Source organism: Rana temporaria, chromosome 4 (genome assembly GCF_905171775.1).
Source record: "Rana temporaria chromosome 4, aRanTem1.1, whole genome shotgun sequence".
NCBI lineage: Eukaryota > Metazoa > Chordata > Amphibia > Anura > Ranidae > Rana > Rana temporaria.
The window spans coordinates 258,455,394-258,743,751 of record NC_053492.1 but is presented as its reverse complement, the minus strand read 5'-3'; the positions used below and the strand labels follow the sequence as shown (position 1 = coordinate 258,743,751).

The 288,358-nt window shown below is 42.8% G+C and overlaps 1 protein-coding gene across 2 annotated transcripts; it reads left to right on the top strand.

Moving 5' to 3' along the window:
• Positions 1-63,456: 63,456 nt before the first annotated feature.
• Positions 63,457-224,712, top strand: HACE1 (HECT domain and ankyrin repeat containing E3 ubiquitin protein ligase 1). Of its 2 annotated transcripts, none has more exons than XM_040350164.1 (24): positions 63,457-63,762; positions 69,262-69,316; positions 79,157-79,246; positions 95,400-95,504; positions 101,080-101,155; positions 102,404-102,535; positions 105,813-105,895; positions 110,677-110,773; positions 114,492-114,593; positions 115,583-115,689; positions 120,254-120,500; positions 134,011-134,342; positions 139,755-139,823; positions 148,507-148,594; positions 154,949-155,060; positions 155,139-155,236; positions 158,649-158,736; positions 162,387-162,536; positions 165,973-166,169; positions 184,735-184,866; positions 199,339-199,437; positions 208,639-208,709; positions 218,186-218,299; positions 223,814-224,712. In XM_040350164.1, the coding sequence occupies exons 1-24, from the start codon at positions 63,687-63,689 to the stop codon at positions 223,914-223,916; spliced, it is 2,823 nt and encodes a 940-aa protein (XP_040206098.1). In that variant the 5' UTR covers positions 63,457-63,686; the 3' UTR covers positions 223,917-224,712. The 2 variants fall into 2 exon arrangements, with proteins under 2 accessions (XP_040206098.1, XP_040206099.1); XM_040350165.1 differs by having other exon boundaries at positions 63,458-63,762; positions 120,254-120,404.
• Positions 224,713-288,358: the final 63,646 nt, after the last annotated feature.

Sequence of the window (288,358 nt, the reverse complement as noted above, 5' to 3'; positions counted from 1 at the left end):
AAGCGACGCAGTGCCGAATCGCAAAAAGTGCTCTGGTCTTTGACCAGCAATATGGTCCGGGGCTTAAGTGGTTAAGCAGCAAAAAATAAATAAAAATGGTGGTGATTTTTCCACTGATGTCCTAACTAAGAAAAAACACTGTAAGGTATCCACCACTGTATGTGTTGCATCAGACCCACTCCTATCAGGTGGAAACTCACCAAATGTATTTGCCTACCACTATCATGGTTAGGCTAGTAAGCCATAATAATCAGTTGTTCAAAGATTCCTTAATAAGCCAATCCACTTCTCCACAGTTCTTTGTAGAAAGGGTGCATATCCATGGGTACATAAAAAAGAAAGGCTCCACTAGTGTAATATTGTAAAGCTCAATCTTTAATCTAAAAAGAAGTCTTGGCTTGAACCTGGAACACAGTGCGATATACTGTATGTAGCAGCAGCTACACACAGTTTATACCGCACATCCAGTGGTCTCACATGTCAGTGACAGACATAGTGTGTTTGGGCCAAGCTGGCCCAAGTGAACTATGTGCAGTGTATGAAAAGATAGAGTTCAGCTTTAAGGAGGCCCCAAATGTCAGATCTGATGGGGTGACCCAGTAGTTTTCTTAGATCTTCTTTTTACAAGAAATTCCATATTTAAAAAAACTCACTAGATACGCCGCCGTAAGTCAGAATCCGCGCTGTCGTATCTTTAAGCGTATTCTCAAACTGAGATACGCTTAAATCTTACTAAGAAACGACCGGCGTAAGTCTCCTACGCCGTCGTATCTTAGTTGCATATTTACGATGGCCGCTAGGGGCGTGTACGTGGATTTACGCCGAGAATATGCAAATGAGCAAGATACGCCTATTTACAAACATACTTGCGCCTGATACGCTGTTTACATAAGGCGTTTTTCCGGCGTAAAGATAAACCATGTTTATCTTTACGCCGGAAAAACGCCTTATGTAAACAGCGTATCGGGCGCAAGTACGTTTGTAAATAGGCGTATCTTGCTCATTTGCATATTCTCGGCGTAAATCCACGTACACGCCCCTAGCGGCCATCGTAAATATGCAACTAAGATACAAAAAGTGCAAAAAAAATGAAAAAAGTGCGCTTATCTATAACAATAATAAAAGCAGCTGCAAACTCAAAATGTTTATACAAACAAAAAATACTATGAAAAGAAGAAATGGAGTTGCGCTAAAAAAACGTGACTTATCAAAAAATTGTGAACACTAAAAAGTCCCAAAAGAAGAAGAAAAATCTTCTTTAATCAAGTATCGACTCTGTGAAAGTTCTGTGCATAATCAGATAATCATATGGAATCACAACGTGTAGAAATATCTGGATCAATGTTCCCTGAGAGTGCTGACCCTTACCAGATATTCAGATCCAAAGGATCAAGCCAAGCGGATTAGCCACACACCTGGGCTGCATAGGAGATCAGGATCTTGATATAGTCTTCCCAGCAGTGGATCAGTGGAACATCCAGAAAGCAAACAAAAAAATAAAACTAGATAGTGTGATATTGTCAGGTAATCACACACAGAAATTCCCCCTGTGACTGGCAGACGGACAGTGTGACATGCAAACCACCACCTAAGAACACACTGACCCTTACCAGAGCTCTAGGTATAAACAAATCGAAAACACAGGGGGGATATGGGCAGCCACTGGAAATGAATTCTCCCACAGACAATCCTCGGATTCACCAAGATGTAACAGACAATCCGCGGTCATGGAGAAAAAAAGCTCACAATGGTGTGATAACGTTTAAGGCATTTAATGGGCAAAAATGTAGTACACTTACATAAAAAGCTTTTAAAACAGCACAAAGGATCCGGCCGGTAGTAGAACGTGTAGTCCTCAAAATTTCGGTGACGTCAGTACGTCTCCTCCCGACGTTTCGTCTACTAAGACTTGCTCACGGGTAAGTCCCGTGAGCAAGTCTTAGTAGACGAAACGTCGGGAGGAGACGTACTGACGTCACCGAAATTTTGAGGACTACACGTTCTACTACCGGCCGGATCCTTTGTGCTGTTTTAAAAGCTTTTTATGTAAGTGTACTACATTTTTGCCCATTAAATGCCTTAAACGTTATCACACCATTGTGAGCTTTTTTTCTCCATGACCGCGGATTGTCTGTTACATCTTGGTGAATCCGAGGATTGTCTGTGGGAGAATTCATTTCCAGTGGCTGCCCATATCCCCCCTGTGTTTTCGATTTGTTTATACCTAGAGCTCTGGTAAGGGTCAGTGTGTTCTTAGGTGGTGGTTTGCATGTCACACTGTCCGTCTGCCAGTCACAGGGGGAATTTCTGTGTGTGATTACCTGACAATATCACACTATCTAGTTTTATTTTTTTGTTTGCTTTCTGGATGTTCCACTGATCCACTGCTGGGAAGACTATATCAAGATCCTGATCTCCTATGCAGCCCAGGTGTGTGGCTAATCCGCTTGGCTTGATCCTTTGGATCTGAATATCTGGTAAGGGTCAGCACTCTCAGGGAACATTGATCCAGATATTTCTACACGTTGTGATTCCATATGATTATCTGATTATGCACAGAACTTTCACAGAGTCGATACTTGATTAAAGAAGATTTTTCTTCTTCTTTTGGGACTTTTTAGTGTTCACTATTTTTTGATAAGTCACGTTTTTTTAGCGCAACTCCATTTCTTATTTTCATAAGATACAAAAAGATGGCGCAGCCCATGCAAGGTATAGGCGATGAAACAGCCGTCGTATTTTACGTTGTTTGCGTAAGCGTACGTGAATGGGGCTGGGCGTAGGTTAAGTTCACGTCGACAGCAAGGAGTATTTGCAACGTGATTCTGAGCATGCGCGCGCATGCGCCGTACCAACGGCCCTCATTTACATGGGGTCACGGGTATTTTACATGGAGCACGCCCCCTACCTGCCTAATTTGAATTAGGCGGGGTTACGCCGGCACATTTACACTATGCTGCCGTAACTTAGGACGCAAGTTCTTTGTGAATACAGTACCTGCCTCTCTAAGTTACGGCGGCGTAGTGTATCTGAGATACGCTACGCCCGCACAAACTTAAGCCAGTCTTTCTGAATCTGGCTATATGTTGGTTCAATCCCTATTTTTACTCTGTTGATCTGCTTCAGTTTTATTCATTGAATTGTATCCGGACCATATCACCTCCTTTGTCAGCATCTTTATTAATACATTTTTTGTGTTATAAACAGGGGTGTCAAACTCAATTTCATCGTGGGCCGCATCAGCATTATGATTGCCCTCAAAAGGGCCGGTGGTATCGGTAAGATTAGATGTCCAGCACATCCCCTCCCCTTACATTAGATATTAAGAACCACCACACCATCAGAAGTTGAGTCCCCCTACACTCCCTTAAATCACAGTGCTGCTGCTAGGAAGAGCTTGAAAGCAGAAAGTAAGGGTCTTGAGGATGACCACAGGAGAGGTGCAAACCTTTGTGTTTTTTCACCTTTAAACATCCTATGCTTTAAGGTAAAAAAAACACCTTGCAGTGTCCGGCCCTCCCGTTTTACTTACCTGAGCCATGAATTTAAGTGGGCGAGTCCCCACCGTCCCTCTCTCCACGGATTCCCGACTCTTGATTGGATAGATTGATAGCATTGGACGCCGAATGCTGGACTCGGGAGCATGTCTGCAAGGTAACCCCCTCAGGAGAGCGCTTCCCAGAGGGGTTATCTAATGTGGGGAGGAGCCGCAAGAGCCGCCGTGGGACTGCAGAACAGGTGGATAGGGACAACTCTGTGCAAAACGAGCTGCACAGTGGAGGTAAGTATGACATGTTTGTTATTAAAAACAAAACAAAAAAAAAAAAACAAGACTTTGCAACCCCTTTAATGTCTCTTGTATGCCCACTTGTCTATATCACACAGATTTCTCCTAAATCCTTAAAGAGGAGCTCCAGTTGTTCTTGTGTTTATTAAAAGTCAGCAGCAACAAAAAGTGTAGCTGAAGACTTTTAATAAACACATACTCACCTGTCCCAGGATCAAGCAATGTGGTCAACTGAACAGTCGATTCTTTGCCTCTCCTCTCCCCCGCGCTGACACAGTGATCAGTGCTTGCTGCCATTGGCTGCGAGTGCTAATCGGATGCTGGTTTTCCAGCATGCTCGTTCGTCAGAAGCTGGTCCTAAGAATGGCTTCGGTCAGACGAGGAGCTGTACACGCGGCTGAAAGACGGTTTTCGTTAGATTTTTGGCCCATGTGTACTAAGCTTAACCTCTTGGCGCCAACAGTAAGCAAATATGCAGCTTCTCTGCAGGTGGGCTTCATCACAGAGTGGCCACATATTTGCGTACCAGAATGTAAATACAGCTGTGCCGAGAGCGGCATAGTTACCAGTGGCTAATGGAACACTCCTGATCCCTACTTGCAATCGGGAGTTATCAGGTCATGTGACAGCCAATCACGACAGTCACATGATCATAAACCTCACCCCACCTCCTGACATCTGAAAACCCTTAAAGGGCTCGGAGGCCCTGGCTCCAAGGTTTAAGAGTACTGGTGTCCTCTGGGGTTGTGACAGATCCCCCGTATTTAAGAGGAGTCTGCAGCATTTACCATCTCCTGTATCATGTACTCCGCAGCCTCCAGCCATCTCCTGTATCATGTCCTCCGCAGCCTCTAACCATCTCCTGTATCATGTCCTCTGCAGTTTCTAACCATCTCTTGTATCATGTCTTCCACAGTCTCTAACCATCTCCTGTATCATGTCTGCAGTCTCTGTCCACCTCTTTCGTCCTGTCTGCAGTCTCTGACCACCTCTTGCATCCTGTCTGCAGTCTCTGACCACCTCTTTTATCTTGTCTGCAGTCTCTGACCACCTCTTGTATCTTGTCTGCAGTCCCTCCCTAACCACCTCTTGTATCTTGTCTGCAGACTCTGACCACCTATTGTATCCTGTCTGCAGTCTCTATCCACCTCTTGTCTTGTATCCTGTCTGCAGTCTCTGAGTGGGGAGCCTTAAGAAGAGTCAAGAGCAGTAACGCCGCCAGGATGGGGGTCATGGTAGGAGTCAGATGTGTGTGGATTGTGGAAAGGAGAATATAGGATGAAACCAGAGCCGCCAAGCTGGAGCCCAGAGAGGACTATCTGACTGAGCCCTGCACAGTGCATCCAAGAGGAGGTCAGTGACAGCGCTGCAAGGCCAGTCTGGGGGCACTGATGTAATGGGGGGAGTGAATAGGCTAAGGTAAGTGAGGCACTGATTTAAAGGTTCCCCCTAATATTGGTAACCCCCCACCCACCTTAGTGCATTAACTCTGCGGAAGGTGGTCTGTGGTCACCACAGTCCCCCCACATCAGATTTCCTGACATTCCCCTTTACATCAGAGTCTGCAGAATTCCTCCTTACAGTGCAGGGGGGAACTCTGTGGACCCTGATTTAAAGGGAACTCTGATATAAAGAGCCATGCTGCAGACCCTGATGTAAGTGGAAACTCTGATGTAAAGGGGAATGCTGTGGACTCTGATATAAGGTGGTCTCTGGTCACCAGAGCCCCCTTACATCAGAGTTTCCATTTACATCAAAGTCTGCAGCATTCCCCCTTATATCATTAACTGCAGAATTCCTCTTTTACATTAGAGTTACCCTTACACTATAAGGGGGAATCCTGCAGACTCTGATGTAAGGGGGAACTTTGTGCTGGCTGGGTTATATTAATTGTCAGTAAATTTCACAATTTTTGTCAGTAAATAGTTGTTACTCTTAGTCAATTTTGGGTGTTCTGTCAGTAAATTCACCTGGGGGGGGGGGGGGGGCAACACTGCTGGCATACAGCTAGCGGCACTGAGAGTTCTGTAAAAACCCAACAGGATGGTTGTATGCAAGTAGATCCATTGATTGACTTGTGTACAACCAGGGGGGCATACATGAATTGCAATTTAGCCCCTGCTGAACTGGCTGAATTTAAATTTTTATATGGCTGGCTTAAGAATTAGGACTAAAAGCCACTCAGGTGTACTGTCTGTAAATGATCTGTCCAGGACTTTGCTGGTTGGATGGGAGAGCAGAGAGATTTTCTGTATTTTTTCATTGTCCAGCCAGCAAGCTGACACTAGATGAAGGCTATAAACAAGGTAACAAAAAACATATAACTAAACCAAAGCATTAGCAAAAACTTACAACAAATTAGTACTAAAACAAATTAATTTACTGTGTATGAGCATGATAGGGGCAGAGTGAGACTATTCAGCTTGAATGGACAGAGAACTAGCAGAGTATACTAGAGCAGATGGCAAGTGCAACAGACAGAATACTAAAGAGTCTGACTGGAGGAAAGGCCGAAATATAAAGCCCCCCAAGCAGTCAGATGCAGGTGTGGATTAATGGCACAGATGTATAGGCACAAGTGAATCGATCACTGGTAGCTTCTGGTAGCTGAAGCACAGTGCCACCAGCAGGCGAAACAGTGAAATTGTTTTGTTTTCTATAGGGTTGATATCTTCTCTTATTTTTCTTGTGCAGTGTTTGTACATTTACAATTAATTCTAAAGTTGATTGAATGTCATTTGCTTGAATAATTCATACCTAAAAAAAAAGAAAAAAATATTTAATTAATAAACGTGTTTGTTTGATTTATATGTGGTGCAACGCTGTGCAATGAAGCAAATTTAAATTCTGTTATGCAATACAAATCGGACAGGTAGGGATCATACCTGTCTTAGCTGCTGTGTATTTAGAAGGGAAAAAAATATACAATTTACTAGCGTAACACACTCAAACAGTAGGAAGTCATCTTTTTTTTCATCTTCAATCAAACACCAAAAAACGTTTTTGTGTTACTTTCTTTGTGAACAGGCTTTTGTAAAATAAAACACATTGGAGGGGATTTACTAAATCTGGAGCAAACATAATCTGGTGCAGTTGTGCATAATAAACTATAAGCTGCTAGGTTTTATTGTCAAAGTGGAACTGAATTAACTGAAGTTAGACGCTGATTGGTTGACTGGTACAGCTGCACCAGATTCTATGTGCTCCTGTTTTAGTAAATACCCCCTATACTGTATATGTTATGGGTAATTTAGAATGGTGCATAAAGGTTTAGAGACTGCATGTAAAAAAAGGTGCAGGGCAATGTAGGTTCTAATTATTAGTGATGGGTAACTTAGAATGATGGTCAGATGTTTAGGGACTGCATTTTAAAGAGATGCAAGATGTTGTGGGTTAAAGGCATGAGGCACTCAAGGCTTCGAACAAAAAGGAATGAAGCACTCCATGTAGCGGAAAGATGTAAGGACTGTGTCTAACAAAGACACGAGGCACACCAAGCAACACACCACTCAGAATCTGATGCAGCTGTGCACGGTAGTCAATCAGCTTCTAACAGCTTGCTCAATTAAGCTTGAAAATAAAATCTGGAAGCTGATTGGTTTCTATGCAGAGCTGCACCAGATTTCGCACTCTCCAGTTTTAGTAAATGTCCCCAACTGTATGTAATAGTGGCATAAGGCACTGCATGTAAAAGAGGTATCAGGCACTGCATGTAACAGGGGCATTAATAGAAAGACACGAGGCACTGTATGCAATGGACAGTCATAAGGCAACGTGTGCCATTGGCACTATGTATAGTAGATACAGTATGTAATGCCCTGTTTAGTAGATTTGTGATAGATCACATATTACCAGCACTTAAAATGTTCCTTAATTGGACTCTATTGTAAAATCACCCTCAAGGCCCATACAAACGATCAGACTTTTTGACAACAAATGTCTGACGGACCTGTTTGATCAGACAATCCAACCGTGTACGCTCCATTGGACAAACTTTTTGTGTTTTTCATCGGAACAAATGTTCGCTGTGCAAACAGACAAACTTTCCGGCAGCAAATGTCCGATGGAGCATAATCCGTTCGCGTGCACTCAGGTCAATCGGACTAAAGTCCAAAGTACAAACACGCATGCTCAGAACCAATGCTAAAGATCAGACAACAATAGCAGAAGTTGCCCAAAGAGTGGCGGTAAAGAGCTGAAAGACCATGTGATTTGGTGAAAGTTGACTGAAAAAGTCCTGCCGTGTGTATGCAGAAAAAGTTCAAGGCCAATGCCCTTCAAACAAAAATGTTATTGATGATCTAATTATTATTACTTAGGCCCTGTACACACGAGGAGACATGTCCGATGAAATCGGTCCGCGGACCGTTTTCATCGGACATGTCTCCTGGGATATTTTGGTCTGATGTGTGTACACACCATCAGACCAAAATCCCAGCGGACAGAGAACGCGGTGACGTGGCTGTGACAGTGCCGCGGCGACGTGCGCAAACCAGGAAGTTCAATGCTTCCACGCATGCGTCGAATCAATTAGACGCATGTGCGGGATTTCGGTCCGCTGGTTAGACGTACTAACCAGCGGGCATGTCCGACGGACAGGTTTCCAGCGGACAAGTTTCTAAGCATGCTAAGAAACGTTTGTCCGCTGGAAAACGGTCCGCTGGAAAAATGCCTGCTGGAAAACGGTCCGATAGGCCGTACACACGATCGAACATGTCCGATGAAACTGGTCCGTGTGTACGGGGCCTTATACAAACTCAAAGGCAAGGTGCATAAAAATGAGAGAAAAATTAAATGTGTAAACCCTTGAAAAAAATTAATAAAAAATCTAAATAAAAATAACTGTTTGGCATTCAATTAATTTGTAAATTTAAGATTGGAGAGCCACAATGGTTAATCATCAGTCCCAGTGTTATTCTTTCAAGTCTCTATTCATTTTATTTGAGCATTCAACCATTTAATATGCTGTCTTCATCCAAAAAAAAAATGAAGTAGCAACATTCCAGCCCAGTGCTACATTCACCATAAATACACATTTTAGGAACAATCGCTGGAAACTGAAATGCCTGAAAGCTGAAATCATTACTGAAAAAAGACCTGTTACCAAAACTTGTCACAAAATACCAATAAGCTGATTCATGCCTGCAAAGTGCATTTCAAATTTGCGATATCTTAGCTTGTTCTTTTTAAAATCACAGTGGGATGATCTATAAACTGTGACTGATTGACCAAAAACGCCCTAGGACAGTTGAACTGTGGGGTTGATTTAATTTGTCTATTGCGCCCCCCCCCCACAAACAAATTGAGCACCAGCCACCAGTGAGTTAGACCCTCTGTTTCAGGGACCTGTAAGGCATCCCCAAGTCCATGTGCTATGTCTCAAGGCATTTAAAAGAACACTCTCAACAAAAAAAAGGTCTGTCATCTAGGGGTAATTTTGTCTTTATTGTAAGTAAACTAGTCACATATGTTATATGTTTAAGTGTGGTTAACCACTTAAGGACCGCCTCCTGCACATATACGTCGGCAGAATGGCACGGCTGGGCACAGGCACGTATAGGTACGTCGCCTTTAAGAGCCCAGCCGTGGGTCGCGCGCGCACGCAACCCGGTCCGAAGCTCCGTGACCGCGGCCACGGGACCCACGGACCCGATCGCCGCCGGTGTCCCGCGATCGGTCACAGGAGCTGAAAAACGGGGAGAGGTGTGTGTAAACGCACCTTCCCCGTTCTTCACAGTGGCACTGTCATTGATCGTCTGTTATAGGTAAAGACGATCAATGATGTCACACGTCCAGCCCCGCCCCCCTACAGTTAGAAACACATATGATGTCACACTTAACCCCTACAGCCCCCCTAGTGGTTAACTCCTAAACAGCAATTGTCATTTTCACAGTAATCAATGCATTTTTATAGCACTTTTTGCTGTAAAAAATGACAATGGTCCCAAAAATGTGTCAAAATTGTCCAATGTTTCCGCCATATTGTCGCAGTCATGAAAAAAATCGCTGATCGCCGCCATTAGTAGTAAAAAATAATTATTAATAAAAATTCCATAAAACTATCCCCTATTTTGTAAACGCTATAAATTAATGCGCAAACCAATCGTTAAACGCTTATTGCGATTTTTTTTACAAAAAATAAGTAGAAGAATACGCATCGGCCTAAACTGAGGAAAAAAAATATTTCTTTCACAATTGTCGCTCTATTTTTGTTTATAGCGCAAAAAATAAAAAACGCAGAGGTGATCAAATACCACCAAAATAAATCTCTATTTGTGGAAAAAAAAGGACGCCAATTTTGTTTGGGAGCCACGTCGCACGGCCGCGCAATTGTCAGTTAAAGCGACGCAGTGCCGAATCGCAAAAAGGGGCAAGGTCCTTAACCTGCATATTAGTCCGGGTCTTAAGTGGTTAAAGCTTATGTGTTCTTTAACCTAACAGTCAGGAACCATTATTCAGACAGAGACAGAAAATGCAGTAAAAATCAATTCTTTTAATATAATGGTAAAAATGGTACAAATAGTAAACATAGTCAAAACATAGCCAAGGACTTGGAAGCCGTGGTGATGCACTCCTGGCTGCGGCCGAGACCGGGAGTTCATATGCTTATAACGCTGACGATTCTCTGTTTTATTGTAAGTGTGATTTTTATGTTCAATAAATCCCCCCCTTTTTAACCTACTGCACTATGAAGCGCTCCTTTCTCTATTCTATGTTATTGTGAGCTCATGTGAGGAGGCTGGCCATGTTTGGAGCTTTGGATCTGTGGGTTATTGGATCTCATCATGAACTTGTGTGTGTAAGCCTGCTGTGCATGTGAAATCAGGAGCTGGGACGGTAATGAGAAGAGAGCAGTAACCAGTCCTAAAGAGATTGCAGCAAGGCTTTTATTTTAAGCCTAATAAGGTGAAGGGCTGGGGGAAACTGTTTTTAGAACCTGTACTGGAAGAAAAACAGCATATGCACTTTTTAATCACTGTGATCCTGTGAAGATTGCCTGCTTGCACTTTTATTGCACATCAGTATGAAATATGAACTTTTTTGAAGACTTTATTTTGTATCAGACTTTTCCACTTTTGCACTTTTATGCACATTGATTGATGTCAGTTGCACATTTTTTTTCATTTGTCCACTTGGTTTATTTTTGCACTGGAATTGCATGTTTTGGATTTGTTTGGACATTTTATTAATTGATCAGTTTTTATCTTATCAACTATCCTTCGGTTCACTAGTTATTCAATCAGTGAGCGCCCCCCTACCTTCTTCTTTTTAATATTATTTTTAATAGCCAGGGTACAGTAGCCAAAGCTGGTAGTCAGAACAGGCTAGTAAATCAGGAAGCCAGAAGGGACATCAGCCAGGCAAGTCTTCAACAGGAACACAGCAGAGAGTCTCCAGATCTGTTTGACCAAGGTAAAGGCATGGAAGGAATGAACCAATAGCCAGAAGGGGCTGGCTGTAAGCTGGACTGACAAGCAGGTAATATTCACCAGGTGAGCCGCTGTGGAATGATGAGTGCTGGCAATTAACTGACAGCTGAGCAACCTGAGCACTGATAAGGGAGGGCTGAGAGCCCAGCCCTGACAGTACCCCCTCTCCTCAGTGACCCCTCCCACTCTCCCCTCGAAGGACATCTAGGTTTGAGGGGAAAATGTATATGGAAAGCACGGAGGAGGGCAGGAGAATGTAAGTCTGGGGATGAGATCCAAGAGCGTTCCTCCGGACCATACACTTTCCAATAAACCAGGTACTGTAGGCGCCCACTGAACCTACGGGAGTCAATGATCGATTGTATCTTATACTCTTCATGATTCTCAACAGGAACTGGGCGAGGACATAGTACTGAGGTGGTGAAACTTTTGCACACCAAAGGTTTTAATAAGGAGACATGGAATATATTTGAAATACACATGTTAGAAGGAAGGTTTAATGCGTAAGCCACTGGGTTGATCCTACAGAGAATACGGAAAGGCCCAATAAACCGTGGTGCCAGTTTTAGTGAGGGAACACGGAGTCCAAGGTTATGAGATGACAGCCAGACCCTCTCCCCAACCTGGTAGGAAGGCGCAGGTAGGTGTCTGTGGTCAGCATGGAGTCTGTACCTCACACTGGCAAGTCGCAAGGACTCTTGGACCTGTACCCACCTTTCTTCCCCCCTCTCTCTCTAATTTCATTATTTTTTCCTCTTCCCTCTCCCCCTGCTTCTCATACTCAGCGCAATGTATACCATCCTAATAACAACTCACACGGACACAGAGCCTTAATTACTTAATGGGTTATGTTGTCACCACAGGTGAATGAAAACTGGCAAACCCAATTAGAATTGAGTTCCTCCCCTATATAACCCCTTTCCAAATGGAGAGTATCTCAGTTTTTTCGCCAGTGTCTAGTCACGTTGAACATGTGCTAAGAAAAAAAAGCTATTTTTATGATTTTCTGTGTAAAACTAGGAGCTATGACTGGATCCATGCCTCAGGCCGATATTAAAAGCCTAAGATGGATGGTACCCGGGCCTTGTGTAAAGAAGAAACAAGGTTTGCCTGTAATGTCTCTCTGCGGAGGTCTGGGCTCTGGGATCCAGGCTTTGGTATACTAATGCAACTGTGGCACGAAAAGTTACTGGCAGATTTTTCTACAGGTCCAGGTATGAGGTTCTTCTAAGTGGGAACCCATGGTAAATCTGAAGGTTGGCACAACATTACCCGTCGTGATGGGTGAAGGCTGGATCTGCTATTTCAACAGCTTTCCTGAGGCTGTGATAAAGGTAATGGAAGATAATTGTTTTATTAAAAATGTTATCTTCTGTGAGTAGGATGTCTTACCTAGTTTTCACCACTACATACCTGGTGTATTCTTACAAAGCCATCCAGGAACACGCTCAGTGAAGTCGGTCAAATTTAAGACCACTCACCTCCTCCGCGGTAGGCTCTGCCACAAAACGCGTAACAGGGGTCCCCCGAAGCCCCTTAGTGGTCTGCTCTCCTTCCTCTTTTGCCCTGGCCACTGCCATGACGGTCGGCGGGAGCGCGATTTTGACTGTCCCATAGGCAGGGGCAGAGGGGGAGGGCCGTGGTGGAGACTCCAAGAGGCTTGTTTAACCAGTTAACCACCAGCCGCCGTCATATAACGGCGGCAAGGTGGTTGCTTAACTGGGGGCCGCCGTTATGGAACGGCGCCCAGCAGAATCAGTAATGCGCGCCGCCGCGGGCGCGCACAAAGAAAATTCTGTGCGCGCCGGGTCTATGAGACCCGGCGCTACACAGATCACGGTAACTGACCGATAACAGCGGTCTTTTACCATGTGATCGCGCCGTCCAATGACGGAGCGATCACAGGTAAACAAACCGGCGTCATTTGATGACGCCGGTTCCTCCCTCCTCTCGCTTTACCGATCGGTACAGTGTGAGAGGAGAGCGCGGATGGCAGCAGCAGTGTGGGATGGATCTGTGACTATTGCAGTCACAGATCCATCCATCCCTGCTCAGCCATCCCTGCATTAACCCCTGCAATACTCTGCCTTCCCTGCGCAATACTCTGCAATGCTCTGCCTTCCCTGCGCAATTACTCTGCAATACCCCCTGCGCAATACTCTGCAATACCCCCGCGCGATACTCTGCAAAACCCCCGCGCGATACTCTGCAAAACCCCCGCGCGATACTCTGCAAAACCCCTGCGCGATACTCTGCAAATACCCCCGCGCGATACTCTGCAAATACCCCCGCGCAATACTCTGCAATACCCCCGCGCAATACTCTGCAATACCCCCTGCCAGTACTCTGCAGTACCCCTTGCGCAATACTCTGCAGTACCCCTTGCGCAATACTCTGCAATACCCCCTGCGCAATACTCTGCAATACCCCCTGCGCAATACTCTGCAGTACCCCTTGCGCAATACTCTGCAATACCCCCCGCACAATACTCTGCAATACCCACGCACAATACTCTGCAATACCCCCTGCACAATACTCTGCAATACCCCCCGCACAATACTCTGCAATACCCCCCGCACAATACTCTGCAATACCCCCCACACAATACTCTGCAATACCCCCCACACAATACTCTGGAATACCCCCCACACAATACTCTGCAATACCCCCCACACAATACTCTGCAATACCTCCGCACCATACTCTGCAATACCCCCCACACAATACTCTGCAATACCCCCGCACCATACTCTGCAATACCCCCGCACAATACTCTGCAATACCCCCCGCACAATACTCTGCAATACCCCCGCACAATACTCTGCAATACCCCCCCACACAATACTCTGCAATACCCCCCACATAATACTCTGCAATACCCCCCACACCAATACTCTGCAATACCCCCGCACCAATACTCTGCAATACCCCGGCCAATACTTTGCAATACCCCGGCCAATACTTTGCAATACCCGGCCAATACTCTGCAATACCCAGAAAATACTCTGGGGAAAAAAATGTGTTTTAACCACTTCCCGCCCACGTCATATGAGGTCCTTGACTTTGTGCAGGGATATCTGAATGATGCCTGCAGCTACAGGCATCATTCAGATATCATTTTTTTCAGCCGGCGATTCTCTACACCATAAGAACGATCATGGCGGCTGTTCCGCCTCTTGAATATTCTTACGGGAGGCAAAAAGGGACGTCCCCACTCCCTTCGCCCTCCGGTGCTTCTTCCGACTCACCGCTGCGATCGAAGCCAGGATCGTTTTTTTTTTTTTTTTTTTTCAGGCTTTCCAGCCTAGAGGTGAGATGTGGGGTCTTATTGACCCCATATCTCACTGTAAAGAGGACCTGTCATGCTATATTCCTATTACAAGGGATGTTTACATTCCTTGTAATTGGAATAAAAGTGAACAAAACATTTATTTTTGGGGAAAAACGTGTCAAACTAAAATAAATTAAGTAAAATGAACAATAAAAAAAAAAAAATTTTTTAAAGCGCCCCTGTTCCCGCGTGCTCGTATACAGAAGCGAATGTGCATGTAAGTCCCGCCCACATATGAAAACGGTGTTCAAACCACACATGTGGGGTATCGCTGCGAACGTTAGAGCGAGAGCAATCATTTTGGCCCCGGACCTCCTCTGTAACTAAAAACATGTAACCAGTAAAAACATTTAAAACGTCACCTATGGGGATTTTTAAGTAGCGAAGTTTGGCGCCATTCCACAAGCGTGTGCAATATTGAAGGGTGACATGTTGGGTATCTATTTACTCGGCGTAACTTCATATTTCATATTATGCAAAAACATTGGGCTAACTTTAATGTTTTTTTTTTTAAAAAGCACAAAACTGTTTTATTTCCCCAAAAAATGCGTTCGAAAAATTGCTGTGCAAATACCATGCGCGATAAAAAGTTGCAACGACCGCCATTGTATTCTCTAGGGTCTTTGCTAAAAAAGCATATATAATGTTTTGGGGTTCTATGTAATTTTCTAGCAAATAAATGATGATTTTTACATGTAGGAGAGAAATGTCAGAACTGGTCTGGGTGCTCCAGAACGCCTGATGGTGCTCCCTGCATGTCGGGCCTCTGTATGTGGCCACGCTGTGTAAAAGTCTCACACATGTGGTATCGCCATACTCAGGAGGAATAGCAGAATGTGTTTTGGGGTGTAATTTGTGGTATGCATATGCTGTGTGTGAGAAATAACCTGCTAATATGAAACTTTTGTGGAAAAAAAATAAAAATAAAAAAAAACTTTATTTTGCAAAGAATTGTGGGAAAAAATGACAACTTCAAAAAACTCACAATGCCTCTTTCTAAATACCTTGGAATGTCTTCTTTCCAAAAAGGGGTCATTTAGGGGGTATTTGTACTTTTCTGGCATGTTAGGGTCTCAAGAAATGAGATAGGCCGTCAGTACTTCAGATGTGATCAAATTGATCAATTTTCAGTAATTGGTACCATAGCTTGTAGACCTTATAACTTTCACCCAGACTAAATAATATCCAAATTTTTTTTTTTTAACCAAAGATATGTAGCAGTATACATTTTAGGCCAAATTTATGAAGAAAAATTCATTTTTTGCAAAATTTTATAATAGAAATGAAGAAAAATTCATTTTTTTACAAAATTTTCGTTCTTTTTTCATTTATAGCGAAAAAAATAAAAACCGCAGAGGTGATCAAATACCACCAAAAGAAAGCTCTATTTGTGGGAAAAAAAGGACAAAAATTTCATTTGGTTACAGTGTTGTATGACTGAGTTATTGTCATTCAAAATGTGAGAGCACCGAAAGCTGAAAATTGGTCTGGTTATTAAGTGGGTTTAAGTGCCCAGTTGTCAAGTGGTTAAAAAGCCCAGCACGCCAGAGTCTTCTGTAAGCAGCATTGTCAGGAAAGGTTCCATCCGCTGGTAATATCTATCATTTGGCATGCAGTACTGAGGTCCACCAGCAGGTGTCTCCTGGCAGTTTTGAACTGTCAGGGGAACTTCTCCCTGCTGGTGTTATGTTATCCTTGGGCCGCAGTACTGGTGTCCACCAGCGGATGGATCCTGGCAGTGTGGAGCAGACAGCACCTTTTGCGCTCAGGTGTGACTTGAGGCCAATTACAGGTATTCCTATAAATACCCGGCAAGTCCATCTGTCAATCTGCTGTGTATGACCCTGGCCTGGCTATTGTTTAGGATTCTGGCATTTCCCATTTATTGTACAGGGTGGGCCATTTATATGGATACACCTTAATAAAATGGGAGTGGTTGGTGATATTAACTTCCTGTTTGTGGCACATTAGTATATGTGAGGGGGAAACTTTTCAAGCGTAGCACTCGCCGCATGTCACTGGAGAGCACATTGAACACATTTTATAAGTGGTCAGAAACTTGTAAATAACTCATGAAAGAATAAAGTTACGTTAAAATCAAGCACACCATTGTTTTTCTTGTGAAATTACGAATAAGTTTGACGTGTCACATGACCCTCTTCCTATTTTAAAAACAAAAGTTGGATTCAAAATGGCCGACTTCAAAATGGCCGCCATGGTCACCACCCATCTTGAAAAGTTTCCCCCCTCACATACATATACTAATGTGCCACAAACAGGAAGTTAATATCACCAACCACTCCCATTTTATTAAGGTGTATCCATATAAATGGCCCACCCTGTACATATCTGTCTGTTGTTATTTGTGGGTCTCTGTCTGTTGGTTGGTTTGTTGCACTGTGTCATATTGTTCACTTACCTAAATAAATCATTATATTTTCACTTATATGTGTTTGGTGTTTCTCTGTTGCTAGCAACTAGGGATGAGCTTCGTGTTCGAGTCGAACCCATGTTCGACTCGAACATCGTATGTTCGACCGTTCATCGAATTACGAACGTTACGGGCCGTTCGTTCCAAATTTGAGTGGCGAGTCACGGCCCATAATTCACTGCGGCATCGCAGTGCATTGCTGGCTGATGATTGGCCAAGCATGCACTATGACCCGCATGCTTGGCCAATCACAGCGCGCAAAAAACGGAGAGCCATAATTGGCCAAAGCCAGGGTGGCTTTGGCCAATTATGGCTCAGGGGGTTTAGTACATGCCCCACACTATAAAAGGCCGCCTGCAGGTCGGCCTTGTGTAGTGTGTTGCGGTGGTGGTTAGAGACAGAGAGAGAGAGTGTATTTTTTTCTAGTTAGATAGAGCAGGCAAGCTAGGCAGTTAAAGTTACAGTGTGTAGAGGATATATATGCATCCCAGGTGTTGTACATATATTTATACACTGTATAGTTTAGCTAGATCAGCTCTTCCTAATTTACTGGCAGGCAGGTGATTGTGCTAGCTGCAGTATTCTCACGTGGTGTATTGCCTGTGTCCTCTGCAGTGTGCACCATAAAGCTATGTGGTGTGTGTACTGCCTTTGTCCTCTGTAGTTTGCACCTAAAGCCACTTGGTGTGTACTGGCCGTGTCCTCTGCAGTTTGCACCTAAAGCTACGTAGTATGTACTGCCTGTATCCTTTGCAGTGTGCACCATAAAGCTACGTGGTGTGTGTACTGCCTTTGTCCTCTGCAGTTTGCACCTAAAGCTACTTGGTGTGTACTGCCCGTGTCCTCTGCAGTTTTCACCTAAAGCTATGTAGTGTGTACTGCCTGTGTCCTCTGCAGTGTGCACCATAAAGCTACATGGTGTGTACTGCCTTTGTCCTCTGCAGTTTGCACCTAAAGCTACTTGGTGTGTACTGCCCGTGTCCTCTGCAGTTTGCACCTAAAGCTACATAGTGTGTGTACTCCCTTTGTCCTCTGCAGTTTGCACCTAAAGCTACTTGGTGTGTACTGCCTTTGTCCTCTGCAGTCTGCACCTAAAGCTACGTGGTGTGTGTACTGCCTTTGTCCTCTGCAGTTTGCACCTAAAGCTACTTGGTGTGTACTGCCCGTGTCCTCTGCAGTTTGCACCTAAAGCTACGTAGTGTGTACTGCCTGTGTCCTCTGCAGTGTGCACCATAAAGCTACGTGGTGTGTGTACTGCCTTTGTCCTCTACAGTTTGCACCTAAAGCTACGTAGTGTGTACTGCCTGTGTCCTCTGCAGATTGCACCTAAAGCTACGTATTGTGTGCTGCCTTTGTCCTCTGCAGTTTGCACCTAAAGCTAATTGGTGTGTACTGCCCGTGTCCTCTGCAGATTGCACCTAAAGCTACTTAGTGTGTACTGCCTTTGTCTATTCCTTGCCTGTCTTCATTCTAGGGGTAGAAAATTGGCAGGTGGATTTTTTAAGCCACCAGCAACTGAGTTCAGGAGAATGGTCTCTACACCCCGACATTTTACAAGTGTGGACCTGTTGGCAGATGTGGACCTGTTGGCTTCCAGGTTCAACACAAAACTGGACAACTTTGTGTCAAGGACAAGAGATCCTTTTGCTCAAGGGTCGGATGCCCTGACAATTTTGTGGGATCGATATTCTCTGATTTATGCGTTCCCTTCAGTTTCGCTTCTCCCACGATTCCTTCAGGGAGTCAAGAGGGAAGGAAAGCAGGTGATTTTGGTCACCCAGGAGATGCTGGTATGCGGAAATCGTATAAATGGCAGAAGGAAGACCTTGGGTTTTCCCACTACGCTTGGACCTACTGTCACAGGGTCCAATATTCTATCCTGCCTTACAAAGTCTAAATTTGATGGTTTGGCTGTTGAAACCCACATTCTAAGAAAACGTGGGCTCTCAGGCCTAGTCCTATCCACTTTGATTAATGCTAGGAAGCCGGCCTTCAGGCTCATCTACTACAGAATCTGGAAGGCATATGTTTCCTGGTGTGAACCCAGAAGATGGCATCCTAGGAAGTATGTCATTAATAGGATTCTTGCCTTTCTTCAGTTGGATTCAAAAATGAAGTTGGCCTTGAGCACTATCAAGGGCCAGATCTCGGCCTTGTCAGTATTCTTTCAAAGACCACTTGCCTCTCATTTCCTAATCCGGGCCTTTGTTCAGGGAGAACTGCGCTTGAATCCGCCGGTTAAGTCCCCCGTGTGCCCATGGGATTTGAATTTGGTATTGTCTGTTTTACAGAAACTACCTTTTGAACCATTACACCATGCTTCTTTAAGTCTTTTGAAAAAGAAACAGTTTTTTCTCGTAGCCATATTCTCAGCACGGAGGGTATCGGAATTGGCGGCTCTTTCGTGTAAAGAGCCGTATATGATTATTCATGATGACAGGGTGGTTCTGCGTCCTCACCCGACTTTTTTAACCTAAGGTGGTTTCAGGATTTCATCTGAATCAAGATATAGTCCTACCGTTTTTTTTTTCCAGATCTGCAGTCTACACTCTCTAGATGTTGTAAGAGCAGTAAAAGTTTATCTGCAAGCTACGGCTCAGATACAAAAGACTGATTATTCTGCCACAGGGCCCAAGGAAGGGCCAGGCAGCGTTGAAGTCTACTATTGCATGTTGGATTTGACAAGTCATTATTCAGGCCTATGGTTTAGAAAAGAAGATTCCTCCTTTTCGGGTAAAAGCGCACTCGACTAGAGCAGTTGGTGCTTCATGAGCAGTGCATCACCAGGCCTCCATGGCTCAGATCTGTAAGGCTGCTACTTGGTCTTCGGTCCATACATTTACTAAGTTCTACCAGGTAGATGTGAGAGGGTACGAGGATGCCCTCTTCAGGCGTAGTGTACTGCAGGCAGCAGTATAGATCCTCTGGCTCAATGGCAATGGTCTTTATTTCTGATCTGTGTCTCCCTCCCTTTAATTTAAGCATTGCTATGGGACATCCCATTAAGTAATTAAGGCCCTGTGTCCTGTGATGTATGAGCAAGAAAATAGGATTTTTTAATACAGCTTACCTGTAAAATCCTTTTCTTGGGAATACATCACGGGACACAGAGCTCCTGCCCCTCTTCGGAGTTAAACGTGGGACACTTATTGCTTTGCTACAAAACTGAGGTACTCTCCATTTAGGAGGGGGTTATATAGGGGAGGAACTCAATTCTAATTGGGTTTGCCAGTGTCCAATCACCTGTGGTGACCACATAACCCATTAAGTAGTTAAGGCTCTGTGTCCCGTGATGTACCGTATTTTTCGCCGTATAAGACGCACTTTTTCCCCCCATTAGCTGAGCTTATATTACAGTTGTATCCTATAATAACCTTAAAGCGTTTGTTACCCAACACTTCATATTCCTGATATGTCGCTGCTGTACCATGTACTTGTATGAGAAAATATCCTGTTGTCTTTGTATCGCTTCCTTTATGTGAAATGCCGGGTGTTCCTGATAGTCCCCTTGCTTTCCTACTAAACAATAACTACACTAAGCAGGGGAGCACACTGTGGTCAGTTCTCTAGCTATGCTGGGAACTCTGTGTACTCTCCTCCAGTGATCAAACTTGTCCTGACACGCCCCCACTGCACAGCCATTCACTGGCAAGCTCAGTGTACTGTTGTTTCTCCTCCCCTAGCTCTTATGCAGCAGAGGGAACACAGGCAATGTGATCATTTATAGAAAAAAGGGGGAGAAAGGTATTTATAATGTATTTTTATTATGGCAAGCTCAGTGTACTGTTGCTTCTCCTCCCCTAGCTCTTATGCTGCTTAGAACAGAGGGAACACAGGCAATGTGATCATTTATAGAAAAAAAGGGGAGAAAGGTATTTATAATGTATTTTTATATCTATACAAAAATGTTTTGTCTTTCATTTCTATTTTAAGTCCTAGTTCACATTGCTGCTACTTTGAAATCACGCTAAACCAGCGCAATTTCAGGTGCAACATGATAGACATCTGTGTGGCTTCATGCAGAGATGTCTATTGAAGTTGCACCTGAAATAGGCAAAAGTAGTGCAGGAACTACTTTTGCAAATTGGTGCGGCGCCGCAAAATCAGTGTCGCACCGATTGGAACAGTGCCATTGCCTCCAATAGTGTGTGGCGGCAACTAGGTGAGGAGTACAAAGACAAGTGTGTCTTGCCTACAGTCAAGTATGGTGGTGGGAGTGTCATGAATTGGGGCTGCATGCATGCTGCTGGCACTGGAGAGCTACAGTTCATTAAGGGAACCATGAATGCCAACATGTACTGTGACATACTGAAGCAGAGCATGATCCCCTCCCTTCGGAGACTGGGCCGCAGGGCAGTATTCCAACATGGTAACGACCCCAAACACACCACTGTCTTGCTAAAGAAGCTGAGGGTAAAGGTGATGGACTGGCCAAGCATATCTGTGGGGTATCCCTGATGTAGTCATGGAGGAGTGGAATAGGACTCCAGTGTCAACCTGTGAAGCTCTGGTGAACTCCATGCCCAAGAGGGTTAAGGCTGCATTCACACCTTGGCATATTTACACCCGACGCCCGACGCTCGTGCCGCTGGAGGGGTGATTTAACATTGATGTCTATGGAGATGGTTCACATCTCCACGCGGAACGCCGAAACGCCGTACGCCTGAAGCTCAAAACAAGTCCCGGACCCTTTTTTTCAGGCGGCTTTCGGCGTTCGGCATAGACAACAATGTTAACAATGTTTTGTAAAAAAAAAAAAAGGTTAAAACGACTCGTTTTGTCGCAGGAAATCGCGGTACAATACGCCGCAATTTGTCGCGGCAAAATACGCCGCGTTATAGTGTGAATGCAGCCTTAGGCAGTTCTTGAAAATAATGGTGGCCACACAAAATATTGACACTTTGGGCTTTTGTTGACACTCACTTTTGTTGCCAGTGGTTTAGACATTAAAGGAACACTAAAGGCAATTTTTTTTTTTTTAAATAACAAACATGTTATACTTACCTCCACTGTGCAGCTCGTTTTGCACAGAGTGGGCCCGAACCTGCTCTTCTGGGGTCCCTCGGCAGCTGTCTCGGCTCCTCCCAGCAAGAACTATATCCACCTTCATGCAAACTCTCTTGCATGGTGGTTAGTTCTTGCGGGAGCGCACCCGTGATACAGCCGGCGGCTATAGCCGCTCACTGTATCACTCGGTCCCGCCCTCCCTGCGCGTTGCGACATTGGATGTGATTGACAGCAACGCGAGCCAATGGCTGCGCTGCTTTCAATCAACCAATGAATGAGCCGAGAACCCCGGCTGAGAAGCCAGCGTTCACGGCGTGGGACTTTCGAGGGGTCAGGTAAGTAAACGGGGGGCTGGGGGGCTGCTAATCCTAGGATGTTTTTTCACCTTAATGCATAGAATGCATTAAGGTTAAAAAAATGTGTACCTTTACAACCCGTTTAACTTAAGGACCGCCTCCTGCACATTTACGTCAGCAGAATGGCACGGCTGGGCACAAGCACATACATGCACGTCCTCTTTAAGTGCCCAGCCGTGGGTCGTGGGAGCTCCGTGACCTCGGCCGCGGGACTCGCAGACCCGATCGCCGCTGGAGTCCCGCGATCGGTCCCCGGAGCTGAAGAACGGGGAGAGCTGTATGTAAACACAGCTTCCCCGTTCTTCACTGTGTCGCTGTCATTGATCGTGTGTTCCCTAATATAGGGAAAGACGATCAATGACGTCACACGTCCAGCCCCGCCCCCCTACAGTTAGAAACACAGATGAGGTCACACTTAACCCCTTCAGCGCCCCCTAATGGTTAACTCCCAAACTGCAATTGTCATTTTTACAGTAAACAATGCATTTTTATATCATTTTTTGCTGTGAAAATGACAATGGTCCCAAAAATGTGCCAAAATTGTCCGATGTGTCTGCTATAATGTCGCAGTCACGAAAAAAAACGTGGATCGCCGCCATTAGTAGTAAAAAAAATTTTTTTATAAATATGCAATAAAACTATTCCCTTTTTTGAAAACGCTATAAATTTTGCACAAACCAATCGATAAAAGCTTATTGCGATTTTCTTTACCAAAAATAGGTAGAAAAATACGTATCGGCCTAAACTGAGGAAAAAAATATATTTTTTATATATTTTTGGGGGATATTTATTATAGCAAAAAGTAAAAAATATTGCATTTTTTTCAAAATTGTCGCTCTATTTTTGTTTATAGGATATAAGTGGATTGACAGAGCATAAACATTAATTACAAAGGATTGACTGTCAGCTTTCAAGTCCCTCTAAGAAAGAAGATTTATAGGGGTTACCTTATACAGGCAAAATATGGGGACTCTTGTTAAAGCATGAACAGTAATATTATATGAAAATATGTGGGCCTGGTCAAACCTCAATCATGAGAGCCACAACGCCAATATAGATATCAAAAAGATTTATTTTATAAAAAGATTTTCTTTGTAAAAAGACATAGAAAAATCAAAAAAGAAGAAAAAAGAAAAAATTATACATTGAATGCTATAAAATGCATACTAGACAAATTCCAGACTAACAAATAAAATGATACTTCAAGTGCATAAAGATGCAGGTGATCTTCATTTCATCCCACATGTAACGGTTCTACTAGTTTCGCCCAAGGGGGCTTCGTCAGGAACCAATGGGGGGCAGTAGTCTGAACAAACAAAGAGTATATCAATGAACGGAAAAATATATGTAATAATATATACAAATAGTCACATAGATTTATTGTATCAGTACATACAAACGTATCTGATTGACCATAGATGTTGATATAATCATAATTTATTATAAGGTATAGAGACAATATGTTTTGTTTAAGTAGACGGAAGTCGAGTTAATGCAGTGTCTGTGATAGCTGTGGACTTTGACAGAAATATTTACCTGAAAAATGGACTGAAAAACCTGAGTAGTTAGCCGTGATTGGCTCAAAATCCCAGATGGAAAATCCCAGATGGAAGGAAGGGGGGATGGGAAAAAGAGGAAATGATCCTCTTATGCATGCAGGTAGGGTCACCGTGCACCTCACAGAGCCTGGATGCAAGCCTGTAGAGGAGGAGGAGCCGAGGGCAAGCAGGTACTATGGGTACAGAATAAAAATATTAAAAAAAAAATTTTTTTTAACAAATATAAAAGAAGAAGAAAGAAATATAATCAGAAAAAGAGAAAAAATGTGATGAACAGACATCTATAGAAAGATATATGTAAAAGGATTGATGATTATTACCTGGTTCAAATAATGATAGGAATAATGGGAAGATTGATGATAAGGTAGTCTCAAAAGAGATTGATATGGATCATCCCGAGAGATTTCTGTCAATACTGTACAGCACAAAATAGGAAGTCATTCACGATGTCATAAGATTATATATTGACAGATTAGTTTGAGAGTTAATTATTAAGACTGCAAATGACAGCGGTAATAAAGATAATATTAATATAAGTATAAGCGCCTATATAGGCTGCAGAATATTAAAAGAATCTAAGTTACAAGAGAAATGTAGCATTTCTTGTATAGTAATTAAACCTTATAATTGTTACACCTATCGGAATAGTAGCGGTAAAGCATGAAGAAAGTGACAATAAGTACTTGTCTGATTTAAACAAATAATGGTAATAGTATTACCTGATTGGAATTGCAGTAGTAACTGCCGGAAATTAGGCAGATAAATTACCCAAGAAATCTGTATAGTCCAAATACTGGATAGTGAAAAATAAAATGAAAGAAAAAGAAAAAAGTCACCCCAGGAGAAAATATTTCCTCAGTGTTGACAAATAAATAAGTAAAATACAATATATTTTCACAAAGTCTGCAAGTGACAACAAAGTATCACATCCAGATTATTGTGGACACTAAATTAAATTTGAAGGAAAAAAGGGGGAGATATAGCATAAAAATAATAAAAATAATATAAGAAGATGGTAAATGAGAGCATACCTATGACCTGCTGTTGCCTCAGTATACCGAGGAATGATTCCTCTAGCAGAGCTCACGCTGATAGATCAGCTGTGCGGCTCACTAATATGCTGCCCTCAATCAGAGTGAGATGATATACAGCTGAATGGGGGGCAGCTCCTCACTCTGAAATGGGCGTGGTTGTCACGGCAGATGTCATAGGGATTACCCATGGGAGCCACAGGGACCGCGTCTGCGCAAGAGAAGGGCATCCCTCTAGGAGATGCTAAGTCAAGCGCGCCGGCGCGGAGAAGAGGAAACTCCTGGGGAAATACACCAGCGTCAGATATGACGCATCAGTGCCTGCCCTATGGGTGCCGTGAAGAAGCGGACATGCACTAACACTCATGCCTCCGCTTGAGTTCAGCTCAGCAACGCTGAACTGGTGCGCGCCCCCTAGCGCCCAAAGTGGCTTGCAACTCGAAACGGAATGAATGATAGATGTCTGATAATACAGGCAGTCTGCTGAAGTGCAGGGGATCAATGCTGATGGTAGGAAAGCATGCAAAACAAGTTTGGATCCATGTCAGGCAAATAAGAGAAGAAGTAGAGATAGATGTGGGAAAAAGGGGGAAAAAGAGAAAAAAAGGAGAAGAAAAAAGAAAAGAAAGAAAAAAAGAAAAAAAGACAAAAATGAATGTTATTAATTAAAAAAATAATTAAATAATAATAATAGAAGATGAAATTTAATGAAGAATATTAAATAAAATATAATATAAATTATAAAAGGAAAAAGAATGTGAAAGAAATGAAAGAAAATAGATATAGTAATAAATACTACTGAAAAAAATGAAAAGATGAATGAAAATGATAAAACTAATATTAAACAGAAAAATAATGATAATAGTAATGAAAAATAATGAATAGAAAATATAAAGTTATATATGTAAAGGAAAAGCCCCCAATAGACCCAGAAAGAACAAAAACAAAAAACCCGGTAGGGAGAGTCCACAGGTCACAGCACAAAACCGCTCGAAATCCATTACAGTAACATTTGACAATAATATTGTCGCATCAGAGTATGTTCTTCTATGTAACCGAAAAAGATAATATTCTAGAACAAAACAAGTTAATTATAAAGTGTTGTTGCATACCTGCAGTCATATAAGCTGCACAGTAAAGTTCTAAACTCCCAATTGTCGGGTGGTGGAATGACGCAAAAATGGGGCCCGTATAAGTGTAAAACACACAGTTCACGGCACCCATTGCACCACCTCCCTCTATCAACAGGAAATATTAGTGCTCAAGGGACTGGGGCAAGACTGCTTGATAGGCCTTGATGGAATAGGGCTGATAAACATTTGGTAAAGCCTAACCATAAAGAGTGGGAGAACAGCTTGGATGGAAAAGCTTCAAATTAACGATGTAGTTACCCCGGCATATCCGACTTGTGGTCACTAAATTAAATTAAAGGAAGGGTTTATAGCTTATATTCTCATTTAACCCTGGGTGCTGAGTAGCATTGAGTGTATATATCCAGCGTGCTTCCGTTTGTAGCAGTCGTTTGTCAGCATCGCCTCCTCTCTCATTGAGAGGAATATGTGCCAAAGCAAAGAAGCCTAACATTGCCTGGTTGTGGTTGTGGAACAAGCCTATATGGCGGCTGATAGGTGTTTCCATAAGTTTTTTCTTTACAGCTAAGACATGGTCTCTCATTCTGCAAAAGAAATTGCGTTTAGTTTTACCTACATAGTAGGCACCGCAATTGCATTTCATTATATAAATAATGCCAATTGTTTGGCAGGTTGCACGAAACTTGGGTGAATATGTTTCGCCATTGGGTAGAGAAACACTTTCACCTGGCAGAATGTATCGACAAAAATTGCATTTACCACATGGGAAAGTTCCTGTCTTTGTTGGTTTAGGCACCATTTGTGTCGCATAATGGCTGGTGACGGCTCTATCCCGAATTGAGGGAGAGCGTTTGAATGTTATCTCCGGTTTTAGATTAATGAATTTCTTAATTTTATCATCGGAGGTAAGGAGGTACCAGTATTTGCTGTAAATATTGCGAATTGTTTGATGCTGACGGTTAAAGCGTGTGATCACCCTAGTAGTGTTGGCTTTTGAGACATTTTTGGATTTATAGATGAGATCATTTCTGTCTAATAGGCTGGCTTTATTGTAGGCACGGCGTAAGCAAGTCTTACTATAGCCTCTCTCTTTAAGGCGGGCGTAAAGCTGTGCTGCTTCTTTTTTGTAATCTTCTTCGCGGGAGCAATTGCGCCTCAGTCTTAAGTATTGACTGTATGGAATGCTATTGATTAGCGGACTGGGGTGCGAGCTGGAAGCATGCAGTAAGCTGTTGCCTGCTGTAGGTTTCCTGTAGAGTGTGGAACATAGGCTACCTTTACTGTCAATGAAAAGTTCAACATCCAGAAAAGTTATATTTTTTTGGCTATAATTGTATGTAAATTTTAAATTGTAGTTGTTAATTTGTAGCCCTTCCAAAAACATCAGAAGCTCATCACGAGAGCCCCCCCAAACCATGAAAACATCATCTATGTAGCGATGCCAAATTAGCACGCTATCCGATGACGTGTTCCTGGATTCCTCATTAAAGAGGTCACGTTCCCACCCCCCCAGGTACAGGTTAGCGTAGGAGGGGGCACAGCCTGCCCCCATAGCTACGCCCTGTACCTGGAGGTAGTGGGAACGTTTGAACAGAAAAATGTTGTTTGTCAAAATAAATTCAAGCATTTCTATGATGAAATTGTTGTATTTAGAGGTATTTTTGTCACGTTCATTGAGGAAACTCCTAATGACTTGTGTACCCAGCCCATGTGGGATAGAATTATATAGTGCCTCTATGTCAATGGCAACTAGCCAGGCATTAGGTGGAATAGTGAGGCCATCAACAATCTTTAGTAGTTCGATGGTATCTTTTACGTGAGAAAACAAGCTCTGAACGTGAGGGTATAAGTATTCGTCGATGATCCTACTGATATTTTCAGTAAGGGAACCACAACCGGATACGATTGGACGTCCTGGAGGGGGTAAAACCCCCTTATGTATTTTGGGCAAGGCATAGAATGTCGGGGTGGTGGGGCTCTCAATGTTAAGAAATTGCAAAGTGGTCTCATCTATAGTGCCCAGGCGGCGTGCGCGGTTCAGAATCTGGCGATATCGCTCAATGCTTTGTGTGATCATCGAGGCTGGGACAGGTCTGTACCAGTCTCTATTTTTCAAAATTTTAAGGCACATCTCCTCGTAACTGTGTCTATCCATTAGTACAATGTTTCCCCCTTTATCGGAGGCTTTAATGACAAGGTCGTCGTTGTTACGGATAGTGTTCAAGGCTGTTCTTAAATTTTTATTGAGGTTCGATGTAGTGCCTGACTTCCAGTTCGCTGCCTCTATGGCTTTGGTGACCTGCAGGACAAAGGCCCAGATATTGGGATTGCCCTGCAGGACGGGAAATGATCTAGATTTGGGCTTGTAAGTTTTAGGGGTGACATAGACTGGTTTATTATGTCTTGACTGTATTAAGCCGCCGGGCACCACGCCCGGAAGTTGATACGTCCACCCTTCCTCCTCGGGGTTACTTTCATCCCATAGTTCCATGAGGTCCTGTAGGGCCTGTAACTCCTGCAGGGAAATGTTGTCTAAGGCAGTGTTGTCATTGATAGAGGGATTCGGGGGATTGGCCGCATTGTCGTAAAGTACCTTGTACATTAATCGTCTAGCGAAAAGGTGCAAGTCTTTTACCAGTTCAAATTTGTCCGCCTCGCCATCTGGGCAAAATGAGAGACCAAGTTGGAGAACATTTTCTTGATCTGTGGTTAAAGGATAGGGAGAGAGATTAATGATATTTTTTACTTTTGTTATGTCTCGGTCTACATCGTTGTGGGGACCGGGACCAGATCTTTTACTGTCTGCTGGATGCTCTGTGTGCCTGCACTATATTTCCGATCGACAGCAAATATAGGTGCAGTGCGTAATTCTGATGAAACATTAGATGTTGCATGATTAGAGCTATGTGGCATAGGGGTCAAAGGTGGGGCAAGGGTATATGTTACAACTACCACTGTGGTAGAGATAGGCAGCGTAAGAGAAGTATTACTGAGAATGCTCGTGTTGTTACTGGAATTACTGGTACGTGATCTTTGAGCACGGGATCGTTTATCCTTTAAAGGGAACTGGGATCGAGTGACCTCCTGCAAGCTCCTGTCTAGATCGTTTTTTCTCTTCTTGTTATCTGTGTCAGGACGTCTCTCAACTGGAAAGTAAGATGCGGATGACAGAGAGGATGTATCAGACTGACGTCTAGGACTATTTTTAGGGGAGCTTTTCTTATCAAAGGATTTCTTTACATTGACATTTTTACGCTGAGGGTTACTGGGCCATCTATATGCCTGAGCATTGTCATATGCCCTTTTATCTCTTTGATATTTATTTTCCTTAGTTTTAATAAGGTTAGTGGCATACTTGGTCAAATGGACTTTAAGTTGATCATCATATGCTGAATAGCCGACATATGAACGTACATTGTGATTAATGTCTTGCCAGTCTTTGATCTCACAGTCAATGTTGCTCATATCTCGGCTATATTGTTCACACAAAATATTCATCATGTTGAACGAACAGTTCTGTAAATTAAGCTCCCACGCTGCCTTAACATTTGCTTCTACTTTGTTAATGTTCGGAAATATTTGTATCCTTAAACCCCAAGGCACAATTTTGGTACTGATGTATTGTTGAAAGAATTCCTTGTGCCAAAATAGGCGCGTTTTCTTTTCAACTAATTTTTGTAGACCTAGGAAAAAGGAATTAGCATCATCTTCCGATGCCTCATCCTTGATCCTAGATTTCTTCACCTCAGCTATAAATCCCTCCCACTCCTTACCACAGTATTCCACCATCTTGACAGAGAGGTTATCGCTATCCCGTTGATTGGCTAGCCGAACGATATCAATCAAGCAAGGTGGTAAAAAAGGGGCCTGTCCCTTTAAACAATAAGAACGATAATATGCAGTGGTAGTGAGCAGTTGGTATGACACAGCAAAAAATAATAATAAACAAATTAATATGTTAGTGTTTCAGCAATCAAAGAGAACACATCAAAAGAATCAAATTGTCACAATAAATGTGGCACATGAGTGAGGTTAACAGGAGAATCAACTAAAGTATGTTGGAGCTCTGTCTTAAGAGGGGAGCATGGGTGTTTAAATCCACCCTATAATAAGATATAAGTGGATTGACAGAGCATAAACATTAATTACAAAGGATTGACTGTCAGCTTTCAAGTCCCTCTAAGAAAGAAGATTTATAGGGGTTACCTTATACAGGCAAAATATGGGGACTCTTGTTAAAGCATGAACAGTAATATTATATGAAAATATGTGGGCCTGGTCAAACCTCAATCATGAGAGCCACAACGCCAATATAGATATCAAAAAGATTTATTTTATAAAAAGATTTTCTTTGTAAAAAGACATAGAAAAATCAAAAAAGAAGAAAAAAGAAAAAATTATACATTGAATGCTATAAAATGCATACTAGACAAATTCCAGACTAACAAATAAAATGATACTTCAAGTGCATAAAGATGCAGGTGATCTTCATTTCATCCCACATGTAACGGTTCTACTAGTTTCGCCCAAGGGGGCTTCGTCAGGAACCAATGGGGGGCAGTAGTCTGAACAAACAAAGAGTATATCAATGAACGGAAAAATATATGTAATAATATATACAAATAGTCACATAGATTTATTGTATCAGTACATACAAACGTATCTGATTGACCATAGATGTTGATATAATCATAATTTATTATAAGGTATAGAGAGGCAACAGCAGGTCATAGGTATGCTCTCATTTACCATCTTCTTATATTATTTTTATTATTTTTATGCTATATCTCCCCCTTTTTTCCTTCAAATTTAATTTAGTGTCCACAATAATCTGGATGTGATACTTTGTTGTCACTTGCAGACTTTGTGAAAATATATTGTATTTTACTTATTTATTTGTCAACACTGAGGAAATATTTTCTCCTGGGGTGACTTTTTTCTTTTTCTTTCATTTTATTTTTCACTATCCAGTATTTGGACTATACAGATTTCTTGGGCAATTTATCTGCCTAATTTCTGGCAGTTACTACTGCAATTCCAATCAGGTAATACTATTACCATTATTTGTTTAAATCAGACAAGTACTTATTGTCACTTTCTTCATGCTTTACCGCTACTATTCCGATAGGTGTAACAATTATAAGGTTTAATTACTATACAAGAAATGCTACATTTCTCTTGTAACTTAGATTCTTTTAATATTCTGCAGCCTATATAGGCGCTTATACTTATATTAATATTATCTTTATTACCGCTGTCATTTGCAGTCTTAATAATTAACTCTCAAACTAATCTGTCAATATATAATCTTATGACATCGTGAATGACTTCCTATTTTGTGCTGTACAGTATTGACAGAAATCTCTCGGGATGATCCATATCAATCTCTTTTGAGACTACCTTATCATCAATCTTCCCATTATTCCTATCATTATTTGAACCAGGTAATAATCATCAATCCTTTTACATATATCTTTCTATAGATGTCTGTTCATCACATTTTTTCTCTTTTTCTGATTATATTTCTTTCTTCTTCTTTTATATTTGTTAAAATTTTTTTTTTTTTAATATTTTTATTCTGTACCCATAGTACCTGCTTGCCCTCGGCTCCTCCTCCTCTACAGGCTTGCATCCAGGCTCTGTGAGGTGCACGGTGACCCTACCTGCATGCATAAGAGGATCATTTCCTCTTTTTCCCATCCCCCCTTCCTTCCATCTGGGATTTTCCATCTGGGATTTTGAGCCAATCACGGCTAACTACTCAGGTTTTTCAGTCCATTTTTCAGGTAAATATTTCTGTCAAAGTCCACAGCTATCACAGACACTGCATTAACTCGACTTCCGTCTACTTAAACAAAACATATTGTCTCTATACCTTATAATAAATTATGATTATATCAACATCTATGGTCAATCAGATACGTTTGTATGTACTGATACAATAAATCTATGTGACTATTTGTATATATTATTACATATATTTTTCCGTTCATTGATATACTCTTTGTTTGTTCAGACTACTTCCCCCCATTGGTTCCTGACGAAGCCCCCTTGGGCGAAACTAGTAGAACCGTTACATGTGGGATGAAATGAAGATCACCTGCATCTTTATGCACTTGAAGTATCATTTTATTTGTTAGTCTGGAATTTGTCTAGTATGCATTTTATAGCATTCAATGTATAATTTTTTCTTTTTTCTTCTTTTTTGATTTTTCTATGTCTTTTTACAAAGAAAATCTTTTTATAAAATAAATCTTTTTGATATCTATATTGGCGTTGTGGCTCTCATGATTGAGGTTTGACCAGGCCCACATATTTTCATATAATATTACTGTTCATGCTTTAACAAGAGTCCCCATATTTTGCCTGTATAAGGTAACCCCTATAAATATTTTTGTTTATAGCGCAAAAAATAAAAACCGCAGAGGTGATCAAATACCACCAAAAGAAAGCCCTATTTGTGGGGAAAAAAAGGACGCCAATTTTGTTTGGGAGCCACGTCGCACGACCGCGCAATTGTCAGTTAAAGCGACGCAGTGCCGAATTGCAAAAACTGGCCGGGTCCTTTACCTGCCTAAAGGTCCGGGACTTAAGTGGTTAATGGCTGTGTGTCGACTTATTTTGAGGGGACAGCAAATTTACACTGCTGTACACTCACTACTTTACATTGTAGCAAAGTGTAATTTCTTCAGTGTTGTCACATGAAAAGATATAATAAAATATTTACAAAAATATGAGGGGTGTACTCACTTTTGTGAGATACTGTATGCTACAATATGTGGAACCAAGAATAACTGCGTTCATTTTAAGGTAGCTAGGCATTACATGATGTAATAAAATGCTTCTAATTTTAAGACTATAAATGATTATTTCTATATCAGTTAATTGATCCTTGGTTCATTGAGGAAAACATCCATCGTATGTTTAGGGTTAAATGTCACACAGATGGACCATGATCAATGTAACTTTGTGCCTCTGCATATGTGATGCATAAATTAATATAGGCTGCATTAAAGCACATTTGATATAAAAGTTCTAAGCCAATCTACAGTGCAGCTGCACATAATTGTATGAAATACTGCATAGGCAAACCATTTCACTAAACACTGAACGTGCACCTGCTATGAATCTAGCTGGGTGTTATGCAGCTGCTGTAATCATACTGTTATCCGGCTGCTCAACTGAGCTGCTGTTAATTAGTTCTCTCACTGAGAAATTATTCAAATTGCTTCCTGTGAATGCCCATTGAGATTTCAGGATTGTTTACCCTTCTATCCTCTATTGCTCCTCTGTCCTGTTTTGATTTTGTTTGCTTGTTTTGCTTGATACCCCTTTTCATGTGTATTGTTGGACCTGATTTCATTGCTGCATTATTAATGAAACTCATGAAAATACAACTCTATGAACAGTTTCCGAAGGCCAGGGTGCAAGAGGAGGTTGTCATGATGACGTGGCAAAAAACACAAGTTACCGTAAGTAAAAAAGGTCGGTATAGCCATAGCATAAATGTGGGAGGTGATATTCAAGCCTTCATTTTTCTGCTTCCATTAGCCTCCTAGACCACCTTGTAGGTTAGTGAGGCCACCTATCACATTCAAGGATCAAGAAGGAGAACTGGAAGGTGGAGTCAAGCTTGACTTTTATAGGAGTAGTCGAAATTTGTATTTAACCACTTAAGACCCGGACCTTTAGGCAGCTAAAGTACCCGGCCAGTTTTTGCGATTCGGCACTGCGTCGCTTTAACTGACAATTGCGCGGTCGTGCGACGTGGCTCCCAAACAAAATTGGCGTCCTTTTTTTCCCACAAATAGAGCTTTCTTTTGGTGGTATTTGATCACCTATGCGGTTTGAATTTTTTGCGCTATAAACAAAAATAGAGCGACAATTTTGAAAAAAATGCAATATTTTTTACTTTTTTCTATAATAAATATCCCCCAAAAATATATAAAACATATTTTTTTTCCCTCAGTTTAGGCCGATATGTATTCTTCTACCTATTTTTGGTAAAAAAAATCGCAATAAGCGTTTATCGATTGGTTTGCGCAAATTTTATAGCGTTTACAAAAAAGGGGATAGTTTTATTGCATTTTTATTAATTATTTTTTTTGTTACTAATGGCGGCGATCAGCGATTTTTTTCGTGACTGCGACATTATGGCGGACACTTAGGACAATTTTAACACATTTTTGGGATCATTGTCATTCTCACAGCAAAAAATGCATTTAAAATGCATTGTTTACTGTGAAAATTACAGTTGCAGTTTGGGAGTTAACCACAAGGGGGCGCTGAAGGGGTTATGTGTGACCTCATGTGTGTTTACAACTGTAGCGGGGTGTGGCTGTAGATGTGACGTCATCGATTGTGATTCCCTATAAAAGGGAACACACGATCGATGACGCTGCCACAGTGAAGAACGGGGAAGCTGTCCGGTCACGGACCTTGGGACCCGGTCACGTGCGCGCGCGACCCCACGGCTGGGCTTAAAGAGCCACGTACATGTACGTGGATGTGCCCAGCCGTGCCATTCTGCCGACGTATATCGTCGGTAGGGGGTCCTTAAGTGGTTAAAGAATATGTAAGCCCAACACTTCATATTGGAGATATGTGTCTGCTGTACCATATAATTGTATGAGAAAGTATCCTGTTCTCTTTTTATTGCTTCCTTTGTATGAAATTCCTGGTGTTCCTGTCAGTCCCCTTGCTTTCCTTTTAAAAACTGACCACCACACAAAGGCAACTTTTACACTGGTTCTCATCAAAACTGCCTGTAAAACACCTATGCGTTAAAAGAGCATTTTAGCGTGTGCATGTTTGAGGCGTTTTAAAGTCGGTTCCCATTCATTTCAATGGGGAGGAGCGGTTTTGGTGTGCTTTTGCACCAAAAATGCTGCAAGCAGGAATTAAAATGCACCGCCCTAGTGTGAACACATTCATAGATGTTAAAGGGAAGCATTTTTCTTGAGGTTTTAAGGCGCTTTTTTTAATGCAAAGGCGCTGCAAAAATTCTCCAGTGTAAAAGCAGCCTAAGCAGGAGAGCACACCGTGGTCAGTTCTCTAGCTATGCTGGGAAATCAGCGTGCTCTCCTCCAAACATCAGACTTGTCCAGACACCCCCCCCCCCCTGCACAGCCTTTCACTGGGAAGCTAAATGTGCTTCTGTTTTTCCTCCCCCAGCTCTTATGCACCTGAGAACAGAGGTAACGTGATCACTTGTAAAAAAGGGGAAAAGGGGTATTAAAATAAAAAATAATTATATCTATATACAAATGTTTTACCTTTCAATTCTATTTTTAAAATGAATTGAAAAACGCAAATTCCAGCAAAATCGCGGTAAAAACATGTGTCCAAAAACATGTCAAGCACCGCAAAAAGCCCTGCAGAAACGCTCAAAAGCAACATGCATAGATGTGAATCGAGCCTTATGTTCCATGCTTATCCCCTCTTTCCAGGGGCGGACTGACAACTCATGGGGCCCCCGGGCAATAGAAGATTATGGGCCCCCTGGACTTACAGATGGCCACCACGCCAGGAGGCAGTGCAGAGGCGGGGCAGCTAAAATCTCGGGATTTTCACATCAAAAGCATGTCGGTTTCGGACATATCAGGGACAGATGTAAAAAAAAACATAGATTTTTACATACTGTCCCTGGTTTTACTGAGCCTGGCAACCCCGATGGGGCCCCCTAGTGGCATGGGGCCCTCGGGCAGTGCCCGAGAGACTTAATGGTCAGTCTGTCCCTGCCTCTTTCCCATAACTCTCTATCCTTTTCCATATCTATATCTTTTCCTTTCCCAATCTTATTCCCCTAGAAGTGGAAGAGTCTACTACAAGGGCCCCGGGTTCAACACAACCCCCTTGGATATTCATGCCAAGGGAATCACTCATGGGTGCCAATTACCCCTATATAGACACACCTCCCCTGACCACGTATGGTAAAAGCTTTTTTTTTTACTAATGCCTCCTACCCTAATGCACTAAATGCAACATGGGACCATGCCTATATCTTTACTAAGCTTGTTCATATGTGCTATTATCTCAACCTGTTTTTATGCCTTATCAACTTGTAACGCTCATCTATGTATTGTTATATATAAGATTTATTTTGGAATGTTGTTCCTCCAAAATAAAACTGTTACGGAAAATAAGGGATTTGATTTAGAAAAAATTGCACCAGTTAGTCAGTGTTCTATATAACATAAAACTGACTCTTACATCAATATTGTGGCACATATTTTTCTGTATTACTATAATGGTCATTATTTCGAAGGCTGCGTTATCTACAACGTTTTGTCTTTTCTAATTCCCATTTCTTCTTGCACCTTATTTCACTGCCGTGAATATATGGGCACTGACAAATAAGTTAAGAACATGGCAAGAGGTGGCCTGTTAGTGTTGCTATGGAAACAAACGCTTCTCTCCTTTTTAACCTACTTTTTTAAAAAAAACACGCTGTTTCAAATCCTTGATGGTGACCCCAATTTAGTTATTGATTCTTTTAGCATATTTAATGCAAGAATAAAGATAATTTATACATCAACATAGTGCATACTGTAATATAAATTGTCACAATATTTTATGTAGAAAATGACAACCAAAGACATGAGAAAACCCATTAAAATGTGCAAAAATTGACTGCAGGATCATTTAATTGACTATTTTATATAGTTCTGTGAACACCACGAATACAAAGAAGAATAATGCTGAAAATGTTAGTGTTGTTACAATATCAGTCATATTGTTAATAAAGCAATTACAGTAAAACCTTGGTTTGAGAGTAATTTGGTTTGAGAGCGTTTTGCAAGACAAGCAACATTTTTAAATAAATTTTGACTTGGTATACAAGCGATGTCTTAATATAAGTCAAGACATCGCTTCATGTCACAACTGAGTATAAAAGAGAAGAGAGGTTCTTCTAAGTGTAGCAATATGGTTACATTTAATGAAGGTACAACATTTAGCAACTCACATGGTTGATGATTAAAAGAGGCATATCTAAGTATGCAGGCATCAGGGGTAAAGCTGTCCACATAGACCTTCCTCTGCACCGCCATCGACGTCATCCCTTCCACACTGCGCTCCATGAGTGCTTCAAGCCACGCTTTACTTAGATGTGCCTGTTTTAATCATCAACCATGTGAGTTCCTAAATCTTGTACCTTCATTAAATGTAACCATATTGCTACACTAAGGCCTCGTACACACCATCGAACATGTCCGATTAAAACGGTCCGCGGACCGTTTTCATCGGACATGTCTGCTCGGAGATTTCGGTCTGATGGCTGTACACACCATCATACCGAAATCCCCGCGGACAGACAGCACGGTGACGTGGCGGTGACGTTGACGCCGCCACGTCACCAAACCAGGAAGTAAAATACTTCCACGCATGCGTCGAATCCATTCGACGCATGCGGGAGATATCTGTCCGCTGGTTAGGTGTACTAACCAGCGGACATGTCGGACGGACGGGTTTCCAGCCGACAAGTTTTAAAGCATGCTTTAAAACTTGTCTGCTGGAAAAACCTGTCTGCTAGGCTGTACACACGGTCGGATCAGTCCGCTGAAACTGGTCCGCGGACCAGTTTCAGCAGACATGTTCGATCGTGTGTACAGGGCCTTAGAGGAAACTCTCTTCTTTTTTATACTCTGTAGCCTCTGCTGGTTTTTGCTTCTAATCCCCTTGTAGAGGCTGCCATCACATTGTTATAATATTTTTCTAAGAACTAAAAACTGAAGGACTTATGAATAAATGGAACTAATCATCTGAGTTTCCATTATTTCGTATGGGGAAATTTGCTTTGATATACAAGTGCTTTGGATTACAAGCATGTTTCCAGAATGAATTATGCTCGCAATCCAAGGTTTTACTGTACTAAGGTTTGCATTTCGTCATTATTAATCTGAGATTGCCAGATGTAATTGAACATTTGTAAGCTATTCCAGTTTAGGAAGTCAGTATTTATACGGGATGTAACTTTATTTGCTATATACTGTACCTGTGTTGGGAGGGAATTAGTAACTCTGCTCCAGGGCCCATTCACACTGTTGCGCTTTAACACAAGTTGCAATGCGCTAAAATGCATGTGTGCTATTCCCCCACAACAAAAATAGTGTTTGTTCCCATCACAGTGCTGCATTTAAAAAAGTACTACATGTGCTTTTTTTTTTCCTTTTTTTTTTGCATTGGGAGGCCAATAGAAGTCAATGGCAATGCTTTCTGTGTTACATGTGTTTTGATATGCTGCTACATTGTACCCCTACCCATTCACCTGGAGGAAAAGTGTCAAAAAAATAAGACAGATGTGGGTAATCTAATTAGAGAATTAAAATCATTTTGAAATCTATTAATTGGGGTACTAACTTATTAACTAACTTACTTCTCAAAACATATGTAAGCAATTTCCAGTGAAAAGACAGGACTAAAGGCGGCCATACACGGTTCGCATTTCGAAAGAATTTTCTTTCGAAAATCGTATCAAAGAATTTTCGTACGATTTTCACACCGTTAGTGGGGCTGCAGCAACAGACGATTTTCGTGCGGCAAACAAATTTGAGAAATCCGACATGTTGGAATTTTTTTGAAAAACAAACGATTTTCTGATCAATGATGGGAGAATCGTGCGAGAAATGTAATAGAAAAAAAAATGCGCATTTGCAAGGAAAGAATATTCCCGGAGAGAAAAGAATATTCCCGGCAACATGAAGGTTTTGTTGGCCGAATTTCGAAAATCAATGGTGGCATCATCGGATCACAAAAAAAATAAACTTTCTGATTTTGAAAAAAAAATTGTTCGAAATTCGACCGTGCTTTAGGTCTTGTTCGAAACGGATGACAAGGAGGCTGTAAAAACAGGCAGGTGTGCTGCCGTTTTACTAACCTCTCCCCCCAAAAAACAACTTAAAGAAGGACATGCAGCCATCAGGTTTGTACACATGCTGTGGCCACAATGCATTGCTTCATGGCCACAGCAAAATATATACATTTTGCACCACTGCCAAATATGACCCATTAACGCTGTAACTATATTGTATGTGGGTGTGGCTCAGCCTGCTTAGGGATTAGGGCAGGGTTCACACTGATGCGGTGTCTCTGGGGTGCGATTTGAGCCATGGGTTTGTATGGCTCAAAACGCACAGCATTCGTTTCAAACTCGTGCAGGGCCCTTTCTTTGTCCACGCCAGAATCGGATCGCATGGGTATTCACACCCATGCAATCCGATTCTGTGAATCACACTGCATTTTGCAAACTGATTTTGGGGGTTACGTTCACTTAAAGTGATTGTAAAGTCTTGTTTAAAAAAAACAAAAAAACAAACATGTTATACTTACAGTTGCAAGAACAAGTATGTGAACCGTTTTGAAATGATAAGGATTTCTGCACAAATTGGTCATAAAATGTGATCTGATCTTCATCACAACAGTCACAACAATAGAAAATCACAGTCTGCTTAAACTAATAACACACAAAGAATTAAATGTTACCATGTTTTTATTGAACACACCATGTAAACATTCACAGTGCAGGTGGAAAAAGTATGTGAACCCTTGGATTTAATAACTGGTTGAACCTCCTTTGGCAGCAATAACTTCAACCAAACGTTTCCTGTAGTTGCAGATCAGACATGCACAACGGTCAGGAGTAATTATTGACCATTCCTCTTTACAGAACTGTTTCAGTTCAGCAATATTCTTGGGATGTCTGGTGTGAATCGCTTTCTTGAGGTCATGCCACAGCATCTCAATTGGGTTGAGGTCAGGACTGGGCCACTCCAGAAGGCGTATTTTCTTCTGTTTAAGCCATTCTGTTGTTGATTTACTTCTATGCTTTGGGTTGTTGTCCTGTTGCAACACCCATCTTCTGTTGAGCTTCAGCTGGTGGACAGATGGTCTTAAGTTCTCCTACAAAATGTCTTGATAAACGTGGGAATACATTTTTCCTTCGATGATAGCAATCCGCCCAGGCCCTGACACAGCAAAGCAGCCTCAAACCATGATGCCCCCACCACCATACTTCACAGCAATCTACAGCAAATTATGAGGGATCCCTACAACAGTAGATACGCCTGTTATTCCTGGCACCACTCTAGATATATAGATTACAACATCTGGCTACCTTAATCCTCCTCCCATCAGGTTCCATCAGATTAAAGAAAAACGAAATAAAAATAAATAAATAAAAAAAACAGAAAATGCCTACTGATACTGATAAGGTAAAAATTCATATTAAAATATGGTTCTGCTAATAGTAATCATGTGCTCCTTCAATGTCCAAGCATTATGCTGCAGTGAAAGGTCAGGATCTGGCTATGCTGTTAGTGGTATACATTGGTGTACGAAACGCTCCCAGAAAAGTCATTTACCGCTTGTGTGAATGGCTTACTGATTTTCCCAGAAGTCTGCACAAATATACAAGTCAGATTTTAGACATTGGCCCAGATTCAGGTAGATTTGCCCATTACTTACACATGAGCTGCTCAGCTGAATTTCTCTGCGCTGGGGCAATTTAGCCAAATTGCCACCTGATTCAGGAATCGTTTGTTCAGTTAATTTGCTCCTGTTTAAGGCAAAGCTGAGGGCGCAAGGCCGCGCAAGTGAAAGTGGGTGTGCCCCTATGTAAATGAGCATGTTTCGGCTCAGCAGAGGTTTGCGCCGGGCTATCATACTTTCAGGGCAAATCCTGCTCAGCTGCTTGCACTGAGCAAATAAATAGGAGCAGACTTGCGCAGGTTCTTTGCTGAATTTCATCCTGCTTTTTCCAACCCCCCCTGAGCAAGGAAATTTAGCCCATTTTGAAGAGATGGCACCTCCCAAAGGAACGAAAAAAAGAAAGGCCAACTTCGTGGCTGCGGAGATGGACATCCTAATTGCTGCACTCCAGCGCCATAAAGAAGTCCTATATGGTGCCCAGCGGGCAAACACCACCGTTGCCCAAAGGAGGGCTATCTATGAAGCCATAACCCTGGACATCAATGCCCTGGGTAATCAAGAGTGTTCCTGGGATGACATCCAGAAAAAACTAAATGACATGAGGCGCAGGGTCCGGTAGAAACTGGCTCTTATCCGCAAACATACCGGTGGCACGGGAGGTGGACCACGATGTAAGATACGACTAAATCAGGAGGAGGAGATTATTGCCCAAAGTCTAGTGCAGGAGCAGGTGGAGGGACTTGCAGGGTACGACTCCACTGTTGGGAACTTGGGGACTGGTAAGTTATTTTGTTTCATATCTGCTGTGCATCATGGGAGGGGGTAGAAGTGAACATATTTGGGGGTAGAAGTAAACATGGAACTATTATTTTTGTTTCATATCTGCTGTGCATCATGGGAGGGGGTAGAAGTGAACATATTTGGGGGTAGAAGTGAACATGGAACTATTATTTTTGTTTCATATCTGCTGTGCAACATGGGAGGGGGTAGAAGTGAACATATTTGGGGGTAGAAGTGAACATGGAACTATTATTTTTGTTTCATATCTGCTGTGCATCATGGGAGGGGGTAGAAGTGAACATGTGAGAAGTGTGTTGCACCAGCAACATTTTTTTTTTTGGTGTCATCCACAGGTGGTGATGAGGATGATGAAGCTGGGCCGTCTTCGGCTGCGGGGCGACCCACGCCATCCATACCTGAGCCAGGGATCCAGTCAGGCCCCATGGACATTATGGCAATGCTGGTACAGGAGGAGATCCTACCGGGGACAAGTATGGTGGAGGAAGTGGTTTTGGAGGAGGAGTCCTTTTTCATCATCCAGGAGCACTCTGGCTCCCTCCAGGAGGATACCACCATCCCTGATCAACCCACCACCCCCCCGGCCAGCACGTCATGCCCCTCCAGGGCAAGCCCCTCCATTGTGGACCCCTCCCCTTCTCCCTCTGTCCGTGCCCGAGCCTCTCCTCCCAGGAAGGCTCTGTTCAAAACCAGGGATATACCCTCCAGCCTCCGTCAGGGTCTGCTGGAGGAGCAGGCCCTGCAGAGCTGCCATATAGGGGCCATGGTGGGAGATGTAAAACGTATGGCGGACAGCATGGCATCCACCTCCACCTCTGTGCAGCATGCCCTCACCCTGCATGCAGACCGGGACAAACATGTCTCACGGAGCCTGGATGAACTAAGTGGCAACTCCAAGGCCATAGTCACCTGCTTGGTGGCTCAGCAGAATGCCCCCGCTTTATTAACCGCTGAGGTCAGCAGGATGGCAGCTGCGGTGGAGGCCAACACCGCTGCTGTGCAGGCCAACACCGCTGCAGTGCGGGAGGAGGGGAGAGTTACCCGCCGTCATCAGCGGAACACCACCACCTGCCAAATGCGGATGTTGGGCCAGACCAACACCATCCTCATCCCGCCTGGCCAACGCCATGGAGGGCATGCAGCCACCACCTGCGAGGAGTCTGGAAGTAGGGGTTGATGCTCCTCCCCCCCCTCCATCCCCACCCCATGCCTCCTCCTCACCACAGAGATTGAGGAGCTGGAGCCGAGGCACCCTTGGCCCAAAGAAGAAAAAAAAAATTAATATAAATTGAAAAATTATTATATGCTCAGAATATGAGCTATTTTTTTTTATTATATGCTCAGAATATGAGCTATTTTTGTTTATTATATGCTCAGAATATGAGCTATTTTTGTTTATTATATGCTTAGAATATGAGCTTTTATATTTATTTGTAGTCCCTACACACGGTGAGGAGTGTATACTACAGTGTGACTGGTGTGTGAATGGGGGGGGGGGGTGGCACTCCTGCTGGAAAAGGGGTGTCACCCTCTGCCATGTGAAAGGTGTATGAATGGACAGCAACATAATTGGAGCCTTGACGCGGCGTTGCTGCTCCCTAATACCATGTGGTATTGTTGGGTCTAATCCAATTTGGGGTGCATGTGTTGTGTGTGTGCTAGGGACCACAGTGGTGTGCATACATGCATTATACTTGTGACAAGATCAGGGTGTGTTTAATGTGCAAAGAGACGTTCCACAAGACCATTCCGGATTGCTCTTCCCTCAGAAGATCCGGTAGTGTTTATTGGGGGGGGGGGGATTGCGTGGTTCGGGGGTAAGGTCATTGCGTAGCTCAATGTGCATGCCCCTTCTCTCAGCAAAATTGTGGAGAATACAACATGCCCCGATGATTTGGCACACAAAGTTGGGTGAATACAACAGGGTCCCCCCTGATTTATCCAGACATCTGAATCGAGATTTAAGGATGCCAAATGTGCGCTCCACCACCGCACGGGTACGTGCATGGGCTTCGTTAAATCTTTCCTCTCCTGGTGTTTGAGGGTTACGAAATGGGGTCATCATGTGAGGTCCCAGGGCATATGCTGCGTCACCTGGAAGGTAAAAGACAGGAGGATGTTAGTCGTGCATGTGCCCCTTGTGATGTCTGCATCATGGGGGGGGGGGGGCAGTCATACCTGACACCCATGTCACTCACCAATCAGCCAGCTGTCTCCATACATGTTCTGGTCAAACTCGGTTGGGATGGGGCTGTGTCGGTAAATAAAACTGTCATGGCTTGACCCAGGGTGTTTGGCACAGACATGCCATATGAGGCCATGTGCATCCACAATCACCTGCACATTTATCGAATGCCAATGCTTCCTGTTGCAGTAGATATGCTCGAGGTGCCGGGGGGGGGGGGGGCGTAGTGCCACATGGGTACAATCTATTGCACCCACAGTGCGTGGGAATCTATTTATTTCATAAAAATCACTGATTGCCTTCTGCCGCAGGTCAGCCATGGTTGGTCTGATAAATTGTGTGCCCATGCGTCTGAGTATTGCAGGGATCACTTGGTGCACACACCTGCTCATGCTGGATTGGGACATCCCCGCCACCATTCCACCTGTGCGCTGAAATGAGCCACTTGCCAAAAAATGAAGGGTTGCCACTACCTTCACCAGTGGCTGCAATGCCTGTCCCCGATGGGTCGGGCTGCTGATGTCATCCTGCAGGATTGTTAACAACTCAAGGATGACTTCAGGGCTGAAGCGAAACATGCGATACACCTCATTATCACTCATATCAAAAAGGTTGTAGCGCCCTCTGTAAATCCTCTCCCGTGCCCTCCTACGAGTCGGCTCAGTCAATAGAATATCAAGAACCATAGCTGCCCCTGGCATGTTGGTGCACAGATGTGAGGTCCCGAAAATGTGGGTGCTCTGCTTGTTCAGCTCGTCTGTCTAGGTGCTGCTGAAGTTGCGCGCTCCTGCAGCTGACATGTGGCCATCTGTTGCTAACTTGCCCCTGCTTTTAGAAGGAGCAAGTTTGCCCGGGGAAAAAAGCTTGCAGGCTTCCAGCGCAAGATGCGCCTCACACGCGCATGTTTCAGAATCATCGGCAGTACCTAATTTGCATATTAGCTGAGGGAATAACATGATTGCGCAAGTTACACCCCGCGCAAAATTGCGCAAGAATTGCGCCAGAGCAGCGAGGCTGCGTGCGCGGGAAAAAGGCAGAATTTCAGGCTTAGCTGGTTTACAGAATCAGCCGCAAATTTGCCTGGGAGCAAATCAGTACTTGCGCGGCGCAAATCACACTTGCTCCCGCGCAAGTGCTTCTTGAATCTGGGCCATTCTCTGCAACAAAAATTTCATTTTTGGTGAGACATTCCCAAGTGGTTAAATACTTCTAAAGGGATGCAGATCCTGCATTTTCCTCATTAGAACACTGCAAGTGTATCAGTTGATTAAGAGTGAAAAAGCCACTCCCATTCAGATTCACTCTGCAGACAACAAATCTTTTTCTTCAGAGCAGAAACAGGTAGGAATCTGCAATAAAGTTTATTAAAATCCCTACAATGCATTTATCACCTGGGGAGATTTGTTTTTTTTCTTAACAAATGTGGAGTTACTCTTAAAGTGGTTGTAAACCCTGAGAAAAAAACAAAAAACAAACAAAAAAAGACAAAGCATAGCATACTAGCTCATTATGAATAACTTACCTTAAATCGAAGCCCCCGCAGCGGTCCTCGTACCCCCCTCCGGCCGGCGACATCGCTCCCGGAGTTACTTCCTTACTTAGTATGTGACTGGCCGGAGCTGCGATGACGTGACTCCCACACATGCGCACGGGAGCCGCCGGTAATGGCACACTCACTGAAGCAACGGCACGCATGTGACATTGCTTCAGTGCGCATGTGCCAATGTCATCGGCACATCCGGCACGTAAGCCTCCATCCCTGGCAACATGAAAAGGTAAAAGAAATTTAATTGAAACAGAACACTAGGGCAGAGTGAATCAATCAATATGATAAAAAATATTTATTATTGGCATGCTAGGGCACAATGCAATGTAGGTAAACAGGGTAGATCAATAAATGAGTTACAATGTATAACAGAAGCATGATTGGTAACTCATATAGCATTCTAATAGTAACAAAAATAAACATAATAACACATGAGAAACAATGAAACCAGCAATGTGAGCCAGAATGACATATAACCATAATAAATAGTAAAATACAATTGATGATTCAGACAATATCAAGCCCATAGTAATAAACATCTTCACTGTGACATGACAGCTATATTGTATGTTCGTATTTCGTGGAATAACTCCACTCATCAGGAGCAGCTAGGGACTGGGGTAACCTACAATAAATAATAGTTGCTAATGAGAAACTAATTAATGGTAATTAATTAGAAAGGGAAGAGAGGGAACACTGAATGAATGAATGAATGAATGAATGAATGAAAAACTTATAAAGCGCGGCGCATGCGAACTGAATCGCTTCTGGGCATGGTGATCTACATGGTGATCCTAACAATCTTACCTATGGGTATTTGATAAAACAATATAATCAGTAGCAAAGCTGATAGAAGGCATTTGGGGGCTGAGAGATCATATCCCCGGGAGCTGAAGTGACTGCAAAGCGGCGAAACAGGGGACACCCAAATTGACAGGGTAATAATGTAGTGATAGGTATAACAGTGGAAGCCATGAGGATTTCTGTAACAAATAATAAATTATGCATAAAAATAGTGAACGGAACTAGTGGAAGGCAAAAACTATGATGATAAAAGTGAAAATATTTAAATCAGGTCAGGGCGTATAAAACACCTTCATGTGCGAAGGTAGCGAAAAAGTGGTGAGGGATGAACCGACCCAATATATAGGAGTCAGAAACAACAGTAAAGTAAGTGTACCCGAATTAGAGGTTTAACACATTACAACCAAAAAGTGGTTGTAATGGGTTTACAACCACTTTAAACCTTTTGTTAAGTCAGACAGTGTTCAAATCTAGTACACAGAGAAAAAAGCATGGATGGTGCAGGTGAATTACAACGGAAGGCTTTAGACATGGTATAGACATGGTATCCCCGGACGTCTCTGCAGCCATCAGGCTGTGAGCAGCAATCCTGTCACTGGTGCGTTTGACCTGCTAACAGGGTAACAAGTGTGGTGTCCTGCAGCAGTTCAGACTGAAACTAAAATCTCGAAATCTACTTGCATCCACAATCTAAGGCCTCGTACAGACGGGCAAACATGTACGATGAAAACGGTCCGCCGGACCGTTTTCAGCATACATGTCTGCCCGGAGATTTCTGTATGATGGCTGTACACACCATCATACAGAAATCCGTGCGTACTCGATACGCGGCGACGAGGCCGCGCCGTCGCCGCGACGATGACGAGGCGACGTGCGCGGCCCTGGCAGTTTAATGCTTCCACGCATGCGTCAAAGTCATTCGACGCAAGCGAGGGATGGCGGCCGCTCGGACATGTACGGTAGGTCTGTACAGACGACCGAACATGTCCGACGGACAGGATTCCAGCGGGCATGTTTCTAAACATGTTTAGAAATATTTGCCCGCTCGGAAAAGGCCCGGCGGGCAAATGTACGCTGGAATCCTGTCCGCTCGGCTGTACAGACGACCGAACATGTCTGCTGAAACTGGTCCGCGGACCAGTTTCAGCAGACATGTTCGGTCGTCTGTACGGGGCCTAAGACTAACCTATCTAGCCTTGTAAAAAAGAAATCACTATACATACCTTTTCTGAAGCTGCTCCGGTTTATTCCCATGCTGAGCTGTCAGTGGTGGCTCCTCTGTGTGGGATTGTGTAGAGGAGGCAATCGACAACAGAAGTCCCATAGTAACTATGGGCGAGATCACTTCCCAAGCATTTCCCAGCCATTGTCGGTTGTCTCCTGCACAGAGCTTCCGCTGCTGGAGACTGGACCAGATCGACTTCAGAAAAGGTATGTATAGCAATTTTTGCTTTACAGAGTTAGATAGGTTAGTCTTAGATTTTGTCAGCTTCAGCTCAATCCACTGGCCAAAATGTGGTATATTTTCCCTACGCCAATCGGGCTGCAATCAAACGTCCCACTTTTTAGTAACGGAATATTGGCCTTCTATAGCATCTTTGATAAGTTACACAGGCTCCTTTAAGCTTCCTTTTTGGAATGCCCTCCAATTGCACCATTTTCGACACTCCCTACCAAACCCTCACCAAAGCCCCTTTTGCACTGGGCGCAGGAGGTGCGCTGGCGTCATAGCGGCGCTATTTTTAGGGTTAATACCTCTGCAGAGGCGCATTGCCGGTGGTATTACCGCGGTTTCCCATTGATTTCAATGGGAAGGAGCGGTAAACACCCCGCTCCTTCACCGCTCTAAAGATGTGGCTAGCAGGACTTTTGGAGCGGTCCTGCTAGCGCACCGCTTCAGTGTGAAAGCCTTCGGGCTTTCATACTGAAGACTGCAGGGCATGATTTTTTTAGGCGGTATAGCAGCACTATTTTTGGAGCTAAACCGCCTGAAAAACGTGTCAGTGTGAAAGGGGCCTTATGCCGCGTACACACGATCATTTTTCGGCATTTAGAAAAAACAAAGTTTTTCCAACTTCATCATTAAAACGACGTTGCCCACACACCATCGTTTTAAAAAAATGCTCTAGCAAAGCGCGGTGACGTACAACACATACGACGACACTATAGCGTAAGTATGAAACTTTTCAGTCCCAGGGAGTGTAAGAGGACATGGGGCACATGATGAGACTGGAAGAGAAACGGTTTAACGTTAAGCTGCGTAGGGGGTTTTTCACTGTCAGGGCGGTAAGAATGTGGACTCTCTCTGTCGGCAGGAAGTGTGAATAGTTTAAGACTCTTGGACGTGCATCTTAGCGAAAACAATACACAGGGATATGGGAAATGATTTTCTACATGCACACACACCTACACAGGTTGAACAGGATGGACTGTTGACTTTATTCAACCTTACCAACTATGTAACTATGTAATGACGCAGCAAACAGCAACAAAAAAAATTGTCGGACGTTCTATTACTTTCTCAGTCTACTAAAAATGTGTTTAATTTATGTCTTTGATTTCCCATCACTTCCAGTCTTGACAGAAAGTAAAGAAAATTTATACATTAGGGAAGGAGATGGCAGTTAAAACCTGTCAGAGGTTCCGACCCTTCCCCACTCTATCCAAAACTAAGTACACAGGGCCAGATTCAGGTAGAATTGCGTAAATCCGCGGCGGCGTAACGTATCACATTTACGTTACACCGCCGCAAGTTTTACGGGCAAGTGCTTGATTCACAAAGCACTTTCCTGTAAACTTGCGGCGGCGTAGCGTAAATCCATCCGGGGCAAGTCCGCCTAATTCAAATGGGGCGTGTATCATTTAAATTAGGCGCGTTCCCGCGCCGAACGTACTGCGCATGCTCCGTTTTGAAATTTCCCGCCGTGCTTTTGCGCGAAATGACGTCGACGTGCGTTACGTCCTTTCCTATTCACGGACGACTTACGCAAAAAAATAAAAAAAAAATGTAAATTTGACGTGGGAACGACGGCCATACTTTAACATGGCAAGTCTAAATATGAGCCATGAAATAACAGCCGTAACTATACGCCGGGAAAAGCCGACTAGCGACGACGTAAGAGAATGCGACGAACGCGCGTACCTTCGTGGAACGCCGCAAACAGCTAATTAGCATACCCGACGCGGAAAACTACGCAAACTCCACCCAGCTGGCGCAGAAGTATTACACCTACGATCCGAAGGCGTAAGAAGCCATACGCCTGTCGGATCGAAGCCAGAAGCCGTCGTATCTTGGTTTGAGGATTCAAACTAAAGATACGACGCAGCAAATTTGAAAATACCCTGGAGTATCAGTAGATACTCCGGCGTATTTCAGCTGTGAATCTGGCCCATAGTTTTGACAACTGTAGTATAACAGTGTATTCACACTTGCAAATGCACCCTGTCTGCAATCAGCTGAGAGAATCCCAGCGACTGCCTGCGCCCAGAGACGATCACTTGCATGTGACTGCTGCTTGAACAATTACATGTGAGTGAGTACGATTAGCTGTGAGAGCTGGTAGCCTCCCATTGCTTTCAATAGAGCTGCCTACTCACAGCTAATCGCAGAAATCCCCACTGGGGTTCTTGCAGCTGATTGCAGAAAGGGTACATTCGGAAATGTAAATGCACCCTTAACATTCAGAGCAGATCAAGAGAAGCACTAAACTAATGCCCCGTACACACCATCACTTTATGTGATGAAAAAAAATGACGTTTTGAAAAACGTCACTTTAATTGACCGTGTGTGGGGGAAAACGTTGTTTTATGTCTTCTAAAAAACGACCAAAAAAAATTGAAGCATGCTTCAATTTTATGTGTCGTTTTTCAAAACGTCGTTTTTTACTTCACAGAAATTGACTGTGTGTAGCAAAAAACGTCGTTTAACCACTTAAGCCCCGGACCAATATGCAGCCTAAAGACCCAAGGTGTTTTTACAGTTCGGGACTGCGTCGCTTTAACAGACAATTGCGCGGTCGTGCGACGTGGCTCCCAAACAAAATTGGCGTCCTTTTTTCCCCACAAATAGAGCTTTCTTTTGGTGGTATTTGATCACATCTGCGGTTTTTAGTTTTTGCGCTATAAACAAAAATAGAGCGACAATTTTGAAAAAAAAGCAATATTTTTTACTTTTTGCTGTAATAAATATCCCCCAAAAACATATATAAAAACATTTTTTTTCCTCAGTTTAGGCCGATACGTATTCTTCTACCTATTTTTAGTAAAAAAAATCGCAATAAGCGTTTATCGATTGGTTTGCGCAAAATTTATAGTGTTTACAAAATAGGGGATAGTTTTATTGCATTTTTATTTTTTATTTTTTTTTACTACTAATGGCGGCGATCAGCAATTTTTTTCGTGACTGCGACATTATGGCGGACACTTCGGACAATTTTGACACATTTTTGGGACCATTGTCATTTTCACAGCAAAAAATGCATTTAAATTGCATTCTTTATTGTGAAAATGACAGTTGCAGTTTGGGAGTTAACCACAGGTGGCGCTGTAGGATTTAGGGTGCACCTAGTATGTGTTTACAACTGTTTGGGGGTGTGGCTGTAGGAATGACGTCATCGATCGTGTCTTCCCTATAAAGGGAATGACGCGATCGATGCGCCGCCATAGTGAAGGACGGGGAAGCCGTGTTTACACACGGCTCTCCTCGTTCTTCAGCTCCGGGGAGCGATCGCGACGGAGCGGCTATAAACAAATAGCCGCGCCGTGGTCCCGGATCGCTCCCCGAGCGGACCCGACCTCCGCATGTAGCGGGGGGGGTCCCGATCGGACCCCCCACCCGCTAATAGGCGAGGACGTACGTGTACGCCCATGTGCCTGTACGTGCCATATTGTGGACGTATATGTACATGCGGGGGTCGGGAAGTGGTTAAAAAGACGTTTTTACACCCGCGCATGCCCAGAAGCTACTTATGAAGCAAGCTTCAATGGAAAAACGTGGTGGAACGTAACCTCGCTTTGCTAGAACATTGTGAGAAAAACGATGGTGTGTAGGCAACTTCGTCTTTGAAAATTGAATTTTCTAAAACGTAATTTTTTACTTCACAGAAAATGTCGTTTTTTTTCATCACATAAAGTGATGGTGTGTACGGGGCATTACAGTTCCAAGCTATGTACCTATAAAACTTTTAGTATATACTGCCATCTGCTGATATATAATAATATAGCAGTATCATTAAAACTACTAGCTGTTTATATATGAAAACAAGTCATATTGTACATTTTAGGTAAAAATAAATGTGATTTGGAAATAATATAAATACATAAAACAGAGGACTCAATGCAGGAAAATGTTATAGTGACAAATATCCCTCCCCAAACAGGATAATGTACTAAATCTGCAGGTAAATAAGAGAACCATAACCCTCACTAAGTGGTAGAGTGGATTTGATAATAAAGTTGTCAGTGTCTCCATCCTGTGAATAGAGGGAATTCCATTCCTGTGAAATTAACCAGTAATTTAACCACCTCAATACTGGACACTTAAACCCCCTTCCTGCCCAAGCCATTTTTCAGCTTTTAGCGCTGTCACACTGTGAATGACAATTGCGCAGTCATGCTACCCTGTAACCATGTGATTTTTTTTAATCATTTTCTTCACACAAATAGAGCTTTCTTTTGGTGGTATTTAATCACTCCTAGCCCCCCCCCCCCAAAAAAAGACCAAGAAATGTGAAAAAAAAATTCTTAGTTTCTGTCAGTAAATTTTGCAAATAAGTAATTTTTCTCCTTCACTGATGGGCGCTGATGAGGCGGCACTGATAGGCTGCACTGATGGGCACTGATGAGGCAGCACTTATGGGCACTGATTAGGTGGCACTGATGAGAAGGCACAAATATGCCGCACTTATGGGTACTGATAGGTGGCACTGATATGTGGCACTGATGAGCACTGATAGGCGGCACTGATGGGGGCACTCGTGAGCACTAGGCACAGATAGGTGGCAATGGTGGGCACATGTAGGCAGCATTGGTGGGCACAGGCAGCATTGATAGGCGGCACTGATGGGTGGCTTTGATGGGCATTGATGGCAGCAGCGATGGGCATTGATGGGCAGCACTAATATCCAGCACTGACTGGCATCACTTGTGGGCACCGATTGCTGGCACTTTTGGGCACTGGTTGCTGGCACTTTTGGGCATAGATTGGTGGCAATTATGGGCACTGGTTGGCACTGATTGCTGGTAGTGGTGGCCAATCATTGTGGCACTGGTGGACAAATTGTAATCAGGTAACTGATGATCAGTGCCCTGATTACATACCTAGCTGTCCTCTGTGATGAGATGCCGTAGATTATCTCTTCTCTCCTCACACTGTTTACCGGCATCTCCGTGTTTACATGTGTCCAGCTGTTATTGGTCAAAGCTGATCACATGGTTAAAGACCTGCGGCCGCTGCTCTTTACACAGATCAGGGTTTCGCCGTGTCCTAGCAATATGGCGCAACCATGGTAGCGCGCAAGAACAGTCATTCTTGCCGGCTGTCATATGCCGTCCACCCAAAATGAGAGTCGCGCCGCCCAGCCGTCATTTGACAGTGGGTGGGCGACAAGTGGAACAAGAGGAACTCTAGGCTAAATGTTTATTTTCCTCTGCATTGGGGCTGTGCTCTACTTACTCGATCCTTCGGTCCTCCAGAAAACAGCACTCCCCTACATCCAGCGATGGATTGCTCTTGCCATCCCCTCATCCAGACCTGGTCTATGGGCAAGATGATGTCAGGAACTGTCCATGCACAGGACCAAAAGCTTGCAGGGGGATCAGCGGATTAGGTAAGTAAATCTCTCCTTACCCCTAGACAAAAACGAGCAGTTACCCATGCTGTGCGGGCACAGCCCCATTGCACGGGAGAAAAAAAATCTCCTGGGAGTTCTTCTTTAATCAAATTGGGAGCAAAGAAACTACTCCAACCAGCATAAAACTATAAGTATATAGATGCACACCAATATGAAAATAAAGCAAGCTTTATATAAGAAAAGATTATTAATAGTACATACATCCAATGTAAAAACAGGTATTATCAGCAAAGGGCCCAACAAGAGTTGTGGTGGAAATGTGCACATATATAGTTATTGGTAAAGATACCTCCAGATTAATTTTGCAATATAAATATTGCAGCAAAGTTCCATTGCAGGGACCCCTGAGGATGATCACAATGTTGTCTCCGTCTTGGTGTCGGAGACCTGAAGATAAGATCGGCAATGATGGGCAGACCCTCGAGCTGTTGTCCAACCAGCTTGGAACACAGTTTCTCCCCAGCAGAAACTGTGGTGTAGCACTCAGAATCGGCTTATCCTCTCTGCGTTTTAGTCCTAGCAGTTTTGTAAACTGTCATAAATCCAGACCTCTAACTACCAGAAGTTGACATTGGATGCCTGACCTGGTTCTAGTCTATTCCAATATTGAGTCCAGAGTTAAAATTAGATATAGAATCCCAGACTAGAAGAGACAGGGTTAACTAAAATAAAAGGAGCTGGATATAAACTCCATTGCAATAAACAGGTTAATCTACTAACATTCATCAAGGTGACCTCTACACATGCACACCATATCCCAGACCTAGTTGTCTGGTATAGTGCATGTAAGATAACAAGGGGAATGATATACTTAAAGTGGAGTTCCACCCATAAATATAACATTACATCAGTAGTTTTAAAAAAAATTCATTAGTCCTTTAAGAATTTTTTTTTTTATTTTAGATGCCTTCAAAGTGTTGTTGCTAGGCAGAATAGTTAATCTTCCCTCTTCCTGCACCTAGGTGCTTAAGCTTCCTAACCTACACCGCACATACTCCTGGGAATGTAGTGGGTGTAACTATCCAGGAGTCTGTGCACTCCCCAGTCTCAAAGAATCATGTGACTTGGACAGTACAGGTGCTGCAACCTGATATGAAACCTATTACACTGCTTGTGCAGCACTGAACATGTGCAAGATCTGCAAGGCTGAAATCCAGGAAGTCATACAATCTGGCTTCATGATGCCCACACTTAAGATGGCCCCAGTCAATTTCTATTTTATAAAGTGTCTAAATGCTGTAACAACCTAACAAAACGGACCTTAGTTTACAGACTAACTTTACTAGAATACATTAAGCTTGTGTATTACAGGGGTATTTATATTTAAAAAGTGAAATTGTGGCCGGAACTCCGCTTTAAATATATAATTATAGCGCTACCCCCGTAGGAGCCACTGGCTAAAATGGGTTCTCTGTTCTTTGTCTTGACATTCTCAAGTCAAGAGCCCCATCCCCTGTGACATAGCAGGTTGGTACAAACATACAATATCACAGGAAAGCACTGAAAGTAATACTAATACACAATAGTATGCTATATCAAAGGTGGTCTCTTACAATTGGATAAAAGGGTAAAAGGCAAACAATGAAAAACAGCGTTCTAGACGCCTTCTCACATAGATTCCGGTCACTTCCAGTTTGCGTCAGCCTCGTGCGCCCTACGTCGGTACGTCACGCACCTTGTGACTTCATCAGGGTCCCCTGATGAAGTCACAAGGTGCGTGACGTAACGAAGTAGGGCGTGCGAGCCTGACGCAAACCGGAAGTGACCGGAATCTATGTGAGAAGGCGTTTAGAACGCCGTTTTTCATTGTTTGGCTTTTACCCTTTTATCCAATTGTAAGAGACCACCTTTTAGTTTGAATAAATTATTTATTTTTAACGATATTGCACATCGGAGGCCTCGTTTCTCTCTCTCTTTTCCCAATGTTTGTGGCTCTATCTGAGGTCTGTGTAATAACAACGGAGAGATAGACCTAGCCCCAAGCCAGGAGAGACAAATTGGCTGGAGCTGTATTTGCACACAGTTTTGGAAAATACAGAGAAGAGAATGACAGATGATAGATCTTGAGGCTGACTCATAAGAGATACTTTCAGACATATTACCATCTTGAGGAGGTGAGAGTTCTGGGAGACCAGTGGGAGGATTCTATTTCTATTTTATTTTCATCGTCCATAGCAGCCACCTGAGTGTTTTGTATTATACCCTATGGACTAACTCCAAGGTCACCACCCTTCAACAGTGGACCTTTGGGACAGATACCCATATAGCACTAGCACTTTAAGTGGACTTCACGTGCACTCCTAGTTGATTTTGATTTTGATTTTGATTTTATTGCACATTCACATTGATGGACTGTTTTCATATATATATATATATTATCATTATCATTGTCCTGGGCTGGGCCGATCCGGGGGCACAAAAGCATACCAAAGGGGGGGAGGACCCCTTCGGGTGCCACACATTGGCGCGCCCCTGTCGTAGTCCTCCACCCTCTTCTCCTCTCCTTGTATGTGTCATGCAGAGTGACGATCTCCCGCTGTGACACTGAGCTTGGACCTCAAATGTCCCGCCTCCTAGACCTACCAACTCCTGTGATTGATGGCACACTAATCCATTGCCGGGAAATTGAGAGACAAGGGACTCCACTGGGGACACCTGATGTAAGGAGAGACTTTACTGCCTGGGGACACCTGATGTAAGGAGGAACTCCGCTGCCTGGGGACACCTGGTGTAAGGACGAACTCCACTGCCTGGGGACACCATATGTAAGGAGGGACTCCACTAGCTGGGGACACCATATGTAAGGAGGGACTCTGCTGCCTGGGGACACCTGATGTAAGGAGGGACTCCGCAGCCTGGGGACAATTGATGAAAGGAGGGACTCCACTGCCTGGGGTCACCTGATGTAAAGAGGGAATCCGCTGGGGGCACCTAATGCAAGGAGTGACTCTGCTGCGTGTAAGGAAGGACTCTACTGGGGACACCCGATGGCATCTGGTGGGAGGCGACAGTGGCAAGTGACACACTCAGGGCTTCCACTGATTCTGCATTATTGTGAGTTGAACGATTACATTTTATATTACAACGTAATAATATAAATAATGCGCTTCAATTTTCCTGACACCATAAAAACCATGGTGCCAGGATGATTAAACCGCTAACACCAGGTGTTTGGAGTATTTTTATCTGCTGATTGTTAAATTTTCTGGAATATGCATATTTCTATTGTGGTGTAGGATCTGGGCCTGCTGTCCCCCCATCCCTCTTTGTTTCCTTCCTTCTCTCTCCTTTCCTCCCTATTTATTTATTTCTCCCTCCATCCCTCGTTCATCTCAGACTCCAACCACACCCCCTTTGAGCCACATCCCTTTAACCACTTAAGCCCTGGACCTTTAAGCAGCTAAATGCCCAGGCCAGGTTTTGCGATTCGGCACTGCGTCGCTTTAACAGACAATTGTGCGGTCGTGCGACGTGGCTCCCAAACAAAATTGGCGTCCTTTTTTCCCCACAAATAGAGATTTCTTTTGGTGGTATTTGATCACCTCTGCGGTTTTTATTGTTTGCGCTATAAACAAAAATAGAGCGACAATTTCGAAAAAAATGCAATATTTTTTACTTTTTGTTATAATAAATATCCCCCAAAAACATATATAAAAAAAAAAATTTTCCTCAGTTTAGGCCGATACGTATTCTTTTACCTATTTTTGGTAAAAAAAATCGCAATAAGTGTTTATCGATTGGTTTGCGCAAAATTTATAGCGTTTACAAAATAGGGGATAGTTTTATTGCATTTTTATTATTTTTTATTTTTTTACTACTATTGGCGACGATCAGCGATTTTTTTCGTAACTGCGACATTATGGCGGACACTTCGGACAATTTTGACACATTTTCACATCAAAAAATGCATTTAAATTGCATTGTTTATTGTGAAAATGACAGTTGCAGTTTGGGAGTTAACCACAGGGGGGGCTGTAGGAGTTAGGGTTCACTTAGTGTGTGTTTACAACTGTAGGGGGGTGTGGCTGTAGGACTGACGTCATCGATCGAGTCTCCCTAAAAAAAGGCATCACTCGATCGATACGCCGCCACAGTGAAGCACGGGGAAGCCGTGTTTACATACGGCTCTCCCCGTTCTTCAGCTCCGGGGAGCGATCGCGACGGAGCGGCTATAAACGAATAGCCGCGCCGTCGTCCCGGATCGCTCCCCGAGGTAAGCCGCCTGCCTCACGCAGCGGAGGGGGTCTCGATCGGACCCCCCACCCGCTAGAAGGCAGGGACGTATATATACGCCCATCTGCCTGTACGTGCCATTCTGTGGACGTAAATAGGCGTGCGGCGGGCGTTAAGTGGTTAAACTATGCCCACTATTTTGTTTAATCCGGGCTCATTTATCGCAGCGGTGTGCTCCATCCCTCTTTTCCTTCTCCCTCCATCCCTCTTTCATCTCAGATTCTATGTAACCACACCCCCTTTAAGCCACTCCCAATATTTAGCATAGTTTAACCACTTCAGCCCCAGAAGGATTTACCCCCTTAATGAACGTCGCTTTAACTGACAATTGCGCGGTCGTGCAATGCTGTACACAAACAATATTGATGTCCTTTTTTCCCACAAATAGTTTTCTTTTGGTGGTATTTGATCACCTCTGCGGTTTTTATTTTTTGCGCTATAAACAAAAATAGAGCGCTATAAACAAAAAAAGAGCGAAAATTAAAAATGTGCGGGATCGTGCCATCTTGCCGCAGTATAATGATGGTGGCTGGTCTGCAAGTGGTTAAACCACACCCATTTTGCAATAACATGCTACATTTTATCACTCTATCTAGACCACGCCTACAAATGAATGCCCCGCCCCTAATTAAAAGGATACTCCGCCTACAGACAAACAAGTGTCCTTAGAAATGTTCTGAGAATGTTGCCAACTATGTTTTATTCACTTTGCACAGAAAAACAAACAGCTATTTCTCCAGAATAACTAAGGTAGTAATCTGCATGCCAAGTCTGGTAAAATCCTTGATTTCTTTCAATAAAAGTGGAGTTGACTCTGTCATCACTCTGTCATCACTCACTATGTCATCACTCTGTCATCACTCACTATGTCATCACTCTGTCATCATTCTGTCATCACTATGTCATCACTCACTATGTCATCACTCTGTAATCACTCACTATGTCATCACTCACTATGTCATCACTCTGTCATCACTCACTATGTCATCACTCTGTCATCATTCTGTCATCACTATGTCATCACTCACTATGTCATCACTCTGTCATCACTCACTATGTCATCACTCTGTCATCACTCACTCTGTCATCACTCTGTCATCACTCACTATGTCATCACTCTGTCATCACTCACTATGTCATCACTCACTCTGTCATCACTCTGTCATCACTATGTCATCACTCACTATGTCATCACTCACTATGTCATCACTCACTATGTCATCACTCTGTCATCACTCACTATGTCATCACTCTGTCATCACTCACTCTGTCATCACTATGTCATCACTCTGTCATCACTCACTATGTCATCACTCACTATGTCATCACTCTGTCATCACTCACTATGTCATCACTCACTATGTCATCACTCTGTCATCACTAACTATGTCATCACTCTGTCATCACTCACTATGTCATCACTCTGTCATCACTATGTCATCACTCGCTCTATCATCACTCTGTCATCACTCACTATGTCATCACTCTGTCATCACTATGTCATCACTCACTATGTCATCACTCTGTCATCACTCACTATGTCATCACTCACTATGTCATCACTCACTATGTCATCACTCTGTCATCACTCTGTCATCACTCACTATGTCATCACTCTGTCATCACTCACTATGTCATCACTCACTCTGTCATCACTCTGTCATCACTATGTCATCACTCAGTATGTCATCACTCTGTCATCACTCACTATGTCATCACTCACTATGTCATCACTCTGTCATCACTCTGTCATCACTCACTCTGTCATCACTATGTCATCACTCACTATGTCATCACTCACTATGTCATCACTCACTATGTCATCACTCACTATGTCATCACTCTGTCATCACTATGTCATCACTCTGTCATCACAATGTCATCACTCACTATGTCATCACTCTGTCATCACTCACTATGTCATCACTATGTCATCACTCTGTCATCACTCACTATGTCATCACTCACTATGTCATCACTCTGTCATCACTCTGTTATCACTCACTATGTCATCACTCACTATGTCATCACTCACTATGTCATCACTCTGTCATCACTCTGTCATCACTCACTATGTCATCACTCTGTCATCACTATGTCATCACTCACTATGTCATCACTCACTATGTCATCACTCTGTTATCACTCACTCTGTCATCACTCACTATGTCATCACTCACTATGTCATCACTATGTCATCACTCACTATGTCATCACTCTGTCATCACTCACTATGTCATCACTCACTCTGTCATCACTCTGTCATCACTATGTCATCACTCACTATGTCATCACTCACTATGTCATCACTCTGTCATCACTCACTATGTCATCACTCTGTCATCACTCACTCTGTCATCACTATGTCATCACTCTGTCATCACTCACTATGTCATCACTCACTATGTCATCACTCTGTCATCACTCACTATGTCATCACTCACTATGTCATCACTCTGTCATCACTAACTATGTCATCACTCTGTCATCACTCACTATGTCATCACTCTGTCATCACTATGTCATCACTCGCTCTGTCATCACTCTGTCATCACTCACTATGTCATCACTCTGTCATCACTATGTCATCACTCACTATGTCATCACTCTGTCATCACTCACTATGTCATCACTCACTATGTCATCACTCACTATGTCATCACTCTGTCATCACTCTGTCATCACTCACTATGTCATCACTCTGTCATCACTCACTATGTCATCACTCACTCTGTCATCACTCTGTCATCACTATGTCATCACTCACTATGTCATCACTCTGTCATCACTCACTATGTCATCACTCACTATGTCATCACTCACTATGTCATCACTCTGTCATCACTCTGTCATCACTCACTCTGTCATCACTATGTCATCACTCACTATGTCATCACTCACTATGTCATCACTCACTATGTCATCACTCACTATGTCATCACTCTGTCATCACTATGTCATCACTCTGTCATCACAATGTCATCACTCACTATGTCATCACTCTGTCATCACTCACTATGTCATCACTATGTCATCACTCTGTCATCACTATGTCATCACTCTGTCATCACTCACTATGTCATCACTCTGTCATCACTGATTGTGAAAGCTCCTGCGCTGTGTAGGATAAGGGGAAAGGGAAGTGAGAGAAAAGAGGGGGGAGGAGGAGGGAGGTGGGCTAAGGGATGAGTGCAATATGGTAAACACTGCAGCAAACAAATGGGGAGTCTGTCCTTTTTCAGACAAAAAAGGTGTATGTAACAAGTGGTGAAGTCACGTGGTGAAGTCACGTGGTGTGACGAACACGCGTCGGGACTCAGAGCATTAACGAGCAGCACCGAACGGACGGCAGACGAGCGCGGTGCTCGTGGATACATGACCGCCACCTCACTGCTCCATGTGAGTTTTATTTATGGTTTTTAGTTATTAAAATTGCTGTACAGTTTTATGCTATGTGCATTTTCTCCTCCCTCCGTCCCCTGCCTTCTTCATCCTGACACGAGCGGACGGCCTCATACCAGCTAAAGAGCCAAAAGTTGTTGACAGTGAGAAGTAGTAGGAGAGGAGTTCGGGACTCGTGGAGATGTGCATTTTTTCCCTACACACTGTGTAAGTTGTGTAAGTGGACACTTAATCTGCCACCCTGCTAATCACATCCCTTTCCCTACAGCTTATGAGTGTTAGGAGGACAAGGCTACAACCTTTTTTTATTATTCTTGTCTCTTTATGTGTGACCAACTATTGAGAACTGGCAGATATCCACCCAATAGAAAACTGGTAACGTTTTGATCCTATGTGTTTGACCCTTTTATGTCAGCTGGAAGGTAAGCTGCACTAGTCACCGAGGTGTGGGCTGCATGCGTTTGTTTGGATTTGTCTGGACTGAATACCCCTTGTAGAATTTGGAACCTTTTCCATTTTAACCATTTCCTCACTGCTGCACCAGTCCCAGTGTTGAACTGCGGTCCTTTTCTTTTGGTTTGCACTCACCTAAGACTTTATGTTCACGTTTTAAGTTTTTGCTTTGATTTTCACATACACCTTTCTTTTCAAGACTCCACTGTACCATTTTACAGTCCAGTTAGGACTGTACCTATTTAAACCCGTTAAGGTTAATTTGTGTCTGCATTACCTGTCACTCCCCAGGCCCTATTAGCCCGTTCACTCACCATTCCCTCATTTCACTCATCCGGCCAAGCCATACCACAGCGCAGACAATCACCACTTGTTACACTATGTCATCACTATGTCATCACTCTGTCATCACTCACTATGTCATCACTCACTATGTCATCACTCTGTTATCACTCACTATGTCATCACTCACTATGTCATCACTCACTATGTCATCACTCTGTCATCACTCTGTCATCACTCACTATGTCATCACTCACTATGTCATCACTCTGTCATCACTCTGTTATCACTCACTATGTCATCACTCACTATGTCATCACTCACTATGTCATCACTCTGTCATCACTCTGTCATCACTCACTATGTCATCACTCACTATGTCATCACTCTGTTATCACTCACTCTGTCATCACTCACTATGTCATCACTCACTATGTCATCACTCACTATGTCATCTCTCTGTCATCACTCACTATGTCATCACTCTGTTATCACTCACTCTGTCATCACTCACTATGTCATCACTCACTATGTCATCACTCTGTCATCACTCACTATGTCATCACTCTGTCATCACTCACTATGTCATCACTCTGTCATCACTCTGTCATCACTCTGTCATCACTATGTCATCACTCACTATGTCATCACTCTGTCATCACTCTGTCATCACTCACTATGTCATCACTCACTATGTCATCACTCTGTTATCACTCACTCTGTCATCACTCACTATGTCATCACTCACTATGTCATCACTCACTATGTCATCACTCTGTCATCACTCACTATGTCATCACTCTGTCATCACTCACTATGTCATCACCATGTCATCACTATGTCATCACTCACTATGTCATCACTCACTATGTCATCACTCTGTCATCACTCACTATGTAATCACTCACTATGTCATCACTATGTCATCACTCTGTCATCACTCACTATGTCATCACTCTGTCATCACTCACTATGTCATCACTCTGTCATCACTCACTATGTCATCACTCTGTCATCACTCACTCTGTCATCACTATGTCATCACTCTGTCATCACTCACTATGTCATCACTCTGTCATCACTCACTATGTCATCACTCACTATGTCATCACTATGTCATCACTCTGTCATCACTCACTATGTAATCACTCACTATGTCATCACTATGTCATCACTATGTCATCACTCACTATGTCATCACTCACTATGTCATCACTCACTATGTCATCACTCTGTCATCACTCACTATGTCATCACTATGTCATCACTCACTATGTCATCACTCACTATGTCATCACTCTGTCATCACTCACTATGTCATCACTATGTCATCACTCACTATGTCATCACTCTGTCATCACTCACTATGTCATCACTCTGTCATCACTATGTCATCACTCACTATGTCATCACTCTGTCATCACTCACTATGTCATCACTCTGTCATCACTCTGTCATCACTCTGTCATCACTCACTATGTCATCACTCTGTCATCACTCACTATGTCATCACTCTGTCATCACTCACTATGTCATCACTATGTCATCTCTCTGTCATCACTCACTATGTCATCACTCTGTCATCACTCACTATGTCATCACTCACTATGTCATCACTCTGTCATCACCATGTCATCACTCACTATGTCATCACTCTGTCATCACTCTGTCATCACTATGTCATCACTCACTATGTCATCACTCACTATGTCATCACTCTGTCATCACTCACTATGTCATCACTCACTATGTCATCACTCTGTCATCACTCACTATGTCATCACTCTGTCATCACTCACTCTGTCATCACTCACTCTGTCATCACTCACTATGTCATCACTCTGTCATCACTCACTATGTCATCACTCTGTCATCACTCACTATGTCATCACTCTGTCATCACTCACTGTGTCATCACTCTGTCATCACTCACTATGTCATCACTCTGTCATCACTCACTACTCTTTAAAGGAGTTCTCTAAGCTAAAACGTTTAACCCCCTCACAGTGCGCTCAGCCTATCAGCGGCCGCGACGAGACATTGCTGCGGCCGCTGATAGGCTGAGCGCACTGTGAGTCACCGACCCGCAGGAAGTGGAAGAGACCGGGACCGGAGAACGGGACGGCGATATCGGAAAAACGGGGGATCGTAGGCAGGTAAATGAAAGTTTATTTTGTATAGTTTTACAGCCCGGGCACAGCGGGGGTTAAACGTTTTAGCTTAGAGAACTCCTTTAAGCGTTTTTTCATGCCTGCTCAGCTTCATTCTGGCTGTGCCCACCCCTCCCCTGTTACGCGTATAGGAAATGACTGGGCGTGGTAAGCTTTCAGACGTGCCAATAGGGAACATCGCTTAAGCGTTTCAGGCCCGCCCTTAGTTACCGCGCAGTGCATTGTGGGCAATGGAGTTTCCCAGGGCTGGTGGCAGCGCTCTCTGTACACGCTCCAAGTCGTTGTGCGGACTACACTTACCAGAGCGGCGTGCGGCACAGCTCAGGTCGGAAGCGGCAGGGCTCTTCCCATCCACTCCTACAGTCAGCAGCTGTACCTGGCCGAGCAGCTAACATGGAGCTGCGGTGGACGGGTGAGGCGGAGTAGCTGTCGGTCGGCTGTGAGCCGGTGCCTCGTCTTCCTGTATATAGAGGAGAGAGAATTGTCCTGGTGAGAGCTGAGCCCCCCTAGTATGGAGAAAGCCATGGAGCAACTCAATCGTCTTACCCGATCTCTGCGGAGAGCCCGCACTGTGGAGCTGCCTGAAGGTGACGTCATCCTCCTCTATTATCAATAGGGCGCAGTCTGTACTAGAAAAGGGGCCTGGGATGCTCAGAGGACCCCACTCTTCTATCATTGGATACATTAGAGCAGAAGGCAGAACTTTGTTCTCCCATTTCGCCTCTTTCATGTTTTCATGTCCCATTGGGGAGATTTCTCTTCCTGTCTCAGCCAAAACAGGAAGTGGGAGGAAATCCCTCCATAGAGGGAATCCCTGGTTGCCACCAGAACTAGTTTCCCTGTTTGGGGGGTTCCCCCGCCCTTTTTTTTCCTGTCCTGATGACCTCCAAAATTTGGGCTTTTCTTTCACTTTTAATAACAGTAAACAGGCTTGTTTCACGCTACTGCGACCTGAAAGTCGTAACTTCCTGGCGATCTGCTGGTGACTTGATATGACTTTGAGGTGAGGGAGGGGCTACACTAAAGGAAATGCCCGGGTAATCTTCCTGTAATGTCGGATCAATATAGATGAGGATCCGACTTGGAGGCAACTTCCATCAAAGTCTATAGGAACAAGTCTAATAGAAGTCGCCTTGAAGTAGTACAGGAAACTTTTCCGAAGTCGGAGCGACTTCAGTAGCGCTAATTAAAGTGGGGCTACACCCAAAAGGGGAACCTCCGCTTGTTTGCCAAGCCCCCCTCCGCTGGCAGATTTGGCACCTTTCAGTGGGGGAGCAGATACCTGTCAACCAGATTCCCACTTCCCAGTAAAATCAATACAATTGTTGAGCAGCAATCCTAAGGGCTTCACTTACTGTTCCCCTTAGTCAAGATGCCAGCGCCTGCACCCAGAGCCAATGGACAGGTCAGCTTGGGGTGCTGACATTGTGGGCTCCCTGGACAGGTAAGTGTCCATATATTAAAAGTTAGCAGCTACAGTGTTTGTAGCTGCTAAATTTTATTGACTTTTTAAAAAAAAAGTAATTTGTAAAGGCTGAAACTCCTCCTTTAAAGCGGAGCTCCACCATAAAGTGGAACTTCCGCTCATCGGAACCCTCCCCTCCTCCGGTGACACATTTGACACCTTTTCAGGGGGGAGGGGGGGGGTGCAGATACCTGTCTAAAGACAGGTATTTGCACCCACTTCTGGCCACACAGTCTGCAGGTAGACTGCGGGCAGGACGTCAGATCCCGTCCTCCCCCGTTGTTTTCTGGAAACGCACAGCTCCCAGAACACAGCGGAGACCAGTTAGCACGTCACCCACGACTAACGCATGCGCCGTAGGGAACCGGCAGTGACGCCGGAGCGGTGGGGGTAGCAGAGTGACAATCGATCACTCGTCCTCTGCTGCCGACGGCGCTGGACTCCAGGAAAGGTAAGTGTCCTAATATTAAAAGTCAGGGAGCTGCGGTGGCTCAACGCGATTGGCACTGCGCTGACAAGCCATTCACCTCTGCAGCTAGGGGTTCGGATCCCGGTCTCGGCTACATGTGAATTGAGTTTGGTGGTCTCAGCCCAGCTCCCGGTGGGTGTGCTATGCGAGGTAAGCTTGCGCTTAGTACGCCCACCCCCCCTCCCACAAAAAGCCACCACACTTACACGCACTCGAAATTGGGTTAACATGCACGCACTTTGACCACGCGGTCTCTAAAAAGAGAGGCGAAGGACTAACGGGGCTGGTTGAGCGGGCTAATCCTCTCACTCCCTTATAGGGAGTCCCTCTGCCCCGTTGGGCTTCAAAGCGGAGCAGGTAGGGCGGGCTGCGTGGGTGGACCCCCTCACACACCCGCCATTGCCACCCGGGGCATGGAGAAAGGTGGCAGATTGCCTCTGGGGGAGGCCTGCCTACTCCCAACTCCTGCAGTCCGGCTCCTCTCTCGAGTACACGCACAAAATACAAAAAGGCAGTATGTTCGAGGAAAAAAAATTGTTAAAAAAAAAAAAAAAAAAAAAAAAGTCAACAGCTGCAGTATTTGTAGCTGCTGGCTTTTAATATTATTTATTCGGTGGATATCCGCTTTAAGACCGCTCTCATTGACTGGCATGGGATTTCACATCTCGTGCGACTTGGGGTCTCACAAGTCGGATCCCAATTCGCAGCAGTGTGAACAGAGCCTAAAAGCTCTTTTTCTGTATGCGAAAACCTTGAAGAATAAAATTATGGGAGTTCCAATTTTTTTGTCATGCTTCTGGTTTGGGTTTACAGGGGTGCACTTTGTTCTGCACTCCTGTGACCCAGATTCAGCTAATGGCGGGCTAAAGTCTGCTGACGTCACAGGACTGGTCAAGGCTTTTCAAAAATCCCAACTTTCCAGCTAGGAGCTTGGAATAGAAGCTGGCTCAGCTCCTCAGTGCGCCACGGAGAGCCTGAGCCAGCTGCTCCCACCCCCTCCACAGCTCAAGTCTCCAGTGAACGCTGGAGGGGCAGAGCAGAGAGCCGCTGATTGACAGTCACCACTCTGCTTACTGAAGACAGAGAACTGAGTGATCAGTGGTCACGTGATAGCTCTAGCTGGCAGAGGACAGCTGCACCATTGGAGTGATGCTGAAGCCGCATAGGGGAGTGTAGATGTTTGTTTTATTTTTTTAATTCCACATTTTTCCTTACAGGCCTGCTGTGGGTGAAACATGTTGGGGGCATGGCTTTGGGTGTGAGTGAGCAGTGTGCTTTCATTGCAATAAATCTTGGCTGGAGTTGAATATCTTTGGTGTGCAGCCTGTTATTTAGATGGTACAGCAGGAGCGGATGACAGGCACTTGTCACCCAGCTGATTGCAGGGAATTGAGGGGGGTACAACCTGGCATGTGAGCAGTGAAAGGGGTTGGGTTCATCCAATTAAATATTAAAGTGGAACTTTACCCATAACAAATAAAAAAAAAATATGTTCTTTAGCAAGGAACGTACATTCCACATTAATAACGCTACCAAAATTATGGTGTGCTGTAAATTGCCTTCCTGTTTCTTCTTGCTGGAGGCTGCCATTTTGCTGAAGCAGAGAGCCACCAAGCAGCAGTAAATCATACAGCAGAACTAAACCCATGGATTTAATGGTTTTAAAACTGTTACATTCCTGGAATGCCAGGATCAGTAACTATCACATTTGCTTGTGTCCTCCATCATGCCATCCATGGCTAGTATCATAACTGATCACATGTGCAGCACCATGGCAGTTACAGATCAAACAGTTTTGCAGTGCCTAAACAATATAGAGGAACTGGGCATGTGCAGAGCAGGGTGAGACAGTGTTTTACACAGTATAGACACTTAGGCCCAGATTCACAAAACACTTACGCCGACGTATCTCGAGATACGACGGCGCATATTTACACTTACGCGGCGTATTTTTGCGCCGTGCCCACAATACTAGATACGCCTGGAAATAGGCTTCATCCGACCGACGTAACTTTCCTACGCCGGCGTATCGTGGGCGCATATTTACGCTGGCCGCAAGTGGTGCTCCCATTGATTTCCTATTCACATATGCAAATGAGGGAGATACGCCGATTCACGAACGTAATTGCGCCCCTGCGCATAATATACGCGGTTCGCGTAAGTCGTACATCCGGCGTAAAGTTATGCCCTATAAAGCAGGTGTAAGTCAGCAGCATCCATGCAAATGGCTGCACCAGGGAACACAGCCGTCGTATTTTACGTTGTTTACGTAGTACGTGAATATGGCTAGGCGTAGGTTACATTCACGTCGTAGGCAGTGATTCGACGTATCTTAGGGAGTAGTTCCAACGTGATTCTGAGCATGCGCAGTGGGATCCCTCTACGGGATGGCGCATGCGCCGTTCGTTTTAAGTACTTGTATGGGGCTCGACCCATCATTTACATGGGGTCACGCCTCATTAGCATGGCTTACGCCTACTTCCACCTGCGCCGGCTTACGCCAAGGAAACCCAGCGCAGTTTGGGAAGCGGAGGCTTTGTGAATTCGGTGCGTGCCTCTCTGCGCTGCGTCGGCGTAGCGTATATTGGATACGCTACGCCAGCATAAATATGCGCCAATGTATGTGAATCCGGTCCTTAATGTTTTACATAGCTAAACCTGCAAAAGGGGCCAGCCTGAAGTGATCTAGCAAGACTTTATTTTTTGACTAAAGTTTCACTTTAACTGGGGCCTAATCCCTAGGAACAGCCGATCTCCATGTTCTTCCCTGTCAGAATGGGGATCTGCCCTGTTCTGCCTCTGTGAAGCCATCGCGGGTGGCCGGCAGACATCGGGTCCACCAGACACGTGCACCAGCTCCTCCTCCCTGAAGCAAGCCCACAGTATGTATTGCAGGAAACAATGTACAGGTACATTGTTTCGTACAATAGCCACCCTGCCGCAGTATGTTTTTGTGGTGGGCGGTCTTTAACTGGTTAATGAAGTGCAATATTTTTCAATCAAAAATACACTATACAAGTTACTTTAAGGCACACAAACATGTTTTTTGTCTGTAAATGGGGCATTCTTTTACTGAACACCAGCATATGGGGATATTTCACTGATTCCACAGTTTTATGGGTATTCTTCCCAATAGCAACCAGTGTAATGGGCCATATTCCTTATATGCAAAATGTGTAGTGGGCATTTTGCCCAATAGCCAGCGGTGTAGTGGGCATTTTGCCCATTAACCAACAGCCAATTTTCTCCAATAGCCAACAGTGTAGTGGGCATTCTTCCCATCAACCACCAGTGTGATGGACACTCTTACCAGTGGCCACCACCAATGTGGAGTGTCTAACTTATGCCAAAATGATTTTTGGCAGATGTTCCCCCAGACCTCCATAGTAAATGGACAGAGAAGGGCTGCAGCAGAAAGTAGAGTCAATGTGATACGTTTTGTTTTCCATGTAACAAAAAGCTGATGGATTTTGAAACAATTTAGCAGACAGGAGTGATGTGCAGTGGGCAGACAGCTGTGAAGCCAAAAGCAGCAGAGCGGGCTGCCCACAGTTAGGATGCTGCCGCCAGAAACCGAAGGGCTAGTGAAGAACTACCCTGGAAGAGGACAATGCAGGATCCCTGGACAGGTAATTGTCTGTTTATTAAAGGTCAGCAGCTACAGGATTTGTAGCTGCTGACTTAAAAACACGTTTTCATTTTTTTTTCAATGTGAACAATTTTAACTGTTAGACATGAGGTGACAGTTGCCTGTTTAGGTACCCAGCTCATGTCTATGAATGGTCACTGAGCTAACTGGATTTTCCATGTTGTGGTCATAACATCCTAATAAAGTCAGTGGGACTGATGCAAGCCTGTCATGTCCTGTACACAACCCCTAGCACTGACAATGTAATTATGCGACTGTGTACTGACCAATGTAGTCGCATCCTTGTCAGTGTTGTTCACCCTTGACTTGACTTGGATCTTGCTAAGCGATGCAATACGCTTGGCCTACCTCAGCAATGATGATGCATTGAATACATGAAGTGTACCTGAGTTTTACTTTGTCAAAATTGTTAATATATTGTTAATTCCTAATGTATTATTGCATTGGTAATTTCCTGTATATGTATGCAAGTCTAACCATGAAATTGTTTATCTTTGATGCAGATAATGAAACCGCTGTTTATACTTTGATGCCTATGGTGATGGCCGATCAACATCGGTATGTGGTTTGGAACTTTTTTAACAGGTCATATGACCAGAAACCTAAATAAAATAAAATAAATAAAGTGCCCTTTTCCCCTTCTTTCTCAAATGGTAAAAACGGTTACCAATTAAAAATAAATAAAAATAAAATTATATATACATACACAATATTACCAAAAGTATTGGGACGCCTGCCTTTACACGCACATGAACTTTAATGTCATCCCAGTCTTAGTCCATAGGGTTCAATATTGAGTTGACCCTTTGCAGCTATAACAGCTTCAACTCTAATGGGAAGGCTGTCCACAAGGATTAGGAGTGTGTCTATGGGAATGTTTGACCATTCTTCCAGAAGCGCTGTTGTGAAGTCAGGCACTGATGTTGGACGAGAAGGCCTGGCTTGCATTCTCTGCGCTAATTCATCCCAAAGATGTTCTATTATGTTGAGGTCAGGACTCTGTACTGGCCAGTCAAGTTCCGCCACCCCAAACTGGCTCATCCATGTCTTTATGAACCTTGCTTTGTGCACTGGTCCAAATTATTTGGTGGGGGGGGGGAATTATGGTGTGGGGTTGTTTTTCAGGGGTTGGACTTGGCTCCTTTAGTTCTAGTGAAGGGAACTATTAAGGCGTCGGCATACCAAGAAATGTTTGAAAATGTCATGCTTCCAACTTTGTGGGAACAGTTTGGGGATGGCCCCTTCCTGTTCCAACATGACTGTTCCCCATTGCACAAACAAGCTCCATAAAGACATGGATGACCGAGTTTGGGGTGGAGGAACTTTACTGGCCTGCAAAGAGTCCTGACCTCAACCTGATAGAACACCTTTGGGATGTATTAGCCACAGGCTGCAATTCAGGCCTTCTCGTTCACATCAGTGCCTGACCTCACAAATGCACTTCTAAAAGAATGGTAAAAAATTCCCATAGACACACTCCTAAACATTGTGGACAACCTTCCCAGAGGAGTTAAAGCTGTTATAGCTGCAAAGGGTGGGCCAACTCAATAATAAACCCTACGGACTAAGGCTGGGATGCCATTAAAGTTCATGTGCGTGGAAAGGCAGGCATCCCAATACTTTTGGGGGGGGGTGTGTGTGTGAGGCACTCTGAAATAAGGAAGAAATCATCTTTTTTTTTTTTTTTTTTTTTTTTTTTTTTTATATATAATCAAACACTGGGACACAATGTTGGCTAACTGAGGGGATTGTATGCTTATGATGCAGGTATTATAGCTGCAGAAGCAAGGAACAGAGTGACACAGACTAGCTGACAGGCGGGGAGGGAGAGAGGAGAGCTGCGCATTAAGGAGGCGCGTAAACTGACCACCATGTCAAGGCTCAGCAGCCATGATAAACCGTGGTCAGTTTACAGGGGGAGGGCAGAACAAGCACTGTGCTGTTACGCATGCTTTAAGGGAACAGACTCAATTTTTTTGGGGGAAGTTACAAACATTTTAATGCATTAAGATAAAAAAACTTAAGTGTGCACCTCCCCCTTTAGCCCCCCTAATACTTACCTGAGCCCCATCTCGATCCAGCGATATTGCATGAGAGCCTCGACTGTACGGGATTCTCCCTCCTCATTAGTTGAGACAGCAGCGAGCGCCATTGGCTCCCGATGCTGTCAATCAAAATCAGTGAGCCAATGAGAAGAGAGGGGCAGGGTTGGGCCGTGGCTCCGTGTCTGTATGGACACATGGCGCAGCAGCTCGGCTTGGGTGCCCCCATAGCAAGCTGTATGGAGGGAGGTAATGGTGAGGGACCCGAGAAGAGGGGGATCTGGGCTGCTCTGTGCAAAACATCTGCACAGAGCAGGTAAGTATAACATGTTTGTTATTTTTAAACAAAACCAAAAAAATACAAGACTTTAATATCAGTTAAAATATATTCTAAGTCGTATGTACCATCTCTCTTCCTTTGGTTCATCTCTGCTGTTCTCGTACTTCCTGGGTGGCTGTTCGTTCTCCATTCCCCTCCTTGGGTATGAGAACGTAGTCACCCTTTCCTGCTCACCCCATAATGGACTACACATCTGTGTGCAAATACATTTAGTGCTATGCAGAGAGCAGAGCATGTGACCAAAAATAAAGGCCACTTATCAACAGAGACTGGGAGCATGTATTGGATAAAAATAAACTAAAAACAACAATCCATTTTTTGTTTGTTTTGTTTTTTATTTATTAATAAACAAAGCCGTAGTATACTTGTTGTTTTAGGATAATTTATGTTAAAAGTGTAATTTGAACAAAAGCTTTGATGTGCTGTTGCTTTCTTATATACTGTTCTGTTTTAAAAGGGTCATATTTTCATAGCTCTGAAGATGGCATTTTTTTTTTTTTGTGCCTTGGGTTTGTTAGTGTACCCTCACAAGCTATAGCAGCAGCCTAGAAATGTACTTATTTCGTATTTTATGTTAATCTTTTTATAGCAATTTTTATATTAAAGTTTTATTTGAGTGTGTGCAGAACAAAGGGCACTGAGAGTTATCTAGGGCTTTGTGACACATCCTCAGTCTAAACACGTATCAAATTATGTTACTATGGCATACACACACCTCATAAAGTAAACAGAAAACTTTCTTCACCTTCCCTGACTGATGATCTCAGCAACAGTGCTGTCAATACACAGAAGAATGGGCAAGACTAGGTGTGTCCATCAGGCTTGTGAATCAGCAGTGATAAATAATCCCCTGTAGTTCAAGCAGACACGGACTACATGACAGCAATTTGCCCTAAATTCATTAACAATGCAGTGTTGTTTACCACACCAACACATAAAGCTACATTAAGTGGACTTCACTAGCAGGTGAAAGTGGAACTTTAGGTTAGAAAATAAAAATGGGTGGATAGACAGGATTTGTAATGCAAAAGTGACATGCCTTGTCTCTTTTGCTATAAAACTACTGCCTGTTCGCCCCTGTATTGTAAGTTGCGCAAGCGCAGCTCTCTGCACACATTTTGGCAATGCCAAAGCTGACAGAACTCCCGTAGATGAGCAGGAGTGACATCATCTCGGCATGGCCGGTGATCGAGACCAGGAAGCAAGTCACCGAAAGATGTCAGTGACCGGCAGAGATTTATATGGAGACCTCTCAGTAAAAAATACATAACATAACATTAAAGTACCATCATCCTAACATAATTTGAATAAAAATAGGGTTCATTTGGGACCCCAGAGACCCAAAGAAACCAAGGGAGGTGGGTGGGGGCTAGTGGACTATGTCGGTACTAGGTAAGTCAGTTATCAAAAGAGTATAGTAAAGGTAAAAAAGTTCAATTTATTAAAAAATAAACATAGCATAAGGGAATTGAGAAATACACAGTATTTTAAAATTACAACAGTAGTAGTGTAAAACAGATGGATTATACGACCAGCCAACGCATCATAGAGCTGGTATATAGGCCGTAGTTTGCGGGCAGCGATGAGGCGGAGGGGGTCATATAGATCAGGATCTCTACTAGTTTCGCTACTCGTGGTAGCTTCGTCAGGAGATATTGGTCTAAAAAATGGCAATATATTGTTATTAACATTACAGGTTATGTACACATGGGCACATATGCACAAAACCACTCAAGTAAAGAACACACATATATATATATATATATATATACAATCATTGAAAAATTATACAACATAGAATTCAAGTGGACAATGCAAAGACTGCGCGGCTTGCCTATGAACACAAATTCACTCCTTGGGGGATCCTAGGTGCAGGAATGAGGACGGTGAACAAATGGGGAAAGTGAAGGGTTAAGTGAGAATTGTACCAGTGACCCAGATAAAATTAAGGGAGGTTAAGCATCCAAAAAGTCCCCAGAATAAAAGCGGGGGAAGAATAGCAACCATGGTCACCAAAAAAGAGGGAGTGACAAGGTAAAGGGGAGGGGAAGGGAGGGAAGGAAAGAGGGAAAGTGGGAACAAGGTAAAAAGAAAAGAACCATCGATGAAGATAAAGAAATAAAAAGGTGAAGGAAGTATAAGGATAAGCAAAAGGAAAAAGGGGAGGGAGATAAGAGGGAACAAAAAAAAGAAGGAAAAGAGAGGGAATGAAGTGAATGGGGGGGGGGGGGGAGTAAGGAAAGCAAAAAGAATGGACAGGGAAAAAGGGAAATTGAGGATGGGGTGGAAAATCAGGAACAGGAAAATGATGGAAAAAACAAACAAGGAGAGGGGGGAGAAGGGGGGGGGGGAGAGGGAGGACAAGGGAAGTGTGCAGGAACAGTGGGTGAAGAGATTCAAATAAATTGTGCCAAGTGCTACTAGTGCAGAATAAATATAATAGTGAGGGAAGTATAAAGAAGGATAATAATTCAGGTAATCATACCTGTGTAAGGTATTCAAAATGCTTAAGGGCCCTAGGACCTAACTGGTAATAGGCAGGAACCGTCAGAGACAGCGCTGGAAAGACCCAATTAAGGGATTCCAGCAATGAAGGTAGAGGGTTTGAGACCACCTATAAAGATGGAACAGTTGGTCAAAATGAATGAAAGTGATGCTAAGGCATGGGATAGAGTACTTACTGTGGTAGGTAAACCGAGCAGCGTGTCCCAGGGCCGGGTGTGTATCACCCTGAACGCCGGGACCCATGTTTTTATAAAGAGCCAACTTAGTGATCTCACAAGGAGGCGCGGCGGCGCCTGGAGATGACGTCACCGCGTTTTACGTTGCCGTGACGTCATCGCAGCGCCGTATGTAGTGTGTGTACAGGCTAAAAGAGCCTAAAGGGGAGTGGTTTGGTGGGCGGCAGCTAGAACGAACAGCTGACCGTGCATGAGTGTTGATTACAGGCTGAAAGCCTGAGAGGGGCAGTGTAATGGGCGGCGACTAACAGAGAGTTAGCCGCCCAGGACAGAGCCAAGTGAAGTGATGTGAGGTAGAGTGCGCATGAAGAAAAAGTGTGTAACAAGAGTGCCACCTATCAGGCCAAAATGAGAATACTTTATGTGACGGTATCGGTATGATATCCCCGTCAAAGATTCCCTTCTTCCATAAGAACATCACCCAATATTCCACTAGGAGGAATATTCCTGAGATCGCCCATTAAGCCACACATTAGTCCAGGCTTACTGCTAGAACAAGACAGACTTTAATGTTATATCACACAGCTTATATGTAATTTACAAAACTGTTGCAATGACAAATCTCCGCCCCCTCACACTGGGGCTTCCATACAGATGATTAGGCAGACACGACGGAGCCGATGCTGAAAACACATTTTCTTTAGACAATGACCTCAATGACGCTGATTACTAGTTGTACTGAATACATTAACTAGACAGCTCGACCCCGCATATAGAGAGATAATTACCACAATGGAGCAATCAGAATAATTAACACAAGCCACTTAAACACAGATCTCCTTCACACAACACAATAGATCAATTAACCTTTAGAAATAGTGAGGGGACATTAGCACTTCAATAACCTGTTAGCCGAGGACATAATCACACAGGGCAAGCAGGGAGAATTAAACTGAGACATATAGGCAATTGCATCACACTTTACTTGATTCAAAACAGACCACTGTAAGGGCAAGGGCAAAATATGACATCCCAAGGAATGAATAAGGCACAGGAAAGAAAGCCGCACAATGATCGCCATTTATATAAACAAATCAACACTTAATATTAAAGAATTATACAGATATCATGGAAGTACAATATATATTACAGTTGTAAGAGGCATAAAGAATATATATGCCTTACCAATTATATACACAGTAAGTGGGGCATTTTAACATGGAAATGCGACAAGAGAGTTCCGGGGACAGCGCATTGCTGGATTGAAGGTGAGTATAGTTCTGCTTTATAGAGTTATCTGTGGGACTATGCAGGTGGACCAAGAAAAAACTAAATGCAGATGCAATAATATTTGTCTTCTATTTACACCAGGGGTGTCCAAACTTTTTTTCAAAGAGGGCCAGATTTGATGAAGTGAACATGCGTAAGGGCCGACCATTTTGCCTGACATTCTTTGAACCATTAAAATTTGGTCCAAGTGTGTTTGCCCGAGCACTAACACCAACAAGAATTCTCTTGCCTTTGTGGCTGTGTGTGGTGAAGGGATGAGCTCGGGTGTGTTATTTGGATATACCGTATTTATCGGCTTATAACACGCACCTTCACTTTAGGAGGGAAGTTTCGGAAAAAAACATTTTTAATAAAAAACTGTGAAGCAAAATAAGGGTCATTGCCCATCAATGCAGCCTCGCCATTGCCATGAATGCAGCCTCCCCATTGCCATGAATGCAGCCTGATCTATGCCCATCTGCAGCCTCGAGGTGGGGGGGGGGGCAGGACGAGCACCAACAGATTATATACAGGAGAATCTCCTGTTTACACAGCAGCCTCTTTAATACAATGTCCCGCCTCCTATGATGGACAGAGGAGTCGTCCAATGGCAGCCCAGGAGACGGGACTTCCTATTACAGATGGCGCCGATTAAATGGGAGATTCTCGTGTATGTAATTTGACGGCACTCGTCCCCCCCCCCCCCCCCCTTTGTCCCCTCAGAGGCAGCGCCGATAAATACAGTATATAGCCAAATTACAAGGGGGCCACATTAAACTGGAACGGGGGCCGCAATTGGCCCCCGGGCCGGACTTTGGACATGCCTGATTTACACTAAAGGCCTTCATAAACAGTGGCCACCAGAACACCTTTCAATACTTGCCTCTGTCCGACAATGGGGTGCAATGGGGTCCCTGCAACTGCTACTTCATTTCTTGTTCGCCCAGTGATAGATTTGATCTGTGCGTGGCTTTTGTTCAAATTGGCTTCTTCCATTTGATCAGCAAATTGAAGCCTTCTGCTAACATAGATCTTGTCCCTTTTTTAAGAGGGAACCAATAGTAAATTGGTAGATGCTGGGACACCATAATACTTCACTTTTTGTGGCAGTTGTAACTATTAGGGAGGGGGGAATTGGTGTTTTTTTTTTATGTAAGTGTGTAGGGGAATAGATCGGCTGTCAGTTTTTGACTTTACACTCACTTTAAGTAGGGCAGAATGTTGTGGTAATGAGGTCTGAACATTGATGGAATTATTTTTCCCCATTGATTAGGATGTTGATACTCACATTCTAAGGATTATGAAAATCTGATCCTTTGGCCCCATACACACGAAAGGATTTATCCGCGAATACGGTCCAGCGGACCGTTTCCGCGGATAAATCCTCTCGAGGATTTCAGCAGATTTGAATGCGATGGAGTGTACTCACCATCGCATTGAAATCCTCTGGCGATGACGTGTCGCCGCGATTGCGACGTGCGCGACGCTGTCATATAAGGAATTCCACGCATGCGTCGAATCATTACGACGCATGCGGGGGATCCCTTCGGACGGATGGATCCGGTGAGTCTATACAGACCAGCGGATCCATCCGTTGGGATGGATTCCAGCAGATAGATTTGTTTGGCATGTCAGCAAATATTTATCTGCTGGAATCCATCCCAGGGGAGAAATATCCGCGGAAACGGATCCGCTGGAGTGTACACACCATAGGATCTATCCGCTGAAACCCATTTGCTGGGATTTTTCAGCGGATGGATTCTATCGTGTGTATGGGGCCTAAGTCTATAGAATTTTGCTATGAAGAAAATCTGTCAGTATGGCGAGGATATAATTTGCATTCCTGTAGGGTCTATTTTTTTTTTCTGGTAAGTTGAGATGCTACAGATCTCTCTCGCCCTTTTTGCCATGCGGTGATACTTCTACATACTGAGGCTAAAGGTTATGTCAGGTTATGTCATTGCAAGTATTCAAGTGGAAAATATTATGGATGTGCATGTTTGAGGGGAGAGATGGCCTTACTGAAATCTAATGATTATACAGTGGAACCTCAGATTGCGAATAACACAGTTAACGAGCGTTTCGCAATACGAGCACTGTATTTAACCACTTCCCGCCCGGTCAATAGTAAATTGACGTCCGGAAAGTGGTTGTGTAATCCTGACTGGACGCCCTGCAGGATTACATGCCGGCGCGCGCCCATGGGGGTGCACAGCACGGCGATCGGTGATGCGGGGTGTCAGTCTGACACCCTGCATCTCCGATCTCGGTAAAGAGGCTCTGTCAGAGGCTCTTTACCACATGATCAGCTGTGTCCAATCATGGCTGATCACGATGTAAACAGGAAGAGCCGTTGATCGGCTCTTCCTCACTCGTGTCTGACAGACGCGAGTAGAGGAGAGACGATCGGCGGCTCTCCTGACGGCGGGGCTTCGCTCTGATTGTTTATCAGTGCAGCCCCCCCTCGGATGCCCACACTGGACCACCAGGGAAGCCGCCAGGACCACCAGGGAAGGGGGAAACCAGAACAAAAATTACAATGGATGCCAATCGGTGCCCACAAATGGGCACTGACTGGCACAATATGGGACAAACAAGTGATGCCCAGCAATGTCATCAGTGCCACCCCTCAGTGTTCATCAGTGCCGCCTCATCGGTGCCTATCAGTGCCGCCATATCAGTGCCTGTAATTGAAGAAGAAAACTTACTTATTTACAAAAAAATAACAGAAAAAAATAAAAAATAAATTCAAAATTTTCGGTCTTCTTTTTTTAGTAAAATAAAAATCGCAGAGGTGATCAAATACCACCAAAAGAAAGCTCTATTTGTGGGAACAAAATTTATAAAAAAATTGTTTGGGTACAGTGTAGCATGACCGCGCAATTGTCATTCAAAGTACGACAGCGCTGAAAGCTGAATATTGGCTTGGGCAGGAAGGTGCGTAAGTGCCTGGTATGGAAGTGGTTAAAAAAAATAAAATGCTAACTCTAATGCCGCATACACACCATCACTTTATGTGATGAAAAAAAACGACACTTTCTGTGAAGTAAAAAATGACGTTTTTGAAACTTCAATTTTCAAAGACGAAGTTGCCTACACACCATCGTTTTTCTCACAATGTTCTTGCAAAGTGAGGTTACATTCCACCACGTTTTACCATTGAAGCTTGCTTCATAAGTAGCTTCTGGGCATGCGTGGATGAAAAAACGTCTTAGAAAACGACGTTTTTTGCTACACACAGTCAATTTCTGTGAAGTAAAAAGTGCACTTTTGAAAAACGACACATAAAATTGAAGCATGCTTCAATTTTTTTTGGTCGTTTTTTACAAGACATAAAACAACGTTTTCCCCCACACACAGTCAATTAAAGTGACGTTTTTAAAAACGTCATTTTTTTTCATCACATAAAGTGATGGTGTGTACGCGGCATTAGTGTCATCTCGCAAAACGAGCAGGATTCAAGCCAAAGCAGTGTGCAGTACCGTGTTTGGCCTGAGGTGGGGAGGGGGTGGGGCGTCGGAGAGCCTCGGAAACACATGGAAAGCCGATTGGCTCTGGCCCCCCCCCACCTCAGGCCAATCGGCTTTCCGTGTGTTTCCGACGTTTCCTCCCCCCCACCTCTCTAATGGCATGCAATATCGCATGTGGCCATAGGTGGGGGGGACGTCGGAGAGCTGGAAAGCCGATTGGCTCCGGAGCCCCCCCCCCCCCCCACCTCAGGCCACATGCGGTTTTGCATGCCATTGAAGTCAATGCGGAACCAATTTTAGTTTCCATTGACTTCAATGGGGAAACATGCTTTTGATATGCAAGCACTTTGGATTACGAGCATTCTCCTGGAATGGATTATCCTCGAAATCCGAGGTTCCACTGTACGACCTCTCTCGTTATCCCAAAGAGTTTTGGACAGGCAGACATTCCCTTAGACAGGAGATGCTCTTTGTACGATTTGCTGTTTTGAGGTTCAATAATAATGTCTGCATTTGTTTAAATCTGTTTTATTAAATTTTGCTAAATTGACAGCAAATCAGTTGCATGTTATAATGTATTTTGTTCTCATTTTAAGGTCTGTTTCGGAGTTGCTTTCAAATTCAAAATTTGATGTCAACTATGCTTTTGGAAGAGTTAAAAGAAGTTTGCTACATATCGCTGCCAAGTAAGATTTTACTCTCTAATTACTCAAGGACTGAAAAAAAAAAAAATCTTTACTTTTTTCTTTTCTTTTTCAGAAATACTATGGGGGTTGATTTACTAAAACCAGAGTGCCAAATCTGGTGCAGTTCTGCATATAAACCAATCGGCTTCCAGGGTTTTTTGTCAAAGCCTAATTGAACAAGCTGAAGTTAGAAGCTGATTGGCTACCATGCACAGCTGCATCAGATTTTGCACTCTCCAATTTTAGTAAATCTAATTTTTTGTAGTCATTGGGGGGAAAATGTGTCATCCATGTTGCCTAAGGTCTGGTTCATACTGGTGCGACATCCGCTCCGATGGGACCACATGCCGCATGACATGTACAAATCAATGGCTCCCTATGCGAGCTGTCTTAACTGGTCTGACACAAATCGCTTTGACTTTGAAAAACGTTCCTGCACTACTTTGGTCTATTTTCAGCTGATTCAATATCGTTGAAGTTGGATCTTAGTCCAAAGTCGGATGGTTAGGACGATCTCAAAGTTGGAGCAAAATCATATCCTGTTTATTCAAGTCGGATGGAAGTAGGACTGATGTCGCAGGGCAAACTCAGATCCACAGTCGTGTTGTACCAGTGTGAACCCGGCCTTATGGTCAAATGTAGTATTTGTTCTTGGCAGGAATGTATGTTGACGTTTTATTTGTAGCTTCTGTTGCAATTCCTCACTAAGTAACCCACACAAATTTGGTCAAATTCAAAAGACTGTCTCCCTTCATATGGGCTAATACTTTGTCCTCTGAACTACTTTGGGTAAAAAAAAATATTTTCAAATTCTGTTTTATTATTATATTTTCTTATTAGAGTAATCGTGATCGCTTTTGTTTTCAATCCTTCAAATACTTGTATCCACAGCGCACAAGGAAGAAAATGATATCAATCCTGCAGCAGCTAATTTAAACAGTCCTCTAATCTGCCTCAAAAGTGGATAAACAATCGCTCAGCAATAGTGACAATTCCTAAGCACTAGGTGCTGGATCATACCTGTTGGTACTGCAGGAGTTGATGTTTGTAAGCTGCCACTCTGGCTACTTTACTTCAGGCTGCACGCAGTGCCTTGAAAAAGTATTCATACCCCTTGAAATTTTCCACATTTTGTCATGTTACAAAGAAAAACGTAAATGTATTTTATGTGATGGACCAACACGGAGTGGCACATAATTGTGAAGTGGAGGACAATGACACTAAACATAAAACCAGAGCTACAATGGAATGGTTTACTTAATATATTCATGTGTTCCAATGGCCCAGTCAAAGTCCAGCCCTAAATCCAATTGAAAATCTGTGGAAAGACTTGAAAATTTGTTGTTCAGACACTCTCCATGCAATCTGACAGAGCTTGAGCTATTTTGCAAAGAAGAATGGGCAAAAATGTCACTCTCTAGATGTGCAAAGCTGGTAGACCTCCCCAAAAATACTTGCAGCTGTAATTGCAGTGAAAGGAGGTTCTACAAAGTATTGACACAGTGGGGATGGATATAAATGCATTCCATACTTTTTTTTTTTTTTTTTTTTTCAAATAGTTTTTATTGAGTATTCAAGTATGCAGTACATCATCAGTGTGGCAACACCAAAGTCAACAGGTTATAAACACTGTAGAATACATTAGAGAGTTCAAAGTGCATAAAAATAAACAGATACAAATAAACAGATAACGGAGGAAGATAATTGGTACTTCATAGAAAATACAAACGGTAGGGGTTACCAGAAATGAGTATAAGATATATACCAGTAAGGTGAACTGGGTGGAAAGGGTCTTGAGCAAGAAGGGAGGGAGGGGGTGAGGGGAGGGGTTGGAGAGCATCCAGAGTAGAACAGTACATTCAGAGAAGGATCAGTGGTTCCAATTAGTATCATACCAGAGTCGCCATGGCTTCCAATACGTCAGTAGTGTGGGGCCAGAAAATTTTCTGCGAGCAAGGATAGTTTCGTAAGTGTAGTGGGTGTGTGTTAGTTTCACTATGTCCGATACCGTGGGGATGACATTAGATTTCCAGTTTCTGGCAATGAGAAGTCTGGTTGCTAACAAGATGTGAGATGTCACTAGCTGCAAAGGAGGTGGTATGTCGTCAATGGTCAGATTGAGGATAGCCAGTTGGGGGGTCAGTGATAAAGGGAAACCTAACACTTCCCTCAACACCAACTCTATCGAAGTCCACATAAGTCTTATGTCAGGACATGTCCAGAATACATGTATGAGGGTGCCAGGGCTACCGCACCCTCTCCAGCAGTCATGTGAGGTGTGGGGATGGAATTTAGCTATCCTGGATGGTGTTAAGTACTATCTCAATAGCAATTTTTGAGCGAGTTCCCATAGAGCCGTACAAGAGGTGTGTTTGTAAATCGATTTAATTGCCAGCTGCCATTGCTGATCAGAAAAGTGGGTCTGTAAGTCTGATTCCCAGTCAGTGAGGGGTTTGGGCTTAATGAAGCAATTCTTTCCTTGAAGGGTCGAGTAGAGTAGGGAGGTACCTTTGGATGAGCTTGTCTCTGCAAAAAGGTATTGCCATATGTTTACTGGTAGAGATCCTTCCATAGAAGGAGTGGCCGAGAGGCAATGCTGTAGCCTATAGTAAGGTACAGTAGTAAAGTAGTCCGAAGTGGGGGCATGGAGAGTCTTCTGGAGTTGTAGAAAGGGTGAGTTGGAGTGTATGTCAGTTTTCCAGTCAGCTACTTCGGGATCATTAGGTCCGGGGTCAGCAATGTCAATGTATCTATAGGTATAGGGATGCCCTGTAGTATTTTCTAGGCTTTAACATAGGCCTGAATGGTGGGTGAATATAAGCAGAGATGAGGGTATTTGATTACTGTGCTAAATAACCAGCGGGACAGGTTACTGCCCGGGATCATGTTGGATTCCATGTCGCACCAAAGCGTGGTGGGCGTTATCGACAACCACTCTCGGAGTTGTGCAAGAACAGTGGCTAGATAGTAGTCTTTAATGACGACGAATCCCATACCTCCTACTGATCTGTGTTTGATCATTTTGGTCAGACTACACCTGGGTTTCTTACCCTGCCATATGAAGCGTCCCAAAATAGATTGTAGGGCTGTCAAGTAAGATTGTGGAAGCGGTATGGGGAGCGTCCGGAACATGTAGAGTAGCTTGGGCAAAACCATCATTTTAAAAGCTGCAAGGCGGCCCACCCAGGAGAATTCATGTTTGGAGAGTTTCGCAGTTTCTCGAATAAGCATATGCTTCAGTTCAATGTAATTGCTGGGAAACAAGGCCTTTGTAGATTTAGTTAGAGTGATACCTAGGTATGAAATTCTGGAATCCGCCCATGGGTAGGGGAATTTGTACCCGAGTAGGTTGCTGGTAGTTGCATCTAGGCCTAAGTCTAGGATATAAGATTTGTTCTCATTTACTTTGTAGTAAGACACGCTACTAAATCTCTGTAACAACAATTGTACCGAAGCCAGGGAAGAGAGGGGATCTGTCATCATTATTATCACATCATCTGCGAATAAGTTGATTTTGTGATTTAAGGAGCCAATTCTAAACCCTTTTATCGTGTCGTGGTTTCTGATATGCTCTGCTAGGGGTTCCATAATAAGGTTAAAGATGAGCGGCGATAGGAGACAGCCTTGGCGTGTGCCATTGGTGATCAAAAAAGGTTTTGAGAGCATTTCTGATGTATATACTTGGGCTGAGGGGGAAGAGTACAATGCCATAATAGCGGAAAGAATGGGGCCCTGAAACCCAAATTTAGCAAGTGTGGCTTGCATGTAGCCCCAATGGACCCGGTCGAACGCCTTCTCTGCGTCCAGTGACAGAAGCAGAGAAGGCGTTCGAGTAGACTCCGCAGCATGGATGATGTTAATGATTCTGCGGGTCGCGTCGAAGGTTTGCCTGCCTTTAGTAAAACCAGATTGGTCCTTATGTATGAGCATGGGCATTAGATCAACCAGTCGTTTGGCTATGAGTTTGGCATAGATTTTAGCATCTAAATTTAGGAGAGAGAAGGGGCGGAAGTTTTGGGCACACGTGGGTTCTTTACCTGGCTTCGGTAGTGTAATAACCAGAGCAGACAACATTTCAGGGGGAAGAGAGGAGGACAGAGCAGCGTCATTACAAACCCTAGCTAGAAATGGTGACAAGATGCAGCCAAATTTTTTGTAGTACTCTCCAGTTAGGCCATCGGGACCTGGGGATTTGTTGGAGGGTAGCCTGGAGATCGTATGCTGGATTTCTAGATTGGTAAATGGGGCATTAAGGGTCTCCAGTTGATCCTCAGACAACTTTGGGAGATTAATTTCTTGGAGGAACGATTCTATGTCTTGAGGGGATGGTTGGGGAATGGATTGGTTATCTTTCAAGTTGTACAGGGTAGTGTAATAACCTCTAAAGGCCTCGGCAATTTCCGAGGGGTCAATTAGTTTTTGGTTCGAGGCGGGATGAAACAAGTGGGCAATTTTAGTTTTGGAGAGGTGTCCTTTGATCCTATTGGCCATAGCTTTGCCTGCCTTGTTACCCGTAGAATAGTGGAAGGCTCTAAAGTGGGTGTGGGCTCTTTCGAAGGAATCTAGCAAGTGGGCTTTCAATTCTTGCCTTAAGAGATCTAGTTTTTGTTTGGTAGCACAACTAGGGTTTAATTGATTTTGAGGTAAGAGTGTCTAGGCGCTGTGCTCTCAGCCTCCTCTCCTTAGCCCCCAGTTGAATAAAGAGTCCCCGAACGAACGCTTTGTGGGCGTTCCAGAGAACACAATTATCAGTTACAGAACCTGCATTTAGGGAGAAAAATTCAGTTAGGTGGTCTCTGATATATTCAGAGTGGGTCAGAGAGTGGATGAGGGATGCATTAGCTCTCCAGATCTTTGCCCGTGAAGATGGAGATGAGTCGGTGAGGGACATGGTGACAGGAGCGTGATCTGACTATGTGATGGAGGCAATGTCAGATGCTGAGGCCTTGGGCAGGGTCCATTTGTCTACCAAAAAGTAGTCCATTCTTGTGTAGCGTAAATATATACAAAAAATATTGCGCTACTCAAAAAATAAATCAGTGGTTGTAGGCGGCCAACATACCAATGGATAATTGTGCAAGAGTGAAAAATAAAAAATGTAGCGCCAACCTATGTGAAAAATTGTGTCCACAAAGTGGCCCCAAATGGACAGACACCCTATAGGGAAATATGTCCAAAAACTTCACTGGGTACACGGTGGAAAGAAAGATCATATATACCACGAACAGAAAATAAATGACGTTCACGGTTAAATATGAATATGGTGAACAAACAAAGGTAAATAAAGCAATTAATTAATTAATAAGTCATGTAAAAGTGTGTGACCACAGATACAATTCATAAGTGAAAAAGTCCCATGTATATGTGTGGGGGTGGTTCCCTATGATACATTCATAGCCTGTGACTACGTTCAGATATTCCCCTCAGTTGAAAAACAACACCTCTTCACACGGAAAGGCAAGAACCTCTTCTCATGGACATTCCTTGGTAAGTTAAAAGATAAATACTCTTACCGACTCCCGTTGACCCACATCTCACCGTACGGTGGGTAGGTCTCCAAGGCTTATATGGGCTCAGATACCCTCCAACAGCATCGATGAAGGAAGAAATCCTGATTCTGATGTTCCTGAAGGAGATGGAAGTACTGGCCCCAGGAGCGTCCGTGAGATGGTGTGGAATGAACACTCCAAGTTTCAGAGGGAAAAAAAGGGAAAAAGAACACCTCCTCATAGTGTAGAAAATTTAATAAAATCTCTCAAAAGATATAAAAATATTCCACAGCAGGGAGAGAATCCAAACAGTACAAATGTATATATAAAAATCCCGAAAAGATAAAAAGTTCCACACTTAGATCACCACAGCAGGTCACATCACCACAGCAAATCAAGGATATCAAGATCAATGGCGTAGTGGAAATGATTGGAGTCCAGTGTAGCCGCTACACTGGACTCCAATCATTTCCACTACGCCATTGATCTTGATATCCTTGATTTGCTGTGGTGATGTGACCTGCTGTGGTGATCTAAGTGTGGAACTTTTTATCTTTTCTGGATTTTTATATATACATTTGTACTGTTTGGATTCTCTCCCTGCTGTGGAATATTTTTATATCTTTTGAGAGATTTTATTAAATTTTCTACACTATGAGGAGGTGTTCTTTTTCCCTTTTTTCCCTCTGAAACTTGGAGTGTTCATTCCACACCATCTCACGGACGCTCCTGGGGCCAGTACTTCCATCTCCTTCAGGAACATCAGAATCAGGATTTCTTCCTTCATCGATGCTGTTGGAGGGTATCTGAGCCCATATAAGCCTTGGAGACCTACCCACCGTACGGTGAGATGTGGGTCAACGGGAGTCGGTAAGAGTATTTATCTTTTAACTTACCAAGGAATGTCCATGAGAAGAGGTTCTTGCCTTTCCGTGTGAAGAGGTGTTGTTTTTCAACTGAGGGGAATATCTGAACGTAGTCACAGGCTATGAATGTATCATAAGGAACCACCCCCACACATATACATGGGACTTTTTCACTTATGAATTGTATCTGTGGTCACACACTTTTACATGACTTATTAATTAATTGCTTTATTTACCTTTGTTTGTTCACCATATTCATATTTAACCGTGAACGTCATTTATTTTCTGTTCGTGGTATATATGATCTTTCTTTCCACCGTGTACCCAGTGAAGTTTTTGGACATATTTCCCTATAGGGTGTCTGTCCATTTGGGGCCACTTTGTGGACACAATTTTTCACATAGGTTGGCGCTACATTTTTTATTTTTCATTCTTGTGTAGGAATTATGGCGAGGAGAGAAGTAAGAGTAGTCTCTTTCGGTGGTGTGATGACATCTCCAAACATCGTATAGGTCGTGGGATCGCATGAAAGAGTCCATGGGCGAGGCAAGTCTGCCTGAGCGAGAAGAGGCATCAATCGAGTTATCAGGAACTATATTGAAGTCTCCGCATAGTATGAGGTGACCTTGCTTAAAGCGGTTGACTTTTTTCATTAGTTTGGACAAAAATCTGATTTGACGTGTATTAGGGACATAAACCGTCACGACGGTATATCTGACATTGTTCATGGAGCAGTTCAAAGCTAAGTACCTGCCATTGACGTCTGTCATGCTATTGTGGAGAGTGAACGTTATGGTGTTTTTGATGGCGATCAATACACCGTTTTTTCTTTTCAGGACTAGAGGCTTTAAATATATTTGAAAAGTTCCTATTGGTGGAAACCGGTTCTGCAGTGGATTTAAAGTGCATTTCTTGCACACTCAGGACGTCACAGTGGGACGCGAGGGCAGTTTTCCATAATGACGCCCTCTTAACAGGGTGGTTTAGGCCCTTTGCATTTAGGGTGAGGAATTTCGGCAGAGGTAGTGGTAGAGGTGCTTAGAAATAGGTACTCACAGTTTGTGGAAGGCGATCAAGTTGACTTAAGGAGGTAGCAGGTGGAAAGGAGGTCTGTTGTCCAGGAAGTGGGCGAGCTTGGGATGTCGGTGCTCTCCGGAGTCCTGGTGGTAGGGGGAAAAGGGAACAGGCAGTTGCACAAGACCAAGGAAGGAAAGAAACAGTCAATAGTAACTTATGTAAAATAACACGAAGCTGGGTGCAGCGGAGGCACCAGGTTCAGTAGATTGTCTAGACTACTGAAAACTTACGGGGTGAAAGTTCGTGGGTTAACCGCAACGAGCAGGCACCAACCGGAGTGCTTAGTAACAGTAAAGTCAACGGTACACTAACCCCAAGGTCACTCTCCTACACTGGGGGAGGAATCCATGGCGGAGGGACGCGTGTCATCAGGGATTGACGCCTGGGGCAGTGCGTTTTCTCCAGGAATGATGTGCCATTTCTTGAGGAGCTGAATGCCCTCCTCCACTGAGTGAATGTTATGTTTCACTCCATTCTTGGTGACTACGATTTTGGTCGGGAAGCCCCATTGATAAGGGATTTTGTGGTTGTTCAACGGTTTCGTGATGGTCTGGAGTTGTCTCCTCTGAGGCAGTTGACCCAGGCGCCTAGACTTGGCCATTAGCATGTCTTTCGTGTGGTAAAAGTGAACCCTCATTAGAGTGTTGCGGGGCACTTCAGGTGGTAGGTGGGAAGGTTTCGGCAGCCGGTGAATACGGTCTATGATCGTCTCCACAGGGGGGAGGTCAGGCAGGAGCAGAGAAATCATTTTTCTAGCGTAAACATTGAGATCGGCAGGGACGATCGTTTCTGGTATGCTGCGAATTTTCACATTATTGCGTCTCGATTATTGCCAAGAGTGTGCCAAGCAGTAATCAAAGCAAAAGGTGGCTACTTTGAAGAACCTAAAATATGAAATATTTTTTCAGTTGTTTCACACTTTTTTGTTATGTATAATTCCACATGTGTTACTTCATAGTTTTGAAGCCTTCAGTGTGAATCTACAATTGTCATAGTCATTAAAATAAAGAAAACTCTTTGAATGAGAAGGTGTGTCCAAACTTTTGGTCTGTACTGTATATCGAGTTGTTGTTGCAACGAAAATGAAACTAAAGCATTTTTTATGTCGGGTCTTTCGGATTCTGCACGTTCTTTTTCGTTTGTTAAAAAGATAACGAAAATCCCCGAAATTTGGGCAAAAATGCATTCTGACGAAAAAGAAAGCACATGTCTACTGTATAACATCCTTTTAATCCATCTTCAGTGCAAGCTGCAACTTGAAAAATAAATTCTGTGACACACTGCAATATGTTCTTCAGGTACAGCAAGCAAAACAAACAAGTACATTGAGAAAGTTATTACTTTTGGATAAATATTACTATTAAAATGAGATTCCCCTCATTTTCTGCATGGTCACCAGGAATGGATGTAAAATTTCTCCTGTTGGGACACAATCTGACTGAAGTGTTAACCGCCCCACTTTATAAAAAAAAATTGACAGGAGTTTAGTTTTAATTCAAATGATCATATCAGTGTGAATTTGTTTTGTAATTATATGTACATGGCAGTGTCCCCCCCCCCCCCCCTTTTTTTTCTTTTCTTTCAAGATTTGTTTAACTTCTTACCAATGACCATCTCTTAGCCATTCGCCAACACAGCTCAGGTCTCCATTGATGACCAGAAACCAATTAGTCAGCTATGACATGGTGATTAAAGTAAAATGAAATCCTTCAGCTTGCAGATGAACACTGCCACCTTCAGGCTGCAGTGTTTGCAGTGCCATAAGTTTAACCCCTTTTGTACCTCTGTACATTTTTTCAATAGTGGATCAGCGACCATTTATATAACCGTGCCATTTATGAACAGCACTGGATAAATAGCCATTGGCAGGCTGATCCGCCAGGTGATTACTGTGTACCCAGGTGTCATTAGACGGATGGGTAGACAGACACTGTAATTGGCTAGTCCGAGGGGTTGGATACCATGTGACTAATCACAGCAATCACATGATACTGTGCTGTAGGGTTGTCCCGATACCACTTTTTTGAGACCGAGTACAAGTACCGATACTTTTTTTTCCAGGTACTCGCCGATACTGATACCTTTTTTTTTAATGTCATGTGACAGTGGCACATATGTCAGTATTTTTTACAATTTTTTGTTATTTTTTTTTTTTTTTTTTACGATGCTTTCTTCTTTTTTTTTTAGGGGGGGGGGAGTGAATGGTGTCAGTGTGTTTTTTGTTTTTTATTTTTATTATTTTTTACAATTCATTTATTTTATATTTTATTGCAATTTTTTTTTTTTTAAGCACTGTGGGGGGCTTGGGTGAGATGTCAGGGGTCTTAACAGACCCCTGACATCTCCCCTTTGAGACCGAGAAAGGGACTAAGGAAACAGATTCCCCAGTCCCTTTCTCTGCAGCCTCAGCTAAAATGAATGAACAGGAGACAGAGGCTCCTCTCCATTCATAAACTGAAACATCGTAAACGCAGGTTACGATGTTTCAGTTATGTGAATGGACAGAGTCAGTGATAACTGATTCTGTTCATTCAGAACAGGTAGGAGCCGGGTTTAGTGTCTCCCATCTCCGCTCTCCATCCTGACGAGGACAGAGGGAGTGGAGGAGGACATAGAGGGGAAACAGAGCGCAGAGGGGGACAGCAGCAGAAGGGGGGGCACGGGACACGCAGCATGGAGGGGGAGAGCAGCATCACGGAGGAGGACACGGGACACAGAGCATGGATGAGGACACCAGGATCACGGAGGGGGACACTGAATGCGGAAAGCAGCATCACTCGGGGGGAGAGCAGCATCATGTAAGGGGACACAGGACACGGGACACAGCATGGAGGATACAGGCATCGGGACACAGAGCATGGAGGACAGCAGGAAAACGGAGGGGGACACTGAGCGCGGACAGCAGCATTACTCGGGGGGGGGGGGGGGGGGGAGATCAGCTTCACGGAAGGACACAGCATGGAGGAGGACAGCAGGAGCACGGAGGGGGACGCGGCGTGCGGAGAGGAAGAGCAGCATACACCCGCCCTATCCGCTCAAAACCTCTGCCCGCTGACCAAGTATCGGGTCAGGCATCGGGAGCATTTGTGCGAGTACAAGTACTCGCGCAAATGCTCTGTATCGGTCCCGATACCGATACTAGTATCGGTATCGGGGCAACCCTACTGTGCTGATCCCTCCAACATTGGAAGGAGAGAGATGGTGTATTTACCAATGAATGGCTCAGCAGCTGCAGATTTATTTATTCTGTTACTGTCTAAACATTAACCCCTTCATCTCCATGATGGCACTGTATGTACATTAACCCCTTCACTTTCTTCTTCCTCTGTAATTTTTATTTTAACATAAAGTATTGCTAAATCCAGGACCCTGCATTTACTATATCTGGTCTCCCACAGAACATGGAAACATAGTAAATATAAACTGTTAAATGCCTTTTTTTCATTAACAGTTAGAGCAGTGGTTCTCAACCTTGCTAGTGCCGTGACCCCTTGATAACATTTCCCATGTTGTGGGGACCCCTAACAGTAAAATTTTCGTAGCGTGAGTTGTCAGGCAAGTCAAGTAATTTGTGCCCCTAACCCACGGACATTTAGCGCTCCCTGAGTCCCTTCCACTTGTACAGTATTAAAACCGCTTATGGTACATTTTAGGATATACCACTCTCTCTTTCTTTGTTCTCCTTTCTTTCCCTTTTATCTCTCTCTATTGGCTGCAAAAAGGCTGGGAAAGCGGTGCGGGCTTCAGGAACAGCCCAGGATTTGGTGACCCCTGGCAAATTGTCTTTCGACCCCCAAGGGGGTCCCGACCCCCAGGTTGAGAACCACTGAGTCAGAGTAATATTTTGACTTCTGATAAAAGCTTGTAGGATGAGTTTTCATTCTGTACTGACTGTTCTATAAGGCTGTAGGACCCCTTACCCTCTGTTTGGACAGTGCTGATTGGCCCTGTGCTGATCACATGCATTCTCCCAAGAAAAAAAAAACTCTCTCTAGGAATACACACCAAACTGAGCATGTGCAGCTTGTCTTTTAGCCTCTGTACTATCAGGAGATAGATTAGGGACTGTGGAAGAAGAGGGAGGACCAGAGAAGACAGAATAAAAGGGCCATTTTACACAATCCAGAAGATTGACCCCTTAGGTTCTGCAATGAGTGTAACAAGCATGCTTTACTGTGTATACAGACCGTAAACCTCAGACATGAAATGTAAACAAAGTATATCCTTTTATATCCTGCACTTGTCTCAATCAAGAGAACAAAGTGTAATTTTTGTCTGCTGCCTCTTTCCTCCTTTTTTTTTTTTATAAGCATCAGGAAAACTTGTCAGAAGTGACCTACACCATGAGAAAAATGCTGACATGGCATGGACCTCCAGCTGATTAAGGGCCCTTTCACATGGGTGGATCCCGTGATGACCCATTCCTTATATATCCGCTTGCTCAGTGGGGATCGCTCCGTTGAGCCACCGCTGAGCTGGCAGATGACAGGTCGATCCCTGCACACTACTGCTACTGTGGAGGGACCGCTCTGTCAGATCTCCGCTCTCCTCTATGGGGGCATCGGGTGAACACAGACCATCTGTCCGTGTTCATATGATCCGCAGACGGATGGAAAAATAGGATTTTCCTCCGTCTGCAGAAACGGAGCATAGTGGCGACAGATGAGATCAGGTGTCAGCGGATGTTCATCCGCTGACACCCGCCATCCCATAGGGATTAATGCATGTCCCTTTTTTATCCGTAAACAGATGGATGAAAAAACGGACATACTGTCTGCTGGTGTGAAAGGGCCCTAACCTCCTCAGTTTTGTTCCTGTGTGAAAGGGGGTGTGTCCCTTCCCTCCAATCGGCTCTTTTCACTGATGTAACTTCAGCTCCCTGCCCACTGTTTTTCAGAACTGAAAGATTCTGTGTAAATTCTGCACTTTGGATGTAGGGGAAAGACGGCTGTGGATAAACAGATACTACTTTACAGGTAACCGTTTGAGACCGAATGTTCGGTCTCAAAAAATTCATATCCGTTGGGGTACAGTGTTGCATGAACGGAGTACATGTCAGTCAAACTATCACATCTCTGAAAACCATCTTGGTAATGAAGGGGAATTGCAGGGTGGTTAATGCTGTGTACTTGGATTACAGTATTGGGGAAAAAATGCTTTTAAACTGGGAGGTTAAGAAAATAAAGGCGTGCTGACACTGCTAAGTTTAACCTTTTGCATCTAGGTATCAAAGTAAGAGGGATGCAATGTATTTATTTTACTTAAAATACAAATGTGATTTGTTCTGATCTTTTGCTTTTTTGATTCATGGGAATAATAAAAAAATGTTTTTATTATTTAATTGTTGAAGTGTTATATATAATATTTTAAGGAAGGGCAACAGCCCTGAAATCCTGTGTTACATTTTTCTGTGAAGTATCTTTACAATTCAAAGAGGTCCATAGTGATATTTGACCCTAAACATATACTGTGTGGTTTCCTGCAGAACTGGTTGTACTAGACACACACTGGAAGCATTTATTTTTAGTATATGCGTCTTACTCACGAGTTATTGTATTAATGTTCAGAATGTCAATGGGGTATCATCAGTGACTCCCTAAGCTGATTTAAAAGGCTGTATTCATACATCAGTGTAATCCGGCATGCTGAGACTTCAATTTGAAATATTCTCAAGACGGTTAACACTTTAGCTGCCTGTTCAATAATTCTCATATACATAAAGAACTATTGCAAGCAGAGGACCTTTTTTAGGCAAAATTATTTTGTATTTATAACTATTCTTGCACAAATATTGATCAAAGCTAAACTTTTCAGGTTAAAATAACTTAATTTTAGTGAACACAAAAAAAAGTTAAAGTGGATGTAAACCCACTCTCATCCTTTTTAAACTACTGCCATAGTGCTGATCTATGATATAGATGCCTCCTGCATGTATCCTTACCTGTCAAATATCTCCCCTCTGTCTGTTTATAAGAACTGAAAAACTGCAGATTCTGTGGGTGGATCTGTTGTCTGGAGCTCGGCGGGTGGAGTCGTGATTAGGGTTGCCACCTCATCCCTTTAAAACAGAACACATATTAATTACACAGGTTCTCTGGCTGATTAAGGTGCTGCTAATTAAACTCACTTGGTGCCTTATCGACATTAAATTAGCCCCAGAACCTGTGTAATTACTAGGTGTTCTGTTTTAAAGGGATGAGGTGGCAACCCTAGTCGTGATGTCAGTAGACTCCCCGCCCTCCTACACTCCCCTTGTTAACATGCATTTTTTTCCTACGTATTCCTTGCACTTAATTTTGCTATGATCACTAACATCCAGTCAAAATCCAGAAAAGTAACCACATGACTTCAGAAAAGGAGTGGGGGTGGGAATTAAAAAATAATGCCTGTCTCCAGGCTAGTGCATGAGATATGTAAATAACCTGTCACTCACAGCAAGGGGGCGGAACAGACTGAGGTTTTTTTTCTCTGTAAGTCCGTTTTATTTCACTGAACAATAAGAGGATTGCTCAGAGCTGGATTAACTCTGTGTGGCAAGACTGGGCACAGATGAGTAAGTAACACATATTTGTGAACTCAAAATGACATGTGCTTTGTAAATGGGGGGGGGAAACGCCTAAATTGTCACCAGCACCCTTGTAATTCACTGTCGACTATATCCTGTCTGCCGTGATGGCTGACAGTTCTTATAGTTAATTCATTTACAGAGTTCTGTAAATGAATGAGGAAGCCGTGTGAGCAGAGAGCTGCACTGTTTTCACATTATGACAGCAGGTGCAGAGAAAAAGTTCCCTCGCCCGCTGTCATCTGAGGAGGGTGAGGGGAGCACGGGCAGATGCTGCACTGAAACATGTTACATTCTAAATACAGGTTTAGCAGGCTCTAAAGGTGACCTTTATCCTTTAGCAGTTCATCAGTTTTAGAGTTAAAATGATGACCATGGAATTATTTATGGGAATGCCTAGTGTTCATAGTTTATTAGGCATTTATATATGTACTTGGTCCCTGCTACCTGTGCGTGTATGTTGTGTACTTGCTATCATCTGTGGATTTATTTTTATTTTTTTCTCTTGCACCTACTGTCACAATATGGTTGATGTTCCCGTTTTCTGACACTAAGGTCCTTTCACACTGCTTTGTTGCAAAAAGGTGTTAATCGCATATGTTTTGCAGTTGTGAAAAGGTCATGTGATGTCAAAAACACCACCCCCGGGTCCTTTTTTTTTTTTTTTCATTTTGTGTGTGCTTATTTTTTTTTTTTCTCGCATAAAGAATGCAGCAAGCAGGATTTTACTAAATGCTGCGGACCCGCAACTGATCAGTATAAAGAGTGTGATATGATTTCATGGTCTTGCGGATCAGTGTGAAAGCAGTCAAACTGCAAGTGGAGACATTGGTGCACTAAATGCCACTGATGTCTGTAAACAATGTAGACGAGATAAGAGTAAATCTCAGTTCAGTCAACACAGAAAAGATTTATGGACTGCAGTTGACCATTTCTACCCACTCTCTCTTCCGGTGTGACTTGAAATGGTCCCACTGACATTTAGAAGACTGTAAGGTCTCATCTACACTTGCACATTAGACATTGTGGATTTTCCTGCTGCCGGTGGGAAGCGCCAATGAAAGCAAGTCTGCTTCCAGGGCCAATCATTCACCAGTCTTCTATTGCTTTGAATAGGGTTTCTGACCCACAGCTGTTCGCAGGAAACACCACGAGTCTCCTGGAAATTGTGGTCACCCCCATACGCAAGTGTAAATGAGGCATTAAAGCAGTATTGAACCCGTAGCCAAAAATGTTATGTTGCAGCTAACCAATCGCTTTATGTGGTGGCTGCATTAGTTTTTCTCCCTCTGTTTTCTAGTGAAACCACCTGCTTGAATGTATTGCTCCCTCGCTGGCTGAAGGTGCAAAGCTTTGCTCTCCTGCAAGTGCCAAGTGTTACTGCATTTTTCACAGCGAGGAGGCAACATCTCAATACCGAACCTGGCAGAGGAAGGACACGTACAAGGCCTTCCTGAATTGTATGGCGAACCTTTCACTAGTGTGACAAGTGTTATTAGTAAATGTTTTAACCCATGCTTTACAAGACTATTTGTGAACAAATGACTAGATGCATTGCTAAAAGTTGTCAAATAATGACATTTTTGGGATTTATTTGTTTGTTCAGACCATCACCTCTCTAGACACAGAAGAGTCACGAACAGCAGATTGTGTGTGTGTGTGTTTTTTTTTCTATATATATATATATATATATATATATATATATATATATATATAAAAATAAATTCTTCTGTGTCCCCCAACAATTGTCACACTTGTAACAGATAATATCCAGTTCTCACTAGTCTCTCGCAGATGAAACACCTAGGCCAAGCCTATCTTGCACATCATGTCGGTGAAAAAGTTGTATCTGCATTGAACTGCTACATACAGTACGTTATACCTTGCATTTGAATAATGAAACACTAAACTAAAAAAATATTGAAATGTCTTGGCGACCTCTCTGTTGAAGCCAGCTACTTTTTATCCTGAGAATTGTTGCTCTAATTGTTTATTTAGCACAATTACTTACATTTTGCGCACTGATTGTATCTCCGAGCAATAAATTGCTTTTGTATAATGTGTAGCTATTTTTGTAGCATGATTCTGTTGCCTATCATTTTGACCTTTTTGTTCTTTTTATACTTTGTTTTTAATGGTGTTTTTTTTTTCTGTAGCTGTGGATCAGTGGAGTGCTTAGTTCTGCTTTTAAAGAGAGGAGCCAATCCAAATTATCAGGATATTTCGGGATGCACACCTCTTCATTTGGCCGCTCGCAATGGGTATGCTTTTACAGTTTAAGTTCAAGCAAATATTTTATTGTGCTCATGATAGCAAATGGGTGACACCTAGATTTACTGTACAGTTGTATGCAAAAGTTTAGGAATCCCTGACAATTTCTATGATTATCATTTATAAATATTTGGGTGTTTGGATCAGCAATTTTATTTTAATCTATCAAATAACTGAAGGACACAGTAATATTTCAGTAGTGAAATGAGGTTTATTGGATTAACAGCAAATGCGCAATATGCATCAAAACAAAATTAGACAGGTGCATAAATTTGGGCAACCCAAAAGAAAAATCGCATCAATATTTAGTAGAGCCTCCTTTAGCAGAAATAACAGCCTCTAGACGTTTCCTATAGCCTGTAATGAGTGTCTGGATTCTGGATGAATGTATTTTGGATCATTCCTCCTTACAAAACATCTCCAGTTCAGTTAGGTTTGATGGTTGCCGAGCATGGACAGCCTGCTTCAAATCACCCCACAGATGTTCAATGATATTCAGGTCTGGGGACTGGGAGGGCCATTCCAGAACCTTGTACTTGTTCCTCTCAATAAATACCTGAGTAGATTTTCAACAGTGTTTTGGGTCGTTGTCTTGTTGAATTATCCAGCCCCGGCATAACTTCAACTTTGTGACTGATTGCTCAACATTATTCTCAAGAATCTGCTGATATTGAGTGTAATCCATGCGACCCGCAACTTTAACCAGATTCCCAGTACCGGCGCTGGCCAGACAGCCCCACAGCATAATGGAACCTCCACCAAATTTTACTGTGGGTAAGTGTTTTTCTTGGAATGCTGTGTTCTTTTGCCACCATGCATAACGCCCTTTGTTATGACCAATTAACTCCAATCTTTGTTTCATCAGTCCACAGTCCCTTATTCCAAAATTAAGCTGGCTTGTCCAAATGTGCGTTTGCATCCCTCAAGTGACTCCGTTTGTGGCGTGTGTGCAGAAAAGGCATCTTTCTCCAGTCATCTTCCAGGACGGCACACCTGAGATGATGGTCCCACCTGACAGGAAACACAATCAACAGAGCTTAAAAGGGCCCCACCCTTTCCTCTGTCCCTCAGTTATTGATTGTGTTTCCCACAGGATGGCAGCGAAACAGTTTTGTTATTTTTTTTAAGTAGACCAAGGTCTTCCCTCCTTGGATATTCTGACCAAAAAGCAAACAGTGGGGTTTGCGTGGACAGATAAAGGCTCTGGCTTTATTCCAAGGAGGGTCCCCCATTCTATATTTTCAGAAAAGCAAGGTATGCTGGGCTACTGCAAAGCCTCCTAAGAATACTGGCGGCATTTTGGTCACAGTGAGGGTGTCCATGTCTCCAGGGACCATCTATCCCACTCTCTCCTCCTACCTGATAGTGGTGAATGGTAAGGAGGAGCCACTCGGATGTCCCATCGGGCCGGGGAGGAGTCGTGCGGGCTACTGCTGTCTTTCCTCAGTGTCTCTGGTGCAGGCTCTGTGAGGATTAGGCACAGATAACTTTTCTCAGAGATTTTCGGGCTTCAGCGTCCTCGGGATTGCACTGCGTATGTCCGGAAGCTTAACGAGCGGTGCGCCAGGATGACGTCACTTCCGCGTGCCTGGGCTACGCCAAAATGGCGGCGATCAGCGTGCTGCAGGCCTCAGAGCGGCAACGGAGCGGGGGTCCAGAGTCCTACATCTCCCCCCAGCCTACACCACAGGCAGTGATCCTTTGCCTATGGCGGGGGTTGCCTTGAGCAAGTTGGAGGACGGATCGATTCCAGCAACACAAGTGCGCCACAGGGGGTGAGTGACTTGGCTGGTGGGGGTAGTGATTCTGGGATGGCCCTTTATTCACTCTCCCCCAAGGGTAGCTCATGGGTAACAGGGGTTTTTTATTGTTTGTTTTTTCAGAAACTGAATGCCCTGCCCAGGAGACTACCAGTAAATCTAGGGGCAAGTCATCTGGCAAATCTAAGCGCTGTGGGAACTGTGGTGATAATCTCCCACAGGACCATACAAAACCCTTCTGTTTTAAATGTATTTATAAGTTAGCAGGTAGAGAGACAGCGCAGGTCATGAAAGAGTGCAGAGCTTTACAGACTGAAATTCTCGCTACTCTACAATCCTTTAAAGCCACGGTGGCAAATAGGGATTTAGCCCCCCTAGGTACAGAACAATCATTTCCGGAAGAGGGGGAAGATTCTGACCAGAGTAGCCTGGGGGATACTAGACCTGGCGGACACCTCCTTTTCTGTGGAGGATCTCCTCAAAGCGATTTATACTTCTGAGGACATCCAGCTGCCACCCACGCAGGTCTCGGTACAAGATAAATTGTTCAGGGGACTTGGTAAAGCACAAACTAAATCATTTCCTGTACATCAATCTCTTAAAGATATTATCTTAAGAGAATGGAAGGAACCAGAGCACAGGGTATTAAGGCTTAAAACCTGGAAGCGTAGGTGCCCCTTCAAAGCAGAGGAAGAAGACAGATTCTTCAAAGTCCCGCGTTTGGATGCTTCTTTAGCTCAAGTATCCAAACACTCGGATCTATCCTTTGAAGATTCCGGTAACATTTGGGATCCAATGGATAAGAAATCCAAGACTCTGTTGCGCAGAGCATGGGACGCCAATGCAGCTGCTATGGCCCTGCATTGGCCTCTGCATGTGTCGCTAGAAATGCGGACGCTTGGGTCCGCAGATTAATGGACCACATAGCACAGGACAGGAAATCCAAAGAAGTACTAGACTCCCTAGAAGTGGTGGGGAAAGCAGTGGCCTATCTAGCAGATGCCGCAGTGGAAACAGTCAGAACTACCGCCAAGTCAGCAGCTCTTTTAAATTCTGCCAGAAGAGCCCTTTGGGTAAAGACATGGGATGGAGATTTCACATCCAAGTCTCGCCTTTGTGGGATTCCCTTTGAGGGATCCCTGCTCTTTGGTTCTGATTTGGAGCAGGTACTGTCTCGTTCCACAGAGAAAGGAAAGAAGTTCCCTGCTAAATCCAAAAAAGATAAAGGGAAGAAATTTTCTCCTGGCCCTCCTTCAAAAAAAAATTTCAGGGAAAGGAGGAGCCAAAGAAAAAGTGGGGATTCGGAAAAGGCAAGGAAAAAGGTGGGATCCTTTTTTCCAGAGCTACTACTTCCAACAAAGAATCTAAATGACGCCAGCATAAAAGTTGGAGGAAGGCTCTCGTAGTTTCTCCCTCATTGGGAAAATATCATGCAGAGTCCTTGTATCACTTTATCAGATTTAGAATATAAGTTAGAATTTCTGTCTCCCCCTCCACCAAACTTTATCCTGACTCATCTCCCCAAAGACCCATTAAAAGCAGGGGGCCTATTGGAGAGTGTCCGGGAACTAGTGGAACAGCAGGTCATCATTCCTGTTCCAGTAGATCAAATCCGCCAGGGGTTTTACTCCCACTTTTTCGTGGTACCAAAACCATCCAGAAAATTCCGGCTGATTATAAATCTACGGAAACTAAACCAACATGCAGTAGCTGTGTCCTACCTAAATCATCAGGGGGAAACAAGGTCCAGCAGGCTGATGAAACTGACCCAGGAGATCCTGGGGGACGTGGAGAAAGACAGACATTCTCTCAGTTTCGGCGGTACATGTGAGAGGATCCCTCAACATTCAGGCAGACGTCCTCAGCATGCAGCCCATTCATCAGGACAGTGCTACACAAGTTATCCAGGTCAAAAGGATATCTTATTCTGATCGCACCCTGGTGGCCGAAGCGAGCATGGTTCCCCACATTGAGAAGGTGGTCGATGGCTCCTCCGCTGCATCTCCCGTCCAGACGCGATCTCCTCTCTCAGGGGCCAGTGTTGCATACCGATCCAGGATCCTTTATATTTGCCTAAAGTGACCTCTGAATTTCACAGGAGATTGTTCTCCCCTCCTTTTGTCAAAACCCAAAAAATTACAGAGCCAAGATTTCATTTATTAGATGTTAGAAGGTGCTTTCTAGCCTATTTGGATAGAGTGAGTGAGTTCAAGAGATCAAATCATGTGTTAATTATTTCTCCGGTCAAAAGAAAGGGCTTCAAGCCTCTAAGCCTACGATAGCCAGGTGGATTACACAGACTATCGCAGTAGCTTATGAACAGTCAGGAAAACCTGTTCCAACTCACATTAAAGCTCACTCAACCAGATCTCTGGCGACCTCTTGGGCAGAAAGGACAGGCGTTTAGATTGATCAAATCTGCAGAGCAGCAACTTGGACGAGCCAAAATACTTTTCTGAGGCACTACAGAGTGGAGCTGTTGTCCCCTCAGAACTTGGCATTGGGCAGGAAAGTCCTACAGGCGGTGATCCACCCTAAGGTAGGCCTGAACTTCTTGCTCATTGTCTCAGGTGTGCCGTCCTGGAAGATGACTGGAGAAAAGTACCAGTTTCACTTACCGGTAACGGATTTTCTAGGAAGTCTTCCAGGACGGCAGGCCTACTTCCCACCCTTAAATGTTGGTGATGTTTGTGTTCACAGAAGGTGTGGGTCTATACTTTGTCATAACTGAGGGACAGAGGGAAGGGTGGGGCCTTTTAAACTGTTGTTGTGTTTCCTGTCGGGTGGGACCGTCATCTCAGGTGTGCCGTCCTGGAAGACTTCCTAGAAAATCCGTTACCGGTAAATGTAACTGGTACTTTTCCCATCACTCTCCCATACAGCTTCTCCCTGTGCAAAGTGTGCGGAATGGTTGAAGGAGGCACAGTGACACCATCTGCAGCAAGTTGATGTTGTAGGTCTTTGGAGGAGGACCGTGGGCTGTTTTTGACCGTTCTCACCATCCTTCGCCTCTCCAATATTTGATGTGCCTGCCACTTCTGGCCTTAACAAGAACTGTGCCTGTGGTCTTCCATTTCCTCACTATGTTCCTCACAGTGGACACTGCTAGCTTGTATCTCTGCGATAACCTTTTGTAGCCTTCCCCTAAACCATAATGTAGAACAATCTTTGTTTTCAGGTAATTTGAGAGTTGTTTTGAGGCCCCCATGTTGCCACTCTTCAGAGGAGAGTCAAAGAGAACAACAACTTGCAATTGGCCACCTTAAATACCCTTTCTCATGATTGGCTGCACCTGTCTATGAAGTTCAAAGCTTAATGAGCTCACCAAACCAATTGTGTGTTCCAATTAATCAGTGCTTAAGTAGTTACAGGTATTCAAATCAACAAAATGACAAGGGTGCCCAAATTTATGCACCTGTCTAATTTTGTTTTGATGAATATTACGCATTTTCTGTTAATCCAATAAACTTCATTTTACTACTGAAATATTACTGTATCCTTCAGTTATTTGATAGATCAAAATGAAATTGCTGATCCAAATATTTATAAAGGATAATCTTGGAAATTGTCAGGGGTTCCTAAACTTTTGCATACGACTGTACATGCTGGAACCACCCAGTTTCTACATCCTTCTCGCTTTTTTTTTTTTTTCAGTTTGTTCAAAATTCTGCTGTAAAGAGCTTTCTAAAGCTTTTGGTACAAAGAGTTTTTTGTTCTTCAATACAGATATGCGTTGGGATTTCACACAATATTAATCATTACATAAATGGAACATCTTAAAATGTAATATTTTTTTTTTTTACAGGCAAAAGAAATGCATGAGCAAACTCCTAGAATACAATGCAGATGTCAACATTTGCAACAATGAAGGACTTACTGCTGTAAGTATGTTTTGTGGCCTAATATGTGGTTAGCTACCTTGCCTTTTAAACCCTGGGAAAGTTATTTCGTGTTTTGAAAATCCATATTAAAAAAAAAAAAAAGTTTCTTGTCAGGTATGGCCAGAACAGAAATAAGGGTAAATCGTCCCAGGTCCCAGTGGAGGATAGTGTAGGCTTTTTTTAATATGCCTTTTATTGGAGAAATATTGTGCTTGCTATCACCGAAAATGCTGATGCACTGGCCTCAAAACTTTAGGACACTGGCCCAAAGCAAGTGGCAGATCAGGATAGAGACTCTTTATCTACACCAGTGGTTCTCAACCTTACTAGTGCCGTGACCCCTTGATAAAATTTCCCAAGTTGCGGGGACCCCTAGCGGTAAAATTCTTTTCGTAGCGTGGTTGGCGTCCCTTCCACTTGTACAATAGTGAAACCCATTATGGTACATTTAAGGATGTACCCCTCTATCTCTTTGTTCTCCTTTCTTTCCCTTTCCCCTCCCCCATCCCTCTCTCTAGCCGTCTTTTGCTCCATTTTTTCTTTTGTTCCTTCCCCTCTTTTTCTCTCCCTTCCATGCATTCTCTATTTTTATTTCTTCTCTTATTTCTTGGTGGGGTTAGTAGGATCAGTGGCAGTGCTGGCGGGGAGTTCTGATCAGTCAACTTAGGTTCTCTTAATCAAGGTCATCTGCTGATCTGAGAACTGTAGTGGGGACTTTTCATGGCAATTATAATCACAGGTAGTGTTACTCACTGTGCCTCCGCATTCACGGTGTCTGAGACTTTGTAGTGTCTCGTAGCAGTGACACCTATGCTGAAATCAGGAGATAGGGTCTCCTCCAGCCTCTCCCACTTCACATTCCTCATGTCAGCTGACTTCTAATCTCTGCCCCCCAGCCATGCCGTGAACTGAATGGACGGCTGAGTGGGCGGCTGCAGGCTTCAGGAACAGCCCATGATTTGGTGACCCCCTGGCAAATCATCATTTTACCCCCAAGGGGGTCCCGACCCCCAGGTTGAGAACCACTGATCTACACACTGTTTCAGGTTAGAGACTGAAACTGCTGAAGCACAAGAGTCGGCATGGCAGCTAAGCAACTGGTATTTTAAGGAGAGGCCAACAATGACAGCCTCAGTGTTTTCTTTCTAACAAGCTGTCTTTTAGAAGTGATCTCAAGATGGCTATTAAAGAAAATGGGCATGTCAGCAGTTTGTTTTTCTTAACTGAAAGCTTCTCTTTTATTTTAAGATTCACTGGTTAGCAGTAAATGGGCGGACAGAGCTTCTTCACGACCTTGTACAGCATGTCACCAATGTAGACGTGGAAGATGCTATGGGACAAACGGCGCTACATGTGGCATGCCAGAATGGACACAAGACTGTAAGTGTTTTCTCTAATATTTGAGAGTGTAACGTAACCTGTTAGTGCTGCAGCTGCCCCCACATCCCCCTCTGATCCCCACCATGACAGAAGACTGGGGATCGTCTACCTGTGTCTGCTGCCACAATTATAAAAAAAAAAAAGTGGCTTTGTGGGGCTCTACCCACCAGGTCACGTCATTTGTTCATGGTATTCTGTGAATGGACACTATAGCTACCGACAGCCTTTGCAGCAGTCGGGTTATAGTTCTTAAAGGGGTGGTTCACCCTAAAAACTACTTTTTTATTACACTGGCCCCCCACATTACAATACGATTAAGGCTATTTTTTTTTTTTTTGATGCTGTACATACCTTTGTACAGCATATTCACCCGTGGCTTCTGGGTTGCGAGTCCCGCGGGAGTGGGCGTTCCTAACATGTCTGTGATTGACATTTTGACCAAAAACGAGCTCCCCCCGTCGCGTAAGCCGCGTCACGGTTGGTGAAAGGAGCCGAACGGTGATGCGCATGCGCAGTATAGCGCCGACTCGCTGTTCGGCTCCTTTCGCCAACCGTGACGCGGCTTACACGATGGGGGGAGCTCGTTTTTGGTCAAAATGTTGGGAACGCCCACTCCCGCGGGACTCGCAACCCCGAAGCAACGGGTGAATATGCTGTACAAAGGTATGTACAGCATCAAAAAAATAATAGCCTTAATCGTATTGTAATGTGGGGGGCCAGTGTAATAAAAAAAAGTAGTTTTTAGGGTGAACCACCCCTTTAATAAACTAAGCCTGTGCTGTTGAGCGCAGTGGTAGTTCATTGAAAGTTTCTGTCAGTGTAACTGAATGCTCGTAAGAGGTACAAGTATACAGCTTACACACAGAGTCTGCAAGATCCCCATGATCTGCTGATCGTGGGCGCGCAATGCTTTGCAGGCTCCCAATAAATTAAATAATAAATGCACATTTCCTTATCTTCAAAAATGTGCATTTATTTATATATTTTTTAAATGGTGACCGTATCCTTGAATGACACCTTTGCTGCTTACACATTGAAATTAGAATAAGGGAGAATGTTTGGTTTAATTCTGGATAGGTAAGAGAAAATGTTGCTGCCCTTGTATAGTTGTCATTGGGCTGAAATGGATATGCCCCTCCCCAGTTTGGTTTGCTGGAATTAAAGCGGAGTTCCACCCAAAAGTAGAACTTCCTCTTTAAGCACTCCTCGCTCCATGACATTCCACATTTGGCATGTCCTTTTTTTGGGTGTGGGGGGGCGCAACGAGTGTGTACCCTCATTTTAGTAGGACTTCCTCCTTTTTTTTTTTGGCCGCCTAGGCGACTCCTCTCCTCCTCTCGCCCTTGGTGGCCCCCTCCCTGCCAGCGATCTTCTGGGACACAACTCGGGTCCCAGAAGATTGGCTGGCCAATAGGCGAGCGCAGCGTGACTCGCGCATGCGCAGTGCGCGCCTGGCCGTGAAGCTGTAAGCTGTCATGGCCGACTTCCACAGTTACGATGGAAAGGAGCGAGCCTCCGGGCGGCCGCGTAGCTGGATCGTGGCGCAGGTAAGTGTCGGTTTATTAAAAGTCAGCAGCTATGCTTTTTGTAGCTGCTGACTTTTACTAAACTAAAACACGGGTGGAACTCTGCTTTAAGCACTAGGTCCTGGGCAATTCATAAAGCAGCCCAGTCAGTGCTAGCCCTAAATATGGGCGTAACATGTTGCAAAAGATGTAGTTGGCCTTTAAATTTATCAATACTTGTTTTTAGTACATCTTTGACAAGTGCAAAAACAAATGGCCATTCTTCTTTCTAGAAGTTTTAGGAGTTGATAGTACAGAGATAGAGTACAGTAAGTTATAGGGGTGTCAAGGCTGCTCAGTTAAAATAAAGGGAAAAAGTTTAGGGGAATAAAAGATTGCAGCTAACCACATCTAACGGCTGTTGAGCTCCAATACTTCTCATTTTTGTTATTGGGTTTATATATGCTCTAAATTCGTATGCCTCAAAAGTAAACAGTATATGCTATATGGCAGGCTTCCTGCACAGTAAATGTGTACATGCTGGCTTCGAAATTCTTTTTCACAGCCTGTGATGTTGGCTCCTCCCCATGTGCACCATCCCTTTTACTTTGTATTGTTTGAGAATGACAGCTATGTACTCTCCACATGCACAGAACTGTGTACACCAAACCCTCTCCGAAGCATTCCCATATAAATAGGTACTAAAAACTAGATACATTTTCATTACTGCAACAAATGTGAATATAAGAAATGAGTACCAACATATTGCTATATGTGTGCAGATCTATGCTATTTTAACTCTTCGATTGTAAGCTTGCAGGAGCAGGGCCATTCTAACCCTCTTGTATTGAATTATATTGTTGGTGTATTGTCTCCCTTTATATTGTAAAGCGCTGCACAAACTGTTGGTGCTATATAAATCATATATAATAATTAAATCCTACAAAACTGGCAGAACTGGCACAGAAATCGCAAACAAAAAACGCCACATTCTCATGAGGAATACACCTAAAAGGAGAAGTCCAGCCTGAGCTTTTTAGCCTGGGCTTCTCCTCTGGGTCACAGGCGTGCAATTAGTTTTGCACTCCTGTGACCCGTTTTCAGTGGAGAGCAGACTGATGTCGGCTCTCTGCTGACGTTGCTGCCCTCAGTCGGGGCAGCGGGTCATCCCAACTTCCAGGTCTGGATCCACCAGCTGCCCTGATTGATGGCAGTCTCGGCAAGCCTCTCCCCGCCCCTCCACAGCTCATCGCTCCAATGAGCATGGAGAAGCAGACCAGGAGTGATGCTGACTGACGGTCAGCATCGCTCTGCTCGGGAAGGAGTGAGAACCGAGCCACCGGCGGTGTTCTGTGACTCGGTTCTCAGTGCAGAGATGGGGGCAGCTCTTTGTAACTGCATAGATGTTAAGTATGAAAACACAAAAATGTTTCAGGACTTACAAAGAACTTCCCATACTATACAAATAACTTGATTTCTGCAGATCCTATTTTTGAACCTGTATTCTTCCCTGCAGTGCCTAATATGTGATCAATTATCTTCAGGATTGCTCAATTTTTGGACTATACTGTGCTATGTAATTGTGATGTTTTAAAATGTATACACAACTTGGGTGTTTCGTCCATGAGAGTGTTGCTTTCAGTTCCTTGTTCTGTATTCCTCTTTTGAGACTGACACCCAAATCATTTTCACTACTTCAAACACTTTACAGCTAACCAAAGCCCTGATGTGATGTAACACCTTTTTATCCTATTGTGTTTTTTGTTTTTTAGACTGTACTCTGCTTACTAGACAGTGGTGCAGATATTAACAGGCCTAACGTTTCAGGATCCACTCCGCTGTACTTTGCATGCAGGTAAGGCACAATCATTTTGTTTTAGGACTAGAATAACTTTTTAACATTGTATAATGCATATATTATGGAGCCTGGAAAGCAATTGATGGTATTGGCACCAATAGCCTTGCAGTTGATTAGGAAGTTACTGTAGATCAGTGTTTTTATTTATTATTTTTATCTACTGCAGGTACTTGTACAACATTATCAATTAGTGCTTTACATATATATTGTACATTCACATCAGTCCCTGCCCTCAACAATCTAAGGTCCCTAACTCACATTCATACATACATATACATATACTATGGCCAGTTTAGACATGAGCCAATTAACCTTCCAGCATGTTTTTACAGTGTCGGAGGAAACCCACACAGGTACAAGGAGAACATGCAAACTCCAGGCAGTTAAGGCCCTGGTTGGGATTCGAACCGGCAACCCTAGTGCTTCAAGGCAGAAGTGAACCATTTCCCGTGTAGTAGTATCCAGCCTATGGCTTCCCAGATGTTCATGTTTGGCACAGCCATTGTGCATTAGTTTAGCAATTGAAATTGGGAGGCGCTTTCCAATGCACTTGTCTGGGGGATAACAATAGTGGAGTGGTTTATACATCTGTCCTGTCAGTTGTTATCTCTTGCTTATTAATAGCACAAAGTGCAGCGCCTTAACACATTAAAGGACCACCGTGGTAGTCCTCTTCCTCTTTGGATGGTGAAAGTCACACTGGGACAGCAAGATTCTTTTTTTTTTTTTTTTTTTTCTTACTTTCTTTATAATGAAGGAATGTTAAAGGGGTTGTAAAGGATTTTTTTTCTCTAAATAGCTTCCTTTACCTTAGTGCAGTCCTCCTTCACTTACCTCATCCTTCCATTTTGCTTTTAAATGTTCTTATTTCTTCTGAGAAATGCTCACTTCCTGTTCTTCTGTCTGTAACTACACACCGTAATGCAAGGCTTTCTCCCTGGTGTGGAGAAAGCCTCTTGAGGGGGCGAGCAGGCAAGTCAGGACACTCTATACTTTGCAGATACAGAAAGGAGCTGTGTGTTAGTGGGCGTCCTGACACTCCTGCTCGCCCCCGCAAGAGGCTTTCTCCACACCAGGAAGAAAGCCTCGCATTACGGTGTGTAGTTACAGACAGAAGAACAGGAAGTGAGGATTTCTCAGAAGAAAAAAGGACATTTAAAAGCAAAATGGAAGGATGAGGTAAGTGAAGGAGGACTGCACTAAGGCAAAGGAAGCTATTTAGGGAAAAAAATGTTTTCCTTTACAACCCCTTTAATGCATTACATTTAAAGCATTACTGTCACATAAAGGCACTGCATTTTGTGATTATCGATTTGTTTTGAGGAGTTTGTGTACATTTTACCTTTTGCTAGCTGCCTTAAAGGGGTTGTAAACCCTCAAGTTTTTTTCACCTTAATGCATTCTATGTATTAAGGTGAAAAACGTTCTGCAGTGCAGCAGCCCCCCAGACCCTCCTTTTTTACTTACCTGAACCCGATCGCTCCAGCCACTGTCTCGGGTCCTCATTGGATAGATTGATAGCAATGGCTCGGGAGCGCATCCGCATGAATGTCCCATGGAAAGCGGCTTTCCGTGGGGACACTCAAGAAGGGGAGGGGCCAGGAGCACCGATGGGGGTCCCCAGAAGAGGAGGATCGTGGTTGCTCTGTGCAAAACCCTAAGACTATGCCAGCCCCTCTATTAGAGCCTGGCATAGCACACTATGTAAGTTGTTTTAAAAAATGAGAGTTGTAAATGCTGAATTTGAGCTGTCTTCAGGCCAGTCACGTGACTCGTGGCCGATTTACAGATCAGATGTCTTTGCGGGAGGAGTCATGATCTCCCTCTGACGTCAGCCGGGGAGATCACGTGGCTGCTCGTCTCCTCCCGCAGAAGCTCTGTCTCAAAGCTTTTAAGCGGCCGCGAGTCACGTGATCAGCCTGAAGATTGCTCAGAATTGGTATTTAGAACACTTGTTTTTTAAAACGACTTGCATAGTGTGCTATGCCAATGTCTAATAGAGGGGCTGGCAGTGACAATTTTGCAGGTGTTTTTTAATTTTTAAGAATAACATTTCGTGGTCAGAGCAGAGAGGGCATACAGGAAGTGGCAGATTCAGGGAGCTTTTTTTTTTTTTAAACGTTGTTCTGTGCTATGTAATCTGTTTTAAGGGACCAGGATCTGTTTATATTTTTTTTTTTTGGGGGGGGGGGGGGGGGGTTTAACAAACACTTTAAAACAGAGTTACACCCAAAAATTGAACTTCCCACTTTCGGGCACAGATAGCTGCAGTAACCGAGGATATCTACGCCACATCTCCTCCATCCCCCCTGCTGTCTTCTGGGAGATGCACAGGTCCCAGAAGACAGCAGGGACCATTCAGATTGTGTAGTAGGGAACCAGGCTGTGAAGCCGCAATGCTTCTCTTCCTGATTCCCTTACCGAAGATGGTGGCGGGAACACCCAAGAGCTGAGGGACAGATCGGCTTCGGGTGCCAACATTGCGGGCGTCCTGGACAGGTAAGTGTCCTTTATTTTATAAGTCAGCAGCTGCAGTATTTGTAGCTGCTGACTTTAAAAAAATAAATAAAAAATTTGGTTAAAACGAGATGAAAATGGCAAGGAGGGACATTTACCCTCATGAACTAACTTCCTGTTTTCACGGAGCTGTGCCTGAGTTTGTTCAAACCTTAATACCATAAATAATAACATGATATTAGATTTTTTGATTTTTTTTTACTCCAGGAGTATATGAGTTTGGAAATTCTAGAGCAATGCTTAAATAATGCATTACAATTTTTAATTAAACATATTAGATTTTCGTTGACTAAAATTATTTTATTGGACTAAATTGTAATGGAGATTCTATCTATCGGGGTTTGTTTATTGCCAACTAAAGTTCTTGTTGGAGTAAATATTTCTGGGTGTACTTCTGTCTAAATGCAATAAAAAATGGAGTTGATTTACAGGGAGCACTGTGAATTAGTGGTAAACACTTGAGTTTAGGTTTGAACTGTCGCCCAAAATATGCATGGAGTTTACAAGGTTTTTCCTATATTAATGTAGGGTTCTAAAGGTTGCACTGATCACATGGGCGGAGGTGTTGGTTTGAAGAACATTGTATGAAGTTGCTTGGTGGAGAACAAGACTGTTTATGCAACATATGGATAATATTAGATTTATGCCACATTGGACATTATATTTTGTATTTATTTGTCACAACAGCTGGTCTATGGTGTTTTGTCTCTAAAATTGTGAGAGTAGCTATACAGTATTGGAGAATGCTCATTAGACAGTTAGGGCCTGTTCACACTAGAACATGGTGCAGAAGACCCGTGCTCTGTGCTGCTTTCCGACACCGCATTCCAATTGTGCTGCCCTTGCGATCTGCAGTGGGTGTCAGTGCAAAGTTAATGATGCCCAAAACACAAGTCGTAAACGTAGTACATTTGCCCACACTGGATCGCTTTGTACAAAAGTACTGTGTTATCTAGTTACAGTGTGATTCCAAAAGTTGTGCATGCAATTCGGCGAAATATGCAGGCTGGTATTATTGACCTTGTCCTGAAAAGGGTAAATGTTTGGCTGTTAAAGGGGTTGTAAAGGTACAATTTTTTTTCCTAAATGGCTTCCTTTACCTTAGTGCAGTCCTCCTTCACTTACCTCATCCTTTTTAAATGTCCTTATTTCTTCTGAGAAATCCTTACTTCCTGTTCTTCTGTCTGTAACTCCACACAGTAATGCAAGGCTTTCTCCCTGGTGTGGAGTGTCGTGCTCGCTCCCTCCCTTAGACTACAGGAGAGTCAGGACTCTCTTTACGTTGCAGAAAGAGAAAGGAGCTGTGAGTTAGTGGGCGTCCTGACACTCCTGCTTGCCTCCTCCCCCCTTTAAGGGAGGGGGTGAGCATGACACTTCACACCAGGAAGAAAGCCTTGCATTACGGTGTGTAGTTACAGACAGAAGAACAGGATGTGTCCTTATTTCTTCTGAGAAATCCTCATTTAAAAGCAAAATGGAAGGATGAGGTAAGTGAAGGAGGACTACACTAAGGTAAAGGAAGCTATTTAGGAAATTTTTTTTTTACCTTTACAACCCCTTTTAAGCTGACATCCTGCTTTCTTCATTGACCAAGAACAGCTAGGCAGATAAGGAAATCGAATGTCCTTGCTGCATACTTGTTCCTGGTCAGGAAGTATTTAAACCATAGGATCTGAATGGCGGCTAGGCAACTAGTATTTTCAGAAGGCGGTCAGCACTGACCCTCATGAGAGTAACCCCTCTGCATAGAAAGATGGTAACTCCTATGGTGAAGTGCATGTAAATAATGAACAGTGCTTCTGCTTTATCATGTTGGCCTTTTTTCTGTATAGAAAAGGCTCATTATTTCTTTGGTTACATTGTAGCCCAGCTACAGAATGGCTCTGCAGTATTACACATTACCATCTTAATAAGTATAAAAGTTATCAAGCCAGTCTTCCTATAAAAATAATGAAATGTACAATGACAGCACTGTGGTAAGACCTTTAGTGCCTTTGTTCTGTTTTCAAAGCGGATATTCATATATTGTCTTTCTTTCATATTACATTTTGTACATCTGAAGGGAAATGACAGTAAATGTGTTTTTGTGGGAGATAAGATTACTTGAAATTAATTTCTTCAGCAGCAATAGCTTGTAGCCAAACGAAAAGGCAATGAGAGATTGAGCAAGTGAGATTTGATGTGTTTTTGTTTGTATTACAATTAATATGCTATCAAGCCTACAGCTTGTAGTACAAGTACTTTTCTTTTGTTTTCCTCAGTCACGGACAAAGAGATACAGCACAGATACTTCTGCTACGTGGTGCTAAGTACCTGCCAGATAGAAACGGCGTTACACCATTGGATCTGTGTGTGCAGGTATGTCTTGTGACTTCTATAGTTCTAAAAGATGTGTGCAGGAACTAATACACCATGCGTTTTTATATAGAAATACTCCAGCTGTCTGTTATTACCAGTACGGATTTGAGTTCACCTTTTCAGGCAGAATTTCACTTTTCATAATAAATACAATCCTCTTTGTAATATTTCTGCCCCAGCCATCCCAATGTTCTTATCTCTCACATACCTCATCCACAAAGGGTTTGATATTTCAGGTTCTTTCTGCTTGCGTAGGTCATCTCCCATCATCCACTGTGTTTTTGCATCACAGAAAAGGGTGTAATAGGCAGTGTTGCTACAGAATGAGCAACGTATAAGACGCCCCCCTAATTTTCCATCAAAAATGTTGGTTTTGGGATATACTCACCGTATAAGATGACCCCTCACTGTGCCGCCTGTAACATGCCTCACTGTGCCGCCTGTAACATGCCTCACTGTGCCGCCTGTAACATGCCTCACTGTGCCGCCTGTAACATGCCTCACTGTGCCGCCTGTAACATGCCTCGACGACGATCTCCCTACCTTCTCCTGTTCTCCGTATGTCAGACGTCGGTGGCCATCCATTATTCAAAAGCCGCGCCTCCTTCTCAGGCTGTTCCGTGATAGGCGGAACACTCATTTTCCCAGCAGAGCCTCTGTTCAGTGTTCCGCCTATCACGGACGTCGTCTCGTCCGAGGCCGAGGCTGAGGATGAAAAGGCATCCGTGATAGGCGGAACACTAAACAGAGGCTCTGCTGGGAAAATTAGTGTTCTGCCTATCACGGAAAAGTCAGAGGAGGAGGCGGGCTTTTTTAATAATGGATGGCCGACGGCTGACACACAGGTACATGTAATTGCGGTAACGCCGCCCAAATAATGGGAACGGCGTTACCGCGAGGGGAAGAGTAATCTGGTAGATTACTCGTTACCCTCAAAAGGGGCATCGTTCGGTAACGGCGTTTATTTTAACACCGTTACTTACAACACTGGTAATAGGGCATGTATTACCAACCTGAACCACACCTTCCTCATTACTATACCGCCGCTTAATTCTTCCCCTAAGGTGACCATACACATTACAATCTGATTGTACAAGCACCTTTAGATCTCCCATCAGCTATGTAGTGCAAAGCCCTGTCGAATTTGATACAAATTGAATGGATTGTTCAGGTGTGTCTTCCTATTACATAGTTCTAGTAAATCCAAAGGCAATTGTACAGCGATTGAACGTTCAGATTGCATAGTATGACAATCATTATACAATTATATAGGAGGGAATGGATGGAGACACTCGGTTGTCAGGCCCCCTTCATATCTCCACGTAGCCAAAACTCACATTCCTGCATGTATTTATTTTGTTGTTTTGGAGCGTTTGCACCCTATGCTCAACAATTGCCCCAAAGAAGATGAGCTTTTTTTTTTCATGCCACCCCCCCCATGTTAAGGGCATGTGGCTTGGTATAGTTCTGGCCTTTCCCACCCTGTCGCGGTATGGATTTTTTATTTTTTGGCAAGGGGTTCCCCTTAAATTCTGTACCAGACTCTAAAGGGTTCACATTAAGCTGTCAGCAGGAAAGCCCACTGATGAGTCACCTGTTATACCAGCTATACACTGGTTGTTAAAGTGGTAGTATACTCTGTACTACCACTTCAACCTACAGGTAAGCCTATAATAAGACTTACCTGTAGGTATAAAGAATATCTCCTAAACCTTTAAGGTTTAGGAGATATTCTACCCGCAATGCGCCGCTGACTGCAGCGGCGCATGCGCAGAGGAGATCCTCGGCTAAAGGCCCGGCAGCCGCCGGACCTTGCCGGGGAGAAGTCTCCCGCGCGCGGGAGTGACGACATCGCTGCTCCAGCCAATCGCAGCGCTGGAGCGGCGATAACCGGAAGACACGCCGAGGAAAGATGACATCTCCCTCGGCGTGGACCAGGTAAGTTCCTCTCACCTCGTTCCGAGGTAAGTATTTCATAATGAGCTAGTATGCGGTGCATACTAGCTCATTATGGCTTTTGCTTTTCAGGTTTAAAAAAAAAAAAAAAAAAGACAGCGGTTTACTACCGCTTTAAAGATGCCGGCGGCCCACTGGCTAGAAAAAAAAAATGCTAAAAACTGGTGTTTAACAGTGGCAAACGGCGTTTATGAATTTTTTTTTTCAGCTGGCAAATCACCCCCTAAATTTTTTTTTATTTTTTTTTCCTCCTTGAAGCTTAAGCTGGAAAAAGCTTACAGTAGTGTGCATGGGCACATAGAATAACACAATTTGATTCCAGGTGCAGAAAAAAAACGCTCAAAATCGCTGCTAGGAGCTGTAGCAGCTTGGAGCCTAATGAGAAACACCACTACCTATGTAAAACTAAACTATCTTGTGTGTGTATGTGTATACATACAGTCTGCTATAAGGCACTTGGCCAATGTGTTAATAGGTTGTCAACATAAAGACCCGTCAGCTATGGCTGCAGTTGACAATTAGTTGTGCAACAAGTACAATTTGTTTTTATTGACCGTTTGGTTGTGTGTATTTTACAGTTTTGTAGTTAAAATATTATATGCATTATGGTGTGCTACTTCATGCCAGTAAAGTCAGATCAATCACTTTCTGTACATATGTTTTTGGATGTGGCATTTGAGCGGTAGTTAAGTCATTTCTTAGGCTGCATTCATACCTGAACGTTTTCAGCTCGCAAAATCCCATTCATTTAAATGGCACCTGCCTGTACACATCTGAGTGTTTTTGTAGCCTGAAGCTTAAAAAAAAGTACATGAGCTTCTATTTGGGCAGATTACAGGCGTTTTTTTTTTTTTTCCTTGGTGACCTTTTGACCTGTGCAAAATCGAGGCAAAAACGTTCTGCCCGAAAACAAAACGCTCAGGTGTAAATGCAGCCTAAGTGAATTGGCTGAATTTAGTCCTGCTCTAGATTTAAGGAGATTATTGCTCAGTTTGTCATGTATTTAGCCATAGATGCAGCTTGCTGATTCTTTTGTTACTACCCCCCTCTAGAGGTTAATATTGGTATAGCATTGTTGCTCTACTAAGTAGATGATCTGCACCTGTAGAGGTAAAAAATTGTTGTAACCAATGATGTATTTGGAGCGCACACATGAAGAAATACTAAGTAGCTTCCTGATCATTCCTTGAATTTTATTTTGAAGTAAAAGAAAGCAGGTCCCTAATCCATAGTTAAATCATAATGTTTATTTGCAGTGGATTGAAATCTGCTTTGCATTGAGGCTGTCTTGATAATTTACCGTCAATGTTTTTACAGTAAAGTAAAACCTTGGTTTGCAAGCTTAAAATCGTTCTAGAAACATGCTTGTAATCCAAAGCACTTGTATATCAAAGCATTTTTTTTACAGGGTATAAAAGAGAAGAGATGCACCTCTAAGTGTAGCAATAAGTTACTAAATGTTGTACCTTCATTAAATGTAACCATATTGTACACTCAGAGGTTCCTCTCTTCTTCTTTTTTTTTTTTTTTTTTTTTTTTTTTTTTATACTCAGTTGTGACATGACGCTACTCTTATATCAAGACATCGCTTGTATATCAAGGCAAAATTAAAACCCTTTGCTTGACTTGCAAAACGCTCTCAAACCAAGTTACTCTTAAACCAAGGTTTTACTGTAGTTTGCGTTAACATGGGCCAACTATTAACCGTAAAACAATAATTTCTTGTCTTTTCAAACACATTTTTTTATTTTTCCCCTCCAAGGGTGGATATGGTGAAACTTGTGAAGTGCTTATACAGCACCACCCCAGACTGTTCCAGACGTTAATACAGTTGACTCAGAATGAAGATATTCGGGAGAATATGGTACTACTTGTTAGCATTTTCATTGCATTTTTCTTTTAGCTCCTTCTTTCAGTTCAATCCCTATCCCTAACTGGATTTATGAGCTGGAATTTTTCTATGCTGCTGAAATTTGACTAGTTTGCAGCAGCTTCAAGCAACCAGGGAGCAATAATACTTTGCCATCATAATGTTCCAGCAGTCCTGTTGCTTTAGTTTTGCTTCTTTTTGTGCATAAGTATTACGTTTTGGGCTGTACCTTGTTAAACAATGTAATAGGTTTTATTTATTTTATGATTATACAATGGGTCCTAAATCAGTATATTTGTAATTTTTTTTTCTAAACTATTTTCTATTGTAATTTTTTAAGTTGTCATTAGCAAAGGTTATGGTCTTATGCCCCGTACACACCATCACTTTATGTGATGGAAAAAAATGAAATTTTCTGTGAAGTAAAAAACGACGTTTTTGAAACTTCAATTTTCCAAAACGACGTTGCCTACACACCATCGTTTTTTCACAATGCTCTAGCAAAGCGAGGTTACGTTCACCACTTTTTTCCATTGAAGCTCGCTTCATAACTAGCTTCTGGGCATGCGCGGGTTTAAAAACGTTGTTTTAAACATCGTTTTTTGCTACACACGGTCAATTTCTGTGAAACAAAAAAAACGACGTTTTGAAAAACGACACATAAAATTGAAGCATGCTTCAATTTTTTTTTGTCATTTTTCACAAGACATAAAACAACGTTTTCCCCCACACACGGTCATTTAAATTGACGTTTTTAAAAATTTCGTTTTTTTTTCATCACATAAAGTGATGGTGTGTACGCGGCATTATACTTTTAGTGCGCTTGATATTGTTTTTTGCATGTTTTATTTAGAGGAACAATTATTTTTGGAAGTCTTTTTGTGTTTAATTAGATATCAGTCGTCGCCTTAAATTTTTTTATTTTATTTTTTTATTTGTGTATTTTTGGCTTATATTTCCTACTTTTGTATATTTTTATGTAGTTACGGCAAGTCCTGGAACTATTATCCCAGCAAAATGAAAGCCAGTACCATAAAGTACTTACAAGTCTTGCAGAGGTTGCTACTACAAATGGCCACAAACTCCTAAGGTAATGTTTTTTTTTATTGGACACTGGGTGTGCGCAAATGTTGATGTGAATTATACTGGCGACTGCAAAACTGGAGGAGCAAATGGATGATCCCAATGTACCTGGTATGTTAATGTGCTTTTTGTTATTTGCTGGTAAGGTTTTGAAGGGACTCTATCGTAAAGGAAGTGTGAGGGGTGCCATTGCCGGTCTCTTTCTAAAATGCTAATCCCCTGGCTGTGTCTGATTTGATTTAAAGTGTAAAATCATATATTAATTTTTATTTCTAGCCACTCCTAATAATACAAACAATCTTGAAGTTTGTAAAAGTTGTGAAGAATCCCACGCATTACTTCCTTGATTTCTGTGACACATATTCACTTTGCCCTGTGCTGCTGTGTCACACATTTCAGAGCCTGTCTACTGAATTAGAGGTGCTGTGAGGTGGCATTTCAAGAAGTGGAGTCTGTACCTTGCTACCAAGTAGTGATTCTTGTACTAAGGGGATATATAGTCCTTAGAAATTGAAAGTAAACGACAGAGGAGGAGAAGCTGCAAAGCATGCAGGGAAGCCTGGAAGTTGTGGATAGAGATGACCCTCTAGGTGAAGCACTCTCCTGGGGGGTCACCTTGCAGGCGTGATTCCGATTCCATCATTCACGTCCATAGATGCTGAATGTAGGACTCGGCCGTCGCCCGCGTCATTGAATTTGATTGACCGCAGCGGAAGCCAATGGCTGCGCTGTTATGAATCTATCCAATAGAACCCCGGCCATAGAGGTATAGCGCGTCTCTGCCAAGTGATCGCTGGGGGGCTGGTCAGTGTCAGAAGTTTTTTCACCTTGATGCATTAAGGTGAAAAAACATGAGGGTTTACAACTTTAAAGGAGTTGTAAACTCTAGGGTTTTTCACCTTTTAATGCATTAAGGTGAAAAAACCTTTTGTGCTGCAGCTGCCCCCAGAGCGTTCCAGCATCGAGGACGAGCCCAGCAGCTCCAGCCGCTGTCTGGGGTCCTTGTTGGATAGATAAATAGATAGCAGCAGGAGCCACTGGCTCCCACTGCTGTCAATCAAATCCAGTGACACGGGGGCAGGACCGAGTCCTGCTTCCTGTGTCAATGGACGCAGCAGCAGGACTCGAGGGTGCCCCCATGGAAAACGGCTCACTGCGGGGGCACTAAATGAAGAGGAGGAGCTAAGATCGCTGTCGGCTGACCCCAGAAAAAGGAGGATCAGGGCTGCTCTGTGCCATACCCTTGCCGAGAGCAAGTATAACATATTTGTTATTTTAAAAAAAAATATAACTTTTTCAGTTCTTTTCTATTTGTCCCTGTTATCACTTGTACACTCAATCCCTCTAGGCCCTCCTCTGGTAAAAGTACGTGAGCTTCTTTTCAAGCACAGTCAGACATTTTTTGGCTCTATAGAATTCAATAGATTCATGCGATGGAAGTTTTTAAGCTTGAAAAAATTCCTCTCCTCCTAATGAACTGCTCTCCTCTCCTTGCCCGGTCCAGGAAACCAATTTCTGAAGCTTGACACGCATGCAAAAACGCCTGTGTATTATGATAAATGCCTATAAAAAATACTCTTGAAAAAGTGCTTGAAAATTACCTGGAATTCGCTTCAATTACTTGTCATTGCAGGCTTTCAATGCTGATGTTGTAAAATGAAAGTATGTTGTTACCATAGAGCTTTTGAATCGCAGACCTAGACAGAGCATACTTTAAATAAGTGTCAGAAAAGTGTACCTCATGTCTATATTTCTTACAGGTCAGCTACTCTGATAGTATTTACAGCCAAAGCATCAACAATACAGCCAGAGAACTAGCATTCCCAAGGGAGAGTTCATTAGTGGCCACCACCATGATCCTCTCATGACAGTGTTGCTGTTTATATTTTGCGCTCGTTTGGTACTGGTAGACTGAGGCCCCTTGCACATAAGGCTGTTCAGCTTATGTGTGTCCCTCCAGGCATGTTGGGTATGCCCAGGAGGGGACAAGTGCAATGTCCAACCCTTCTGCAGACAGCCTGTCAAAGTCTGACAGCCTGTGGCTGAAATGGGACTGAATGATGTGAGTGGTATCAGGGTTTAGGACCCTGTGCATTCAGGGACAGAGGTCCAGAACACAAAATACCTGTATTCCCGAATATATAGGGCCCTAAACACTGGTGTCATTCAGTACAGGATGCAGACTTTGATAGGCTGCCTGCAGCATGGCTGGATGCTTCATCTGTCCTTCCTAGGTGCACTAAAACGCTAGGAGTGATGCACTGCGACTGGACAACCCTGTGTGCAAGGGGCCTTAGAAGTGCCTTTACACATCGGTCATCGACATTTAAAGTAAATAAATAAGCATGATCTGTACAAAAAGATACATTTTTATCGCCTGATAGAGTTCTGGCAGGGGGAAAAAATGCTGAATGCAGTGTCCTGGGTATTTCTGATGTATCATTTTCGTGATCCTGTTAAGGACATCACATACATTTAATCGTATATAAAATCCGTAAATTGTATTTCAAAATATTTGGAATTTTTATTTATTTATTTTTGTCCCTGGCAAACCAATCAGAATTTTAATTTATTGTAGTATTTTTTTTTTTTTTTTTTTTTTTAACAAGTTAGATTAAAAAAAAAGCCATCTGGCAACTAAAATAGATTGGAAAATACTTGGAATTTTGGTATAAAAATTTGGGGATTTTTATTTATATGTATGTGATGTCCTTAACGCTACTAAAAAGTTCCACATTTCTTCGAGCCAACATTTCTTTTTATCTAAATGAATTTTGGATGTTGTTTTTTTTTATTTCTTTTTTTAAAATCAGAGATGTTTATTGAGAGAAACAAAAACATTTTTCTTAAACAGAAAAGAAAATCACAGCAAGTACACAGCTCATAGACACATCACCGAAACATTCTGCCAATGCAAATGACAGTTCACACAGAAAGTACAGCAGACTCCCATATAACATAAGACCTCAGTCCGAGGCCACTGTTTAGAAGGCACTAGCCCCACTGGAGTACCCACATCCCCCAAATGCCAAACACAGCATAGCTCCAATGAATCAACCTCCCCACTTTCTGACTGCCCCCTATGGCTGACTACCCCCCCCCATCTATCTAAGCAGCCTATCCATGACCAGATCTACTGGGGATAAGCCAGGGGAATCTAACCATGGAGCCCACACTTGCTCAAATTTTCTTGAGCACCCCCTGTGTTGATAGACATACTTCTCCAATCTTATGGTGTCACCCATTTGAGCAATCCATTCCTTCAACGTTGGAGGATCAACTGCCTTCCAATGCCGAAGGATTAGCCTACAGGCCTGAAACAGAGCTCTCAACATGGCTTGCCTGCTATTGTCGTCCATTAACGTATCATCTATAATTCCAAGAAGACACGGTTTTGGGTCGACAGGAATGTTAGTCCGGTAAACACTGTTAAGGAGAGCCACGACCCCTGACCAGAATAAGTGAAGCTTGGGGCACCGCCATAGTAAATGAATTAGGTCGCCATGGTTCCTTGCGCATCTAGTACAGTTGGAGTCTGACCTTACCCCCATTTTAAATAGTCTGACAGGTGTGTAATGGTGTTTTTTTATTTCTGATGTTAGCTTTGTGTATTGGAGCAGTAAGCCCTAGCCATTGACACAGAAGCTGCATTCATTTGATGTGGCTCTCAACAGACTCTCATTACCTACCTGTACATGATGCTTTATATTATAATTTTCTTTTTCAAAGCTGATCAAAAGTTGCTTTTATGCTTTAAAGATTAAAATTATCAAGATAACTTTTTTTTGTTTGAAACATTTCTAAATTTGGCATGGTTATGCTCTGCTTCTTGCATTGCATGTGAATATGGCGTGCAAGTTGGAGTGTGTGTGTGCGCAACAAGCTGGTAGGACATTGCTACTCTGAAATCCTCCATTAGTAAAGGGTGATCTGAAAGTACATGTATGCTTCTAAGCATAAAAGATGAGTGCTTACAAAGTTAGGTGGTCACTGGAGGGCTTTAATCACCCCACTGTCTTGTATTTCTCTGGGTTTCAGTGGTGTGATCTTTCAGATGGATTTTCTAGAAATGGGTTGGTACTGAATACATCACGTGAATGATTATGCACTGCATATATTTATCCTATGTTCATGGATACCTTTGCTTACATCTATAGTATTCTATGGCAACTAAACCGAGCAGTCTGAACCCCAAATAAATCCATTAACCTGCAAAAACATCCTCTATTTTGGGTGGTCTCCTATAAGCGCTATATAAGTTTCTCACTCACTCAATGAAAAGCAGCTTTCTGTCTTTGTTATCGCTGCTTTTCAGCTTAGATGAATGGAAGATGGAAATAGAAATTCCAACCCACTCAGTTGCTTGTGATGTTGATCCTAGTCATTCAGTACTATTGTTCACATACAATACAGGTAGTGATCGAGCGGCTGATGTATTCTATGACCATGTGTTTCTATGTGAGCCCAACTCGTCTTTGTTGTTCAGGGTGTTTTGTGCTGTTTTATGATGCAGTGAACATATTTTTGATATATTTGTTCCTATTGAAAAACTATCACTCCTCTTTCTCTAGCCTCTCTAGCAGTTATGAAGCTCAGATGAAGAGTCTGCTGCGCATTGTCCGGATTTTTTGCCATGTTTTTCGCCTCGGTCCCTCCTCTCCCAGTAATGGAAATGACATGGGCTACAATGGGAACAAAACTCCAAGAAACCAGGTGTTCAAGGTCAGAAAAGTATATGACGCTTTTAGGAAGATAGACGTAAAAGAGATGAATATGACAAAGCATGCAATCATTTATCAGACCCCTTCTCTACAGGACGTAAGTTTGGATATATCATGCATGTCACTTTTTAGTTCAGTTCATTGACTTCCCTCTTATTTTTTTCCTCTTGGCCAATCGGACTAGCATTTGATTCACTGTCCTTTAATTTTATTTCTTTATTATTATTATTATAACCTTTCCCCAGCTTTAAATTTGCAGCCCAATTGGTTTATCCACTTGACCTATTGAAGGTTTTACCCCCTTCATGACCAGGGCATTGTTTGCTATTCAGCACTGTGCTACTTTATCTGGCAATTGCGACACTGTACACAAAGGACAACTTTGTAATTTTTTTTTCACACAAATGTTTTGGTGGTATTTGATCACCACTGTGCCACCTTTTGGCTGGTAGCGGGGGGCTTTTAACCCCCAAAAAAATGGTCTCGGGCGCTTTGAAAATGCTGCCAATTCATTCCAATGGGCAGGGCGTTTTGGGAGCGCTAAATACAGCGCTCCCAACCCACCCCAAAGATACTGGTTGCAGGACTTGTCCTAACGTCTCGCAAGCGCACTGTCCCAGTGTGAAAAGTCACACTGGAATGAATGGGAGGCAGTTTTCTGGCGCTTTTCTGGCGCTTTACAGAGGCTGTTTCCAGCGCTAAAGCGCCTGAAAACCACCCCATTGTAATTTTATTTATTTTTATTTTTTTACTTTCATATTGTTATCCGAGTAATTCAATGTTCTACAATTGGCTGGGGGGCGGTTTGGTCAGGATTTTTTTTTAACACTATTATTGCTTATTACAAGTGATGATCGCTGTTATAAGCAATAGTTTTAGCTTTTATGAATGGCTTTCTTTCATGACCGCTTGTGATTGGCTACAGCTAATCGCATAGGATACAGGGTGCTGTGATTGGCCCAGGTACCATGTCATAGCTCTGGGCCAATCGCAGAATCACAACATTAAGCAAAACAGTCATGAATTGAAGCCATTTATGGCTGTTTAGTTTGACATTCTAATTGTGATCTATGACCAATCATAGAGATTACATAATACAGCGACTGAGTACTGATCACCACGATTTGCTGTGCCCGATGGGATGGCGCCATTGTGCACCCCAGGGTGCATGTACTCGGCAACACGCTGGTACGCCCCGCTGAGCCTGCAACTGACACCCTGCCTCAGTAAATGTACTGTGGCGGGGCGACAAGTGGTTACATATATTTTTTATTTTTTTAGACTTTTATACAACACCACAATAAAATGTGCCATTTCAACATAAGATGTATGCATAAACCACTTTGTATACCTTTTTGGGTATTGCTATCCAATTGAAGTCTCCCACCTTTTTTTCTCTTTATTGTCCTGTGCTATGATTAACAGATTTTAAATTGGAAATGCCCTAAAGGTATTGTACACTTTCAAATGTTTTTGTTGTTTTAACTAGCTTAGTAGTGTAGTTATATTCCCTGTGCTGTTTGTTTTGCCATACCTTGTACTCATGGGCTCACTTGTTGTGGCTAAAGTTTGAAGTGTCATGGCTGATCTATTCCATTATGTCCATGATTTGCTACAGCTAGCGTGTCCCTTATCTAGAAAAAAATTTGCAACTCAATAAATTGCATACAAATGCAAAAATAAAGTGCTATGCAAGTCAGTGAAAAATGTAATATCAAATTCTAAATATTCTTATGCATTAATTCATAAAAGTTCCACGTATAGTGTTATTAGCAAGAAATTATAATACATTTTTTTTTTTTATAAAATAATACAAAAATAGTGATTGACAGAATCAGTCCTTCAAATAAGTAAAAAAGGTAGTTGCAAATGTCCAATACACAATAGAAAGTCGCAGTCCGTACATATGTGGGAATATCACTCGAATTGAAGTGTATGGTTATACCGGAAAACGCCCCAAAAAAAAAATCTCTCCGCCAAGAAACAAAGAAACCACAACCATTGTGTAATCCAGTATAAAATGTTTAATCTAAAATATTGCACTTGGAGAATAAGCATACGAGCATATAGTAGGAGCAAACAAATACTCTTGCCAATACCCCAAATGGTCACGTCCCTAATTGCCAAATGGATAGGACAGCTTCTTGTTTTGGTTTACAGCAGGGATATGCAATTAGCGGACCTCCAGCTGTTGCAAAACTACAAAACCATCATGCCTCTACCTCTGGGTGTCATGCTTGTGGCTGTCAGAGTCTTGCTATGCCTCATGGGACTTGTAGTTCTGCAACAGCTGGAGGTCCGCTAATTGCATATCTCTGGTTTACAGCATCCAATGCATGCCTTGTCATCTGCTCTGTCGCATCACAAATTTGGGAGTGCTAATGTAATAAATTAAAAAAAAACTCTTCCAGCTGCATGGTAAGCTGTGTGTGTGTATGTATGTGTGTCAGATCCAAGTACTGTTTAGCTAGCTCTCACCTGCTCCAGCAGTAGTATAAGACCCTGTAGTTGTGGGAAGTTCTCGGACTACAGACAAGGGTCATGCATTAACCTTTGCAGTGCCATGCCTCTTGTATCCACACAAACAGAAGCTGCAAACTAAGAAATGGGAAGATGTACTTACAGGGTAACACATGATACTGCAGGATCAGTGCACATCTTATGCAGGTGAAAAACACAAGATTCAGGTAGGAAGGTTTATAATGCCTTTCAGGAAAAGCTTCTTTGAGTAGAATGCAGCTTCTTTCTGTACCACCATAATTCTCTATGCTGGCATAGCTGAGTAGTAGCCACACCCCTTGTTACCTGTTTGCTCTCAGACTTGTGGTGCAGAGGTAGAGGGGCGATATGTGTCTAACCACTCTGATCACCATGTTACATTTTCTGGCATGTTTTGGACTACACATGGATATTTAGATACCCAGTGCAACGTCTGTAGCTGGAATATAGAGGTAAAACTTTGAAAATTGATATTTCTACAATACCTGACCCATGGGTGATCTATTGCAAGGATTACAACCTTTGTTACAGATAACAACCTTTGTTACAGATTCCTACCTTTTTTTTTGTTCTGAAGAAATGCATCAGTGTTTGGGCTAAGTGGGTCTAATGGGAGTGGTTTCATAATTATCAGTCAGGTGTGCAGCTGCAGAGCACTAATTTGGAAAGCTGCTGGGCCTGCATCCCTTTAGATGTGATTTCCTATTGGGAGTATCTTGCCAAAAATGAAATTTTTGTTGCAGGGGATGCCTGAAATCTGACCTGCATCTTGGGCAGACTTCTGGGAAAATTGGTGAGGCAAACGCACAAGCAGGAAATATTTCTGAGGAGTGGTCAGTATACATTTTGTGTACAGAACAACTCTATGTAGCCATATTGCATTCATAGAAAATTACAGTGGCTACAGATTAAAGAGGAAAGGTCAAGTTTAATAACATTCACCTACAATATGACTTGTGTCACAATTGAACACGCTATGTTTTTTTTCTTTCTTTGCTATTTTTTTTCCCCCCACAAGTTGAGCTACTCTTTTTGTGATTAAGAATTTAGGCTTAAACCTAGATTCAGAACAGGTATGTAGCTTGGCAGATCTGCCTGTGTTTTGGTTCTTGATTGTTCTGGGTCTGTAACACTGAAAGTAATGAAGTTACTTCTTAAGCAAGTACTTTTTACATAGAGAAAAGTCACAGGGCATCTTCATGTCCATTATAATAGTTATGCTGGCACTTTCATGTTCTTGGACAGTGGGGGAAAAAAGGCAGTAACCCCCTCACAGGAGACATAGCCTCAGTTTTTTGCTAGTGTGTTAGGTGATGGCCATGTTTGTGCAGTCTCTGCACATTTTACTCTTTTTCAGCTATTTTTGTTCTCAGACTGCTTGATGGAAACAGGGCACTGGCTACATCCAGATATATTACTCGTTGCCCAAAGAAATGGGGCCAAGAACCATGACCTCACCCACTCCAACCTTAAAGGCTAACTGAGCCATCTATGCTCACACCTCTACAGCAAACTTCCACATTTATTATAGCACGCCCACAACATGGTGACAGATCACTCAACTAACGCATTTCACCCAGTCAGGGCTTAATCATAGAGATTAAGCCTTGATTGGGTGAAATGCGTTAGAGGGGGTGGTGACTGTCAGTGTTTGGATGTGCTACAATGAATGCAAGTTTGTGATTCATTCGGGTGATGGTGGCCCTTTTCTTTTACCAGGTAATTGTTCAGACCTCTCTGGTCACTACCTCTGGAAGGAGGATCTTGCAGGTAGCTGTGTGAGGTTCTAACCTGTGTTGGCTAGTTTTTGGGGCCAGCTGGCTTGCTGCTGTGTTGCCCTCTCCTCCTATTCAGTGCTTTGGGACATCCCTATTGTATTGAATATGAAGATTCCCTGTGTCTTTCGATGTACGATGGAGAAAATGTTATTTTTGTCTTGAAGTACATCGCAGGAACATGGAACCTACCCCTTTTTTCTTTTGTTGCTCATGGCTTGCTTGGCTGGGAAGGGATTCAATCACCTGAAGGTGGCAGCATAACTCTATCTTAATGGATAATGATGTATTACTGATGTGTACTTACTTTTTTTTTTTTACAGGTAAACCAAAAATCCAATTTTCTCTGCCTCAGGAGCAGATAAAAAATAAAATAAATAGGAGGCACTATAAATGCAGGCCCTGGCTTTTTTTTTTTTTATATCAACAGTCTTGCCCATTTTCTCAGTGTCAGGAACAGATGAAAAGTATTAGGAGCAGTGTAAGTGCAGGCTCTGGCTTTTTGTATTGACACATTCACCATGCAAAAACCTTTTTAGCCAAAGTGCTCGCTACAGCACGGTATCTTTCAGCATAGTGTAGTAACTGATCTATTAATAAAGAAGTAGCAAAAATATGTACCAGCTAAATTCTCATTTTAAAAATTGTAACATTCATTGGTTCTTCTTAAAACCAGATGGTGATTCTTATCAGATGCAAGGATCCCCCCTGTATTTGTATTCCGCATCGATCCGTCCTTGCAACTTTTCATAAATGGGACTTGGTAGCACTTTTTTTTTTTTGTGTTTGATTTCTGTTCTATGAGAATGTATATACTGTGATTTACACTCCATTCAGGGCAGGAGGCACAGTATGTGATGGTAACTTATACACTGTAGGAGTCCTCCATTTAGGGTTTACAAAGAAATGCCCAATCCCATGCAAGGAAACAAAAACAGCATTTTTGCTTGCACATGATTGAATGATAGAAGTCAGATGAGTTTACCCTCATTTACTAATCTCTAGAGCAATGGTCTCCAAACTGCGACCCGAGGGCCGGATGTGGCCCTTTGCTTGCCTTTACCCGGCCCTTGGGGCACTATTCCTCCTACTGATGCAAGACACTATGCCATCTGACACCAAAAATGGAGCACCATTTCTCCCACCGTCACAAATAATGAGGGCTCTATTCTTCCCTAGGATACCAACAATGGGGCACTATTCCTCCCCCCCAATACCAAATGTGGTGATGTTTACTCCCACTGATGCCAAGACCATTTCTAATCCTGCTGGCCACAATCCAGCCCTTCTAAGGTCTGAAGGACAATAAACCGGCCCTTTGTTTAAAATGTTTGGAGACCCCTGCTCTAGAGCAGCTTCACTTTCAAAGTGCACAGTCTATTTGCCTTTAGTAAATCAACCCCAGTGTTTCCCTACAAAATAGACCACCAAGTACAGGTATTAACAGCATTAGTTCTGTAGGATAACCATTCCCGACAGACTGCATTTACCATTCGGAAGTATCCCTGACACCCTTGGGTGGTAGAGAAGCATCCTTAGGTTGGCATTGATTGCAAATTTTTTGTGAATAGCCAGTAGGCTGATCGAAAAGGAATGAATGGATCCCCCCATCCACACACACAAGGTGGATAGAGGACACCTCCCATTGCGCTATTGTATTCTGACAGCAGGACTCCTCCACTGTTCAGTGTCTGCTGCTGGCATTTGGCTGGTAGCCTCTGCTTTTTGCAAGGACGTTAGAAACAAATGGATCCTGAGGATTAGCATGGCTACCCAGAAACTAGGGTTTTAGAAGGCGGTCATATTTTAGGGCTGATGCAAATTTTGTATCTGTGTTAAATTTTAGTTGATGAAGTACCGGTAATCTCATTTTACATTTTTTTCATTATTAAAAATACACTTGTTTTAGTACAACTTGCCTGTATTGGTGCAAGAATTAGCCAGCTGGTTGTTAGGATTACATATATTTTTTTATGGCCTACTTCTAAATAAATGCTAGGATAAGCTGGAGGTCAACGTTGTTGAACCAATATTTTTCAAAGAACTCTCCATGCTTATATAGTACCTACCTTTTTACAAGAGGAATGCTTGGCATGTCAGTTTAGTTGAATAATATGCAAGGACTATTTTTATACATTCTGGGTGTAAAACAAGCTGTCTAAATTATGTGTTGAAACGTGATAATTTAGCTGTAGCTCTTTTTGTTCTATATTTTCTGATTGCAATTTTAAGGGTTATCTCACTGATTGACCTATCCTGTTCTCCTCCATCCCTGTTTAATTTTCAGTTAATGACCCGTTTGGTAACTTGTTGGAAACCAACATGCAACAAAAACGGAAAATAATTGCTAGTAGCAGTTACGGTAGTCACATTCAGCTGGACTTGTTCTGTGATGTTGAAGATGTTTTACCACACTCCTTCCTTTTTTTTTTTTTTTCAAGCAGCTTCCTGCGTTCTAATTAACTTGAGTGTGTGGCAAATTGTCTTCAGCATTACAGAAGAAGTCCAGTTAAATGTGACTATTAGCTGTACTAACATACGTCCTGGATAAGTGAGAACCTTCACAGACATATTAAAAAATAACCTTCTGTAAAACAAGCTGATGAGGAAGCTATTCAACATCGATCCTATTTTTAAAGCACTTTGATATAGCTGTAAGTTTTGCGCAGCACCACCAGTTTTTTTTTTCACACAGCTTTCGTATGCGTTTTAGTGCATTGGACAGGTTTTAAGTCTGAATAAAGCCATAGAGTGAAGCTTAAGGTTTGAGGAGGGGGAAAACCCACTCTAGGTAAACTATGAACAGCGCCAGGTTTTTAAGAATTAGAGGAACTGCAGCCTGTTCACATAATTTGTAATAAAAACATATTTGGCATTCTGAAGTTTCCCTCCAACAACTTTGCATATTTTATATATACTGTGATTCTGTACTTGACAAATATGCTGCAGAAATCTCCCTCCACTGAGTCTGGCTGCAACCGTTTTAACTGGACAGCTGAAGCTGCTGTCTGTTCACTTCCTGGATTTACATACACACAGAGGTACACCGCCAGCTCTGCAGCTCTCATTGGCCCTCTTATGACTAATACCCCTTCCTTCTTTTCAAACTCTCACAAGAGTTTGGGGCTGTGCATGATTTCATATGTCTAGGCTAATGACCGGACAAGAAAAATGAAGTGGGCTGTATAAGGTATTTACTGTCAGAAAAAAATGTTTTACTATCCAAAGTTAAAACCACAAGGGCAGAAGATTTAATAGATTAGGGTGACCAAATGTCCCCGGTTTCCAGGGACAGTCCCCGGACTGAGGACACTGTCCCCAGACCAATTCTGTCTCCTGTTTTGTCCCCGGATTCAGGGCCAGATTAACGTAGACAGGGCATCCCATGCTGACTGAAAAACATCCTGGTGGCTTTGATGTCGAGACCCCCTGCTGGACGATCTCGCTGCCGCTCCTGCTGCTGTTCAGTGGGGGAGAGGCAGAGACAAAAATTTTACTGTGTGGAGGGCTGAGTCCTGGTGGTGGGGGGTCTATTTGTACACATGTGGGGGAGCAGGGGTCGGAGCTGATGCAGCTGCATTGAGAGATGGAGAGTTTAGCTGTTGTGGGGGAAGGGCTGCAGGGATAATCTGCAAGAGAAGGGTGCAGAGGTGAGCTATGATGTGGGGGCAGAAGTGCCCTTTGTGCATAGTAAACCGCTGAACCCTGCACTCAATGCCTAACATCCTCCTGTGTATTATGCAATTCTCTGCCCAGCACTCTGTATTAGGTAGTCCTGTGCCCAGTGCTCTGTGTATTGGGTAGTCCTGAATCCAGCGCTCTGTATATTATGTAGTCCTGTGCCCAGCAGCCCTGTGCCATTTGCCAATAAAAAAAAAATGTCCCCGGATTTCATTTTAAATATCTGGTTACCTTTTATAATGAATGGAAAGATGAGAAAAATGACTGAAGTTTCACTTCAAAGTGGTTGTGATACACCAAGATGGGGGGGGGGGGAATCCTCCTACTTAAGTTGTGCCTGTTTCTCTTCATCCTTGTCTCCCCTAGAGAGCTTTAAAGTACAGAATGCAGACAGAACTTCTGAGATCCCAAGGTTGGAGGGGGGATCTGATTTAACACACGGCTAAGCATGACTATAGAGCTGAGTGTAATTTGAGATCTGTGTGACGGTAGTAGACACACACCCACCCTCTACACCAGGGATCCTCAAACTACGGCCCTCCAGCTGTTGCGGAACTACACCTCCCACGAGGCATTGTAAAACTCTGACATTCATAGACATGACTAGGCATGATGTGAGTTGTAGTTCCTGAACAACTGGAGGGCCATAGTTTGAAGACCCATGCTCTACACAGTCTCTTAGGTAAACATGCAAAACTGAGGCTGTCAATCACTTGCTGTGTGGGTGGGTCTGCCTCCCCAGATTCCAAAGTATCAAGTTGTCAGAAGTGACAGATTGCAGATGACTCTGAGCTGCAGGTAAAAAAAAAAATGTTTAATTTTTTTGCGGTGTTGCCCACCCCTTAGATGGACTATTGTGAGAATTATTTCCCACCCCTCTGGGTTTATGATCATGCTCTTGTTACTGCTTTGCTACAAAACTGAGACAAGATGGTAGGTCGGCTCTCCAAGCTTCCTGTAGGCAGCAATATAACCCAAAGATATAGGACTTTGTGTCCTTCAAAGGGCTTCAAGAAAGGGGAAGTACAAAAACTTTATTTTATTTCTACTGGTATCTGAATCTTATAGCAAATTGATCTGGGAAATGCTTATCTCTTTCCTTCAGAAATGCATGGGTTAGTACCTCCTTTTGCTTTGCTTGCACAGCACTTTAACAAAAATGTTTTATGAGCGACATTATATTTATTGCATTTATATGTAGACCAATTGATCCTTCAGGTTTCACATGGTTACTGCCAAGTGGGTTTACATATTTTTTCTGTGTTTTGTGTGTGTGTGTGTGTGTGTGTGTGTGCGTGTGTATATGTGTATGTATGTGTATGTGTGTGTGTGTGTATATATATATATATATATATATATATATATATATATATATATATATATATATATATATATATATATATATATATATATATATATATATATATATACACACACACACCGATTCCCTGCACAGATTGTTGTTGCAGGAGGGGCTCTAACATGCAATCGGTGAATGAATCCACCGGTGGTGGAAGTTCGCCATAGAGAATACCGAGGACCAGATGGTCCCCGCCAGTCTCTATGACTGAGGCCTGGGCGTGACGTTATGACATCACATCCGGCTTGGCAGTTGTAAACCCTGCAGAAAAACTGAGATCCAATTTTTTACTTTTTTTGACCCCACATCTCTCCATAAAGAGAACCTGTCGCGCACTACCTTGTAATAGGATTAAAAGTGGGTAATAGGTTTACATTCCATGTAATGGGAATAAAAGTGATAAAAAAATAAAAAATACAAAATTTAAAGGGAAAGTATAAAAATACAAAAATGAAATTAAACCATAAAGAAAAAGCACCCCCCTGTCCCTGCATGCAGAAGCGAACACATGCACGTTTGTCACGCCCACATATATGTAAAAGGCGTTGAATCCACACGTGGGGTATCTCCGCAAACGTCGGGGCAAGAACAACACTTCTGGTCCAAGATTTCCTCTAACTCTAAACATGTGACCTGTAAAAATGTTTAAAGCGTAAAGCATTGCCTATAGAGATTTTTAAGTACCAAAGTTTTGCGCCATTCCATGAGTGTGCGCAATTGTAAAGCATGACATGTTGGGTATCTATCTAGTCGGCGTAACATCATCTTTCACATTAACGTTGGTGTGTGTTTTGTATTCCTGAAACTTTATTTTTTAAAACACGTTTGTAATATATAAATATTTTATACACAGTTGTGCTCATAAGTTTACACCCTGGCAGAAATTATAATATCTTGGCCGGTTTTAACCGCTTGCCGACCAGCCGCCGCAGTTTTACGGTGGCGGGTCGGCTCGGCTGTGCAAAATCAAGTAATATTACGTGATTTTGCATTTTGCCCCTGGTGCCGCGCGCGTGATCACCCGCGATCGCTCGTTACAGAGCATGAACCGGGAGCTGTGTGTGTAAACACACAGCTCCCGGTCGTGTCAGGGGGAGAAATTACTGTTCGTTTACCCTAGTCAGTCCCATCCCCCCTTCAGTTAGAACACACCTAGTGTTCCCTAATTAACCCCCTAATTAACCCCTTCCTCGCCCCCTAGTGTTAGCCCCTTCCCTGCCAGTGACATTATTACAGTAACCAATGCATTTTTATAGCACTGATTGCTATAAAAATGCCAATGGTCCCAAAAATGTGTCAAAAGTGTCCAACGTGTCCGCCATAAGGTCGCAGTACCGATAAAAATCACTGATCGCTGCCATTACTAGTAAAAAAAAAATATATATATATATTAATAAAAATGCCATAAAACTCCCCTATTTTGTAGATGCTATAACTTTTGCGCAAACCAATCAATAAACGCTTATTGCGATTATGTCAGTTAAATTGTCAGTTAAAGCGACGCAGTGCTGAATCGCAGAAAGTGGCCCAGTCATTGACCAGCAAAATGGCCCGGGGCTGAAGTGGTTAAGAGAATACAAATGATAACACAAAAACTTTTCTTTCACTCATGATTAGTGTTTGTCTGAAGCCATTTATTATCAATCAACTGTGTTTACTCTTTTTAAATCATAATGACAACAGAAATGACCCAAATGGCCCTGATCAAAAGTTTACATACCCTGGTGATTTTGGCCGGATAACATGCACACAAGTTGACACAAAGGGTTTGAATGGCTATTGCAGGTAACCATCCTTACCTGTGATCTGTTTTCTTGTAATGTGTGTGTGTGTGTGTGTGTGTGTGTGTGTGTATAATAGGTCAATGCGTTTCTGGACTCCTGACAGACCCAAGTATCTTTCATCCAGTGCTGCACTGAGGTTTCTGGATTTTGAGTCATGGGGAAAGCAAAAGAATTGTTAAAGGATCTGCGGGAAAAGGTAGTTGAACTGTATAAATCAGGAAAGGGATATAAAAAGATATCCAAGGAATTGAGAATGCTAATCAGAAGTGTTCAAACTCTAATCAAGAAGTGGAAAATGAGGGGTTCTGTTGTGACCAAACCACGGTCAGGTAGACCAACTAAAATTTCAGCCACACCTGCCAGGAAAATTGTTCGGAATGCAAATAAAAACCCACACAAAACATCATGTGAAATACAGGACTCTCTGAAAACATGTGGTGTGGCTTCTTCAAGATGCACAATAAGGAGGCACTTGGAGAAAGATGGGCTGCATGGTCGCGTCGCTAGAAGAAAGCCATTACTATGCAAATGCCACAAAATATCCTGCTTATAATATGCTAAACAGCACAGAGACAAGCCTCAAACCTTCTGGCACAGAGTCATTTGGAGTGATGAGACCAAAATTTAGCTTTTTGGCCATAATCGTAAACGCTACATTTGGAGAGGAGTCAACAAGGCCTATGATGAAAGGTACACCATTCCTACTGTGAAACACGTAGGTGGGTCGCTGATGTTTTGGGGATGTGTGAGCTACAAGGGCACAGGAAATTTGGTCAAAATTGATGGCAAGATGAATGCAGTATGTTATCAAAAAATACTGGAGGAACATTTACATTAATCAGCCAGGAAGCTGCACGTGGGACGTGCTTGATCCAAAACACAAGTCCAAGTCCACCTGTCATTGGCTTCAGCAGAATAAAGTGAAGGTTCTGGAGTGGTCATCTCAGTCTCCTGACCTCAATATCATTAAGTCCCTCTGGGGAGATCTCAAATGTGCAGTTCATGCAAGACAGCCCAAGAATTTACAGGAACTGGAGGCTTTTTTGCCAAGAGCAACAGGCAGCTTTACCATCTGATAAGATAAAGAGCCTCATCCACAAATACCGCAAAAGACTTCAAGCTGTCATTGATGTTAAAGGGGGCAATGAACAGTATTAAAGTGGGAGTTTTTTTTTTAACATTAGATTGATGCTCATTTTGTCAAGGGGAATCGGGTGTTTTTTTTAAAATCGAAGCAGTACTTACCGTTTTAGAGTTAGATCTTCTCCGCCGCTTCCGGGTATGGTCTTCGGGACTGGGCGTTCCTTTTTGATTGACAGGCTTCTGACAGGCTTCCGACGGTCGCACACATCGCGTCACGAGTAGCCGAAAGAAGCCGAACGTCGGTGCGGCTCTATACGGCGCCTGCGCACCGACGTTCGGCTACTTTCGTAAAATCGTGACGCGATGTATGCGACCGTCGGAAGCCTGTCAATCAAATAGGAACGCCCAGTCCCGCAGCCTATACCCGGAAGCGGCGGAGAAGATCGCTCTCTAAAACGGTAAGTACTGCTTCGATTTAAAAAACACCCGATTTCCCTTGATAAAATGAGCATCAATCTAATGTTAAAAATGTAAGTTTTTGGGTGAACTCCCAACTGGGGTATGTAAACTTTTGATCAGGGTCATTTGGGTAGTTTCTGTTGCCATTATGACTTAAAAAGAGTAAACACAGTTGATTTGATAATAAATGGCTTCAGCCAAACACTAACCATGAGTGAAAGAAAAGTTTTTGTGTTTATCATTCATATTGTCTGAAAAATGGCCAAGAAATCTTAATTTCTGCCAGGGTGTTTAAAGTTTGAGCCCAACTGTATAATAAAATTTATGATTTTTACATGCAGGAGCGGAGTGCCAGAATTGGCACGATATGATAGTGGTTCCTAAAATATAAGCCACTGCTCTTTCATATCCATATCTCTGCAAAAATCTTAGCTAGGCTTCCTTCACCTCACTTATGTGTTAGTAGTGGTATCTTTACGCTAGAAAGGGTTATCAACATAGCAGAGGGTTGCGTGCTTTAAACCATTGGATACCATTTTACAGGTGCAGTTTGAACCTAAGATTGAAGCACCTCACTGGGGACTGAATGTTCAGATATAAATGTAAAGACCATTACACACGATTCCATCGGGTCTTAAAAATTTAAAAAAAATCCTGCTGACTGGCTTAAGAATACACAATAATGGTATTTGATTCAGACTGGCAGTGAAGCACAGAGTCTGTCTGCAGCTTTTTTCATTTTATTATTTATTTATAAATGATGCACAGTGCTGCTTTAGCAAACTAAATGACATTCGGTTAATAACATTTTTCACCCACTTTACCATTACTGCAATTCTATTCTGTATCTACTTTCTCTTGTTCTTTTTAGTAAAAACCTGTTCACAAATGACTTATTTTTCCTGAAATATTATCAACTGCTATGAACTGTTTATTTTTTTTACTATTTTTTTTTTTTTTTTTCAGCCCTTAGAATTACTTTGGCATTCTTTAGATGAATGGTTAGTGCTTATAGCTGCTGAACTGACTAAAAGCAAGATGACATCCACCAATATTGCCAGCCTTTTGCTGAAACAAAAGCCAGTGAATCAACACGATATTTCTATAGCTCATCAGTCAGACTTTGGAGAAGACGGGAGCCCAGAGCATCTTTCAGTATCACCAAGCACAGGACACTTTGCGAGCTGTGAACAGGAAGCTGTTGCAGATGGTCAGGACGTTATCTCAATGACAGCAAATAGGCTCAGTGCTGTCATTCAAGCTTTCTATATGTGCTGTTCCTGCCAGATGCCTCCCGGGTAAGTATTTTCCATTCATCTGCATCGAGTATAAAGTTTGCTTGGATGTTAAAACATTTATTAAAAATCTTCTTTTTTATTGTAAATTTAACTTAACACGCATGTCTGTATTATTTGTAAAAATATTACTGTAACATCTAGCTGTTAAACTCAATGGACAGCATTTTCAGTATGCATATGTTGAAATTGTTTGCAAACCGTTACTAGCATTTTGAGTCGAGGAAAAGTCATGTAATATAGTTTCAACTTGTTGCTTCTGAATGTAACTGGTGAGCCAATAAATTGTAGATCATTTTGTCTCACCAATGATCTATTACTAAGTGAAATCGGTCAGATAAGGGAAAGCTTGTATGTTTATCCAATGCCACAGATCTCTCTTCCACACTTCTGCCCCCCCTTCTTTTTTCTTTTTCTTCTTTTCAGATAACTAAAGTACACAATAAGTAAACTCTTGCCGCCTTTGGCTGTATTCACATTTGGGCATCTTAAATTGCGGGCAGGTTTTCCGTGATTCTGCCCACGATTTTCAAAACGCCCAGGTGTGAATGACAAATCATACATTTCAATTGCCATTCATTTGAATGACATCTAAAAATGCAGTGCAGTTCTGCCACAATTGTTCTATGATAAATTGCAATGCTATTATGGAAAACCACATCGCATGAAGCTTGTCGCCCAAAAAAGCTCAGGACCTTCTTTTAGGTGACATGCTTCATGTGGTTTGCCATGATTGCAGTGCAATTTATTTGCATGGCAAGCGAGGCAGAACCGCACAGCGTTTTTAGGTGCCATTCAAATGAATGGCATCTGAAATGTGCTTTGTGCAGTTTCATTCACACCTGGGGGTTTTGAAATCACAGGCAGAATCGCTGTGACTCTGCCCACAATTCAAAGTGCCCAGGTGTGAATGCAGCCTTAGGCCTCGTACACACGACCGAGGAACTCGTCGTAAATGAAACATCATTTTCCTCGACGAGTTCCTTGTTAGGCTTGTCGAGAAACTTGACAAGCTTTCTTTGCGTACACACTGTCAAGACAAAATCTTGTCGTTCTCAAACGCGGTGACGTAAAACACGTACGACGGCACTATAAAGGGGAAGATTGATTCCACTGGTGCCACCCTTCTGAGCATGTGCGGGTTTCTATGCATACATGTGAACGTGTTTCTCGTCGAAAACCAGTCCGACGAGGAAATTTAGACTCCCGACGCGAAAAAAGAGAACTTGTTCTCTTTTTCTCATCGAGTTCCTCAACAGTTTTCTTGATGAAAAACATACACACGACCGTTTTCCTCTGCAAAAAAGCTCTCCCACCAAGTTTCTTGATGGATTCTGTCGAGGAAAACGGTCGTGTGTACGAAGCCTGAGAGTCTTAATGTACGCGCTGCCTACACTTTTTTGTTTTCCTGCGGCCAGTGGTCAAAATGTTACTCTCCTGAATGCGATTCTTAAGGAGAGGGAGGTTGAACCTCACCTAATCTAACCGAAGCAGCTCCTAAACACTGCTAAAAGCCTATGTGTACATTGGCACATAGCCTTTTATGGAGTAGTTTAGGTGCTATGGCAAAAAAAAAAAGAAGCTCCTAAACTCAAGTTTAGGATCTGCTAGTGTACATGAAGCTTTACCGTGTAAAACAGCCCATTCTGTTCGAAATTGAAATGCAAGGCAAAATGTATGTGTATAAAGCTAAAAAATAGTTTTTAAATACCCTTTTAAAAGGCAGGCGGTGCTTGGATGTAGAATGCAAATAAGAAAACTGACCATGCAGGGATAGATGTGCTCTCATGCCTAGCATGGTCTCTTTGAAAAGTGAAAGCAGGGGGACTTGCAGGAACATCAGGTATTTCACAAGGAAGCAATACTAAGAGAACAGGATACTTTTTCATATGAGTACATGGTACAGCATGCACATATTAGGAATATGAAATGTTGGGGAAACATACTTTAAAGCTGCAATACAATACACAAATTAAAGTGGTATTAAACCCAAACATTTTATATATTACAGCTTGCTAATCATTGGATGTGATCGCCACATTGGTTTTCTTTTTTAGGCTTGTTTTCCCTCATCTCACCTGGTGATCCAGCCAGTAACACACTTCCTGTCTTAGGGTGTCTGCATTCCGGGTGAAGTAGTAAAGCAGACACCTTTTGAACACCAGCATTGTCAGTCTGGGGAGAGTGTGGTATTAAAGGATTTGGATGGCGTTTACCTTTTTCGTGTGGTAATCTAATCTGACCAGTAACACACTTCTGTATTATGGTGCCTAAAATTTGGATGAAGGAGCAAGAGAGACCTCTTTGGATGTCAGACTTGTCAGTCTGATAGGGGGGAGTGTTAGATGCACTAACAAACTGAAGCCAAACTCTAGCTTTTTTTTTTAAGCACACAGATCTCCCTTGGCCTCTTCCAGATCATATTGACCTTCTGTCTCAAGGCCCGCTTTACCATCTTGCTTCTCAGTCACTTGTTTTGACAGCCTGACTGTTCAACCCCAGGTCTTGAGGGGCTTATTGTATTTGGTTTTCTCCTTCACTGCCATTTTTCTGTACGGCTCCTACGCACCCTAGCTGTCTCTCTTTATGGCTTGGATGTGGTTCATTTTGTACGAGTTTACCTGTCAGCTTGGCCTCCCTTAGATTTTTGGATTCTTTATTATTCCTGAAGGCACTCACAGGGGACAGCCTTCTTCTCCTTCCACCATCGCTAGGTGGGTTTGTCAGGTTATCATTTAAGCCTATTCCCTACAGGATAACGTTGCTCCCTTTTCCTGTTAAGGTTCATTCCACTAGGTCTGTGGGAGTTTCTTGGGTCTTCCAGCATCAAACATCTGTTTCCCAGATTTGTAAGGCTACAAAAAGGTCCTCCATGCACACGTTTTAAAGTTTTTAAAGTTAACAGGTGGATGTTTCACACATGCAAGTGTGCCCGACTTGCGATGTAACTGGTTCATACAGACCTGGGGCGGCCACAGTCTGCATTCCAAAAGGATCCTGTGTGTCTTTGGGTCCGGTTCAGGTGCGAATTCATGCAAAAATTGGGACCTGATTTGCACCTAAAACCGGTGAACAGGGATGCACTGGACCCCATGCTGGGAATACCGGGGCCACACTTATGTGAAGCCGGCCTAAGAACTATGTTTTTTTTTTTTTTTTAAAGGGTATGTAATGCCAACATTTCATATTGCTAATATGTGCTTGCTGTACCATGTACTTATGTGAAAAAGTATCCTGTTTTTTGTATTGCTTCCTTTTTATGTGAAATCACTGGTGTTCCTGTGAGTCCTCCTTCTGCTTTTCTAATAAAAACTGACAGCGCTAAGCAGGAGAGCACATCGTGGTCAATTCTCCAGCTGTGCTGGGAACTTGGCCTGCTCTCCAATGATCAGACTTCTAACACCAAACAGCTTTCGCTGGGAAGTTCAGGGTGCTGCTGTTTCTCTTCCCCCAGCTTTTATGCAGCTGATAACAGAATGTGGTCACTTTTATATAAAAAAAAAAAAATCAATTATAAACACTTCCCCCTTTTTTTTTTAGATCTATACACAAATGTTTTGCCTTTTCATTTATATTTTAAACTGAATGGTTGTGTTACAAGGTGAGGTTTTACATCTAATTTAAACAACTAAATCTTACCATCTCTGCTTCATTGTCCCTAATGCAATATCGGTCTACTTGCAAGCTTTGAAGACCTTCCTTTAATGGCCCATGGAGAATAGGTCACATACAGTATAAACAGTGCTACGACGACTGCCAGCTCTGAAGAGAACCTAAATGTTACCTGGCCAACATATGTTGTAACTTCATGACTAGGTTGCCTGCTCATCTGTGCAAGGGGGTACAGGTAACTGTTAGTGTTGGCACCTTTTTACATTTCTTTAAAGCGGGAGTTCACCCCCAAATCAACTTTCTGACATTAGTTCCAGCATACTGCTAACATCTGCAGTATGCTGTGTTTTTTTTCCGCTTTTTTTGTTATCCGGCTCCGAGCGGGGATCGCTTTCGGGTATGGGCGTTCCTAAGCGAAGAGGAGTTTATTGACGGTCGGCTAAAGCGCGTCACGGCTTCCGAAAATACCCGAAGTGACTCGGGTGTTTACGGCGCCTGCGCAGTCAGCTCTACACGGCAGGTGCAGGCGCCGTAAACACCTGAGTGTCACTTTGGGTATTTTCGGAAGCCGTGATGCGCTTTAGCAGCCCGTCGATCAACTCCTCTTCGCTTAGGAACGCCTACTCCCCGCAGGATTCCCCGCTCGGAGCCGGATAACAAGGGCTCATAAAACGATAAGTAGTGGAAAAAAAAAAAAAAAACCCCAGCATACTGCAGATGTTAACAGTATGCTGGAACTAATGTCCGAAAGTTGATTTGGGGGTGAACTCCTGCTTTAAATATCAGTCATGTAAAACATATGGGGAGTGAAAAGTTCTGATGGCAACAAGAAATTTAATTTGAATGGCCAGTCAAATACAATAATACACTTATTGAGGTAATGCAAAGTTAAAGTGTTACTAAACCTACAACAGTAAAATCAGTCTGTATATGCAGCATAGCATGCTTGTTATACTCACTGTAGCACTTAAGGGGTTAATCCTCTGAATTGTGTAAAAAGGCTGTTTGATCCTGTATGCACAGATCCTCCCCCTCCTGCACTGTCTGTCTGTGGAAAGCCAGCTAACACAGGCAAGGTAACCGACCTGCACATGCTCAGTTATGTCTGTTATGCTGGAGAGAACATTTACTTGTTCTGAGAGCTAGTCAAGTCACATGATATTGACATCACACCTGTGGGCATGTATACAGGCTGTAGTGCAAATCTCATACCTGGAGAAACTGTGCAGTTTATCATGTAACCTGTGGTATACAGGTCATCCAAAAAGGTATATAGTGGCAATATTTTAATGTAAAAAGATTTATCAGCTGTGGATGCACTATTTTCAAATTACTGGGTTTAGTAACACTTTACGTAACCCAATCTGAAAGTGTCTAAGCAAGTGACTATATTTAACTGAGATATGTGTTCTAGGGGGGGGGGGGGGGGTTTATTGCATTTTGCACAGTGTAAGGCTGTATATATTTTTAGGTTGGAGCTGGCTGGATACTGCAGAACCCACCCTGAACAAGATTTACACACCTTCATCTTTATTCAATAAAGCAGAAAGTCTAGTAAATCATTACAGCCAATGGAATTTTTACAATGAAACTACCATTTGCTGGTCTGGCTTCATACACTGAAATATATTGGTTGCTCTAGGTTGTTGCACTTACTCATCGTTTCTGGCATTTGCAGCGTGGTGTTGAAAATGCCTTTTTAAATTCAGTTGTGTACCTGGTGTGCCTCTTTGTCTACTATACATAGTTGACCAGATTGTCTTTAAATCTAATACATATTTTATTTTTTTTAACTACTTTCAGATTGACGTCCCCTCGGTTCATTGAATTTGTATGCAATCATGATGAAGTTTTGAAATGTTTTGTTACAAGGCAAGTTAAATCATTAGGCACGTGTAACATTTTTGTAATAAGTGAAATTTAAATTGCTGCGTAAGAAAGCATATGTATTACTTGCTTAATGGAAACCTTACGTATTTAGGCCTTATTCGGATGTGCATGAGCTATTTTTTGCCGCATGCCAAAATTTGCCTGAAATGCTGGAGTTGGTGCACGGATCCAAATACACACTCTCCGCGTTCAGGTCTATGAACCCACTCCTGAGTGCCGGGCGGATTTTTACCTACAACTGTGCCCGCGCAACTGCTGCATCTGTATCCAATTCCATGAATAGCAAAGGAGAAATGCATAGGCTGCCAACGTTTTAAAAATGCTGCCTGTCTGTTATAATGAGTAGTAGCAGTGATGTCCAAACTACTTATCTGCACACATTCCAAGTCACTAACGTAAAATGTATTGAAGCCATTCAGTATTGCATTTCAGCAAATGGCATTTTTGAAAGGAGGTCAGCACATGTTTAAGATGATAAATGAGACCAACAATTTCACTCTACCTAATAATTCCGTTGTTTAAACATGAGCATATTATAGCTTTCTAGACTACAATATTTTAAATGAGTGGGCTGGTGGCAAAGCATTACAGCAGCTGTCAATGCTTGAGCCTTTCATATTTTCATAGATGTTCCCATAGCAGGATATACAGTGCCTTGCGAAAGTATTCGGCCCCCTTGAACTTTGCGACCTTTTGCCACATTTCAGGCTTCAAACATAAAGATATAAAACTGTAATTTAATTTTTTTTTTTTTTTTTTTTTGAAGAATCAACAACAAGTGGGACACAATCATGAAGTGGAACGAAATGTATTGGATATTTCAAACTTTTTTAACAAATAATAAATATTTTTTTAGAATGGCCAAGTCAAGGTCCAGACCTGAATCCAATCGAGAATCTGTGGAAAGAACTGAAAACTGCTTTTCACAAACGCTCTCCATCCAACCTCACTGCGTTCAAGCTGTTTTGCAAGGAGGAATGGGCAAAAATTTCAGTCTCTCGATGTGCAAAACTGATAGAGACATACCCCAAGCGACTTACAGCTGTAATCGCAGCAAAAGGTGGCGCTACAAAGTATTAACTTAAAGTGGAGGTTCACCCGGAAATGACAATTTTTAAGATTAGATTCATGCTCATTTTGTCAAGGGGAATCGGGTAGTTTTTTTTAAATCAAAGCCGTACTTACCGTTTAAGAGATACATCTTCTCCGCCGCTTCCGGATATGGGCTGCGGGACTGGGCGTTCCTTCTTGATTGACAGTCTTCCGACAGGCTTCTGACGGTCGCATCTATCGCGTCGCGATTTTCCGAAAGTAGCCGAACGTCGGTGCGCAGGCGCCGTATAGAGCCGCACCGACGTTCGGCTTCTTTCAGGCAACTCGTGACGCGATAGATGCGACCGTCGGAAGACTGTCAATCAAGAAGGAACGCCCAGTCCTGAAGATCATACCCAGAAGCGGCGGAGAAGATCGCTCTCTAAAACGGTAAGTACTGCTTCGTTTTAAAAAAAAACTACCCGATTCCCCTTGACAAAATGAGCATGAATCTAATTTTTTTAGGGTGAACTCCCGCTTTAAGGGGGCTGAATAATTTTGCACGCCCAATTTTTCAGTTTTTTATTTGTTAGTTTGAACTATCCAATACATTTCGTTCCACTTCAGGATTGTCTCCCACTTGTTGTCGATTCTTCAAAAAAAATTACAGTTTTATATCTTTTATGTTTGAAGCCTGAAATGTGGCAAAAGTTCGCAAAGTTCAAGGGGGCCTGAATACTTTCACAAGGCACTGTATATCTGTGACCTGACCACCATATGTATAAAAACATTCTCGTTGCAGCTCTAGCCAAACTTTTCAGGCATGGATCTTCTTTCTTGTTCAAGTGATTTGAGCAGCTCCTACAGCCACCCAATCACTTTTACAGAGGGTAGAAGGGGGCCCGCCGCTGATTTCCACCCGTCGCACTGGAATCACTGTGAAGAATGGGAGGAACTTAGTCAAGCACTAAACACGCCTATCGTTTAATGCACTTTTAGATGTGTTTACATTTGTTTATACTAGTGATGTCCCAATACCAATACTACCGAATATCGGTATCGAGCATTTCCCCGAGTACTTGATGCTCCGATGCTTCACCCGATACCTGGGCAGTCGGTGATCGGTGCGGCAGGGGAGTTGCAAGCACTGATCTGCCCCCTTTTCAGCTGTTAAGGTTATACAACGGTGATCGGTGCTTGTAACTTCCCCCCCCAAAGCTGCACCGATCACTGCTGTCCCCCCCCTCTGTGCTGTCCCTCCCCTCCGTGCTGTCTCTTCCTCACCCCCCCCTCCGTGCTGTCTTCCCGTGCCCCCCCCCTCTGTGCGCCGTGCTGTCCCCCCCCCTCCATGCTGTCCCCCCCCCTCTGTGCTGTCTCCCCCCAACCCACCGTGCTGTCTCCCCCTGTGCTGTCTTCCTCACCCCCCCGTGCTGTCTTCCTCACCCGCCTCCGTGCTGTCCCCCCCTCCGTGCTGTCTTCCCACGCCCCCCCCTCCGTGCTCCGTGCTGTCTCCCTCCCCTCCATGCTGTCCGTTTATGAATGGAGAGGAGCTTCTCTCCATTCATTTTAGCTGAGGCTGCAGAGAAAGGGACTGTGTCCATAGTCCCTTTCTCTGTATTAAAGTGGAGATGTCAGAGGTCTGTTAAGACCCCTGATATCTCACCAAAGACCCCCAACAGGGCCGATTATTATTATTTTTTTTAAAATTGCAATAAATAATAAAAAAATATGTAAATAAAACACAGTGACAATCCCCCCCAAAAGAAAAAAAAAATACTGTAAAAAATAAATAAAAATACTGCCACTGTCACATGACATTAAAAAAAATGGGCGAGTACTTGGGAAAAAAAGTATCGGTACTTGTACTCTTTCTCAAAAAAGTGGTATCGGGACAACCCTAGTTTATACCGAAACTCTGCTGCTCCTGGACTCGCTAGCAGTGGATTTTTTCTGTCTCTAAATACCCCTGCATTTAAACACCTCCTAAATGCCTATGTGTACAGTAGGTGTTTGTGATATTGTGTTTTTAGCACGACAGCATCGCGCTGATTCTCGGCGACATGGTGCCGAAATCTCGCCGACATCTCGCACTCACTGGAATAGTGACAGCACATCCCAGCAAGCGCGTCATAGAAGCGACGGGAGATCCGACTTGGATTCCCGCCAATTCTACACGTGTGCGGCATTTGTTATGAATCCTGAGGGGGAAGTCCCCGCCGGAATTTAAATAAAAATCCGGCATGGGTTCCCCCTCAGGAGCATACCGGGCCCTTAGGTCTGTTATGGGTTGTAAGGAGAGCCCCCCTACGCCGAAAAAAACGGCGTAGGAGGTCCCCCTACAATCCATACCAGACCCGTATCCAAAGCACGCTACCCGGCCGGCCAGGAAGGGAGTGGGGACGAGCGAGCGCCCCCCCCCCCCTCCTGAGCCGTACCAGGCTGCATGCCCTCAACATGGGGGGGTTGGGTGCTCTGGGGCAGGGGGGCGCACTGCGGCCCCCCCCACCTCAGAGCACTCTGTCCCCATGTTGATGAGGACAGGGCCCCTTCCCGACAACCCTGGCCGTTGGTTGTCGGGGTATGCGGGCGGGAGGCTTATCGGAATCTGGGAGCCCCCATTAATAAGGGGGCCCCCAGATACCGGCCCCCCCACCCTAAGTGAATGGATATGGGGTACATCGTACCCCTAACCATTCACCTGTAGGAAAAATGTCAAAGTTAATAAACACACCACACAAGGGTTTTTAAAATAATTTATTTTTCTGCTCCGGAGGCTCCCCCTGTCTTCTTTATTAGCTCTTTTACCAGGGGGAGCTTCTTCTTTGACGTCTTCGGGTGGGTGGGGGCCGCCGTCTGGTTCTCTTCCACCGCCGGGGGGGGTTGCTTTTAAAAAAGCCCCCACCCCCCGGCGGGTTTCCTCCGGCGTCTTCGGCGGGGGGGCTTCTTCTTCCGCTATCCCGACGGGTCTTCTCTGCTATCCGGGGGGTCTTCTCAACTCTCCGGGGGTCTCCTTCTATGTTCGCCGCTCTCCGCTGTTGACTCGGCGCACCCCGGTTCTTCCTCTCGCTGTCCGGTGCCGCCTTCTTCCGTGCTGTAAGTCGTCTTCTCCTTCCGTGCTGTGAGTTCTTCTTCCGTGCTGTGACGTCATGTTCTTCACTTCTCTTCTTCTCCCGATGTTGACACGTCGCCTTTCCTCGCTGCAATGACGGGTGCGCGGCTTGCATCGGATTTATATAGATTTCACAATCCCATCATGCTCTGGTACCTACCCATGTGATACCTACCCACGTGGGTAGGTATCACATGGGTAGGTACAGAGCATGATGGGACTGTGAGGCCTATATAGGTCCGATGCAAGCCGCGCATTCGTCATTTCAGCGAGAAGAGCCGGCGTGTCAACATCTGGAGAAGAGAAGAAGAATACGTCACAGCCCGGAAGAAGAAGAATACGTCACAGCACGGAAGAAGAAGATAGACGTTCAGCGCTGAAGGAGAAGGCATCGGACAGCTGGAGGAAGAACCGGGGTGCGCCGAGTCAACAGCGGAGAGCGGCGAACATAGCAGAAGACCCCCGGAGAGTGAAGAAGACCCCCCGGATAGCCGAAGAAGACCCCCCCGGATAGCGGAAGAAGAAGCACACCACCCCCCGCCGAAGACGTCGGAGGAAACCCGCCGAGGAGTGGGCGCTTTTATAAAAGCGACCCCCCCCCGGCGGTGGAAGAGAACCGGACGGCGGCGAAGAGCGGCCCCCACCCGAAGACGTCAAAGAAGAAGCCCCCCCTGGTAAACAGAGCTAAAGAAGACAGGGGGCGGCCTCCGGAGCAGACTAATAAATTATTTTAAAAACTCTTGTGTTGTGTTTATTGACTTTAACATTTTTCCTCCAGGTGAATGGGTAGGGGTACGATGTACCCCATATCCATTCACTTAGGGTGGGGGGCCGGTATCTGGGGGCCCCCTTATTAAAGGGGGCTCCCAGATTCCGATAAGCCTCCCGCCCGCATACCCCGACAACCAACGGCCAGGGTTGTCGGGAAGGGGCCCTGTCCTCATCAACATGGGGACAGGGTGCTCTGGGGTGGGGGGGGCCCCGCAGTGCGCCCCCCTGCCCCAGAGCACCCAACCCCCCCATGTTGAGGGCATGCAGCCTGGTACGGCTCAGGAGGGGGGGGCGCTTGCTCGTCCCCACTCCTTTCCTGGCCGGCCGGGTAGCGTGCTTTGGATACGGGTCTGGTATGGATTGTAGGGGGACCCCCTACGCCGTTTTTTCGGCGTAGGGGGGGGTTCTCCTTACAACCCATAACAGACCTAAGGGCCCAGTATGCTCCTGAGGGGGGAACCCATGCCGGATTTTTATTTAAAATCCGGCGGGGACTTCCTCCTCAGGATTCATAACAAACGCCGCACACGTGTAGAATTGGCGGGAATCCAAGTCGGATCTCCCGTCGCTTCTATGACGGCTTTGTCTCTACCGCGGCAAGCCAGCTCGGCGCTGGCTCCCGCGATGGGGCTCGTAGGTGCTCAATCTCGCCGAGAAAGGGAGCGAGATTGACACAATATCGCGTGCACCTACTGTATATGGACACATACTGTAGGCTAACAGGCAGGGACATTTAGAGGCAGAAAAAAAACCACCAAACACCCCTAACAGCATTAAAAAATGTCTAGTATGCACGAGGCCTTTAAGGCTATAACCCCTCACACCTGCTCCCTTACATTTACCATCCTCAGGAGAATGGATGTCTCCTTCCTTTCTGCTATAATTTTGCTTGAATTGGAAGAATTTTATGCTTTTAACAGCTCCTGGTAGATTCATGCTGGATATTGGAAGTCTCAACAGTTACCTAATGAGCTCAGAATTTCTCAGAATTTTGTATACTGGTGATCTCTCTGCGACGTTCATCTGTTGTCCAATTATTCTTCCATTGACCCTATTTGTGTGAATAGAGGAATCCTTTTTTTTTTTTTTCATTCAGACTGCTGACCAAATTAATAAAAAAAAAAAAAAAAAATGCAAGACCAGCTTTACTTTTCAGATCTTATTCCCATGGATTTTTCTCATGTTACTGTGGCTCTCAAATGTCATTATGTGAGAATAAAATGTATGCTAATATCGGTTTTAACAGTTTTCCAGAACAAACATATAGAAAAATTTGCCCAACAGTCACCATTTTTTTTTTTCGTCGGAATTTACAAAAAAGAAACACTGTTAACAACATGGAAATATACAGTAAAACCCATAGGTGCCCTTAATATATTTAGTAATATACCCATGTTGACATACAGTATCTCACAAAAGTGAGTACAAGCTTCACATTCATTTTTGAAAATATTTAATTATTTTCATGTGACAACACTGAAGAAATTACACTTTGCTACAATGTAATGTAGTGAGTGTACAGCTTGTATAATAGTGTAAATGTGCTGTCCCCTCAAAATAATTTAACACACTATTAATGTCTAAACCGCTGGCAACAAAAGTGAGTTCACCCCTAGGTGAAAATGTCCAAATTGGGCCCAAAGTGTCAATATTCTGTGTGGCCACCATTATTTTCCAGCATTTCCTAAACCCTGTTGAGCATGGAGTTTACCAGAGCTTCACTGGTTAAAAATAGGGTAAATATTCCCACGCTACTAAATCGATGAGCTCTTTACCTGTTCCAAAGCACTGGAAGGTTACTCCAAAACTGCAAGAAAAATAAACAATAGATGTGTGCTGTTAAATATAATCGCTAATAAATGAATAAATAATATTGTGCTACGAATGTGAACTAAAATCCAATACATAATTAACTAGTTGCCGACCAGCCGCTGTCGTGTTACGGCGGCAGGTCGGCTCCCCTGCGCGAGAGCCCGTAGATATACGTCGGCTCTCGCGCAGACCACTAGGGTCTTGGCAATCTTATAGCCTATGCCATCTTTATGTAGAGCAACAATTCATTTTTTTCAGGTCCTCAGTTTTTTGCCATGAGGTGCCATGTTGAACTTCCAGTTACCAGTATGAGAGAGTGAGAGCGATAACGCCACATTTATAACACACCTGCTCCCTATTCACACTTGAGACCTTGTAACACTAATCAGTCACTTGACACCAGGGAGGGAAAATGGCCCAATTTGGACATTTTCACTTAGGTGTGTACTCACTTTTGTTGCCAGCATTTTAGACAATAATGGCTGTGTATTGAGTTATTTTGAGGGGACACCAAATTTATACTGTTATTCAAGCTGTACACTTTCTACTTTACATTGTAGCAAAGTGTCATTTCTTCAGTGTTGTCACATAAAAAGATATAATAAAATATTTACAAAAATGTGAGGGGTGTTCTCATTTTTGGGAGATACTGTAATTGCCATGAAAAATATAAAAATGTAATTGCATGTGCACATTGAGAATTAAGCATTAAAGACCATGTTTAAATATAAAAAAAAAGACAAAAAAGAAAGGCAGAAGAAAATGACATGGGCCTGTTGACAAGATGTCCAATAATATATAAATAAATATGGGTTTTAAGGTCAGGTAGGAGAATTCTAGAAAAGTAAAGTTGCAAAGTCAGGATTTTTCAGAAAGAATATCCAGGGGAGCCATACATCTTGGAAATGAGAATATCGGCTGTGCAGCTGCCAGCTGCGCCGATGGTTCTTCCATACTCCTAAGCTTATTTTATTCAGTTATCCATTCTATTATTGAAGGGGTGTGCTGGGATTTCCATTATCTCTGAATTATCGCCCTGGCAGCCAATAAAATCCTCCTAACCTTTGAGACAGATTCTGGGAACTGAGTGTGGGCACTCTCTGAGGTAAATACGCTGTATATTTTAAAAACATTGTCCCAACATGGGCAGAAGGCAGGGCAACTCCACCATATATGTTGCATGGTACCTACATGGGATAGACATCGCCAACATTGGTCTGATGTATTTGGAAATATTTTGTGTAGTATCTAAAGACCGTGATGCCGTCTCGTGATGACTGTAATTTTGTTCCTGTATTTTACTCACAACAGAAGAGTTACGAGTCCATTTACAGAATTTACGAACTTTTCTCCTCAAAATTAACTCCTAGCTCATTTTCCCATTCCACAAAATGAGAAGGTTTGTCGTAAAAGATCTCAGTTAGGAGAAAATGGTAGAGCAAGGAAACCGTATGTGTATGGGGGTCAGGTTGTGTCCATAAAGATTCAAAAACAGTAAGGGGATGATGATGATCACCTCCCGTTTTTAATAAATTCTAGAAGTTATTAATACGATAGTCACCTACTTGAGTGATAGGGCAAAAACTCATTCAGTTGTTTTAGGCCGGTTGAATCTGTAACGTCAGTCATTGGGAAATGAATTTGAGAAGTAGCAAAATGGGGAGGAAGCTTTGATCACAACCCTGATGAAATTTTAATTCTTGGTAGAATATAATTAAGCACATATGATTAGTCCAGGTAATTAATTTCGAGGTACAGAAGGGGAATAAGGACAGCCCTGTGAAAACGAAGTAAGCAGTGGCAGATCCTGTGTTTGTGTGTGTTTTTTTTTTCCCTGACAGAGTCCTGTTAATGGCAAATGTGTAATTTTTAAGTACCAATCTCTTAAATTGATTAAAAAAAAAATGTAATTCACGATAAAATATTTTCTTATGTTTTCAGAAATCCCAAAATCATATTTGATCACTTTCATTTTCTTCTGGAGTGTCCAGAGCTGATGTCGAGATTTATGCACATCATAAAAGCCCAGGTGATTTTTAGTTAATTTTGTACTTACTATAATTTTGTAAATTAATTCTTGTATTTGACTTACCAAAGATTTGTAATACTTGAATACTAATCTAGTTGAAATCTAATTTGCTAACCTGCTTAAAGTCTAATTATTTAATTTTATTTATATTGGAATTTACTAAACATTGATATATATATTCTATAAATGGATGCCCTCCATGGTAACAGGATTTCGATTCATAAGTTTGATGTATTCAGGTCTTCGTTTTGGCAGGCACACAGCTTTTTCTTGAGAAGCGTCGACCCAAATAAACCACACTTTTGAATGTTCTCTCTTTTGCCAAGTCCTGTGTGTAGTGCACCTACTTATGGATTACATTTCAGCAATTTAGAGTGTGAATTGGCTGTTTCTGATACTGTGTGTGTGTGTATATGTGTATATGTATATGTATATGTGTATGTGTGTGTGTGTATATATATATATATATATATATATATATATATATATATATGCAAGAATTTTGAGTATAGCCTCCTATACATAGGGTAGTAATCAATAGGGGTGTACCATCATCCGGGAAAGTATATAACAACAAAGAAGGGCGGGGCAAGAGGGAAAGAGGGACAATAGCTGAAGTTGGCCCAATAATGTTCCCTCCCCCTAAAATTTAAGGACTGTCTTGGTACAGTAAAAATAGCATACATATAATTTAAAAAGAAATTTATTACATAAAGAATTGTACAATAAATACATGATTAAAATTGAAAAAACAGAGGCCTAAGAAAACTCGAGGCAATTTCTGTAATTAACAACAATATGGAATGATCTGAGTCTCGACTAGTTTCGTGGTTTAACCACTTCTTCAGGAGAATCATTCTACAAAACAATACAGTAAAAATAAGACAAGAAAATTGGTAGACAATAATTCAGCTGAAGATTAATATAAACATTAAAGTTTGATTGGAACTGGCTTACCCGCCATATATGGTGGTCATGCGTGGCACCAAACCGCCGGAGCAATTGACCCTGTGCGGTGGACTGGGGGGAATATGCGAGGATCTTCTAGGGGGGGCATAATGTGAAATAAAGGTTAAGGCGAGGAGCACTGGTGGAGTGGAGGGGACCACCAAGTGAAGGGGAAGCAAAAGGGAGTGAGGAGTGAGGTGGGAAAGGGGAGTGGGGGGTAAGGTGGAAAGGGGGGGGGGGGAGACAAGGGGGAGGGGGGGGAAGAAAAGGGGGGGGGGAAAAGGAGGAAGGAGGGGGGAGAGAGAGAAAGGAAGGAAGAGAAAGGGAAGGGGAAGAGGGATGTGAAGGGTTGGGGAGCAGGTGTAGATGAGGAGAAGGGGGAAGGGGAGGAGGGAGGGAAAAATAGTGGAAAAGGGACAAAAGGGAGGGGGAGGGAAGTGCAGGGTAGGGATGGGGTGTGGATAAAAAGGGGTGAAAAAGGGTGGCGCCAAGGGAAGGAAGGAGAAGAGTGTGAGAAGGGCAGGGGAAAGTGGGGGGAAAAATGCCCATCACCTAGGTTAGATGAATTAACACGGGAGACAATGAAAAATTAGGCTCACCGATAAATGGGGATGGATTGCCAAAACAAATGATAATAAATAGTATTGCGTGGGTAGAGGCATGATGGAGGTAGGGGGTAACCAAATGCAATGGTAAATAAACATACAGTGGGTAAACGGTATGTGTAAAGATAGATATTGCAAACCAGATGACTGTGGGAAACAGGTTGGTTAGCATCTATGGGTAAAAACAAGGGGATTGCAGTAGTGGTTACAGTGGAGACTTACATGGCGAAAGTGCCAATAAGAACCGGGGCCATACCTCTGGGGAGCCGCTCATAGGTTAGTAGCAGTCTCCAGCCTCTACCCCGCATAATGGACATATCCATGGAGAGATCCTTGCGTGCTCATCCACGGGCGGAGGCCCGTTAAATGAGCTCCCCAACCTGGGGACGCCAGACACGCCGCCGGAGGGCAGCGCGTGTGACGTAACCAGGTCAGTTTCTCCACGTGACGCGGGTGCGTGATTGACGCTACCGCGCATGCGCGTTCGGCCCGAGCTACGGAGCCATAAGCCCAGCACGGGGAGAACAAGAGGGGGTGACAAAGGTCACCCCCGCCAGGAGAAACACAGGTCCACCGCAGGGGAACAATCCGGACGGCAACGGGCCACACTGAATCACCGAGGGTTGCCAGTAGCAAAATAAAAAATGAGCATAATAAAATAAAATTATGGATATAAACAAAGCAATATGCAATGTAGGGGGGAGGAGTATATCCCCCCAATGTTCGATTACCTAATGTGGGTAAAACATATGAGGAGATGGTCACAGAGCAAAGGCTAGTTGGTCATAGGGACTGTAAGGCAATGTAGGACTGATGTTAGAGCAGATACATAGCATATATATATATATATATGTGTGTGTGTGTGTGTGTGTGTGTGTGTGTGTGTATGTATGTATGTGTGTATATATATATATATATATAATATGTATGTATGTGTGTGTGTGTGTGTGTGTATGTGTGTATATATATATATATATATATATAAAAACTCTTGAAACCACTTTAGAAAACCTATAACCCTGTACCCTGTGTCATTTGTAAAATAAATATTTATATACAGGAAATGTAAAAGAAAGATGTGAGGTTTTTTTTTTTTTTTTTTTTTATCAAAGATTCACTTTTATCGTTTTCCTTTTTAAAGGAATAATTGCTCTTTCATGATTAAAAGGACAATTGGCTTTTAATCTTGCTTGTGCCCTGTAGCTTGCAGTTCTGAAATAACCAATTCTATTCTACGTATACAGTCCAAAGCTTTCCTGAAGTGGATGCTTGCAGGCACAAGTAAAATGCAAAGAAATGCTAAGGTGGATTTCAGGCTTTTTACATTGTTGGTTTATTGAAAATGGGCTTCTTTTGCATATTTGTTGAGGTTTTTTCCTTGCTTATCAAAACAGGGCTTACCAATAATAGCTGCAAACTTTACCATTTTTTTTTGTGGCATTTCTTGGCATGGGTTGATCATTGGAAATGTTCCTGTTGTCGAAAACTAATAAAAGTACGGGAAATTATCCCAGAATGTCTCATTGGTAGATTTCCCCTCTTTTCTGTTCCAGAGACAGCTCAGCCTTTTTGTATTTCGCTTCACTTTTAGATACTGAAACAGTGGTCACTAGGATGAAACGGAGAGGATGAATCTCCCCAGTGGAGACATTGACAGCATTAAACATCTGATAGGGATGAAACTTAACCATTATAGTTTCCTTTTTAAAGGAATAATTGGTCTTTCATAATTTAAACTACTGTTGTGCTGTGCTTTTTATCTTGCTTGTCCGCAGTAGCTTGCAGTTCTGAAATTAACATTTCTATTCTATATAGTCCAAAGCTTTCACAAAGTGGATGCTTGCACTCACAAGTAGAATGCAAGCAAATTCCTAAGGAGGAATGTCGGGCCTTCTACAGTTTTGCTGGTTTACCGGAGATTGGCAACAACTAAAGAGAAACTTGTGGGATGAGACACCAATTAAAGCTACTTTCCCTGCAAAATACATAATATTTAATAGAAAGATGAATCAAAAATGCACACACAATTTTTTGCACACATCCCATATGTCCAACTGCCCTTGTAAAATAGGAACAACATTGTTTCATACAAATACTCAATGTCCCCAAGCTGCAAGCACAAACCATCTCTAATGTGTATTGCAACATACACATTGTATACATAGATACAAATAGTGAACTACTTTAATACAGTAAATTGTCAACTGAACAAATGGTAAATCCCTAGTTGGTAAGCAAGTCGGCAAAAGTGGAAAGCCAAACCCATGTAAGCCTGACAAAGTGAAGATATAAATCAGCAAGGCCAGTCCATAAAATAGAGGCACATAGCTGATTAGTAAGCAGCCACTACAGTCTTTCTTACAGATTTAAAGAAAAGCTAGTCTCGCCTACATATAGCGGGTTTATTTAGGCCCTTTTCACACTGAGGAGTTTCTCAGGCGGTTTAGTGCTAAAAATGGCACCTAAATACCGCCTGAAAAACTCCTGCACTGCATTCTCAATGTGAAAGCCTGAGGGCTTTCAAACTGAGGCAATGCGCTGGCGGGAGAGAAAAAAATGTCCTGCAAGCCGTATCTTTGGAGCGCTCCTTCAACGCTCCTTCCCATTGAAATCAATGCTACACCGCAGTATTTCCCCCGGCAATGCGCCTCTGCAGACCCTTTTAGCGGGGGTTAATACCGCACCACTAGCGGGCAAAATTCCACAGCAATTCCGACGGTATAGTGCCGCCATTTTTATCAGCGCTATACCGCCACCGCACGTCCTGCCCCAGTGTGAAAGGGGCGTTTAGGCATTTTTAGCATTTCATAGCATTCCCACAGCTGCAAGCAGTTATCGCGGACATTTCCATATATACTGCTTTCAGTTTCTGCATCAGCTGTGCAACAGATATTCAAATAGTATAGTTGTAGACCACCTCACGCTTAACTCGCATGCTCATATGTGTAAGTGCTTCGGGTGCTCATTGATGCTTCCTCAGGTTTCTGTACAGTTACAGATTGGCCTCGGGCACAAGTTCACCAGGAGCCCAACCTTGATGGTTTGCTTGTTTGCAGCCCATAATCCAGCCACATGCGAAGGCGGGGCACCAAAATGTGACACTAATGTATTTTTTTCCATTAATAGAACTTCATCAGGATGAAGTTGAACCTCTTTTAGCATTGTCGTTGATATTTTTCCATGTTTATTAAAGCAGGCCTTATACATAATAGCTGCATGTTTGCTGCAGTTTTTTTTGTGGCATTCCTTGGCTTAGGTGGTCACTGAAAATTACTATTTTTGAAAACTAATAAAAGCAAGGGAAATTCTCTCAGACATGTCACTGCAACAGGAAGATTTCCCCTCTGTTCCAGTGACAGCTCAGCCTTTTGGGTTTCCCTTCACTTTCAGATGCAGAGACCGTGGTCATTAAGACAAATAAGAGAGTGAATCTCTCCAGTGGTGGACACAGACATTCATAAAAACCTGATGGGGTTAAAATGTTTCACGTAGTGTTACCTTGATGTTTCGAACAGCCCCTAACCTTAAAGGATAAGTTCACCTTTGGGAACATGTTACATGTTCCTCCAGATTTTAGTGTGGAACATGTAACTTGTTCCCAGTGCTGCCGCCTCTCCTCCCTGTGGCAGCAGTACGAGAAGAAGTTCCCCAAATTAGCTGTCATTGTAACAGCGTAGCCTTGTGGGACTTGACCCACACGGCGTGTCATTCAAACACACAGCTCTGTGTGTGAATGAACTACAAGCCCTGACATCCTTAGCGGCTGTCAGCTTGTAGTTCTCATTGAACTACCATGGCCATGTGGAGCGCTGTGGTAGTTCATTGAGTCTTCCTGTCAGCAAATAGACAATAGCAAATGTACAGGCAAGCAGATACATTGACAGTGTGTAGGAGACCTGCATGGCATGAGCGATATGCTGATCACTGCTTTGCAGGCTCCTACTACAAAAAATTACGCATTTTTTTTTTTACCTGCTAAAAGATGTGCATTCATTATTTTTTTGAACATTAAAGTGGAGCTAAAGTCCACAGATGCGGACCACCTGTGCTGTGACATCTCCTTAATGTCTTCTGGGTGGCTGTGTCTTCAGCCTCTTGATTGCTTGACTGGGAATGACCCATGTGTTTTGTATAATACAAACGTATATACTATTTAAAATGTAACAAAAACATACTATGATCTATAAATATAGGGTTTGGGCCCCTCTTGATCCAGCGATGTGCATGCGAGCCTCAGCTGTCCTGGGTGTCTCTCCCCTCATTGGCTGAGACACAGCAGCGGGAGCCATTGCTGTCAATCACAGCCAATAAGCTAATGAGAAAAAGGGGGCAGGGCCAGGCTGTGGTTCTGTGTCTTATTGACACACAAAGCAGGGCTCGGTAGTGAGCTTGCACCAGTGCCCCCGTAGCAAGTGGCTTGCTGTTCGGGGCACTGGTTAAGGGAGAGGAGCCAGGAGCGCCAGCGGAGGACTTGAAGAAGGGGATCATGGCTGCCCTGAGAAAAAGCATTGTACAGAACAGGTAAGTGTAATGTGTGTATTGTATTTATTTTTTATTTTTTTTCTCAAGAAAACCTTTAGAATCACTTTAAAGTGCAAAACACAGAGGGCTGTATTATTATTATTATTATTATTATTATTATTATTATAATTAAAAAAAAAAAATAATATTTATAAAAGACACAAGATGCAATCTTCTTTTTGCTTAAAAAATTTTTGCATAGATAATTTAAGGGCAGTACATCGATCGGGGTCTGTAATTTACAGAAATACATCCTTGTTTTTTCTTTTTTGTGTTGCAGCCTTTTAAAGAACGTTGCGAGTGGTTTTATGAACATCTACATGCTGGGCAACCAGATTCTGATATGGTTCATAGACCTGTAAATGAGAATGACATATTGCTAGTTCATAGAGGTATGAACCATAAAGCTCCTTCTTTAATCCAGAGATTTTGTTTTAACAAGAATGCAATTAATTTTTTTACATATTTAGATTCTCTTTTTAGGAGCAGTTGTGAAGTGGTATTTAAATCAAACTGTGAAAAACTTAAGCAAGGTATTGCTGTGCGTTTCCATGGAGAAGAAGGCATGGTATGTTCAAATTTGTTATACTTTCATGGTTTAGTGTTGATATGTATGTAAAAATGTATTCAATAAAGCAGTAAGGCAGGGAATAAAATCTATTTGATTTAAAAATCGGGTTGGTAGGTCAAATCGATTCATATTTTAAAAACTATTTTTTTTAGATGTTTTTTTTTCCCCAAGGACCCGGCGCTAAGAATCCTCCTATTACCGAGTGCAGACCCTCACAAACGACCCTCCTGTCTTGATAGTCTCTCTGGGGTGTGCATGGGAGAAGTCAATCCGCAGCGATCCTGGGAAAAAGCCATGAGGCCGGACACCGTGTAAATCAGTGATTTTTTTTTTAGGGGAAAAATTCGCCCAGCTCTAAGCAGTAGTGAGCATTGCTTGTTATATTGTACCTACAGGCAAGCCTGTAATGAGGCTTACCTGTGTATGTACAGTAAATATCCCCTGAATATGCACTTTTTAGGAGACATTTACTTGTGTAGCAGCCGGTGAGATCACACTGCACTCTCAATGACATGCTGTCCATTGAGAGAACTGTGCTGTGGTAGTGACGTCATCATGGCTCAGCCATTCATACGGTCAGAGCCTGCGAATTCGAAAGACCAGGTGAAGATGGATTCCTTTTCAGCGGAGACAGCATGCCACTGGAGGGATCAGTTTTTTAGTTAAATTGATTGTAAAATAACAAACATGTTATACTTGCCTACTCTGTGCAGTGGATTTACACAGAGCAGTCTATAGCCTCCACTTCTCTGGTCCCTCTTCACTGCTCCTGGCCCCTCTCTCCTGTTGAGTGCCCCCACAGCAAGCCGCTTGCTGTGGGGGAACCCCTGCCAAAATGCAGCTCCATGTCTATCCAGACACAGAGCTGCCCGGTTTTCTCTCTCTCTCTCTCTCTCTCTCTCTCTCTCTCTCTCTCTCTCTCTCTCTCTCTCTCTCTCAGCGAATTGACTGACGATCGAGGGACTCGTGGACCTTGCTGAATTGGGATGGGGCTCAGGCAAGTATTAAGGGGGCTGCTGCACACAGAAGGTTGGTTATCTTAATGCTTAGAATACATTAAGATAAAAAACCTTCTACCTATACAACCCCTTTTAAGTCTGCCATAATGCGCTACGTACTAGCACATTATGACATAAGCCTGTGGGGGGGGGTCACTTTTTTTTTTTGTACTGAGATTCTGAAGTAGGCACCACAAAGCCTGCATAATCAGTCTGTGATCTTCAAATTCCAGTGCTTCATTCAACATAAGCCCCTGAACCCTTATAGAAGAGAAAGCATTCACTAACGAACTAACGAATGGCAGCTTCATGGCATTTTGGGCATGTTTAATGCATGGGTTACCCTAAAGCCTAGAGTTTAGAGAGCTTCTGGCACACAATAAGCAGTATTTTAAGATGACCAAGGACATGCTGGGAGCTACTGGTGCCTTGTTTCAGACACTCGGCTTGTTTTAGCAGGTTTTGCATGTGATTGTTGTTTTTTTAAAGGGAATAGGGGAGATTGCGTATTTATAAAGCGGTGAAATTCACCAAACATTCAAGGTAATTCCAGATCAATTTGTTTTAGTATACAGTAAATGATTCACTGAATGTCACATCCACAGTTTCATAAATATGTTTTTATAGACTATAGTAATTCTATAAAAAAGTTCAGTTAAGTTGGATAAGATTATCAAAATAATTTCTCATAATTTTTGTTTGGGGAGACAGCCAGATTTGCGCATTACAGAATGCTTATGTTCCTTCTATGCATTGCTAAACGTGCAGTATTTGTATGTCCCTGCTTCTTCCCACAGTGCAACTGTATAGATTTCTGATTTCCTTAAAAGCACTCCTTATGTTCATAATATCTTTTCTCAATCAGTGTTGATATAAGGAATATGGAACTACAAACAAAACATTTTCTAGTTTCACTTTAAGGCCCCTTTTACACGGGTGCTTCGATCAGGTCCGCCTGTCAAGCAGACCAGATTGGATACCCCATTCACCTAACCTCCCAATTTGTTGTTGGGCAGTTTAAAAACTGCAAGTCTCAGCAAATAATGCACTACATGCTTTTATGCAGCTTCTCCATTGAACCAAAAAAGCACCAGTTTGCATTTAAAAAAAAAGATGTGTACACTTCCCACAGGAAGCTATGTTAAATGGACTGTAGTGCGTTTCTGCAAAAAGCACTAAAAAACGCATAGGTCTTAAACAATGCTAAGAGACAAAGCTGCTGAAATAAAACCGTTACCTACAAAATACTAAAAATCGAAGACCAAACTGCTAAAATATGACAACATGGTTTACTGGAATAAATGCAACCCCAAGAACCAAACTGCTGAAATTAGACTGATTACTGAAAATGTTGAAGAAAACTAAAGCCGTGTACAGACGATCGGACATTCCGACATCAAAACCGTGTTTTTATTTTTCCGACGGATGTTCGCTGAAACTTGTCTTGCGTACACACGGTCACACAAATGTTGTCGGAAGTTCCAAACGCCAAGAACGCGGTGACATACAACACTACGACGAGCCGAGAAAATTGAAGTTCAATGATTCCGAGCATGCGTCAAATTGATTCTGAGCATGCGTAGGATTTTTGTGCGTTGAATTGTGTACACACAGTCAGAATTTCCGAAATACAACTTTTGTTGTCAGAAAATTGGAGAACCAGCTCTCAAATTTTTGTTGTCGTAAATTCCGACAGCAAATGTCCGATGGAGCATACAACAAGCTCACATCAAAAATTTGTTGGAAATTCCGACCATGTGTACGCGGCATAAGAAGCCAAATTGTTGTAATAAGACCAATTGGCTTTTTGAATAAATAAATGCAAAAGCCTGATTTTATTTTTTATTGCCTTTTTGCACATTTTATGTGTGAATGAGACCCAAAGAAAGACCTCATTTACAGGGCTTTTGCTTGTTGGTATCCGCTATAGTATTTTTCTTTTTTTTTTTTTTTCCCAATCACTATAAAAATAAATATTTTGTTACATTTATATTTCTTGTATTTTATCAGCGGAAATAAACTCCCAATGAAGTACCAGTAGGGATAAGCTTGCCTTTTTTTGGTAAAAGTTCTGGTTTGCATATTAGAAAAGATGTGTAAAATGGCAACCTGACTTGAGGGTGGGTCCTTGCATTTCATTTAGGCTGTCATTTTACAGAACATTTAATTAAGTGTAGTGTCCATAATTTATTGAAATCTGTAACGCAAATAAAAAAAGTTCCATCAAATGTGATCAGTGGATCATAAATAATCATACATGTCATTTTCATTGAACTATGTGTAGCCTTGTACGTTGAAGAGTTTGGAATTTTGACAGCAATCACAGCAGAATCCTAAACTCACCATCTGATTTAATTTCCCCTTTTTATTAGTGATTATTTTACAATTTTTATATACATTTTGTATCCTAGGGACAAGGAGTTGTGCGCGAGTGGTTTGACATATTGTCTTCTGAAATTATCAATCCTGATTATGCCCTTTTCACACAATCAGCAGATGGTAGGTAATCAAAAGCTATTAAAAAAAAAAAAAAAAATCACTCTGGAGATGCACATGCAGAGAAGATGCTTTATTCTAGTCCACCTTTGCACCTCAAACAATAGAGAAAATGTGCTGACACATTACATTTAGATATCTGCTGAACTTCTGAACCATCATATCCTGCTATATTTTAATGTAATTATGTTTATGTATTTCAAATTTGCTTTAGTTCTCTTGTGTGGACAGGGCTTCCTAGCATGCATTGCTTTTATGCCAAAGCTGCTGTGATGCACTGTGTATGATGCTGTTCATATTTTACAATCCTTTAGGGTGATTCTAAAGGTAATTTTAAAATGTATCAATGTATATTTTGTTGTAAACTGCATCGAACAGAATATTTTTTTTTAACTCGTGCCACCTGCAACACTTAAAGTGGTGTTTCACCCTAAAAACAAATTTCTAGCATGCCATCAAGCATACTGGCGCGATCTACAGTACACCTTTCTTTTATTTTTTGGCGCAGTACTTAGTTTACTGCCGTAGTGAAGTTTCAGACTCCCCGCGGGGAATGGGCATTCCTATGCACAGGGAAGATGATTGACGGCCGGCTATGGCGCGTCATGCTCCCCGAAGATAGCCGAAATAGGACTTGCCTCTTCACGGCGCTATACGGCGCCTACGCACAGACATCGGAGCTGACTGCGCAGGCGCCGTGAAGAGGCAAGTCCTATTTCGGCTATCTTCAGGGAGCGTGACGCGCCATAGCCGGCCGTCAATCATCTTCCCTGTGCAAAGGAACGACCATTCCCCGCGGGGAGTCTGAAACTTCATTACGGCAGTAAACAGTGAGTACGGCGCCAAAAAATAAAAGAAAGGTGTACTGTAGATCGCGCTAGTATGCTTGATGGCATGCTAGAAAAAACAACAACTTTTTTTTAGGGTGAAACCCCACTTTAAAGTGGTTGTAAACCTCAGACATTAAATATGAACAAAGCATATCACTCTATAGTGTGCACTTGTCTCAGTTGAAAGCACTAAGTGGAATTTCTGTCTGCTGCTTTGTTCCTCTGCTATCAGCATGAGTCACTTCTGACATCAAGAGAAACATTGTGACGGGGAGGGATCTCCAGCAGATTGAGAGCCTTGGCTCTGTTCCTGTGAGTTGAGTGAAGGGGTGTGTTTCTTCCCTCCAATCAGCTCTCAGAACTCTCCCTGTAACTTAAGCTCTCTGCCCCCTTTTTTCTGAGCTTTCAGACAAGCTTATAAATTCAGATTTTTTTGAACAGAAGATGGCAGACGGGTACAACTTATGGTATGTTGAAGGATTTGTTTTATCTTTTGTATCACCTGGGCATAGTCCCTTCACGGGGTATATGTAGTGGTTTACAACCAATTTTAAAGATTCAGATGGGAATTAAGGCCCAGATTCTCGTAGAATTGCGTGACGTATCTCATTTACGTTACGCCGCCGCAAGTTTTACAGGCAAGTGCTTTATTCACAAAGCACTTGCGTGTAAAGTTGCGGCGGCGTAAATCACCCGGCGCAAGGTTGGGGGAGTGTAGTATTTAAGCGCGTTCCCGCGCCGAACGTACTGTGCATGCGCCGTCCGTAAAATATCCCAGGGTGCATTGCTCCAAATGACGTCGCAAGGACGTCATTGGTTTCGACGTGAACGTAAATGGCGTCCAGCCCCATTCACGGACGACTTACACAAACAACGTAAATTTTTAAATTTCGACGCGGGAACGACGTACTTAACATTGGTTGCCCCTCATATAGCAGGGGCAACTTTACGCCGGGCAAACCTAACGTAAACGTCGTAACTTCACTGCGTCGACCGCGTGTACGTTCGGGAATTCGCGTATCCAGCTAATTTGCATACTCGACGGGGAAAACGACGGAGGCGACACCTAGCGGACAAAAAAAAATTGCATTTAATATCCGACGGCGTAAGAGCCTTACGCCTGTCGGATCTAATGGATATCTATGCGTAACTGATTCTAAGAATCGGTCGCATAGATACGACGGCCCAGATTTGGACTTACGACAGCGTACATGGCGTTGCGCCGTCGTAAGCCCTTTGAGAATCTGGGCCATAGTGTCTACTACACAGCTTGAGGATTTTTTTTGCTAGAATTGTAGTGAGAACAGGTTTTTTTTTTTTTTCAGTGGAACCGAGCTACCGTCCGATTTGCAAGAGCACTTGCAATAATGTGCGAAAGCATACTTGCCCTTCTCCAGTGATGAATCATTCTTTTCGCTTCTTCTAGGCCCAGATGGTGCAACATCTATGCATGTGCACTTGGCGTTATATCCTGGCAATCGGTACACATGCTGGGGGTATACTGTGCACTGCAAAATATAGCCAGCAGAAGAATCCTACAAACTGTCTTCTGACAAAAAAACACACATTATATATATATATAATTAGTATTTTTTTTTTTTTTTCCGCAAATGGTTGTGAAGAATATAGTTTGTTTTGGTTTTATTTGGCTGTTTAGTAATGTCATCTTGTCTATCATTTTTTATGTTCATAGCTGTATCTGTTACACCTAACTTCCCACAACCCAACTTCCTAATGCTATCCTCATACTTTGCAGACACGGTTGTAGATGAAGACAACTTGAGCAGACCTTAGAATGAACATTTCTAAGATGTTCTAAAACTTTAACCAGTTAAAGCCCTAAACAGTGTTCACCTACCCATCCGCCTCCACACTTTCTCTTTCCTATTTTTACTACTAAATTATAAGTATAGGTCAGCCCTCAAAAAATCCACTCGCCCACTCGCATTTTGCGTGTTGATTTTGAGGACTGGCAAAAAGGGCTGCCTGGGAGGGGCGAGCACCGCCGATCAGAGGGGAAGAGATTAGAGCCGCCGGCTGGATGATCAGAGCAGGGAACATCACAGCTTTCATTTCAATAGCTGTGTGTTCCCCACGCCGTGCGCCATCGCATAAGCCCCTCCTCTTTTTCCGGGACTTTGATAGACAGGTCACCGTCCAATCCTAAGACAGGTGACATGTATCAAAGTTCCCCGGACAAGAGGAGGGGCTTATGTGATGGCGTGCCACAGGGGAACACACAGCTATTAAAATGAAAGCTGTGATGTTCCCTGCTCTGATCATCCAGCCGACGGCTCTCTTCTCTTCCCATCCACAGGTAGGCTGCATGGTGGGACACGGGCTGCATGGTGGGACACGGGCGGCATTGGCGGGCACGGGCAGGCGGCATTGGTGGGCACGGATAAAGTTAATATTTTTTATAACTTAATTCTGCATAAAACAGAATTAAGTTATTCAAAACAAAACATAAAAGTAGTGTAATTTCATGAGAATTTATGAGGGCGGGTTTAGGGATGGGATTAGGGGCGGGGCATGGTAGGGGTTACATGGGGCAACTGGTGGCGAGTAACCCTTGAGGCCTGGCTAGTAGCTCAGGACTTGAAATTTTGAGCACTGGTATAGGTTATAATTGAAATTGGGGTTTCAGTTATTTCAGGCTGGTTAGATGAGAATTCTCTCTGCAGACATTTTCAGTGTACTTTTTAAACAAACGTGTGTCCTATATTTTATCTTTATGTGAAACTGCTGACCCTTTAATAAATGTGTAATTTGCTTATTGATGTTCTGGTTTAAAACAATTTGCTTTTTTAATTTTTTAAACAGGGACAACGTTCCAGCCAAACAGTAACTCCTCAGTAAATCCGGACCACCTGAACTATTTCAGATTTGCTGGCGAAATTCTGGGGCTTGCACTTTATCATAGGCAACTGGTCAACATTTACTTCACCAGATCATTTTACAAGCACATCCTTGGTATGAATATAAAGAGTTTGGACAGCAGCGGGCATTATTAAAATATGAATTCTTTTTATTTTTTGGCATTGTTCTTGAACTGCAACTTCACTCTCCCAATCAACATTTTCCTTTTAATCCTAATGCTGTTAGCATTTGTAAATAGTTAGGAACTTTTATCATATTTACTTGTTTTAAAATGTATTTGTTTTAACTAGGGTTGTCCCGATACCACTTTTTTAGGACCGAGTACAAGTACCGATACTTTTTTTCAAGTAGTCGCCGATACCGAATACCGATACTTTTTTTTTAAATGTGTCCCCAAATGCAGCCATGTCCCCCCCATATGCAGCCATGTCCCCCACATATGCAGCCATGTCCCTCTAGCCATGTCCCTCACATATGCAGCCATGTTCCTCTAGCCATGTCCCTCACATATGCAGCCATGTCCCTCACATATGCAGCCATGTCCCTCTAGCCATGTCCCTCACATATGCAGCCATGTCCCTCACATATGCAGCAATGTCCCTCTAGCCATGTCCATCACATATGCAGCCATGTCCCTCACATATGCAGCAATGTCCCTCTAGCCATGTCCCTCGATGCGGCGGCGCGATGCGGTGGCAGCGGCGGGGGGGGGAAAGGGGGGGGAAAGTATTCTATTTAGGTATCGGGGGTATTTGCACGAGTACGAGTACTCCCGCAAATACTCGGTATCGGTACCGATACTGGTATCGGTATCTGGACAACCCTAGTTTTAACCTTTCTTCAGTTACTTATCAGTTTCCATGCCTGGGCAAATATCATACATCCCAGGAGTCTTCAGGAGAGGAGGGGTTTTATCGGCTAAGCACACTCTCCTGCATGCAATCATGAGATAATGGCAGATGGATTCTAGGAAGTAAATGCTTCATGAATCATCTGCCCTTATGCAAAATGGCCACGACCAGAAATGTGAGGGGTGTATTTTAAAGCAATTTCTCAGCAGAATAATGCATGGAGACATGGATGAATTGGGGGGAATGAGGGGTGGTTTGTCTTGAATACAATTGAGTAGTGTTTTTGGTTGGTGGTGTTCAGATCGGCTTTAACCACTTAACCCCCGGACCATATTGCTGTTCAAAGACCAGGCCACTTTTTGCGATTCGGCACTGCGTGGCTTTAACTGAAAATTGCGTGGTCATGCGACATGGCTCCCAAACAAAATTGGCGTCCTTTTTTCCTACAAATAGAGCTTTCTTTTGGTGGTATTTGATCACCTGCGCGTTTTGTTTTTTTTGCGCTAAAAACAAAAATAGAGCGACAATTTTGAAAAAAATGAATATTTTTTACTTTTTGCTATAATAAATATCCCCCAAAAATATATAAAAAAATTAATTCTTTCCTCAGTTTAGGCCGATACGTATTCTTCTACATATTTTTCTAAAAAAAAAATCGCAATAAGCGTCTATTGATTGGTTTGTGCAAAAGTTATAGCGTTTACATAATAGGCATTTTTATTATTTTATTTTTTTTACTAGTAATGGCGGCGATCAGTGTTTTTTTTTTCGGTACTGCGACATTACGGCGGACACTTTTGACACATATTTGGGACCATTGGCATTTTTATAGCGATCAGTGCTATAAAAATGCATTGATTACTATAAAAATTACACTGGCAGGGAAGGGGTTAACACTAGGGGCTGAGGAAGGGATTAATTATGTTCCTTGTGTGTGTTCTAACTGAAGGGGGGATGGGACTGACTGGGGGAAATGACTGATCGCTGTTCATACATTGTATGAACAGATGGTCAGGCATTTCTCCCCTGACAGGACCCGGTCCTCGCTCTGTAATGCGCGATCGCGGGTGCCCGGCGGCGGGCACGTGCGCCAGGATCAGGGACGAGCGGGGGGCGCGTGTGCGCACCCCTATTGGCTTCTGGGAGAGATGGCGTATATCTATGTGATCTCACCCAGCAGAGCCAACCTGCCGCCGTATAACTGCGGCAGCTGGTCGGCAAGCAGTTAAAATCACGATTACAAATATAATGTATTCGAGTGGTATCTGTCAGGGCAAAGCATAAAAAGGTAGTTTATTTTTAAGTTCACATGTCAGTGTTTGGCAGGCTTTGGTAGTGTTCTAGTTTGGCCCAGGAAAAAAACAAGGAGAAGGGCGCCTCTGTGAATACATCAAAACACTTTATTATAAGGAACAACATCCATGGATATCGTTCTTTATAATAAAGTGTTTTGATCTATTCTCAAGGGCGCCCCTCACCTTGTTTTTTCCTAGCTCTACTAGAACTTGCTTCTGGTCTCCTCTAGTGGCAGCCCTGACAGACTCTCCTAATCTTGCTACCCTGATACCTGACTATTATGGACCACATACAAGCAATATCGAGGTATCTGAGCATTGCGCCTTTTACTTGTTAAAACAATTCTAGTCTGTCCCAACCATTGTCACTTTTGCTTTGTAAATTTAGAGAAAAATGCGAATGTGCAGGAAATAAAAAAAAAAAAAAAATTTAATGCAATTGAGATACTGAAAACAAACTATATAATGTTGTTGCATTTACAGTATCAACCCTATACAGTTATCAAAATGCATTTTTTTTTAAATAGTTTTTGTTAATGCATTTCTTGAGTTGTAGAGATTTACATTTCTGAAAATGCAGCTCACCAGGCCAAAAAATGTATGTCAGTATTAAATCTTTTTAGACCTCTTTCTGTTCCTCTTTGGTCAGGTAGCGTAAAAAACAAAAAACAAAGTTTATGAAGAGATTTCTTTTTTTACAAATATATTCTGACCCTCTTTAGGTAATGTTTTCTTATTGGTTTCACTGCATGGCTGTGTATACATATATATCACTTGGTACATGCACAGTTGATGGCCATTATTCTCTATGGCCTAGCATGGTGCATGAGTACTGCTGGTTATTCGGCAAGCTGCAAACACTACTTGAGCTTTAACAGACTGCAGAAATAAAAAGTTAATCATGTCTGAATCTTGCTTGTTTTACAGTTTGAGGATATACATTTTTGTTTGCAAGTGCAGATGTCTGGGACTGTTTTCATTTAACAATCTTTTGGTGAATCAAGTCCTAATTGATGATGTCCCATGAGTAGCGGTTTTCTTAACCATAACATAAAACGATCATCTTTTGAAATAGTGATTTGTGGGAACCAGAAAAGCATGCCAAATATTTAAAATTGGATATAAAGTCTTAAAAATTAAGGTACAAACCTGCACATATTTAAGTGGCCAGAATAATGTAATCTATTTTATTTTAGGGCCAGCTTCATAAAATGCATAGCTTAGAGTAAAATCAGTGCTCTTATTTTAAGTTCTCAAGTTTTTAAATGCGCTGCAGTGCATTTCTTCTCCTGAAGATGGCAGCTTAATGCAAGAGATGCCTAAATGAGTAAATTGGATGAAAAGAACTCTCTTCCTAAATATCTGCATGCTTTAATACTGCAGGTATCCCAGTAAATTATCAGGACGTGGCCTCCATTGACCCAGAATACGCAAAGAACTTGCAGTGGATTTTAGATAATGATATTAGTGACCTGGGACTGGAACTGACTTTCTCCGTGGAGACCGATGTGTTCGGAGCTATGGAAGAAGTGCCCTTAAAACCAGGAGGGGCCAGCATACTTGTTACACAGGAGAACAAGGTGAGTGATGAGATCAATGTCAAGATGTGCTTGTAAACTGTCTCTGGAAAGATACACTTCACGCTCTGATGTGAGCCAGAAAAGACAGCATTTACTCCACAGGGGTACGGTATCTGTGTAAGAAATCCAATCGTTTTGCGTCTCTGCACTGCCGTTATTCTGTGACATTACTAATCCATCATATTATTAACAGAGCTAAACTGTTTGTTTCATTCAGTGATATCCGTGTGCAGGAACTTTAGTTTGTGAGCAGTTTAGGTGTAGTCAGATAATCGCTATAGCTGTAGCGCTCATCTTTCATAATAAATGAAGGGCACACGGATCCTCTGTTTCAGTATATTGCTTAGCAGTGCACTTCATGCTTTAAAAATGTCAAGTTCTGAGTTCTGGGTATCTTTGCAATGTCATTTTGGGATGCACAGCTTCCAATATTAATATTTCCTTTTAATCAGCAGCCTGTTATCCCTGCAGCACACAGCGGCTGAAATTTATGACAGCTTCCTCATTTGTTAGCCGTGTTTAGCAGAAATCATATGCATTGCGAGTGTCGATGCTCTTATCCATCATTTGTCACAAAGTGTCAGAGCAGAAAAATGTTTAGATTCGGGTCCCTGACACAGTTTTAATTATGAACATCCATTTTACGATGACAAATGCACAGATGTACTTCACATAGCAGAGCAGCCTTATGTTTCTGGAAACATTGCTATGCTGCTTTTTCTGGGGGGCAAATGTGTGTGCGCGTGTGTATATGGAATATTTATAAATGACTGAAGTGTTGCTTGATTTCTCACTTCAGCCATAGCATGTGTAACATAAAAATATATATATATATATATATATATATATATATATATATATATATATATATATATATATAAATACATTATAAAATAGAATATATTTTTGTCTGCCTGTGTCGGGAATTGGCTGTCATAAATTTAATGTCACATATGAAACATTGGTTACGTTAAAGAAAATTTAGGCTGTCGTCTAGTGAGATGGTGATAATTGCATTGTCTGACACAGATTAAAGAAATTCTGCCAGTTATAGGTCAGGCCAGAGTTTTTCTGGGAAGAAGAATGTAATGAATATTTAACAAACCACACACAATCATTTCACGAGGCGGAACACGCAGGAATGATGGTAAGACATAGCTGTTTTTTTTATAAAGGGTGGAGAGCTTTCCTGCAAACCGTGCCAAGCTGAGGAAACGCCATTTTAAGCTGACATTGTACAAAATACAATGTTTTCTTGGCTTTTAATTTAAGTTTACGTTTTGCAATGTGGCTTTTAGAGCTGTAAACGGCGCCATTAGAGACCTTGTCACTAAATTATGAAAGCACATAAAAACATATTTTTTTTCGCCTTGTGGAAGCTTGTGTTACGAAGCTGCATCAATCCATCTATTCGCATGGCCTGGTTTTAATGGCATCGCTGATCTAGAAAGGGCATTAGAGTAATGATTTGAAATGTTTTTCATAGCAGCTATTAACCTGGACAACAAACAGCAGTGGCACACAAATGAATTTAAATGTGATGCGTGGTTGTAGTTCATCTTGATCGGTTTCTAGGGTAACCAACTAAAGTTGTGTGTGGTATTGTGTATTGTTTTGTTTTTTTGTGTTTTTTTAACGTTCATACTATTTTCTGAAGCTTATGGTCATAGCTGTAGTTTTTTGTTTTTCCTCATGTGCACCCTTTCTTTTGATACATATTGTCATTATATTTGTCTATAACAGATTACTACTTGTGTCTTCATTCGTACTGTTGGCCCTAATGTTAGATCTGTTCATTCCAGATGGCTACCCGCACTTGTGCCCTTAGCTCTCCTCCTGTAAGTGTAAGGAAAACTGCTGTTCAACAGCAGACACACAGGTTTGTTTCTTGCCTGTGCTGGCACAGTTCTTCGTTTGAGCTGAGGGTCGCAGTGAAGTGCATTTCATTAGCTGCAAGCAGCTTCCAAGTGTGTGTAGATATGAGAATTGCCACACAGGCCACTGCCTAAACCATTACTTTGCATTCTAGCACACATGCCATTAAAAAATTTGGAGCTCCTTTTACCGATTTTAAAGGCTTGTTCTCATATCGCATAGTGCATGTGCTGATGTCTTGTAATTTTGCACAGCACTAATATATATATATATACAGTACAGACCAAAAGTTTGACACACACCTTCTCATTCAAAGAGTTTTCTTTATTTTCATGACTATGAAAATTGTAGATTCACACTGAAGGCATCAAAACTATGAACTAACACATGTGGAATTATACATAACAAAGTGTGAAACAACTGAAAATATATTTTATATTCTAGGTTCTTCAAAGTAGCCACCTTTTGCTTTGATTACTGCTTGGCACACTCTTGGCATTCTCTTGATGAGGTAGTCACCTGGCGCAGCACTCCATCACTCTCCTTTTTGGTCAAATAGCCCTGGAGGTGTGTTTGGGGTCATTGTCCTGTTGAAAAATAAATGATGGTCCAACTAAACGCAAACCGGATGGAATAGCATGCCGCTGCAAGATGCTGTGGTAGCCATGCTGGTTCAGTATGCCTTCAATTTTGATTAAACCCCCAACAGTGTCACCAGCAAAGCACCCCCACACCATCACACCTCCTCCTCCATGCTTCACGGTGGGAACCAGGCATGTAGAGTCCATCCGTTCACCTTTTCTGCGTCGCACAAAGACACAGGGGTTGGAACCAAAGATTTCAAGTTTGGACTCGTCAGACCAAAGCACAGATTTCCACTGGTCTAATATCCATTCCTTGTGTTCTTTAGCCCAAACAAGTCTCTTCTGCTTGTTGCCTTTCTTTAGCAGTGGTTTCCTAGCAGATATTCTACCATGAAGGCCTGATTCTCACAGTCTCCTCTTACCAGTTCTAGAGATGTGTCTGCTGCAAAAGGTGGCTACTTTGAAGAACCTAGAATATGAAATATATTTTCAGTTGTTTCACACTTTTTTTTGTTATGTATAATTCCACATGTGTTAATTCATAGTTTTGATGCCTTCAGTGTGAATCTACAATTTTTATAGTCATGAAAATAAAGAAAACTCTTTGAATGAGAAGGTGTGTCCAAACTTTTGGTCTGTACTGCATATATATATATATATATATATATATATATATATATATATATATATATATATATATATATATATATATATATATATATATATATATATACCGTATTTATCGCGGTATAACGCGCTCCCGCGTATACCGCGCACCCCTAAAGTTGCCGTGAATCCTGTGGAAAAAAAGTTTTTTTTGTACTTACAGTTTTGGTGTCTTGCGCGGCATCCATCGGCGGCCTCGCCGGGTCCATCTGCGGCTTCGGGTGTCCTCTTCGTCGGGTCCGGTCAGAAGGCCACCGGATGTACGCTCAGGACGTCGGCGTAAGAGGCGCTGAGACTGCCCGAAGATACACGAGTGTACTGCGCTCGGTATATGCCGGCGCAGTATTCAAACTCGTGGCGTGTATCGGCGTATATCGCGCACCCACGATTTTGCCCTGATTTTCAGGGCAAAATAGTGCGCGGTATATGCCGATCAATACGGTACATATACAAGAAAATTGACTAAAAAGGTTCCCGTTTTACCTGTAGCAGTACAACCTTGTTTGTCAGACCATAGAGGGGTCCTACCATCCCACAAGCCTATCTAAGGCCCCTTTCACACTTGTACAACTTGTCCCACGATTTGGGACTGCAAACTAGCATGACAAGTCATTCCTCATGATTTCCAATGGCAACCATTCATATTCGTATGACTTCAAGTCGAGCTGACTTCAAAGTAGTCTGCATTGCGTGACTTTGAAATCATGGTAGTGTGAAAGGGGCCTTAAGGGAACTAACAGAATATGAACTTATTTCTGTGTCTGAAGTTGAAAAAGGAATAGCAACTCCTCAAGATATAATGTTGTGCTGTCAGTTGTGTTCTTTGCAGCGATGGACTGTAGTGCAAAATTTAACTGGTAAGCAACTGGAACAAAGTTCAAAACCAATTCCAAAAAAGTCAGCATTAAAGGATAAGTTCACCTTTCGTAACATGTTACACGTTATACCCATATTCAGGATGTAAGTTATGAACAGACCGACAAGACAAACTACAAGCTCCAGCAGCCTTTGTGGCTGTCGGCTTGTAGTCTTTAATGAACTACCACGGCACTGTGTAGCGCTGTGTTAGTTCATTCTCTATTCCTGTCAGATTGTGTCTGCTTGCCTGTACCATATGTACGGACACACAGATACACTGACAGATCTTTGGAAGACCCGCATGGCACCAGCGAGCTGCTGGTCACTGATGCTATGCTTTAGAGCAGGGGTGTCAAACTCAAATTCATCAGGGGCCGCATTCGCAGTATGGTTGCCCTCAAAGGGCCAGTTGTATGTGATGGGGATGGGTGGGGTGGGGACAGGACGGGATGGGGTAGGATAGGGTGGGATGGGGACAGGATGGATGGATGGATGGGATAGGGTAGGATGGGGATGGGATGGGGTAGGAAAGGGTGGGATGGGGACGGGATGGGATGGGTGGGATGAGGGCGGGATGGGATGGTGATGGAATGGGGGTGGGTAGGATGGGGTCACCTACACTGACCTAACTGACACCTACACTGACTACTACAATGACTGACACCTACACTGACCCACCCTGACTCCTACTTCCTGCACTACTCACACACACCACCCTCCACACAGCTTGGTGCAGATCCATCCTCCTCCTTACCTCTGCTTGTTTGGCTTCCTCTCCATCGCCATCCACCCGCTCGCTCCATGGTGTCTCCGCCGGGGGCCAGGCCAGAGCCATCCACCCGCTCCATGATGTCCCTGCCAGGCGGTAGCCGAAGGTCAGCTATCAGACCCTAGCTGCGCCTCCATGCTCCCATCTCCACCGAGCCCCGCCCCTCCGCCCGCTGTACACACAGCGCCGCACCAGAGGGATAGGCAGAGGAGTCCCGTCGCCATGTTCAGTGTTTCCTGCCACACTGTGATTGGGCGTTTAGGGGTCTTGTGCGGAGGCGGGACTTCCAGAGCAACCGTGATAGGCCAGCCCCTTGCCGCACATGACCCCCATACGCCCAATCACAGGGTGCCTGACGTAAAAGATTGTTTACTCGTGTTGCCTGGGAGACAAAAGAGATGGCGACCTGCCGATTGTTGCGCGGGCCACATGGCAAGGTCTGGCGGGCCGGATTCGGCCCGCGGGCCTTGTGTTTGCCACCCCTGCTTTAGAGGCTCCAGAAACAAAAAATAATAAATGCACAATTTTATTTTTTTGCAGGTAAAAATAATGTGCATGTATTTTTTGTTAAAAGGTGAACTTATCCCTTTTTTATGGGCTTTTTGTTTAGCTGCAATCATTCCAGCAAAAGCCACCAGCTGGCTTGTCCGACAAGTTTTATATGCCAAAATATGACATGCAGCAGCTCAGCAAAGCACTTTTAATGTTTGTATAAAAATGATCCTACGTATTGTAAGCTCTGGGGTCTTGTTATACCAGCTGTAAACACATCTCTTTATTTAATCATCAAAGGATTATAAAGCTCACTCTCGTAGTTTACACGAAGATGGTGGTGAAGGAAAAAAAAACAATTACAGTTAAATCATTTTTGTTTTTTGATGGGTGGGAAAAGGTTAGAATTTCTGCCTGGTGCAAGTCTGCGTGACCATTGAGGAGATTTTTATACTGTGAGTTTTAAATGCTATCTTTTTCTCCAAGGCGTAAATTTGGTTTTATCATTCAGTTGGACACCCTCCACCAGGCCAGGAAATAAGGGGAAGTGTAACTAATGGGGCAACAGACTGCTGTAAAACCCTGAAAAATTACTAAACCTTCCTTGCTCTACCAGGTATTTAGGGCCAGATTCACGTAGAATTGCGGCCGTGTAACGTAACCCGTTTACGTTACACCACCGCAAGTTTTCAGTGTAAGTGCCCGATCCCCAAAGCACTTACCTGTAAACTTGCGGCGGTGTATCGTAAACACGTCCGGCGCAAGCCCGCCCAATTCAAATGGAGCGGGTACCATTTAAATTAGGCGCGCTCCCGCGCCGGACGTAATGCACTAATGTACTTACGCCGGAAAAAAAAAATTCAAAAGCGACGCGGGAACGACGGGCATACTTTAACATGGTTTACACCATGTTAATAGCACCCCTAACTTTGCGACGGGAAACTAAGACTTGCGCCGACGTAACGACAGGAAAAACCTTCGTGGATCGCCGTAACTGCTAATTTGCATACCCGACGCTGGAATACGACGCAAACTCCACCCAGCGGCGGCCAAGGTATTGCATTCTAAGATCCGACGGTGTAAGACAATTACACCTGTCGGATCTAAGGGCTATCTATGCGTAACTGATTCTATGAATCGGTCGCATAGATACTCTGAGAGATACGACGGCGTTTCAGAGATACGCCGTTGTATCTCTTCTGTGAATCTGGCCCTCAGATTTTATCACTGCCTATGACATCTTTAGGGTTATTCGCCCTTACTTCCTGTTCTGGCACACGCCTATGAAATGGACTGGAAGGGAGGAGACTTTTGTTCACTTCTGCTGAGAAAGGAAGCGAAAAGGAAGCAAAAGGAAAGGAAGAAAAATCACTGATATGGGGACATAGATCGCATTAGAAAGTTGACAGAAGTAAACTAACCCTTCCTTATTGTCTTCAAAACTAAAGAAAAGTATTGGGCTAGCGTTGGGCTTTAGGACAAAGGTTCCTTTTAACTGATGGTACAGAAAGTGCCTGTTTGAGTTCTGCCTTAGTACCAGTCCCTTGTAATTCTTTGTCTTAATGTAACTGATCTTCACTTACAGATTTTACCCATTAACCACCCAGTAAAATCTAAATTAAAAGAATCCCATTACAAGAAATTAAACTACACAGCATATAAGTACATGCTTCATTCCAAGGATATCATTTTGAGATGAGTCTTCAGCTGTAATTGCTATGCTTTTTGTAGTTTAGACAGCTTTTCAATTAACTATAAATGTAGAAAAAACACTTTTCATCTTTCAGTATAGTGATATACTAGTTAATCACATTTCTGATTAAATAATTGGTAAGTTTAAATGTGATCAAATATGTCACAGAATTAAGGTTTGGTACCTGCTGGATTGTAAACATCTTTGCTGTATGCTTTTTTTTTTTTATTCTGCTGAATGCTGACCTCCTAACAATTGCTAGATGGAGGCTCAGGCAATTTCTTTTTACCTTGTGAAATGCATACATCTGCAAGATATGCACATTCTAAGGTACAGGGGAAAAAACGCTTTCTCTGGGTAATACATTCTCGGTTTTGATGCTTGTATTGTGCGGTTTGTCTGTGTGTAAAGACCACTTTCTGGAACGCTTGGTACTTGGCGAGCTTGTCATTTTTATCAGGGATATCCGTTACAGAATGTCCTAAACAGAAAAAGTATACTCCTGAGTATTTCCACGCTCTAATGAAATGATTCTTTTGATCTGTGTGCAGTGCTGTATTGCATAGCAGTGTTTCCTAACTTTATTATATCGTTGTTGTATATAACAAACACTTACCAAATGCCCCGTGTTGTGGGACTATCTCAGGCACCATCTAAAGTGTGCTGTATCCTATAGTAAGGCTTTCCAGCCATATTATTTAAAAAATAGAATCCGCACGCTCGTTGGTTTTGTTGGCGACTCTGTTCACTTGGTTTCCAAAATTAGTTCACGTAGTTATATGTACCATAAAGGGTCCACTGAGTGTGTGAGAATTGCTTCTTAGAATATGTGAAAAGTATGGAGAAGTAAGACCCACTGCTCTACAGTACATATAGAACTTCCAAATCCTACATCCATAAGCTGGTGGATAGGAGATGTGTTTGTTTGCACACCAGCTGGGGTAGCTGAAAATATATGTGTTTAAATTATATTGTTCTGAAAGATATTCATTTTTCTACATTGTTTTTTGGTTTATGTATTTATTTTTATTTTTTTCATTCCATCAAGAAACCTGCAATTATCAAACCCATTACTTTTTAGCAGTGCTTTCAGCGACATAATGTTTTTTCTTTAACAAGCACAATCTAATAATGGCATCTAATGATATTTGTCGTAGATCAGTTCTTCTCCATTTTATTAAAGTATGCTCCCCTTTTTGTAGTAATCATTTTTATTGAGGATAATTCAGGTTTCCAAATTTAACAAAACATTTGTTTTGAACATTGTAGCCTTTTGGTATGTACATGGTAAGAACGCCACATGTAGTTCATTGGCAGCAGCCACCCTGGGGTGTATTGATTGGTTTATGGGTTCAGAAGAACCAGGCTGAGTAGACTTGTTGTATGCAGAAGCGATGGAGGCTTTGATGTCCTCTGCATGAACTTCTAGAATACACCAGAGAATCATTGGAAATCATTTCTGGTCATGTACCATGTAGTTTAATTAAATCCTTTTATTATTTGTAGCCTGCCCTTTTTTAAAAGCCAGTCGAATCTTAAAGCGGGAGTTCTTCCGAATTTTTTTTTTTAACATTAGATTGATGCTCATTTTGTCAAGGGGAAGCCTGCAGGACGTCAATAGAGTCAGGATTTCACAACCACTTCCCGGACGTCAATTATATATTGACCGGGCAGGAAGTGGTTAAGCACTAGTTTTATAGTACAATTTTTTTTTTCCTAAATAGCTTCCTTTACCTTAGTGCAGTCCTCCTTCACTTACCTCATCCTTCCATTTTTGCTTTTAAATGTCCTTATTTCTTCTGAGAAACCCTCACTTCCTGTTCTTCTGTCTGTAACTACACACAGTAATGCAAGGCTTTCTCCCTGATGTGGAATGTTGTGCTCTCCCCCTCCCTTGGACTACGGGAGAGTCAGGACGCTCTCTACATTGCAGATAAAGGAGCTGTGTGTTAGTGGGTGTCCTGACTCTCCTGTATTCCAAGGGAGGGGGCTAGCACGACACGACACACCACACCAGGGAGAAAGCCTCACATTACTGTGTGGAGTTACAGACAGAAGAACAGGAAGTGAGGATTTCTCAGAAGAAATAAGGACATTTAAAAGCAAAATGGAAGGATGAGGTAAGTGAAGGAGGACTGCACTAAGGTAAAGGAAGCTGTTAGGAAAAAAAATTTACTTTTACAACCCTTTTAAGTTACACAAAGCCACTGGTTTTCATTGTGCACCATTACAACCGCCTAGCCACCAGCGTCCTAACAACCATTGACATTATCGGTTAATAAGGAGGGATCCTGCACAGAATTCTTGTTTGCCCCCTCCTCTGCCCCACTCCATCAACATTGAGGTCACATTAGCTGAGTGATGGAGAGAAGCTGAGGGAGATAAAATGTTGGAATCCTAGTTAGTACCAGTGTGCAAAGGTGTATTTAATTTGGAAGAATAAATCACCTTTAATGTTTGATGTTTTACAGCTGCTGTTTTTGGCTTCAGGTGTATTTTTCTGCAGACAGTAAACTCCCCAGCATGTTATTCTATGTATCCATACACACACACACACACAGGCTGTTATCAGCGTTTTTTTGGCAGGGGTGTTTTCTGGCTGCAAAAAAAACCCCCCAGAATTGGTGGGTTTGCAGAGGAGTTTTTCAGCTGAAAAATGCTATTCAACTTTGAGCAATTTAGAGCCTTAAGCTTTTGTGGGAGTATAGTTTTGTTAAAAACAAAAAAAATTATAATAAAACGCTACTGCAAAAACGCTGCAAAACTCATTCTACAGGTACATCTAATGCTAATGGCATTTTTACAACGTCCAGTGTGCATGCGGCCTTAGAATGGGGTGCTTGGAGATTGTTTAGAATATTTGAAGGGTGCCTGACTAAAAATAGGTTGAGAAACGCTGGGCTAGGTTCACACTATGCTGGTATTCGGGTGGCTGTGTTTGCTTGGGCAGAGCAGCCCATTTAGTTGAATTTTAGTTGCTGTACATATGAATTTAAATTGAATAATTTGAATTTAGTTGCTGTATGTATGAAACACACAGGGAGAAGCTCCCTACACCATTTCCAAAAAAGCAGGAGCAGGGAAACAGCATGGTTCTGTGCGGTTTCCAGTGTGTGGGGGTGTCATTAGAATTAATGACACCCCTGTGCATCTGCTGAACAGCAGTACATTTTTGGTGCGAGGCGATTAATTGCTTTCCCACACCTGCTCATATTTCAGCTTGGCCTTCTAGAAGGAGGGGGGGGGGGGGACAAAAACAAAAAACAATCGATTTGTTGCATTTATTTGCTTTTTCTTCACTTCTTCTTTCAGTCCACGCTGTAATCTGACTTTGCTGGAAATATTGGCCTATTACCTTATGAAGCAAGGTGGCGATTATATCCTCTGTGGGGGAAATTAATGGCAATAAAAACCCGGCTGACTTTGTAAGGGTCGTCTCAAGTGTGAGGGGTTAAGGACCACTACTGAAATGTGTTTAACCATCCTACACAAGGAGGAGCATGCAGGCAGTACATCAGCAGTGTAATCCTACTCATTTATTGTCCAATGAGAACACTAATGGCATAGTGAGTAACTTAAATGAATAGTGGTGTCGCCCCTTGGCTATGAAGTGTCAAAGTGTGTGAGTCACGGGTTAAGCAACACAGAATTACTTTAAACATGTGTTGTATATATTTATCCTCTTGTATTTTCCCAGAGTGTATGCTACTGGAAATATTATTTGTCTACATTTAATCAAGTGAATGCGGCTAATATAATGTAGCTGTAGACGTTCCTTGTGTCTGCATAATTTGTCACAGCTTGGCAGTGCAGGAATGCTCCTGTTTAGTCACAGGTGATTTCATTTGATGGAGTCGCTGATCCACCTGCATCTCAGCATGCATATCCATTAACCCTGGCCTAAGAGTGGTCCGGTGAGCAGCTCCGAGAACTCTTGCTTGATGAGCTATGGCTTTCTTAGTGTTGGCATGGCACAGAAAAGCCCCCAGCTGACACCATGACAGAACTGCTGTTGTATTTGGGCACATTGTTGACTTTTCTGATATGAGCCATTGCCCATTAATAAACATGAATAGGCTATTCCCATTTGTAATGATTTAAAAAGCTTTCCTATTGAGGTATATAAAAGAATCCAATTACCATGCATGTTGTCTATGGTATTTTCGTTTTCTTATACAGAAGCAAAAGATATACACATAGATGTATTGTAGATCTACTGCCGAGAAATATAAAGGGTGCATTGAATAACAATTCATCATTCATATAGGACATGCAGTGCAGCTTCTGGATCACTGACTTTGTTAATGTCAGAGCACTTGACATACAGAATTCAAGCTGCTGCTACATTCCCAAATACACTGTTTAATAATGGCAGCACCATTCTACTAAATGTTGTTTTCTCTGTGTAATTGTATTGCAGAAAACCAAATGTCATTATCCCATTCATTTGTTTTGTCACAGGTCAGCCGAACACATTCATGAAAGGTACACTTAATGGCCTTTAATGATAATACAAAGCACATTATTGTACAGTTACAGCATCCAAACAAATTTTAACTTTCTTCCATTTGGTGTAGTCACAGCTCTGCAAAATTATATATCATTAGTTACTTTACAATGTCCATTTTGTTTTTGATATTTAATAAACCCTTTAGTGTGTACACATGGAAAGTAGCTATTGTAAAAAAAAAAAAATACTCTCCTCGGTTCACACTAGGGCGACGCGACTTTCAGAGGCGACTCAGACACGACTTGAGCATGAACCACAGGGCGATCTGGGGCGATTTACAACATGACTTGAAGTCGTCTCCAGGACAGGAGACTTTCCAGTGGCCAATCAAACAACAATCAGCTCTAGGGGAGGGAGGGGGAGAGAGAGGTTTGCCTGAGAAATGTATGTCATCTTCCTGGAAAGTCGCTTCAGTTAAGACAGTGATCAGACTTGGAGGCGACTTCCATTGAAATCAATGGGTACAAATCGCCTACAAGTCGGATTGAAGTAGTACAGGAACCTCTTCTGAAGTCGGAGCGACTTGAGTAGTGTGTATTAACACCGCTCCCATTCACTTACATTGTTTTTCTCTACAGCGCGACTTGGGACGACCTCAAGTCGGATCCCAAGTCGCCCCAGTGTGAACCGACTCTCAGAATGCTGTTGGAATTATTACTTTGGTACAGTCTGTAAGAACCTTCTGCATATTTACTAACCTTCACTAGAGGTAATTTAAGTGCTATGCGCACTAATGTGTATGATAAGTAATGTGCTGTTGAACTAAAGTGTAACCAATGTGTCACAAAATGATAAACGTACTAAAAATGAAACTGCAATAATAAAGGGGTGCAAAAGGTGGCAGTGTAACAAAATGTGCAAATAAACTCATCAAATACCAGATTCCTTCCAATCAAGCAAATAAGAGCCCTTTCACACTGAGGGCGTATTGCAGGCGCTATATCGTTAAAAATAGCGCCTTCAATCTGCCCTAAAAGTGCTGCTCTATTGCAGGCTTTCACACTGGAGCCTCAGCGGTAAAAATGGCAGCATTTTACCGCTGATGCTATGGGCAGCTCAGTGTGAAAGTTGTCTAACAAATGATTTTTCACAACAAACCAGATGACCTGTATAACAAACGTAGGTGATTTATAAGTGAAGTGAACTCCTGCGCTGTCAAGAGTGAGGGGACAAGTGAAAAGTGGGGATACTGCTGCAAATAAAAAAGAGGTCTACCTCGATAGACAAAAAGTGATAATTGTAACAAGTGAACTATTTGCGCTGTAAAGTGTTATACAAATTAATGTGTGTGTGCATATAACCACATACATATACAAGTACAAAAAATGGGTGGGGAAAGTCCAAAAAAGGGGAGTGACACTAATATACCAGTAAACAATATTGTTGAATAGTCCTTAATCGAGGGCACAGTGCTGAAGAGGTCCAGGTACAACAAAATCCAACCATGTAGGGGTGCAGTTCATCAATACTTAATCCAATCAATAACGTTGTGAAGTGAAAAATGTTGAAAAACACAACAATAAAAATAAAATATAAAAATAGAAATAAAAATAAATATAAAAATAAAAATAAAAATAAGGGTCAAAGTATTTCAGAAGAAGGAGGCCTTGTATCCAAAAAGGGTGAAAGATAGAGAGTGAGCCGTAACCAAGATCTCATATATGCACCTCTAGTGATCCCAGCAGCTCACCTCTAATCTGGCAAGCTGGATTAAATCAGCCTGATCCTGATGGGTGTGGTCCGTTGTTGGATATTACATACGGGTCTCCATAAAGTGTATTACATGAAAAAGTAAAAAGGGTAGAAACCAAATGGTGTGATAACGTCACAGAGAGGGGTAGCAATGTCTTCTGATTTAAACCAGTGGAGATGCACTCACATGTAGGTGAAAAAACTGGGGCTCTTATCCACGAACGCCGAGCTCGTCAGTCCCTCCTTCCTCTCCCTTACTGATTCTCCAGGGTTAGGAGTCCCGTGTCCCCAATGGTTCACGAATCGGCTCTTGTTATGTATGAGGATCTCGGTAGTGTATGTGGGGTAAGAGAGAAGGACAAGCCTGATCGTGTGATATCATCAACAATAAACAAAAACCCCCCAGGAATGCCCAGGTAGTAATGCACTCACATGAACAATATAACATAAAAGACCTTCCTCCACGAGTGCGGACTCGCAATAAATCTGTGCCTCCAACACTTCCCCTCTATCTGTGGCTCAGTCCGGACACTCAGATGTGGCAGTCATACATGGGGGGAAGTGGAATAGACAACCACAGCGTAGCCCAGTCAGACGTGAAAAGTTTATTTTAAAAGCACTTAAAAACTCACATTTAAAATCGAAATTGCTGCATCAATCCGACGAGTGGCGAACTCGTATATCCAGTGGTCGGATGCTGGAGTGTGTCAAGCCCTCCAATCCCTTTTTTGGACTTTCCCCACCCATTTTTTGTACTTGTATATGTATGTGGTTATATGCACACACACATTAATTTGTATAACACTTTACAGCGCAAATAGTTCACTTGTTACAAACGTAGGTGATTAGTCAATCGGTGCTCATCAAGCTGACCGACATACACTGAAAAGTGAAGATATGACGAGTAACAAGTGGCTGGTGGTTAAAATACATCATGATTTCCTTTCAGGGTCCTTCTCTCATTGTCCCAAGAATCAGTGCTGGGTCGTGGACGGCGATTCCTCTATAATGTGATCCCACTCTCACTCAGAGGGGGAGGGGGATGTAGAGGTAAAAAGGGGAATGCCCATATAGTGTAGTATGTAATATATTTCTTTGATAAAAACAAACACTAAAACACTCACATTTAGAAAGATGGAACACAATACATCATCCACGAGCGCCAAACTCGTTCCCACGTCACTTCCGGTGTGCCTGTCGGCCAACCTGACGCGTATAGTCACAATCATGTGACTTCATCGGGGAAACGTGTGACGATGCGTGTTGAGATTGGGAAAGAGCTTGGTGCTCGTGGATGATGTATTGTGTTCCATCTTGCTAAATGTGAGTGTTTTAGTGTTTTGTTTTTATCATATAAATATATTACATACTACACTATATAGGCATTCCCCTTCTTCCCTCTACATCTCTAGGTAAGAGTGAGATCGCATTCTAGAGGAATCAACGTCCACCACCCAGCATTGATTCTTGGGACAATTGGAGAAGGACCCTGAAAGTAAATAAAGATTGTTTTAACCACTTAAGGACCTTAGGTGTTTTTCAGATTTGGTGTTTGCAACACTAAAACTGTTTTTTTTGCTAGAAAATTACTTAAAACCCCCAAACATTATATATATATATTTTCTAACACCCTAGAGAATAAAATGGCGGTCATTGCAATACTTTTTGCCACACCGTATTTGCGCAGCGGTCTTACAAGCGCACTTTTTTTGGAAAAAAATTGACTTTTTTTAATTAAAAAAATAAGACAACAATAAATTTGGCCCAATTTTTTTATATATTGTGAAAGATAATGTTACGCCGAGTAAAATGATACCCAACATGTGACGCTTAAAAATTGCACCCGCTCGTGGCATGGCGTCAAAATTTTACCCTTAATCTCGATAGGCGACGTTTAAAAAATTCTATAGGTTGCATCTTTTGAGCTACAGAGTAGGTCTAGGGCTAGAATTATTGCACTCGCTCAAACGATTGCGGTGATACCTCACTTGTGTAGTTTGAACACCGTTTTCATATGCGGGCGCTACTCACGTATGCGTTCGCTTCTGCGCGCGAGCTCGACGGGGCGCTTTAAAAAAAAAAAATGTTTTTGGTTTTCTTATTTATTTTTATTTATTTTATTATTTTTTACACTGAAAATAAAAATAAACAAATTTGATCCTATTACAAGGAATGTAAACATCCCTTGCAATAGAAAAAAGCATGACAGGTCCTCTTAAATATGAGATCTGGGGTCAAAAAGACCTCAGATCTCATATTTAGACTTACATGCAAAAAAATTAATGGAAATTTTGTCATTTGAAAAAATGACATTTAAAAAATGTGCCTTTAAGACGCATGGGCGGGACTGACGTTTTGACATCACGTCCGCCCTGCTAGGCTATGGGAAGGGTTGGGGCCATCTTGCTCTCACTCGCATCCCCACACAGCAGGCTGACAGACCCGATCGCCTCCGCCGCTACCGACTGCTCCGGTAAGCGACTGGAGCCCTCTCACGCCGACGATAACGGTGCTCTCGCGGCGAATCCGCCGCGGAGACCGCCGTTATCGTTTACAGAACCGCTCATGCTAAAGATGGATACCTCGGTTGTGGCAGCTGCAGCCGTTACCGAGATATCCATCTTTAAAAACAGGACATATATATATATATATATATATATATATATATATATATATATATATATATATATATATATATATATATATATATATAAGCAGGTCCTTAAGTGGTTAAACCACCAGCCACTTGTTACTTCACTGTTCTGTGTATGTCGATCAGCTTGATGAGCACCAATTGACTAATCACCTACGTTTGTTATACGTGTCATCTGGTTTGTTGTGCAAATAATTTGTTATTTGCTTGATCGTAAAGAATCTGTTATTTGATGAGGAAAATCAATTAAACCTCCAGCCGCTTATGTAACGGTCCCCAGAAGATATTGCAACCACTGGTTTTCCCATGCTGCTACCTTGCAGCAGTAAGGTGAGAGGCCACTTCAAACAGAGGTGTCATTGCATGGAAGGTAGGGGTGCAACGGATCAAAAAACTCACGGTTCGGATCAGGAGTCACGGATCGCATCATTTTTCGGATCCGCAAAAAAAATAATCTCCCCCACTGTAATATCCACATCCCCCCCCCCACTGTAATATACACCCCCCCACCCCACTGTAATATCCACAGACATCACCCCCCACTGTAATATCCATGTCATCTCCCCCACTGCTGTAGTATTATCCACGTCATCTCCCCCACTGCTGTAGTATTATCCACGTCATCTCCCCCACTGCTGTAGTATTATCCACGTCATCTCCCCCACTGCTGTAGTATTATCCACGTCATCTCCCCCACTGCTGTAATATCCACGTCATCTCCCCCACTGCTGTAATATCCATGTCATCTCCCCCACTGCTGTAATATCCACGTCATCTCCCCCACTGCTGTAGTATTATCCACGTCATCTCCCCCACTGCTGTAATATCCATGTCATCTCCCCCACTGCTGTAGTATTATCCACGTCATCTCCCCCACTGCTGTAATATCCATGTCATCTCCCCCACTGCTGTAATATCCACGTCATCTCCCCCACTGCTGTAGTATTATCCACGTCATCTCCCCCACTGCTGTAATATCCACATCATCTCCCTCACTGCTGTAATATCCTCGTCATCTCCCCACTGTAATAATATCCACCTTTGCCCCCACTGACTGTAATATATCCACCATTGCCCCCACTCATCACTGTAATGTCCAGTCCAACATTGCCCCCACTCATCACTGTAATATCCAGTCCAACATTGCCAAAACTCACTGTAATTTTGACACGCTCTTGCAGAATAGAAGCCGGCTAGAAGATCCACGAGCAGTTGAGGGAGGGGTGATGACGTCAGCGCGCACCTAGTCAGCCGCCGTTGCCGGGTGTACCAAGATGGCCGACCGCTCCGGAGCTAGGCCGAAGCCACTGCCTTTCCTAAGGTCGAGGCAGCGGATCGCGTTGTGCGCCGAATCCGAACAGGTCGACCCGTTCGGATCACGGATCGGTCACGATCCGTTGCACCACTAATGGAAGGAAGAGACGCCTTTTTTTTATAGTCCTCAGTTTGCACGGTTAGGACTGTAGCACTACACGCCACTGTTTTTCACCTTAATCTCAAGAAAACTGCCTTGGAGACTTGTTACTTGTCGCACGTTCTCACTGTTCAGTGTATATCCATCAGCTTGATGAGCACTGATTGATTAATCACCTACGTTTGTTATACATGTCATCTGGTTTGTTATGCAAATTTGCTTGATTGTAAGGAATCTGTTATTTGATGCGTTTATTTGCACGCTTAGTTTACACTGCCACCTTGAGCACACATTTTTATTGTGTTTTAATTTTTGGTATGTTTATCATTTTGTGACACATTGGTTACACTTTTAGTTCAACAGCATAACATCACTTATACATATACACTTATTGGTCACGGATTCAACTGTTTGCAGCAGTTGTCATATACATTGTTTTTTTCACTCTCGGTGATGGCGCGGGAGTATTCCGCTACCAGTCTTATATGTTATGCGCACTAATGATTCTTTCTGACAAGAATATACATTTAGCATGTAGGTTTGTTTTACAGTGCTATACTTGAAAGAGGAATAAGAGCACTTTTTTTATGCTTCTATACTCGTTTCAAGATTTTACGTAAGGCCAATGAAAATTGGGTCAATAATTTAGCAGCAAAGCCATGCCTGTATGCACAGCATGCATGCAGCAAATTAAATACAGATAATGGTATGGTCCCGTTGGCTGTTTGTTGCTGTGGTTGGCTTTGTTGTGTTCTTTAATGTCTTGGGCAAGAATGAAAGCATTGGAACGTGAATAAACTTAGAGGTGAGCATGAATCATAAGGAGGTGATAGTATGTGGACTTAAGTGCCCTGATTTTACTATAGTTTATAAAGCCTCTCCTCGTTTTCAGATCGTAAAGCATTATTTTGGCTTAAGTTGACTAGCCCTTCAGTATTCATTTTTAGCAAATAATTCACTCTTGGCCTTCCACTAGGTGTCACTATACCTCTGCATGTTTTCTTATCTGCTAATGTTGCAAGATTAATCTTATTATATGATATTTAGGATGCATTTATTTGTACTTTTAGTAATTTGCAGTCGTGTTATCTTAAAAAATTATTTGTGCAATACAATAGTGCTATGCCTAATATACAGTGGTACTTGAAAAGCATACTTGATGGCGACAGGAAAAATGATGCAAAGTGATGGAACAGTTTTCATGACAATTGGGTTTTGTTTTTCACTGATCATTTTGGTTTCCTGAGTGAAAAAAAAAAAAAAAAAATGTAAAGCTTTGTATAGATGTTGGATTACAAGTTACCATAGTAGCCATCAGACAGCACTTATGTCAATTGTGGATTTTTTTTTTTTTTCCAGGCAGAGTATGTCCAGCTTGTTACTGAACTTCGCATGACAAGAGCCATTCAGCCACAAATCAATGGATTTTTACAGGGCTTTCATATGTTTATACCACCATCTCTAATACAGCTGTTTGATGAGTTTGAATTGGTGAGCTGAATTTTTCGTTTTTTTTTTTTTTACTTGAAAATATTGACCAGTATTTTGTAATGGCTTTTACAGGAAACCTTTTACAATTTTGACATTATTTTTCTGTGTTTTATAGAAGATAAATATTTTCTATGAATGTTAAACAAAAAACGTTAGTGTATCTGCAATAAGCAAACAGTGAATTAACGTTTATTAGAAGTGTTGCGTGTGTATGGTTATATATGTGTGTGTGTAATGTAATTATATATATATATAATGTGTATGTATGTATGTATGTATGTATGTATGTAAATTTCCATAAAAATTACTAGAATATTTACTTTTAAAGTCAAATTGTGACTTGCACTAACCTACTACTGTTACTACTAAAATATGAACATATTGACTCCTACATGACAATGGATGCACAAATAGGGTCAGTATTCAGCGAATCTCACCATCTGCTGCGCCTACTACGCAAACTCACTCCTTTTATTCCCAAGGAAGACATAGCGGTCGTGATGGGAGCTATTGTAAACTCCAGATTGGACTATGCAAATGCCCTTTACCTCGGACTCCCCAAGTACCAAATCGCTCGTCTACAAGTCGTTCAAAATACGGCCGCTAGACTTGTGACTGGGAAAAAACCTTGGGAATCAATCTCACCTTCACTGGTTACCAGTAAAAGACAGAATCACTTTTAAAGCACTCTGTCTAACGCATAGATGTATCTATGGGAATGCTCCCCATTATCTATGCGAAAAAATAAAAGCTCATAATCCCAATCGCGTTCTGCGATCCACCAATCAAAATCTCCTCCAGATACCCAAAGCCAGATACAAGTCCAAAGGAGATTCGCGGTCCAAGGGCCTAGACTATGGAACGCTTTACCAACCAGCATTCGGTTGGAGGAGAACCACTTGGCGTTCAGGAGAAAGATCAAGACTCCTCTTTTGATACCAAAGGAGACAGGAACAACAAGCGCCCAGAGGCGATTAAGTTCGCATGTGTTGCGCTATATAAGTTTTCATTCATTCATTCATATGTGCACGCATGTGCCCTGCAAAGCACCCTGGAAGCCCTGGGGCGCTCTGCAAAGTATACAACCGTACGCAAGAACATCTCTAAGTGCCTGTTTCTATAGCATAAACTCCTTTATAACTTTTAGTATTTTATTTTTGGGATAGTCTCTCAGGACCCAAATAAAATGTGATTTTAGCTGGGTGTGATTATCAATAGCTGTTGCTATACAGTAATATATTTTTTTTTTTTTTATAATCCAATGCAGTACCTCCCATTTTTTCATTCTATTGATATTGACAGAGAATTTTTTGAGTTTAGCACATCACGTAGAGATTGCTTTGTTTCATTTTATTTAAGATCTGCCAAAAAATTCTATTGGGGTATATATGCCATTAGCCATTCGCTTGCGGCCCTATCCACACAAATTGGATATAAACTAGAGCAGCTTGGAGTTTTCCATCCTTCTTGCTCATGTAAAGGTTAACCAGTGAACACTGCTTGTAAAAAATATATCAGTAAATCCAAAGATGCAAGCATGACCAGAATATTTTTACAGGGAAAGTTAAGCTGATGTTAGATGGGGGTAGATGTAGAGAGATAGATGGATAGATTCCTCCATCCACACAAATCGACTTCTGTCAAGCAGGGACAGCCATTCACTAATCAGAATTTGTCATATCCTAGCTGAAACAGGGACTGATGGGGATTTTAAATAAAGTGGTAGTAAAATCCCCCTGAACGCTTCTTTCTACAGGTAAGCTTATACTACAGCTTACCTGTAGGTACAAGGAAAATCTCCTAAACGTGCACCATTTAGGAGATATTCAGTGTCTCTGCAGCCAGTGACGTCACTGGCATCGGTATGCCGTTCCTTCAGAGACTCTGCTGTAAACGGTCTACCATGCGCATGCGCCGGAGTGATGTCAACTCTGCTCGGTCACTCAAAGGACTGGAGCCTGCAAACCCAGAAAGAAGACCAGGTGAGATTTCAAGCCCTGGAGGCCTTTGTTTCAAGGTATGTCTTTCATAATGTGCTAGTATGCATTGCATAATAGCACATTATGACTTTACCTTGCAGGGAGAAGATTTAAAAAAAAAAAAAATTGTCATCTTTGCTTCCGCTTTAAAAAGGTAAGCACTGCAGATCTTATTCAAACTCCAAAGCACTAATCACATTTTGAGAAGTTTCAGAAACAGGTTTTTTTCCCATGTTTAAAGCATGTGAATAAAAGTTGACTGTTGTAAGGTCCCACCACTGTAATGAGGTTGTCCTTTTCATGTTACAATAAATGGAAAAATAGCATTTTATAGTTGGCCCCCCTACTTTTGTCCCTGTCCCCCCATGCTCCCCCCCTAAATATGAAAGCTGGAGACGCCACTGTTGGTCACCAACTCCTTTGTGCTTGCCAACAAGGGTTTCTCCACCAAGTCATGTTTGTACGAAGTCATGTTTTGCTTGGGCATCAAATATTTTACTCACTGAATTGCAACTTAATTTATAGCATTTATTTTGTGTCTTTTGGGAGATTTTTGGTTGATATTCTGTCTATCATTTAAAATACATAAAAATTATAGACCCTTCATTTCTTTGTAAGTGGGCAAACTTACAAAATCTGCAGGGGATCAAATTGTTTTCCCCGCCGTATGTAGATCAGCGCAGTTTTTTATTTTATCAATGGAATTATCACCCAATTATTGATGCGCGTGAAAGCTTCCAAGTACACCTAAATGCATTTGAAAAACACTGCCGAGTGTACATGAGGCCTTGCGTAAGAATTGTCTGAAACTGTATTTTACTACAGATTGCTTGTGACTTATTTCGTTGGTTACACAACATATTACTTGCGTTCATCTGTGATGTTGAGACCTCAGGTACTCTCTTCTTAAACCTTCACATTTATGCTAACAAACTATATTTTACACTGAAGTCATTATCCTTTAAGAGAAAACCATACTGTATGAGTGCCATTCATACTTAGTCTTTCCACACACAAGTTTATTCAACTGCTGTGATCTTTTTCAACTGAAAAAAAATTGTAAAAATACTGCCTTGACCTTAAAGTGATTGATTGTAAAGGTTAAATGTTGTTGCACACATAATGGGTTCCAAATAACTATGGGACCGTTTAAAAGGCACAGTGCAACTCGGGCATACGCAGTAGGAGACAGGCTGTGAAGCCACAAAGCTTCACTTCCTGTTTCCCTTGAAGAACCGGGTAGGGTGCCGACATGACGGGATCCTTGGACATGTAAGTGTCCTTGTATTAAAAGTTAACAGGTACAGTAATTGTAGCTGCTGACTTAATTTTGTCTGAAGGCACCTGACGCTCCTTTCTAAGTAGTGGCTGTGTGTGGATTATTTTAGGACAATAAGGAAATTATTAATGTCACTTTAAAGCCTAACTCCATGTTTACTATGCCTATAAATATTTTATTTGGGCCAAAATGGCATTTCCTTCACTAACAGATGTGCCTGCTGGATGTGCTGTATAAACTAGATGGAGAAAACAGAAATAACCCCAAGGATAGTGCGGGCAGGAAGCCAAAACAGGATACCGTGAAAGAGTACAAAAAGTATGTAAAAGTATAAATTGTATTTGATTATAAAACAGATAAATATTTAAAAGCAATTGTGGAACAGCATAATTCAAAATATAGGTGACGCAGAGAAGGCGTTTGACCGGGTCCACTGGACTTATATGGAAATGGTTTTGAACAAATTTGGGTTCCAGGGTTCCATCTTAAGAGCTATACTGGCTCTCTACTCATGTCCCTCTGCTACTGTGTATTCCTCAGGATTTCTTTCTAGGCCATTTCCCATTACGAATGGAACGAGACAGGGGTGCCCCCTGTCTCCGACCATATTCAACCTGATGATTGAACCCTTAGCTGAAGCCATAAGGTCGAACCCAGCAATTACGGGCTTCCAGTTTGGATCTGATATGCACACCATCAATCTCTTCGCGGACGATGTCATACTGCTACTATCTAACCCATCTACGTCCCTGAAGGAAGCCCATAATGTCCTCACGTCCTTTGGGGAGATATCATATTATAAGGTTAACTTCAACAAATCACTGATTTTGGACATGGGCGTGCAACCCAGCACAAAACTTAATCCACAACGCCAATTGCCATACACCTGGAGTCAGGGTAGACTCACATATTTGGGTATAACGCTTACGAATAAGGTCTCGGCACTTGCCAGAGCCAACATGTCCCCGCTGGTGAACAAACTGGAAGCTCAGCTGCGGCATATGTCTAAAAGAGAAGTATCTTGGCTGGGCAGGATTTCTGCCTATAAAATGCTAATTTTGCCGCAAATACTTTGTGTTCCGCACAATACCGATCCACATACCTCACCTATATCTCAAGAACTTAGCACAGCTCAGCTGGAAGTATGTATGAAACGGAAAAAAGGCTAGATGCTCACGAAACAATTTACTGTCACACAAGAGAGTAGGTGGGGCGGGCCTAGCGGACATTCATGACTATTTATGGGCGACACGTTTAGACCAAATCAAACACTGGTTCCATGACTCTAACAATCCTTTATGGGTAAGGATGGAAAAAGCCATGTCACCGACTAAGGACCTAAAACTACTACTACTAAGCGACAGATGGGCGCCTTGGGACCTGACCAAGCTACCCCCACAACACGGACGTCATTAAAGGCCTGGAGATTCCTCGTAGAAAGCAAACGACAGGACGTACATGACATTGACTATGCACTGCCCCTGCAGCTGCTGGAAGCTAAAATACCAATGTTGACTGTCAAAAGCCTGACTACACAGGGTATCGCGAGTATATCAGACCTGTACGTGGGTGACACACTGCAGTCGGCTGACCAACTCATGACACAATACCACCTACACAATAACGCACGGTTCAACTGTTTGAGAATCACACACTATCTACAAACATTGCCACCACCATCTATTACTCTTCCGAGCACAGTCTGGAAGTTTTACTCTACAGCCAAAACAGATACCAAAGGCATATCGTTCTTCTATAATATGTTTCAAGACAAATTAGTGTTCTCCAAAACGGCAGCAATGACAAAATGGGAGGTGGACCTAGATACCACTTTCTCGACAGAGCAATGGACACATGCCTTTAAGGCTATTCACAAAGCCTCTCATTGTGTTAAACACTGGGAATTGACAATCAAAATAGCTAACAGGTGGCATTACACCCCACTAAGAATAGCCACATTCTTCCCGGGAGCGTCACCCAGCTGCTGGAGAGCGTGTGGACACACAGGTAATCTCCTACACATGCTGTGGCACTGTCCTACTATAAAAGGCCTTTGGAACCAAGTCTTCCGACTCATTTCGACTTTGACGGGGGTGATATCATCACCTGATCCGGCTTTAGCCCTCCTTCACATAGATATCGACAGATACCCATGCAACATGAGACCAGTTGTCACCCACATACTGCTAGAAACGCGTACCATGATTCTACGACATTGGAAATCCAATAAGGCTATAAACGTGTCGGACATAGTTGCAGGGACCCATAGGAATTACACATTTGAAAGACTTATAGCTATCAACAATATGAAATGCAAACAGTTTGATGCCTGTTGGTCCATATGGCCCAAATGTTTGAGGATTCTAAAAAAGTTCTGTTACATTGTTTTGATTTTTGATTTGTGACTACTGTTCTCTTCTGTTTTCCGTCACGCAAGCACCATGGAAGATGTGTATGTCATTTCCCCTGTGTATGTCATTTCTCCCTATTTTCCTTGTTATCCCTGGAAAAATATTCAATAAAAAATATTGAAACAAAAAAATATAGGTACAGCTACTCAATTGCCGCAATTCACAATTGTACTGATAGGCACAAGTCAAAAACAGATCGTGATAGGATACACAGCGTTATTGCAAATGGATGTGATCACATATCAAAAAATTAGAGGAGCCAGAAAAATAGTGGCTTGTAATAGTTTTTCAATGAGCCTCAAAACGGAGTAAGAATACCTGGTGGTTTATTCCCCAGACATCATTTCTGGGCTCTTTAAGACGCAATTACTGGCTTTATATTAGGATTTTATAGATCTGCATTCTAGGTTTCCTGCCAGAGAACATGAAGCAGCAAGTCAGAGCTCACAGGAACCAAAATCTAAGAGGGGGGGGGGGCAGGGCTCTGACTTGCTGCTTCACGTTCTCTGGCAGGAAACCTAGAACGCAGAATGCAGATCTATAAAATTCTAAAGCCAGTAATTGCGTCTTAAAATGCCCAGAAATGATGCCTGGGGAATAAACCACCAGGTATTCTTACTCCGTTTTGAGGCTCAATGAAAAACTTTTACAAGCCACTATTTTTTCTGGCTCCTCATTTTTTGATATGCAATAACGCTGTGTATCCTATATGCCGTTGGAATATACAATTTGTAAGTACCCATTCTTTATGACATATTTGTCTGCCATTTCTCATTTTTTCATTTTCCTTTTTTTCCCTTTTTTCTTTTTTTTTTTTTCTTCTCCTTTCCCCTTTCTCTTTTTTTTTTTTTTCTTTTTTTCTCTCTGCATTTTCTTATTAAAAACGTAATTGGCTAAGGGCCAAAAAAAATTAAATCTTTGTTTATTGTTATATTTACTTATTTACATATATTTGTTCTATAGAAATATAACAGCCAGCTCACGCTCAACTCCTGAAGAAGGAATTGTACCCATCATAACAGGAATTGTATGCCTTTTATGCTGATCCGAAACATGTAGAGTTGGTACTGCAATCACGATCTGTTTTTTGACTTGTGTCTATCAGTACAATTGTGAATTGCGGCAATTGAGTAGCTGTACCTATATTTTGAATTATGCTGTTCCACAATTGCTTTTAAATATTATCTGTTTTATAATCAAATAACATTTATACTTTTACATACTTTTTGTACTCTTTCACGGTATCCTGTTTTGGCTTCCTGCCCGCACTATCCCTTGGGGTTCTTTCTGTTTTCTCAAATTAGTTTGGGATGTGGCAGCAAGTCTCAGGATTAACCGAAGCTCAATTTAGTTTCTCTTTCATAATTTTCTCTGTATAAACTAGATATAGCATCAGGTACATTCAGTATACAGGCAGTCCTCGCGTTACGAACGATTCCTACTTACGAACGGAGGTGGCGTGACATCCCTGCCGGCTGTTTGCGCTCCACACTGGTCCCTAATGCTGCCGAGTAGTGATCTTGCAGCACATCCCACACTGTAGTACTGCATGGCCACAAGAGCCCCAAATAACACGACTGCACATGCAGAATCGCCCAAAACCTTTCACATCACTGAACAGGCTGGAGTGGCACTTAAAAATGTACTGTTCCGACTTGCAAACAAATTTTACTTTAGAACCTACCTACAGTCCCTATCTTGTTCATAACCTGGGGGCTGCCTGTACAGTGCCAAGTTCTGGCAGCAGGGTGGGAACTTCCCTCCTCCTTCGATTATGCTCTCGAAGCAAAATCGAGCCAGGCTGCGTGCTGCTCTGCTATTCACTGGAAGATTGTGACGACATCCGCACTCCTCTCCACCTCAGCGAGCCAGAGGAGCTTTGTAGTCATTCATTCATTGAATACAAAGCTTCTATTGAATGGCTGAGCAGCACACAGACCAACCCCATTTTTGCTTCGGGAGCGGGATGGGGAGTTCCTGTCTTGTTGCCAAAACATAGCATTGTAGACTATATGTAGACAATGCTTGTAAATGGAAATAGGAATTGTTTTGTTTTTGCCAGCGTGGCCCAAATAAACTTTTTAAAGGCACAGTAAACCTAGTCAGGCCTTGGGTATCACACTACTTAAAAAGCCTGCTAGTGTCCATTTGTGTCTCTTATGTAGAATGAAGCTCAGGAAATATAGGATGCTTTTTCTGTACATTAGTTTGGATTATCTTCCCACTATCTGTGGAAACTAAACAATGCAGTTTAATGAGCTGGTATGCTGTCTTCCTTTCCCATGTGCATATAATTGTGGATTAATTGTAGAATTCAAGGTTTCCACTCCCACGATGCATACAGATATATTGTAATTGATGGCTGTTTGCTTGGGAATCTTCCAATGCATGCTGTTTACCTGTATGATGCTACAGTGGGAGACAACATACAGTAAGAAAATAAACACGAGTACATGGAAAGAATAAATGTTGGTTATTTCCCTTTTGTAAATTGCTATAATCAGAGCACAAATTGTTCAAGCCATGTGTTTTGTTACAAAACCTATATTTTTTTCCTTTTCAGGCTGTATGGCAGCACAGCGCTATATTCACAATATTCTGCTCTGACGACTCGCCTTCATATATACAATGCGACTAATAATGTATTATCTGCAATTATCTTTCTGTGCATATTTTGAATTGTCTGCTAAATGTAATCTACTGAGTAAATAAATCCAATGTGCTGTGAAGAGCTCCAATGCAAATAAGCTTTTCTGTAATTGCAAGATAGGGAGCCAACATTACTGCACATTGCGCATAGCAAAGATACACATTATTAACTAGCAAAAGATAAATATGCACAGTCAGTCCTCATCATTTCCTAATGCAATTCTGGAGCTCATCACGACACTCACAGGGGGACAAATAAGACACTTATTAATTGTTTACATTTATTATCAGGATTATATCTCACATTTTATTTTGAAATTGGTTTTCAATTGTAAGGTTAAAGGTTCACTGTACAATTAAACAAATGAATATGCAAGTTTTAAAGAGAATATATTTTTGGGCATTAATATTCATTTGTAATTGTGAGCATGGCTTTAAATCTTCTCGACAAGCTGAAAATTTGTTTATTACCAGTATTTAACATTTTTGGTTGAAAGCATCAGTATAATGCCAGAGATGACCAGGGAATATAAAAGGGCACTGTTGGATACATAAAATTGGTTTTACTTTTTTTTTTTTTTTTTTGCACAACATGTTAGCTGGCTTTACTAAAGCTTTCTATAAATTTAATCTATCGGCCTTTTGTTAAATAAAAAATAAATAAAAAAAAGTGAGCCTGATTTTGCACTTTCCAGCGATGGTAAATAAACCCCATTGTGTACTTAAAAGTGGGGTATGCCTGTATACAAACATATACAGGGGTAAGAATTAAAGTGATTGTAAAGCCCTTGGCTTATGCACACAGGACATTTTTACAGCTGCTGTTAGGGGCATCTGATTTTTTTTTTTTTAACTGCCTCATAAATGCCTCTCCATGTTGGCCTATGTGTACATGCGCACACACAAACTTTCAGAGGCGCTTGGAGGCATAAGCCTTTAGGGGCAGTAGAAAAAAATTACAGCCTGCGCATCCAGAAGCTGTAAAAACAAAAACCACCAAAAAATGCTGCTAAACCCTGTACACCCTGCCACGTTTGGCGTTTTTAGGTGTTTTGACATTATAGGGAGTGTTTTTTTTTACTGTAAAAACCTTGGCGCCCAAAAAAGTAGAAAAAAACGCTCTTAAACTCTATTCAAAAAAGCTAAAAGCACATTTTTAACACTAAGAAAAAATTAGAAAAACTGCGCTATAAACCAACATGTAAATAAACAGTGGAAAATGTCTTAAAGTATAAACAACACAAATCCCACATATGGTGCATAAATATGAATATAACCCATGTGATTGGATGTTAAATAATGTAAGAGTCCAATTGCCAGCAAATAAGTGTCAGCAGACAGGAGAAAAAAGTCTTAATAAATGTAAAAAAATAAGTGATTCCACAATGACAAAAATGTGAAGAAAGATCTAGGTTGACACCAATACCACTCGTGTCCCCTCACCAGAAGTACAAGCCTGCTTACCAGAACACAGGCTAGATAGGCCTGGAGGAAGCGCTTGAATCCAGAATAGATCAAACACCAGGAAGATGGTCACAGGGGGCGACGTCTTTGTGAGACGAAACGTTCGTCGGGAAGTTGACGCGCTGACGTCTTCGCCCTTAGGACGGGTGTCTGCTTGCCGGCCGGCTGTTTGTTTTTAAATGCCATTTTATTCAGATACTTTTGTGAGTATATCTGGCTTTTTTTACTTATTAAACTTTGTGCATACAATATTATGCTATGCGAGTATTTCTTCCCTCTGTACTGTACGGGATATCTGGTGTGAGTGAGGTGATCGTTCCCACTCGTCGGATCATTTCCACCAACCCTCCAGCCGTTGCTATTTATGAGTGATCTGGATCCACTCAGATTTCTTGTGACCATCCTCCTGGTGTTTGATCTATTCCGGATTCAGGTGTGGTATTGGCGTCAACCTAGATCTTTCTTCACATTTTTGTTATTGTCGAATCACTTCTTTTTTTACATTTATTAAGACTTTTTTCTCCTGTCTGCTGACATTTATTTGCCGGCAATTGGACTCTTACATTATTTAACATCCAACCACATGGGTTATATTCATATTTATGCACCATATGTGGGATTTGTGTTTATACTTTAAGACATTTTCCACTGTTTATTTACATGTTGGTTTATAGCGCAGTTTTTCACATTTTTTTCTTTGCATTATTATTTGTGTTGTCGCACAATTTTTCACTGCTGCTTTGATTTACTACATTGCATTTACTGCTGGGTTAGATGCATTTTCATTATTTTACTCAATTGTATTGTGTTTAGTCACCATTAGGGAGCATGGTGTATTCTCTATTTTTTCTGTTTTAACATTTTTAACACTGCTTTTTCCTGGCAGCAGTGTGTTTTTTTAAATGTCCTGTGTGCATGAGGCCTTAAGGTTTCTCACTTTAATGCATTCTTAAAGAAATAAACAAAAAAATGGGTGCAAATAGAGAAAACTTTGAGTAGTACACAGTTGGACAAAATTGTTTGTTTGGATTCCGCCACAATATGGAGATTTAGACACAGATACACATGAACTGGCACTAGAAGTATTAAAAATTTGGGATTTAACGCATAAAAAAGCGAATTGGAAGTTTAACTCGCCATTAATCACATTAAGGGACACAAGTTATTTTTCACCAGGTAAAAAGATTATTCGGGGGAAAGGACGAGAAAAGGGAATGCACAGTCTAAAGACATAATGGAAAATTGGGAATTACTTGCACTACATGATTTAAAGCACAAAAAAGAATGGATGGTGATCGATGCATAGCGTTTTTTTTTTTTTTCAGTTGGAGCATTTTGTGACATCGTTACTGCAAACAATAAGATCCAGAGGAAATGTATTACCGCTAGAACAGCTGTGTACATCTAAGAATTCTAGCCATGGGATATCCCGAATCTTTAAAATACTACAGATGTTAGCCGGAAGGGAAAAACTGCCATACATCAAAAAGTGGGAAAGGAACTGGGAGCACAGGTGAATGGGCTGTAATTGAGCAGAATTAAAAAAAATGGTCCATAGTTCTGCAGTGGACATAAACACTACAGAATTATAAGTGTTTGACCAGATGGTGTATATAACCCCAGATAAAATTCACAAGTATAAAATAGGAAAATAACCAAACTGTTGGCGAGGCTGTGACACCTTGGGACATTCCCACCAAACGTGGGCCATATTTCCTAAGAATAAAAAAAATACTGGAAAGAAGTGTTGTATCTGATTAAAGAGATTATAGAAATACCCGAAGATCCATGAGTATGCCTATTTCATAGTACAGAGACCCCAATAAAACTTTATAAAAAGACACTGATACCACATTTTATTGAATGCCGCTTAGTCTAATCCCACTAGACTGGTAGGAACAAGAGGGTCCATCAATAGGTGAGTGGATGACAAAAGTCGGATACAGATCTAAAATGGAACAACTGCGATGTAGTGAGTGGGATGAAAGTGGAAAAATAGGGGAAGTGTGGGAAAACTGAAATTTAAAAGAACAAGAAAACACGCTGAAGCGACCGGAGTAAAGGAAAAGGGTATTGAAGCATAGGGAAGGTTACCAGGGAGAAAAGAAGACGGGAAGGAGGGTAAGGATTAAGGATGAGCTCCAGTGTGTTCGCACAGCCCACGTGTAGAGCCCGCCAGGAAGTCTGCGCTGTGCTAATCATAGGCAGTGAAACCTTGTCCCGATGCACGGCTGCAGAGATCGGGACATTGTCTCACTGCCTGTGATCAGCGCAGTGTCAACTTCTTGGCGGGCTCTGCACGTGGGCTGTGCGAACACGCCGGAGCTCATCCTTGGTAGGGATGAAAGAAAAAGGGAAAGACTGGGGGATGGTGAGTTTGGAAGATGAGATAATTTTTTGCTTTTAATGTTTGTAAGAGAATTCTTTGAAAATGTAATAAATGTTAAAAAAAAAAAAAAAAAAAAAAAACATGAGACCTGATAGAGGGGAAATCTTCTAATGGGAACATTTATTCTGGTGACATCCCAGGATTCCCTCACCTTGGAGGGATTTCCTCTCGCATTCAATTTTGGCTATGGAGCAGGAAATGAAGTTTCCTCAATGGAACAGAGATGGCAAAAAAAATCTGAGTTTTAAACCCTCCCTTACTCTATCCAAAAATAAAAAAAATGGATGTACATGGATACTAGGATAACACTGAAAACCCACAGGTGTGCCATTTGAGTACAACTATTTACACACAGTTTGGCAACGATATAGAAGCTCCTGCCCACAGCTCGCTAACAGCATTGGGATAGGTCATATAATGTTTCACAGTGTCTGGTGATGGCTTACTGAAATGTACTAATGGCATGGTCTCTAACTAGCTTCCATCACAGTGAAAGACCTAATCTCAATGCACACTGATAATAGGCTAACACTGAAAACACACAGGTGCGCCATTGAGTCAAACGAGTTGCCCTCTGGCAAGGGTTTTAGCAAATCCTGCCTACAGCTCCATGGCAGGCATTGAGGTGGGTTCCGTAATGTAATTTCACAGTGCTTGGTGATAGCTTGCTAAAGTGTACTAATGCCATGGTCTTTAGATCTGTTCTTGATTTTAACACTTTGGCTAGGGTTGTATGTCTGACTGCTGCAGTCTTGGGTGTGTAAGCAGTGCCAGACAATGGTATAGATGTATGTGGAAATTTGTGATTTCAAATGTTGGTTCCGTATGGGACATGCCTTTTAGTTCTAAGCTCATCGATTACTGGAGAGACCTGTCTGGGTGGCGGTCCTTTTAACAAAGTTGCGTTAGTATGTGATGTGAAAGGGAGCACCTTAAACAAGTCCTACAACTTGATGGTTAACAGCCAATCTTCTGTTGCTAAAACCAGTAAATACTTCCAGCATGTTCTGGGAATTAAAATAAATCCCACTTGTAAATGGTGTCTGAGTGTAAACAGCATCTGCTGTTGGGTGTCACAGCTGATATGCAATAAGTCGCCGTGAGACTTGTTAGAAAGCAGCAATGCGAAGTGTGATATATACACTGATTGTTGCAGTCTGGCATTAGGTGCTAATTCTGTCCATGAAATATGCTACAACAAACAGAATTTGAAAGCATACACTCGGCTAAATTGCGGATTTAGAGTAGGGAAGGGTTAGAACCCCTTATCAGTTGATTATTTTTTTTTTTTTGCTGTGTCTCTCTGGGGAGATTTCCTTTCTTTCCGTCCTTGAGATGCAGGAGGAAATGAGAGGAAATCTCTCCAGAGAGAGTAGAATCCCCATTTTAGAGCAGGGGTTCCCATTGAAAGACTATCGCTCGCCTTTTATTCTGATGATCACCCCATTTTTTTGGATTTCCTCTCCTATTCTGTCTTGGTAAATTGTGGTCAAATTATCAAATAGAGGGGTAAATCTCCTCAGTGAGACGCAGGCAGCAAAAAAAGAAGAAATGTTACATTCAGTTGTGAAGAATATGGCACTCTGAAAAATGTGATCACATTCCTTTTATTTTCTCAGCTCTGTTTTCGAGTACACAGAATGCTTTTCTGTTCGAATCAGAGGTTGTGCCATGTATGTTATGGAGCACAGGGACAGATTATCTCTGCTCTTTACTCCTTTAGAGTTCAGAACGTGTAACTGTAGAGCCAGGTGTTTATTTTAAGAATGAGACATTTGAATTATTAAGTAAGCAAGCATGCTATGTTAAGTTCCGCACCCGTAAGCGCTTTTTTTTTTTTTTGGTCAATAGTGATGCTCAGCGATTTGCAGCCGGTAGAAATATTTGTCATTTAGCTTAGTGAATGTTACTTGTTTTATGAAAGCATTGTGTTCCAGTGAACATATAAATGCAAATAATTTTTACAGAATTTTATGCGTGAGATATGTGTAATACATATGCTCAGCTTTTTATTTCTGGAAGAGTGACACTGGAGCTGGAAATTTCCATATGGAGCTAGGGACAGCAGATTTCCTTATTGCCGTGTCTGTCATTTGTTTTGACAGTGCTGCTTAATGATGCACTCCTGTAGTGCATTCACTGTTCAAGACAAGTCTTTGCACCGCTTTGCTATGTTTTTAATTATATATTAGGAACGCAAGCCGCTGTGACTCTGTCACCATTGCCTTGTTTAAAAAGGATATGTTTCAAAACAGGAAGTATACGTGCCAAGCAACATACTGTCAATTTTTGTCATTAAAGGAGCTTCTTCTGTCTGGCATGCCTGAAATTGATGTGAATGACTGGATGAAGAACACTGAATATACCAGCGGCTATGAGAGAGATGATCCAGTAATCCAGGTAGAGTACTTTATTAAGATATGCAGAGTCATGCAACTGAATATATATGGATTTAGATTTAATATGCAGAATTTCTTCATACTTGAGTGAAAAGAACATTTTTAAACAAATGTTTGCTGATGTGTAGATTACTAGTCACGGTACACAGGAACCAAATCCTTATGCATACCAATAGTTTACAGTGCAGGTCCTAGCAAGTATCGCAGTAAACACTTGAATCAGACTGCTGAGGAACCAAGAAAACATTTTTATTGAATTGCATAACATTTTCCTTCTAAAGGTTCCTATCCTATATGTATGAAGATTGGACCGCATAATGCAATCTGGACATGGGTAGCAATTTAACAGATTTGACTATATTCGGTTATGATCAAATCGAGACATTTAGCTAAAGCTAAAATTCAGATTTTGTGCTGAGGACAATATACAGTATGTGTCAATCCAAAGTCCAGTGGTGGCCCGTCCATAGGGGGCGCCCGGGCGCCGCCCCCCTCCTGTAGTCATAAAAAAAAATTGTGGGTGGCGTCCTGGAGCTATGACGTCAACGGATGTCATAGCTCCAGGACGTCGCCCACTATTCCCCGGACAAGTGGTGGATATACGAAGACACACATCGGTCTGGCTTTGTGGCGACACCGTGCGGCATATGCCTGTCATCTGGGCTAAAGGACAGCGTCTACCCACCCACCACCCAGTAGGAACACACCAAGGTCCAGTATACTTCGGTGCTTGAGGCATGTCCCACTTTGCAAACAGAGGATGAGCCAGCCCAAGATACTCCTATGACTACGGAAGTGGTAAGGTGGTATGAAACTATAGCTGTTGGAGAGCCAGTTGTTTTGCCATAAGCATCGTGCTGTGTACTGCAATAAGTACTCTTTCAAAGATATTTATATCTAAAGAGGAACTGTATTAACCTGCAAGGTTCTTTATTGTCAGCAGTAATATTTTACAGCAGACCTATACATGGCGCACCCTCTGAGTTATATTACCTATCTCCATATAGGAAAACTGCTTATCATCAGTGACTTTTAGACCAGTGGATGCTACACTTTGCAATAACTGGAATCATCTATATACGCAGAGGGACACTCTGTTATTTAACAGCATCTCTACAGTAATTGCTCTTGGTCATCATCAGCAATATGGTTGCCAGTATCCTAGCCCAAACATTACAGGGAGTGCAGAATTATTAGGCAAATTAGTATTTTGACCACATCATCCTCTTTATGCATGTTGTCTTACTCCAAGCTGTATAGGCTCGAAAGCCTACTACCAATTAAGCATATTAGGTGATGTACATCTCTGTAATGAGAAGGGGTGTGGTCTAATGACATCAACACCCTATATCAGGTGTGCATAATTATTAGTCAACTTCCTTTCCTTTGGCAAAATGGGTAAAAAGAAAGACTTGACAGGCTCAGAAAAGTCAAAAATAGTGAGATATCTTGCAGAGGGATGCAGCACTCTTAAAATTGCAAAGCTTCTGAAGCGTGATCATCGAACAATCAAGCGTTTCATTCAAAATAGTCAACAGGGTCGCAAGAAGCGTGTGGAAAAACCAAGGCGCAAAATAACTGCCCATGAACTGAGAAAAGTCAAGCGTGCAGCTGCCAAGATGCCACTTGCCACCAGTTTGGCCATATTTCAGAGCTGCAACATCACTGGAGTGCCCAAAAGCACAAGGTGTGCAATACTCAGAGACATGGCCAAGGTAAGAAAGGCTGAAAGACGACCACCACTGAACAAGACACACAAGCTGAAACGTCAAGACTGGGCCAAGAAATATCTCCAGACTGATTTTTCTAAGGTTTTATGGACTGATGAAATGAGAGTGAGTCTTGATGGGCCAGATGGATGGGCCCGTGGCTGGATTGGTAAAGGGCAGAGAGCTCCAGTCCGACTCAGACGCCAGCAAGGTGGAGGTGGAGTACTGGTTTGGGCTGGTATCATCAAAGATGAGCTTGTGGGGCGTTTTCGGGTTGACGATGGAGTCAAGCTCAACTCCCAGTCCTACTGCCAGTTTCTGGAAGACACCTTCTTCAAGCAGTGGTACAGGAAGAAGTCTGCATCCTTCAAGAAAAACATGATTTTCATGCAGGACAATGCTCCATCACACGCGTCCAAGTACTCCACAGCGTGGCTGGCAAGAAAGGGTTTAAAAGAAGAAAAACTAATGACATGGCCTCCTTGTTCACCTGATCTGAACCCCATTGAGAACCTGTGGTCCATCATCAAATGTGAGATTTACAAGGAGGGAAAACAGTACACCTCTCTGAACAGTGTCTGGGAGGCTGCGGTTGCTGCTGCACGCAATGTTGATGGTGAACAGATCAAAACACTGACAGAATCCACGGATGGCAGGCTTTTGAGTGTCCATGCAAAGAAAGGTGGCTATATTGGTCACTTATTTGTTTTTGTTTTGTTTTTTAATGTCAGAAATGTATATTTGTGAATGTTGAGATGTTATATTGGTTTCACTGGTAAAAATAAATAATTGAAATGGGTATATATATTTTTTTTGTTAAGTTGCCTAATAATTATGCACAGTAATAGTCACCTGCACACACAGATATCCCCCTAAAATAGCTAAAACTAAAAACAAACTAAAAACGACTTCCAAAAATATTCAGCTTTGATATTAATGAGTTTTTTGGGTTCATTGAGAACATGGTTGTTGTTTAATAATAAAATTAATCCTCAAAAATACAACTTGCCTGATAATTCTGCACTCCCTGTATTTATTACATAACCGCTATTTTCTCTACCCCCCGCGGGGATGCACTTGTTGGTCTGTTCCCTATAATTACATCGTTATTATATAATGCAGATACACTGAGGTTTTCCGTTAGGGATCCCAACAAGTGCGGACATCTAGGCGTCCAGACTGTCTTTGTTTATTTTGTTTCATGTTAGTCTATGTCCTTATGTGTTATTTGTTTGCACACACACAGTAAACGTTGTTTACTGGTGCAACATTGTTTGATATTTAGAAGCTAGTTTTGGTGATTGGCTATTAGTAGCATGTAGCTGTGATTTTATCGATGTGGGGAGTTTTATACTTCAAATAAAATACATTATATATTTTCTACTTATATCCGGAGTATTGTCCGTTACTGCCCATAGTAGCCCCTTATATATTCGGGATTTCTCTACCTCTTGGAGTTTCCCTGTATATCACCCTATTTTTGGCGAAGATGGAGAACTACAAGTCCCAGCAGTGAGAGAAAAATTGGACAAAGATGGTGGATTGCATGCACCTGAGCCCCAGGAAAAGATGGAGAACTGCAAGTCCCAGCAGGTTATAATATAAGGCTCCGAGGTGGATGGATGTCTGGACAACCCATCCACCTCGGAGCCTTATATTATAACCTGCTGGGACTTGTAGTTCCCCATCTTCTCTCGGGGCTCAGGTGCATGCAATCCACCTTCTATGGGACTACAAGTCCCAGCAGTGAGAGAAAAACTGGACAAAGATGGTGGATAGCTGACCTGATTGGGGGGGTTGCAGAATGCAGATACGTCCTATTTACAGGGTGCAGATATGTGCTATTTACAGGTTGCAGAATGCAGATATGTGCTATATACAGGGCGCAAAATTCAGATAATTGCTGTTTACAGGTTGCAATATGCAGATGCGTGCGATTTACAGGTGGGAACCCCTCATTTTTAACAGTGTCATTTTTCAGTTTGCGCCGATCTGTAAGGCTGTGCTATATACCATGATCTGTGATGCTGGGGCTTTATACTCTGTCCTGTGATACTGGGCTGTATACTCCTGAAACTATGAGTGGAAGCAAGTGGAATACAGGGGACGAAGTAGGTGGATTCTATAAGGGGGCGTGGCTTACAGGAAGTAGAATGGGCCAAATGTGGAGGGGCGGGGTTTTGCGCCCCCCCCCCATCCTAAAACTTCACCAGCCACCACTGCCAAATACTACATGCGTACACAGACCATTTAAAGATTATGGTAAATAGTTCATTTCCACATTATATTTCAAGCCTACTCCTATTAATCTTAATGATCTTGACGTTTGTAAACTTGCTTTGTGAAGATCCCCACACATTTACTTGAATTCTTTGACACGTAATCACTATACCCTGTGGGCTGGCGCAGCTGTCACACATTTCACAGAGCCTGTCTTCTGAACTACAGAAGTGTCTAGGGAAGGAGTTTTAGGATCGCTGCATACAGGTAGCAAGGTATCATGGGTCATGTAGTCATTAGAAATTTTACGGAAACAGAGGAGAGGATGCAGAGCATCAAGGAAGTCGTGGAAAGATATGGTCAGCAGACATGCAGAACATGAAGGGAGATTTTTCACGCAAGCTCATGGTGGACTGTCAAAAATAAAGATTGTTTGTATTGTTGTTACAATGCTGATGTTAGAAAATGAAAGTGTATGCTGTGACCAAAGATCTCCTATAACATCTGCATTAAAGTGGATCTAAACCTTAGACATAAAAATATGACCAAAGCATATCCCTATAGGATGTGTAGTCTCAATTCAGAGCACTCAGTGTAATTTCTCTCTGCTGTCTTTTGCCTCTATCTGCATGACTCAATTCTGACAAGAGATCAAAGGGTGAAAGGGGAGGGAGCTTTAGCACACAGTCTGTGATTGGTATGCTCGGTCCTGCATCATTCCTGTGTGCTGTGTGGAGGGGGGGGCGTCCCTTCCCATCCCTTCACTTCCCTGCAATCAGCTCGCTTCACTGAGCTGTGCAGTGTGTGACTTTAAATCCCTGCCCCCTGCTTTGTGCTTCTGAAAAATCCCTTTTATCTCACTGTTGTAGAAGACTGTACAGGACAAATGGCTGCAGATAAACAGGTACAGCTTACTTGAGGCTTTGTTTCATCTCTGTGTATCATCTAAAGGCTAATCAATTCACTGGATATTTTTAAGGGTTTGCAACCACGTTAATCATCTGAGCTAAGTGATGTCTATTGAGCTTTAAAGGTAGCCTCTTCTGAGATATATAGGCAGCCACTGGTCCCTCTGAAGGTGGTACTGGCCTGTTTAATATCCTGATCCAGGGTTTTGGAGGTCACCAGGAACATGTATGCAGATCATTTCAGAGTGTTGACCTCTTTGAGACTTGCTGGGTCACATTGATTTAAAAAGTAAAAAAAATAAACACACACGTCTCTATGAAAGAGTAGTTACTCTTTTGTTGCCACAGACCTTTGGTATATGTTTTCAGCAGGGAGGGTTTTAGACACACACACACACACACACACACACACACACACTACTGGCTTCTATAGCAGCCGAGAATGTGTATAAATCTGAGAAGCCTACTGTCAGTTGGAAGCAATCTGGCAGCTGTACAGCAACTTGATCGCTTCCATACACCGATCTGCGCTTCATTAGCATGGTCTTACCCCTGTTCGTGTTCCATTAGCTTCAGTAGAGGACAGGTGATATCAGGGGTCTCATTATAGAGAATCTGCCGCAACAAAATAGCACCACCTAGGGAATTTTAGTCCCGTATGTGTTAAATAATGTTTAGTGAAAAATTTAAATCTGAAAATTTGATTTGATAAACCATTATGCTAATATTGTGTGACAAAAAAAAACTGGTCCATCACCATTTTATTCTCTTTTTGACATATGTTGCCCTCCAATGCTCATTGCTGCAAAGGTTAAGTTATAGGTGGGGGAAGTGACTAACTTCTTGTACTGGTAATATATTGGTCAGGCAACACACTGACACCTTTGCAGCCATAGTGCTAAATGCTGGGTGTTCAGTGTGGCCCTGTAACTTTACAGGGGGGGGGGGGGGGGCTCCCTCCAGCCCATCTGCTCTCTATCCATCAGAATTCATGTGCTTCCACTGTGGAGCCTCTTAAAAGTCAGAGGTAGGGACTACAGGTAACAAGGTACCTTGCTGGGGCCTGTAGCTTACGCATTTGTATTTGCAGATGTGTGCAGACGAAACCCTAGTATTTAACACCTACTAATTGACAGGTTAATTTGGTTGGTTGCAGGCAGGTTGGTAAATAGAGCTTTGCATTTTCCTTGGCCTTTTTTTTTACATATGTTGCCCTCCAATGCTCCTTGCTGCAAAGTCCAGTTATAGATGGCGGTTTTGCTAACTTTTCAGAAAATAGATCATATCATGTTTTGCTGGTTTTGGGTAATCTTCAGGCTTAAGTTTTTCTAAACAAGTGCAAAACAAGCAAAAATGGACTTGGTAGCTAAAGGGTTAAAGCATATTTACACTTTTCTGAAATGCTATTCTGTAGGTCAGTGAAATCGGCACATTTTTAAATCTTCTTGTCTTGCACCTCTAAAGGCTATATGGGTCTAGTTGCATCAGGTGCAGTGGCACTGTGTTGGGTAGCTATTTTAGTGCTGTACCATTGCAAGACAAGGCAAAATGGCCTTATCCCCATGTGCCAGGTTCACGTCACTGCTTTACAGTTGTGTGTGTGTGCGCAATGGAAAATGTATGTACTTTTTTCAGTGCAGTATGAGGTAATCCACTGCCTTGAACTGTGCAGAGGCTGATACACCAGTCACTGCAGTGGCTGGTGTAAGTTTGCTCCTAAAGGTATCCAATTGTGTTCAAGGGACATGTTTATTGCTGTGGAAGAACTGTAGGCACAACTGTCCACATAATTATTTGTAGAAGCATGCTTTTTCTTTTGACACTGCTACAGTGAAAGCTTGCCCACCCCCTGGATATCAAGCATAGTTTGAATATGTTGGGCATAATTCATTTTTCATGAGTCTTAATGTGTACCTCGTCTCTAAAATTAAGAATTCATTTACCACCATTTTAGTGACTGACGAGTTCTAATGTGCAGTTCAGTTACTCAAGCCATGATTACCTAAAATATAATTGTAGCCTGTAATATCATCGTACTGCCCTGGTAGTTTTCACTCTGTATTAAAAAATGTATAGCTAAGGCTTGCCTGTGAATTATAGGAATCGGCAAATATGTTGCAACACAAATTGTTTAGCAGAGAGAATTGCTGTTTGCTGATGGGTGCTGTACTGAGTTATAAAAAAGACGAATGAAACACTGTAAATGCTGAAACATAACTAGTTATGTGCTATAGCCATGGTTTGCCATCCGTTGCTGCAGATAATTGCCTATTTCTTTTAGATATTATGGTAAAGTGCTAAGTAGGAATTTTTAATAGGGAAAATGCATCCCATCACACCCAATGGTGTCTGTAGACATTAGGGAAAATGACCTGTTCATACAATGATCTACTTTCTATGTTTCAGCCCCAGAGGGTTGCAAACAACTGTTTGTACGTGGAAGGAGCTCCCCTCCACCACCAGATCTTTCCCTGAACACTAGATTTTCCTCTACTTAAGGAGAAACACTTGTGTGAATGCAGCTTTTCTGTTAAGGGAAAAAACTGATCCGAAGTAAATTGAGAGACAAGATATTGCCATGGTTTAAAGCCAGCTTTTGATAGACGTGCAGCCTTCAGAAAAGATGGAACTTCAAGTGCAGTAAATGTAAAGGTAGGAATTTCTCATTTCAATTCCCAGCTCTTTGCAGACTTCTGGACAAACGGTGAGCCTTTTACAGGAACAGGGGATTGGAATTCTGAGAAGTTTTATCTTCAAAACGAATAATGGTTGCAAAAAGGAGGAATTAGAATTTTTGCCACTTTCAGAAAATCATGGTGTGCTGCATATTACAATACAATACTCATAAGAGGCCTATATAAATCGGTGCGAGCCGCGCACCCGGCATTACAGCGGGAAGAAGCATCGCGTCAACATTGGAAGAAGAGAAGAAGGCAGAAGACGGCAAAGAAGAGCGGGCTGTGCCACCGCTAGTAATTGAGCTAACACGAAGCTAGCGGCGGCCAGCCCTGAAGGAGAAGGCACCGGAGAGCGAGCGGGAGAAGAAGCGGGGAGCGCCGAGACGACAGCGGAGAAGATGAGAGCAGAAGATAACCAGACGACGGTGAAGACCGACACCCCCCCGCGCCGAAGACATTGAAGAAGCCCCTCCTTGTAAAAGAGCTAAAGAAGAGAGGGGGGGCCCCGGAGCTGACTAATAAATTACTTTAAAAACCCTGTGTCGTGTGTTTATTTTCTTTTACACTTTGCTTCCAGGTGAATGGGTAGGGGTATGATGTACCCCATATTCATTCACCTAGGGTGGGGGGCCGGTATCTGGGGCCCCCTTATTAAAGGGGGCTCCCAGATTCCGATAAGCCCCCCGCCCGCAGACCCCGACAACCAACGGCCAGGGTTGTCGGGAAGAGGCCCTGTCCTTATCAACATGGGGACAGGGTGCTCTGGGGTGGGGGGGCCGCAGTGCGCCCCCCTGCTCCAGAGCACCCAACCCACCCATGTTGCGGGCATGCGGCCTGATACGGCTCAGGAGGGGGGGCGCTCGCTCGTCCCCACTCCTTTCCTGACCGGCCGGGCGGGGTGCTTTGGATACAGGTCTGGTATGGATTGTGGGGGGACCCCCACGCCGGTTTAGGGGGGTTCTCCTTACAATCCATACCAGACCTAAGGGCCGGGTATGCACCTGGGGGGGAACCCATGCCGTTTTTTTATTTCAAATTTGGCGTAGAGTTCCCCCTCATGATTCATACCTTTTGCCGCGGGTAGAATTGGCAGGAATCCAAGTCGGATCCCCGTCGCTTCTATGACGCGCTTGCTTTTTCTATTCCAGCGAGTGCGAGATGTCGGCACCCTGTCGCCGAGAATCGGCGCGATTCTGTCGTGCTGGAAACACATTCTCTGTGACAGGTACTGTAGATAGGAAGTTGCTGCAGAGATTAGCAGCACTGGAATGCAAAAATAGCAAGAACGTTTATATATTTTCAAAAATGAAAAGGCAGTTGATTATTATACACAGCTTTGTATCAAACCTAATTACATCCAGTTCAGAGCTCATTGACCTAAGCAGATGCATATTTTAAGCATGGATGGTTCTTACTGGCAGAAATCCTGCGTAAAAAACACAGCCTTATGTACAGCCCCAGACGCAACTGTCTTCCTTTTTTTTTTTTTTTTGCATGTTTTATAAGCGCACAAAACTATATGCTGTAAAAATCCAAATGCATTTTTGACGCCTGTGTGAATGAGCCCATAGATGTACTTCAGTTGTAAAAACTGCTTAAACATATACCAGGGTTGATCTTAGAATATATTTCAATGTGCTTTTCAGAGAAGTCATTTTTTACAGTCCTTTTTGTGGTTTCTTTTCAGTGGTTCTGGGAGGTTGTCCAGGAACTAACCCAAGAAGAGAGGGTTTTGCTTCTCCAGTTTGTTACAGGCAGGTGAGTAATAAATTAGAGAAACCACTTAAGTTGCTGCAACCTATTATGTTTATGCTGTCATTATTATAAAATAATATAACCGGTACTGTAAAAAACATTTATTCATTTTTCCTTTTAATGGCTTCTAGATGAATTCTGCGACTTACTGTCATTTCAAGAATCTGTTGTATACAAGGACTTGAGAGTTATTCTGTAAACTTAACACACTCACAATTTTAAAGGGGTTTATTTATTGGCTTGCATGAAAAAATGTCAGTGTTGTTGATGGAAATAAATAAAGAACAGTTCTGCCATTCATTATAGATCAAACGCTTCAGCAGAATGAAAAGTCAGTTCTTGCTCCCTGATCATTAGAGGTGTTTTTAAAAAGAAATAAATATGCCTTCTTCCTATGCTTCGCAGTCTTTCCTGTGCAGTTTATTCATTACAATCTCATCTCCGGCTGAGTATACCTTTTAGTACCACTTCAGCAAAAAAAAAAAAAAATCAAACATTCTTTCCCCTGGCTGCGGACCATAAAATTAATTCAATGGATCTGGTAAAACAAATACATTTATGATTGTAGCTTTTATGATTCCTGAATGTCTCAGATGTCTTTGTCTCCCGCTGTACGCTTGCTTCGGAGTAATAATGGCTCGAATTCTGATGGCTATATTGTTTAGGAAGCAGTATAGTGTTACGAATATAGATAAATGAAAGTCTTTGTTAGACTCTCATCCAAAACTAGTCACATCTCTCCCTTTCCTGCCTTGTAACCCTGGCACTTGTTCACATTTTCCTGCTCGTCTCTCTGTAGCTTCTCTTGGAGGTGCATACACCCTTTTTAGCTTTGTTTTAATGATTTATGCTAATTGGTTTAGCAATGTTATTCGGTTTAAATTAAGAATTTAAAGCTTCAATTGCATTTGTGTGTGTAGATATGTATGTAAAAAAAAATATTATATATAATCTTTGGCTTAAAATAATGTTGCCATGAATTTGTACATGGAATAGTAAAGCCGTATTTAACTCTGCTAACTTTTTATTTTATATATACGGTTCTCCTGCAGGTGTATGCCAAACTACTCGTATGCACCCCATTCTAGCACATTGTGACACTTTCCCGTCAAAGGATGCCACCATAGCATTGTGCTGTCAGTGCTCGAGTGCTTCCATCTTCTCCTAATATTCCTTCCATGTTCGTTCTGTTCAGCCGTTTGGAATAGTCAGACTGGGATGATGTCACTCCCACACATGCACATGGGAGACGCTTTATCACGGGTACAGAGTAGGTGCTGTAATTGGAGGTCAGAGGAGAGGTCAGAGGAGATCTTTCGGAGTTTAATAGACCCAGAGGACCTGTCATTTTTTTTTAAAAGGGGCAGTTAAAATAAAAGTAAAAAATTATAATAAAAAAAAAACAGTTTAAAGCACCCCAATCCCCTGTGTTCACGTGCTAATGCGAACGCTTAAATAAATATAAATGTGTGTATGTGTGTGTGTGTGTGTGTGTGTGTGTGTATGTATATATATATATATATATATATGTATGTATGTATGTATGTATGTATGTATGTATAATTAAAATTGCAACAACCACCATTTTAATCTCTCTCTGCATTCAAAAAATATATAATCTTTTAGGAGTCCCAGTTAATTTTGGCCTGGGGGGTGGGTGATACGGTGATTAACTAAAATATGCTTTAGTGCACTGTGTAAGTTTGCACTTGCATAAATAAATCTGCCAGTTATTCTGCCCTGAGCTAATACAGTAACACAATCTTATTTTGTTACCTCAAAAATATCCATAGCCATAAATGTGCAATCCAAGGCAGAAGGCAACAGAAATGGGAAAGCGTCATAAATCGCACAATATATTTCTAGAATCCTCATGTGAGGTCTGATGTAGGTCTCAGGGTTTCAATTCATTTGAGTCTTTTGGTTATGCAGTACAGACTGTTGCTGATACAGTGTCCAGGAAGTGCTTTATACTAAGTCTCCATATTCCGAGACCAACAAACCGTATTGGTATGCGATTCGTCTTTATGCTCTGTGAAGTATGTTGGGCCTAATTTTCTTTTCGGTCATAGCAACTTGAATAATGTGAGAATAAATTAAACTGTATTACGGTATATTTATGAAAGCATTCTGCTTTCATAAAAAATAAATACTTCTATTTCTTTATCGTACATCACGGGACACAGAGCGGCATTCATTACTATATGGGTTATATGGAGTACCTTCAGGTGTAGACACTGGCAATCTCAAACAGGAAATGCCCCTCCCTATATAACCCCCTCCCATAGGAGGAGTACCTCAGTTTTTACGCCAGTGTCTTAGGTGTTAGTCATGGTTTAGCTTGCCTCCGCATCCTTGGGATTAGGTGAGCTACCGGTTCTGTCCAAAAAAGCCTCAGCGCTAAAGTGGTCAGTAACCGGACCCCAAACCCTTGGGGTATAGCCCATAATGCTTTTCTTTTTAGAGAGCTGGACCCTGGGCCCAGAACTTAGAAACCTTTGGGTGCCTAATGCTTTCTGTTGCCAGGGTGCTATATGGGCCCAGGACAGTGGATCCTTCATAGGAACCCAGGGCCTGAAGGTCTAGACATCCCCACGGAGATGGGGGAAGATTGGGCCTCTTGCTTGGCAAAGTCCTGCGGCATGGAGCAGGTAAGTGAGGGGAAAACTTGCGGAACTTGGTTCTTAGCAGGTTTTTTTCTGGGGGGTCACAGGGGACATGCCTAAAGTTATGCACTGCATCTGGCAAACTAGTCACATATCATAAAGATAGGATGGCTCTCTATGTATTATTCCCCATAAGATGTGACCTCCCTTGTAGTGTTGGAAAAGCATTGAGTGGGGCCTGTGTTATATAAAAATATATGTGTGTGTCAGAGAGCTGTGCTTACCTGCAAGCCTCCAGGCGATGCTTCATTCAGTCTTCCTCCTCAGAGCCTGCAAAGCAGGCAAAACGCTGACCTCCTCATGGTTCCAGGCTGCAGGCTGCAGTTTGCTGGAACAGAGAGGTCCCTTCCTCCCAAATCCCCCCCCCCCCTGTCGGGAGGGGCATTTCCTGTTTGAGATTGCTGGGGGGGAAGGGCGGGTCAGTGGCTTAAGGAAGGGGCGGCCCTTCCTTGTTTGTTCCATTCAATACTTTGGAACTGAGGAGAAAGACCAGAGCGGCAGCAGGGGGCGCCGAGGACACACAGTGGCCAGAAAGGATATTGCAGTCTTCAGAGGACTGTTTTTTCAAGCCTAGAAATAGGCTGTTTCTTTTCCATCTCATAGTTTTTCTTTGCAATACTACTCAGGGGGACAGAATGTTTTTTCTTTCCTGGATTTGAAACAAAAAAAAACAAAAACAAAAAAAAAAAAAAGTCATCTAGGGGAGAGGAAGCATTTTTTATCCCCCAAACAGGTGTTTGGGCAATTAACTTTTATAGTTCCAAATACCAATAGGTAGCAGGTGTACCTCGGTATTGTACCATGACGCTGCTTTCCCCACAGGGAGCCTTGGGGCCATCGGGATCTGGGGCTGGAGCTGACGCGGGTCAGTCCAACCCTAAGATGGTCACGGAGGAGGTATTACTCACCTCTTTAAAAGAGATGCAGAAAAGCATGGGTAAAATGATAGCCGCAGCTATGCGGGGCAGTAAGCGGAATAGATCTCCGTCGCCCGAGCGCGGACCCTCAGAAGAGGAGGTCCTTTCCTCAGGGGAATTGGACGACCTCTTGGACAAGGACCAAGTAGGTTCAGGGATCGAAGATCCGGATACAGAGGAGTCTGGGGCAGTCTCCCTGAGGGAGAGCTGGTGGATTCAAGGATTGTCGGACTTGGTCCATAGGGCATTCAACTTGCCAGTACCAGATCTCCAGGTATCGACGGTTTCAGCTTTGGGCTCACTGAGGGCGCCTCAAAGCAATGCTGTGTTTCCGATCCATCCTCTATTAGAGGGAAATTTGTTCCAAGATTGGAACAAGCCAGATAAGATCTTCTTACCACCTAAAAGGTTCTCTGTCCTATATCCTATGGAAGAAAAATTTTCCAAAAGATGGGCTACTCCTGCAGTGGACGCAGCCATCTCATGTGTTAACAGATCGTTAACATGCCCTGTAGAAAACATACAGGTGTTCAAGGATCCAGTTGATAAGCGCTTGGAAGCACTACTTAAGAACTCCTTCACTACTGCAGGGGCAGTAGTACAGCCAGCTGTGGCTGCGATTGGGGTCGCTCAAGCATTATCGGATCAATTTAAACAGATGCTTAAACTTATTCCGGCCCAGCAGGCAGAAAATTTTTCGGATGTCCCTAAGGCCATATGTTTTACGGTAGACGCAATCAAGGATTCTATCCAGCAAGCGTCACGTTTATCGTTATCCCTTATCCATATGAGAAGACTCTTATGGTTAAAAAGCTGGGAGGCTGAGCCCCCATGCAAGAAGCTCCTGGTAGGGTTCCCCTTCCATGGAGGACGACTCTTCGGAGAAGACCTAGATAAATACATTCAGACCATTTCTAACGGCAAGAGTACTCTCTTGCCAACTAAGAAGAAGGTTCAGGGACCTGCGTTTAAACGACAGTATTCCCCTGGGCAGGGGCCCTCTAATGCCAAGCAGTATCGACGGCCTCCTGCAAAAGCAAACTTCGGCTTCAACAGCAGATCACAAGGACAGGCTGTTAGAGGCAAAAGGCAGTGGTTTCGCAAACCAGCAAAACCAGCCCCCAAGCCAACCTTATAAAGGGGCGCCCCCACCCACGAAGGTGGGGGGAAGGCTGCGACTCTTTTCAGAGATTTGGGAAGCCAGCATTCCCGACGAGTGGGTACGGTCTTCCGTGGCCACAGGCTACAAATTAGATTTCCTAAAGGTTTCCTCCTCATTTCCAGAAGTCGAGGATTCCAAACGATCCGGAAAAGGGAGCCGCATTAAGATCGGCATTAGATCATCTACTTTCCCAGGAAGTAATAGTAGAGGTACCAGTCCTGGAACAGGGGCTGGGTTTCTACTCCAACCTATTCATCATCCCAAAATCCAATGGAGATGTCAGGCCAATTTTGGACCTAAAGATGGTAAATGCATATCTAAAGATCCGCTCATTTCGGATGGAATCCGTGCGGTCAGCAGCTGCCACACTCCAGAAGGACGACTTCATGGCGTCCATAGACATAAAGGATGCCTACCTTCATGTTCCAATTTATCAGCCACATCAAAGATATCTACGCTTCATGGTGGCTTCACGTCACTTCCAATTCGTGGCGCTTCCCTTCGGGTTGGCTACGGCCCCCCGGGTGTTCACGAAGGTCCTAGCTCCGATCCTAGCCAAGCTAAGGATCCAAGGGGTCACGATCCTAGCATACCTGGACGACCTCCTAGTCATAGACCACTCGTCTCCCGGCTTGGAGCGAGCAGTGGCCCTCACGGTCCAATACCTCAAGAGGTTCGGCTGGGTCCTAAATCGAGAAAAGTCAGCTTTCCAGCCCACAAGGCAGTTGGAATATCTCGGCATGAGATTAGACACAGAACAACAAGGAGTGTTCCTACCTCTGAGGAAGGTAAAAGCCATCAAGGAATTAATCCTACTGGTTCTAAGCAAGAAAGAACCGACTATTCGCCTATGTATGAGGTTACTAGGCAAGATGGTGGCCACATTCGAGGCGGTACCATACGCCCAGAGCCACACTCGCATCCTACAGGCAGCCATCCTGTCAGCATGGAGCAGAAGGCCACAGGCCTTGGATATCCCGTTGCCGCTCTCATCAAGAGTCCGACAAAGTCTGTGTTGGTGGTTAGACCCTCAGAATCTACTGAAGGGGAAGTCTTTCAGCCCAGTGGCTTGGAAGATAGTGACCACAGACGCCAGCCTGACGGGCTGGGGAGCAATTTTGGATGGTTGCACTCGCCAAGGTACTTGGGCAAAGCCAGAGAAGCAGTTGCCCATCAACATCTTGGAGCTCAGAGCTGCTCGACTAGCCCTCAGGGCTTGGACGTCAAAATTGCAGGGGTTCCCGGTGAGAATTCAATCAGACAATGCCACGGCCGTGGCATACATAAATCACCAAGGGGGAACCAGGAGTCAAGCCGCTCAGAGAGAGGTGAGCTTGATTCTCCTATGGGCAGAGGCTCATGTGCCCTGCATATCGGCAATATTCATTCCAGGAGTGGACAACGTTCAGGCGGACTTCTTAAGCCGCCAGACTCTATGGCCGGGGGAATGGTCTCTGCATCCACAAGTCTTTCAAGCACTCTGCCAAAGATGGGGAGTGCCGGACGTGGATATCATGGCATCGAGACTCAACAAGAAACTAGACAGGTTCATATCCCGCTCAAGGGATCCGATGGCCTGCGGAACCGATGCGTTGGTTTGCCCTTGGCATCAGTTCAAACTTCTTTATGCGTTTCCCCCGCTCCAGTTACTACCCCGCCTGCTGCGCAGGATCCGGGTGGAGCACATACCAGTCATCCTGGTAGCTCCAGCATGGCCCAGAAGGGCATGGTACTCACTAATCTTAAGGATGGTAGTGGGAGACCCGTGGACTCTTCCTCTACGGCCAGACCTGCTATCGCAAGGTCCGATCCTCCACCCTGCCTTACGGCATCTAAATTTGACGGCCTGGAAGCTGAATCCCTGATTCTCAGGGGTAGAGGTCTGTCTCAGAAAGTAATCTCTACCCTAATCAGAGCCAGGAAACCGGTCTCTAGGGTGATTTATTACAGGGTCTGGAAGGCCTATGTAGGCTGGTGTGAGTCCAAGCGATGGCTTTCTCGCAAATTTACCATCGATAGAGTATTACGTTTTCTCCAGCTAGGAGTGGATAAAGGATTGGCATTAAGCACAATCAAAGGACAGATTTCTGCTCTGTCAGTGTGGTTTCAGCGGCCGCTGGCCACCCACTCGCTGGTTAAGACCTTCCTTCAAGGGGTCTTACGTATTAGACCTCCAGTTAAATCCCCGCTTTGTCCGTGGGATTTAAATCTTGTTCTGTCAAGTTTACAGAAACAACCGTTTGAGCCGTTGGCTGATATTCCTTTGGTTCTACTGACAAGGAAGTTAGTATTTTTGGTTGCCATAGTTTCCGCAAGAAGAGTTTCGGAGCTGGCAGCCTTATCCTGTAAGGAACCATATCTTGTTTTTCATAAGGACAGGGTCGTTCTCCGCCCTCATCCTTCCTTCCTACCGAAGGTCATATCCAGTTTTCATTTGAACCAGGATTTGGTATTACCATCCTTCTTCCCTAAACCTACTTCCAGAAAGGAAGGGTTGCTGCATACCTTGGATATTGTCAGGGCCATGAAGGCCTATCTTAAAGCTACAAAGAAGATCCGGAAAACAGATGTGCTGTTCATTCTACCGGATGGGCCCAAGAAGGGGCAGGCAGCTGCAAAGTCCACCATTTCTAGGTGGATTAAGCAATTAATCACTCAGGCCTACGGCTTGAAAGGGTTGCCTCCTCCAGTATCATTAAAGGCTCATTCTACTAGAGCCATGGGCGCCTCCTGGGCAGCACACCACCAGATCTCTATGGCTCAAGTTTGCAAGGCGGCAACCTGGTCTTCTGTCCACACGTTTACAAAATTCTACAAGTTGGACGTAAGAAGGAATACTGATACTGCCTTCGGGCAGGCAGTGCTGCAGGCTGCAGTTTGAGACCCTCGGATTCCGGGGGCTCCTCTTGTTTGAGTTAAATTTAAAATTTAAAATTATTTTTCTCAACTAAGTTGGATTTATTATGATTTGAGTATATCTCTAAATTAAATCCTTTTGTCTTGGAGATGTTCTCCCTCCCCTCATTGTAAGCATTGCTTTGGGACATCCCATATAGTAATGAATGCCGCTCTGTGTCCCGTGATGTACGATAAAGAAAAAGAGATTTTTTAATACAGCTTACCTGTAAAATCTTTTTCTTGGAGTACATCACGGGACACAGAGCTCCCACCCCTCTTTTTTGAGGACCATTTTGGGAGGCATACTGCTTGCTACAAAACTGAGGTACTCCTCCTATGGGAGGGGGTTATATAGGGAGGGGCATTTCCTGTTTGAGATTGCCAGTGTCTACACCTGAAGGTACTCCATATAACCCATATAGTAATGAATGCCGCTCTGTGTCCCGTGATGTACTCCAAGAAAAAGATTTTACAGGTAAGCTGTATTAAAAATCTCTTTTTTTCCACTTTCTGTCCACAATACGCAGATACAAGTCATTGAACTTTAAAGTGGAGGTTCACCCAAAAAATCAATTTTTAACATTAGATTGAGGCTAATTGTGGGAAGCACAATCGGATGTGTTTTTTTTAAATCAATGCGGTACTTACCGTTTTAGAGATAGATGTTCTCCGTGGCTTCCGGGTATGGGCTGCGGGACTGGGCGTTCCTATTTGATTGACAGCCTTCCGACCGTCGCATACAGCGCATCACGATTTTCCGAAAGTAGCCGAACGTCGGTGCGCAGGCGCCGTATAGAGCCGCAGCGACGTTCGGCAACTCGTGACGCGCTGTATGTGACCGTCGGAAGGCTGTCAATCAAATAGGAACGCCCAGTCACGAAGACCATACCCGGAAGCGGCGAAGAACCTCTATCTCTAAAACGGTAAGTACTGCATTGATTTAAAAAAAAACACCCGATTGTGCTTCCCGTAATTGGCCTCAATCTAATGTTAAAAACTGTTGTTTTCAGCCAACTATCAGCATTTCAGTAAAAGTAATCCCATTTACTGCAGAGTATAGGGGCAGTGTAGTAGAAAGTCCAGCAGAAACTCTGATGGGGCTTGGATGTTACATTGTACACATTTGGTGTAAGGACTATAGGTAGACAATGGAGTTGAGCGCTTATTTGTGCTGTTGTTTCATCGCTTTGGATTTTTTACTAAAGAACATCTAAACTATTATTGAATTCCTTGTCTTTTTATGTCTCAAGCATACCACATATGGGCTTAAAGTGGTAAATAACCTTTACATAAGCCCACTGAAGCGACTAGCCTCAGGTGATAAACAATACATTAGCTGTACCTGTTAGCTGCAGCCCTTTCTTTTCCAAAGCCCCCAGAACTACCCAGTTTGGATGGTATTTTTCAGCTTCCAGAAGGCAGAGAGCTGGGTGTAATCTGACACCTGAGTGGAGGGAATGGACACAGCCTCATTGGGAAAGCCCCTTGTGTGATAGTGTTGGGGGTTGTCTGAGAAAACCAATTTAAGGACATAAAGTAACATCTGGGGCTGCCTATAGTGCTAAGGACCTTTTTATTATTTAAGGTCACATATTTCTGATGAGTTATTATGAAAAAGAGAGAAGCACACAGGAGTTATGGATTTCATTGATTTCTTCCTGAAAGATATTTGCACTGCTTAAGGGTTTGCACATATCTGGTGCAAAGGTTTTCTATTGGTTAGCCTCTGACAAATCACTATACTATTTTTTTTTTTTAACAACAATCTATGTGTTACTGTTATTGCAACATATTAGGTTATTACATATCTAATACGCCATGATTTGTATGTTTTAGTTCCAGAGTACCTCATGGTGGCTTTGCATACATTATGGGAGGAAGTGGACTGCAAAATTTCACTATTGCTGCTGTGTCCTATACATCAAATTTGCTGCCAACTTCTAGCACATGGTAAGTTCTAAAGATAAATTCTGTTGTGTTATAAAGTATGTGCTTTTTACGAAGTGTGTAACATTCAATCAAATAGGTTTCAGTGTATGCAGTAATACTGTGTGCATGCACTTTTGACTTTTTTTTACTGCTTATGAATGCTTGCAATTGACTTCTAGGAGAATAACAAATGGATCCTAAACTGCATGAGCTTTACTCAATATTTACACTTTTGAACCCCTCTTGGTGTCCCTATTCACAAAAGCACCTTTATTCTCATAAATATTTGTATTGCCTTACCACACTCTAGGGTTGCTCAAAGGTAGGGCTTTGGCTTTTTCAGCTGTGTTCTTCCCATTTCTACTAATTTCACGCACATAGGGGTCAATTTACTAAAGATAAATAGACTGTGCTCTTTGGAAGCTTAGTAAAAGAAGGGAAGCTCTGCTGACTTCATCATCCTATCATTTGCAAGCAAAAATGCTGTTTTTAAAATGTACTTACATGCGATTGGGTATTCTTTGTAAAGTGAAGCTTTGCCTCATTTACTAAGCGCTGGAGCAACTGCACTTGCAGACTTCAACTGAACTTGCAAGGTGTACAGTCTATTTGTCTTTAGTAAATAACCCCACAGTTTAATCATTTTTTTCAGGAAGACGGAGCTCTAGAGAAAGAGCCAGGCTTCCAATAATGTGTTAAATAATGAAACTTAAAATAAGAAAACTCATATACACTTAACCATGAATATGTAAAACTTGAAATATAAGCACACGGCGAATCTAACATTGTTGTGCAATTTTATTTATTTTTTGACCTTGACTCCTTTTGTCTTTTTTTTTTTTAAATTATATCTGTCAGAACATTTGAACGATTAATTAAGTCAGCAATATTGATTGTTTAATTGATCGATGTATGACAGTGCCTCCAATCTAAAAATTAAATTCTTAAATATAATTACGCTGACCAATTAATTATTCCCTGAAATTCTCTGCTGTATGCAGATATTCTTTTAAGCACAATACAATTGTGTAAAAGTATGGACTACGAAGATATAAATAAATTAAGATTAACAGTAAGACTGATAGTATAACACAGACACTGATTTTATATTCAACAACAAATTCCCTCAATTTATACAGCTAAAACCTACAGTGGGGAAAAAAATTATTTGATCCCCTGCACATTTTGTAAATTTGCTCACTTACAAAGAAATGAAGGGTCTACATTTGTTATAAGTGTATTTAAAATGATAGAGACAGCATATCAACCAAAAATCCAGAAAAAAAAACTAAATACAAATGTTCTAAATTGAGTTGCAGTTAAGCGAGTAAAATAAGTATTTGATCCCCTACCAACCAACAATTATTCTGCCTCCCACAGACTGGCTACAGAATGTGCTCATGTGGTACACAGAATAGTCCTGTCAATTTAAGAAGGTGCTCCTAATGACAACTCGTTATGTGTATAAAAGACACCTTTTCACAGAATCTTTTTCTTCCATTCAAACCTCACTATCATGGGCAAGACCAAAGAGCTGTCAAACGACATCAGAGGCAAGATTGTACGCCTGCACAAGGCTGGAATGGGCTACAAGACCATCAGCAAGAAGCTTGGTGAGAAGAAGACAACTGTTGGATTTTTCCCAAATTGAAGAAATACAAAATAACAACCAATTGCCCTTGGTCTGGAGTGCCATGCAAGATTTCACATCGTGGGGTAAGGATGATCATGAGAAAAGTGAGGTATCAGCCCAGAACTACATGGGAGGAACTTTGTGAATGATCTCAAGGCAGTTGGGACCACAGTCACAAAACGAACCATTGGTAACACAATACACCACCATGGATTTAATACTGCAGCGCCCGCAAAGGTCCCCCTCCTCAAGAAGGCACATATACAGGCCCATCTAAAGTTTGTAAATGAACATCTAAATGATTCAGAGAAGGATTGGGAGAAATTGCTGTGGTCAGATAATTCAAATTAAGCTCTTTTGACATTAACTCGGCTTGCTGTGTTTGGAGGAAGAAGAATGCAGACTATAACACCAAGAATGCCATCCCTACAGTCAAGCACGTAGGTGGAAACATTATGTTTTAGGGCTCTTTCTCTGCTAGAGTTACCGGCTGACTTTTCCTCATTGAGAGGCCAATAGACGAGGGAGGCCATGAGAACCTTCTTCTCTCAGCCAGAACACTGAAGATGGGTCATGAAAGGGTCTTCCCGTATAACAATGGCCCAAAACACACGTGGCAGGTGTCTGAGCTGGCGGTCTTCTCTTGTAAGTCTCCATATTTGGTGCTACACAAGGCTAAGGTGGTTTCTTTGACCTGTTGACCTCCTTTCTACCAAAGATGGTGTCTGATTTTCATCTACCCGAGGACATTGTTCTGCCTTCCTTGCATTCAGGACTGTCTTAAAGAGGTTGCGTTGCACTTATTGAATGGGGCCAAGGTGATTCGTATGTATGCATCCACTGTGGCCTCCTGCGGAGGTCAGATTCTCCTTAATGCTTATGGCTGGCTGCAGGGACAGTCTGGTGGCCTCATCTGCCATGATTTCCCACTGGATCTGACAGGCACTTGTTCAAGCGTACCCTATTACAGGGTGGGCTCCTCCCTTCTCCATTATGGCACATTCCACTTTGATGATTAGTGCCTCCTGTGCTCTCTGGCATCAGTGTCTGGCTGCCTGGTTATCGTTGCACACTTTCACATTTTACACCGTGTGTTTGCATCTTCCGATGTTTGTTCTGGCTGCAGGTGGCTGGCTGGTTCCTTGTTTGCCCTTTTTTAGGGGATGGTTTGGGTGGTTGACATGTTTGCCTGGTTGCTTGTTATGTTTTTCTGGTTTGCCTACCCCTTGTTGAGGCACTGCTTTGGGACATTGGAGTTTATACTTCTTCTGACACTGCTTTGTGACTATACGGATTGCCTATAACCAAGAAAGGGTTTTATACCAGCTAGGACTGCCTATAGGCAGTGCTGTGTTCTTTTCTGCCTACTCTTCTAGTGTTGTCCTCCTGTAGGTGGCGCTATAACCCTATGGTCCAGATTTAGGTTTCCCAGCTGTCAGAATACGATGATCGCTGCTTGCGGCTATAGCCACCAGCAGTGATTGCATGAAAAAAAATCTGAAAGGCTAGTTGTACTGAAGTCGATCGATGCGATTATTTTCTATACCCACTGTATACATTTGAAAATTGATCAGCCCTGATGTACTGATGGCCTATCACTTTTTGAGACCCTAAAATGGCAGGACAGTACAAATACCCCCCAAATTACTTATTTTTTGTAACTTAGGCAGTCCAATGTATTTATTAAGTGGCATAGCGAGTTTTTTAAAGTTGTAATTTTTTGGAAAATGAAGAAATTAAATAAAAATGTTTTTGTTTACTTAGGCCCCTTTCACATTGAGGCGTTTTTCATGCAGTACAGTGCTAAAAATAGCGCTGCTATACCGCATGAAAAAATCATGCCCTGCAGGCGTCAATGTGAAAGCCCGAAGGCTTTCACACTGAAGCAGTGCGCTAGCAGGACCACTCCAAAAATCCTGCTAGCCGCATCTTTGGAGTGGTGTAGGAGCGGGGTGTTTACCGCTCCTATACCGTGCCTTCCCATTGAAGTCCATGGGAAACCGCGGTAATACCGCCCGCAATGCGGCTCTGCAGAGGCGCATTGCGGGCGGTATTCACCCTTTTTCGGCTGCTAGCGGGGGTTAAAACCGCACCGCTAGCGCCCGAATATCGCGGTAAATACGACGGTATAGCGGCGCTAAAAATAGCGCTGCTATACCTTCACCGCACCTCCACTGCCCAATGTGAAAGGGGCTTTACTGTCACCAGTGCAGTACGTTCATATGACTGGTGTGGTGGTGATCAGGAATACTGATAATAATTTTATTCAATCTTTTAAGCTTTTTTTTTTTTTTTTTTTAAGATTTTTACATACTGTCATCCAAGTAGTTCAACATCACCATGGCGACTACTCTGGGGGGTGATCAAGGAGTTATTTACTTTTACACTGTTATTGCTTATAATCATGGTGATCACTGTTATAAGCAAAAAATGTAACTGTCCTGAATGGCTTCAAATCATGACAGCTTGCTTACTATTATGATCTGTGATTGGACACAGCAGTCACGGGCTTGTGCCGCTGCGTATCCCAAGGGGCGCACATGTGCGCCGCAATGTAGTACACTGTGGTGCCTACAGCTGCCGCCCGCTTACAGTAAATGTACTGTGGGCGGGTGGCAAGTGGTTAAAAGGGTAACATTGACCACCAATGAAATGGGAGGGGGGGGGGTGTCCAACTGCTTGTCAACAGTTATGGGGCACTCGCTTTTGATCAACATGTAAGTGTGCATACACCATTGATTAACAAAATTTAAAGATGCACTCGCCACTGACCACCACCAAAGGGGGGCGCTAGTTTCTGGCTACTAAAATCTGCAAGCTGTTCTGTGCATTACAAAGTTCTAACCCCTGGATTCTGAGTACTGCATTGTATATGTTGTATGTGAAACCAACCAATTTTGGGGATGGTTGGACATTTTAGGGCCCCAAGAAATGCAAATACAATAGGCAGTCAGAATGTGTCATTTTATTTTTTTATTTTCTAGATTTTGGTATTTTTTTAAAAAAATTCCTCTTTTATGTAGGTGCATGACTGAGTAATTGTCAAACTATCACTGCGCTGCATTAAAAATGGCCTGGTAATGAAAGTGTGTATACAGGCTGGTACTGAAGTTGTTAAGGAAAAAAAAGGTTGCCTCCAGGTGAGCCCACTGTCTGTTTCAACATTACTATGTTGATGCAGTGCTGCAGCCAAAGGCTTAAATCTGTGGATAGTGCCAGAAAGGAGAATGGTCTGATTTTACTGAATGGTAGCAATTTTTTTTTTTCATTCCTTCAGAATTTAGACAACTGCTGGTTTTATGCATCTCAGAAAAACTGCAGTGTAGAATATGCTGTAATGCAGACAAACAACTTCAGAATCTCATGACTGCTCTTTGCTCTCCCACTTAAATATCATTTCATCATGTAGTCGCAAGTGGCCAGCAAATTAAAAAAGTGTCCCTTTTAACAATACAGTGCAAAGGCCAATGACATGTACATAATGTAGTCATTAATACAAATCTATCAGGTTTAAGTTGTTGCATCAGTGAAGCATTAATTATTCCTGTCTGCTAAGGATTCATGAACTTTACACGCTGCTGTTTGTTATTAAATAAGCTGATTCTGTTTTTGTTGCTTTATGGTGTGTGTGTGTGTTAGATAGAGATATATATATATATATATATATATATATATATATATATATATATATATATATATATATATATATATATATATATATATATATAATATATATATATATAATATATATATATATATATATATATATATATATATAATCTCTATCTAACAGATGCCATCACATAATGTCATTTGTGTCCTCTCCCTTGGGGATTTTTTTTAGTCTACAAGCTTTCATTTGATATGTATTTTTTTTTTTGTCTTGCTCGTTTCTGTTACAGCATCAATATGCTTAAGTTGCCTGAATACCCAAGCAAGGAAATCCTAAAGGACAGGCTTCTTGTGGCATTGCACTGTGGAAGCTATGGCTATACAATGGCATAATGAAGAAAGAAAAACTCATCTGACTACTGATGTGCAATTCAGAGTGGCAGAACCAATTTAGAAAACTGTCAAGAGGAAAACAGGCTTGATACTGCCCACGGGCAGGGCTGACTTTCAAAGCTTTGTAAAGTACCTATTTTCTCCAAGATTAAGTGTTGTTTGTGTGGATGTGTGATTTGAAAAGCAAGGGAAAAAAAATATAGCCAGCTCTCCCTGGCGCATCATGCTGTTCTGATAGAAAAACCAGGTGCATTTTTTTTTTTTTTCGAGCAAAGACACTATCTTTTCATGTATGTGTTTGGTTTGTGTGATCTGTTTAATTACTGCAAGAAATTGCTTTTATAAATTATTTTTATTATGATTCATTTATGGAGGAAGAATGATTGTGCAGAGTAGTAACGTTTACAAAAAATATCTTGTAAAAACTGTAATTGTATTTTTTTTTTCCCTGTGGTTTTAACATTTTAGTGTTTATAAGCTGTAAAAGTGAGTTGTTTTGTTATCATTCTGTACCACTACCAATAACGTAACTTTATTTCAGTTTATAAATGTTTTAATTATTTTCTCAGTTTTATTTTTTTATTTTTTTTCCCCCCTCATAAAGTTTTAAACTGTTCATCTGTTTTCATTTTACAGCTGGTCAGAAAAAAGAGACCAGTCTTGTTTTATGTTTGTATGATCGTTGTTCTACTTTGCTCTGAATTGTTTATACATTCGTTGTGCAGATAATCTGAGATGTATTTTTGTACAAATCAGCTTGCTGTAATAAAAAGTATTTTATAAACTTTTTATACATTAACACTGTGCCGAGATGTTTTTGCTTCGTGTCATTTAATTTTTTTTTCACAGCAGACTATTAATGGTTACACCAAAGATCGCAAATCATATAAAACGGCTGTGTCTGCAGTCGCGAAGAGCCTTTTAATTGAAAAGAGCAGTGGCACCAAGCTTAAGTCGTAATAAATTGAGGGGATAATTGGTATGAACACATTAGTTTGGAGTGGCCGTTTTATGGGCGTACTGATGAATAAACAAAGACTATGTATAGCGCAGTTTTTTCAGTTCCCAAATCAAAGCATGTCAAAGGCGATAATAATGTGGCACTGTTTGTTAGCACATTTTAATGGTTACCCTGAAGCAATCTACCTACTGCACCGGTGTCTGGTTCTGAAAATGCTTTCAGGTTTATTTACTCTTGTTTATTAAACTTACAGGTTGCTTTATATATAAAAAGTTTTTAATTATTATGGTGGATAAAAAAGAAAAACGTAAAGGTTCAGGAACTTTAAAGTACTGTATGTTTCTGTAAAAGCTGAAATTGAAATCCTGAGATTGATACAGAGAGCTCAACTTACTTGCTACCTCACTTTATCAGTTATATTTCTCCAGGCGACCACAATATATTTTTTTACTAATCCAAAAATCTGGACTTGCCTGGTTATGTATGTGAGGAGTTTCCAAGCACACACAGTGCATGTTCCCTGCTGTATTTTACGTAACAGCCTCATATAAAGAAAAATGTAGTACTGAAACAACAAGGAGATGTCAATGCATAAAAATCTTGATCAATATAACAAAAACAAGGCAATACACTCGCACACATTGTCCAATATAAGTGCCAGCACACCCATCTCCAATGTGTTATCTGCACAAGCATACAGTAGTATTGTCCCACACAAACTATAAGACAATATCACATAAAATCGTCTTAATTGAATACAAGCCATACCTTTATGGCCTATTTGGACACAGTCTCTGGTATACAAGTTCCTGCGGGCTGAGACCAGGGGTTTCTAGCCACATTTCCCACAATTTTTCTAAATCTAACAGGGCAGCTCTTGCATATAAATTACAAACATGGCATAGATTCCATTTTGAACAAGTTGGTGTACAATCTGTATACTTATCACTTTACACCAGTGCTCAAAATGTTATCTTCAATATGCACCTTCAACACACTACCCAACAGGGCGTAAACATGTTGGGTATCTATTTACTCAGCGTAACATCATCTTTCACAATACGCAAAAAATTGGGCTAACTTTTTTTTCACAGACCGCTGTGCAAACATTGTGCGACATAAAATATTACAACAACCGCAATGTTATTCTCTAGGGTTTTTGATAAAAAAAGAAAAGATATTTAATGCTTGCGGGGGTCAAATTTATTTCCTAGAACATACATACTGATTTAACTTTGTAAACAAGTGTCAGAAATAGGCTTGGTCTTGAAGTGATTAAATCCAGAAATTCTTCATAAAATACACCATGGGGGTTATTTACGAAAGGCTAATCCACTTTGCACTACAAGTGCACAGTGCACTTGAAATTGCACTTGGAAGTGCAGTCTCTGTAGATCTGAAATGAGGGTTTTTTATTTTCCTTGCATGTCCCCCTTGGATCTACAGCGACTGAATTTCCAAGTGCACTTTGCACTTGTAGTGCAAAGTGGATTTCCCTTTCGTAAATAACCCCCCATATCTGTCATCTTTTCTGTTATCCATCTGCACCGCCGATGTCCAAGGTGCTAGCCCTGCAACACTTGCAAGCCATCTACGTTGTGGGATACTTAGATGACCACCTGGGTTTGGACAACATGGCTTTGACTGTCTAGAGGTTAGGGTGGATCCTGAACTTTAAGAGGCTGGAAGCAACTCATTCTTAAAGGTTTGTTTTTTATTTTCTAAATGTGTTCCTTTAAGCTAGTGCATTGTTGGTTCACTTACCTTTTCCTTCGATTTCACTTCTAAATGTTTTTTTTTTCCTTGTCTGAATTTCTCACTTCCTGTTTCTCCTCAGTAAGCTTGCCACCATCATCCGAGCAGTGGTTAGTCAGCCAGAACAGCTTACTGAGGAGGAACAGGAAGTGAGAAATTCAGACAAAGAAAAAAAAACATTTAAAGCTTAAACACTTGGATGAGTAACTGGGCTCATTAAAAGCAACCAGGTAGAACAGCAGCATATGAAGCCAAACCATTGCTAATGGGTGGGACTGTGAGTTGGAAGCATATGCTGACAGTAGCACATTTTCCTGGATGGCCTCTCGGAAGTTAAGAGATTACATTGCAAATGTTGCTATTGCTATGCATTGCTGAGCTATCAAAAAGGTCCCCAGATGGTGCCTGCGTGGTACAGAGAAACGGGACATTCCCATCAAGTGCCCATTCTGCAAAATACTACCCAAGAAAATGGCACCACACCTGCAAAAGGGGAAATGTTTCTTTCTGTATTAAAAAATATTTTTGTAATGTATTTCTTAAATGTTTTGTATATATGATTTTGCTTTATTCTCGCTTTGCAGGTGTAGTGCCATTTTAATGGATATATTTTGCCGACTGGGCATGTGATGGGAGTGTTTTGTTTCTTTGTACTGCACAGGTCCCATTTCTTGACCTTTTGCCTCTGTCACTTGTGCCTCCTCGCAGGTCTGTTCTGAATTGCCCCTTCTAATTTTTGGCTTCTGTGGATCTTGGTCCTGGGAAGAACTTGAGTTGCTTTAGTGTTAGGTGGAACTGCTTTGTACTCCACAGTGGAGCAATTGCAGAAGTGTCCAACTCTACTTTCAGTCCATGCTTTTAATCTCATCACACTGGCATGCATTTAGCGTGGCCTTTGTCATCTGAAAAGAGAAGGCCATCAGCCTGCTCTTATCTCTGTTCCTAGGAGCATTGGTGGTGAGTGGAGTAGTCCCTATTTGGGTACATATTGTCTACTGGACAGCCTTAAACCATAACGCTGAAGCAAGTATTGACATTTTGTTTTACTCCACTGTTCTTGAAGTTCTTCCATAATGTATCCTTATCTTTCTTCGACAGTTGCATCTCAGTTTTGGAACCCCAAGGGGTTCTTAACAAATGACTGATGGCTACTAATATGCATAGTAACAACATGTTTTGTGAGGACTGTAGTAGATGTATGACATGGACTTTGAACATGTGTTATATTTACTTCTGCAACTTGCAGTATATGAGCTACTGTATTTTCGTTGTAAACTGAAATTTGCATCCTTGAAAAAGTGCACCCTGTTCCAAGTAACATGTTTGATATATCTGCATGTGCAGGATTTTGTGTGATGAATGCTGTAAAAGACTGTGTATACCTATAAACCTAAATATATATACAGTCCTGATCAAAAGTTTAAGACCACTTGGCAAAAAATCATATTTTACATTGTTGGATCTTAACAAGGTTCCAAGTAGAGCTTCAACATGCAACAAGAAGAAATGAGAGTGAGACAAAACATTTTTTGAGCATTCAATTTAATGAAAACAACGAATAAACTGAAACATGCTGTTTTTCAGCTGATCAAAAGTTTAGGACCACACCTCCAAAAAAAAAACTAAACCCCCCCCAAAACAGAAATCCAACTTCCAAACATGAACTCAGTAATGAGTAGCTCCGCCGTTATTGTTGATCACTTCAAAAAATTTGTTTCGGCATGCTTGATGCCTCGCGTTTCCATGAGGTGAGTGGGAACATTTCTCCAAGTGGTGAAGACAGCTGCACGAAGGCCATCTACTGTCTGGAACTGTTGTCCATTTTTGTAAACTTCCCTTGCCATCCATCCCCAAAGGTTCTCAATTGGATTTAGATCAGGGAAACTCGCAGGATGGGCCAAAAGAGTGATGTTCTTCTCCTGGAAGAAGTCACTTGTCCTGCGGGCATTGTGTACTGTAGCGTTGTCCTGTTGAAAAACCCAGTCATTACCACACAGACAAGGGCCCTCAGTCATAGCCAGCGGCCGTTTGATGCCCCTGCACTACCTGAAGCTCCATTGTTCCACTGAAGGAAAAAGCACCCCAGACCATTATGGTGCCCCCTGCGCTGTGGCGCGTAGAAAACATCTCAGGTGGCATCTGCTTGTCATGCCAATAGCGTTGGAAACCATCAGGACCATTAAGGTTACATTTTTTCTCATCAGAGAATAAAACTTTCTTCCACCTTTGAATGTCCCATGTTTGGTGCTCTCTTGCAAAGTCCAAACGAGCAGTTCTGTGGCGTTCAAGGAGACAAGGTTTTTGAAGACGTTTTTTGTTTTTGAAGCCCTTTAGTCTCAGATGCCGTCTGATGGTAATGGGGCTGCAGTCAGCACCAGTAAGGGCCTTCATTTGGGTCGAGGATCGTCCAGTGTCTTGACGGACAGCCAATTGGATCCTCCGGCTCAGTGCTGGTGGAATTTTTTTGGGTCTTCCACTTGACTTTTTTGTTCCATAACCCTCAGAATCATTTAAGAAATTCCAAATGACTGTCTTACTGCGTCCCACCTCAGCAGCGATGGCGCGCTGTGAGAGACCCTGCTTATGCAGTTCAGCAACGTTCAAAACCGACCACGTTCAAAAAGGGAGAGTTTTTTTGCCTTTGCCATCACAACGTGTGACTACCTGACAGAGAATGACAATGAATCCACATCTTTGCACAGATTTGGCCTTTTAAAGGCATGTGGTCCTAAACTTTTGATCAGCTGAAAAACAGCCTGTTTCAGTTTAATCGTTATTTTCAATTAATTGAATGCTCAAAAAATGTTTTGTCTCACTCTCATTTCTTCTTGTTGCACGTTGAAGCTCTACTTGGAACCTTGTTAAGATCCAACAATATAAAATATGATTTTTTGCCATTTTTCAAGTGGTCTTAAACTTTTGATCAGGACTATATATATATATATATATATATATATATATATATATATATATATTTTGGAAAACACATTAAACATTACATTTTTTTAAATCTTATCTTATCACATGTGATTTTGCAAGGTCGAAAGCTTCTGTAATAAAAGCACTAATCATAACATAAACTCAAATAATATTGTTATAGTATATTAGTGAATGATGTTGGCAAACACCGTTTTAAGGCTTCATTCACACAAGACTGTCTGCACTTCTGATAAATAGAGCTGGACTCAAACTGCCTGCAATATTTACCAGTAAACCATGAATGCCTGGTGAGGCACACAATGATGTGCCCAAGTATTTGGGCGTTGGATGTACACCCCCCCCAGGCATTTAAGCTGTATTCTGGTCATCTGCATTAAATAAAGGAAAAAGAAAATGGGCTTAGAAGAGATATTGTTGATTTTGAACTAATGCTATTTGTAAAGCTTTAAGAATATATAGCTGTGCATGCAAGAAATTAAATGGATTTGGGAATCTGCTCCCATCAAGAGTTGATATCAGTAGCAGAGAATGGGCAGTGGCATTGGCCACAAAAAGACACTTGACTACGAGGAGTCTGGGATGGGCTAGATACCTAAAGGTACTGGTGGAGAGAAGCCAGTGTGCCTGTGTGACAGCAGAATTGCAGGGCAAGACGCAGTTACATTGTCTTTAACAGGGTTCCTGAAGCTCAAGATACATTTGGCTGCAGGTGACACCCAGGTTGCAACTGTCTGACTCACCTGAGCAGACATCTACTGGGAACTGAAAGTGGGTGTGCTAGTGAATTATTAGCAGCACTGGGCCACAGGACTCACCAGGCAGTAGGTAACAGACAGGAATGCACAAACACACAGGCACTGGGAATGGGTAGAGGTCGAGGTCCACAGAATCACAGGGCTCACTAGAAGCAGGTTGCCAGCAAGGGTGTGTAGGTTCACAGGAGGATGTGGACAAGATGTGCATGGGTGTCAACAGCAAGTGGCTGGCTGAAGCACCTGAGAGAAACACACAGATGCAGGACACGAAGGACACACAAGAAAATTAATGACCCCTTGCAGTGCTGGAACTCAAATACACAGAGACACAGAGGAGAAACCGTGGCCGAGAATGCACAGGTGCTGACATCAAGAGGCTGGCTGGAACATGCTAGTGTAGAGAAGCAGGAATTGAATCAAGTGCAGTGGGAGACATGGTGGATGAAGGAAAACTGCATTACTGGAGTGTAAATGGATCACTGAGCAGGATACAGACTGGGAAACGCAAGGATCACAGAACAGGTTTCGGGTCACACGCTGGAGTATGCAAAACTGGATATAGGCTGGATTAACCCTGAGACACTGAGAACACTGATACACATTTGAGGACAGGCTAGCTGCACACTGGCATCACTGAGAGGCACTGAAAAACACTGGAGAATACACTTGGGAATAAATAAGGTTTGCTCCAACACTGAGAAACCCACATGCTATTCTTTTAAGACAGCGTGTGCCCCTCCTGTGATTGACTGCGACACAGAAGGAAGCAGGAAGCCAGCAGCTTCATGCAGAGGGAAAGATTTGTCATTGGAACGCTAAAAAGGTTTGTGTGGCGTTAAATATATTTCAGGAACTTTTAGGAGTGACTTTCCACCTTTGCTAAATAATAATTCCTGTAAACCATCATAACATGTCCAGCCAGCGATGGTTAATTATCAAGCTGATAAACATTGTATTGAACATTGTATTAAATGAATACAAAAACCTATCTAAAGAAAGAAAAGTGTATACACATAAATACATTTTCCTTTCAATTCCATTTAGGATATTCTAGCTCCGTAGCAGCTTTTCTGGGGCAGATTTTAATTAAATGAGAGTTTGAAAATGCTTGGCTTTCCTAAACAATGAGTCACATTTGCATTTTATTATTATAAGGTCACCAGACAGGAAGTTTTCTAATTGTGATCTCGGTTGCAATGGTTTTGTAATAAGACTTCCAATTAGTTTTAATAAAGTTTCTTTGCCTCAAAACATCACTTTCAAAACAACCTATTTGGATAAATTGTTCGTGTTTTTCCCTGGGATATATTTGTTGAACACTATCATATATTATTCCTGACTAGCTAAATTCAGCTATTTCTTTTTATAGTAAAAAAAAAATTATTTATAATTACTATGATCTTCTCGATTGGAATATATATATATATATATATATATATATATATATATATATATATATATATATATATATATATATATATATATATATATTCCAATCGAGAAGATCATTGTAATTATAAAGAAAAAAAATGTATTCCAATGTAGAAATCCAAATCATTATAAACTATAAATGCTATCATACCTTGTTTTCAACCTGGTTGATCCTCCTGTTCCCTGTCCCTCCCTTCTTGTCTGTGTTTCTGCAGCAGCCTGAGATTGTGTAGTAGACCACCCATTGCCACATTTACTGAGCATGCTACAGTTTCAGTTCCCTTCTAAGCTGTTCAACTGCTCCCCTTTCTTGTCTGTGCAGCCCATTGGGCGTATACACAGCGTTAAATGTTGGTTCCCTTCCTTTGCTTCTCCTCCAAGTCCTCGTATTGCTAAACACTATGGCCCGGATTCACGTAGAATCGTGTATCTTTGTGCAGGTGTAATCCTATTTACGTTACGCCTCTGCAACTTTTACAGGCAAGTGCCATATTCTCAAACGAAAGTTGCGGCGGCGTAGCGTAAATAGGCCGGCATAAGCCCGCCTAATTCAAATGTGGTAGATGTGGGCGTGTGTTATGTAAATTTTATGTGACCCCACGTAAATGACGCTTTTTACGAACGGTGCATGCGCAGTCCGTGAAAGTATCCCAGTGTGCATGCTCCAAATTAACCCGCAAGAAGCCAATACTTTTGACGTGAACGTAAATGACGCCCAGCCCTATTCGCGAACGACTTACGCAAACAACGTAAAATTTTCAAAATTCGATGCGGGAACGACGTCTATACTTAACATTGTTACGCCGCATCTCCGCCTCATATAGCAGGGGTACCTTTACGCTGGGAAAAGCCTAACGTAAACGGCGTATCTGTACTTCGTCAGCCGGGCGTACGTTAGTGAATTCACGTATCTAGCTGATTTACATATTTCTAGGCGTAAATCAGCGTACACGCCCCTAGCGGCCAGCGTAAATATGCAGTTAAGATACGACGGGGTAAGAGACTTAATACAAATCGGATCTAATACAAATCTATGCGTAACTGATTCTAAGAATCAGGCGCATAGATACGACGGCTCGGACTAAGAGTTACGACGGCGTATCTGGAGATACGACGGCGTAACTCGTACGAGAATCCGGGCCTATGTGGCGGATAAAAAATGTTGGTTGATGGAGGTGTCACCTCCCTGTTTGTACCAGCATATATACATCATAGACACAGGCTGGAGGGGCATGGCACAACCTGTGATTGGCAGATATATTTACAGTGTGAGCAAAGTGAAAACTATTGTTGGTAAACTTAAACTCCACGTACACCATGTTATTGCAACTAAATAATAAACAATAACTTTGAAATGTCAATTTGTATGAAGCTTTAAAACACTTTGTTGCTATTCATTTTTTACGTTGGTTCTCGTCATAGTCCAGATGTCCTCTGCTGCTATAGAGCATTCAGCAGAGTACTATAAACTCTTCCTCGGATCTTTCTCTGAGGATGGGAAAGTCCTAGGAAATGTCATGTGACTGCTGAACAGCAATGCTTGTGTGTGTGTGTATATATATGTATATATATATATATATATATATATATATATATAAATACAATGGTCTGACCTTTATACATAAATTGAAGAAATAAAGTCAATTAAACAAATGTTTAGTATCACTTTATTGTTACCTTGAATGTGGCCTATGAGAGCAGAGATTTTATTTCTTGGAGTTGCTTTCCAGCACTACTCTCTTCCATATATTATGACGGTATACAACAGTGATGGCGAACCTTGTCACCCCAGATGTTTTGGAACTACATTTCCCATGATGCTCATGCACTCTTCAGTGTAGTTGAGCATCATAGGAAATGTAGTTCCAAAACATCTGGGGTGCCAAAGGTCACTGGTATACAGGTTACAGGCTACTGACAGCCCAGGTAGTGAGGTGGATACCACCTTTCACGTTTTTAACCGATCCTAATTTACCTTTATGCCTAGATGTTTTCCCATTGTAGAGTATTCACCTCACACGTTCTCTAGGTGATAACCTGGATCAAAGAAGAAAGTAAAGAAGAATCTCCCCAGTGTGGACCAAGACAACAATTGAAGCCCTAATTAGTCAAACGTTTCAAATAATTTGCTATGATTTTTAATGGATTTTCACTTGAAAAAGCCTTAAAATACCTATTTTAGCCACTTCCCGACTGACATACGTACAGTATATATACATCCTCCGGAAGTGGTGGTGATATCTAGATCGTTGCTGCAGCTGACACATAATCCAGATGTCATTCTTTTTAGGCAGTGATTCTCTACAAAGTAAAAATGAACGAGTGGCTATACAGCTGCATTATCACTTTAGAGGTAGTGGAAGGGGGTCCACCGATTTCTGCCGCCTGCTGCTTTTACCAGACTCTCCTGTCTGACCAGGGAACCTCATTCTGATGTGACACATTGGAAACACTAGACAGAGTAAGAGGAACGTCCATTGTTCCTCCCCCTCTGTGATGTCAGAAACTGGAAGCAACAGGGATTATGTCACTTCCGGTTTTGGTTTGTTTGTTTACAACTTCTTGTAAAGCATCTGATCAAACCGATCTCAGTTTAATCAGATGCTTTGGAGGGCAGAGGAGAGATATGGGGTTTAAAAGACCCCCAATCTCTGCATAAAGAGGACCCATTCACAGCCCATGCGATCACAAGGGATGCTGTTCATCAATTGTGATAGAAATAAAGTTCAATATAAAAATAAAAGGTACAGTGCAAAAAAATGTTTTAAAATAAAATAAATAATAAAATGTTTTTTTTTTTTAAAGTGCACCACACATGGGAGATATGCTTGTAACATGTCAGAATGAGAGCAATAATTCTAGCACCAGACCTAACTCTAAACTGGTAACCTGTAAAGGATTTTAAAGTTTCATCTATGGAGATCTTTAGGTACTGTCGTTTGTTGCCGTTCCACAGGCAAACCAATTTTAAAGTGTGACATATTAGGCATCTACATACTCAACAAAACATTCATCTTTTATATTTTACAAAAAAAAGTAGTATTTTATTGTGTTTATGTGCACTAAAATGTATTAAAGTGTGATTTTACTGAAAATTTGCATTTTGTAAACTGCTGCACAAATTTCAGGTGACATAAAAATTGCAACAGCCACCATAGTATTCTTTAGGGACTTTGCTTTCAGAAAAGTTGCAGATCCTTATATGTGTGTGAGAGATTTCAGAATTGTCCCGGTTTTAAAGTGGGTAATCCTACACTAGAGGACACAGGACTTGTAGCCCTAGACCATGGTTTATATGCCACTACTTTTAGGTGGCTGAGCACTGGCAAAAGCTTTGCTGGGAATGCTCCCAGTGCACCCTCATAAAACCTCACTCACTCTGTGGGGCTCTAGTTTTTGGCTAGTGTCCCTAGGTGATGGACCTCTTATCTTAGAGATACATTTCTAAATTATTATTTTTTATTTTGTCTTCAATACTTCCACTGTTACTTCTATCAAGAACAACTGCTTATTGCCTTGCCTCACCTCACCAGCATTTTCCTGATTGGTTACCCTTGATGTACAGCTTGGGTACTGTACATAGACCCTACAGCAGCTGGTACTTTGGGTAATGTATGTTGCATTTGTCGCTCAGCTTTACGCATGCTGCAACAAGTTGCCGCAAGGTGCTATACAGGTTCAAGGCCGTGGTGCATTCGTATGGCACCCAGACACTGAAGACTTCTTCAAGAGCATGCCTACCATCATTGGTGATGTTTGGTTCCATCTGAGAACCCACAGTGTGGCTAAGGTAAGAAGGTTTCCCTGTATTTATTAGTCCTGTGTGTTATCCTCCTCTGTAAAGGCCTTTACTATGTTGACAGTAGGTAACATTATTATGTATCATTTTTTCTAATTTGGAGGGTTTGCCACTCCAAGTCCACAGTGTTACTGCTTGGGTGGTGACATAGTTGCAATACGTTTTCTGGCTGATGCACTTCCACCTAACATCTCTTCTCAGAATACAAGGAGCATGTTGACTGATCTTCTGACTGCCTGCCTTTTCAGAGACACAGCAACAGGACATCAGTGCCTAGGTTATAGTGTCTTATTTTGCAGACATGCAAATACCCTCTCAGTCTGCATCCATTTCATGAGTACCATACAGGATCTCCTCAAATAGCAATGGGGGAGACAAGGTGCATGGAAGCTGAGAAAAAAATTGCATAATAGCATTCACGCTACAGACAACACTGAGGAAAAAAACAGCTAAAAGCTCAGGGCTATAGCTGTTTTCCTGCACCAGGGCAAGGTCATATATTGACACAGCTCCATTTTCTCCAACTCTAGCTCTCTGTTAGGCCCACAACAGACAGCCTGTCTGAATAAGGCAGGTTTCACTACAAGTATGTTCTTTGGAAAACTCTCTGCCCTTCTAGATGCTTTGGTCTCCAGAGCGCGAAAGCACTCTTCTGCATCTCCACTACCTGTATCCATTCAGAAGTATGACACTGAACCTCCTAACCTTTTTAAAGATGATATTGGGGTAGGCCAAGCTTGGTCCAGGAGAACTTGGTACACAAACTCCCGATGGATGAGCCTTTGCCTTTTCCAGACAGTCTAAACCTCCTGTCACAAGGTCTCCTCTGTTCTATCCTGCTTCTCAATTGCTGCTTTCAATGGCATGAATGTTGAAACTGAGGTCCTAAAAGATAGGGGCATTTCTGAGTCTGCCATTCCTACCCAATGTGAGAAAAGCTACCTCTCATTGAATTTTTGGCTGGTGCAAGACCAGGCATCCAATCCCTGAGAATATTCTATGCCATGTGTCATAGCCTTCCTCCAGCCTGGCCTGGACCAGTATCTGACTCTTAGTACTCTAAAGGAAAAGGTTTCTATCTTTTCCAATCAATTCCAGGAACCTTTGGCTTCCAATTCTCTTGTCAAAAATTACTAAGGGAGTTGCTCATGTCCATCCCCCTCTTCAACATGGGATCTGAATCTGATCGATGTCTTCCTCGGATCTGAATCTGATATTTTTGGCTCTTCAAAACTCCCTCTCCCCCTTACCTTAAATTAGGAATATCAAAAGGTGTCCATTACTTACAATTTGGCAGCTTTTTCTTGTAAGGGGCCTATTCTTATCTTACATAGAGACAAGGTGGTCCTGAGACCCAGACCCTTCTCCCCCCCCCCCAAGGTGGTCTATTGCTTTCACCTCAATTACTATATTTTCCTACTTCTCTATGCTTTGCCTCAAACCCCACCAAGGAGATTTCTCTCCAGTGCCTAGATTTTGCCAGAACAGTTAGAGTCTGCTTAGCTGCAACATTTTTTTCAGAAAAAACAAGCCCCTCTTTGTCCTTCCTGTAGGTCTAAAGAAGGGACATCTTCCTCCACCATTGCTAGGTGGCTCAGGCATCTTATTTTATACCCTCCCTTTACTATGAGGGCCTTTTTCATCAGATCTGTTGGTGTTTCTTGGACTTTTCAGCATTAAGAATCCATTTTGTAGGCTTGCAGGTCCTCCACCTGGTTGTCTATTCATACTTTTTCACAGAGTGTGTGCATGAGATTATATGAGAGTGCACTGGGGGTGTTCTTATCAAAGCTTTTGACAATCTCCAATCACCTGAAAGTAGTGGCATATAACTCACAGTCTATTACTATAAGTCCTGTGTACCGTACTGTACTCCAAGATATGAAATTTACAGGTTAGTCAAATTTAAAACATTTTCCTGTGATACAAATGCTGCATCCTGCTCTCTCACTCCACTTGCAAAAGGCTAAACCAAGCAAACACAGAATTTCCCTGTTAACTCAGACAATGACATGATACAGTATAACATCTTTCCTGACAGACTCCATGGCAGCCTACGTGTGGGTTAACCCCGCCCCTCATACCTCATAGGACCCTTCTCCCATAAATCTTTGCTCTGGGCCAGAGGCCGTGTTTCTTTTTTTTGTCCTCCTCCCAGGACCAAGATATAGTCTTACCCTTTCATGAAGTTTTCTGTAATCCAGGCCTGGTGGTGTGCACGGCGAAACGTTGGTGGTTAGCGGTGATCTTCTCTGCCGTCCAGCAATCCTAGCTATTAGCAGGTGGACATACGCTATATGATGCGATACCATGAAGAGCTTACTAACCTGGCCATTGGCAGGCAAGCGGCAATATGGCCAAACATCCCAGCTATTAGCGGGAGGCCTTGTAAATGCGAGTGGGTCGAGCGAACAGCTCCCCAGTCCCAGGTTCTGGTCCGGATCGTGCCATGGTGGTGGTAAAGTACAAAGATATTCATTTTATATGGCAGCCGTATCTCCGTGTTTTGTTTGTCTCCTTTTTTCTATCAAACGCCAGTGAGTGGCCATGGCGGGTGGAACGCAGCTGCGTTCCAGCTCGCTGCTTCAGGAAGTTGCCAAGACTTGTCTGCGCATCTGCAAGACATGAACGAAGATTCCGTGCTTGGTTCGTGCAGGCGCGGTTTGGCCAAAATGGTGGCGGCGGTTGCGCATGCGATTGGTCGCCACCGGGTCGAAACGTTTTTCCAGTGCAGGCGCGCTGTGGTGCGGTGACATCATTATCGGCCGCAGATTTAAATAGCTGTCAAAGCAGCTATTCCTTGGGATGACTTGCAGGCTTATGCAGCGGTTTCCCTAGGCACTGGTCTCTGGTTTACAAGGTAAATTGTTTGCTGCAGGCTTCCTAGGTGCTGGCTATGTTTGTTATGTGTTCTCTCATGCCTGTTGTCACTCATGTTTCTGATAAGGCTTTAATGGTTCATTTCAGTTTCAAACTGCCTTGCCATGGATATGTCACCACCCTCCTGTGGCCAACCCTTGCGCTGCAGATAGGATTTAGTTCTTTTCTGCCTGTGATGCTTGGGTTCACTCATTCAGGAGCTATTAACCCTTTCTTTTTCACACAGCACTTCTAGGTCTGAACACCAAAGCATGGCAAAGATCGTCCTAGGTCTCAACGTCGTCACTCCTCTTCAAGCTCCAGATGTCATAGATCTCCCTTTAGATCTAGGCACCACAGAGAGGAGTCTAAAACCACCTCTGGGCGACACTCTGACCACCACTCCAGCCGCTCTGTGAGGAAAGCCTGCTGGGTATGCGGGGCCCAGGTTCCTGAAGGTAAATCGCTCTGCGAGCGATGCTTTTCTAAAGTCGCAAAAGAGAGGGTGGAGACCAACAAGTGGAAGCACTGGTCAGAAAGGTGGTCCATGAATCCCTGAGTAAAGGGCATTCTGGTCATACCCACAACCCTGCTGGTAACACTGTTAGTCCCTATTAGGGATGATCTCGAGGCCCCAGGCCCTTCACAGCCGAGCCATTCCTCAATTGAAGCCTCAGACAGTGGGATGGAGGTAGATGACCCTGGTGCAGGTTTTGAATTTGCCCCATCACCACAACTGGTCAAAGCTGTCAAAGAAGTTTTGAGATGAGAAGAGCCAGTGGGGGCACCCTCCAAACAGAGGAAATATTTTAAACGCCTCAAAAAAAAAACGCCCTAATTTCTCCTTTTTGGGTGAACTCGGCGCAATAATTACCGATGAATGTGGTGGTGTTGGAAGGAAGTATTGCCTGTTAACAAAGGTGTCAAAAATGTACCCATTTAAAAGCAAGGATTTAAAACACCTGGAGTCGGCTCCTCTCATTGATGCAGCCCTAATGAGGATTTTGAGGCACGTCACACTCCCATTGGAAGATACTGTTTCCTTTAGGGATGGCCTGGAGAGGAAAATTGAGACCGACCCACAGCGGATCTACATTACAGCGGGTATGAGATGCAAACCAGCTCTAGCTCTTACAGCTCTTTCTAAAGCGATGGAAGTCTGGGCGGACGACATACAGTGGGGATCGAAAGTTTGGGCACCCCAGGTAAAAATTTGGATTAATGTGCATAACGAAGCCAAGGAAAGATGGAAAAATCTCCAAAAGGCATCAAATTACAGATTAGACATTCTTATAATATGTAAAAAAAAAGTTAGATTTTATTTCCATCATTTACACTTTCAAAATTACAGAAAACCAAAAAATGGCGTCTGCAAAAGTTTGGGCACCCTGCAGAATTTATAGCATGCACTGCCCCCTTTGCAAAGCTGAGACCTGCCAGTGTCATGGATTGTTCTCAATCATCGTCTGGGAAGACAGGGTGATGTCAAAGGTTTTAAATGCCCAGACTCATCTGACCTTGCCCCAACAATCAGCACCATGGGTTCTTCTAAGCAGTTGTCTAGAAAACTGAAACTGAAAATAGTTGACGCTCACAAAGCTGGAGAAGGCGATAAGATGATAGCAAAGCGTTTTCAGGTGTCAATATCCTCTGTTCGGAATGTAATTAAGAAATGGCAGTCATCAGGAACAGTGGAACTTAAAGCAAGATCTGGAAGGCCAAGAAAAATATCAGATAGAACAGCTTGCAGGATTGTGAGAAAAGCAATTCAAAACCCACGTTTGACTGCACGATCCCTCCAGAAAGATCTGACATACACTGAAGTTGTGGTACACTATTCCACTATAAAGAGATACTTGTACAAATATGGTTTTCATGGAAGAGTCATCAGAAGAAAACCTCTTCTACATCCTCACCACAAAAATCAGCGTTTGAACTTTGCAAATGAACATATAGACAAGCCTGATGCATTTTGGAAACAAGTTCTGTGGACCGATGAGGTTAAAATAGAACTTTTTGGCCGGAAAGAGCAAAGGTACGTTTGGAGAAGAAAGGGCACAGAATTTAATGAAAATAACCTCTGTCCAACTGTTAAGCATGGGGGTGGATCAATCATGCTTTGGGGTTGTATTGCAGCCAGTGGCACAGGAAACATTTCACGAGTAGAAGGAAAAATGGATGCCATCTGTGAAAAAGCTGAAGTTAAAGAGAGGATGGCTTCTACAAATGAATAATGATCCTAAACACACCTCAAAATCCACAGGGGATTACATCAAGAGGCGTAAACTGAAGGTTTTTCCATGGCTTTTGCACTCTCCTGACCTCAACATAATTGAAAATCTATGGATAGACCTTAAAAGAGCAGTGTGTGACAGACAGCCCAGAAATCTCAAAGAACTGGAAGACTTTTGTAAGGAAGAATGGGCAAAGATACCTCAAACAAGAGTTGAAAGTCTCTTGGCTGGCTACAAAAAGCGTTTACAAGCTGTGATACTTGCCAAAGGGGGCAGTACAAGATATTAACTCTGCAGTGCCCAAACTTTTGCAGATGCCATTTTTTGGTTTTCTGTAATTTTGAAAGTGTAAATGATGAAAATAAAATCTAACTTTTTTTTGACATATTATAAGAATGTCTAATCTGTAATTTGACGTCTTTTGGAGATTTTTCTATCTTTCCTTGGCTTCGTTATGCACATTAATACAAATTTTTACCTGGGGTGCCCAAACTTTCGATCCCCACTGTAGATGCTTCTCTGTGGAGCATCTTAGAAGAACTGGCCAGGAGCTCATCTATTCATGGGCTAGGGTTTGCACTGTTTTTTTTGGGTGAGGCTTCCCTAAACATATTTCACCTGATGGCTCGGATCATGCTGTCATCTGTCATGGCTAAGTGTGCATTGTGGCTGCACCCATGGGTAGCTGACCCTGCCTTTAAGCAGGCATGGTGCAGGATTCCCTTTGAACAAATTAGACAGTGCCATCACCCGTGCCAAAGGGGTCAAGTCGGGGTTCCTTCCCCAGGATCGCTGTCTGCTAAACACAGCCCAGGCAAGGTTCAGATCGAGCAAGGGATGCTCGCTACTCTAGGCCTGGCTGTGAGTTCAAGAAGACCTGGAAAAAAAATAGCCTTCAGGCCAGAAGTTTTCAAAAGGGGCATCTTCCGGTGGACAAAAATCCCCTAAATCTTTATGATATTGCGCCTGCCCAGACAGAGTGAGTCGGCATCCTTGCCTCTCTCGGAAGAGAAAAAGCTAATTCTCCTGTCCTATGCAGACTCTCTTGTGGCTCAGGGCACTGCAATTCCAGTTCCAGCCGACGAAAAGGTTTCAATGGGTCTACACGCCCCTCTTCATGGTGTTGAAGAAAAATGGCTCCTGGAGGAGACTTATAGACCTAACCCACTTGAATTATTTTATCAAGAAGTTCAAGATGGAGATACTATTCATGATCAGTCAAGCAATCTAACCAGGCGATTGGCTTGTGTCTATAGACCTGAAAAATGCCCACTTCCATGTTCCGATAGCGTCAGAATTCCAGAAATACCTTTGCTTTGCTGTCGATCAAATCCATCTGCAGTTCACCTGTCTCCCCTCGGGCTTACAACATTGCCTTGTGTGTTTTCAAAACTCTTGTTGGCTGTCGAGGCTCTGATCAGGACCAGAGGTATCCATCTGTATCACTATCTAGACGACCTGCTTTTGTTATCCCGGGACAGGGAGCAGTTGCTAATCCACAGATCCCAGGTCATCTCCACTCTACTCGAGTTTGGTTGGCTTCTGAATCTGGAAAAGAGCCATCTGGATCCTACGCAGTCCCTGGTATTCCTCGGGGCACGCGTCAACGCTATCAAGAGCACCATCTCGTTATCCCTGGAAAAATCCCAGTGATCCGGGACAGATTTCGGCTTGCAATGTCGTCCTCTTATCTCCGAGCCTCTCAATGCCCAAAGATCATCGGCACCATGGTGGCAACAACCCCCATGGTAAAGTGGGCTCAGTGGAAAATACAGCCCTTCCAGAAGGGTTTCCTTTAGCAGTGGAACCCAGGGCTTCGGGATCACTCTATCCAAATAATCTCATCCATGCGGGAGAGCCTTCCTTCGTGGCTACAACAGAGGAACCTCCTCAATTGTCACTCCATCGCACCTGTGTCTTGGGTCACCATCACTACAGATGCCAGCAACAGGGGCTGACAGAAGTAGCCCAAGGCATATGGAATTTTCCCTCACAGGATAGTTTCCAATGTTCTGGAACTCCAGGCAGCGTTCTGCTCTCTGTAGGCCTTTTACCACTTAACAGCAGGAGCCTCAGTCCTCTTAAGACTGGACAACACGATGACAGTCGCATACATCAAGAGACAGGGGGGTACTCAGTCTCTCCCTGTCGAAGGAAGTAGAGCCCATCATGATCTGGGCCCAGAAAAACCTACCTCCCTGGAGTCCAGAACATTCAGGCAGATTTTCTGTCGAGAATTTCTCTGGACTACGAGTGGACTTCCCCCCCGAAGTCTTCAGGTGGGTCCTGTCCCTGGGAGTCATTCCGGAAGTAGACTTGTTCGCCTTCTTGTGCAACTTCAGACTAGAGAGATACTACACAAGGTCTCGGTATCCCCAGGCTTTCGGGTATATGCTCTGACAGACCATTGGCGGTTCCACAGGGCCTATGCCTTTCCCCCGGTTCCTGTCATTCTCTGGTTTCTGTCGAGGCTCAGGATAGAAGAAGCAGAGATAGTGGCAATAGTCCTGTACTGGCCAAACAGGCCATGGTTTCCACTGCTGATGCAACTCAGCTTCCGGGAACCCAGTTCCTCTACCCTTCAGACCAGATCTCCTATCACAAGGGGCAATTCTACATCCATGCCCGGCCCATCTACATCTGATGATCTGGTTCTTGAGAGGGGAAGGTTGGAGGCCATAGGCTGTCCAAGTAGGGCCATCTCCACATTATTAAATGCCAGAAGAGCAGGCACCAACAGGGTCTACCAGAGGATTTGGAAAAAGTTTGCAGACTACACCACTTTCACTGCAGGTTCTTGCAATAACCCAAAGATACATGATATCCTGGGCTTTCTACAATCAGGCTTGGATCTCATTGTCAGTCAGCTCGCTGCGAGTCCAAGTCTCTGCAATATCTGCCTTTACGGGTGTTTCCTGGGCTAGACACCCTCTTACTCAGTAGTTGTTTAGATGAGCAATAAAGCTCAGACCTCAGAAAAAGACAAGATTCTCTAATTGGGATCTTCCCCCTGTCCTGGATTTTTTCTCAGGTAGAGAGTTGGAACATGAAGATCAGTCCTCTATCAAATTACTCTCTCTAAAAGTTGCCTTCTTGGTGGCTTTAACATCGGCCAAGAAGGTCTCTGAAATCAGCTCCCTGGGATGCAAGGAGCCATTTTTAACCTTTATAATTCCTATGATGGGTTTAAAACCCAAAGTGGCATCTGTGTTTAATGACATTCAGGAGACTGCTCTTCCAATGTTCAGATCTACCAAAGATTCCAGTGTTCATCCCTTAGATATTGGGTAAAGCTCTGAGTCAGTATCTTGAAGCTACAGCTTTTTTCCGTCAGACTGACCACCTGTTTGTTCTTTTTTATGGGAAGAATAAGGGAATGCGTGCCTCTTCCAGATCTATCGTAGCATGGATTGTTCAGGCCATTTAGTGGGCCTTCAAAGCCAAGGGCTTGGCACCTCCAGAAACGGTGACTGCTGACCCAACTAGAAGTGTGTCTTAATCATGGGGCGGCGTCACGTCACGTGGCTCCAGAAGTTATTTGCAAGGCGGCCTCGTGGTCTTCAATTAACACGTTCAAGGCACACTACTGCGTAGAGCCAGCCTTGTTAATTTTTGGTTAACGTATCTTGTCTGTTGATGGTGCCAATTAAACCTTTTTTTCTTTTGTCCAGCACTCTGCCCACCCGGGTGTGTATGGCTAGTTATTTCCCACACGTAGGCTGCCATGGAGTCTGTCAGGAAAACTGAAAATTTATATCAAATACTTACCGTAATTTTCCTTTCCTGATGGACTCCATGGCAGCCGGAGTTCCCTCCCAGTGGCTGGAGTAGGCTAAATTATGGAACACGGCCTCTGGCCCAGAGCAAAGATTTATGGGAGAAGGGTCCTATGAGGTATGAGGGGCAGGATTAACCCACACATAGGCTGCCATGGAGTCCATCAGGAAAGGAAAATTACGGTAAGTATTTGATATAAATTTTCCGTTATACTGCATATCAGGTTTATTTTCATGTAACTGTAGTGTTGTGGTATTTATTACTATATTCCTTCTTCCTTTATTCTTACTTATATCTTATGAATTCTTTAGTCAGCTTTGGGCTGTACTTGGCCTAACTGTGCCTCAACAGGCCTGTCCCTCTAAGTTCAGAGTGTATTTCCTGTGCCACTTGTTTGAGCGTGCCCCAGCTGGGTATGCTAGAAAGATATATTCTCTGTTAAGGGGTTTAATAGCCTAGGTAATCAATAGGCTTGGGGAACCTGGTGTGTATGTTGGGATAACTATTAATTTCCAGAAGAACTTTATTATACTTATCTTCAGCCTAGTTAATCTCACCTAGGCATATGTCAGGATACAGAGATCTGTCTTACTGGGGGGTACACCTGTAGGTGCTTGGCTGATGGAAGAAAAGAGTATAAGACCCACGCGTCAACCATTTTTTTTTTACCGATATGCCTTTGCTCCTTGAAGTCCTGGCTGTAAACATTTTTTTTGTGCCTCTAAAAGCCCCTGCCTTTAAACAACTCAAAATGCCTATGTGTGCAGGGGCATTTAGAGGCAGAAAAAAAAAGACGCCAGATGCCCTATCAGCCACATTAAAAATGTCTAGTGTGCATGAGGCCTAAAATTTAGCTCGACTCCAAGTAGGGTTGCCACCTCATCCCTTTAAAACAGAACACATTAATTACACAGGTTCTGTGGCTAATTAAGGTGGTAATTAGACTCATTTGGTGCCCTACCTGCATTAAATTAGCCTCAGAACCTGTGTAATTCATATGTGTTCCTTTTTAAAGGGATGAGGTGGCAACTCTAACTCCAAGTAAGCAGCAAAATACACAGTTGAATTACATACCTGGCAACTGTTTTAGTAGACAATAGTTTTGGACAGTATAAGCCACAGTATCAGCATTACATTCTCAGTTGCTTGGGGGAAAAACCCAGTCCTAGCTTTTTTTTTTGTATAGTATAGTGACTCAGCTGCAGCACACTGATGAGGTCATCCATTGCTCTGCTTTCTCCCCATTAGTGTGTTTACAGTCAGAACATGTTCACTGCAGCACGTACTGATTGCTTCATAGGGCTGACCTTCTTTCTTTCAATTTACAGGGTATAAATAAGGTTAATACCAGTACAGATTCTGATGCTTACACCAACTGCATTTAAAAATACATTTAATGTTTTTTAATGAATAACCTATTTAATTGGTCTTTGTTGTATATGTCTGGGGTTTAGCACAAAAAAAATCAACATTAGAGATACACAATATTTTTGTCTGGCATACTTTATAGGGAATGTATTTCTCCAGATTAACCAATAAATGGGATTGCTTAAACACCAACTTTCTCCTTTGATCGATGACTAACTCAGTGCAATACTATGGCTTGCATTCATACAGCCTGTAATCATTCACCATGTCATAAACATGCAGATCTCTTGGGGACAATTCTCCAAAGCAAGCATGCATGTGGAATTTTCATTACTTGTTAATTTTGCTATAAAAAATTGATGATTTTAATTCACTATGGGTTTTATTGCATTGGTCAGTTGAATTCACCTCATGCCTGTTATAGTATTGATTTTTGTTGTACTCTAAATGTAAAAGTCACTTCGCATAACCTATCACTCAGTATGGGAGAACTATACTGAAAATCTAAAGTTTGGATGGCCAACAGAGTTTCATTAGAACAGTTACCCTTATGGAACAGAACAGTTCCCTCGATTCTGCTTTCGATCTGTTAATTTGGACTTGAATTTAAACACTTCTTTTGCATGACTTGCATTGACGTCCACTTTTTTAACATGTTGCACATTTCATTGATATGCAGTTTTATTTGTTGTTCACAGAAAGAGACAAAATATATATTTTTTCTTCCCTTGACATGCATAACTAATGCTGAACTGCACTTGCTTCTAAATCCAATCAAGCTTTTATTATAAGTGCTGCTGTATAGATACAGTTAGGAAACTACTAGATTTTTGGAACCAATCATATTTGGCATTCCATTATAGTTATAATAGTCAAAAAAAATAGTTAATACAAACTGACGTAAATGTACCAGCGTAATATGCACAACACAACAGCAATAAAAGCAAGAAAATTACTACAAAAACAATTTTGCATTTTTTGCAACCAAAGCACCAGTTTTCCTTGTGCTTGAACCTTCTCAGAAATCTCATGCCATTGCTCATGTGTTTTTGTCTTTTTTGTCTCTCTGAAAAATAGTACAGAGCTTGAAGTCAAATCACGGGCATGCTCTGCTTTAGTATGTTTTCTTATTTAGTGGGGGAGACAGAAGTACAGTTCCCATTATAATGGTATAAGGTAAAAAAAATATATATATAATATATAATATATATAGATGTCTAAAAATTTTAAAAGCAAGTTACCCAGAGTTGGGCTTTAAAAAGAAAATTAGAAAAAAGTGTCCCTATTAACCCCCTAATAATACTTAGTTAACCCTAAGCAGCCCTTATTAAAGTGTTACTAAAACAAGTCTTGTTCAACCCCCCCCCCCCCGCAAAATGAGAGACGATAATTTTTGTAAGATAATATTAACTAAAACTAGTCTTGTTCACCCCCCCCCCCCAAAAAAAAAATATATTACTTTTCTTAAGAAAAGTGAAAGTTATTGCTTAGGGCACATCTACACCAAGTGCATTGAGCTGTGTTGCTCACTATATGCCTGATGCGATAACAAGCTAAAACACATTGCTTTTTGTTAGTGTGCTGTTGATGAAAATGGAAGAAGCTTTCCTTACCATATCATTAAAGCAGCACTTACCCAATAAAAGCTTGATTGCCTTACCTTTGTTTAATGTCTTGGTTATATTTATATATATTGGTACAAATGTGTATATTCAAGGGTTATCACAATCACTCTTTCTTTGTTCACTACTTTATTTTCACATAAACGTACACATCCCTACATAAGAATGCTGTAGGAATTTGTTCCTAGAAGCCTGCTTTCAGTTACCCAAGTCTTTAGGGTGCTCTAGGGTTTTCTACCAGACTCTGTCGAGTTAAATTGGCATGTTTTGCAATTGGCAGTGTTAATTACGTTGACAAAAATATTTTCGTCAACTAAAATACGACTAAAACCAAAAGTTCAGATTTCTAAAATACAACTTAAACTCAAATGGCATTTAAATTATAAGACTAAAATACAACTAAAACTAAAATGGCATGTTCATCAAAAGACTATGATTAAAACTAAATTTGAGGGGTAGGGCTAGGGCTGGAGTGACAGGCAGCTTGTGTGAGGAGACCTGACCAATCCTCACTTGGTATTGTCAGGGGGCGGGCCTCCAATATAAGCTGAGGTAACAGCTCACTGGGAGGAGTTTTTGGCCAGGAGAATGGAGTACTAGACAGTGGCAGGAGGTGGCCTCCATCTGGGGGGGGGGGGGGTGCACCGAGCACAGGAGAGCTGTGAGGGAACTTCATCCTTACTTTGGTCATGAAGTCCTCATCTTTACATGATCATAGATGAGAAGTCCTGGAGCAGAGGGACTGGAGGCTGTCAGAACGTATAGGACGCTTCCTGATGACGATTTCTTATCGAAACGTACGTCAAGGTGCACACTGGTCACGCTGACGCACGCTAATTTCCGGGTCCTGGTGGCGGAGTTGGAACGCACGCCACACACGGAGATTCACAGAGACCCGCTCTCTGCCTCTGATGCATTCAATCCCACGCGCAGTAGCCTCAGTGCCGGGACTTTGGCACTTAATCAAGTAAGGAGCCACTTGGCTGTCCTGTCATTTTGATTGCTTTTAATAAAAGGTAATATACTATTGCGGCCTTTCTTTTGCATTTTTCGATGGGATGTGAGATCTGACACCAGGCTTATCGTTGATTGAGATTTCCTTATCTGCATACTCCATGGTTACCTTGTGTAACAAAGCTGATTCAACCTCTTTTTAGTTAAAGGGTCCACTCAAGTTGGTAAGGAGCCAATGTATTTATTCACGTCGGGTGAATGTGATCTATCTGGTGGAGGCTTCATCTTTTATTCAAGATACAGATTTTTCTTCATGAGAACCTTCTTTGTTAAAGGACTTTTTGATCACTTTTTATTCTGTCATAAGCACATGTTTGGATTATATATTTTGTTTCATATATGGACTTTAATTATTTAGTTAATATTTCGTTTATGTATGTTCACTATTGATTAGGTCTAGCGCCCCCTCCCTCACCTTTTCCTGTCAGAACGTATGTCCAGTTAAAGTTCTCCATCTTGGACTCGGGGCAGGAAAAGGTCAGTGAGTGGACCACAGTGGAGTTCTGGATGAGGCATGCCAGGAAGTCTGGGAGAGAACTTCATCCTTACACGGACATGGATGAAGTTCTAATTTTTACACGGTCATAGATGAGGAGTCCTGGAACAGAGGAGAGACTGTGGGGATTGTGTCAAATCGATGCGGCCTAATGTGGCGCTAATGATGTGTTGAGTGGATGGTGCCACTCAAATAAAATTTGATCAAAAAAACACCAGTGAAGTGAATGTGCAAGTGAGGAGAACCACTCCCTGTGTGTAGTGCAGTTCATACAGCTACAAAGTAAAGGTAACCTGCGAGGATGAGCTGTGAAAAAAAGACGATATCAAAATATATACAAAATTATGTAATATCTCATGCATGTAACTAAAAAAATCCTGTGGAGATAAACAATACACTTAAAAGTGACATAAAATAAAGAATGTGCCTCAAAAGTGATTAATTTCCAATGGTCAATTAGACCAGAATGGCGGTCCCAAGACTACTATAGATGGTAACTAGGTAGTCCATATACAGTGCCTTGCGAAAGTATTCGGCCCCCTTGAACTTTGCGACCTTTTGCCACATTTCAGGCTTCAAACATAAAGATATAAAACTGTAATTTTTTTTTGAAGAATCAACAACAAGTGGGACACAATCATGAAGTGGAACGAAATTTATTGGATATTTCAAACTTTTTTAACAAATAAAAAACTGAAAAATTGGGCATGCAAAATTATTCAGCCCCTTTACTTTCAGTGCAGAAAACTCTCTCCAGAAGTTCAGTGAGGATCTCTGAATGATCCAATGTTGACCTAAATGACTAATGATGATAAATAGAATCCACCTGTGTGTAATGAAGTCTCCGTATAAATGCACCTGCACTGTGATAGTCTCAGAGGTCCGTTTAAAGCGCAGAGAGCATCATGAAGAACAAGGAACACACCAGGCAGGTCCGAGATACTGTTGTGGAGAAGTTTAAAGCCGGATTTGGATACAAAAAGATTTCCCAAGCTTTAAACATCCCAAGGAGCACTGTGCAAGCGATAATATTGAAATGGAAGGAGTATCAGACCACTGCAAATCTACGAAGGCCTGGCGGTCCCTCTAAACTTTCAGCTCATACAAGGAGAAGACTGATCAGAGATGCAGCCAAGAGGCCCATGATCACTCTGGATGAACTGCATAGATCTACAGCTGAGGTGGGAGACTCTGTCCATAGGACAACAATCAGTCGTATACTGCACAAATCTGGCCTTTATGGAAGAGTGGCAATAAGAAAACAATTTCTTAAAGATATCCATAAAAAGCGTTGTTTAAAGTTTGCCACAAGCCACCTGGGAGACACACCAAACATGTGGAAGAAGGTGCTCTGGTCAGATGAAACCAAAATCGAACTTTTTGGCAACAATGCAAAAAGTTATGTTAGGCGTAAAAGCAACACAGCTCATCACCCTGAACACACTGTCAAACATGGTGGTGGCAGCATCATGGTTTGGGCCTGCTTTTCTTCAGCAGGGACAGGGAAGATAGTTAAAATTGATGGGAAGATGGATAGAGCCAAATACAGGACCATTCTGGAAGAAAACCTGATGGAGTCTGCAAAAGACTCAAGACAATGATCCAAAACATAAAGCAAAATCTACAATGGAATGGTTCACAATTAAACATATTCAGGTGTTAGAATGGCCAAGTCAAAGTCCAGACCTGAATCCAATCGAGAATCTGTGGAAAGAACTGAAAACTGCTGTTCACAAATGCTCTCCATCCAACCTCACTGAACTCAAGCTGTTTTGCAAGGAGGAATGGGCAAAAATTTCAGTCTCTCTTTGTGCAAAACTGATAGAGACATACCCCAAGCGACTTACAGCTGTAATCGCAGCAAAATGTGGTGCTACAAAGTATTAACTTAAGGGGGCTGAATAATTTTGCATGCCCAATTTTTCAGTTTTTTATTTGTTAAAAAAGTTTGAAATATCCAATAAATTTCATTCCACTTAATGATTGTGTCCCACTTGTTGTTGATTCTTCAAAAAAAATTACAGTTTTATATCTTTATGTTTGAAGCCTGAAATGTGGCAAAAGGTCGCAAAGTTCAAGGGGGCCGAATACTTTCGCAAGGCACTGTAAATGAGGTCACAGTCCACAGAATAGGAAGATGACACAGCGCGATAATCAAAACCCAGATATCTTTCAAAATAGGTGAGATATACAGCATAGATGGTCACTCAGGAGTGCTTCCAACCTTTGGGTAATGGGGGGAGAAATAAATACTCTTACCCACAGATGTAGACCCGACTCACCATACAGCGGTGGGTCAATTAGGCTTGTATCCACCGTTAGTGGAACTGGAAAATGTAGATCCTCCGGTGAATTCCTCCTTCTGCTAACAGTACTTCCAAAGAGGCCATTAACTCCGGGGAATGAAGGAAAACTGGATGTTGAACAATCCAATGCCCAGACCATGACTCCACCAAGGGTTAGTTTGTAAAAAGGAAAAAAAAGAGAGGGCCTCCACATAGTGTAAATTCAAAAAGTAATTTGGGTATTTATTGAAAACGTAAAAATATTCAAACAAAAGAATATATTTAAAAATAAGATTGCAATCAAATGATAAAAAAGTGCAGTATTGGGCAGCATAGGCCAGCATATAGACCTAAAGGCGTTTCGTCTACAAAGACTTCAACTGGGGTAACCACACAGCAAATACAGCCAGTATCTGGGATTATTCAGAGTGATTTATTTTGTCATAATACAGATGATGGGACAGGATCTAATAGCTTACAGTGGAAGCTTGTGCAGGAGGAGACAAGTCCTGGGAGCAACAGTCTGCAGGAGTTAATGCAGAGGAGGAGCAATAGTCTGCATGGTGTTATGCAGGGGAATATACTGTAAATGTTAGAAGTACATTAGTTCTTCAAGGCTAAACCAATTCATCAATGTTCACTAAATATGATGGCAAAGCGACTTTTTCTATGGGCATCCCATATTCCCTTTCCCACCCAACCAAGTTATATCCCCCAATAAACAAAAACAAAACAGCGCTAATGACTGTTCATTGTCTCTAAGGTGATATATGGACGTCTGGCAGTGGAGTAATATGGTGGATGTTAGTAACTACTTAGCAACCAAGCGCTACACCCCTTTGACAGAAGCTGACCGAACCGGTTGCCATACACACGGGCTGAACGCTGGCAGGTTTCTATTGAACCGGCAAGTGCCGCGTGACATTCGGCCTGTATGTACCTGTAGTAGGCTTTACACACAATGTTTGATGATCCAGCAATTACTCCACTTCTTTTGATGAAAAGACTGCTGTCAGCTCTTGTATATGGATTTGAAGCCTTTGTTGCAGGCAATGATGTAGCTCACAGTCATAAAAATAGGCAGCATGTGCATGTAGCTTACTATCATGTACACTTACTGGTGATTTTTATCATCACCAGAACTAATCCTTTGAGGTGAGCTGTATAACATAACCCCTGGGTAATCCTTTCTGTGTGCTGCTGACAATAAAGTGTGACCCAACATTTAGAAGCCATAGTTGTAACTTAAATTGACATCTTTCGCTATAGCTCTCCTTGTGTTTTAATCGCACAAACAAGTTTTGGTCAGATATTTTATCATTATAGGAAGTAAACAGATGTGTTGTCACACCATAGATCATGAGTGCTCATTAACTTTTACAATCCTATATAAAATGTTGTGCACTAAAGCATTGTTTTCAGAGAGATGAAGATGCTGAGCATTTCATAACATAAACCTGTTTGAACTATACAGTGTGATTAGCTTGCTGTGCATATCGTGCTTATCGTGCTTAGCTGAGGCAATGCCACTATAAAAGGTAATGGCTGCTCTACCAAGCAATTTCCTTGCACAGAGAAAACTCAGAAGTGATTAGATGTCTGTTTAAAAGAAATATGAGGATTGTAGCATTTTTCCAGATCATGTTTTATGCATTTAAAGTAATGTAAAGTGTGTTTTACCACAGTTAAATTTAATTGGATGACATATTATGATCTGCATGCTTGGCATAGCTATACAAATAATAGCCTTCATACTACGTACCAACCAAGAGCAACAATGGATTTTAGTATATACTCACTTTTTTCATTACCTACTCATTGTTCTTACCTCAATGACATAATTAGAAGTCAGTGGATTTCACTGTTAGAATCTATAGAAGAAAAGCCTGTCTGTTGTGAGTTTCTTTATGTCTGCTGACTTTTGGGAGCATTGGCCAACATGTTTTGTTTTGAACTTTCTAGTTAAAAAAGGGAGTTGTTGTGTAGCTGCCTCTGTAAATTCTCTTGTTTTCCCATGATATTGTCTCCATATTTCTAAAGATCTGCTTTATCTCGAAAACGAAGTCTCCTTACACAAAGGCACCAACAAAAAGTGCTAACTATGCTTTCCTGACTAATAATTGGCAAATCTGCCCAGGTTTGATTTGCCAAGGGTTTGGTGGATCTTGTTACAAATTTATTGATTCGGAACTCAGAGGTGCATCTGACTGAAGTCTGAATCTTGTTATATTCTGCCCATTTTTGGGCTAATAGGCATGGGTAGCTGGGTAATTCCACACAGTACATGCATTTTTTTTCTTTTAAAAATACAGTACAGTGGGGAGAGGGTCTTTTTATTCAACTTCAAGGGCAACATTGAAAATCCACAATACCTATAAATAACATGCTTGGGAGATCCATTAAAGTTGTATGTTGGGTTACAGAACAGTATGTTTTTCACAGATCGTCTCTGTAACAGCATACTGGCAACACATATATGGCTGTGGAATTGTTTTCTTTTTTTGAAAAGTACTGTATAAAAGTATGTTTGAAAAGTACTGTATAGGCAGGTGTTTTACTACAATCATTAAGAGACCACAAATGTCCCAGCAGTGTAAAATTGGCCAGCAACAGGACAAATTTAAATAGCAAGGCTAGGCAAAAATGTATTAATGACAAAGATTAAGGCTTAACTGCAAGAATTCGGATAATGCAGAGGATATAGCAGTGTAAATCTGGCCAGTGGCAGAACAGTTTAATCAATTATAATAGGCTAAACTGTACTGGCGAAAGAGGCAGATTTATTACTACATGAATTCAGAGACTGTAACATTTTCCAGCAGCCGAACAGTTTTATGGAGCAAGGCTAGGCCCAAATTTACTACAGATAAAGATCACAGGCTGGGGGTTTACTGCAAGAATTAAAAAAACTGCAGAGGATACAGCAGTGTAAAATTGGCTAGCAGCAGGACAATTTTAATTAGAGATAGTAGGCCCAACTGGTGTATGTAATTTTGTGTCCTATCAATAGAGATAGAGGGTGCAGTGAATGTTAGTAAAATAATGTGAGGTTGTTTAGAAGCATACTGTACTTGCACTATTTTATTTTATTTAAAATAATGCAATAAAAAATAAAATAGGCTTAGGGTGGAGTGTCAGCAATAATTGCCTGATGCATTCTAATCAACCCAAGCTTAAATTTATAACTAATTAAAAAAAGGAAAATACACTATTTAATGGTAAAAACATAGCTTTGGTGTTGGCAATTGAAGAGCTAGCTATCAATCAGTTGTTGTGGACAAATAAAAAATAATTTAGAAATTTAGAGATCTGTACACACATTATTTTTTCCCTTCAAACAATGCAGCGATGTGCTGTAAACAAAAGTCAGCTGCAAGAACAGATGGTCAGTAACAAATGACTGCTTTTCTTACATGGCCGTCTTTGAGGCAGGGCAAAAGGGGGAACTGCCCTGGGCCCTGTTATTGTTGTGGCACCCAAAAGCAGCTGCCTCATATTTGCCAACTATCTCACTCTAAATTCCCTTGTCCCTTTAGGTTTTAGTCCCGTGATGTGTCCTGATATCTCAGTGTGAAGTTATCTTACTAATGCTGCCCAGCTCTGCCCCATTGTTATGTACAGATGACTCACCTGCAGACCCTGTGTACATGTAAATACCGGCATTGATATGTAATTAGAGGTGTCATTCATATGTAAATAGTCATGGATCAGCAGCATTCATATGTAAATAGAGGCGGTATTCATATGTATATCATGCCCCCCTGAGGTCATATCAACCTACACTTATACTGAATGCTGCCCACTGGGGAGGTGAGTGAGTGAGAAACTTATATAGCGCAACACATGCGAACTGAATCGCCTCTGGGCGCTTAGTATCCATTCCCTGAGTAAACTGATTTTTCTTCTGAAGGCCAAGTAGTTCACCCCCAGTCGGATGCTGGTTGGTAGAGCGTTTCCATAGTCTAGGTCCTTGGACTGCAAATCTTCGTTCTCCTTTGCACTTGTATCTGGCTTTGGGTATCTGGAGTAGATTTTGGTTGGTGGATCGCAGAACGCGATTGGGGTTGTGAGCTTTTAGTTTTTCGCATAGATATTGGGGGGCATTTCCCTGAACACACTTATGTGTTAGACAGATTGCCTTGAAGGTGATTCTGTCATTTACAGGCAACCAATGAAGGGATCTCAGTGAAGGTGAGATTGATTCCTATGGTTTTTTCCCAGTTACAAGTCGAGCGGCCGTATTTTGAACGACTTGCAGACGAGTGATTTGGTATTTAGGGAGTCCGAGATAGAGGGCATTTGCATAGTGAAGTCTGGAGTTGATAATTGTTCCCACCATGACTGCTATGTCTTCTTTTGGGATAAAGGGAGTGAGTCTGCGTAGTAGGCGCAGCAGATGGTGCGATCCGCTGACTACTGACCCTATTTGTGCACCCATTGTCATGTAGATGTCGAAAATGACTCAGAGACTTTTGACTTTGGTGCAAGGGGTGATGGTTTTATCCAGAATGGGTGGGGTGTCCATGTTGTTGTGGGATGATTCTTTTGATTGGCGTGAAACAGGAGACGTTCTGTTTTTGAACCGTTGAGTTTAAGATAACTCTTCGTCATCCAATTTTCTATCAAAGTAAGGCATTTCTCTAGTCTGAGGCCCCATACACACGATAGAATTTATCCGCAGATACGGTTCAGCGGACCGTATCCGCGGATAAATCCTCTCTAAGATTTCAGAGGATTTCAATGCGATGGCGTGTACACACCATCGCATTGAAATCCGCGCTGAAATCCTCTGCCGATGACGTGTCGCGCCGTCGCCGCTATTATGACGCGGCGACGGGCGCGACACTGTCATATAAGGAATTCCACGCATGCGTCTATTCATTACGGCGCGTGCGGGGAATCCCTTTGGACGGATGGATCCGGTAAGTCTGTACAGACGAGCGGATCCATCCGTTGGAATGGATTCCAGCAGATAGATATTCTGTGCATGTCGACAAATATTTATCTGCTGGAAATCCATTCCAGGGGAGATTTATCTGCGGATAGATATCCGACGGAGTGTACACACCATAGGATCTATCCGCAGAAACCCATTTGATGGGATTTATCTGCGGATAGATTCTATGGTGTGTATGGGGCCTCAGATAATGATCCCTTTTGTTGCAGATGCGAAAATACAGTTGTGTGTCACCTGCATAAGAGTGGTAAAGTAACTTCTGGTTACTGATGATTTCAAAAAGAGGGCGGAGATAGATATTGAACAGAACAGGCGACAGAGGGGATCCCTGAGGTACTCGGACTCCGCATGACACCGTGCGTTCTTCAGAAGTGAAATGCCCAAGTTTCACTATTTGTGATCGGTTTTCCAAAAAGGAGGAGAGCCAGGATAAATCACCTTCAGCGACTCTGGCTACTGCATCTAGCCGAGTCAGTAATAATTTGTGGTCTACCGTATCAAAAGCTGCGCTTAGGTCCAACAGTACCAGAAGACAAGATTCTCCTTCGTCTGCTTCGGCACCATGCCCTCCTTAAATGATTGGTTTATGAGCCGTGTGATAGCTGGTGCCAAAATATCGTCACATTCTTTCAGCAGTTTAGTGGGGATGATATCATTGGGCACTGTGTTGTTTCGCAGAGTACCGATGATATTTTTAGTGGCATCAATGGAAATTGGTTTTAGAGTGAAATTAGTTGATTGCGGCGGATTTATGTGGATATTAGGTTTGTGATTTAGGGGGGGGGGGGGGTTGATGAAGGTTCTATTTTGCTGAATACTTTCACTGATTTTTTCAGGTAAAGGGCATGCTTGAAAGCCCTGCCTACAACTGTGGTCATTAAGCCTACCATCAGAGTGTTCTGTAAAGGTAAGCAAATCAGTGGGGTGGGGGTAGTGTGCGGTGTGCAGAGGTAGGCAGAGAAGAATTTACAGTTTGGGGTGCACAGGTGAGCAAGGAGGGGATGTATAGAGGTAAGGAAGGTGGGTGCAAAGATGAGCAGAGGAGGCAGGTAGAGTTAAAGGGGAGGGGGATTGGAGTGGAGAGAATGGGGCCTGTGTTGAAACTCCTCTTTATATTGGTAGTTATTAAAAAAAAATCAGCATTGCCATTGATCGCAACCTCCCCTTCCCCCAGTACTGCCACTGATTCCAGGAGTCCTAGGATCCCTAGGAGTTTTCTGTCTATTACCTCCCCAGTCCATGGTGTGCAGGCAGTGAGGAGATGATGGGGGGGCCCAAGAAATGTTTTGCCCAGGGTCCAATCAATATTAAAGACGGCCCTGCTATTTAGAGCTCCACAACTTTAAAACAAAATGCCCTATCAACATATAATAACCCACAAAAGAAATAAACCCCAAAAATACCACCCTTTTGTTTTCCAGAGAGAAAAAAAAACACTTTACCTAAAATAAGGCCCTATACAATAAAAAACAATATACCCCCAAAATACCACCCCCCCCCCCCACAAAACAAAAGCCTATTTGAACAGAGAAGCCTTGTAGCAAAAAAAAAAAAATATGAACCTCAGGTCAACCACATAAAATGAAGGACAGAAAGCCTCCAATAACAATAAGTAAACAAGGCAACACAATGGTTGATTTCACAAATAACTAGCAATCAGAATTAAGGTACAGTTTCTAAGATAGTCCTAATCTGTCTCTATGCAGTGTATTAGCATTCCTATACTTCCCCTACAACAGCTCCAGGTCACTTACACAGTTGTCGCTATGTGTCCTTCCTTTTATAGTGAGGAGCTGGCTTAAAAAAAAAAAAAACCTTATTGGCCCTTTTATGCCAGCTAGACATAGTTCAAAGGTCATTCAGGTAATTATGTTTTAAGAAATTCTCCCAGGCAATTCTGCACATAAATTTACAACTATTACAAATATCAAACCCACAGAATTGGACTCGGACCCTTGGTAGTGGTGAACCTGAACCTCATCCCTATTCGTAACACATGGGGGTAGATTTACTAAAACTGGAGCACTGAGAATCTGGTGCATTGGTGCTTGGTAGCTAATCAACTTTTAACCTCAGCTTGTTCAATTAGGCTTTGGCAATAAAACCTGGAAGCTGATTGCTTTTAATGAAAAATGGGACTGATTTTGCACTCGCCAGCTTTAGTAAATAAGCCCCATGGTGATCCCCCACAGTGTGCTGTGCATGAAAGCTTAATTTAGCTCAAAACAGTTGCATTTTTTTCACGTTGTTCCGGTCTGTCTGGTTCTGGACCGTGGAACACAAATTGTTGATATAGATTACATGCACATATAGCTCATGTGATGAAAGCCTTTTTATAATGTGAGTAGTAGACTGTATGATTTAATTTTTTTTTTTATAAATTGAGTCACACTATGGGATGTTGTATGGCTTCTATTTCCCTTTCTATGCATACATGTGATGGAGTGATGACGGAGTACTGCAGGTAAAGGAGGTTTCCCGTTTACACAAGGATATATGGAGATTGTTAAAGGTGAAGCTCTTAACTTACTGTTCTGGTAAGTGGGGACAAAAAGGAGGGGAGCACGGAGTGGTTCAACCTTGAAGCACAGAATTATGAATTGTTGAAGCACTGAGCACTTTTTACAACACATGAACTTTATTTGTGACTGGATGTATAAGTACTTGGTTGCAGCACACAGCACTGCAAATCATGAATTAATGAACTGTTAAAGCGTTGAAGCACTTACTAAGCACATGAACAGTACAGTGTCATTCATATGTAAATAGCCACGAATCAGCAGCATTCATATGCAAATAGAGGTGGTATTCATATGTATATCATGCCCCCCTTAGGTCATATCCACCACCATCACTTATACTGAATGCTGCCCACTGGGGAGGTAAAGGGGCATGCTTGAAAGCCTTGCCTTCAACTGTGGTCATTAAGCCTACCATCAGAGTGTTCTGCAAAGGTAAGAAAATTGGTGGGGGGAGGGTAGTTTGGGGTGTGCAGAGGTAGGCAGAGGAGGAGTTAGGCCTCGTACACACGATAGGTTAAACAGAGGACAACGGTCTGATGGACCGGTTTCATCGGTCAAAACCGATCGTGTGTGGGCCCCATAGGTTATTTAACCATCGGTTAAAAAAAAGCCAACTTGCTTTAAATTTAACCAATGGATTCCTAACCGATGGGGAAAAAACGATCGTTAGTAGGCACAACCATCGGTTAAAAATCCACACATGCTCAGAATCAAGTCGACGCATGCTTGGAAGCATTGAACTTAGTTTTTTTTCAGCATGTCGTTGTGTTTTACATCACCGCGTTCTGACACGATCGTTTTTTTAACCTATGGTGTGTAGGCGCGACGGTCCATCAGTCAGCTTCATCGGTTAACCGATGAAAACGGTCCATCAGTCCATTCTCATCGGATGGACTGATCGTGTGTACGCGGCATAACAGTTTGGGGTGCACAGGTGAGCAAGGAGGGGATGTATGGAGGTAAGGAAGGTGGGTTCAAAGATGAGCAGAGGAGGCGGGTAGGGTTAAAGGGGAGGGGGATTGGATTGAAGAGGATGGGGGAGGTTTGGGGTGCAGAGGTTAGCTTGGGTTTTAGGATTCAAAGGTGTACTGACAGGGTGGGTAGAGATGTAGGTCACATGTAGGGTAGCCCATTATTTGAATGGGATGCTCTATGCGCTACAAATGCAGAAGAAAGTCTCAAACTCCTTTTCAAAATCACACAGTGCCAAGGCACATGTCAGAAGATGCCTGAGGGTGTCATTAACAATTAATGGCACTGCTGTGTATCTGCTAAAGGACAGCGCGTTTCTGTGGTGTCAGGAAAGCAATTTTGCTTGCATTCCCAACACACACAAATGTGAACGCAGGCTAAATGTCTCAGTTACATTGGTGGCCAGTGTGAATGTCCCCCTTACATTGGTGGTCAGTGTAAATTCCTCCTTACATTGGTGGTTACTGCGAATGCTTCTATTACATTAGTGGTCAGTATAAACCCCTATTACATTAGTTGTCAGTGTAAACCCCTATTACAAGGAAATGTGGTATACACTGCGCTGCCTAAAAGGAAACAGCTGCTAACACCGCTAAAAAAGAATAAATTAGCAAACAAAAGAGGAAACAAAATGTGTAGCGCTTAAGCAATATGAGATATGACAATAAGCATATTGGTGTAAATAAATGTGAATAGTAGTCACAAATAAGAGTGTATCACAATGAATATCAATAAATGCATATATGGTAAGTAAAGTCCATGCAATTTGTTTTCCACCAAATAAATGATGAGATATTCAATTCATGAAATAATACAACGTGCTGAAGTCCATGGAAGTGAGTTCCACCACGTGATTAAAAAACTGATTTCTTCTTTTCAGTGAAGAGTGACCACCACCAAATAGAAATGGAGGCTTACCAGAAAGGGTGGACTTGCGGTGACATACGCCACTGTAAGTCAAAATAGGCTTGTATGTGCGGTTCTCAATCAAGCACACAAAGGGTATGTTGATATACACATCTGGTTAGCTGTTTAGATGGTAGTTCAAACCATGGGAAGACATACGGAGATAGGGAAGGTTCCACAACAGTAGCGCTCCAATAATGTCAATAGCCAGAGTAGATAGGGAAAAAAGTAGCCACATAGCGTAATCCAGTTTCATAAAACCAAAGATTTAATAAAGCAAACAGGTACACTCACATGTAGGCTGTAAAGGTCACGCATGTATACATAGGTGAGGCGGCAGTGGAGGCGACCCTATTACATTAGTGGTCAGTGTAAATCTTCTCATTACTTTGGTGCTTTGTGTAGAATCCTTTCATTCACACTAGTGGCCAGTGTGAATGTCACCCTTACATTGGTGATCAGTGTAAATTCCTCCTTACATTGGTGGTTACTGCGAATGCTTCTATTACATTAGTGGTCAGTATAAACTCCTATTACATTAGTGGTCAGTGTAAACCCCTTGGTGGCCAGTGTAAACCCCTTTTACATTGGTGGCCAGTGTTGAAACTCCTCTTTATTTTGGTAGTTGGTAAAAAATAAATAAAAAATCAGCATTGGCATTGATCACACTGAGCACTTTTTACAACACATGAACTTTATTTGTGACTGGATGTATAGGTACTTTGTTGCAATAAAGAGCACTGGAAATCATGAATTAATGAATTAATGAACTGTTGAAGCGCTGAAGCACTTTCCAAGCACATGAACTTTATTTTGTGATTGGATGTATAAGTACACATTTTTAACATGTAGCACTTTAATGAGATTTATTGCACTTTTCAATGTGATTCACTTATATGAATTTATTTTTTATTATTTTCTTTATTGAGATTATTATTGGTTTAAGCACTTTGAGCATTGTATATGTTTAAATAGCGCTGCACACACTTAGCGGTATTTGCATTGAGATGATCCCATACAGGGTAATCATAGTGCAGGCAGCTACAGGGAAATATACACCATAGCGTGGGGTTTTCACTGCTCTTAAAATTAAGAAAGTATGATGCTGCCTTCCCATTCAGTTGTATTATTCACCTCCGGCAATCATCCCCACCATAAACAAAAATGGAACCCCCTTATATTCCTTTATATGTAATTGGCAATATTCTGGTGATAAAATGTTCTGCAGTGTTTTCCCAAGTGTATGAAATCATTCTCATCCCCTACTTCAATGAATTTAATTATCTGAGATTCCTACCAACTTGATTCAATTATTCACATTGCCTACTCCAGTGGATTTTACTAGCCAATATTCCTATCAAGTAGATAAAATCATTAAGATTGCCTATTACAATGGATTTAACTGTCTGATGTTCCTACTATATTTTTGAAAGCAGATACATTGCTTTTTTATATTTAACCTTTTTATTTTGGAAGAAAGCAAGGATTTTTATTTTTTTACAAAAATCATACTTAACTCGAATAGGTAAGACACAAGTAGCCAAATGTTGTTTGCGTTGAATGAGTCCTTAACACTGTAATTCTTTAACACTTTGTGACCAGTTGTATATTGTATAAGCTACCGTCATATTGAAGGGCTAGATGAGACTATACTATAGCCTCCATAAGGTCACAGCTTGAAATTTTTTGTAACATTGAGTAGATATTCTAGCCAATACTGGATTTGCCATGCTACCAATTGATTCTGTTCCATTTTCCATTTCTAACACCAGGCAAAATTGTGTTTATCTCTGCTTCCAGATAATGCCTCCATTCACTCTGTATATTCTATAAAGTTCAAACAATAGCTGATAATATGTACCTATCTACTAAGCCATTATACGTTAGGTTCAATTTTCCCCAAAGCCTATAAACCCGATACATCAAGAACAACTAGCTCCCCTTAGTCATACACTCAGAAACACAATCTCATGTCTGGGACCTTTAAAATGTCACAGGCTCTGGGGGGGTCTCTTTATAATGTCAAACCATAATGGTCAGTTAATTGATAAAGGAGGGGACAGAGCCCTAAAGAAACATACAGGGCCGGATTCAGATACCTGTGCGTATCTCTCCGGCCGGCGTAACGTATCCTAGATAGGTTACGCCCCTGTAACTTTGGGCGCAAGTTCCGTATTCAGAAAGAACTTGCGCCCTAAGTTACGGCGGTGTAGCGTATGTGGGCCGGCGTAAGCCCGCCTAATTCAAATGGGGATGTGGGGGGCCTGTTTAATTTAAATTTTGCTTGATCCCGCGCATGCGCCGTTCGTGAAAACATCCCAGCGCGCATGCTCGAAAATCCGTAGCAAAACGTCATTGCTTTCGATGTGAACGTAAATTACGTCCAGCCGTATTCGCTAACGACTTACGCAAACGATGTAAAAATTCAAAACTCAGCACGGGAACGACGGCCATACTTAACATTAGCTCATATAGCAGGGGTAACTATACGCCAGAAAAAGCCGAACGCAAACGACGTTAAAAAAAAGCGCCGGGCGGTCGTTCGTTTCTGAATCGGCGTAAATACTAATTTGCATATTTCTCACGTAAAAATACGGAAGCGCCACCTAGCGGCCAGCCTGAAATTGCAGCCTAAGATACAACGGTGTAAGACACTTACACCTGTCGGATCTTAGGGATATCTATGCGTAACTGATTCTCTGAATCAGTCGCATAGATACGACCGGCCGGACTCAGGAGATACGCCGTCGTATCTCTTTCTGAATCCATCCCACAGTCTATAGTGGGACTATACAAATACCATGCATACAATGTCACTAGTGGAAATCAAAGTCAGGACCCCATCATTAACATACAGTCTATAGTGGGGATATACAAATACCATACAATGTCCCTAGTGGAAATCAAAGTCAGGACCCCAGCATTATCTGGAAGCAGAGATAAACACAATTTTGCCTGGTGTTAAAAATGGAAAATGGAACAGAATCAATTGGTAGCATGGCAAATCCAGTATTGGCTAGAATATCTATTCAATGTTAAAATATTTTGACGCCGTGACCTCATTGAGGCTATAGTATAGTCTCATCTAGCCCTTCAGCCCTTGGCAAATCCAGTATTGGCTAGAATATCTACTCAATGTTACAAAAAATTTCAAGCTGTGACCTTATGGAGGCTATAGTATAGTCTAATCTAGCCCTTCAATATGACGGTAGCTTATACTATATACAATATGACGGTAGCTTATACTATATACAACTGGTCACAAAGTGTTAAATAATTACAATGTTAAGGACTCATGCAACTCAAACAACTTTTGGCTACTTGTGTCTTACCTATTTGTGTTTCACACAGTATTTAGGTTCCACAATGTACCAAATGAACTGCTGAATTACATTTCTGAAACATTTTATAAAATGCTAGTAGTTGTTTACACATTGCAGTTATCGCATTGTAGATGTTTAATGAAATGTGGATGGCAAGAATGTCTGCGGATTCTGTATTTGTTTTAGCAAATGGCAATTATATTTAATTCCGCCGTATAAGAATGTAGTGTGCGTCACTGTTTACATAAAGTGTAAGTAAGCTACAGGGTACTTTAATTTTTAGAAAATAATTTTTCAAATATATTTAACTTAAGAAGAAAATTCTGTTAAATTATGGAAAAAAATGCATATTTTTTTGAGAATTCACTTAACACTGTAGGGTAGCTAATTATGATAAATAATATATTTTCTGTTACTGACTTTAATATGCCACTGCGCATATATGCAGCAGATGAACTAAACACTTAAAAAGACATGTAACAGCTTGTGTATTAGTTTGTTTAGTGTTTATTGCCTTTTATTAGAATTCTGTACAGGCATACAGTGGAACATGCTCCCACAGGGAGGTTGCTGATTATCTTCCATTTTTTTTGTGGTCATATATTTATTATTAAATTGTAGAGAGAGATTTGTGATTTCTGGTGAAGAGGCTTTTTAACATTCGGTAGTCATTCTGTAATGGGAAAGGTCATATAGATGAAGTTTACCTTTCTGTTACTACAATGACTTATGGATCTGTAATGATTAAAAATGCACCTTTGGAATAATTTTTTCAGCAGCTTTATTAAATAAACATTCCTAGACGCATACATTTAAATATTATCAGCTATTTTTTGAACTTTATAGAATATACAGAGTAAATGGAGGAGAGGTTTTATTTGGGATTATTTTGCTATTTCAAAAACCTGTAACTTCTAAACACTTTGGGGCAGATCCACAAAGCGAGTACGCCGGCGTATCTACTGATATGCCGGCGTACCTCAAAACAAGATACGACGGCATCTGGGTTAGATCCGACAGGCGTACGTCTTCGTACGCCTTTGGATCTAAGATGCAATTCTTCGGCGTCCGCTGGGTGGTGTTCCCGTTGTAATCCGTGTCGAGTATGCAAATTAGCTATTTCCGACGATCCACGAACGTACGAGTGGCCGTCGCATTCTTTTACGTCGTCTCTAGTCGTCTTTTTCCGGCGTATAGTTAAAGCTGCTGTTTGGTGGCGTATAGTTAAACCTGCTATGTTAAGTATGGCCGTCGTTCCCGCATTTAATTTGAACTTTTTTTTTCGTTTGCGTAAGTCGTCCGTGAATCGGGATGGACGTAATTTACATCCACGTCAAAACAATGACGTCCTTGCGACGTCATTTAGCGCATTGCACGGCGGGAAATTTAGGGACGACGCATGTGCAGTTTGTTCGGCACGGGGACGCGCTTCATTTAAATGAAACACGCCCCCCTACTCGCCAATTTGAATTAGGCGCTGTTGCGCCGCGAGAGATACACTACGCCGCCGTAACTTACGGTGCAAATTCGTCCAGGATTCAAACCAAAAAAAGTAAGTTACGGCGGCGTAGCTTATCTCAGATACGCTGCGCCGGGGCAGATCTTTGTGGATCTGCCCCTTATTGTAAAGACTCGTTTTTTCCTATAAAAGTAACAAACATGTCATACTTGCCTGCTCTGTGCAGTGGTTCTTCCCTGGGCACTCTTCTGCAATCCTGGCCCCTCCCTCCTTTTCAGTGCCCCCCACAGCAAGCAGCTTGTTATGGGGCATCCGAGCCAAGTAACAGCTCCTTGTGTCTATTCAGACACGGAGCCCAACCCAGCCCCGCCCCTCTAGCTGACTTTGACAGCAGCAGGAGCCAGTGGCGCAGCTGCTGTGTGTCAGCCAATCAGGAAGAAGAATCTCAGATGGCTGAGGGACCTCAGGTAAATGTTAGGTAAATGTTAGTGGGGCTGAAGGGGGCTGCTGCACACAGAAAACTTTTTCTCTTAATGCATAGAATGCATTACGATAAAAACCTTCTGCCCTTACAAAACCCTTTAAAGGAAATATATACAGTATATATATATATATATATATATATATATATATATATATATATATATATATATATATATGGAACAAAGGTGCAGTGAAAGAGGCCTACTAATGCACTTCCGGCGCCAGGTGGCTGTATAACTACTTCACCCTAGTGACAGTGAGGTGGGGTAAAAACTATCAATAAATAAATAAAATATATAATAATATATATAAAAGCGACACCAAAGAGTGGGATTGGTATTGTTCAAAGAGAGCAGCTATTTAAAATTAAATGGAGAACCATTTAGAAATGTATAATAAAGAGTATCGGTGAACGTGAACTTGTGTTCAAACAGATAAAAACAGCGCTCAGAGTAGAAGTGATCTGACTCAAATTAAAAGAGTAATAAATCCTAACGATCGGTGATTTGAGGTGGGTGATCGAAAGATGGTTTATGCGCACCAAATACCTATGGATACATCATCAAGTGTGGATAAATCCCCTAAACGGGGTAAAGCTTACCACAGCAAGTCACAAATAAATAAACTTGCTCTCAAAATCAGTTGATCATCCAGGGGTGTACGGGTTAAACAGCCCAAGCAGAGGTACATGTAAGGACAAAAAAACACAGATCTCTCATAGTGCAATATTGCCCAACAATATCCCCGAACAGGATGGGTAAAGCCCACTAGTAAATGCCTGTACAATAAGTATGCTGTGTATGAACATGAATACAAAAAGGTTTCACCGCCGTCACCGAAGACCTCCTGCCCGAAGGGGCCGCGCGAGTGCTGCGGATGCGATGTGTAGGTTTTCCTCGCTGTGGATGGTGGACGGTGGAGCGCGGTGGAACGCAAACAAGACTTCTGTGTAGCGCTGTCTGTAGCCACGCCCTGACGCGTTTCGTCACTTCCGACTTCAACTGAGGGCGTGGCTACGTCGCGCCATCACTATCTCTTTATACCCGTACATCCTACGGCTATTGGATATCTCACTGCCGCCCACCGGATCTCATTGGTGCTGCTCGATCCGGATACATGGATGGACATCAGCCGGGATGTAATAGGGTTATTAAAGAGGAATGGTGAAAAGAAATCTATGTTAAATTTTTAATACGGCCGAATGTGGCCAAAGTAAGAACTAGATGCTCGTCCTATATTGGGTGTGTACCATTGGTAAATGGCCAACCGAGCAGAATAAAAAATATAGGTAGTACCTTGGGAAATGGTAAAAAAATCTGTATATGGGTCTGTCAGGCGGATTGGTCTGAAAACAGAAATATCAATAGACTGCAGTATATTATAAAACAAGATGCGTATCAATTCATACTTGTGGTGTAAAGACAGGATTCGATGTCTGCACTGTGGTATGGCCAATCGCATCAACCGGGGGCGTGTCTATTGGTAACACATTACTGAATATGTTAGCAAGGGGATTTGGCATAATAGATCATCAATCGCCCCGTGTGTTCATAAGTGCAGACGGCTTGTAAGGATATATGATTATAGCAGGTGACTATAAGCCGGTTTAAATACTCATGACAAAGTAGTTGTCTGTGTCATGTAGATGTGACAGCACCGGCTGCAAGGCGACGTGCTTTATATAGTGTCACACAGGTCAAAGTACTGCACTGAAAATGCACACTGACGTGCATCCTTGTCATGGAAATGGAAGTTATTTGTGCTGAACTTACATAGACATGTTGTAGCCGTGCATATAGAGAGTTTGTTCAGCATTTTTTACCCGCTTATTATGTATTCTGTAAAGGTAATTTCCTATCCACAGTATCGATATGGATTGTAGAAAATAGCTTGATGCAAAATAGCTGGTGATTACTAAGTGAGCACTCAGGAGATATCTAAATAAATATATATAAATAAATAAATATATAGATAAATAAATAATTGTATATCTATATAAAAGTAATAGGGTATATGGATCTACCAACAAGGGATAGTATCTGTAGAGCATACAGGAGAACCGCTTCTATAATGAGGTATACATGAGCCGACTCTGGCTCAAGTGACCAAGGTGGTCCAATAAGGAATTAGGAGGAGACGAGCATTAAAAGTATTAAAAGTATTAAAAAGTCTCAAAAAAGTCTCAAAAATATCAAAAATATCCAAAACATAAAAGGCATTAAAAATGCTAAAATGTTTAAAAATACCAGAGATATCCAAAAAATAGGAGACATATCAAAAGTACCAAAAAAACACTAAAAAACACCAAAAATTTTAATAAAAGAAACTAAAAAAAAGGAAGATATCTGGTGCTCTGTCAATACAGAACCCCAGAGCAGGGGAGAGGGACTGAGTTAATGATCGCTGATAAAACAGTTTATATCCAGGTCGATGTTTAACCCTTTTGGTGCCAGTGTGTCTGCCAAATAAATCCACTCGGTCTCACGCTTTGATAGTTCCCTCACGTGATTGCAGCCCCTCCACGGAGGTTCAACATGATCAATCGCCCAAAATTTGAGACCAGCAGGGTTTTGGTTATGATATAGCTTGAAATGGAGTGACACATTATGGTCCTTATAGCCCAATTTAATGTTGGCAATGTGTTCAGCTATTCTGATTTTCATTTTTCTCTTTGTTCGTCCGATGTACATTAGGTGGCACGGGCACTCCAGCATATATACTACATAAGTAGTGTTACACATAATAAACGATTTAACCTGGAACTGAGTGTTGTTTGATGTGGACGTGAAGGAGTCAATACATTTTCTAGGTCTGTCTGCTTCTTTGCAGGGAAGACATTTCTTACAAGGGAAGAAGCCATCTTTGTCCCATATTGTTGGTGGCTTCTTTGGAGGGTCCAGGATCTTCTTTACTACCTTGTCTCCAAAACTCACAGCCTTTCTGTATATAAAACTCGTTTTTTTTGGGAGGACTGAGTGCAGTGTTTTGTCAAGGAATAGCGTGTGCCAGTGATTTTTAAAAATCATTTCCACTTCTTTATATTGGCTGTGGTAACCGGATATAAAGCTCCACTCATGCATGTTTTTTCTTATCCGTGATTGTGTAGTGGTAAGGCAATTGGAGCGTGGAAGTTGTACCAGTTCTTCAATGATCTTATCCAAATGGTTATTTTTGTACCCCTTTTCAAGAAATTTACCTTTAAGTAGGAGGGCCTGTGTTTTGAAGTCAGTGTCATGGCTACAATTGCGTTTGACACGCATAAATTGTCCCTTTGGGATGTTTCTTAACCACATCGGATGGTGGCCACTTTGAATGGGTAAAAAACTGTTAGAGTCTGTGGGTTTAAAATATACCTTGGTACTGTCAGGGCGCAGACCTTCCACGGTCTCTTTCCCCAGTTGGTCCTGGGTGGAATCGAACCCAGGATCTCTCCATTGCAGGTCCAGCTCTTTTGTCTCTGAGCCACTGCTCAGTGCTATTCTGTGTGCTGTCCGTTGGAACCTGGTCCTGAACCTGTACTTCTGTGGACCAATCAGTGGCCAGTGCGGCCTATTTAAGCCAGCCCCTTCCCCTTTGCTAATTGCTGGTTTGTCATCAGTTCCTGTATGTGCTTTATCCCTTGAACTAACCTCTTGACCTGGATTACCTGATTGCTTGACTAGATACCTGACCTCGGCTCGTTTATCGGATTGCTGCCTTCTCTTACCCCTGACCCCGGCTCTGGACTTTGGACTCGCTTCTCTCTGTGAACCCTGATCCCGGCTTGAATCTCGGACTTGCTGCTGTCTCCATTCCCTGAACCTGGCTTGCTTCTTGGACTTCCTTATTCCTGCTCCTGATTGACTTCGCATTGGCTTCCGGCTTCTAACGTATCCTGTGGTTCCGGATCCCACACTTGTGATCTTCACCTCGGCTACTACCCAGCTACCCTCCGGTGCCTTCTGGTGCTTCCCTCTCTCTGTTTCCACCCTCGGAGGAAGGTTAGCGCCAGTTCGCAAAGGTGAGCCGTCCGCAGCATCTCGGTCTCGGTAAGTACGTATCCTGATAGTACAAACCAGCCAGATGTCTGAGACCGACCGGGCGCGCTCACCTTTTGAGACCTTGTGCCAGCAGGTCTCCGCCTTGACGGACGCTGTGCAAAAACTTCAAGAAGGCTATCTCCAGATGGATGGCCGCCTACAACAACTTGCCATCCCACCTGGGCCATCTGCTGTACCTGCAGCCCCTCTGCAGCAGTTATGACCACGAACCCGGAACCCCGAGTACCCACTCCTGAACGCTTCTCGGGTGACCGTAGGAAGTTCAGAGCTTTCAAAAACGCCTGCACCCTTTATTTTGGTTTACAGCCCAGGACTTTTTGCTCTGAGGCGGTGAAAGTGGGATTTGTCATCTCCCTCCTCTCGGATGAACCCCAGGCCTGGGCCCATGGTCTAATGGAGCAGAGGAGTCCCGCTTTGGACACTATTGACGAGTTTTTTATTCACATGGCCAAGCTCTATGACGATCCCCTGCGTTCATCCACTGCTGAATCCACCTTCCATAATCTGAACCAGGGTAGACGCCCAGTGGAGGATTACACCGCCGAGTTCAGGAAGTGGTCGGCCGATACTGGGTGGAACGAGTTGGCCCTAAAGTACCAATATCGCCAGGGTCTCTCCGAAGCCCTAAAAGATGAACTGGCACGTTCTGAAACCCCTGCTACGCTGGAGGGTCTGATCCAGTCCGCCACCCAGTTGGACCGACGCCTACGAGAGAGGCGTTCTGAACGTTTCCAGTCCAACCGTCTCAGCTGGGCTCCGCCACGTCTGCCTTCGGTGCCCACACCTCCTTCGGTTTCACCAACTTCTTCATTACCTGATCCAGAGCCTATGCAGCTTGGCTTAGTACGTCCGCCCCTCACTCCGGAAGAAAGACTACGCAAGCGTCGAGCCAACCTTTGCCTTTATTGCGGTGGGGACGGCCACTTTTTGCGCACCTGTCCGGTGAGACCCTGTAAGTTGAAACCTGCACCAACCCTCAATTACCATGTCTCGCATCTATCACAGACTTACGTTGTGCTTTTCCTTTCCCTGCAGCTTCCGGAAGGGGCAACCCGCCTACCGGCGATCATTGACTCGGGAGCATGCAGCAGCTTCCTGGACTTGGCCCTGGCCCAAAAGCTGCACATCCCTCACCGCACTAAAGATACTCACCTTCAAGTCCACCTAGCGCAGTGATGGCGAACCTTGGCACCCCAGATGTTTTGGAACTACATTTCCCATGATGCTCAACTACACTGCAGAGTGCATGAGGATCATGGGAAATGTAGTTCCAAAACATCTGGGGTGCCAAGGTTCGCCATCATTAACCTAGCGAATGGGTCACTTCCCCGTTCTGGATTGGTTACACATGAAACACTTCCCCTGCACGTCATCTGTGATCTTGGCCATCAAGAACATCTTCGGTTGGACCTCATCCCATCTCCCATGTTCCCCATCATCCTGGGACTCCCTTGGCTTCAGCTCCATCAACCATGTATCAATTGGCTCACCAGAGACATCAGTTTCACGTCTTCTTTTTGCCTTCAGCATTGTCTGCTACCTCCTCCTGATTCTTGCTCCACCCTCATTAGCCCACCGGAAAACCTTCTACACGATCCTCCTGCCTACTTGGGGTACAAAGACGTTTTTGATAAACAACAAGCAGATTGTTTACCCCCACATCGGCCGTATGACTGCCCTATTGATCTCCTGCCAGGCTCTGAGATTCCCTTCGGCCGTATTTTTCCCCTTTCAGAAACTGAATTAAAGGCCCTCAAGGCCTACATCGACGAGAATTTAGAGAAAAAATTTATTCGCCCCTCCTCTTCTCCCGCTGGGGCTGGGATTTTCTTCGTCGAGAAGAAGGATGGCTCACTCCGACCTTGTATAGACTATAGGGAGCTCAATAAGGTCACCATTAAAAACCGGTATCCCTTACCACTCATCCCAGAGCTGTTCCAGCGTTTCCGCTCGGCCCGCATCTTCTCAAAACTCGACCTCAGAGGAGCTTACAATCTTGTCCGGATCAGGGAAGGGGACGAGTGGAAGACAGCGTTCAGATCTAGATTCGGACATTTCGAATACTTAGTGATGCCTTTCGGGCTTTGTAACGCCCCGGCCACTTTCCAACATTTAGTCAATGACATCTTTCGTCAGTACCTGGACGACTTCCTTGTTGTCTACCTAGATGACATCTTGATCTTTTCAGCTACGCTAGAATTACACCGGAACCACGTTAAAAAAGTACTTATGATCCTCAGACAACACAAATTATATCTCAAAGCAGAGAAATGCGAGTTCGAGAAGACTTCAATACAATTCCTAGGTTTCCTTATATCCACTGATGGGGTTGCCATGGACCCCCAAAAGGTCAAGGCAATTCAGGAATGGCCGGCTCCTACAGATAGAAAAGGTGTCCAACTTTTTATTGGCTTCGCCAATTTCTATAGAAGGTTCATTGTGGGGTTCTCCTCCATTGTCTCCCCCATCACCAAGCTTACAGGTCAAGGGAATCGGTTCCATTGGTCACGGGAAGCTCAGGAAGCCTTCATTAAGCTTAAGTCAGTATTCTCTTCGGCACCCGTTTTACATCACCCAGATCCAACACTCCCATTCATCCTGGAAGTTGACGCTTCAGAGTCCGCCACTGGTGCTGTTTTATCTCAGAGACAGGGGCCAAAATCCCTCTTGCACCCAGTTGCTTACGCCTCCCGGAAACTTACTCCGCCGGAAAAGAACTATGATGTTGGGGATAGGGAGTTGCTTGCTATCAAATTCGCATTGGAGGAATGGCGGTACTTACTGGAAGGAGCTATTCACCCTATCATAATTTTTACAGACCACAAAAACTTAGAGTATTTGCGTTCCGCTAAGCGTCTAAGACCCAGGCAGGCTCGCTGGGCCCTCTTTTTCACTCGGTTTAACTTCCACATAACCTATAGACCCGGTTCAAAAAACGGTAAAGCCGATGCTCTTTCAAGAATGTTCCCGGAAACACCTGATACTTCAGAACCCAGCACTATCCTGAACCCTCAAAACTTTTTTCTGATCGCTCAATCAGACTTCCTCAATTCTCTTAAATTGGCATCTCGCCAATGTACATATCCGGAAACCTCTTCACTTGTAAAATGGGAAGATTTGTGGTGGTCTCGAGATAAGATCTTCGTGCCAAGGGAAGTAAGACAGCTACTCCTGGGTACCTTCCATGACCTCAAGATGGCAGGCCATTTTGGAACACGTAAGACCTCCGAACTAATTGCTCGATCCTTCTGGTGGCCTAAGTGGCGGCGTGACTGCAAAACCTATGTGGCCTCCTGTGTCCGTTGCCAACGCAACAAGGGTCCTAACACCAGGGCCTGGGGTCTTCTCAAGCCACTGCCCATTCCGGAACGTCCATGGGCAGACATCTCAATGGACTTTATCGTTGACCTACCACCCTCTGAAGGGTTCACCACGATTCTAGTCGTGGTTGACCGGTTGTCAAAAATGGCACATTTTTTGCCCATGGTTGGCACGCCCTCAGCTTCCGATACGGCAATTTTTTTTTTAAAAGAGGTCGTTAGACTTCACGGAGTCCCCAAGAGTATCGTATCTGATAGGGGTACACAGTTCACATCCAAGTTCTGGAGGGAACTGTGTAAGTCCCTGGAAGTGAAGATTTGTCTGTCCTCGGCCTATCATCCGCAAAGCAACGGCCAAACGGAAAGAACTAACCAGACCTTGGAGCAGTACCTCCGTTGTTTCTGCTCAGTCTCCCAGAATGACTGGCGTTCACTATTAGTATCTGCAGAATTCGCATATAACAACTCCATTCATGCCTCCACAAATCAAACACCGTTTTGGGCAAATTATGGCTTCCATCCTCCCTTCTTACCAGACTCTATTCCCGAAGCTTCTGTTCCAGCCGTCCAAGAACGGTTAGTATCCATTCAACAGAATTTCTCAAACTTACAAGAGGTGATGCAGCGGGCTCAGGAGGACTTTAAGAAATTTTATGACAAAGGTAGAAGGGACTGTCCCACTTTTGAGGTGGGAGAGAAAGTCTGGCTGTCCGCCTCTAATCTAAAATTACCTGTTCCTTCACAAAAATTGGGCCCGAAATTCATCGGTCCTTTCGAGATTAAACGCAAGATTAATCCTGTAGCCTTTAAACTGGCCTTACCTGATTCTTACCGGATTCACCCCGTATTTCATGCCTCACTTCTTAAACCCCTGGTCCCGGATCCTTTCCAAGGGAGAGCGGAGCCTCCACCTCCACCAATAGAGGTTGAAGGAGAAAGAGAGTTTGAAGTGGAAGCTATCCTTAACTGCAGGAAAAGAGGGAGACATCTCCAATACTTAATTAAATGGAAGGGCTATCCCCCGGAGGACAGTTCATGGGAGCCTTCCAGAAACATTCATGCCCCTCGGTTGATTCGGTCCTTTCAACGTGAACATCCTGAGTTAATGGACAGTTTGGGCGTCCGGAGTCCGCCCCTGGGGGGGGGCACTGTCAGGGCGCAGACCTTCCACGGTCTCTTTCCCCAGTTGGTCCTGGGTGGAATCGAACCCAGGATCTCTCCATTGCAGGTCCAGCTCTTTTGTCTCTGAGCCACTGCTCAGTGCTATTCTGTGTGCTGTCCGTTGGAACCTGGTCCTGAACCTGTACTTCTGTGGACCAATCAGTGGCCAGTGCGGCCTATTTAAGCCAGCCCCTTCCCCTTTGCTAATTGCTGGTTTGTCATCAGTTCCTGTATGTGCTTTATCCCTTGAACTAACCTCTTGACCTGGATTACCTGATTGCTTGACTAGATACCTGACCTCGGCTCGTTTATCGGATTGCTGCCTTCTCTTACCCCTGACCCCGTCTCTGGACTTTGGACTCGCTTCTCTCTGTGAACCCTGATCCCGGCTTGAATCTCGGACTTGCTGCTGTCTCCATTCCCTGAACCTGGCTTGCTTCTTGGACTTCCTTATTCCTGCTCCTGATTGACTTCGCATTGGCTTCCGGCTTCTAACGTATCCTGTGGTTCCGGATCCCACACTTGTGATCTTCACCTCGGCTACTACCCAGCTACCCTCCGGTGCCTTCTGGTGCTTCCCTCTCTCTGTTTCCACCCTCGGAGGAAGGTTAGCGCCAGTTCGCAAAGGTGAGCCGTCCGCAGCATCTCGGTCTCGGTAAGTACGTGTCCTGATAGATGCCCAGTCTGTTGTTGTCTCTAAAAATGTTAAGATCAAGGAAATGTATACTTTGCTGGTTATATTCACTGGTTAGTTGAATGTTCTGGCTATTTATATTAAGATCACTTAAAAACTCCTCTAGTGTTAAAAGAGAACCTACCCAGATAAAAAATAGATCGTCTATGTAACGTCGGTAAAATATTAGCTCCTTCCGCTGTGATCTAAAAATCGTTTTGTCCTCCCACTCTGCCATGAAAAGGTTTGCGATACTGGGGGCAAACTTGGCCCCCATGGCAACACCTTTTCTCTGTGTATAAAAGCAGTTTTTGTACCAGAAGTAATTGTGCCCTAGGCAGAAGTCTAAACAATTACGGAGAAAAACCTTTAGGGAATGGGTAATATCATCTCTCTGTGACAGGGCCCAATTTAGTGCTAGGAGAGCATCGTCATGTTGAATTATAGTGTATAATGATGAGACGTCGGCCGTTACTAGGTATACATCTTCTAGGTCAGAGAGGTCTATCTCCTGTAATTGGATGAGAAGCTCCTTAGTATCCCTCAAGTAGGCTTTGGTAGCTATGACGCTTTTCTGTAGATGGTGATCCAAGAATTGGCCCAACCTTGACGATACAGATCCAATACCGTTAACTATCGGTCTTGCCGGTGGATGCTGGATGTCTTTATGGATTTTGGGCAGTGTGTAAATTGTTGGAATCCGACAACTGCTAGGCACCAGAAATTTCCTTTCCTTATTTGATATTGCAGAAGAGTGATATCCTATTTGTACCAACTTCTGTAAGTTGTTTTCATACTGTGATGTTGGATCCCTTTTTAGTTGTAAATAAGTGGTTGTGTCTGAGAGCATATCACACAACTGTGTGTGGTAAAATTGTTTATTTAAAATGACAACTCCTCCTCCTTTGTCTGCCGGTCGGATCACTATTTCCTTTCTCTTTTCCAGGAGCTCGATACCATCCCTTATGTACCTTGGATTTACGTCTTTTTTAGGTTTTATTAGTTCTAAATCACGTAGAAGCAGACCTTTAAAGACATCCAAGGGCTGGTTTGAGCTTACCAGAGGATTAAAAAGAGACTTATTTCGTAGTCCACTATCACTGGCTGGTGTGGGAGCTCTGTCTATGGCATTCGGGTACTTATTCAAGAAGTATTTTTTCATGCTCAGTCTCCTAGTATATTTGTGAATGTCGATAAAAACATTAAATTTATTGATTGGGCGATTGAGGCCACATTTCAATCCCAGATGTAAAATGTTCGTTTCCTTGTCTGATAAAATCGTGTCTGTTAGATTAAAAATCCCTCCTAATCGTAATCCCTATATAGCATAGCCCCCTAAGGGACTGCTTGGATTTACCTGCTCATCTACACTGCCATGACCTGAAGAACATTCCAACCCACCTGACACTCTGGGTTCAGACATCTTTGCACCACCTTAACCACTTAAGCCCCGGACCATATTGCTGGTCAAAGACCAGAGCACTTTTTGCGATTTGGCACTGCGTCGCTTTAACTGACAATTGCGCGGTCGTGCGACGTGGCTCCCAAACAAAATTTGGCGTCCTTTTTTCCATACAAATAGAGCCTTCTTTTGGTGGTATTTGATCACCTCTGCGGTTTTTAGTTTTTGCGCTATAAACAAAAATAGAGCGACAATTTTGAAAAAAATAATATTTTTTACTTTTTACCATAATAAATATATAAAAAACTATTTTTTTCCTCAGTTTAGGCCGATACATATTCTTCTACATATTTTTCATAAAAAAAATCGCAATAAGCGTTTATTGATTGGTTTGCGCAAAAGTTATACCGTTTACAAAATAGGGGGTAGTTTTATGGCATTTTTATTAATATTTTTTTTTACTAGTAATGGCGGCGATCAGCGATTTTTTCGGTACTGCGACATTATGTCCCCGTTGCAGATCTGATGGTCTTCACTGGCAGTTGAAGCTCATTAATTTAATCCAATAAGGTGTAATAGCAAATAATTTCTTGAAATTGTAGAAGCTAAAGGTGTCTATGCACAATGTTCAAGATAGGTTCAGTAAAGTACTCCCAAGGTAAAGATGTCTGTGCAAAGTGTCCCAGTCAGTGTTGCCAACCGTCCGTATTTTTAACGACAGTCCGTAAAAACAGGCACTTTTGTCCCCCGTCCATAAATGTCCGTAGTTGCGGAAATGTGCCAGTAAAAATAGCCGAGATCGGTTCGGCTTGGAACTGTGCATGAGCATTGTACAGCTGATTGCTGATTTGAATAAACAGAGAACCGAAAGCGATGTGTTTATGGACCATAGTCATCCTTGTGTGACTTTCTGTTGCAGCATATTCATTCTGCTTTCGTTTCTAGATGCTGAGCGGGAGAAGCAATGCACAGAGAACACATTTGTGTTGGCCTGTAGGGTGGCGCAAAGGAGTGGAATGCCAACGCCACCTATTTTAGTTTCTCCTTTTGTCATCTCAAGCACTGTTTCTATGTAACTATATGCTTCTCCTGTTCAACCAAATAATTCAACCTATTCTGAAATAGTTAATAAAAAAAGCCGCGCCAAAATTACAATTAAAAAGTCTGTAACATTCAACAGATGGAAAAATGCTGAAATCCCCCGTAGAGTCAATCAAATATTTCAGGTGGAGCCTTTAGTGTTGCTTGGTATAATGACACTGTGACTGGTCAAAACTTCAAACCACCAGGTGACATGCATGCGATCTGTGCAAATCCTCCACCATAAGTATAAGCAGCTTACCAGACAGCAAGCATTTGACACAGTTGGCTATAGCCCAGCCACGGCCTTTCAATCCCCTGGACACTTAGGTTAGGACACTTCGTGCTCAGCGGCAGGATCCCAGGCTCGGGGGTTTGGTGGAAAGAGATTGCGGTTCACCCGCAATTACAACCCATCGGAAAACGGCAGCAATCAAGTGGTCCAAAAAACATATATATGGTGCAATAAACCACAGATCTCTACGCAAGACTTCGCTAGTAGAAAGATCATACGTGACAACGATCCTTAGACTATACGACTACACGCACACCGCTGTAACAATTGCTTCTTTTCTGTCCAAAAGTTTCTGTGTAAATGATCAGTAAATTGCGTTAAATTTCACCCCTTTGCGGGAAGTATGGATTTTGTGGCCTCACAAAATCCATACTTCCCGCAAAGGGGTGAATAGGGGTGAATACCTTTCATTGCCACACATTTACCTTAACCGCTTGCCGACTGCCTCACGTAGATATACGTCAGCAGAATGGCACAGGCAGGCAAAGAAACGTATATATACGTTGCTTTAAACCTGTCCTATAGCAGGCGGGCGTTTGCACTTGCTGCGGTCTATGTGACTGTGCCCGCGGGACCCGTGGACTTAATGTGGGCCGGTGTCCCGCGATCGGGTCACGGAACAGCAGAATGGGGGGATGCCTTTGTAAACAAGGCATCTCCCTGTTGTGCCTGGTGACATGTCACTGATCGTCTGCTTCCTCTCATCGAGAGCAGCGATCAGTAACGTGTCACAGTAAGCCACGCCCCCTAACAGTTAGAATCACCTCCTAGGACACACTTAACCCCTTCCCATCCCCCAGTGGTTAACCCCTTCACTGCCAGTCACATTTATACAGTAAGCAGTGCATTTCTATAGCACTGGTCGCTGTATAAATGTGAATGGTCCCAAAATAGTGTCAAAAGTGTCCGATGTGTCCGCCATAATGTTGCAGTCATGAAAAAATTGCAGATCACTGCCATAACAAGTAAAAAAAATAATAATAAAAATGCCAAAAAACTACCCCCTATTTTGTATATGGCAATAAATATATGCTTATTGCGATTTTTTTTAACCAAAAATATGTAGAAGAATACGTATCGGCCTAAACTGAGAAAAATGTATATTTAAATTTTTTTTTTTTTTTAAATCTTCCTTCTATTTTTGTTTATAGCGCAAAAAAATTAAATCCGCAGAGGTGATCGAATACCACCAAAAGAAAGCTCTATTTGTGGCAATTTTGTTTGGGAGCCACGTCGCACGACCGCGCAATTGTTAGTTAAAGCGACACAGTGCCGAATCGCAAAAAGTGCTCTGGTCTTTGGCCAGCCAAATGGTCCGGGGCTGAAGTGGTTAAGGACTTCAAAACTCTTTGTGACAGATACACCCCATTGACAACTGACGGGCTGTTTGTCACCCAATAAATCTATCTATCTATCTATCTATCTATCTATCTATCTATCTATCTATCTATCTATCTATCTATCTATCTATCTATCTATCTATCTATCTATCTATATACTGTTCAAATAAATTAAAGTAACACTTTGAAAACATATCAGATCTCAATGGGCAAAAATCTCATGCTGGATATCTATACTGATATGGACTGGGTAATGTGTTAGGAATGAAAAGAAGGCACATCATTTGATGGAAATGAACATTATCCACCTACAGAGGGCTGAATTCAAAGACACCCCGAAAATCAAGGTGCTGAAAATTCATTGCAACAACTCAAAATGGTCCTCAGTAGTTTGTATGACCCCCAAGTGCTTGTATGCATGCCTGACAACATCAGGGTATGCTTCTAATGAGACAACGGATAGTGTCCTGGGGTATTACCTCCCAGATCTGGACCAGAGCATCATTGAGCTCCTGAACAGACTGAGATGCAACCTGGTGGCACCGGATAGACCAAAACATAATGTCCCAGAGGTGTTCTTTTGGATTGAGGTCAGGTGAGCGTCGGGGCCATTCAATGGTATCAATTTCTTCATTCTCCAGGAACTGGCTGCATGCTCCCGCCACATGAGGCTGGGCATTGTCGTGCACCAGGAGGAACCCAGGACCCACTGCACCAGCGTAGGGTCTGACAATGCGTCCAAGGAATTCATCCCGATACCCAATGGCAGTCAGGGTTCCATTGTGTAGCCTGTAGAGGTCTGTGCGTCCCTCCATGAATATGCCTCCCCAGACCATCATTGACCCACCACCAAACCAGTCATGCTGAACGATGTTACAGGCAGCATGAAGTTCTCTGCGGCTTCTCCAGACCCTTTCACGTCTGTCACATATGCTCAGGGTGAACCTGCTCTCATCTGTGAAAAGCATGGGGCACCAGTGGCGGACCTGACAATTCTGGTGTTCAATGGAAAACGCCAATCAAGCTCCACAGTGTCCGGTAGTGAGCACACTAGAGGACGTTGGGCCCTCAGGCCACCCCCATGAAGTCTGTTTCTGACTATTTGGTCAGAGACATTCACACCAGTGGCCTGCTGGAGGTAATTTTGTAGGGCTCTGGCAGTACTCATCCTATTCCTCCCTGTACAAAGAAGCAGATACCCATCCTGCTGATGGGTTAAGGACCTGCTACGGCTCTGTCCAGCTCTCCTAAGTAACTGCCTGTCTCCAGACACGGCAAACCTTCTGGCAATGACACGTATTGATGTGCCATCCTGGAGGAGTTGGACTGCCCGTGCAACCTTTATAGGGTCCAAATATCACCTTGTGCTACCAGTAGTGACACTGACCCTAGCCAAATGCAAAACTAGTGAAAAACAGTTAGAAAATATGAGTAGGAAAAAAATGTCAGACACCTCCACCTGAAAAACCATTCCTGTTTTGGAGGTCGTCTGATTGTTGCCCATCTAGTGCACCTGTTGTTAATTTCAATTAACAGCAAAGCAGCTGAAACTGATTAATAACCCCCACTGCATACACCCCTCCCCCTCTGCTACTTAACTGATCAGGTTAATATCACAGGAGTTCTGATTCAAAAGTGTACCTTTATTTTTTTTGAGCATTATATATATATATATATATATATATATATATATATATATATATATATATATATATAGTGGGTATAGAAAATAATTACCCCCCCTATAAAATAATCAAATTTTGTTGCTCTGCAGTACGAAATGAAGACAGACACAGTTTTTGTTTTATCCAGCTGTATTTACTAGTGCAACTTTTAACAACCAAGTGAAAGATATAACAAAACATGTCTGAAAAAAAAATATATAATAAAAAACAGAATCACTGAGTTGGCAAAGGGATCACCCCCCGACCCCCCCTTCCTATTATGTCAGTATTTTGTTGGACCACATTTTGCTTTAATTACAACCTTTATTCTTTTTCGGATATACTGTATCTCTGTTAACTTTGCACATCTAGACTTTGCAATATTTGCCCACTCTTCTTTGCAGAACTGCTCAAGTTCAGTAAAATTTGTTGGTGATAGTTTGTGGACCAACATCTCTCGACCCAGCATCTCTCCTTAAAGAGGACCTGTCACACACCTTTCCTATTACAAGGGATGTTTACATTCCTTGTAATAGGAATAAAAGTGATACATTTTTTTTTTTTTAAAGTGTAAAAAATAAATAAATAAAGTAAAAAAAATTAAAAAATAAAACACCCCTGTCCACAGTAGCTCGCATTCAGAAGCGAACGCACAAGTAAGTCCCGCCCACGTATGTAAACGTCGTTCAAACCACATATGTGAGGTATCGCCGCATGCGTTAGAGCGTGTGCAACAATTCTAGCACTAGATCTCCTCTGTAACTCTAAACTGGTAACCTGTAAAATTTTTCAAAGCGTCGCCTATGGGGATTTTTAAGTAACAAAGTTTGGCGCCATTTCATGAGTGTGCGCAATTTTAAAGCATGACATGTTAGGTATCTATTTACTCGGCATAACATCATCTTTCATATTTTCCAAAATAAAATTGGGCTAACTTTACTGTTTTGTTATTTTTTAATTAATGAAACAATTTTTTTCCAAAAAAAAGGCGGTTGAAAAATTATTGTGCAAATACCTTGCAAGATAAAAAGTTGCAATCACCTCCATTTTATTCCCTAGGGTAAAAATATATATAATGTTTGGGGGTTCTGAGTAATTTTTTAGCAAAATAATGATGATTTGTACATGTGGGAGAGAAGTGCCAGAATAGGACCGGTATGGAGGTGGGTATAAAAGCCCTGTATTGAAGGGGTTAAGTGGTTAAACATCTGAAAAGGTGTGTGGATGTTATGACTTGACTAATGTGTCTCTTCTACTGTAACAGTAGCCTGTTCACATATTAATATAGAAATCAAGAATATGATCAAGAAATTGTTTTACACTCTTTGGCCACTCTTTGATTCACAGAGTGTGGGCGCACATTACGCTGCCGTAGCGCGTACGCCACGCCGGCGTAGCGCGGAGAGGCAAGCATTGAATTCAGCAAGCCAGTGCTCCTAACGCTGCGCCAGCATGGCGTGGATTTCGTAGGCGTACGCCGGCATAGGTGGAAGTGGGCGTGACCCCATGCAAATGATGGTCCAAGCGTGGTGCAGTGTTTTACGCCCGATGTATCACGGCCTGCGCATGCACCGTGAGGTGGACGCATGCACAGCACCCCTTTGCGCCTGCGCACAACTACGCCGGCGCAACCGCCTAAGATACGCCGGCCCACCGCGTACGCCGAGACCATAAGTACGCCCAGCCAGATGCACGTCCAGCGCAAATGTACAACCGCTTGCGTTCCCTGGTGCAGAGGTACTTTTGTGACCTGTGTGCCAACATGTCAGATACTGAGTGTGACAGGGAGAAAAGGAAGAAGAATTTCTCTGTGGATGAGAGGGCGATCCTGACCTCTGCCATATCTAAATATGATACCTATCTCCATGGCGCACAGAGCGGGAGGACCAGCAAGGCCAGGAAGATGGAGATCCTTCAGAAGGTGACCCTGGAGATCAACACCCTTGGCCATCAAACCAGGACCTGGAAGGAGGTCCAAAAAAAATCAATGACATGAGACGGCGTGTCAGGGAGAAGCTGGCCAAAATGAAAAGGCACCTCAGGGGCACGGGAGGCGGGTCAGCTATGAGTGTTAAGCTCACAGCTGAAGAAGAGGTGATCGCCAGCTGCCTGGAGCAGGAGCAGGTGGAGGGCCTGGAGGGCTTTGACTCCAGCGAACAGAACTTGAGGAGAGGTAAGTGTGTTTCATCCCCCATCCGGTGTGGAGCATGTGAGAGGGTGCAAGGGAACATGTGACAAGTGTGTGGGTCCACCAACATGTGAATGCTGTGTGTCATCCACAGATGTGCTGGATGAAGCTGGGCCATCTTCTGCTGCTGGACGACCCACGCCATCCACGGAACATCATCTTCCTCAGTCTGACCCCCTGGGAAGGCACGAAACAACTGTGGAGGGGAGTGCCCACACATCTAGTCTTGAGGTCGTTGTTGAGGAGCAGGTGGACATCCGACAGGAGGAATGCCTGTACCTCGCTGAGGATACCATCTTCGCCGGACCCTCCGAGACGGTGGACCTCCTGATGACCTTGACGCCCATCAGGGGAACCCCCATCAGGGGAACCCCCGAGGGCTACCCCGGCCAGAGGAACCCCTTCAAGGGCTACCCCGGCCAGAGGAACCCCTTCAAGGGCTACCCCGGCCAGAGGAACCCCCCCGAGGGCCACCCCGTCCAGACGGACACAACTGTCTACCTCTCCTAGGAAGGCTCTGTGCAAGACCAGGGGTGTAGCTGGATCCCTCCAAGAAGGACTGGAGAGGGAACAGGCACACCAGACACGCCACATGGCAGAAATAGCCAGTGACCTCCACCGCGTGGCTGACAGCCTGTCCTCCTTTGTTTGGTCCTCTGGAAAGACCCAGGCTGAGTGCACAGTGGCTGTGCAGGGCACCGCAGCCGCAATTCAGCAGTGCCTCAGCCAGCAGGCTGTCATACAATGGCCATCTCGGACTGCCTGCAGGAGGTGAATGCCAATTGCGCAGCCATGGCCACATGCCTCTGTGACCAGTCACAGACCCTGGATGCCATGCATCACCATATGGTAGCAGGGGGTCCTTCCACATCTGGGGACCAGGGATCGGACGTGCAGGCCACCCAGGAACGGCACACCACGGTCATTGGGGAGCTGCAGGCCACAGCAGCAGGGATTGTGGCGGAGGTGAGGAGCCTGGGTGTGATTGTGCAGGCCAACACTGCCGCCATCCAGGCTGAGGGTCGCCAGAACAGGCGCCTACAGCGCCAGCACAATGCCAGGCAGAGGTATTTGCAGGCCGAGACCAATAGCGTGCTGACACACATTGCCGTTGCCTTGGAGGGGATTCAGGCAACATATGCCATCAGCTCCAGGAGCGACAGCCCAGGGGATGAACCTCCTCGTGATGTGACACCCCCCCACCCGAGTCGTCGCCACGAAAACTGAGGAGCAGAACCCTCGGCACGAGGCCTGGCCCACGAGAGGGCAAATGACTGTTCTGAGGACGAGTGCAGCTCAGAGTTTTAGCTTTTTTTTTTATTTGTGTGATGTGCACAAATGCATGTGCCATCCTCCTGTAAGGGCATGCCATGTCGGACAATGGCATGTACCCAATTTTTTGTTCTTTTTTCACTGACGTCACAGCACCATTGGAGTGCAGGGGCAGGTGTTGCCCGGTGCTGTCAGTGCTACGGTGTGACTGGTGTGTGAGTGTGTGTATGTGTGTGTGGCCAATGTGTGACATTTCTGCCAGCAAGGCGTGTCACCTTGGATCGTTGGGGAGAGGTTATCCCCACGACCGTGTGGATGTGGTATGAATGGACAGCAACATCATTGGGGCCTTGGCGTGGCGTTGCTGCTCCCAAGTCCTGCGCGGTGGACTTGGGCTAAACCAATGTGAGGTGGATGTGGTGTGTGAGCTAGGGACCACAGTGGTGTGCATGCGTGCATTGTCCGTGTGTCATGATGATTGTGTGTGTTTAACGTGCAAAGATGCGTTCCACGAGGCAACTCCTGACTGCTGTTCCTTCAGCAGACGGGGTAGCCTCGGGCAGGGGGGGACTGTGTGGCTCGGGGGTCAGGTCATCACATATGTCAATCTCCAGGCCCTTTCTCATGGCGTAGTTGTGCAGCACGCAACATGCACCGATGATCTGGCACACAAAATTTGGGGAATACAACAGGGTCCCCGGACTTATCCAGGCATTGGAAACGGGACTTCAGGATGCCAAATGTGTGCTCCACCACTGCACGGGTGCGTATGTGTGCAGCATTGTATCTTCTCTCGCCTCTGGTTTGGGGATTCCGGTATGGAGTCAGGAGATGGGGCCCAAGTGCATATGCAGAGTCACCTGGAAGGGAAAAGACAGGAGGATGTTAGTCGTGCGTGTGCCCCTTGTGATGTCTGCATCATGGGGTCGGACAGTCATGTCTGACACCCATGTCACTCACCAACCAGCCAGCTGTCCCTGTACACGTTCTGTTCGAATTCTGTTGGGATGGTGCTTTGACGGTATATGTAGATGTCGTGGCTGGCCCCGGGGGGGTTTGGCACGGACATGCCATATGATTCAATGGGCATCGGCTATCACCTGTACGTTGATGGAATGCCACTGCTTACAATTGCGGTATATGTGCTCTGTGGCAGGGGGGGCCGTAGTGCCACATGTGTGCAATCAATGGCCCCCACGGTGTGTGGGAATCCAGCAATTCTGTAGAAATCCTGCATTGCCTTCTGCCGCAGGTGCTCATGGGTCGGTTTGATGATGTGGTGGGACATGCGTGTGAGGATTGCGGGGACAACCTGGTGCACGCATCTGCTCATGGTGGATTGTGACATCCCAGACACGACTCCACTTGTACGTTGGAAAGATCCACTGGCGAGGAAATGGAGTGTTGCCAGTACCTTGACCAGTGGCTGCACTGCATGTGCGCGATGTGTCTGGCTGGTAATTTCATCATGCAGGGCTGTGGCTAATTCCAGGATGGCATCAGGGCTGAATCTGAAGATGCGGTACACCTCCGATTCCCCCATGCCAAAGACGTTCATGCGCGTTCGGTATATCCTCTCCTGTGCCCTCCTCCGTGCCTGTTGATCCAGTAGTGCTATGACCATGGCTGCCCCTGGCATGTTGGCATACGGATGTGTTGTCCTGCAAGTGTGGTTGCTCAACTCGTCCGTAACGGTGCTGCTGCAGCTGCTCTCCAGCTGACCTGTGCACGTCTGTTGGGGGTTGCACCTCATTTATGGGGAATAACTTTATGCCGGATGTACAACTTACGCGCACCTCGCGTAGCATGCGCTGGGCACACGCACGTTCGTGAATCGCTGTATTTCCCTAATTTGCATGTTTCATTGGCTAATCAATGGGAGCAGCACCGCGCGTCCAGCCCATATGTGCGCCCACGCTACTCCGGCGTGTGCAAGCTACGTCGGCGTAGGATGGCCTGTTTTTAGGCGCATATTGGTTTGTGGGTCTGGCGCTCACATACGCCGACGCACATTTGCACTTACGTTGGCGTAACGTGATTTACGTTGGCGTAAGTGCTTTGTGAATCTGGGTCTTTATTTCCAGCCTTACCACTAAAAACATTGTACCCTACCTCAGAACGCCTCTTAACAGCTCTGGTCAAGCAGTGCTTTCAAAATATTCCTCGATGGGTGGATATTAGCTTGCAGGAGCTGGTGTTCTTAGGCAGACTTTATTTGCACACCAACTGCCCTAGGGCATGTTTATGTGTGATGCCTAACCTCTTTGATGGAAAACATTGAAATCCAATGCATGAAAGGATGGGCTGAGACAGTAAGATCGGGGAGGAAAGAGGAAGATAATGCTAGACACCCTTGAGCCAGAAAATAAGGTGAACTCTATCTCACTCTGTGCAGATTCTAATGCATTTTGTGAGGAGCTCACAGTGTGCAGTGAAATCAGAGTATACAGTTTCAGTACAATTTCAGTACAGTTTACAACTGTGCAAAAAAAAAATAATAATAATAATAATAAGGACCAATAATCCCTGACAAGCTCTTCAGATTAGGCACAGTGCTATGTAGATTATGCTATGCTATGTGTTAACCCCTTCTACATATATTTCATCCTGTGGATCAGTGCATTAAACCAACTGATTAACATTGGTCTATTATTAGGGATGCACCGAAATGGAAATTTCAGAACCGAAACGAAACCGAAATAAAAAAAAAATTCAGTCCGAAACCGAAAACGAAACCGAAAATTACTTTTCTTTGTTTACCCCCTATTTCATTTTTTTGGCACAGTGGCTGTGTTTGATGGGCACAGTGGCGATGTGTGTTGGCACAGTGGCTGCATGTGATGGCACAGTGGCTGCATGTGATGGCACAGTGGCTGCATGTGATGGGCACAGTGGCTGCATGTGATGGGCAGAGTGGCTGCATTTGATGGGCAGAGTGGCTGCATTTGATGGGCAGAGTGGCTGCGTGTGATGGCACAGTGGCTGCGTGTGATGGCACAGTGGCTGCGTGTGATGGGCACACTGGCGGCAATTGATGGGGCAAACAGGCAGTGGCAATAATTGATGGTTATAGTGGCTGGGTTTGATGGCACAGTGGCTGCGTTTGATGGGCACAGTGGCGACATGTGTTGGCACAGTGGCTGCATGTGATGGCACAGTGGCTGCGTTTGATGGGCACAGTGGCTGTATGTGATAGCACAGTGAGGCGGCAATTAATGTTTTTTTTGGTAGTCAGATAAGGCAAGCATGGCTTAATAACACACAAACTTTTTTTTTTTAAAAACGTTTGTGTGTTATTGAGCAATGTTTGCCTTATCTGACTACCAAAACAAATATCAATTGCAGCCTCACTGTGCTACTGTGAAAAAATGGCAGATAATTTTTTTTTTTTTTTTACCTGGTCACCTCAGTTAACCACTTGCCTCCGCCCCCCACCAGGAACTAGCGATTTAAGAGATTAAACACAGTAGTTACTAGTTAGTCCTAACAGGTTTGGTTTTGTACAGATTGAACTTAGAGTGCTTGCTTACTGTAGTGGAGGACACTGCTAGGTTCCTCCTAGGCAGGCAGTGTGATTGCCTCAGTCTCTCAGCCTATGCTCTGACAAGTCGCGACACAGCTCCCTGCACGCTCCGAGTCCTCCCCGCCTCCGGCCGATGACGTCACGCGGCTGGATTAAACCAATAGACTCAATGGACTCCCCCATATGGGGGAGTCCAAACAGGAATAGGAGCTAGGAGGACAAGGTGGAGCGCGGTCAGCAGTCGGCACACAGTTTGTACAGTGCCACTGCTGCTGCTATGTGCAGGTCTGGCGGCCAGCGTGTGGGTCTGCATTCATTGTGAATGTGAATGTGAACATTGCCTCCCCCCCTCTAGTAAAAAATGGTATCACCCAGCTTTATATCGGCATTTTAACTTTATTTCGGCAGGGAGCCAGAAATGCTATTTTCGGCCGATATGTATCGGCCACCGATAATCGGTGCATCCCTATCTATTATGTATAGATCTAGATCAGGAGGGGGTGCCCAAATCAGATAATTATGTGTAGCTCCACTCTGTTCTACTTCAACCAAAACAAGAAAAAAGT

Coding starts and splice junctions, on each gene's coding strand:
- HACE1 (XM_040350164.1), top strand. CDS start 63,687: ATGGAGAAAGCCATGGAGCAACTCAATCGTCTTACCCGATCTCTGCGG. Junction 101,156..102,403: donor ACAATGAAGGACTTACTGCT/GTAAGTATGTTT, acceptor TTTTATTTTAAG/ATTCACTGGTTAGCAGTAAA. Junction 120,501..134,010: donor AGACCCCTTCTCTACAGGAC/GTAAGTTTGGAT, acceptor TTTTTTTTTCAG/CCCTTAGAATTACTTTGGCA.